The sequence below is a fragment of the Numenius arquata genome, chromosome 12 (genome assembly GCF_964106895.1).
Source record: "Numenius arquata chromosome 12, bNumArq3.hap1.1, whole genome shotgun sequence".
Taxonomy (NCBI): Eukaryota; Metazoa; Chordata; class Aves; order Charadriiformes; family Scolopacidae; genus Numenius; species Numenius arquata.
Genome location: NC_133587.1, coordinates 15,265,951 through 15,553,421, shown reverse-complemented (window position 1 = coordinate 15,553,421; position 287,471 = coordinate 15,265,951). Strand labels below are relative to the sequence as shown.

The 287,471-nt window shown below is 48.6% G+C and overlaps 2 protein-coding genes across 4 annotated transcripts; one reads left to right on the top strand and one right to left on the bottom strand.

The window, feature by feature from the left end:
* The first annotated feature begins 40,542 nt into the window (after window positions 1-40,542).
* Window positions 40,543-53,337, top strand: EIF2S2 (eukaryotic translation initiation factor 2 subunit beta). 3 transcript variants are annotated; one of them, XM_074157372.1, is made up of 9 exons: window positions 40,543-40,738; window positions 45,817-45,997; window positions 46,850-46,953; window positions 48,001-48,136; window positions 48,451-48,551; window positions 48,992-49,140; window positions 50,058-50,114; window positions 50,687-50,772; window positions 51,508-53,337. In XM_074157372.1, the coding sequence occupies exons 1-9, from the start codon at window positions 40,724-40,726 to the stop codon at window positions 51,681-51,683; spliced, it is 1,005 nt and encodes a 334-aa protein (XP_074013473.1). In that variant the 5' UTR covers window positions 40,543-40,723; the 3' UTR covers window positions 51,684-53,337. The 3 variants fall into 3 exon arrangements, with proteins under 3 accessions (XP_074013473.1, XP_074013475.1, XP_074013474.1); XM_074157373.1 differs by having other exon boundaries at window positions 40,587-40,738; window positions 46,859-46,953; window positions 51,508-53,142; XM_074157374.1 differs by lacking the exon at window positions 50,058-50,114 and having other exon boundaries at window positions 40,576-40,738; window positions 51,508-53,136.
* Window positions 53,338-68,793: 15,456 nt separating this feature from the next.
* RALY (RALY heterogeneous nuclear ribonucleoprotein) lies at window positions 68,794-220,663 on the bottom strand. The gene is made up of 10 exons (XM_074156948.1): window positions 220,535-220,663; window positions 164,542-164,633; window positions 93,909-94,173; window positions 87,695-87,767; window positions 78,537-78,584; window positions 78,127-78,287; window positions 77,228-77,341; window positions 76,264-76,409; window positions 70,872-70,920; window positions 68,794-70,618 (listed from the first exon to the last, which is right to left on the bottom strand). The coding sequence occupies exons 3-9, from the start codon at window positions 94,162-94,164 to the stop codon at window positions 70,876-70,878; spliced, it is 843 nt and encodes a 280-aa protein (XP_074013049.1). The 5' UTR covers window positions 94,165-94,173; window positions 164,542-164,633; window positions 220,535-220,663; the 3' UTR covers window positions 68,794-70,618; window positions 70,872-70,875.
* Between the last annotated feature and the right edge of the window lie 66,808 nt (window positions 220,664-287,471).

The window sequence follows — 287,471 nt, the reverse complement described above, 5'->3', positions numbered from 1 at the left end:
AAATCGGTTCAGGGCTCAGTTCCATGTAGTGTGTCCAAAATATTTCTTCCTCACTAGCTAGATATAGTCCTTAATCACACAGCTTGGCTTGACTAATTCACAGAAGAGGAATGGAGCCACCCACTTGGGAAGATTAGCCTTTGGACCAAGGCCATTAGCCATGGGAACTGAAGCAACAGTTGAGATAAACCATCTTGGCCTCCTGACAAGGATGGTTCTTCGGCTTAAGTGCTGGAAGACCAATCCTGCACTTGGGTCAAAACTCTGCACCGAGACTACAAAAAAGATGAGCCAATCTCACAGTACGTGGGTGTGTGCGACAGTAGAGGGGAAATGAAGTTGAGAGAGAATCAGTGTGTTTCACCCATCCTTGTATAGCTTTCTCCAGGGACCACTGAATATTCAGGAAATGCCTTCCTGCTGGAACTGGTAGGAGTGCAAGTGGCAACTTGAATGGACATGATGGAGTGCTTAGATCCAACAGTGTAGTCCAGCATGGCAGCCTGGGGCTTCTTGGCAGAGAGTTGTATTTTCTTCTCAAACTGGGTGTTCTTCAGTAGTGAATGATCTGAAGTGTCCCTTGGGTGATGCTGACATTTCCACAGGCATTGGGCTTAGCTCTGCCCACCAGCTCCATGGAGCTCACCAGGCCCTCCCGCAAAGACAAAAGCTGAAGGAAACAGAAGTGTGTCACAAATCAGTCTTGCTTGGTAACCTGTGCCTCTCCAAGTAATAAATCTGACTTACAAAAACCAAATGCACACCTAAAAAGAAAACACACAGGCCATACCTGAAGAATGGGCAACTGGGAAGCAGCAACTGTATGAAGGCTCTAGCGCCTAAATAGGAATGAATAAGCAGTGTCCCAGGGTCTCCAGTGCAATTCAAGTGTGGTAGGTAACTTAGGTGTTGGTGAATGCTCTCTAGAATTGCATCAGATGCAAAAGTTGTATTAGGTTTGATAAAGGGAACACTCTTCTTTGCATGGCTTCACCTTCTAGAGGCTGCAGAAGCCTGGGTTGCCCTGAACAGCAGAAGAGCAGCTGTACGCAGAGCCAGCTGCTTCTGGGAATTGGGCAGGCTGCACCCAGACCTGCTACTTCCTGCAGCAGTGCTGTGTCTGGAGGCCTCGGCATGTGTATCTTCCCCCCAACCTCTGCACTGGTGACAGCGTCTGCTCTTCCCACACCCCTGCAGTGAGCTGAAAGCTTAACTCCTCGGGGGTCTGCAGGTCCTCTGCAGTTCCCCCAATTAGTGAGTCTATATATCTACAGTTCCTCCAATTTAGCATGTCTCTATGTAGCTGTTCACCATGCCTTACTTGCTGATCTCCAAAGTACAGATATATTTTCATCTTCTACCTGTAAGTGGATTGTCCTTACAGTGGAAAGCTTCTAATCTTGTTTTTCAGGACAGGGCTTTTCCAAGTGCTACTATTCAGAAGAACTTAAATGTTCTTGATCCCACATTGCCTTCTGCAATCAAGGGTTGGGCAAATATTCTTGCAGTGAAAAAGGCTGATATTAGGTTTTTACAGTTAAAGCAAAGAGAACCAGAAAACTAGGGGGTACTGTTGGAAGGGAGGTAACCAACACCAGTGAAGGTGTGTTCAAACCAGGCCTCTCCATGCAGCAACCAGCACCTGCGTTTGTCTGCAGGTTCCTAATTGTGTGCTCTGAATCTCTCCCTGGAGAAGCTGCTCCCAGCTGACTGCACAGGCAGCCTGGCCTTGGGGTGATGGAGGCATCCAAGGTGGAACACTGGTGTTGGATAGTGCTAGTGTTGACTCTAGATAGGCTGAAGCACAGTGAATTGGCACTTCCTTTGTCTCCTTTTTTTGATAACTTAAAAAAAAAAACAACAACAAACTTACAGGGTATAGCTCTTCTATTAGGGCAGCACAGCATAAAGCAACTCGTGTCTGAGCAGATGGCTTGGGTCTGAGATGATCAGTAGGACTAGTCAAGTCTGTCAGTGCTAATATTGTCTGCCTTGCTTTGCTGCTCTTCTAAGAATGAAGCTGTTTCCAATAAAAGGTGCAAATGACATTTTTGTAAGGCTCACTTTGAACTAGGGAGGCCCAAGAGCTCAGGCTGCAAGTGCAGACACAGCTATCTCCAGCTGTGCACCAGATGGGGACAAAAGGATGCAGAGGTTGACCTGCTATCTTGAGACTATTGGCACCAGCTGCATTCACCAGTTGTGAATTTCCCAGTCTAAATGGAGATAGCCCATCCTGGGCTGGAACTGATATGAAATTAGGCTCTGCTTTTGTTCTAATTCATGCTGTACTGGCTGGTTCTAGGTTGATCCATGTGTTCAGTCCCAGCATAATGTGGAAGAGCTTTGCTGGCCTAGTGAGACAAGGCTGAATATGTGGGTAGCAGAGGAGACAATTCAAAATTTAATTGTTGGGTGCTGGTTCTGGAGAAGTCCTCCAGCACCAAGTGTGGAAATTGCCTTATCATGCAAATATGCCATGACCATTACGTCATCTCTTCTGGTTTCAGAACTGTCAGAAAAGGCAACCTGCAATGAGAATCTACCTTAGATCTTTGTGTGTGCTGGCAGCCCAGAAAGCCCCCCACACCCTGGGCTGCATCCCCAGCAGTGTGGCCAGCAGGGAGGGGGGGGAGGGGGGAATTCTGCCCCTCTGCTCTGGGGAGGACCCCCCCCACCCAGTGCTGCCTCCAGCTCTGGGGACTCCAACATCAGAAGGACATGGACCTGTTGGAGCAGGGCCAGCAGAGGGCCACAAAGATGATCAGAAGGTTGGAGCCCCTCTGCTGTGAGGACAGGCTGAGAGAGTTGGGGGGGTTCAGCCTGGAGAAGAGAAAGCTCCGGGGAGACCTTAGAGCCCCTTCCAGTCCCTAAAGGGGCTCCAGGAAAGCTGGGGAGGGACTCTGGATCAGGGAGGGGAGCCACAGGATGAGGGGGAACAGTTTTAAGCTGAAAGAGGGGAGATTGAGATGAGATCTGGGGAAGAAGTTCTTTGCTGTGAGGGTGGTGAGACCCTGGCCCAGGTTGCCCAGAGAAGCTGTGGCTGCCCCATCCCTGGAGGGGTTCAAGGCCAGGTTGGATGGGGCTTTGAGCAACCTGATCTGGTGGGAGGTGTCCCCGCCCAGGGCAGGGGGGTGGGACTGGATGATCTTTAAGGTCCCTTCCAACCCAAACCATTCTATGATTTTATGATTCAACAATATCAGTGCAATAGTGATGAAAGTCAGTCAGTGGCGAAGCCTGGAACTGGCAAACTTCTTGCTGGGACTGGGATGGTGGTACATAGTGATATCCAAGAGAATTGTGGTATTTTAGGTGGGGAAGGTTGCTGTTGTTCTGGGAACTTGTCAAAGGACAAGCCCCTGAAATATATGGGGGCTGTCAGTGGCTCATCTGGGCTGGGGACTGCCATCTCTGCTGATGCATGTGAATGTGTACAGTGGCATTTGATACTAAAAACATGCCCAACAGCCTGCATTTCTAAATGTTGTTGACTAGTCAAGAGTCCTTTCCAGCTGGTAATGTTTTGTGAATTTTAGCCACTGTTTTGATATTATTGCCCACTTCTCTAGTCCAGGGAACCCTCCCAAGAGTCAGGAGCAAAGGGGGAAAATGGTTAAATGTTGAGTGAGCACAGAGTGGCAGCAGAATGAGAATCTGGTTGTCACTGGGCCCTGTGTGCACATCTGCATTTTAAAACCAGCTATTTCATAGCTTCACCAGTCAAATTCATGGTCCTTGGAATGGAGGGTGGAAGAACAGGGTGAGAGGGAAAAACACCTAATAAATCTCCAAGAAAGGAGACTGAGAGCTAGAGCCTCAGAGAAGGCAAAGGGAAGAGGATGCAACAGGAATTTACCATTTCTAAAAGAAGCGATATTAAAGACAAAAACTAAAAGTAGTTCAATGCTCAGGAAAGGCAAGTGTAGTAAGGAGTCAGTCTGTCTGATTTGGAGTCTTTTACCCCAGGTGAAGTGGGTACTAGAACAACTTACAAAGGGTATTATGAAAGAATAGCACAAATGTGCGGAACTGGAAAGGCCGAAGTGGGATATAGCTAATAAGGAACCAAACCTACAACAAGAAAATATCTCCGAGAACATTACTATAAAGACCAAGTCCAAAGAAAATTCTGATCTCCTACTTAAGAGAAAACTATTAAACTGAAGAGTTTAAATGACTGTATTGCTTCAGTTCTCATGAAAATGTCCAATCGTAATTAGGCAGCTTCCAGAACAAAGATGGCTGACATCTTGGGCTAGGATATGAAATGAACAGGCCAGAGGAAAGCTAACCCAACTCAAGTTTTCCACATCAGGTGGGAGTGATGTATTTCATCTCAATGTAAATTTGAGATGAGAAGACTGGGTGTGACCACCAGCCCTAACCGTCAAGACCAGCAGAGGAGTCATGTTTCTACAAGTTTTCCCCAAAATGTCACCAAACAAGCTGCTGGCAGGATTAAAAAGCCCTTGTGGCTATGGATAAGCAGAACTGTCACATGTCTTGGCTTAGTAAGACTTTAGATACTGGGCACTTGTGAGCATAGAGAAACATGTTCTGAATGAAGCTTCTAAGACAGCTGTAAAACTGCTGGAAAAACATGGAAGGCCTGTCAACAGCTCCCTGTCAAAGAGGAAAGAGGCATGGAGGCTACTTAATGTGGAGCAGGAATAATCAATTTCTCAAATATGGATCAGGGAACCAATGGCCATGTAACAGTTCTGCAGGGAAAACCTGGCAGCAGAGCCCACAGAAGCTGTGGGTTCAGATCCAGCTTGTGAACCACAGCAGTGATGGTTCCGAAGCTGTCTTTGATCCCATTGCAGCATGCTGCAGTGGAAAGGCAGAGATTGCACCAGAAAGTGTGAGCAGCTGGATGGTGTAAAACCAAATGTGGAATAGATCTTCCCTTCCATATGGTGCTCAGGCCTTTGCTGCAGTGATAGGTCCAATGTTGGACACTGGAAGAGGAAAAGCAGGATGCGTGAAAGGGTGCAGCAGAGATTAGTTTGAGAGATTGGGGAGCTGGAAGCATTTGAAGGCATGAATCCTGGAACACTGGTTATTATTGGGCTACTGTAAAAGCAGAAAGGGAAAGAACAAGCCGAAACGTGAAAATACCACCTATAGCTGGTATTTTCTGATATATCAAAATGCCAAATATTCAGACTTTTAGAGAAGAGACAAGTTACTGCTGAGCTGATCCCCAAACAATTAAAAGCTTTGGCTCAGCAGCTAAGCCCTTTAAGCAAAACCATATGTATTATATCCCTGTTAGTTGGGGAAGGAAGCTCAGCTGTGAGTGACCCAGGGAGCCCTGCCAAGGGGATGCTACTGCTGCTGACCCAGCAGTTGTAAAAACTGAATTCAGGGCAGCTCCTGTGGTAGCAAATGGTCAGTGTGCTCTGTGAGCTTCAAAAGCAAGAGCAGAAATAGAAGAAGAAAGGGAAAAATAAAAATCACCTACAGGAACACAAGTCCAATGAAAGCACAGAAATATATTAGGGCTTGAAAGCTTCTGTTTGTGGTCTTTTAAATAAGAGCTGGACAGGCTCCAAATTATAACCAGGCAGCATTTAAAACAACTTCAGTAGATGGCCTGACCCCAGGAATGTGTCCATGTGTCTCGCCTTTGGGCATGTAGATACAGGAACAGCATGGGATGTGTTAGAAGCTCTAGGGCAGGAATAGGCTGTGAAATAATGAATACAGCTTAAAAAAAAAAAAAAGAGAAAAAAGGTAACTGTAATGCAAAGGACTGGCCTCTGCTACTATAGCTCCCCGACACCTTCCCTTGGGGAAGGACAGAAAAGGAGAGTGACTGGGTAAAAAGGACGGACAGGATAATGTAACACTTGAGGGAGCATTAGACAAACATCGCAGCAATGGATGTGCAACAGGAGCAAACATGAGCTTGTGTATGGAAATGGCCTTGGAGGTTTGGGGAGGATGAGACAAGTCTTTAGGACATACCCAGTTTGATCCCGTGACAGAGATCAGGATGAAAAAGAAGGAAGATGAGCCTTGAGCCTCACAGAGTGGCTGGGGTTGGACCTCTGGAGATCATCTCGTCCAACCCCCTGCCAGAGCAGGGTGGACAGGAGCATGTCCAGGAGGGTTTGAATATCTCCAGAGAAGGAGACTCTACAACCTCTATCACACCAGTGCTGGAGTAGGGAGGCTCATCACCAGCTTTACCAGTGCCTGTGGGACAGAGAGTGCCCAGCAGGTACAGTGGATTTAGAAGGTGACAGGGCAATAATGAGCCCAGGACACTGCTTGGGTACTGGTGTGCCCATCAGCATAATGCTGGGCACTTGGCTACCAGCCTCCCTTCAGTGGGGGGTAGAAGAAGATCTATGAAGCTTGAATCTTTTACTAGATGCACAGCAAAATCCAAAAAAATTGGCACTGTTAAAGTTCACATTTGCTTCAGGAGAGGAACTCAAACGCTTTGTAAACAGCCTCATGCTGCCAGCCTACCAGAAGAGTAAGAGCAAGACCAACTGCCTCTAGCCTTTTTGTGAGAAAATGAATTAATACTGGATTTAGCAAAGCAACAGAGTGATCCTCTGTCACAGGGAGAGTCAAAATACCCTTGGCCACACTGGAAAGCTGGGAGCCCACCCACAGAGGCACATTAGAGCAAGGAGTAACTGCACAATGCCACATGCCTGCAGGGATGCCGCCTGGCATGTCCGTAAAGCAGATGGCAAGGCTTGCCAGCTAACATGCTTTTGTTTGTTTATTAATACTTTTGATTTAAATTCTAATGTAGGAGTTCATGCCAACAACATTTTTATTAATAATTTTTAGGATTAAGTGCCATTATGCACCAAACATCACCTTTTGTAGTAAATCCAGAAAAAAGCTAGTAGCCTTAAATGTCATAGTGGCTGAGGCAAAGTGGTTCAGTGTCATAAACTTAGCAAATGCGTTACTTCATAGAATCCTAGAATGGTTAGAGTTGGAAGGGACCTTAAAGATCATCCAGTTCCAATCCCCCTGCCCTGGGCAGGGACACTGCCCACCAGACCAGGTTGCTCAAAGCCCCATCCAGCCTGGCCTTGAACACTTCCACCACTAAGCAGAGTTGGTACAAGTTTGTCTTTGCAACCAAAGGACAGCAGTAACGCTTTATTTCTGTTCACCAAGGATGTCACAGCAGCCAGTGATGTTATCCTTGTATCATCTGGATGCAGGAAAAAAATATCTGAAGTTGATAAAGCCTGTGTTTCATATGTAGCATATGTTTCATGGTCACTCAAATAGAAGTTAAAAAGTTAATTAAACAAATGTTAGCTATACTCACAGAAACAGGATTCAAAGTAAGTTGGGAGAAGAACTGTGTGGTATAGAACACAGTAAAATGCCTGGAAATAGATTTGGATGGGAAGGTTCTCTTTGCAGGGACTCTTCTAGAAAAATGCTCACAGCTTTGGACCAGCCATGGTGTATGAGGCCTGCCTCAACCAGGTTGGTCTGTTCCTCACAAGCCTTTGAACACCCAAACTTGGAGTTCTTTGCTGAAATATCCCCACTGGCGTTTCAGCAATGATGGTGACACTGCCTCCCAGCTGTGCTGGTGTAGACAGTGCTTACACTAATAATGGTGAACATGGGTGTAAAGTTCTGGTGTCAGAAGGAAGGCTGTGAATAAGGAGGTTAGATTGGGGTGCTATTATCCAGCTCCCCAGCCATGCTCATGGGGAAGAGCAGCATTCAGGGGAAGGGCAGCAGCAGAAATAAATTATTGTTGAAGTGCTTTGCTTTGTTAGATAAACCCCATCCCCCCATAGACGGATGAAATTCAAGACTATTGCCCTGACCCTTGCAGCTTGAGTAAAAAGGATGGGGGAGTATCTATGTGTAGGTGGTTGTGCCATACCTTAACTTTATGATGTTTTTTTCCCCTTCCGCTACTACTCAGTTTCTCCTTTCTTTAAAAAAATTAAAACCACAAACCAAAACTACTCCAAACCCCAACAAAATGATAGTCCCATGCTGGAAAATACAGTCCTACTCATTTCCAGGCAGCCCAAGCTGTTGTCATTCACTCCTGTCTCAGAAAGCCCCCCTGGGTAACTGATCCTTGTTTTGTTTCTGTTGGCTGCAAAATGAAGTAGAATTGCATTGATGAAAAGGAATCAGGACTACAAAATTAAAGCCTTTATGTTTAGAACTGCACAATAAGGTCCTCAAAAGACCAAATAGTCCTGTCAATCTCAGGAGTTGCCTGAGGAAGAACTAAGGTCATAATTTAAAACAGGGTAGCTAAACTACATTGGACCCTGTGTATATCTTAATTTAAATGGCTTAAATTTAGTCTAGCTTGGTGAATTTCCACAGGCTGAACTATAAAGCTATATACATAATTTTCTTGAGCAGCCACAGGTGTTTCCTCTCCTGCTACACACAACGGGGTCCTAGTGCCATCCTGACACTGTACTGCATATCAAAGTCTGTTCTCGCCCCAGGTCCATGCTAAACAGTGACGAGGAAGGTGGTTCTTTCTACTGTAGTCCTTGAGGGAGAGTGGATAATTGTTTATGAGATTTGGATCTGCCCTGGCTTGGTCCTGGATGAAGCACGTGGACAACAGGGCTAGCAATGTTGAACTACTGTGCCAAGACTCCTCTACTAAACCTTAATGAGCAACAAGTGCGCTGGTCCAGTTTTAGATGTTGCTTTTTCAGATTTGTAACAGGACCACAAATCAGGCAGGAAGTAATGTAAATTGGAAACAGAAATGTCATTTTCGTTCACATCTCTGGCATATGAAGTGGCTGAGGCAGAGAAGAGACCAGATGGCAGGCTTTGAAAATTAGGTGTGGAGATGGGGAAACCAGCAGGGGATTGGGGGAGAAGAGAAACCTTTGCAGCTGAATTTCTTTCCCCTGTCTTTGTTTCTAAGGTCCCAGAAATTTTCTCTCTCTCTTCCCCTTCCTGGTCTAAAAATTAATTAGATTCCCTAATCTACTAGGCTTTACGTTCATTGCAGAAAAATGTATCTGGTCTTTCCTCATTCTTTCTTTTTCTTTCTTTCTGTTTTTCACTCTCATTTTTTCTTTGTTTCTTCTTCTATTCCCTCTCACTAGTTTTGTTTTTTATTTTTCTTTCTTGTATGTATTTGGATTTCAAAAATCTGTACCGATATAATAAGCAATATAACTGTGCAGATATATCCATACAGCTTGTTGGAGACTCTTTGCCCTCCCAAGAGGTTCTTGTGACTGGGAGACAATGGTCTGAATGACTGGGGTCATTTGCCCTAGATGACTTGCCAAGATTAGTTATTTGTCAGATATGATTGTTGTGATTGTTGAAACTTTTGCTGCAGACCCATTCTGTACCACAGAGATGTGTTTCAAGGTGCTATATCCCAGTAAATGAGAATGAACTGTATTGCTGGTTTATCGCTGGTTGGTTAATATTGATGGTTCGATCTCCTCTTGTGTTTTTCACCCATACATTGCAAGAATAAAAATGCAAACATTCTTGGCTAAGCCTTATTCAAGCCCTGCCAATTGCATTCTAAAAAAACCAACTAGGAGGGATATTATGTCATCAAATACTTTATAAACATAGAGGTAAGGTTGCTGCATCCTTCGTAGATAATGTGTAAGGTATATAATAGGCTGATTTGGTTCCTTGTTTAAGCTATAAAACCCACTTTTTTTTCATTCTTTTGAAATGCAAGATTTAAAAGTCGCAGTGTAGGCAAACACATCTACTTTTAAGAATTAGTGGGCAGTTAACAGCAAACAACTTCCATGTTATTTTTGGAGTAACCTTGGACTGTGCACAGGTTTTGCCTCTTTTTTTTTTTTTTCATTTGGGTGCATGTTATTTTTGTTACACGCTTCCATCCTCGGTTCTCTGACCTCTGCATTGGGAAACAGAAAATTCACTCTTTTCTCTGTAATACTGTTACAGTTTAGGCATCCTCAAACCTGGACAAATACCTAGAACAAATTTACAGGAGTTGCTTTTATATGGCACCCACTTTGCTTTGAATAACCCGACTGGACCTGAGTGCACCCAATGAAGCACTCAACTATGGTCTCTCCTGAAAGTTCCAGACTATGCATTAATACCTCTGTAACTGGGAAATCAGTCACCCAGGAGATACTACAGACAGTGAGGCAAGGCTGGTTCCTTGTCCAAAGAAATGGAAAAATACACAAGGGTCAGCAGGCACGTAATTTATTGCTACATAAAATAGGCTGCCCTGCCCTGGGCTAACGACTCGCCCGTCACCAGGTCGGGGAAACTTCATGCTGACACTGAGGGGGCAGTTTATGGAGCAGAACAGCTCAGTCCTCTTCTGAATTTCTGTCCTCCTCCTGGTAAATATGAATATTCCTGTTAGCCTTGTGAGTCTCTTGCCCTTCCCTGGATCCTGCTTTTTAGTACAATTTTATTTCCTGACTATGAATTCCAAGTTTATTTCATCGAGGTAATGAGACACTTTTTATCGATTTCAAACCTGTTGTCCTTCGCTTTCTTGTGTCTTCCCCTGCTCTTCCATTGAGGAGATACATATGATTGTGCCCATTGTTAGGAAATCAGGGTAAGTCTGTTATATTTCCACCTGTTCTTCATTTCTTACTGGAATTCACTCATTAATTAGCATAGCTGTACCTTTACAATGTATGTAACAAACATGTGAAAGACATTTTGATGCTGAGAACTTCTGGAAACTTTGTGATTTTCATCTTTTTCATGATTTGTTGGGTTAAATGTTTACATTTCTTTGAACACAAAGAAAGTATTTTTAGTCAGAAATATTTTTTTTTTTTGCAGATGGCTCTATTTCCGTGAAATCATAATAAATAAAGCTTTGTTTAGGGTTCCATTGAAGGAAATAGTATGGTTGAAATTACAGAGAATAGAACGCAATTAAAGGAGGAATGAAAATTGAAGCTGTTTAGCTTTGGCTCGACTTGAAAATCAAGTTTCCTATTTGGGACCATTCTGTCAATAAGTCAGAATTCTTTCATTGTTATAGAAACCTCATGCAGACTTTTTCATACCCTTATAAAGTCTGTGCGTTAGAAGAAAAGATCTCACTGTCTGAAGAACCATTTGCTTTTGAAATCTTTCATTACAAAGAAATGAAATGTTTCTTCAAATCCAAAAGAATGATTTAAGAAAACTTTTGATCATAAAAGAAAAATTGTCCAGAAACTCAATAGTTTCCTGTGATTTTTTTTCAGAGAAGACACCCAAAATTTATAGCTCCTAATGGCATATGAAACTGTGGGACGGACAATTGCTTTTTGTTGTAATATTTGTAGTCAATGATACTATTCTATTTGCATACATTAATATTTGGGAGGAAACGTATATCACTCTGTTGGTTCACATTTGTTTCTTTCCTCCTTGGTAGACAATTAGCAACTCTTTAAGTTTCCTGAGTGTAAAAAAAAATCTCAAGGTGGTGAACCTGTTTTCATCCTGGAGTGTCAGGCAGTGGTTTCTCAGCCCTCTGCTTTGGAGAGCCATCGACGAGCGTTTGAAAAACAAAGGGCAATTAGTGGGACAAAACTTCACAAGAAATAAGAAGATAACCCCAAGAATGCAGTTTTGCATGAGTGCCTGCAGATGTGATAAATTATGTCAAATAACTTCAAGAGAGAAGGGCTTACCAACCCCTTGTGCTGTCCAAAACACTGTCATTCCTGTTTCTGGCTTCCTCTCGCTATATTTAGAGTTTCCCTAAGCATGTTGTTTTTCATCTCCAAGATCTTTCTTCTGAAGTCTTCCTTTTGAAGGTTACTTTTTTTGGCCAGGAAAAACAAAGCTGTTTGTCCAGGACAGATGTGTTTTCTGGTTCCGTCTCCTACCCTACAAGTAGTGGGTGTCACCCTTGTTCCTGTCCTTTAAAACAATGCCAGGGTTATCACTGCACACTGTGAGGTACTTGATCCTCTTCAGTGTTGCAGATTAGAATTACATAAATGATGTTTATGATAAATTATGCAAAAGCTAATGGAGGAGCAGGAACATTCAAAGTACCAACCATGAAGCAAAAAGGTAAAACTGAAGGAACTTAAGTCAAAAAAGTGAGGAATATGAAAATTGGCTGAGGAAGACATCACCTAGATGCATCTAGAAAAACTCCATGTTGAGTAAAGAAATAATATTTCTCCTAAACCTTTTGGGATTGCTGAGTCTGCTCAGCAAAGACCAGCACTGCCATTGCCAGGCACCTTTTCCCAGCCTTGCCAAGAGATCCACACAACTGCCCTGAAAAGGAAGGGATATCCAAAGCCCTTTGGTGCCACCCCACCTACTTTATGCATGTTTTGTCTGTTGACCTTGAAGGTAAGACCCTCAAATTTCCATGGGGGTCAACGGTAGAGACTAAGGATGCTGCACAACTCCTGGCAGCAGTGCACTGCAGTGTCCCCATGGTGGGTTTGACTTGTGGTGCTCTGTACTCCTAGGACAGGGAGGACGTGTGTTTATTTAGCAGAACTATTAAGTACAAGCTAGGAGTCTCTTTGGTATGCTCGTGGAGAACGGTTTTGCAATTGTTAACGCAACGTTTGGACTTTCCTCCTGGACAAGTATTTGAAATGCAGTAGCTACGTATTAAAACATATATTTATGGGTCAACCAAGCAGCAAATTGGAGGAGAGATTTGGAAAAGCACATTTTTGTTTCCCTGATTGCCTTGTTGCTCCCTCTAAGTGTGCTGCTCCCACAGTCCTTGTTGAGGCTCTGAAGCTCTGGCCCATTTGGCTACACTTACAGCAATAAGTATAGGCAGAAGCCTCTCTGCATACTGTTCCTTGGCATGAAGTACAAACTTCTTACATTATGGAAAATAGTTTTCTCCACAATACACTCTTAATTTCAGAGACTTGGAAGAGTCTTTAGCTAAGAATCACCTAGGTTGGAAGGGACCCTTTAAGATCATCTAGTCCAACCAATGAAAAAAGAAAAAACAAAAAAACCCACAACACCACACACACACAACACACAACCCCCACACACACCACCACACCACCCAACACTAATCCATATCCCCGAGCACCATGTCAACTCCTCTCTTGAATACCTCCAGGGATGGTGCCTCAACCACCTCCCTGGGCAGCCCATTCCAATGCCTGATAACCCTTTCAGTAAAGAAATATTTCCTAATATCTAACCTGAACTTCCCCTGGCGCAACTTGAGGCCATTACCCCTTGTCCTATCATCTGTAACTTGGGAGAAGAGACTGACCCCCACCTCTCTACAGCCTCCTTTCAGGTAGTTGTAGAGAGCAATAAGGTCTCCCCTCAGTCTCCTCTTCCCCAGACTGAACAACCCCAGCTCCCTCAGCCTCTCCTCATAAGACTTGTGCTCCAGACCCCTCACCAGCTTCGTTGCCCTTCTCTGGACCTGCTCCAGCACCTCAATGTCTTTCCTGTGGTAGGGGGCCCAAAACTGGACGCAGTACTCGAGGTGGGGTCTCACCAGTGCCGAGTACAGGGCGACGATCACCTCTCGGGTCCTACTCACCACACTGTTCTTGATACAGGCCAGGATGCTGTTGGCCTTTTTGGCCACCTGGGCACACTGCTGGCTCATGTTCAGCCGACAGTCGACCAACACCCCCAGGTCCTTTTCTGCCAGGCAGCTCTCCAGCCACTCTGCCCCAAGCCTGTAGCGCTGCCTGGGGTTCTTGTGACCCAAGTGCAGGACCCGGCACTTGGCCTTATTGAACCTCATCCCGTTGGTCTCAGCCCATCCAGCCAGCCTGTCTAGATCCCTCTGCAAAGCCTCTCTACCCTCCAGCAGACCAACACTCCCACCCAACTTGGTGTCATCTGCAAATTTGCTGAGGGTGCATTCGATCCCCTCGTCCAGATCATTGATAAAGATGTTGAAGAGAACCGGCCCCAGTACCGAGCCCTGTGGGACACCACTCGTGACCGGTCGCCAATTGGACTTCACTCCATTCACCACCACTCTCTGGGCCCGGCCCTCCAGCCAGTTTTTTACCCAGCAGAGAGTATGCCCATCTAAGCCATGAGCATCCAGTTTCTCCAGCAGAATACTGTGGGACACTGTATCAAAGGCCTTGCTAAAGTCTAGGTAAATAACATCCACAGCCTTTCCTTCATCCACCAAGCGAGTCACTTTGTCATAGAAGGAGATCAGGTTTGTCAAGCAGGACCTGCCCCTCATGAACCCGTGCTGGCTGGGCCTGATCACCTGGGCATCCTTCATGTGTTGCATAATGGCACTCAGGATGACCTGTTCCATCACCTTCCCAGGCACCGAGGTCAGACTGACAGGCCTGTAGTTCCCTGGATCATCCTTCCGACCCTTCTTGTGGATGGGTGTCACATTTGCTAGGCGCCAGTCGGCTGGGACCTCCCCAGTTTGCCACGACTGTTGGTAGATGATGGAAAGTGGCTCTGCAAGCACTTCTGCCAGCTCCCTCAGAACCCTCGGGTGAATCCCATCTGGGCCCATAGACTTATTTATGTCGAGGTTATGGAACAAGTCCCTCATCATCTCCTTTAGAATTACGGGGGCTTCATCCTGCTCCCCGCCCCTAACTGCTAGCTCAGGGGTCTGGGTACTCGGGGGACACCCTACTCCACTGCTAAAGACTGAGGCAAAGAAGGCATTCAGTACCTCAGCCTTCTCCTCATCCTTTGTCACTATGTTACCTCCCATATCCAGGAGAGAGTGGAGGTTCTCCCGAGTCCTCCTCTTGCTATTAATATATTTATAGAAATTCTTTTTATTGTTTTTAACATCCAGGGCCAGGTTAAGTTCTAGCTAAGCTTTGGCCTTTCTAATCTTTTCCCTGCATAACTTTACTACACCTTTGTAATCTTCCCAAGTAGCCTGTCCTTTTTTCCAAAGGACATAAACTTTCCTTTTTTCCCTGAGCTGTGACCTTATCTCTTTGTTCAGCCAGGCCGGTCTCTTCCCTCGACAGCTCGCTTTCCTGCACACAGGGACGGCCTGCTCCTGCGCTTTTAAGACTTCCTCCTTGAAAAATGTCCAGCCTTCCTGGACTCCTTTGCCCTTCAGGGCTGCCTCCCAAGGGACTCTGTCAAGCAGACTCTTGAAAAGACCAAAGTCTGCCCTCCGGAAGTCCATGATGGCAGTCCTGCTGGCTCCCCTTCTCGCTTCCCTGAGAATCAGAAACTCTATCATTTCATGATCACTGTACCCCAGACGGCCTCCAACTGTTACATCCCCCACAAGTTCCTCTCTGTTTACAAACAGCAGATCTAGTAGTGCTCCTTCCCTAGTTCGCTCACTAACCAGCTGTGTCAGGAAGTTATCCCCGACACACTCCAGGAATCTCCTAGACTGTTCCCTCTCAGCTGTATGGAGTGCCCAGCTGATATCTGGTAGGTTGAAGTCACCCACCAGGACAAGTGCAAGTGATCTCAAGACCCCTGCTAGCTGCTTATAGAACATTTCATCAACCTCTGCATCCTGGTTGGGTGGTCTGTAATAGACTCCCACCACAATATCAGCCTTGCTGGTCCTCCCCTTGATTCGTACCCACAGGCACTCAACTCTACTATTACCCTCATTTATCTCCACACATTCTTATTCCTCCTTAACATACAGGGCCACTCCTCCTCCTCTCCTTCCTTGCCTGTCCCTTCTGAAGAGCTTGTAGCCATCCATTGCAGCACTCCAGTCATTTGATTCATCCCACCACGTTTCCGTGATGGCAACTACATCATAGCTTTCATGCTGCACAATGGCTTCCAGCTCCTCCTGTTTGTTGCCCATACTACGTGCATTTGTGTAAATGCACTTTAGCTGGGCTAGTTTTCTTGCCACTTTTATGGGGGGTGAGGCCCAACACCTCCCTGACCATGCTCAGACCCTTCTGTGGTTGCCAGCCTATCACTGTCCCTCATGTCATTACCACATGGGTTACGATCCTCCACCTCTACTGAGGCAACAGGCCACAAGACCTTGCTAGCACTTTTACCCACCGGCACTGGTAATCTGCTCCCAGGCTCCTCTTTAGTAATCCTGCTTTCATCCCCATCCCCCTTCAACCCTAGTTTAAAGCCCTTTCAATGAGCCCTGCTAATTCTTGTCCCAGTATTCCTCTTCCCCTTTGGGTAAGGCTTGCCCTACCAGTTGCCACTAGGTCTGATGTCCTATAGATCATCCCATGATGAAAGAAACCAAAGTTCTGATGGTGACACCAGCCTTGGAGCCAGGAGTTAATCTGCTGGCTCTTCCTGTTTATACCCTCATCAATTCCTGCAAGTAATGGGATGGAGGAGAACACAATTTGTGCTCCTGATCCCTTAACCAGCTGTCCAAGGGCCCTAAAGTCTTTCTTCAGGGCCCTTGGACTACTGTTAGCTACCTGATCGCTGCCTACTTGAAATACCAATAATGGATAGTAATCTGAGGGGCGGACCAGGGTAAGGAGATTTTTCTTTATATCCTTAATCCTGGCCCCAGGGAGGCAGCAGACTTCTCTGTGGGAAGGATCTGGTCTGCAAATGGGGCCTTCTGTTCCCCGCAAAAGAGAGTCACCCACCACAATTACCTTCCTCTTTTTTTTTATTGCTGAAGTCCTAAGGCGTGGGGGTGGCTGGCTGGCTCTGGGTAGCTCACTGTCTAGATCTTTGTCCTTATCCTCATATGCCTGGCCCTCGATTTCCAAAGCACCGTACCTATTTTGTAAGTGCAACTGGGAAGGTGAGGGGGGCTGGCAGGAGTTTTTCTTGCCCCTCCTAGGAGGGACCTGCCTCCATTCCTCATTGTCCCTTAGGTTCCTTTCTTCTGCCTGGTGACAAGCAGAAGGGAGATCATCCACATCCTGCAGAGCCTCTGCCCCACTCCTACGCCTCGGTGTACGGCTCCACCAATCTATTTCGCTTTCACAGTCTCTAATACTTCTAAGCCTATCCACCTCTTCCTTCAGTTCAACCACCTGCCTGAGCAGGTGGTTTATTTGATCACACCGCACACATGCGGTGTCTCTGGCTCCATTAGGAACACATGCCAGGCTGAGGCATTCACTACAGCCGGAGACCTGCACAGACACGTGTTTTTGAGGGAGCTCCGTCTGAGTTTCCACATTCTTCCTTGTGGGGTATTTTGCACGTGTTGGGGCCATGTTCTTGTCTAGAGCCAGGAGGGGATCGACAACTGATGGCTGCTCCCACCCGCTGTGCGCTCGTGCACTAATATACCCGCCCTTGCTCTCACGCGCACCCGGCACGCGCTCTGACCCTGCTGCGGCTAGCTGTCGCTGTCGCTGTCTGCGTGGTCTGGGCGAAGCTCACGCTATGGCCGCTTTTAAATTTGCCGCGGCTCGCCCGGCCCGCCCCCAGGCACGTCAGCCTCTCGCTCCCTCTCGTGATTCCCGAGTCCTTTCGGGCCTCTCCGCCTTCCCTCGGCCTCTCCGTCTCCGGGAAGCCCCCTCTAGCTCGAGTTTAAAGCTGCAGCACTCACCGCTGCCGCTGTCGCTGTCCGCGTGGTCAAAAGAAGTAAAATTATTGAACAGAAAGTTGGTTCTATTTTACCTCAGACCGGGACACGGATCCATTACGTTGGGCACCTCAGACATATGACTTGGGGTTTTGATTTTCAGCAAGCTGCAAGGCTTTTCCTCAGGCTGCTGGGAACCTAATCTGAACTCGGTCTCCCAGAGAGAGTCAATAGCACAGTTTATTTCAGGAATCCCAACTCAATGCCTCAACTATAGGCCTTTGCGAAACTCAGCTGTTCTTTAATGAATAAATAACTTTGGTCAGGTTACTGTCAATGCACCAGCCGTGTGGCTTGGCAGTTACAGGCGTATGAAAGTAGCTCTCAGGGCAGAAGTTTTGGCTCGTTGCTGCTGGGATTTGTTGTATTGCTTTCAGTGCAATCTTGTCATCTCAGCCCACAAATGCTGGTCTGGTTCTGCTGTCTTAACTAAATCTGTGAGTCCCAGTACAGGAACTGGGAAATGCCATCGCTCTACAAGTGCCTGAGAGAGTATTTGGGAAGGACTGTGAGACCACTAGTATCTCTGATGGTCTCAGACACAGCGTGATCCAACAGAATTGGCTCCACAATCTGATCTAAAGCCCCCTAGAGATAGTGGGAGCCTTCCATTTGTTTCTGTGGGCTATAGGTCAGTTTACGCAGAGTTTGAGTTGTTGGTTTAGTGTATGTCAGTAGTGCCTTAGATTAGTTCCTTAATTTAAAACAATCTCATGATCAAAGGTAAAGGCAGACAGAGATTAGAGGGGAACTTTGCTCCACCACATTATGTCTCTTAGTCGAGTCTACTGTGCAGAATCGTGGGAACTGAAAGGTCCAGCAGACACGAGACAATGTTCAGAGTTTCAGCGAGTGGTACACCCCACGGTGTCTCAGCCTGCTGGAACCGGGGTCCGTGTTTTACCTGGGGACAGCCATTCACTTCCATCACACAGTTGTGCCTGAGCTGTTGCAACAGTAAATCTGAACTACTAGGTCCTAAAACTGATGTGTTGTGCCTTATGCAAAGAAATTACGGGCCAAGGCATTCCTTCAGAGGAGAAACAGATCTGCCAGAGGCATAGGGCAATTCATGATTACAAGGAACTCATGTTTTGGTGTCTTAAGGCCCAGAAAAAGCATTCTCAGCTGCTGTGGAGAGACAAACAGGCAAGAAGGAAGAAAGGTGCGTAAAATGAGAGGATCTGTAGCAGTCAGCAGAGCACAGCTCTGAAGAGGCACTGTGTTATGGTAACGCAATTTCCTCAAGACAAACTATATGGGCAAAAAAGAGCACATTCCTTGGGTCAAAGACATAGGCCTTGCCTGCATACCCAATAGTAAATGACACATATTTCACTGTAGCTGTACATATGTACACCTGTATGTGAATACATGAATGTAAAGAATGCTAAAATAATGAAATAAGGTCTAAGGTAAGACTTGGTGTGAGAGGTGCGGAAGGAAAATAAAATCAGAAGTAGCCAACAGAGCTTGGAAAATATTTTCACGCCCCCATAGCACCAAAGTGTCAGGCAGTTCCCTGCCATCACAAGAAAGGTTCCCATTTTCCCCAGTACCAAACCAACCGCAAGAATTTCTGCTTTGATGGGGAATAAAGAAGAAATCTCCTAAAGCTGGGATAAAGTACGTGGTTCTCGAAGACGGATGACAGTTACCAAACATTTTTCTAATGGACTGTAGTGGTCCTGTTTATGGAGATACAGACCTTATTGGGCTATAGCGGAATAATAAAAATGAACCAGTTCTAAAAGTCGTGTTTAAATTTGCTACCTTAAGTGCTCATGGCAGCAGAGATCCTACGATAAATAAGACGCTTTTTCTCACAGGGGACATGTTCTTCCTGGGAGAGGTCTCCACACCAGCCTGAGAAATATTGCTAAAGAGCAAAGCCCATGAGGCAAAAAGGTGAGTGCTGCTCCTTGGTCTGTTTTGCCTCTCTCCTTTTGAGCTTAAACTCTGCACGGGCTCCTAAGAGCGGAGCAGTTTTGTCTGTTTTCCTTTGGGAAGTGCAAACACTGCAGCTTTGCTCAGCGGGATGGTTGCTGGCTCTGCTGCCGGCCAAGAGACTGGCATGGTGGCCTCTGTGGAGGAGATAGCTCAGGATGACTAACTCAGCTGTGAAGTGTTGTGGCTGGTCTATGAGGCTGCAGCTGCTCCTAGCTCACTTATAAAGTGGGTAAATCACAGCATCCCTTCAAATTGCAAAAAGCTGCTTTTTGGTTTGCCTCCTCTTTTCTGTCCTGCAGACCAGGGGCCTCCTGGGGAGGGAGAGATTGAGAAATCGGGCTCTCTTGAGCTTTGGTTTTGATTTGCTTTGAGGTTAAGGTTAAAGATGACACCCTGCGACAGTCTCTTTGTTTAGTGGGTGTTGAAAGGTATTGTTTTGCACCCGGGTGCATTTCTGGGAAAAGCACTGCTATTGTTTGGTTTGTTGTCTCAACTGCCCCTTGGTAAAAATCAAACCAGAAGAAATTGGTGACAAGGATTGTACTGGGATTGTGTGGCAAGGTTTTGGTAGAGGGGGGACTATAGAGGTGGCTTCTGTGAGAAGTTGCTAGAAGCTTCCTCTGTGTCTGATGGAGCCAATGCCACCGGCTCCAAGATGGACCCACTAAGGCCGAGCCCATGAGTGACGGTGGTAGCACCTCTGTGACAACACATTTAAGAAGGGGAAAAAACTGTTGCATGACAGCAGCCAGAGAGAGGAGTGAGAAAATGTATGGAAAAGCTCTGCAGACACCCAGGTCAGTGGAGAAGGAAGGGGAGGAGGTGCTCCAGGTGCTGGAGCAGAGATTCTCCTGCAGCCCATGGTGAAGACCATGGTGAGGCAGGCTGTCCCCTGCAGCCCATGAAAGTCCACGGTGGAGCAGATATCCACCTGCAGCCCAGGGAGGACCCCACGCCGGGGCAGGAGGGTGCCCAAAGGAGACCCTGTGGAGAGCTCACAGAGGAGCAGGCTCCTGGCAGGACTTGTGGCCCCATGGAGAGAGGAGCCCATGCTGGAGCAGGTTTGCTGGCAGGACTTGTGACCCCATGGAAAAGAACATGCTCCAAGCTGGAGCAGTTCCTGAAGGACAGTATCCCATGGAAAGGACCCCAGGCTGGAGCAGAAGAGTGAGGAGTCCTCCTCCTGAGGAGGAAGGAGTGGCAGAGACAGCGTGTGATGAACTGACCACAACCCCCATTCCCCATCCCCCTGCACCACTGGCAGGGTGGAGGTAGAGAAATTAGGAGCAAAGTTGAGCCTGGAAAGAAGGGCGGGGTGAGGGCAATGTGTTTTAAGATATGATTTTTATTTCTTATTATCCTACTCTGATTTCATTGGTAATAAATTAAATTAATTTCCCAAGTCAAGTCTGTTTTGCCCATGACTGCAACTGCTGAGCAATCTCCCTGAGCTATCCCAACCCAAGAGGCTTTCATCGTATTTTTTCTCCCCCTGCCAAGTTGAGGAGGGGATTCATAAAGCAGCTTTGGTGGGCATCTGGCGTCCAGCCAGGATCAACCCACCACAAGGAAGGAAATATAAAATGAGAAGAAAGATTAACTGGCTATATGTGGCAACATGTACGGTCTCCCACAAAGAGACCTGGCAATATCTACTGAAGCCTGAATGTTATTCCTGCACAACTTCCATAGGAGATACAGCCCTGCAGTGTCTGTGTTTCTGTAAATGCTTGGGAAAAAAAGTGTCATTTCATTGCTTGACATCCTGGGCTTTTCACGTGAGTCTGGTGAAGTACAATATAAAGACACAGCAGAGCTACTAAACATTTTCATGTAGTAGCTGCCCCCGCATCACAGGAATCCAACATGAGTTTCATCTCAAAACAAACTTCAAGAAGGTACTTCTAAATCTTTGGCAAGGTTAAGCAGCAGCTTCTTGCAGTTTCTCTCTCTTTTTCTCTCCATTTGTGAAGGTGCAGCTTGGTTTTGAGTTGAATTCTTAAAACAGAGAAGTGCTGTTGGGTAGTTAGTACAAGATAAACCAGCACTGGAAAATGCAGGAGAAGGGGCCATGCTCTTGTCCGTGAGGGCTGAGAGGAGACAAAGCCACCAGCTTGGAGACACCGAGCTGGTTCCTACCTGTGGGGTGTCCGGCTGGGGTACATCTCTGCCTGCAAACCCACGGCGAGCAACTGCCTGCTTAGGCTTTAAATACCTTAAAGAGTGGCAGATCCCACGTCAGGCAGAATTGTAAACCAAAAGGGGACAGTGACACCTGCAGAACCTGAGCAAGCTGCTGGTTGCTCTCCCTGAAGACCAGTGTCGGGGGAGAGTTTGTAAATCTGCCAGCTCAAAGGGGAGCAGTTCCTAAGCAAACAGATATATGGACAAAACTGTCACGGGGAATGGGGTTTCCAAAAATATATTTCTTCCAAGAATAACTTCCTGAAATAACAAGGTGCTTATTTGGATTTAAAATATTACAATTTGTTGTGTTTAAAAGGGACTTGGATCAAATGCTGCAGGAAAGGAAAGCATTTGCCATATCTAATAACTGGGTGACATGCTAACAAGTGAGAGAAAGTCTTAAAAAACCCCTCCAAAACCAATAGAGATATAGGGAGTTTGGAAAGACTCTTTAACAATAGTAAGCATCCTTTTTTTCCCCCTCCTCCTTTTCTCCCTCCTTTTCTCCCTCCCTTTCTCCCTCCCTTTCTCCCTTTTCTCCTTTTTTCTTCCCTTTTTTCTTTTTGTCTCCTCTTAGCCCTTGCTTTTCATGAAGCACGAATTGACGCAGTTCCCTCCGGAGAGCAGGCTCTCCCAGTCTGCATCCCTGAGTCACAGCGACTATTGTGTGCACGCTCTTTCCCCATGATGGATGCCGCCTTTCTTCATCCCCTGTTGAAGGCTGTTCGGCCAAAGCGAATCACTTTGCACTTACCACTGGCTAAACATTTAACACAGATTTTCTGTGACTGAGTGGATGTGGTCGAGGGAACAGTAGCTGAGCAGATGTGGCAACTTGCTACCATACCCTAAATTACTTATGTGTCTGCTTTCCCTGTTTAAGTGTATGTCTTTATTATTCACAAAAGCACCCTCTGAAATGCCTATATATTGCAATACAGAAATGATAAAGCACATAAAAAGATACAATTTTGAGGCGGAAGTAGGTAATGCTCCATTAGGGGCCAAGGACCACATGGGTGGTTATTGATCTTCGTGGTTGACTGGTGTGATGGTTGTTACAGACCATCAAAATAACATATTGCAGGTACCCTGTTTGAATTGACCCATTCGTAAGAAAACATACACCGGGGAGTGTTGCGGTGATATGACCTATTACTGGCAGAAATATTGCTCTGGAAATGGGCCAAATCTCTGCCTTTCTGCCAGTGTTAGTGGCTTCAGGATATGGGAAGGTACTGCCTGAGAGTAAAGTATCTCCAGTTTTCCTTAAACGCTTACGTCTTTCTTTTTTTTCTGCAAGGACTCTGCGTTGCACATACATCTCATTAAAACTACATAATATATGTACTAAAGAGATGGCAAGAAGTTATTTCGGGAGGCCAAAGACGATAACAAAAGGGAGTGAAACATGTTCCTTTGAAAAAAAACTTGGGCATTGATTTCATTATCATATGATGAATAGCACTTGCTGGGGATTCTCGGTTCTCCTGTAAAACTACATTGAGCTGCAATTTCTCATACTGAGGTTTAAAAATTAATATTGGTGGCAAGTGTGTGGGAAGGAACTACATTTTCAAGAAAACGTACTATCAGTTTAAATTGTAGAAAGTGTTTATTTCCTGCCTGCAAGTCAAAGCTCTCCAGGGAGGTATGTGATCAGGATGTTATTTCTACTTTCATTTCAAGTCCAGGTTTCGTGCAACAAGATGGCTCCAATTATCCCTGTAAAAGAGGATTTTCATTTTATGATGTTAGAAGACTTTGTTCTAGGTTCTCCAGGAAGAAACTTTCTGACGTTGTCTGTTCAGAAAGAATCTAACTCTTGATCTGGATTTTCTTAACTTCACCGTGTTTTACAATACCACAGCAGTCATCGGAGCTCTTTTCCTTTTGATGGCAGCTCAGGTGGAACAGACAGAAGGCAGGATGGTACCTGGACTGAACAGAGATGGAAGTAGCTGCCCTCAGAGCCGTGGGAGCTGCTGAGGGCTGTGGTAGCAGAAGGCCCGTCCTGGCTTCTGTGCTAACATAAGCTCTGGCCAATGCCCTGGGATGGACCCACCGCTTCAGGTTCAAAGCCACTGACATGCTCCAGGATTTATGCCCATGGATCAGACCTGAAAGAAACACACGTCTGAAAGCACAGAATGTGAACCCCCAAAAGAAAATGGTCATAATGACTCTATAGCTTTGCTCCTGCGTGTCTCAGTGCAGGAATCATCCTCATAGAATCACAGAATGGTTCGGGTTGGAAGGGACTTTAAAGATGATCGAGTTCCACCCCCTGCCCTGGGCAGGGACACTTCCCACAAGATCAGGTTGCTCAAAGCCCCATCCAACCTGGCCTTGAACCCCTCCAGGGATGGAGCATCCACAGCTTCTTTAGGAAACCTGGGCCAGGGTCTCACCACCCTCACAGCAAAGAATTTCTTCCCCAGATCTCATCTCAATCTCCCCTCTTTCAGTTTAAAACCATTCTCCCTCATCCTATGGCTCCCCTCCCTGATCAAGAGTCCCTCCCCAGCTTTCCTGGAGCCCCTTTAGGGACTGGAAGGGGCTCTAAGGTCTCCCTGGAGCCTTCTCCTCTCCAGGCTGAACCCCCCCAACTCTCTCAGCCTGTCCTCACAGCAGAGGGGCTCCAGCCCTCCCAGCATCTCCGTGGCCTCCTCTGGCCCCTCTCCAACAGGTCCATGTCCTTCTGATGTTGGAGTCCCCAGAGCTGGAGGCAGCAGTGCGGGGGGATTCTCCCCAGAGCAGAGCAGAGGGGCAGAATCCCCCCTTTGCCCTGCTGGCCACACTGCTGGGGATGCAGCCCAGGATGGGGTTGGCTTTCTGGGCTGCAAATGCACATTGCCAGCTCGTGTTGAGCTTCTCATCCATCAACACCCCCAAGTCCTTCTTCTCAGGGCTCTCTCAATCCATTCTCTGCCCAACCTGTATTTGTGCTTGGAATTGCCCTGACCAACATGCAGGACCTTGTACTTGGCCTGGTTGAACTTCATGAGGTTCGCACAGGCAAATCTGTCTTCCTACATGTTTGCAGAGACCACATTGTGAAAAAGGCATGAACATGAGGGAATCAATCTAATGAATTACCCTATGGGTCACTGCACATGGGTGCAGTCTGGGGCACTTCCAAGTGGCTTTGTGGGCACCTGGCCTCCAACCCACCACATCCTTGTTCATCTCCGCAGGTAGAAGAAAGTTCCAGATTGTGTTAAAAAGAGAGAAAGATGTGCAAGGGAAAGGCAAGAGTCAGAGACAAAAGAAATACAGTTCTCAGAAACTACTAGTGATCTGATGAGCTAAGCAAGACTTTTGTACGTATTTATCCTTGTCATTGGTTACTAATCCTTACCATTTACTGTGGTTTGGTTTATTCACTGCTGTGACAATAATAGAAGTCATAAATTTGGTCATGAAACAGAGAACTGTCTATTTCTTCTAGAATAAGGGACTGATAACAATAGCCACTGAACTGAATTTTCTCCCCTCCTGGCAAATGGGATGGCAGACTGCTTACTGCAAGAGGCAAGGGACTTGAGTCCACTTGTTGGTGAAATCTTTCAGCCAGGGATTCCCAGCTCCTCCTGTACAGAAGGGACACCAGGAACTTCTATCCCTCTCAGGTACTTCTTTCAGAAGGGCTCCCTGCTGAGCACTCGCTCTGCTGGGTTCTCTGTTATCTGCTGCCCAGTGTCCGTGCCCTTGAGTTGCAGCACAAACCTGCGTTAACCTTGTCCACTCGAACCGTGGCAGCGACTGCTACCAAGCGTAGAAAATCATCCCAGTTGTTTCCTGAAGTGGGGCAGGATTCACTCTGTGTTGGAGGCTCAAAGGGAGTGTCCACATGCAGCAGGGAAGTGTTGAAAATTGGGACCCCTGGGCTCTCCAGCCTGTGGTTTGGGAGCAATGTGTGATTGAGAGCAGAACAATGGCCAAAAAACCAGTGGCTGTGGCGGCAAAGCTGGGAAACGTATGTTCTGAAAGGCAACGGAGATGATGGGAAACGCCCCATTACGCTTTAGTGCATGAGGTTACCAACTCTTGGTAAGGTTCGCAGGGGAAAGAGCTGTGTGGAAAGGGATTTTATTCCTTCTCCAGTGCTGCTGCTCACAGGTCAGGGAGAAAATGGCTAAAACAGTGATACGGACACACCTGCTGGAGTTGCTGAAAGCCAGGCTGTGTCCCCTAAGGGGTTTCTCTGGAGAAAGAGTTTCATCATAGACAGCCTCTCCTCTAAGCCAAAATCTGTCTCTTCACCAGGAGATGATTCAAACCAACCTCCTGGACCAATTCATTTCAGAGCATTTCAAATAAACACCCTCTTCCTACAAGGCTTCAGTCCAGCCTTGGTTGTGATTGTTGCACTGTAACTTGGGAACTCAGCAAAAATGAAACGATCTATAAGGAAAAAATGAAATAAGGGTCTATAAGCACCCTTGAAGCACGCTGCCTTCCAGCAGGGCAAACCCCAGAGCCTCTTGGAGCAAATTTTAGTAGCTAAAAAGCTCGATTGTTTTGAGGATCTAGATGGGGATGGATAAGTCATCTTGATGCTGGAATTCTTATGCAAACACTCGACTGAAATTTTAAATCTATTGTGTGGAGTGGAAAATGCAGCAAAATGAGAGTGCTGGTGTGGTGTGCAACAAAGCAGTTGGGTGGGACTCAAATAATCCATAAATCTCCAGGCATGTTTCAGCTGCTTTCTCTGTGCCTTCAGATGACTATAGATCAAGATCAGGGTGTTCAGAGAAAAAGTATGTTTTCCTCTCCTGAAACTTGGGCTCCTGAGTTCCGTTTTCTTTCTCACTTGGCTCAAAATAAACAAAAGTATTCAATACCAAAGTAGGCACTTACTTGTTAAGAATTTCATGGCTTTTTTACCATGAAAGAAACACTTGTGGGAAACCTCAAACTGCTCTTCAGGAGTCCAGGGTTTTCCAGACAGCTGCGCTGTGGAGACTGTGCTGCTACTGACAGATGCAGAGAAGGGGGTGCCTGGTTCCCCTTCCCACCTAACGGGTTTCTTTTCTGGACCCGCATCCTTATGTTCAAGCCCTGACAGGGCTGGGGAACTAATTTGTATTTAGTTTTGTGATTGTAGTTCAAAGACAAAAGGCATTAGATGGGTGGTCAGAAACCCTGGGCTATCTAAAACCTTAGCCTTTCCCTTCGCAGAGTATCCCCACAGGAAATACAAAGCTATCTCCCCCTTTGGTCCAGTTCCCACAAGGATGTTGCTAATTACTTTCCTTTTTTTTTTTTTTTTTAAAATGGTCTAATTTGTGCCTTTCTTCTTTTTGTTGGGTAATCTGTTTTCCGTTTGGCTTACTGCTATAATACAGAATATTTTCTCAGCAAATGTATTAGGCACATGTCCATCATCTGCAGAGGCTGGAGAGAGAAGCACCAGCCGGAGCCATATTTCCCGTGTCCCTTGCTGGGAGGGAAGATTAGCTTCTGCAGTTAAATAGGGCTAGTTCTGCAATTACACACATGCTACATATGAGGGAATCATGGAATGAGGGATGGAATGATGGGATGAGGGAAAGGGAGCATTGATGCTTGCTCGATATGGATTCAAGTTTCCTTCAAACATCGAGCTGGGAAATTGCGAGTGGTGGTTTTACAGAAGGGAAAGACCAAAACTGAGCTTACTGTACAGAACCTACTGCTGTGAGAGCACTTAAGGATGAGAGAGGGAGGGAGAGACAGGAGATTGCTTTTGGCATTCCCTCCTCCAGGGATCGTACCTACAATTAGTGCTACTGGGATGACGTGATTACAGATGTAGGAGCAGCCCAAGGCCAAATGGGTTGAAGATGCACTGCCTCCCAGGTCAAGCCCAACACACATGTGCTGAATCATAGAATCACAGAATATTTTGGGTTGGAAGAGAGACCTTAAAGATCATCCAGTCCCACCCCCTGCCCTGGGCAGGGACACCTCCCACCAGACCAGGTTGCTCAAAGCCCCCTCCAACCTGGCCTTGAACCCCTCCAGGGATGGGGCAGCCACAGCTTCTCTGGGCAACCTGGGCCAGGGTCTCACCACCCTCACAGCAAAGAATTTCTCCCTGAGGTCTCATCTCAATCTCCCCTCTTTCAGTTTAAAACCGTTCCCCCTCGTCCTATGGCTCCCCTCCCTGATCAAGTGTCCCTCCCCAAGTAGCCGGAATAGTCCATGAGAGAAAGCTCCGCTACTTCCCAGGTGTGTTTAGTGTGGGAATTTGGTTGTGCCAGATGTACCCTGAGCAAAGCAAACACGGCCATGGTTGTCATTACGGAGAGCGCTGTGGGAAATCTTTCTCTGTTTCATGCAAAAGTATAGGCTTGTGAATAAACCCCCAGATTTTTAGCTCCTGTAGAATTTCTCCTCTCTGGTGATAACTGGTAAGGAAATCACTGCCGGTTCCCAAAGACCAGCATATTGTAAAAGCACTAGGTTTAGCAACTGGGCTATGTCTGGATTAAATCAAGTGTTATTTCTCTTATGCCAGATTTTACCATAGCTGTGCCCGGCATGCTTAGGCTGTAAACAATCTTCTTTGTGCCTTTCTTCTCATGCTGCATCTAAGAAACAGAAGCAGCATTCTGGGACCAACACATTTTTTAAGTTTCTGAGTATCTTGAAGACAGGTTGGCCTGAAATTAGGGCTCATAAGGCAATTTCATGCAGCTAACAATCTAAAAATATTGTTGTTTGTAAAGAAAGCCATGTCTGATCTTCATGCGAGACACATTTAGCCTGTTTCACTGCACAGCTGAATCATCTGGCTGTTCTACAAAGCTATTTTTCACATTTTCAGCACCTTTCCCCCCTCAGATCCATCTGAATTCTTGGATAAGTCAAAAAATGACTGCTTCCTTGTTTTTTTAAACAACTGCTCATTTGTCAGAGTTTGTTCTCAAGGAAGGCTGACCGCTTTGGTGTATCTGCTACAGGTCCTGCCGCGATAAGCACAACCTACACACGTGCTTAGGAACAGGCTCTCTTCCAACACATTCATAACTCCTACAGACAGAGGAGGTGGCAAGGAAAAAGCACAGAAGAAAAGGCCTGAGCTGCCAACAATATTCAAGGGTCTGGAATTAATGGGAATTGGGCCCTTAATATTTTCTCATAGCCTGGGGCAAAATGAAATGTCACCAGTCCTGAGATCCTTCAAACTTTGCTTAAGCCCCTGCCCAAGTTTCCACCAGTGAACTTGCCCATGCCACCCATATTTCTGCAGCACACCCACAACCACGGAGGGTCTCCGCACTTGCTGAGCTATTGGGACTGAGAGAGATGGCCAGCGGTGAAAGCATTTTCCTTGGAGACCTCAGAACAACCACCTCTGCTTGGATGGTTCCAGTGTTTTATGCGACGTAGAGCAGCTTCGAAGGAAGCCACAGAATACCCTGCTGCCCACTTTGCCCCATGACTGGGGTGTGCACTGAAGAAATGGGTGATGGAAGTTCAACTCTGTGCTCAGGAGAAGAAACAAAAATGGACATCGTTTGCTTTCCCACAGCCTGAGTGCTCCAGCCCTACGTTTGTGGGGGGCAGGGCTGCTGCCCTCTGGTCACATCATCTTGGCTAGGTTACAAGGCTCTGCCTGTGTGCTGTGTCGGGAGATTGGACATCTCACTTGGGGCTCAGGGTCCCACCAGCTCCAGCCTGAGGTCGGGATACAAAACCCAGAAAGAGATGTGCTTCTGCAAGGTGTCTGAAGGCCTTTCGAGACAGCCTCAATGCCATCAACACCTCAGAGCCTAAGTGTTACCTCCTGGTTCCATGTTTCTAAAGGGCGAAGAGCAATGTGAGGAAGGATTTAGGCCCAGGAACTGTCATGCTAGTTGTGCAGCCCCATCAAAAAGCACTGACATAATCTCTCCTTGCTTTCCATGGGCACCAACAGCCTCATAGTGGCAGCATATTTGCTCCCAGGCCCAGTTATGTTACTGTGTGAAGCAAAAGGTCAATATTACTGTCTACTTGAGATGGTGTGATGCTATGTGCGTTCACGCAGGGCATCTTAAAAGTCTTTTTTTTTTTGATTGTCCATGACAGTGACTGCCAAAGCACTGCAGTCTATTAAAACGTGTGACTAATGAAGCCATTCCCACATTACCCAAATCAGCTCCTATCTAATTTACCGAATGGCTCCGATCCTCATGGGGGATCCGCTGTCATTGTGAAGCGAAGGCATTTGCTTTTAAATGAATGCCTGTCAGCCTTCCAGATATACCGATCTTTATTGATTGAATAGTCTTTCTCAGCTTGTGAAGGAAGGGTATTTCCAGCTTGGTTCTGTTCTATTAACATTTGAAAATAAGATCACAGGATCAAATATTATTTTGGGCTTTTTGATTCTTAAATAATTTACAGACTCAATTCAGATACTTACTGCCAGACTGATGAAAATTAACTTCAATTTAAGGCAAATAGCCAAACTTCAGGATGTTGGAGGCAACAGCAACTTTATAACTTTTCTGTTACAATGCCATGGTATGCCTACAATAGCACACTATTTATTTGTTTATTTATTTATTTATTTATTACTCTGTACTGCGAATCAGAAAACTATGCATAACATTGGGCCTTCACTTTTCAACCGTGACTGTGCAGAAATCCCATTTAGGAATGTGGATGAGTTGCACAGCGTAACATAACCCAGCTGACCGCTCCAGTGTTTGAAAACCTTTCCTACCTTGTACAATGATGTGCTAATTAAAAAAAGATTGAACAGCATTTTTACTAATCCTTTTTCTACCACAGCCTATTGCACGCTTCTGTTTGTACAGCTTCTGCTGATATTAGTTACTTTGTCTGACTGGTATGTTTATCATAGAATGGTTTGGGTTAGAAGGGACCTTAAAAATCATCCTGTTCCAATCCAGACAGCAAGAACTTCACCGGACTGCCATGACTTCTTGAATATGATGGATGGTGGCTTAGCAACTTCATCTGCCAGTTCCCTCAGGACCTGTGGATGAATCTCATCAGGTCCCACGGCCTTGTGTACTTTCAGGTTCCTTAGATGGTCTCAAATCTGGTCTTCTCCTTCAGTGGGTGGTTCTTCATTCTCCCGGTCCCCGCCTTTGCTTTCTGTGACTTGGGCGGTGCGTGGCTGGAGCCCCCGCTGGTGAACACTGAGGCAAAAAAGTCATTGAGTACCTCAGCCTTCTCCCTGTCCTGGGTGCCCAGGTCTCCTCTTTCCTTCCTGAGTGGGCCCACATTTTCCCTAGTCTTCCTTTTATCGACATACCTATAGAAGTTTTTCTTGTTGCCCTTGACATCTCTGGACAGATTTAACTCTATCCGGGCTTTAGCTTTCCTAACCTGATGCTAACCTTTAGCTTTCCTAACCTTTAGCTTTCCTAACCTGGCTGCTCGGACAATTTCTCTGTATTCCTCCCAGGATACCCGTCCTTGTTTCCACCCTCTGTAGTCTTCCTTTTTGTGTTTGAGATTGTCCAAGAGCTCCTTGTTCATCCCTGCAGGCTTCCTGGCTTTTTTGCCTGACTTCCTCTTTGTTGGGATGCATCGCTCCCGAGCTGATCATCAAGGAGGTGATCCTTGAATGTTAAACAGCTTTCTTGGGCCTCTCTTCCCTCCAGGGCTTTATGCCATGGTACTCCTCCATGCAGGTCCCTGAAGAAGCCAAAGTCTGCTCTCCTGAAGTCCAGGGAAGTCCAGGGTAGTGAACTTCCTGTGCACCCTCCTTGCTGCCCAAGATCCTTGCTGGATCTTGAACTCCACCAATTCATGGTCACCACATCCAAGGTTGCCCTTGAGCTTCACATTCCCCACCAGCCCCTCCTTGTTGATGGGAACAAGGCCTAGCATAGCACCTCTCCTTGTTGGCTCCTCTACCACTTGGAGAAGGAAGTTATCATCAATGCATTCCAGGAATCTCCTGGATTGCTTATGTCCTGCTGTGTTGTCCCTCCAACAGGTATTAGGGTGGTTGAAGTCCTTCATGAAGACCAGGGCTTGTGAATGTGAGGAAATTCCTGTTTGTCTTTAGAGGGCCTCATCCGCTTGGTCTTCCTGGTCAGGTAGCCTGTAGCAAACCCCCACTGCAACATCACCTGCCCCTGCATTCCCTTTAATCCTGACCCATAAACTCATGGTTGTCTCCTCATCCATCCCCAGGTAGAGGAGCTCCATGCACTCCAGCTGGTCATTGACATAGAAAGCGACACCCTCTCCTCGTTTTCCCTGCCTGTCCTTCCTAAAGAGCCTGTATCTCTCCATTCCAACACTCCAGCTAGAGGAGCCATCCCACCACGTCTCTGTGATAGCAATGAGATTGTAGCCCTGCAGGTTTGCATGGAGACATTCAATCTGGGTCTCCGATGAAGATGACTTATTGGCTGGAGTCCCTGCAAAACTTCTGTTGCGGGTGCAGAGTGCACATTTAACAGAGTATCTTTGGTCTGTGTGAGATGGTGGGTTGCTTGAAATGGGTTTTTAAAAACCACTCAACACTTGCCTTTTCCTTTAAGAGAGATTTATTTTGACTGGGCTTAAGTCAATCACTTATAAATTTAGGCAATTAGAAAGATAAGCTGCTGCTTAAGAGAAACATATGCATTCACAAGATCTGTGCCTATGTGACAGGTTAGAAATGGATCTAATTGCTTTCTTTTTTTATTTCCAGGACTTTGAATTCCACAACCGAGATGCAGTTTGATTCTGTCAATGCTTAAAAACCTGTGTTGATTCATATTGTCAATTATCACTAACAGGTATGTGTCAACTTCCAGTTAAGGGGGCATGATGAGAAAATAATCAAAAACATACGCTCGTGTGTATCCATTTTCTTCCTATATTTGCCTGATCAAAACTTGTGACAGAAGGCAGCATTTCCATCAAATCTGGACAAGGTTGTTTATGGTCCTGTATCATTTCTAGACAGATATTGGACATTTTCATCCACGTGCAACTTTTTGAAATGCAGACATGGAAGAGAGTTAATTAAGTTAGGGCTTCCTCCTTGTTTAAATGGATGCAATTAAAATCTTGTGTACACATGGTGCTGGTCTTGATGAAACCTAGTGAGAATTTCTCCTGCGAGCTGCTACTCAAGAATAGCAACGGTGCTTTAAATTCTTTTGATCTCAATTAATCCTCAAGTGCAGGAAAGTCTTAAGTGAAAAAAAGTGACATTTTGCAAATGTGATTGTCTTGCAGGTGGTTTCTGCACCTCTGTAAGAGGAAAAAAGCCTGATGGAGACAGGTTATACTGATGCAACTTTGCTTATGTACAAACAAAGGCACAAAGTCCTCTGTTCCTGTGTCGACAGGGGGAATTGAACATGAATCATGCTCTTGGCTTTCAGGACCAAGCCTCGCCTCGCCTGCTCTTTCTCAACCATATTTAGAGCTTGTCCAGGCTGTGCGTTCCGTTTCCTGATTTTTTTTAATGCCCAAAGGTGTTTCCCCTCTTTCTCCTCCTATTTTCCATCTGTATTGAAAACATTACCTCACAAAACATCTGTCTGCATATTACTTCATTCCCAAATGGATTTGTCTCTGATTTTTGTCATGCAAAGCAGTAGGAGGGACAGCAACAGCACGTGCTCTAGGTTTCCAGGGAGCTCCTAGACAGGCTCTAGACTATGGCTACCACATCAGGTAAGCAGGAATCTGACTATAAAAGCTACGTTACAAGGGCTGTGGTTCCCAACCCGAGCATTTCTCACACACTGAACAAGATGTTTATTTTAAAGGCCAATCCGTGCCGTTATCCACGCAGAAAGTTTAGAAAACGAAGTTGTGACGTAGGAGAGTTAGGCTCTCTACATCCACAGTTTTCAGCGGATTCTCAGTACCCGATTTGTTTAGCACCTGTTGAGATTATCTGCAAACACCACGTTCAAAACAACGAAGACTTGGAGACACTTAGAAGAAGACCTAAGCCTTGCCTTACCCCCTTCCTTTAAAATAGTGAATGGCATGTTTAAACTTCCCTTTGCCAGTAACAAGCAAGCAGTTTCAAGTGTAAACCTCTGCATTAGCTGTTTCTGGCAGATTTGAACTGAGAGCTGGCCAATCTTCCAACGTTCTGGGAAAAAAAGGGCTCTGAGTTTTACCACGAGCCACCATCCTCCTCCTTATCCCCTCTCCCGAAAGAGGTGCAGCAGAAACGGAGTGGTGGTCCTGCCTGGCACCACAACATCCTGCTGCCTGTGGGCTGCAGAAGACCATAGAAGCAAATCACTCGAACCCACCAGAGGGTCCTGGGACCTTTCAGGCCTTTCAAGTTCCAACTTGAACCAAAGCATTTTGGGTACTGTCTTCTTTCAGGGTGCACTAGTTGTGGCTGATCATCTAGGTGCATTATCACAGAACGACAGAATGGCAGGGGTTGGAAGGGACCTCTGGAGATCACCTAGCCCAACCCCCTGCCAGAGGAGCGTCACCCAGAGCAGGTTGGACAGGAACATGTCCAGTCGGGTTTTGAATGTCTCCAGAGAAGGAGACTTCACACCCTCTCTGGGCAGCCTGTCCCAGGGCTCTGCCACCCTCACAGGAAAGAAGTTCCTCTTCATGTTGAGATGGAACTTCCCATGTTCCAGTTTGTGCCCGTTGCCCCTTGTCCTGTCCCTGGGCACCACTGAGAAGAGCCTGACCCAATCCTCTTGCCACCTGCCTTTTAGATATTGCTCACCATTGATGAGATTCCCTCTCAGTCTGCTCTTCTCCAGCTGAACAGCCCCAAGTCCCTCAGCCTTTCCTCAGCAGAGAGATGCTCCAGTCCCTCATCATCTTCACAGCCCTCCCCTGTACCCTCTCCAGCAGTTCCCTGTCCTTCTTGAACTGGGGAGGCCAGAAGAGGACACAGTGCTCCAGATGTGGCCTCATCAGGGCAGAATAGAGGGGGAGGATGACCTCCCTCGACCTGCTGGCCACACTCCTTTTATTTTGGTAAACAAACAACACCACCCATCCCCCCTACCCCTCCCCCCCCCCCCCTCCCCAATCCCCCGCCGCACTCCCCCAAAGCCCTTCTTATTAGATCTGGAATTTCTGTTGCCTTGCTGCTTTTCAAGGCTTTGTCACTCTGCCCGGCGGGGGGGTGACGGTAAACATTGGCGGTTTTTTTTTCTTGGCTTGCTGGCCCTTTCCCAGAGCCGCCCGGCGGTGGCTGCCACCCGCGGGGACGGGGGAGGACCGGGACTCCCCGTCCCCGCCGCGGCTGGTCGCCTTTGCGCCGGCGCCCTCTGCCGCCCTCCTCCTGCATGGCCCCAGCCTGGAAGGGAAGAAAGGGAGATGAGAAGAACTTGCAAGGAGCTTCGGAGCGGTGAGGGGTTTCTCCGGCACCCTGGGGCGTGCGGGGGGCTCTGCGGCAGAACCCCCCGCGGGATGCAAGGGTCGGAGATGCAGGACGAGCGGTGGTGACGGAGGAACGCACACGCGAAGGACAAATCTTGAAACCCAATCAGATCGCTGGTGAGCAACTGGCGTTTTGACCAAGTGCTGGATCCCGTTGGGAAGAGCTTCCCCCACTGTGTGAGTGCACTGATTTGGCTTTTCAAATGCATGTGTTGCCAAAGCGATCCCACGGGAAGGGTTTGAAATCCTCCCTCCCCTTTTTGGCTGTTCCCTTTCTGCACAGCCAGAACCGTGTCACCCGTGTCTCCATCAGCTGGGCTCTCGGCGGTGAAGCAGATCTTTCCCTGTCCTCACCCCCAGGCTGTGATTGAGTCCTGCAGGCTTCCTCTGCCCGATCCTCCTCAGAAGGTCCTGGTTTTGGGGCTGCTCTGCTAGAAATCCCTCTTTTTCCATACAACTACTTTCTTCTCCCAACCTGCTTCACCCATTCTCTGGGCTTCCCTAAGAGCACAGACCTGTTTGCTCCACATTTCCATCAAGGATCCTTCTTGTTGTTTCACTCTGCTGAGTGAATATCTGACCGTCTTGTGTTTCTCTCTTTTTTGGGTGGAAATAGGGCTACAATTCTGTCTTACCGATACCTTAAGCAAAGGGCAGTGGTTAAACCCGTGTCAGTGAGGTTAAGCCCAGCTGTAACAACGTTCATTCCACGGCAATCTTTAGACCAGACATTCTGAAATGAAATTACTGACTGAGAGCAGAATTCAGTGCTGTGCAGAGACTTAGTAAAAACCAACTTACACAAAACTTAAAGCAAAAAACTACTTTAAAACTCAACGCTCACACAAGCCTTCAGTTGTGCCTACACTTACACCAACACCATGGAAGAGTGAGCTTCACTCAAGAGATGTTTGGCCACCACCTAACAGTGGCCATAATGAAGTTCTTCCTTTTGCTCCCCAGGAAATTGTACAGACACAGCTGAGGTCGAAACGGCCATGCACGACCCCATAATCTCAGTTTCTGGGTGTAATAGCTACTCAAAACAGCTGTCTGATGCCTTCAGTTCTTGGTGCGGTGTGAAAGTGTGGCTCCAGCAGCACAGGGGGCTTTTTTTCTGGCCGGCTAGGTAATACTCGGCGGGAAGACGTGCTCGCGGCCTCCACCTTCCTGTTTCACAGGATTGTGATTTTCACTCTGCCACCCCCTCCCCCCAATTCGGGGTTGCATTTGAAGTTCATTCACTCCAGACTGTGACTGCTCATCGCTTGTAGACTGGGACTGGGGTAACTGCTTATTACGTTCAGTGCACTCCATTTCTGGGCTTTAACTACCTAAATTTTTGTTAGCAAAGTTAAAATTCGACTTGACATGCTGCATCATATGCCTCTTTCTTAATATGTCATGACTTAGGGTGGTGAGACCCTGGCCCAGGTTGCCCAGAGAAGCTGTGGCTGCCCCATCCCTGGAGGGGTTCAAGGCCAGGTTGGAGGGGACTTTGAGCAACCTGGTCTGGTGGAAGGTGTCCCTGCCCAGGGCAGGGGGTTGGAACTCGATGATCTTTAAGGTCCCTTCCAACTCTAACCATTCTATGATTCTATAACTGTTGCTGTTGCTCATCAACAAAATAAGAGAAAAAAAAAGAAAAAAAAACCTTTTTATCTGTGTGTTTCTGCAAACTCTTTAACCCAGCCTATGCTCTCCTTACCAAAACTCACATAGGACTTTTTTTCCCCAAACTACTAGTTCCAGCTGTTCTTGGTCAAGTGTTGTCGCTGGTAACAACCAATTAACAACTAATGTCACAGCGTTCTTAAGTTTCTGGAACTCATTTAATTCACCAGGAAAGCAAAGAAGAGAATAGAACAGGGAAGTCCTGAATAGTCTTTCAGGAGAGGAGGAGAAAAAAATCAATAGGAGGTGATCTCCCAGACGTGCCTTTGATGTTGCAGCGCCTGCAGCCGAGAACTTCAAAGACAGCATTTTGGTTTCTATCTGAAGATCAGGTCATAACTCCAGTACAGCACTTCAGCAGCGCCCACTAGTTTTTCCTCTGAAATTTTCCAAATATCATGTATTATGTATGTGCACAGCATTATGTATTACTCATTAGGCAGCCCAGCTGGAGGAAATCTCGGGACTTTTGATTGCCAAGTATCTTCAGGGTATTTGTCACCAGTAATACTTGGTCCCCCACTATTAGAATCATAGTCATAGAATCATAGAATTGTCCAGGTTGGAAGGGACCTTTAAGATCATCTAATCCAACCATCAACCTAACTCTGATAAAAACCATCACTAAACCATGTCACTAAGCACTATGTCAACCCGTCTTTTAAATCCCTCCAGGGATGGTGCCTCAACCACTTTCCTGGGCAGCACATTCCAAGGCTTCATAGCCCTTTCAGTGTAAAAATTTTTCCTAATATCCAATCTGAACCTCCCCTGGTGCAACTTGAGGCAGTTTCCTCTTGTCCCATCGCCTGTTCCTTGGGAGAAGAGACCGACCCCCCCTGGCTACACCATCTTTTCAGGGAGTTGTAGAGAGTGAGAAGGTCTCCCCTCAGCCTCCTTTTCTCCAGGCTGAACACCCCCAGCTCCCTCAGCCACTCCTCACAAGACTTGTGCTCCAGACCCCTCACCAGCTCCGTTGCCCTTCTCTGGACACGCTCCAGCCCTTCAATGTCTTTTTTGTGGTGAGGGGCCCAAAACTGGACACAGCACTTGAGGTGGGGACTCACCACTGCCCAGTACAGGGGGACCATCACCTCCCGAGTCCTACTCACCACGCTGTTCCTGACACGGGCCAGGATGCTGTTGGCCTTCTTGGCCACCTGGGCACACTGCTGGCTCATGTTCAGCCGAGAGTCGACCAACACCCCCAGGTCCTTTTCTGCCAGGCAGCTCCAGCCACTCTGCCCCAGCCTGTAGCGCTGCAGGTGGGAATTACTGCCAAAGAAAACAGTGAATGTTAGTCTAGAGTGTATTAACAGATGTATTAGGGATTAGATATTGGGGGAATGATGCTGCTCTGTTTGGCACTGCCAGGGCATGCGATGAAAGTGCTTTGGCCAGTACAGGGCACCGCACTTAAGAAATACAACCATAAACAAGTGAGGTGCAGAAGATCGCAATGAAAATGAGAACAAAAAAATTAGGATCTCATAAAAAAGGTTGGAGGGGGTGGATTTGCATCTTTTTGAAAAAGAAGACTGTGGAAGCAAGGCAAGAAAGGGCTCAGTGATATTCCAAAGGCCGGTGGGATGTCACACAGAGAACTTCTGTGTCCTCAGGGAACAGTACAACAGGTATTGGGGTGAATCACAGCAAGGAAGATGAAGGAACTTTCTTGCGAGGCAGTTGAACAGGCTGCAGAGAGAATCTCTGGCCGTGGTGGATTTTAAGAACAGCTTTGACAAATGGAATTGGGGGTGATAGAAAAATGGCATTATCCTGCCTCGGGATGGGTTGGCCTGAGTGAGCTCTGGGCAGTGGGTACGGGCAATTAGCAACTGGCCATTAGCAATCCACGCGCTCCAGCTTCATTCCAGTGGGAAGCGTTTCGGTGTGAACAGTCTTAGGGATGTTGAAGCAAACGCTGGCAGCAAAAGAAGGAAGAATTATTTGTTGGGAGACCATCTTCAGTGCTACAGCAGCACCAAAAGCGTCTGCTCCGCTCATCAAGAGCATTAAATAAGGGCTGCCTGAAGCACCGGAAAACCCACGGTGTCCCCACGACATAACGGCAGGTCACAAAGACACAAATGCTGCAAATACCCAGGGAAACATGGTGGTATTGAAGCAAGAAAGAAAAGTCATCTTTTCAAGTTGGGTTTCAGAGGTTTAACAGAAAAACATTATAGTCATACTGGGAAAAGCTAAAACTGATCTTGTCCTGGTGCCCACTATGTCCCCAAACTGATGGCTTTGCATCCAGAATATGCCGGGCATCTTCATTTTTGACTGAGGCCAGCAAGAAAGGGAGATGAAAGGAAGACGAAGGACAGAGAAGGTCAGTCTTTTCCTGTAGGTGAATAAAAAGCTAAATCTAATCTGTGCCTAATCTACCACTGGTGTAAAAAGGAAGAGTTCAAGTTTACACCCCGTAATGGGAAGTTACGGGACTCCAAGAAGGCAAAGGGTTTGGAAATATTAAAATGTAAACCAGCCTTTAACAACGTTTGGACTGAGGGCTCTGTCTGCTTTAATACGAAAACTTGCATGAAACGGCCCACCTTTACATTTCAAAGAGTTGGTCAGGAGGCAGAATTTTAACACATATTTTGCGGTAAGTGATTCCGGTGTGTATTAGAGCCATCATCTTTTATTAGCCAGTATCAGGGAAATGGAATGAGGAAGAAGGAGGAGAAGCTGAGAGAGCCTGGATTGTTAAACCTATACACAAGAAGGCTCAGGGGGATCTTATTAATGTGTATAACAGGTGGGGTGAGGGGGGGTAAACGAGACAAAGAGACTTTCTGGGTGACAGGACAAAGGGCAAGAGGCACAGGTGGAAATGCAGGAAAATCTACTTAAACACAGAAAAAAACCCCACATTTTAAATGTGAAGATGGTGGAACAGGTTGCACAGAGAGCTTGTGGTGCCCTCGTCCTTGGAGATACTCAAAACCCAGCAGGACAAGGTCCCGAGCAACCTGTTCTCTGCATGAGCAAGCAGGTGGGTCCAGATGCTCTCCAGAAGTCCTTTTCTACACCAAGGAACTTATGCTCCTGAGGGAGGGAGGAAGGTCTGCTTTTTTAATGATGGACAAAGCAGTACTGCATTTCTCCCCTACTTTGATCAGAGCAACCACCCAGTTCTCTCCCTCCCTTGTGCCTCAGCCCTGTCATTATCTGATAGAGAATCATGGAATGGTTCGGGTTGGAAGGACCAACCATGTCCAGCCCCCAGGGGACACCTCCCACCAGACCAGGTTGCTCAAAGCCCCCTCCAACCTGGCCTTGAACCCCTCCAGGGATGGGCCAGCCACAGCTTCTCTGGGCAACCTGGGCCAGGGTCTCACCACCCTCACAGCAAAGAATTTCTTCCCCAGATCTCAGCTCAATCTCCCCTCTCCTAGTGTCAAACCCTTCCCCCTCGTTCTATGGCTCCCCTCCCTGATCACGAGTCCCTCCTGAGCTTTCCTGGAGCCCCTTTAGGGACTGGAAGGCCGCTCCTATTCCCTTCATTCTTTTCTGCGCAATAAAACCGGGAAAGGAGAAAGGATTGGTACTGTTCCTGGGCCCAAGAGGGATGAGGCGCCCTGGGAACACCAAGGCCGCACAGCCCTGAATTCGCGGGGGTCCCGCCGCCGTCCCCCGCCTCACGCCAGCAGCGACGGCCGCGGCACGACCCCTCCCCAGCCCCTTCCACAGGCGGAGGAGCTGGGACGGAAGAGCCTGTTGGAGCGACCTGGGTACGCCAAGAGGGAGACAAGTGTTGGATGCCAACACGGATGATGGCCCCCGCTCCTCCGGCGTCAGGGTGCGGCCGAGCCCCTCCGCCTCACAACCCCCGCGCCTTCCCGCCGGCGCAGCTCCGGAAGCGACATCTCCCGCCAGGCGCCGCGGCGGCCCGCGCATGCGCGCTGTGGCTGCGCAGGCGCGGGGGAAGAGCGGCGCTGCGGGGGAGGGGAGCGCTGATGCAAGAGGCGAGCGCGGCGGCCGCGGGTAACGGCTGACCGCGTCCCTCCGCGCCCGTCGTTCCGCCCGCCTCCTTCACCGCTCCGCGCCGCTCAGCACCCGGCCGCAGCCATGTCGGGCGACGAGGTGAGACCCGGCTACCGCCCGCCTCGGGGGAGGCGGGCTCGAGGCCTGGGCTGCGGCCGCCGCCATGTGGGCGAGCGGGCCCGAGGCCTGCGCCAGGCAGCGAGCGCGGCCTCCCTCCGCCCTGAGGCCGGGCCGGCGCCTCGCTGCTCGAGGGGTGCGGCGGCACCGGCGCTTGCCCCGTTCCCCGCCGTCCGTGAGCCGGGGAGGCCGCAGCCGCCTCCCGGTGCTTTGGGCGGAGGCCGGGCCGGGGGCTGGCGCCTTCTCCCGGAGCCTTCCCGGCCTCTGCGCGCCGCGGAGCCCCGCCTGGTCCGCGGCTGCGGTCTGGCTCCGCGTACGGTGGGAAGGCCTGAAAGCGGCCCGGAGCTCCCCGTGTGCTGCCGGAGCCCGCCGGTGGCAGAGGTGGGGGCTGGGGAGGAAGGCAGATTTCCCCGCCAGCCCTTCCCCGTCGTGTTTCATGCTCTTCTAACGATACGTAGCGTTCAGTCACTTTACTTGCCACTCTCTCTTTCTGGAGCTTTAATATCTTGTCTTTTAACCCCCAGAGCTAAATAGCAACATCTTAACAACTGATAACTTTGTTTTTTTCCGGATCGATGGCATTTGCTTAGGCGCACTTCAGGGAAGTAGATACATCTGTCTCTGAGAAATTTTTCAAGTGTTGTAGATGCCATGTGTTGGCACCTTTACCAACCTCCTTTCAATTGCTCTCATGGAGAAAGGGAAAGCTTTATGTGTTTGAGGTTGTAAGCACCCTGATGGATGACTGTAGCCTGTGGGAAACTGCACTGGCTGAATCCATGAGTTGGCTGCTTTTGGTCTTGTATCTTCTTTCTGGCGTTGTTTAAAATACCTTTGTGGCATGTTTCCTTCTGAGCAGAGTGATCGCTCTAGCCTTGGAGACAGGCAAGCCATATTTGTCCTATGTAATAAAGGAGAACTAGTATAATCACTAATTACTTTAATGGTAGCTGAGACTGACTTATTCAGCTACTTGAACATCCAGAATGAATGTACTGCGTTTTTACGCCTAATTATGTCCCTGGAACTGCAGCTCTAATGCCTCGATTGTACTCTGGTTGCAGAAATTAGGACCCAGGAATCCTTGCATCAGATGCTTTCTCTCAGGTGATCATAGCACCACAGAGCAGTTCATCTGGAGTTTCCTGGTTTTTATTTGGTTTAAGCATCAGTAAAATTATTTTTCTCGTGTAATGCAAGACATTGTTCTGACACAGAGGTGATATCTGGAATATCTAATATAGTAAAGTTACATCTCTGGATTGCTTTATGTGGCAGACTGACAGAGAATAAAAATGATAACAGGTATTGTGGGGGACTGCGGCGGGTCCGTGGAACCCTTGATTGTGGGAATGGAGTCAGGAGTTGACCTTGCAGAGATTAAAGTATATCCTTGAGAAAGAAGGGAGTAGAAAACATCCTGAGAAGTAAAACAACTTTTAGGTACCAGCTGGGGACTGACAAGATAAGGAGTAGTTTTGATGTTTTGCAAGAGACAACCAATGATATATTGTTATAACAATATGTAACCAATAGTAAAAGAACACGTGTTAAGAAAGAATATATAAGAATATACGTGTGCTAATAAAGGGGGACTGTTACTGCTTGAACTGCTGAAGATTGCTGTCCGTGTCGTTTGTCCGTCTCAACAACAACGACAAGGTATCACAGTTGAACTGTCGCTGTTAGAGCTCCTGGCTTGTGTGTGTGTGAGAGCGAGTGAGCGCACACCCTTCCATAACTTCTGTATATCTGATTGTTAGGAGCCAGGTAGTTTGTTATTAACATTAAGTTGGTGAGACTTTTTAAAGCCAATGGTCCTATAAAGTTGAGGAGGGTGAAGTCACATGAAGACAAATTTGCACCTTAAACTGGTATAGACGTTAAAAAACTTTGTTTTGTTGCTTTGGACTGTAGCTTAAAATTTTCAAAGCTGCGTACAGAATGAAAGTCCCTGCTACAAACATCTACTGTGAGTGCTGCCCAGAAGTGACACAGCAGAGGCAAAACAGGTCCTATTTGCAAGGGGAAGCAGTCCATTAACATCAATTTGCTTTATTAAAAATCCTATTATATTTATATATATATAATCCTACTAAATACCAAAAAGTTCTTCTGGTTCTGTAGTTTTATGAAGCTTCAGAAAATTGTATTAGAGACTGCTGTGTTTTGGGCAGCCGGAGGGTTTAGGTGCAGATTGGTCTTAATAATTTTGCACTCCATTGTAGACGTCAGCTCTGTGTCATGTAAGGATTCCTGACCTAATTTTATCAGTGCAGAGTTCCTGTCTGCTTTGTAGACACGCCTGTGTTTATTCAGACTAACGAAATGGGATTTATTTGTGACCTCTGTTAGAATCCCCAGCATTTGCCACTGTCACAGCAGTTTAGAGTAATATTGGCTTCTGTCTTGAGAGTAGCATTTGGACTGTGAAGCTTTGCTGCTTTCTGCTTCCCCTTCTCCCCCTCCCCCCCCCCCCCCCGCCATTCTTTCACTTTCTCATTTTCTGTAAGTTGGAATTTTCACTGTGTAGGCATTTGAAATACGGAGTAGATATCTGGAGCTGGATGTGAGAAAGAACTGTGTGTTCTACAGAAGAGAAAACTCCATATGGGAATTTGGCTCTGAGAGCAGAAATGGGACAGAAATTATACCCATTTCTATGCAGGAAAAGCATAGGATTTGGTGTATTTGGGCTGGGGGCTACAGGCCCTTCTGTATAGGGCATGCAGGTAGAGTTTTTCAGGGCTTAAGTTGAAGCACTAGGGCACCGCTTATCAAACACACTGAAGAGAGAAAAGGAATTAAGAAATTTCTGAAATGTCTAGCTCAGAAAACAAAACACAGAATAGGCTGATTATCAGGCTGGTTAGTTTATATCCTGACTTGTTATAGCATGTGTGATCAAGCCTCCTGCTTAGTTTTTCTTGAAGCCCTTGATGAACAGAATATTTCAGACATAGACCTCCTTCTCAGGTTGTGGAACTCTTGTATTTGTTCCCTGAGAGCAGTTGGCATGTTATGACTAGGTCTAAACTTTGCAGAAGCTTGGCTTGAGCCGACAGGATGGAGTGGACCTTCAGAGCAGTGCTCTCTTCAAGGCCAGCGACATAGTTTTAATGCTGAAAAAAATAATAATATCTCCTGCGTCCTTGTGTGTTAACTTCAGTTTAGTGTGGTACAACTGAAGATGCGTTCTGTCTCTTGTAGACACAAGGTATGGTTTGTGGTGGGTCAGGATGAAAGATGTCTTTTTCTTCGCAAAGGGAAGGGTGATTTGAGGCAGGTGGGCTGGTTCCTTCTTCGAAATTATTGCACCCGATTTAAGCATAGTCTTATGTTTGCTTAATCATGGGGAAAGACGGGAAACTTCAGACATTGCAAAGCTGTTTCTTGTGAAATGAGTCATGGTCTCAGAAATGGTGTTTATGTGCTTGTTACCAAAGCTGTGGACTCTTGCTGATGCAGGCAGCTCTCCTTCTGTTTCAGCAGAGCCTGGAGGTTCCGAGAGGAAGCCGGCAGACAGTGTAACCGGTTGGGCACATTCCTTGATTACTGTGCATTACAAGAGCATGATTCATACATGTCTCTAAGTGTTAGAGGGAGGCCCTCTGACAGAGCTTTTTTGAACATCGTTCCAGCGCAGTGTGTACAACTAAAGACACTTCAGCAGTTTGAAAGCCTCAAGCTTTACTGTCCTCTATATGTGGATGCTTTTGTGATGCTGTGCTTCAAACTCCCACATGTGCAGCTTACTGCCTTTTAGTAGAGCCTTTATGAAACGTGTAAATTCCAGAAAATTGGAAGAATATCACAAGAATATCATGTGTAGGAGAATTAAGAAGTGTGAGGAAAAAATTGCTTCGTGGGGGGGAGGGAAACTGCCAAACTTACAGAGAGTAACAAAACAAGAAGTTGGAGAACTGCTCCTTTGATGAAGTGGTGGTATTTTCATGCGTGAGGGTGCTCATGATGTGGGATTTTAACTGTCTGTGAGAACACGCTTCAAATACTAGGTAAGAAAAACTGGAGGAAGAGTCTCATTAAGTGACTAAAACTGGTTGATGTATTAAATATGTACTATGGTGTGAAAGTATGGCCAGATGTATGTAACAAAAGTGACCTATAGCTGTGATGTCAAACTTGCATCTTAAGTGAAAACAGGAAGAAGCGTTTCTGTGTTGGAAAAATGAAGAGCTTGTGTGTTAAATACCTCAGGTCTGTGGATCATGAATAGGTTAAAAGTGAGTTTTGGGTTTAGCACCTTCTTCACAGTCAGACTGGGGGAACTAAGCTGCTTTGCTGGCTACAGAACTCATTAACAGCTCTTAATCACTTGGTCTCTGAGGTTCAGTTTCCCACTGTGAGGGAAAAGGATGAGACCTTTGCTGTTTCGTAGTGTTGAGAGCTGATACAGGTCTTGCTGTATCACCAGCCCCTTCCACGTTTCTCCCTAGTCCAGAGCATTCTTATTGAGAGAGTTGTTGGTAAATCTTGCCTTTTAATGAATCTGGAAATTAATGTGTCTCACGAGTGGAAGTACAAAGTAAAGCTGACGTAATCAGGCTCTGTGGTAGAGATGTGCATGAATTTTTTTCTGAGGCTGAGTGTGGTTCAGTGATTTCTTTGCATGGTCTTACTTCAAAATTTGAGTCCATAATGATAATGAAATGGAGAAGCAGCCGGTAGCTAGTCTGCCAGAGATTCACAGCTTTCGTACACTTTCAGCTGAACTACTACATAGATGGCAGGAAACTCAGACTATGATAGGAAAAGTAACAGAAGCTCTAAACTGTCAGGCATTCTGCTCCTGTGATTGGTCACATCAGTTATGCCCTGGGACAAGATAAATGATGTTTTTGAAAAAGCTTGTGAAATCACTGTTTTGAGTCAGCTCACTTCTATTGCATTGTTACAGATCCAGAAAAATCCCTAGTTGAGATTGAAGCCAAGGAACAGTTTGGGTAACTGAAGGAACACTGAGAGAAACTTAAAACTTTTTATAAATATTAAACGGTAGGAGATTTATTATGCTGCTAAGGAACTCTTGACTTTTACAGATGATTTTCGATCCCACTATGAGCAAGAAGAAGAAGAAAAAGAAGAAGCCTTTTATGTTGGATGAGGAAGGAGGGGACACGCAAGCAGAAGAGACTCAGCAATCAGAAACAAAAGAAGTTGAACCAGAGCCAACAGAAGACAAAGATGTTGAAGCAGACGAAGAAGACGGCAGGAAGAAGGGTAAAGTGAATCCACGTAGATAAACTCTCAAAGGTAGTCCTGAATTTTGAGACTACAAGCCCCATTTCAAGGATTTGGCATCACAGTGTGTAATGCTGGGGGCTCAGGTTTGTTTAGAGGCCTGTTTGGAGGGTGTATTCCCCTCCTGCCTGAAATCACATTCACAGACATCCAGCATTTATATGTAAATGACACTTTCCTGACTGACTCGCGGTCTTTTGTGTGAGACAATGAAAAGAGAAATCACTGAAATAGTTAGCATGAAATTCTATGTCTTGTACGTGCAGTTGTTGCAATAATTCCACAATTATGGCTGGTTTTCCTTTGAACAATTAAACGATGGTGTGATAACAGAGAAATGGTTAAAAGGCTTCTAGTTTTCAGACATTCTGTGAATGTGATAACTAGAGTGTTCTTCGGCATCTTTCAGGAAATAAGCTTGCGATTGTGTATATAACCTTAATTTCTAAATTGAGGCCAATGTCATTTCAAGATGACCCGATTCAGGGAATGCCGTTGACTTAAATCCAGTTTGTTGATAAAATTGGCTCCTGCAGCAGACCAAAGAAACTATACCTTTCTACTGGGTTTTCACGTTTTTCAGGCATCTCTACTATAATTTCAAAGGTGGCTAGTTTCTCTTGTACAGCAGAAAGAAAGATTAAGCGCTTAAAAAATAAGAAAATGCAGTTAGAAGATGCAGAAACTGTAAAATATTTATCTGTAGGGGCTACAGATAATTGCCTATTTCTTAGTGTAATGTTTTGAAGATTTGAAGGTAAATTAGAAAACCTTACTTTCTAAACTGTTTCTACAGTTATACTTCTTTTGGCAATTCTTTTATTTTTTTAGATGCAACAGATGACCTGGATGATTTAAATTTCTTCAATCAAAAGAAGAAGAAGAAAAAAACAAAAAAGATATTTGATATAGATGAAGCAGAAGAAGGTGTAAAGGTTTGTTTCCATAACCAGGCCATCTTGTCCAGGGCTGAAAACTTCCTTGCTTTCCTTTTCTGGGGGTTGGCAGGGCAGGAGTTGTTTCCAGTCTGTCGTTGTGTCTTAGTGCAGTTAGTAACGAAACTGTGAATATATAGAAATAGCAGTGAAACAGTGTCTTTCATATGTAGTAGGTTGTGCTGAACACGTTGCTCCTGCATGGCTTTTTGCCCAGAAATGAAAAAATCTAACTCATCTGCACAGCAAGCAAGTAATTCTGCAGTCTGTAGTGAGGGCTGACTGGCATCAAGGTTAGTTGTCTTCTGAGCTAAGAAAAGTAAACGGATGTCAGAAGCCACACACAGAATAGTCCTCTACAGGCCAGCCCTTCAAATAAAGGGTATATATGCACTAAGAAATCTGTTTTTACTGTGGTGTTTTCTTTAGAAATGATTGGCTGCTGCTCTGTGTTCTAGAAGGTGTGCAAGATATTTTTATTCTTCTCAAGTTTTGTTCCAAGTCATGTTTTTGTATCGCGTGTCAATGTAACTGCCAAGCCCAGAGAGCGGGAGGACAGAGAGCAGCTATGTTGTTACATGTAAACCCCTTCTTTAGATTCTGCCTTTTGGGCAAAAAAATGTCCTTCTGCTCTGCCCCAGACAGGCAAAATGCTTGCTTTGTGTTCTCTACATGTGCAGAATTGTGCTAACAAATCAGAGTAGCCACAGGTAGCTCAGCTTTGCCTTTCCTTATTGCCTGGCGTGTAGGGTCTTTTCTTCCCTTGTGCCCTAAAATGACTGATACTTTTAGGCAAGTATAGCGTGACCTTGTGCTTGATCAGCCAGAAATTAGACCAGAAGATAAAAATCTAGCCCTGCTTTGTGGTAGTCGTGCAGTGCTCTCTTCAACACACTTTAGTTCCGTTCTTATCTGTTATGTTTCAGGATTATGGTGGATGTTACTGGTATTCTTCTAGTTTAGTGTGCTACTAGTGCTATTTCTATTGCTGTGCAATGGAGATTGGGGTTTAATACTGTAAACTATAGTCTTATTATTTCTCTGCAGGACTTGAAAATTGAAGGAGATGTGCCGGAGGCGGTAGAACCTGAAGATGACCTTGATATCATGCTGGGCAATAAAAAGAAGAAAAAGAAGAATGTGAAGTTCCCAGATGAAGATGAGATGATGGAGAAGGATGAAGGTAAAAGTATAACCTGGTTCAATGGGATGCTGAAAGTGCAGTCCATGTTGTAGGTGAATAAGTTCTGTTCAAGTGCCTTTTTTGTTTCAAATTTCATTTTGTTACCTTTACGACTGTATTATTTGTCAGAAAAATATTCTGTAAAAGCACTGTATAAATTTGCCGTAAGTGCTGGTGTCCCTCATAGGCAGACAGAGAAGAGTCGTCTCCATGTATTTGTGGAATCTTCTTTGGTACACTTTTTAGGAATGGTGTGAGCACACGGTTAAAGAACGTTTCTTTTCTTAATGAATACCAAACAACTTTCTTTACAGCTTTTGAGGATGAAGATAGCAAAAAAGATGATGGAATTTCTTTTAGCCTTCAGTCGGGACCTGCATGGGCAGGTTCAGAAAGGGACTACACATATGACGAGGTAATGTCCAAAGGACTTTTAAAAAAACATTTTCCATGTTGATGTGCATCAGTAGAGCAGGGCCTTATGCTTATATGTCCTATTTCTAACTGAAAATTAAAGGACTCGTAGTCAGAAGCTTATAAAAAAAATGACAAAGCACATCTTCTATCACAGTTAATTTTCATACAGAGCAATATTAGTGGTAATTAAAACACCTCTGCAAACAGGCTGAGGTACTTGTAGATCATGAAATACACCCTTGGGGAAACAGCTTTTATATTTTGCATTTATCAGAATATTTTTTTTAAGTGTGTTTTCAAAAGCATATGGAGAAATGTTCATGGGCAAAGACTGTCTAATATTAATTGTGAATGCTGTTTCAAGTTTTTTTCAAAGTGATGCCCTTCATTAGAGAAATGCAAGATATTCATGTTGATGTGAATCCCTTCTTTTTGCAGTTGCTCAATAGAGTATTTAACATCATGCGAGAAAAAAACCCGGATATGGTAGCTGGAGAAAAACGAAAATTTGTCATGAAGCCTCCACAGGTTGTAAGAGTAGGGACCAAGAAAACATCTTTTGTCAACTTCACAGATATCTGCAAATTGTAAGTTTCCTCTTTAGATTTCCTGGGAGCAGCAGATAAATGCCCTTTTCTCTGCTGTTGGCTGTGGTGTTGAATGCATGCTTTCTGGCAAAAGGCTGTGGCAAACCAGAAGTCAATTGAAAGCTATTTAAATCATACTGCTATTTCAGTCCTCTACATTTTTTTCTGTGAGAAGATATTTATGAAGATGATTCATTGGGATAATTTCTTATTTTATTCTTAAGTTATGAAAATGGTAGGCGTGTTACATTCAGTCCTCATGGACTGAAACTAAACCTATTGGTTTTGAGTTCACTGGCTTCTGTCAAGCCTGTAGTTGGGTCACCAGTGATATTTATTAGCAAGTCTTGGGCAGGGGCGTGGGGAAAGTTCTTTCTAATTTGAGTTGACTACAAAGAATATTCTCTTGGTAAATGGTATGGGGTTCAGTAATATTTTCCACTGTTTTCTGCAGTGCTTTCTGTGTATTTATTATTTCCTGTGAAGGCAGTTCTATTCTTTGTGGGCACTTGCGGGAATGCAGATCTGATTTGTTTCATAAGTGTGCCAGAAAACAGTCCTGATGAAATCATACTGAGGATCTGGGTAGTATACTAAAGTGAATTTTTAATGGTAGCTTGAAACACTTTTTTTGAGGGACTGGCGGGGGGAATGGGAAAATAAGAATGGAAAATCTCAACTAGAAAACTTATTGTCAATAGTTATTCTAATTGTGAGTTTGGTTTGTGGGGGGATGCTGGCGTGTTTTTTTGTGTCCCTAGTCAGTGTCTGCCTGAGCTCTCTGGTGCAGACCCTGTGGCAATGATTTTGCCACTTTTAAACTTAGTAATTTAAGATTGTTTTAGCCTGCCAGTCCTGTATGAATATCAGATTTCTCTAAAGGGGGGAGGTTAAACATATCCTTACTTTATTTTTAGATTACATCGTCAGCCAAAACATCTTCTGGCATTTTTGTTGGCAGAATTGGGTACAAGGTAAGGCTACTGGGCTACGTATGTAGGAAGCAATGGCAACATAGTTGACGTTGTCTGATCAAAAAATAAAATTCTTGGGTTTAGGTCTGTTTATACAGACCTGCTTGAACATCAGGCTTTTCTTCCCTGCACATAGATGCTGTGCTGGGGGATTGAGAGATACCGTCTTAGAGAAAAGAAAAATAAAAACATTCAACTCCATCAGAATAGCTCGAAGAGGATCTTATTAGTCATATTATACCTTATTAGGGAGTTGTCTTGGTCACTTCTGTGGGATAAGCAGGTCTTAATTCTCAATTCTGTAAAAGTTCTTATGTTTGGGTAACCTAACTCTGAGGCTGGTCTCTGCCAGAGTTTGCTTTTGCTGCAAACTGAGGGTAGTGAGGGTTGTGCTTGAGCAAAACTTCCTGTAGGTTTTCGGGTGCCTTCAGAATTTTGCATTTTTTTCCACAAAGTAGTTCTGGCTTACTCTTATCTTGAAGAATGCATCATTATTTTGCTTCGCGTTCCTGACTTGTTTTAATGCTTGATGTCTTCTGCAAATCAAATACTTAATTTTTCTTTTAAATTAGTGGCTCAATAGATGGTAACAACCAACTTGTAATCAAAGGAAGGTTCCAGCAAAAACAGATAGAAAATGTCTTGAGAAGATATATCAGTAAGTATAACTCCCCTTTCCCACAACAGATTTCTGTTGGAGACGTTTTGATGACCAGTGGTCGATGTACGGCCCACACGTGTGTGCGCTGTGAAGGTTCTGTGCTAAGCAACTACAACTTTGCTGCAGTTTTATAATGGGATAATGCACCTACAGGTGGTTCTACCATGGTTATAATAAGCACATAGGGCGTACCCTCTCCTGGCACTAAAACATGCCAAGGAAAACAGTAAGGGCATTTGAGAGTTGCTTGTTTTCATCTGACTTCTTGGCTTTGAAGACTTGGAAAATAACAGTAATCGTTAATTTTAAACTCTGTTGTACATGCTAATTAATAAGTATAGTGTGCCTGCTGCTTGTCAAAGGACTTGCAGATTATATGTAACAAAAAATACTGCTTTAGTGTCGTGTGTGTACAAGAGCTGCTGACATCTGGGAATGCTGTTTCAGCAGAGGAAGTTACGGAACACCAGTGGGAAGTCTTAACCGGTGGTTACTATTTTTAAAACCCCAGTGTCAGTGCATAATGTGCCATATGAAACCTAGTCTTTATTAACCGGGGAACTGGGGGGAATTTTAGGTTGCCTCAACCTCTGTGGTTTTAACATTAAGCCGCTTCTAAGTTGGTAGATGCATTTGAACAGCCTTTCAAGACAACTGTTAAACTGAGGAAGTGGTGATTTGTCCACTGATAATGTATTATCTTTTAACTGTGACTTCATTCCTTTCCTGCAGAGGAGTATGTCACCTGTCACACGTGTCGGTCACCAGACACGATCCTACAGAAGGACACCAGGTTATATTTCTTGCAGTGTGAGACCTGCCACTCTCGCTGCTCCGTCGCCAGCATCAAAACTGGTTTCCAGGCTGTCACAGGCAAGAGAGCACAGCTCCGTGCCAAAGCTAACTAGTTTGCTAATCAACACTGGATTTTGCAAAGTGTTCTGGGGAGATATGACTGGACAGGTTTACAATCGGAATGGATTTATCATTGTATTAAAACAAGATTGTAAAAAACGACAAGAAATTTGGCTTTTGATCGATTGGTCTGTGAAATCCTTGCAAGATGCAGATCCTCAAGCTGTTCACATACATTTGCTCATTGAATATATTTTACCAACTGTAAGGAACGTGATGGGAAAGGAGGTGCTTTTTAATCCGTTCAGACTTCTGTAAAACACAAGATAAATTAAAGATACTATAACAGTGAGTGTCTTTGATTTGGATTTTTCCTTCAGTTTCCTCTCTACACGGTTCATGGGAATAGTTGGCTTCTTGTTCTGCAGATCATGTCACTGAACTATGTCCGAGACACAGCATAAAAGTTTAAGATAAAGGTTGTTTTGCTTTTACGTAACAAGCTTATTTTTAGTTAGGCTGTCACTAACCAGTTACAAAGTCACGGGGATGATACACCAACGTGAGAACGGCTCATGCTTTTATTGCCACATTTATACGGGAAGGTATTTTGCACAGAAAGTGACATCAGGACATGTCGGTAGTGCTTAATGGGGCAGAATGGAGCTCTGAGAGCGTTCAGACGCCATATTGATGCTGAATCTTAACCTAGAATCAATCAACTGTACTGTGAGCTTTCATAGCGTCATAATACTAAATTTTGCAATTTCTAATAGAGAAATGTTTATATTTCTGAAGTCCTGCACTCTTCACCACTTTAAAAAGAACCTAACTAAATGCAGCCAAGAAAAAAAAAAGATAAAGGTAACATCATATGGTGGCTGCAACACACTGTCTTATAGAAATCTTGAATTTACAGAAGATACTGCCAAGTAGTTTGAGTTCCGAATTAACACAGGATGCTTTTTGATCGTAACTTGCACTTCTCTAGCGGTCGGTACTGGCGATCTCTCAGGGACACCCATAGTGCTGTCCTAACGAGTTTGTTCTAGTGCTGTAGAAATTGTTACAGCTGCCAAGTACAAAGATGCAAATGGGGAGTGAAATCCCTCCTGAGTGCTGTAAGGGAGGGGAAGATTTTCATTTAATTGCCAAAATGGCCCAGGGTGAGGATAAGGTGTAGTAGCTTAGGACCCGGGGCACCCATCCCTGTGGGAAAGGGGAGTCCCCTCTTCCCTGGAGAAATGGTGATGGTTCTGAATGCAATTCATCAAATCGCAGAAACTGAAGGGTTTCTACCTAAAGTTTTAATCTTTGTATGTATGTTAACACAGAACACTGTCTCGCTGGGAAGTCACTCACTTGCTATTTGAAAACTTGACAGCGCTGTAAGGCAAAAATCAAGGTTTTATGGTTGGTTTCTTCAAAGCATTTTGGGTTTCAAGTGAGCTATGACAAATGTTGGATGTATCTTTGAGTGAATAAAGCCAGGATCAGTGCCTCTTGTAACAGTACTGTTGTAGTCTTGTTTTTTCCTCTAGCAAACAGGCATTCTCCTCTTGGAAGTAAAACTTTTTGGAGAAGTGCTAGTTGCCTTTTTGTTTCAGTGACTTGCTGTTGGGACATACTGAAAGAGCTGGAGAACAATGATACTTTATATTTTTAAATGCTTGCTTTTTCCTGGATTAAATATCTTTAACGTACTTTAAAATAATACAGTATGGCCTTGAGCTGGTGCTTTATTTTAGTTCATTAAATACAAAATCTGACTTCAGTATGTTTACATCGGAAAGATGAAGTTAAGAAAGAAATAAATGATTGTTCAAACTCATCTTCTATGAGCTCTCTTGGCTCACGGGAGCTTTATAGGTGATGTATTTGGAGCATGTGCATGAAATCCTGAAGGCGTTGGTTTTGATGACTAATAGTTGAGTGAAACATCTTGAGCTGTAAACTCCACCTGTGGAATAACCTCAGTGGTGCACAGTGTCTTGTGTTTCTAGGAGCAGATATTAGTTATTTTTTAAAAACAAACAACTTCCAGTGTGCACTCAGGAGTACAGTCTACCCCAAGTGCTGTAGGAGCATAAATACCTCCTTCTGCCTGTAAGGATGATGTAAGTTTGAAGTGCAGTCATGTTCAGAGACAAAACCAGAGTTTTGTATTTAAGATAAACGTGAGCAGGCGGCCTAAGGATGGAATTCTTAACAGAACAAGGTGGTAGCTTTGCTGTGGCTCTGCGTGCAGGCATGTGTTTGGAGGCAGACAGAACTGTGTTTCTACCTCCTTTTTTCTCTGCGAGCTGAAAACGGGCAGTGTGGTGCTGAAGGAGATGTGGGAGCCGGATTTTTTAGGTGCTGAAGGCCTTTGGAGGAGCCTGGGCACTGACAAGGAGCCTGGTGATGCAGCCGGTGGCTCCTTTCCACTGCTCTCACCGTGCCTGGGGTTCTCTTAACATCTTCTCCCAGACACCCAAGCTGCAGCAGGTCTGTTCCTTTCCAGCAGCAAAGATGCGACATGTCTTCCTGCCCAGAATGTGCGAAAGAACATCTTTTGAGACTTGTCACTGGAGGTCTGTCAGAGCTGCACAGAGGCCGTGCCACTGTCACTCACCCTGAAGCGGACTGATAGCCTCGTGAGAAGAATGATCTCTTTATTGTGCCAGGTAAATGCTTTTATCTCCATTGTGTCGTTGAGGGGTTGGAGCTTGAAGGGTTGGGTGGCCTTGCTCAGGTCACCAAAGTAACCAGTGAAACAAAAACAATCTCCTTCCCTGGTCAATGTAGACACAGTGGGATCTGCTGCCTTCGAGGTGGTGTGGTTCTGCTCTGCTGAAATAACTTCATTATTATGAAAACAAGTAAAATTAAATGCTTTTATGGAAGCTTCTGGCCAGAGCAAGGATTTATTCAAAGTAGTAGTATTTTTATAACCAGAAATGGTGTAAAGAAGCAGCATTTATTTAAATGCTTCCATTGAGAGCCGGGGTTCCTGGTTGAGTGCTGTGTGCAGGTCACCATGCGAGGTGTCCTCCGGACGCACACCACAGCCTCAGATCCCTGCTTGGTCTCTGCTGATGGCCACCTCGCAGGGAAACTTGGCCACCTGAGATTATTGTAAACCAGAAGAAGAAAAAGCAGGTTTACAAAGCTGCTGCTGAAAACAGGGCACGGTTTGTCACTAATTGCATGGGATGCTCTGGTGTAGTCAGGCGAAAGCACAAATGGTGATGTCTGGTGGAGGAGGCACAGAAATAACAGTGGGAAAGCTCTGAAAGTCAATGGAATACGAAGTTGAGTGTGATGCTGGCAGCTAAGGCTCATCAGAACTTATCTGCTAATCTTTTAAATAACACTTCTCCAGCTCTCTGTTCTGCTTGGTTTTCCCCTAGAGGTTTATTCCAGGTGACCTGAGTATCCAAGCAAGCGAGGGGACAAGCTTTAGGAAGGAATCGAAGGCAGATCTTTAGCAGAAAACAGTGGCTGCACGAGAGTCACCAGTTCAGCTTCAGCCTGTATGGACAGGAAACTGCAAAGCCACGCCGGCTTCCAAAATACTTGCTTCCTTTTTCTATTTTTTAAATTGGTTTTGCCATGGTAAAGGTTAGTCCCATGTAGCAGAATGTAATTTTTTGTAGCTTTCCATCAGACAAGTGGTTTCCGACCAATATGTGGGTTTGCCCCCTGGTTGCTCCAGTGCAAGCTCTTCCCTGAGGGGGAATTTAGGTATTTCTGGCCCCCGCCAGAGGCAGGACGTGGGTGTGGATGGGCTGTGTGTAACCCTGGGTGGTAAATCTGGGGTCACTTACCCTGCTTCTGAGCTGTCCTGCTAACTTGTGTTTTTCCAGACACCAAGCTCACTCTTTCCTGGAAACGTGAAGGACTCAAATGATGGGAAAATGGGCAGTTCACTGTCCCTGGAAGGGAAATGGCCAGAAATGGCCTGGTTAGAGACAGTGATCAGGTGTCAGGACAAGCCTGTCCTCGTGAAAGCCTTTAGGGCTTTTCCAGCAGTGCAAAGGGCTGCAGCTAAAGTCTGCTGGAGTTTGGGTTCCCACAACATTCCTGGTGATCGCCCGGGGTTAGGTTGGACCCTTATGGCTCTACCTCACCACCTGCTTTCTGCATTTTGGCACTTAACTGAAGTCTCGGCTTGCTCAAGTCCCAGGGGTGCATTGGCCTCGGGAAAGCTCTTCTCTGATGGCTCTGATTTGGGGTAATAGCTAAGAGGATTTTGGATAAGGAATAAAATCCTGTGGCCGAGAAGGGAGCACAGATCCATCTGTCTTTTCTCCCGATACAGCTTCGAATGCAGAGAGCTGGTGGAAAGGAGAGCTTGCTCTGATGCTGATCAGCTGCTTAAGTGATCTCGTGACAGGAGGAGGAAAAAGGCTTTTGAGGGAAGATACTACTTGAAATTGTGGAATCCTAAAGAGAAACAGGTTTGAGGGCTCTTGCTGATCTTTAACACGTGCTGTCTCACCTGTAAAAGCCTTTGGCTCGAAGGGACCTCACGTGGCTCCTGTCCCTTGGCTAAGAAACCCAGTATTTTCGGCTCTTTCTATAGTCATTAATTAAGACAGGGAAGTGCCTGCAGCAGCCACTCAGTCTCTTAGTTTTTAGAAAGAGCCTGGGGAGTCTCTGCTTTTACTGCAGGTGCTTCACTGTAGATGAATATAGATAAAAGGTACATATTCACACAGGTATCATACGTATATGCACTATACATTCTTACATATTTTGTATATAAGAATATGGCTGAACTTGTGCTGTTAGTCTCTGGCACAAGCCCAAGGGAGGAACTGTATTCCTCTGTATTCCTACTGAAGTAGGGGTTTAAGCTGGTCCTGGGAACACGTTGCTGCCTGATGGACACGAGGAACTGGCTTTTCCTTGTAGGAAGGAAAATACTTCCTCGCTTCCATTACACTTGTGACTGTAACACCAGGTTTGTCCCCTGCTGTGGGAGCTTGCACTTCATCCTTTTTCCTTTTTGCAGGCAACGGCATATTTGTGAAATAAGACAGTCGTAACTTTACATCTGTGTTATTAACCATTCTTTGGCCGAATACCCAGCAGAAATGGGGGGATTCTTCCCTCCGCAGCCCCTTGCATCCTCCGTAGCAGCTCTCTGTCCTTAGAGTTTTCTAACTTTTCTAACAGTTTTTTTTTTTTTGTTTTTCTAACACAGAAGCAGCTTCTTTAATTTGACATTCTGTATTAAGGCAAATTAGTTTGAAACCCTTTGCTTCTTCCCCCAGCCTCGCTCGCTGCTTTGGGTGATTATCCCATAGGTTTCATGTCATTCTTCCTTCCATGTGGAAGCACTTCCCTTGGAGTGGAATGGGGCCGTGGGACTCGAATGGCAAACCCTAATTGTCACCAGTGTTAGGTCACACAGCTGAATCCTTGGTGTTTCTAAGGTGGTCTTATAGTCCTCTTCTGATAATACTAATATTCATTAAAAAAGGAAAGGAAAAGGAAGGGGAGTTTTATTGGCTTTGTTATGGTGAGAAAAGCTAGATGTGATTCATTTTGAAAGCAAGGCACAAAAAACAAGTAAAAGAATAAATTTTGGGTTCTTTTTAGCTTTGTGGACTGCGATGTCTTTCTGTACTGCTCAGCATCCTTGGAGCCTGCTTTTGTTCAGCACCAAAATAGCCTTTTTTTCCACTATGAACGTGAAAAAAGAAAAAGTTCTGGGAAACATGAGCTCATTTAAAATAAAGCTTAAAATGTTTTTCTTCCCTGCATTGTCTCCACACTTTCTGACACCCTCAGACAATGGGTTGCTTTCCTACCCATCCCAGCCAGCAGGGAGGATTGTGTTTCTTCCTTTTTTCTTCTGAAGGAGCTGTGCAAAGGTCTCTTGGGTTCTTTTTGAAGTGGTTATTTAGGTTTGAGGCTGTGGTTGCCACTGAGATTTCCCTGTTAGCGAGAGGCTGCTCAGAGCTGGCCATGTGGTCTCAAACTTCTGGGCTTTTTCTGTACATGACAGTTTGTTTTTAATTCCAGACCTACTCCACTTTCTCAGATTCGTTTAAGCTGCCTGCTGAAGCACATTGTTTCCCTCTTCACTTTATTCTGGATGAGGGAGGTGGCCATTAGATCCTGCCCCCGACCAAGAACGTACTCAGGCTTGGACAATGAGGAGTGTTCTGGGGCTGGAGCTCCATGGGCACCTCATGGGGATGCTGCGAGTGGAGAGGTGTCCTCTAAGCTGGCCAAAATCAGGAGACAGGATGCTTTGGCACATGTGAATATGAAGAGAATCTTCTGAGGGGGGCCAAGCTGGAGCACAGGGTGAAGAGCAGGAGTGGATGTCCCAGCTGTGTTGCCCTCCTCTCCCTGGATGGCTCGAGATCACCCAGCAGAAGGAAACTCCAAGCAAACATGGGGAGTGCCTGCACCGTTGTGGCTCTGAGCCCCTCCTGCCGGGGCTGAGCCCCCCTCTGCGGCCTGAGCCCCCCCTGGTCTGGCATCTTGTGTCTCCTGCTTGCCACTGCGGCACTCCCACTCCTGCTGTTTCACCCGAGACATGGGTCATCCCCGTGCAGCAGAGAGCAGTTCTGCTGCGAAGGTTGAAGGGTTCTTGAAGATAGAAAGGAAATACGTAGGTAATGATAAAATAAGGTTAAACTTAATGCATAGAAATAACAAAAGGCGAGGATGGGGCGAGTGTGCAAATGCCATAGAAGAAAAACTTAAGAAATGCAATCGGAAAGGTATTGATTTGTGTGTGCAGAGGCACTGGATCTGGGTTAGTATTCCTCCCGTCCTGAAATATTGTTGTTTGAGAGCTCTGCTGTTAAAAAGGTGTTCGTGTATATTGGATTTACCTTTCTAATTTGGATTGTAATGCCCAGCGCCCCGTGCTCTGCCTGGTACGCACTGGAGGTTTTCCAGAAGAGTAATATTCAAGGTGGGTCCTGTGTATCCCCAGCCTTGTGGGTTGAAATGGTGCTTCAAAGGAGTCAAGAAGGTGGAGGAAGGGAAGAGGGGAGTACTGTGAGGAGAGGAGCTGGTGGGATGAGGCAGAGATAGGAACTGACACAGCGACAGCCTGTCCCTCTGCGTCCCCATCGAGTGCTCTGCCAAGCCACTGCTATGGCCAGTCCTTGTCTTCTGATGCACAAAAGGGATTAGGCTATATATACTCTCTTTTTTTCACTGGTGCTGTCTGTATGTTTTATATCGCCACGTATAAATTAGGGTATGAGCAGGGGTTTTCCATTTCTAAGTTGGGTTGCTCTTTGCCGTCATGTTCTTAACTGTTTCTGTACTGGCTCGAGTCCAGCAGGCTCTTTGATCTGGTCCCCGCTACGTGTTTAGCAGTTTTCCAAGGTAGACGTTCTCCGTATGCACCCGGTGGGTGATGGATAGCAAAGGTGTTAAGTTCAATATCAAAATGCAAAGCCCGTCCTGTTAGGATAGCTGCTGGCTGCGGTTTGGGAGGACAGGGGGCTCTTCCATAGGTCTGGGCTGGAAAGGCAGGGAGCCTTGCTGCTCCTTTGCCAACACCGTTATTTACTCTTTGGTTAGAAAAGAGCAGAGATCTGTCTTGGATTGGAAAATGATCCCACAACAAAAATTACAATGTGGGAAATGGTCTCTACTATGATATCATAGAAAGAAAATTATAATGTGGGGAATGGTCTCTACTATGATATTGTAGAAAGACAGCATCATACTGCCTATGTTCAACATAAATATTTATAATTAACTGAAAAACCTGTCTTTTACTAGAAAAACAGGTAAAATGGCGGCAATAAAACCAGGATTTTTTGTTCCTTACGGTGAAGTGCTGCAAGAGACAGAAATAGTCTTAAACCCTCGACAGACGAGACGTACCTCCTGCAAGTGGGTGCTATGGGTTTTGCCCCAGCTGGGTCTGGGTTGTTTCCAGCTGGTTTCAGTACCTCGCTCCCAGATTCAGTGCAGGTTTTGTGTGCTCTGCTGCTGGGGAAATGCTTCTCCTTCTGGGGGAATAATTCAGATCCATTAAGGCATGAGCTGGAAGGAGTGAGGAGCAGCTGCAGAAGCAGTGATGGATTTTTTTTTTTTTTTTTGTGTCAATATTTTAAATGAGTACAGCGATGGGTTGTGATCTGGGGTGATGGAAAGCATATGTTGTGCCAGGCAGGAAGAGCCCTGCTCATGTGTTGCCTGTTCCTACCCCACCAGCCACCCCTATTATCTTCCCTCTTCCCAGTACAGCAACTGGGTGAGATAACCAGCCCAGTGAGGATGGGTGGTTGGGTGTTGATCCGCCCCAGTGGAAAATCGCTCCTCGAATGCATCACTAAGGCTTTCTGCAGATGGGTACAATTCCCAATGGACCATCGTTTTTGATTCATCGAGGACCAGATTTCTCCAAAGCTTTTAGCACAGCTCCAAGTGTCAACATCCACAGCTGCGATATGTTTTTCAAAAGAACTTAACACCCAGTGCAGTGAGTGGTTTTGAAAGCTGAATCTGGAGTGAATTAGAGAAGCCAAGTACATCTTTTGTCCTTATTTTTGCTGTTAAGGTTCTGAAACATTTGACTTTTAGTGGTGGTTTTGCAGCATCGGCATTGTTCATCACGGCCATGTTTTGGGCCACTTTCCCACCAGACCTCTTGGTCCCCACGGAGGCAGTGGCACTCTGATCCTGGTGCTCCTGCTGGCAGCGTTCTTCTGTTGACCAGGTCTGGGCTCCACAACCTGGGGAACGCTTCTGGTGCGGCAAGGAAGGAGGAGACATTTTTATGATGGCCTTGTCAGGAAAACTATGTCACGTATGTGCCAGGTGACGGTGAGGCCTTGCTCAATCAAGGCATCTCTGTCGAGGGAGGCGATTCTGCCCCTGTGCTCTGGTGAGACCCCACCTGGAGCACTGTTTCCAGCTCTGGATCCTCAGCACAGGAAGGACATGGACCTGTTGGAGCGGGTCCAGCGGAGGGCCACGAAAATGATCAGAGGCCTGGAGCACCTCTCCTATGAAGACAGGCTGAGAGAGTTGGGAGTGTTCAGCCTGGAGAAGAGAAAGCTCCATGGAGACCTTAGAGCCCCTTCCCTTCCCCTTCCAGTCCCTAAAGGGGCTCCAGGAAAGCTGGGGAGGGACTCTTGATCAGGGAGGGGAGCCATAGGACAAGGGGTAATGGTTTCAAACTGAAAGAGGGGAGATTGAGATGAGATCTGGGGGAGAACTTCTTTTCTGTGAGGGTGGTGAGAGCCTGGCCCAGGTTGCCCAGAGAAGCTGTGGCTGCCCCATCCCTGGAGGGGTTCAAGGCCAGGTTGGAGGGGCCTTTGAGCAACCTGGTCTGGTGGGAGGTGTCCCTGCCCAGGGCAGGGGGTTGGACTAGATGGTCTTTAAGGTCCCTTCCAACTCTAACCATTCTATGATTCTATGATCAACTGCTGCTTTTTGGGAGAGGAGAACAAGAGCAGGAGAACTATCAGAGGAAAGACCAGCTGCTTGCATGTCCCAGAGATTCAGCTGTGTTGACCTGCCACCACTGTGCCCCCTCTGCGTCCCTCTGGGCAGGAAGAAATGCCACCCAGCTGAATTTCCTGCAGGGACAGTGGGTTTCAACCCCCAGAGAGCTGCCTCCCTTCGGGAGAGCGGCCAGGCCATGGCTGTTGGGTTGGACCCACTTTGCTCCCCAAGTCCCAGACAAGTGCAGGTGGGACCAGCTGCAGCTGGTAAGGCTTAAAGCCAAGCTGGCTTGTAATAGACCGAGAACAATCAACATAACCCTGGGATACCTTTTGAGTTGCTGTGCTGTTGCTTCCCGAGATGTCCTGTGTGTCCAAGCCGTGAGAACTGGAGAATTTCATGGGGGATACCTCTCTGCTGGGCTACACTTCGGGCGGCAAATGGTGTCCTGGAGGGTTGGGTGCCCGTCATGTTACTTTTCTTAATGTCTTCCTTTTTTGTTGTGTTTTTTTTTTTTGTTGTTGTTGTTTGGTTGGTTTTTTTGTTTTGTTTTTGTTTTGTTTTTGTTTCCCCATTTTTTTCCCCTGTCTTTTTAGTTTAAATCCACCTTCCCCTATTGCTGTTAACACATCTTTGTTTCTCCTTTTATCTCTCTGGTGTTTCTTGAAGTTCAGGCTTTTGAATGCAAATACCTGTCCCAGGTGGCTGGATTGGCCACCAGTGCTCTGTGCACATAAAAATGGTTTCTGATTCCAAGTGGTTTCTGATTCCTTGTTTGTACCCAATCAGCCAGGGGCATGTGAATTATTTTAGAAGAGCTTTTAGGTACAAAGAGAGTTCATTATGGTATCTTTAAGGTGATTCCAATTTTTTTCCTGGTCCTCCTGCCGGCTGCCTGCTCCCTGCCCAGCCTGAACTCCCTCCACATAAAGCTCTTAACACATTTACTGAAATGTTATATTAGATGCTGATATGCAAATAAGCTTCTAATTTCTTGTGTTAGCAGCACGTACACACGCTCTCTCCCCCTGTGGCACCGTATTAACAGCCAGCTCTGGTGGCACTTTAACATCCCTGCTTTTGCCTCAGGGACTGTGGTGCTGCTGTGGTCTGGGGCTGCTGGTGGACCCATGGTTGGGACTGGACCCGCCTACGAGGACGAGTCTCCTGCGCTGCTGGGCTCCTGCATTGCCATGGGGCAGGACACTGCATTTGGGCCCCTGGGCCCCACAGCCAGACTGGTCTTTAAGAAGTTTAAATGGATATATTTAAATGTTGCCACCTTGTTGCTCTCAAAGCGGTTTTATCAAAGGAGACTGTCCTGGTTTGAGCAACACAGGATTAATTTATCTTCTGATGTTTGGGAAAACTGCACTTCTAGACAATTCTGCTGTCTGAATTTGTGAAAATATTTACTTTACAGCCAGCTCTGGTGTGCAGGTTTCAAGGTCTCGGTGTTTTCGAGCTTCTCCAGGAGCAGGGATGAGGAGGAGCGAGACCTGGGCACTTGACCCAGGCTGCCAACAGGATTGTTTCATACCACGAACGCCACATTCAGTACAAATTAGAACGCTCGCTGCGTAGTTCTCTCTCCCTCGATAGTGGCGGGGCCAGAGAACTCCTTGCCCCGGTGCCAGAGCCCTCAGCCCTTCCCTTCCTCCCGAAGCCACAGCGATCGCGGGGTCCCACATTTGCTGTCCCTGCTGGGAGTGCACGGCTTCCTGCTGGGGAATGGGCTGGGAATCGTCCTTGGGTATTTTATATTGGTATCAGGATCAATAGTTATTCTTTAGTGTTATTAATGTTTATTATTAAGTCTTATTCTATTAAATCTGTTTATATTTCAACCCTTGAGCTTCCTTAAATTTTCCTGATTCCCCTTCATGGGTTGGGAGGGGTCATCAGTGATAGAATAATTGTCTAAATGACAATAAATTGTTGTGGGTTCCTCAAACCATAACAGAGACATGCAGATGAAAGTTCCTGAAGCCTCCCAGGTCTCAGTCATGGTTCCTAATGGAGGAAATTTTCACCTTGGCCTCAAGGAGCTGCTTTTGCTGTACCCAGATGTGATGGTCTGTGTCCCAGAGCTGCTGAAGGGCTGAAAGCATTCCCGTCCTGCCGCTCGCAGCCAACCCAACAGCCAAGTGGGGACAGCTCTGCCTCCCTGAGCGTGGTGGATTTGGCTGTGGTGCTGAGGAGGTTGCTCACCAACAGGATGTGAAGGGTGAAGAACCGGTCGGTGAGCCCATGGGAGAGGCTGCAGCTTTGGTCTGTGTGTCACCCTCGATGCTGTCAGCTTGCAAAGAGGAGTAGAAGGCATCAGCATGGAGGCTCAGGGGCTGCAGGCAGCTCTGCAGGCAGGGCTGGGAGACCCGGTTCCTGCTCCATCCCCCTCTTGCATAGAATCATAGAATCGTTTGGGTTGGAAGGGACCTTTAAAGACCATCTAGTCCAACCCCCCTGCCCTGGGCAGGGACACCTCCCACCAGACCAGATTGCTCAAAGCCCCCTCCAACCTGGCCTTGAACCCCTCCAGGGATGGGGCAGCCACAGCTTCTCTGGGCAACCTGGGCCAGGCTCTCACCACCCTCACAGAAAAGTTCTTCCCCAGATCTCATCTCAGTTTCCCCTCTTCCAGTTTGAAACCATTCCCCCTCATCCTATGGCTCCCCTCATCTTATGGCTCCCCTCCCTGATCAAGAGTCCCTGCCCAGCTTTCCTGGAGCCCCTTTAGGGTCTGGAAGGGGCTCTAATGTCTCCCTGGAGCTTTCTCTTCTCCAGGCTGAACACTCCCAACTCTCTCAAACTGTCCTCACAGCAGAGGGGCTCCAGCCCTTGGAGCATCTCCATGGCCCTTGGCATCTTGGCTATCTCAACCATGCTTTCTTGGGGGCTCCTTTACAACTAGTTTGGGTGAATTACTGGGGCTGTGGGCCCAGGGAGGGGGTAGAAGCTGGGATCCATAGGAAGCTGTGTTTGAGAAACCCTCTCAGACCTGTCAGAGCAAATAATCCACCTGCTAGGAAGTAAGTTTGGGCAATGAAAAGGTGCTGAACTTGAGGGTTTTCTGGCTAAACTGGTGCAGACTGTCCATACTGGTATGTGCTCATCCTCGATGAGTACATGAGCGGTGCCAGCGGCATGGGGCGTAGTGCAGGAATGGCTGCTTGGGCCCCTCTGCCAAACACGTGCAGAGGATTTTGGATACACCTGAGTCATTTTGGCATCAGATCGTCCCTACCCCAGGCTTGGGTATGTTTTCCTGGCAGAGGATGGACAGACTCCACCAGGAGCCCTTGGGGTTCTTGCCCACATCTCCAAATGTTTCCATAACTTTCTTCAGAAGGGGAAAAACATGGAATTAAATCTCCTGCAGATAATGGGAAGACAATGCAAGAGGGATATGACAACTGTCACAGAGGCAGCAACTGGCTTTTACAAATTCCCTGAAGAATGGGTCCTGTTATAGCTGCAATAACTGAAGTATTTCCAAGGCACTGCATGGACTTTAACTGTGACGCTCATTACGGTTGATGGGATTTATTGAAGTCAGCAGGGGCTTTTGTTGCATCTCTTCCTGACTCAAACTGAATGCAAGATTATGGGCGTTTTGGCCCAACAGACAGTCTCTCCATGTCCAGAAGCACACAAAAGGAGGATGTGGGTCTGGATAACCCTGCTCTATTCCTCTAATGACTGCCAAGGCCAGCATATGGAAAAGCAAAGCACCAAAACTTCCTGCGATTCCCACCCAGAGCAGAGCATGTGTCGGCCACTTCACACATTTCATGTTTCCTTTGCAGAGGTGCAGATGAGGCAGTGGGGATTGAGACCTTTGTGTTTGTTTCCAATGAAGACCACACTGATGCCGCCGCCAAATGCAGATGGGACGGCAACAAGCAGAGCAGCAAATGGGAGAAGCCAAGTGAGGTCCAGGGCACTTGGTAACAAGATCTTGCCTTGGTGGGTGGTGGGGAAAGGCTTTAAAAAAGGCACTTTTTTTTCCCAGTTCACAAGATGGAAACTGCATGTATGTTCAGTTGAGTTGCTCGGTTTATCTTGGTTGTTTCTCTTCTGAATATGCAGATGTTGGATTAACAGTTGCTGAGGAGAATGCACTGGCCCAACCCTCATCTTCCCATGTCCCAGCAGGGCAGGGAGTGACTATATGGGGATCTACTGGCTCATGGAGAAGGAGGTTGGGTACATTAAGGGTGAGACCACTTTATGTTCATTCAAGAGCTAATGGATTCTGATGGATCTTTTTGTCATGGATATTTAAAATGCCTTGGGGAGGACCACACATCTTTCTGTTAGCCAGGACAAGCCCAGTAATGGGGCTTCTGATCTTCCCTGCAGTCTGTTCCCTGGTGACAGCAGAGTGTGGCTTGGGCTGGGTGTGAGGATGAGGATGGATGGGCTGTGGTTATGCTCTGAGCAGGCAACACCCCACACCATATCTCATGTGTGTATTCATGCTTGGAAAGATGGGATGGGAGAGTCAAGGAACAGGAACTGTGATGAGGTGCGGATTTAAACAGCACTGATGGCTTTGTCGGCGCTCTGTGTGTGGGTGTGTTCAATGCTCTGGAGTCCTTAAACATCTACAGCCCATGTGCTTTCACCTGCCTCTTTCTCCAGAGCTCTGCCCTGTGCCCCTGCAGTGGGCATCTGCCTTTCCCCCTGCCCTCCCTCGCTGACCCCAGGACAGCAGTGCTCAGAGGGGTACAGTGACACCTCGTCTCCCTCTGCTCCACTCTTGATGGACCCACCGAAGTCAGCAGGAAGCTTTGAAGCTTTATGGCCTCAAGAGATGCAAGGGAAGGAGCCTTTCCCACCCTGCTGAAGAAAATCTGGATGGTCATGCACAGAACTCAGTAAGCATGAAAACCCCAGAACTCATAGAATCATAGAATGGTTAGATTTGGAAGGGACCTTAAAGATCATCGAGTTCCAACCCCCCTGCCATGGGCAGGGACACCTCCACTAGAGCAGGTTGCTCAAAGCCCCATCCAGCCTGGCCTTAAACACTTCCAGGGATGGGGCAGCCACAACTTCCCTGGGCAACCTGTTCCAGTGCTTCACCACCCCCACAGTAAAGAATTTCTTCCTAATATCTAATCTAAATCTCCCCTCTTCCAATTTAAAACCATTACCCCTTGTCCTGTCACTACATCTCCTGACAAAGAGTCCCTCTCCAGCTCTCCTGGAGGCTCCCTTCAGATATTGGAAGGCTGCTGTGAGGTCTCCCCGGAGCCTTCTCTTCTCCAGGCTGAACAACCCCAGCTCTCTCAGCCTGTCTTCATAGGGGAGGTGCTCCATCCCTCTGATCATCTTCATAGCCCTCTGCTGGACCTGTTCCAACAGGTCCATGTCCTTCCTGTGTTGAGGACTCCAAAGTTGGACACAGTATTCCAGGTGGGGTCTCACGAGTGCAGAGTAGAGGGATAGAATCACCTCCCGCGACCTGCTGGCCACACTTCTCTTGATGCAGCCCAGGATCCGGTTGGCTTTCCGGGCTACCAGTGCACATTGCCGGCTCATGTTGAGCTTCTCATCCACCAACATCCCGAAGTCCTTCTCCTCAGGGTTGCTCTCCAGCCATTCTCTGCCCAACCTGTATTTGTGCCTGGGATTGTGATGTCCCAGGTACAGGACGCTGCACTTGGCCTGGTTGAAGTTCATGCAGTTTGCACGAGCCCATCTCTCAAGCCTGTCCAGGTCCCTCTGGATGGCATCCGTCCCTCCAGTGTGTCGACCGTGCCACTGAGCTTGGTGTCGTCGGCAAACTTGCTGAGGGTGCACTCTATCCCACTGTCCATGTCTCCGACAAAGATGTTGAACAGCACTGGTCCTAGTACCATCCCCTGAGGAACTCCACTCGTCACTGGCCGCCAATTGGACATTGAACCATTGACCACAACCCTTTGAGTGCAGCCATTCAGCCAGTTCCTTATCCACCGATTGGCATTGGGCCATGGTCACCCCCAGAGCTCAACAGACCTAAGGTTGGGCTGATTTTGATCTTCTTGATCACCAAACATTCTGACTTGTTTTTTTCTGTTTTCCACATTTTTCTTCCTTCTTCCCAGCTGCATATTCAGCCAGTAGGGGACTTGGGTCCCTTAGACTAGAGGGACTTGGCTCTCTTCAGTCTGGAGAAGGCTGAGGAGGGGGATCAGATCAATGTCTATAAATACTTAAAGGGTGGGTGTCAGAAGGATGCGGCCAGTCTTTTATCAGTGCCCAGTGACAGGACAAGAAGAAATGGGCACAAACTTGAACATAAGAAGTTCCATCTAAACGAGGAGGAACTTCTTCACTTTGAGGGTGGCAGAGCCCTGGAACAGGCTGCCCAGAGAGGTGGTGGGGTCGTCTTCTCTGGAGACGTTCAAACCCCACCTGGACATGTTCCTGTGCCCTGGGTGACCCTGCTCTGGCAGGGGGGGTTGGACTGGATGATCTCCAGAAGTCCCTTCCAACCCCTTATCGCTCTGTGATTCTGTGATTAGTCTGACCACGATGCTTTTCTCATCTTGGAATGAACTGGTGACTGATGGCAGGATGGATGGATGGATGTTCAAGCATCCTCAGACTCACCCCGAACTTGAACAGATGCTGGATGACAGCTCAGGCCAGGCTCAGCAGACAACTTTCTAGGACTGGGGACTTAAAAAAAGCATTGAAAGCATGGTAGCAGCTGGTTTCTCCCACTGTGGTCACTGGTGCCCTCCACACACAGCTCAGATGCTGAATGTGCCTGGGTTTGGATGATTACTCCAGTGGCCATGTGTACAGATGGCAACATGGTGTGAGAATTGCTCTGCTGAGGAAGGGATTGGGGAAACGGCCAGAAGACGTGCTTAAGTAGTATTTATTGGCACTGTTGGCTTGTGCAAACTGGAACAGCAGCCTCATTTTTTTCCAGTCTGTTATGAGCTGGACCAGTGCAAAGTCCAGAGATTAAGGGCCTGGATTTGTCCCCTGCATCAAACGAGTTTCCAGGCCTCCAGAGAAAAAGTCCAAGAGCCCCTGTGAACCCAGATGTTTTGCTCAGCCCAGTGGGACATACCTTGTGCAAGAAAAAGCAAATCCTGTGGGCAGAGCTGAAGCTTAGAAAGGGACTTAGACTTACTTGTCTGAAATAGAGGAAAAAAGTGTGTGTGTGTGTTTAGGAGAGCCACCAAGCTGGTGAGGGGTCTAGAAAACAAGTCATATGAGGAGAGGCTGAGGGAACTGGGCATGTTTAGTTTGCAGAAGAGGAGGCTGAGGGGAGACCTCATTGCCCTCTACGACTACCTGAAAGGAGGTTGTAGAGAGGTGGGTGTTGGCCTTTTCTCCCAAGTGATTAATGACAGGACCAGAGGAAATGGTCTGAAGTTGTGGCGGGGGGGGGAGTAGATTAGATATTAGGAAGAATTACTTTACTGAGAGGGTGGTCAGGCACTGGAACAGCCTGCCCAGGGAGGTGGTGGAGTCACCATCCCTGGAGGTATTTAAGAAATGTGTAGACATGGCACTTCAGGGCATGCTCTAGGGCCCGAGATTGTTGGTTTGTGTCTGTTTGTGGATGGGTGTGGTGTGTGGTTGTGGGTGTTTGTTTGTTGTTGGTTTTGGGGTTTTTTTGGGTTTTTTTGTGGTTGGACTCGATGATCTCAAAGGTCCCTTCCAACCATGAAGATTCTGTGATTCTGTTTATGACAGAGAGAGCAAGAGCAAATTAGATTTCTTTCTTTTATTATACAGGATTGTATGTACAAGGTCACCTTTCTCCCAAACATCAGCATCAGTCAGTTCATAGCAAAAACTGCAGCTCATCTCTCAAAGCCTAGAAAACAGCTCTACGATGGCTCAGTACAACACAATGGATAAATTGTACAGGAACCGGAAAAAGGTAGGGGAAAGCACGGTTATCCCTTTAATCCCTCATGAATTATTTGAAAATAAGAAATGCAAATAAAACATTGTGCTTCAAGAGCCATGCTTGCTCCAGGATGGCCCTCGGGGGAGGGAAGCGTGGCCCCCCCGGGACCTGTTTTCCCCTTCGCCCTTCCAAGAGGGATGCCGTGGATGAGGTCTGGCTTTGAGCGCTGGGGCAGAGAGCAGGACCCCCCCTTTCAGAGCACTCTATATGACCTGGGGAGGGGGCCACACATTTTGTGGGAGGGTTTGACCAAGGAGAAGCTGTGGACACCGTTCTGGATTCAAAGCACTGGTGTGTGTGTGTGTGCTTTGGAGGGAACAGGGGAGATGGGCAGGACACATCTGATCTGCATAAAGTGCTGCGTGAGATTCAGTCCCACCTACCCCTGAACTCAGAAAAAAAATGGGATAAGCCCACAAAGGAGGAAGGAATGAGAAGAGAAAAGGCTGAGAGACCTCCTAGGTGCTGCAGTGTAAGGGGGTTCCCATGACAAGCTGGCCTCTGCCCGCAGGACGTGGCGTGGGTCAAAAGCAGCTTGAATTTGGGTAGGCAGGGGAGGTGCTTGCACACCCACATGCATCGTGCTTGGGGTATTCACCGTTTCCAGTCTCGTCACACTCAGGCAAGCTGTCAGGCCGCGCAGACCCCTCAGGCTGGTAATGGAGCAACAGCCCTTGCAGTCAGGAGCAGGAGCAGGAGCTGTCGCATCGCTCTCCTTCCTGCCTGGGAAGACCCAGGGAGGCCAGAGCAAGAGGAGATGTGAGCACCCTGGGGAAGGGGCTGATGTCTCTGGCGCTGGGCTGGAGAAGTGGGTGGATTCCATCCCTTCCAGGGAGCAGCGGGTCTAAGAAAAGGGTCTCGTCCATGCGTTTGCACCCCCTCACTCTGCGGAGACATGCTCAGCCTTTCCATCATGGTTTCTCAGTGGAGAATGAGGAGACCAAACCATTGAAGATGATGGATGCTTTGCTTCTCCTGCTTGGGATCACTTTTTTCCTGCAGGCAGCTTCCTTCCTCAAGAAGCTGCAAAGAGCACAGCACCAGCTCCAGCACGGACTCCTTTCCAGCGGGAAGTGACCATGTACCCTCGGCAGTGCGTGGGGCAAAAGAGACACGACAGGAGGTGACCGTTCTGGGAGGACAGGTCACCCCACACCCGCTTCCTCAACACGACCTTTAGCATGAGAACACAAATTGTCCAAACTGAGACAGTACTTCTCCCCCCAGTTAGCAAATGCTCCGGCTCTCACCCAGCTTGGGAAAAAAAGGTCTTTATTGGGTTAGGCTTAGTTCCCCCTCCTACAGAAAGCTCTAGAACATCTCTGACCCGTTGGGTGACACAACTGCTCTCCTGTTCTCCAGTCAGTGATGGTTATGGATGTGCAGGGTTGGGTTCCCACCTCCGCTGGCTGCAGAGCTCCAAATCCACTGCACGGGGTAGTGGGGACTCACTGGGATGATGAGTTTGTCTTTATCTTTGCTTTACAGATGGGTGGAAGATGTCAGGCCATGTTTCTCCTTTTGAATGCCAAGGTAGAGATGACAGCAGCACTTTGATTCAGCTTGTCTTGCTCAACGTGCCAGGACAGGGTTTAGCCTCGTGCTTTCCTCACACTCTTGCTCACTGCTGTTCCGAATGGGCTGCAAGGAGAGAAAAGTGGGGGCAGGAAAAAAAGGGTACATCATTTTCCTTGAACCTCAAAGATTCGTGATTTGGGAAGGGGAGCAAGGGGCTGACAAGTGACCCAGCTCAGCAGCCAGGCTCAGCACTAGGAAAACACAGAGGAGCAGTGGAAAAGAGCATTTTTAGAAGCAGCAACCCCCCACCCCAACATGCGTGGAATGAAAGCTTTTGCTCAGAATCAGCCTCTAAAAAGCAGTGTGTGAGCTGTACCTGGTTACTGTAGTCTGGCATCCTCCACGTCTGTGTAATGGCTGTTCTCCTGCAGGGAAAAGGGAACCAGAAACAGCAATTCACCACGTGTCCCTCCTGCCCTGCCCGGGGCACCATGACACCTCACAGGCTGGTACCCTGGTGTGGGAGAGCATCAGTGTGATGGAGGAGCTACAAAACACACTTGACATGGACACTACGTGCCACGAATATGCTTTTTGGCAGATACAGTCCCAAGGCAAAACCAGAAATTTCCTTTGGCTCCTTATTCTGGAAGGGCTCTGCCAAACTGACCCGGGATGTGTGATTCCTTCTTGGATTTTGAAGCCTGGCTTCTGCTGAACCTCAAAGGGACTGGGGTGAAATTAAGCCCACCTTTCCCTGTGTAAAGTCAGGCGTCGGAGCTGGGCTACAGTGGAGTCAGCATCTTCAGTGGGCATGTCCCAGGCAAGGCCTTGAGCCTGCTGGGTTGCCATGCTCAGCCTGGACGCCTAATTTCTGCATGGCCAGGTTAAGTCCATGCTCAGCACTTCCATAAACTTTACTGCCTGTGCTTGCACAGCTCATGTCTTGTTTTAGCACTTTGAGAAGTTAATTTGGGACCTAGGAATGGCCCGCACTGGGAAACAGGCATTCCTGCATTACTGGAACTGCCCGGTGATGCCGAGGTGCTGTCAGTCCGCCATGGCAAATCATGCACCATGTAACAACTCCGCTGTCGAACACAGAAACCGGTCCCAGTTGGCAGCAGAACTCATCATCCGGAATGATAACACTCATAATATTCCTCACTCCAAAGGTCACATTAATCGTGCTGCTGTGCTGAACCCCCCTCCAGGTGACAGTGGCTTGGAAAGCACGGCGTGTGGAAGTCCCCCTCCTGGAGCCCTTCTGCAATGCAGCCTCATTAACAGAATTAGTTGCTCAGCAGTACTATTTCATTTCTTGCACAGGCCAAATTTTGTGGTGAATATTTTAGAGATGGAGATGGATCCAGGAGATGTCTGCAGGGGACACTATGTAATCTGAAAGGAAAGGCCAGGGAGCCCAGGCCCAACCTTGTTGGCAGCAGCTGCTTTACAGGGCACTGGGGGAGACGATCAATAGATTTTTATAATCAGGGAGACCAACAGGGTCTTTGCAGAGACCCTACATGGGAACAGCCTGAGGACTTCAAGGGATGAAGAAGGGACAGCTGAAGTCTACACTCAAAGGAGTTGTGGATGGAGACTCCCAAGAAAGGGAAGTCTGGAGGCTTGTAAGTTCTGGCAACAGAACAAAGGCTCCTTCTCTGCAGTCACAGAACAGGTAGTGTCCTGGGAACAGGCTCTTCAGGAAAGCCAGGTGAGGTGGCATGTGCTCTGGGCAAAGGGATAGCCCAGATGCACAGGGATTTGCCTTGGAACAGGCGATGAGTCAATTGAGAGCTTGTGGGTGAGGATCAGGGGACAGACCAACACGGGTGACATCACGTCAGGCATCTGCTACAGACTGCCTGATGCGACGTTTCCTCTGGACGGCTGGAGGAAGCCTCCTCATCACAGGGCCTTGTACTCCTGGGGAACTTCAACCACCCTGACATCGGGTGGGAGGACAGCAGTGCTGGGTGCAAGCAACCCAAAAGGTTTCTGGAGAGCGTCAAGAAGAATTTCTTGACACAACTGACTGACCATCTGAGTAAGGGAGACATTCTTCTGAACTGTTACTGATGACCAAGGAAGAGCTGATCAAATATGTGAAGATGGAGAGAAGTCTGGAGATGGCTGCAGTGACCATGAGACTGTGGAGATGAGTATCCTGAGAGAAGTGACCAAAATAAAAGAGCAGAATCAAATCTCTGAACTTAAGAGAGCAGATTTTGGGTTACTGAGGGATCTGCTTGGCAAAATCCCACGGGAGACTGCTCCGGAGGCCAAGGAGGCCATGGCATCTGGGTCATCTTCAAAGACACCTGCCTTGAAGCACAAGAACAGCCCGTTCCGGTGACAGGTGCAGGTGTGGCAGGAGCTCAGCGTGGATGAACAGCAAGCTGCCAACTAAGGTTTTTCCTACACAAAAAGGCAGAACCTAGAAGATGGAAAGCGGAGCTGAGCCACCCAGGAGGAACAGAGAGCCATCCCTCCAGTGTGCAGTGATGGAGTTAGAAGAGCATCTGTAGGTACACCAGCAGCAACATGAGGGCTGAGGAAAGCGTAAGCCCAGTGCTTGATGGGGCAGGGGGCCCAGCGACCTAGTGACAAAGCACATGGAAAAGGCCAAGGTACTCAATGCTTCTTTTTTTACTTCTTGGTTTTCAGTGGTCCATCTGTCTTCTGGCCTCCCAGGTCCCTGAGCCTAGTAGCAGAGTGCCTAGGAATAGAGAATTATGTACTTTATCCTTCCTCTGCAGAGGTCCTTTCCTGCCCATCCTCTATGAAAAGGGCACAAACTCACACTGGGAGGGGGGACCCCCTTTGTCCTTCTTCCTTTGGGCTGCAATGTGTATTTTGGACTTGATTTCCCCAGGTGATGTTGGAAACTTCCCCAAGACCAAGCAGAGATTTGTGTACAAAACCAGGGCAGCCAACTTTGCACTGGAAGTGGGGCTGAAAGGAAGTATTTGCCCAGCTCCTATTGACTTTCAGTGAAAACTGTGTGTCTCACTCCCTTGGGGTCTAAAATGTTCCCCCTCACCCAGCTGGGGCTAACACTACTCTGCTGAGCTGTAGGATGAACTCTGCTTCAGTGAACTCCCCTACGAACAGGGATGCCCAGGCCTGCTGGTCCCCAGGAGACATCCCACAGTTGTCTGCAGGGTATGGGTGGGTCCATACTCAAGTCCAACTGGATCTTCCCCACTCATCACTGTGGGGAAGAGGTTGGTGGCAGGGAAGCCTCTGTCCTGGGTATTTCCCAAGTGGTGGCAGGTCTGGTTCCTGCCTTGTGTAAACTATGTCTTTCCCACTTCTGATGGATTCCTTCCTCCCATTCGAGCTAACCGGACTTTGGTCCAGGCAGATCCTCAGCAAGCCTAAACAAAGTTAATCCTCTGTGTGAGGCTATCAGTGAGAAGCCAGCGCAAAAAAAAAAAAAAAGCCCGAACCAAACCAAAAAGCATCACCCAGCCAAAAAAAAAAAACCCAGTTTGGCAAGAGACTGGGCTGAGAAGCCGCCAAAACTGCATGGACGCAGCAGAAAATCTAACTATGAATCAACCACTTTGCACTATAAATACCTGCAGCCATCGGGGGCTATTGAGCTCTCCATCCCTGGCTGCATGGTGGTGATCTCCCCTTGAGTGGGGACACCTCTCAAGGACACCCCTCGAGGCCAGGAGAACCCTTACCTGACACCAGGCATCCATGGGTTGATACGTGACATTTTTTATGTGCATGTAATATTTAAGGTAAGTACAGTGAGCTTACACGGTAATCTGTGTATCCCATACTATCGTTAAGTTTAGTAGAGTATTGACCACCAATCCAACTGTACTTACTAAATATTTTAGATACCTAAATTTAATGATTACAACTCAATAAACTAACTACTAGATCAGATCTGAGTGACCGCTGACCCTTCTCCTGCCCCACCACTGCCCCTCAGAGCCAAGGGTAGATAATGCTTTTAGGGACCGGTGTGGGCACCGTGTCCATGGACGGCAGCTGGTGAAGGCTACACTGATGTGTGTAACCCAAAGAGACGTGGGATAAAGGAGTCAATCCCCAGGAACTGGAAAGGCTTCAAAACTCTTCAGTGTTGTAAGGTCAGGAGCAAAAAATAAAGGATGGCTTTCGTGAGTCATCTCGCAGTGTTTAATCGACCATCCCCGCAGATGAACTGCACACATTAACCTGCCCCATGCTGAGCAGATATGAGCCTGCCTGATGCTGGCAGTAAAATATTTCTGATCTCAATGACACTTTAGGGCCAGAAAATAGAGAGGGAAGGGAGCTGAAATAGTCATTTTGTTCATCTACTCTTAATGAAGACCAGCTCTTCTTAAATCATTGCCAGCAGATGTCTGCCCACTCTGTTTTCTTCTCCCACGAATAGCACAAAAGTCCACATTTTTTTGTTGACAGGCTGTGTGCTGCTTTACCACCATTAGCATCAGCAAGTTTCCCCCCAATTTCTACCATCTGTTTCCCATGATGAAATTCAAACCTGGCCTTCCTTACCCTAATTGACATAGAGAGAGAGGTCAGCTTTTGCCTTTCTTCTTTATAGCGTCTGTTATGATGTCTCCTCCCCGCCTTAATCATCTCTTTTCTTAGATTTAGCAGGAGTCACGGACTTCAGCTACGTGGCCGCAGACAGCTGAAAGACCCCGTTCAGCTCCCTCATCCATCATGACTGAGGTGGGGCAGAGCAGAAGACTACAAACAAGCTGGGAAGTGTTTTGAGTTAGAAGAGCTTTTTGGCCGTAGGAAGAGCACCGCGCAGGTGCCATGTGGTAGGGTCCCCCCAGTGATGAGGGGGTGAGGAAGAAGAAAGGGACACTGAGCTTCACCATCACTTCTGCTGCCACCAGTGCCAGGGAAAGAAGCAGAGCAGGGGACACCCAGTACAGGCTCACAGGCTGCCCCAAAGTGTCCCAAACCTCTGTGGGAGAGCCCAGCCAGCCCAGATTCCCAAGAGAAGGCAGCAAGCAGGGATGTCCTTCCACCCCACCACCCTGTTGCCCTTTGCCTGGGTCTGGAGCTGATCCTGTTTTCAGAGGAGTCTTAACTTGGGACAAATGACAGTCCTGCCAGTGTCAATACAGTGCCGTGTATCACCCTTACCACCAGAGCACCCAACAGTGATCCCACCCAGGTGCTTTTTAGGCACATCATTTGCTCACTGGGATCACTGGGAATGTCCTTATTCGGGGCAGAACTAATACCAACGAGGCTGATGTGTATGTGACATCAGGCCAGCCATGCTTGAGGTCTCCCTCACCGTGGAGGTACAGCTCCATGCACAGTGCCCCTGGCTCGCTCATCACTAGGTTTATGCCATTTGGTGTCCACCTAAACGAAAGGGCATTGCAAACGCGCGTTGTTAGGAAAGTTCAGTTAATATAACACGGCCTGTCTTTGCCATGTGTTTCAATCCATCTGAGAATTCCTTGGGAGCAGAGAAACTTGTTTTAACCATTAATAATTAGTTGTGAAATCAAGGATAAATGTGGTCTGGATTTCGAGAGCCAGCCATGTTTCCTCAGCATCTCCACATGCATTTGCTGGGTCAGTGCTTTTGCAAGCAGCAGAACAGTTTGAAAGAACAAGCTGTGAACAATCGTGGGATTTAAATACCATTTCTTTTGAGGAAGGAAAAAGTGTTTTTCTGGGGATTTAGTAAGTTCCAGTAAAACCATGGTCCACTACTGAACTCCTTTGGCTGGAGGGATATATTACCCAAACTCTCTTACCAGTTCATCTTCACACTCGTCCCGTGCGAGACCCTCTTCCTCACCCTCGTCCCCATTCAGCGGCTCCTCCGTGTTGACCTCTGCCTCTGACGCCGTGTCCTCCTGCGAGATTTCGCTTTTGCTGCCGTCCGCCTTCTTCCGTACCTCTGTGAGAGCAAGAGCCAAGCCAGCAGCATCAGGGACTGGGGGAGGCAATGCCTGGAGCCTCATGACACTAACCCAGTGGGGCCCCAAATTCAGCTGGGAGATAAATAATGGATCTAGGTTTTTTTTCAGCAATAGGAAGTTTCACTGATTTTGAGGAAGCTGCCTGAAAGCAGCCCTCTGGAATGAGTGTTGGAGGTAGAATAGAATAGAATAGAATAGAATAGAATAGAATACAAAGGAATAGGAATAGGATAGGATAGGACAAGATAGAAGAGAAGGGAAAGAGAGGAGAGGAGAGGAGAGGAGAGAGGAGAGGAGAGGAGAGGAGAGGAGAGGAGAGGAGAGGAGAGGAGAGGAGAGGAGAGGAGAGGAGAGGAGAGGAGAGGAGAGGAGAGGAGAGGAGAGGAGAGGAGAGGAGAGGAGAGGAGAGGAGAGGAGAGGAGAGGAGAGGAGAGGAGAGGAGAGGAGAGGAGAGGAGAGGAGAGAAGGGAGGGGAAAGGAAGGGAATAGGAAGGAATAGGAATAGGACAGAATGGAAAAGAATAGAGTAATAGAACAAAAAAGCACACAAAAAATACAAACTACATGACAAAAGAAAAAAAAATATCTCATAATTAAACCCCCTAATTCCATAATTTGGGGAATTCCAACATGTAATTTTGGCCTGTGATTCCACCCTGGATCCTGGGGGTCGACACTTCACCATCAGAGCCTGGAGGATGCTCCAAACTGTGGTTTCAAGGCCAGCTCCACGGGGAGCACTGCACTCTGCCTGCTCTTGGACCAGCCCTGCGGGACCTGTGCGCACCCAACTGACCTGCGGACAGCTTCTGTTCCTCAGCGATCTGCTCCAGTCGGCCCAGCAGAGCATCAATGTTGGATTTGATCTGTGTCAGCTCAGTTTTGATTGTTTGCAGCTCACTGCACTTCACTTGGAGGAAGGAAGGGAGGGGAAAAAAAGGCATTTAGTATCCTGCCGAGCACCCAAGGTGCCTGCCTCAACCCTCTGCCTGGCCCACATCAACTAGAAACACCACACTAGGAACATACTCCTTGCATACCCGGGATTAACGTGTGGTGGTGCTCACACCTCACATCAATGCACCCTCCTCCACCGCTGGCCCTCACTGCCCTCCTGCCTGTTACAGCACCGGCAGAGAAAGCCAGGGGGGCTGTGGGTGGTTGTATGCACCCAAAAAAGCCTGTGTGTCCATTGTCCGGGCATGTTGTGGAGGTTGACGCCAGGCTTTGGCACAGTCAGGTGCCAGGATGAGGGGGAACGGTTTTAAACTGGAAGAGGGGAGATTGAGGTGAGATCTGGGGAAGAAATTCTTTGCTGTGAGGGTGGTGAGACCCTGGCCCAGGTTGCCCAGAGAAGCTGTGGCTGCCCCATCCCTGAAGGGGTTCAAGGCCAGGTTGGAGGGGGCTTTGAGCAACCTGGTCTGGTGGGAGGTGTCCCTGCCCAGGGCAAGGGGGTGGCACTGGATGATCTTTAAGGTCCCTTCCAACCCAAATCATTCTATGATTCTGTGATACTTGCACCTTCCTCTGCTGCATTCACAGCCTCCTGGGTTCTGTAAGTCTTGGGCTGTTGTTTCCACATTTTGGGTTTTTTTAAGGTTTTCCCTGGGAGCATCTGTCCCCGTGGCTGAATGCCTGGGGACAGGAGGTCCACATGCACATCCAGTCTCGCTGCACCCCCCTGCACATACTCACACTTCAACTTGGCTGAGCTGTTGGCGATGGCAGCCGATCTGGCGAAGAGCTTAACGGGGAGCGTTGCCTTCACACGCCGGACCAGGGGGATGGTCACCCGCGGCCGCTTCACAGGAACCACCCTGGGCACTGGAGAGACCCGGCCCCGGTACTCGAAGAGCCTGGAGTGGGGAGGAAAGGATGGTGGACCTGGAGCATCCCCGCAGCACCCCCAGCCCTGCCGTGCTGGCAATGGGGTGTCAGAACCCAAGCAGGATTGGGAGCAAGCTGGAGGACAGCCTGGCCATCCGACCCCACCACCCTGGGCTGGACCACCCTGCACCCCACCTCGCTCCCCGCAGCAGCCACTGTGCTGCAGGGAGGGTCTTGCCCCATAGAAAGGTCCTTTGGCTGATGCCACCCCTGCTCACCTGTCGTAGAAGTCATCTCTGTAATAGTCATAGTCAAAGTCGTAGCCACTGCAGAGACAAAGTCAGGATGGCAGGGGTTAATGAGTGCTGGCAATTTATTATTATTACTCCCTCATTGCCTGCTGAGCCTCCCCTGGCCTTTATTTCTTTATTCTCCCTGGACTTCCACCTGGCAGGATGTGCACACTCGTCTTCCTGGCAGCAAGGGTCTGCAGGGAGGTGGGATGAGCCCGGGAGAAAGATCTGGAGGGGCTCAACGCACTGGTCAGGGTGATGTTGGCAGCAGAGCATTAACCTGGGTATTTCAAGGTGGAGCAAGAAGATGTCAGGGTGGATTAAAAGAAGCATCAAAACAAGTGTGGCCAGCAGGGCAAGGGAGTTGATTCTGCCCCTCTGCTCTGGGGAGTCCCCACCTGGAGTACTGCATCCAGCTTTGGAGTCCTCAACACAGGAAGGACATGGACCTGTTGGAATGGGTCCAGCGGAGGGCCACAAAGATGATCAGAGGTCTGGAGCCCCTCTCCTATGAAGACAGGCTGAGAGGGTTGGGGGGGTTCAGCCTGGAGAAGAGAAAGCTCCAGGGAGACCTTAGAGCCCCTTCCAGTCCCTCAAGGGAAGGACTCTTGATCAGAGTGGGGAGCCATAGGATGAGGGGGAATGGTTTGAAACTGGAACAGGGGAGATTGAGATGAGATCTGGGGAAGAAATTCTTTGCTGTGAGGGTGGTGAGACCCTGGCCCAGGTTGCCCAGAGGAGCTGTGGCTGCCCCATCCCTGGAGGGGTTCAAGGCCAGGTTGGAGGGGGCTTTGAGCAACCTGGTCTGGTGGGAGGTGTCCCTGCCCAGGGCAGGGTGGTCTTTAAGGTCCCTTCCAACTCTAACCATTCTATGATTCTATGATTAAAACCTACAAATGTCCACAAGCACCCTGTGGGGATGTCTGCTGAAGCCATGGCTGTGTCTGGAGCATGGGGAGAAGCCCTCCCTCCCTGGGCTAATGGGTAACTGAAAGTATGGCAATGGGTTGTGTCTGTAAAGCGTCGGTTGAACTGCTCTCACAGCATTGCTGATATCCCTCCCTCCTGCCTTTTGTACAGGGGGACCGTATCAGGAGGGCACTGCCCTGATGCCACCCTTGTATTATTTTTTTTTCATAGCATATATAATTGTTGAGGAAGAAGTCAGGAAAAAGGTGACATTTATTAATTTAACATCTTTACTATCAGAGATGTTTAAACCTCCATCCTCCCAGCAAGACATTGCCCCACGTCCTGTTTTCCTAAGCTTGAACTGCATTTTAACCCAGAATTTCTCACTCCCTGGAGACCCAGTCACACGCTGTCTCTCTTGCTGCAGCTGGTTCTTCACAAGGCAACACAAACCAGGTGGTTACAGTGGGCAATTGCAGCTCTTCGGAGATGACACACACACTGGTGCTGCCTGATGCCCCGGCACACTCCGAATGTACCAGCCACCCCCAGTCCAACACAGCCTCTGGGTGTCTTGTGTGCCCCTGGCTGAATTAACGCTGGTTAAATAAGTTACTCTGATCATGGAATCATGGAATCATGGAATGTTCTGGGTTGGAAGGGACCTTTCAGATCATCGAGTCCAATTGTCAACCTAACACTGACAAAAACCACCACTAACCCATGTCCCATATGATGGTCCTCACTCCCTGAGAAGTGACACCACAAACCCTACAGCAAAATTTTGGCAGTAGCGGTTTCCAGCCCTAAATTGTGACATTATCAAGATCACAGGCAAGGAGAACAAGCAGATTATCCACCCTCTTTCAAGAATTAAAGGGCTTCTGCGAGCGACTGAACCTTTTTCCCCAGATGGGAACATCTAAGCGGTCCACAAAGATGCTGATGTTCTCTCCTCTCTGCTCAGACCAAAGAGAATGGTTATTGCAGCCCCTGAAAGCAAAGAGTCCGTCCTGCATCATGAAACCGTTTGAAGTGGCTTATAAAATAAGAGAAAATCCAGTGGGAGGAAAGAGTGAGTGATGGGGAGAGAGAATGACTCTGAGCCAGGAGAAACCAGGGCCCGGGGAGAGGGAAGGATGAGCACTCAAGTATGTAGCTGAGAATAAATTTGTTGTCCTGCATCTCAGGCAAGAAGTTACAAGAAGAACGTGTGGCTAGCTAGGACGGCCGGTGGGAAGCATGGTTTTGACCAGATATTCTTGGCTGGACCCAGAACGCTTGTCCTGCCTATGGTGGCACTGGGCTTCCCACCCAATGCTTGGCTTCAGTAACTGGCTGGTTTCTTAAATGGTTTCTTCTTTTTCCATGCTCCTTGGATGCTCCTTGGGTTCCCCAGAAGTCTGTGGCAGCATGTGGAGACTCAGCCTATGCCTTGGGGGGACCCAAGGCACACTTTGGATGGCTGGAGACACCAGGGCTCCTCTGGGGCCAAAGACCTTTGGTGCAAGGTGTGAAGGACAACAAGAGAACACAGGCACCTACTGCCTCTTTCGAGGTGTGCTGCCACCATCGTGCACTGCCACGGTGATTTCAAGCGAGGAGATATTTCATAAAGCTGGATCTTTGAGACACCTCTGGGCAGGATGCTGAGTGCAGGGGCGCACTGCCAGGCAAGCAGCACTGATGGGAGATGTGGGGGGGAGATGTGACTATGGAGGTGTCACCATAAGCCTTCCAAATTCAACTGCATGATGAAAAAAATAGCCATTTTTGCTGACAGTCACAGCACAGACGATTTTCAACGTCTTTTCAGCCTTGATGTCCTCCCCCTCTGACCTGACTTGTAGACGTTTCTGCTGGGCTCACAAACGAAGGTGAGCGTTCTGTCTCTCAGCATTCTGTCCCAACCACTGCGGGATCTGTGTTTATTCCCTCGTGTGCTTTTCTGAATTGCAAGGGAAAGGTAACTCCTACCACCTCAGCTCTTGCTGGAATACAACCAGCCTGGTCGCACGGCTGAGGAGATGGGCAGTATGGAACGAGGAAATGTGTTTTCATGGAGATTTTCATGAGTGAGTGGTAACTTGGTTTTCATTCTGACCTGGGCTGAAACCTGGAAATACAGAAAATCTCCAAGAAAATAGCTCCCCTTGGCCCGCCTATCTATTTTGATCACCAAGGATGTTTGACTCCAGTTCTGTTTGAATCCAATAAACACAGAATAGGTCTAAAAAAAAAAAATTCAGTGAAATTCAGTGAATCAAACTAGGAAGTAATTTGAAAGGAAAATTGAAGTAGGATCCTTCTATGCTGTCAGACCCTCTTCATTTTTATTTTTTTTTCCTTAGATGCAACTTAAATGAAATTGCTGCAATTTTCTAATATTTGTCAATCCCAGCAGGCTCTGGTGAACTGTTCTGGCTAGCACCAGCAACGCCCTGGAGCCAATGTTCTCTCTAATCACAGGCAAGAGAAGACAGTGGCATCTCCCTGCGGCTCCAGGACCCCAAGTGGGGTGAAGCAGTGTCTTTATTCAGGGCAAAAACTCCCTCCATGGGCTGCTGCTCTTGCTGGGAAGCTCGCTGTGGCTTGGAGGCCACAAAAGCAGCTTTAGACCATTTGCTCATAAACAACACAAAGCTTGGGGGCATTTGGCAAAATTTTAAAACACCCGCGCTCCTTTCTTCTTGCTCTATTCACACTCCAGGCCTGAGCTGGCTTTTCTTCCAAGCCTTTGCTCCCCAGTAGAGCTGTGGCCACTGTGGGCTCAGCACATGGCCGGCTCCCTGGAGAGGTGGGAATGGAGAGAAGCTGTAGGTCCAAGGCCATCGCATTGTCCTGCTGCTGTCAGGGCTGTCCCGGGCAAAGCCAGGCATCTAGGAACAAGGAATGAAGCCCCAAGGGTGGGGTGGGCACCCTCCATCTCCATCACCAACCCTGCCCTGCGGTGTTTGGGCACCTCCACCTCACTCCTGGGCTCAGCTCCAGCAGCAACAGGATGAAGCCCAGCCTCAAATACCTGTAGATCCAACCTGGTGTGGAGTGAAGAAGGATGGAGAAGCCTAAATCCTCAGGTGAAGCCCTAAGTCTTTTTCAAGACTAGTCAAAACAAAAGTTTGGTATATGAAGTGGCCAATAAACACTATATATGTTATGCTATTTGCAGCAGGGAAGGTATGAGCAAAGCTGAGCAACCTCACATTTTTCTGGTGGAAATCACTACTGGCCCAGTCTGCAGGACAGTGGGTCCAAGAGCATCTCCTATTTGTGGGTGAAAAGCAAGAGGGTGGTGGGTACTCCTGCCCTCGCCCCAAATCCTCAGGCAATTGGAGATAATTCCACCCATTTTCAGAAGGAATTAGCAGTGTAATTATCCTGGGGAGCTGGTCCTGACTTCCAAACAACAGCGGTATTCATCTCACTTGGCTTCACGCACCAGGAATGCAAAGAGAGAAATCCAAGTCAGGGGGGAAAGAGACAGTTCCAGGTCATGGTACATCCCATCCCAAGGCAGCCATCTCAAATACTGTCAGGTGAAGAACTGTTTTTTTATCCAGCAAGGTTAAAGGGAGTCTGGAGAAGCAGACCACATAAAATCCTTGAGAGCAGAGAGGGCCGAAATAAGGCATTTTTGGAAGGCTGTGACTGTATGCTTGTACCAACATCCTTGGAAGTCAAGCGCTGAGCACAAGGCAGGTCTTCCAACATGAATGCAGAAAAAAAGCTAATAAAAAAAGCGGGTGCCTTAGCGTGGCTGATTTATGTGGACATTGTGTGCCTGGAAATTTCACTGCACGTAGGATAAACCTTCCTGAGACTGATGGATCATTTCTCAGTGACCTGGCAGGGCTCCCTTTGTGTACAGGAATAATTTTTCGCCGTTTTTCAATCAGTTGGTGACATTGCACCCCTTGAAAATAAAAAGAGCGAGAGGCAGCAGCAGGCTGTAAGGCTGTGGCAAGTTACACGACGCTTCCACCTCCTGATGTGTTTCTTCTGCTTTGTTTTTCTTTAGAAATTAAGTAACATTTATTAATGCCTCACAAAGGTTCAAAATCCAAATATTCATAATTGAAGGGCAATTGTTTGTATGTGCTGCCTTTACATTACGTTTGTGGTACCATTTCTGAGTGTGTACCTGAATAGTAAGTGTAAATTTGGGTGGCCGTGCTTTTAATTACCGGCTGACAGCCCCGCACCGGTAATCACAAGCAACACGTTGTGCTCATCTCGCATCCTTCTGCTAATTGCCCAGCCTTAATTATTGCGGCAGTAGAAAATAATACCTGTCGGAAAGCTACTTGGAAAATCTGGCATTGATCAAATCGTGAGCTTTTAAGATCTTGTCTATCTGGTGTGAGATTCCTTCCTCCTGCAAACAGCCAAGGTTGGGGGGAGCCAGGAGAGAAACGCGGGAAGGGAGCCCGGCATTTCCAAAGTGCTGGAGGCAGTGTGGACATCCTTGTGGTGGGTCTACTGGGTTTGGGTACCATTGCTGGCCTCCTGTGGTGGCTTCTCAGCCCTATCCCTATGGATTTGGCACCAGGGCTTGTCGGGGTGTCACTGCCCCCAGCGCCGCTGCCGGATGTAGGGGCAGTGGATCTGTTTGGAGATGGGTTGACACCAGCTTTCTTCAGGGATCACAATGGGTGTAACAAGGGATGCCAATGCCAGCTGAGATGGAAGAACACTGTCCACTTGCATCTGTAGACTGTGAAAACAAGTCAGCTGTGGTTTGTGTCTGTCAGCATTTTGGAGACAGTTCCTTGGGCCTGAAGACCTGGTGGGGGGATCTGATCATTGCCTATAAATACTTACAGAGTGGGTGTCAGGAGGATGGGGCCAGTCTTTTTTCAGTGGTGCCCAGGGATAGGGCAAGAGGAAATGGGCGCAAACTTGAACACACAAAGTTCCAGCTAAACATGAGGAGGAACTTCTTTCCTGTGAGGGTGGCAGAGCCCTGGAAGAGGCTGCCCAGAGAGGTGGTGGAGTCTCCTTCTCTGGAGACATTCAAACCTGCCTGGACTTGTTTCTGTGCAACCTGCTCTGGGTGACCCTGCTCTGGCAGGGGGTTGGACTGGATGATCTCCAGAGGTCCCTTCCAACCCCATATCATTCTGTGATTCTGTGGGCCACTGAGCTGCCAGACACACGGCTGCTCCTGCAGTTCTTGCTTAGGTTTGTCCTCACCGTCCTTCTGGCAACATTAGGACCAGCATTATAGACAGGAGATCTGGGCCTCCAAAGGCCAAGTGCAGCACTGGCAGACCCCACTGCCCTGAGGCAGAGCCACCTTCCCTTCCCAGCCCACGCCAACAAGCAGCCAACTCACAGTGCAGCAGGATCACTGACATCGACCCAAGTGTGGCCCAAAATGCCCCAGGAAATCCTGGCCATGGGGGCAAACAAAGTATTGCCAGAAGGCAAAAGGTTTTGAGACGCCATATGTGAACAGGGGACATGGTCAAAATACAAGTTCATTTTCCAGCCATCCTCAACAACTCATTTGCAGGGTCTCCAGGCATTTCTGTGTTCAGCAGCGGTGGCTAGGGTGCCAGGCAGGAGCCCCCAGGGGACTTTCCAGGTGCAAAGGGATGCTCTGGCAAACGCCAGAGGCAGAGGGAGGGAGAGAGCACGCAAAGATCCGGAGAGATTGCAGGAGAGAAGTGATGGCAGCAAGGTTTTATATTAATTGAAGGTTGCTCTTGTGGAGAAACCTGAGAAAATTTGTGACAGCATGAACCCGGGTGTGTTTTACCTACTGGAGGTAGATAGGAGGCTACATCCCAAAGGATTTCTATTAAACATCCAGATACTCCCCCCAGGTTGGTGAATCAAGACTGTCAAGACTGTTGCTTCCTCTTGTCCAAAATGAGATTCCCCTTCCCTTCCCTTCCCTTCCCTTCCCTTCCCTTCCCTTCCCTTCCCTTCCCTTCCCTTCCCTTCCCTTCCCTTCCCTTCCCTTCCCTTCCCTTCCCTTCCCTTCCCTTCCCTTCCCTTCCCTTCCCTTCCCTTCCCTTCCCTTCCCTTCCCTTCCCTTCCCTTCCCTTCCCTTCCCTTCCCTTCCCTTCCCTTCCCTTTCCCTTCCCTTCCCTTCCCTTCCCTTCCCTTCCCTTCCCTTCCCTTTTCCCTTCCCTTCCCTTCCCTTTTCCCTTCCCTTCCCTTCCCTTCCCTTCCCTTCCCTTCCCTTCCCTTCCCTTCCCTTCCCTTCCCTTCCCTTCCCTTCCCTTCCCTTCCCTTCCCTTCCCTTCCCTTATACAGCCTTGGAGCGAGGCAAAGTAAAACCCAACCTTTGAAAAAATAATCTTATGTGTTTAACACAGCATTTCTATAAATTATAGGGCTGTGATTTTTGAAGTCTAACATTTAGCAAAATTTATGATGGTTAGGGAAGCAATAACCACGGCTCACTGCAAACCTGGATTCCCTGCTTTCCGTGAGATATCCTAAGTTCTGCTAGTCCAGATGGCAAAGTTTAAATCTGTCACCAATCTGGGATGAAATATTGCTGAAGCTCAGAGCAGTGCAGTTCTCTGGCCCATATTTTAGCACAGCCATATTTGTGGGAGGAAGCAAACATTTCCTGTTCGCTCTCTTTTTGTCTACATGGCAGCCCGGAAGTCTGAAATATTGGTCATTTCAACAGAAATGGATTAGTGGTCAAGGCACGGACGAAGAGTAAATGAAACACTCTTTATTGCAAGATGTATGGAATGAATTGATTTGCATTATGGCTGCCAGCACCACGTAAGTAGGATACAAGCAGCTAAATAGAGAGATTTGTGTCATCTCTATTGCCATACATCAGCGTGGGTAACGGACAGAGTCTGCTCCCCCTCGACCAGCGTCCCCTGTGTACCCAGAGGGCCAGGTCCTGGTGAAGGGGCAAGTTCTGGTGAAGGGCCAAACCGGTCCAAGGTGGGAAGGTGGAAAAATTTGCCTGGTGAAAGCTGCACAGGAAGAGCTCAGCTGAGAGACTCGGGGAAGGTCTGAACAGACGCCCTGGGGGTGGTGGTGGGAGGGTTGCTGAAGCTCTGGTGGGTTTGCCAATGCCAGCAGAGCACCACCACCACTGAGGTTTGCCGTTTCGTAGCACACCGGTGTTGGACTGAAAAACTGAATCACAGTTTTTTCATTTATCTTCATCCCTCTCACTTTTTTTTTTCTTTTTTTTGTAGAAAAAAGCTACAGTTCCTGCAGCTAAAGTTCTCTCCCTTTTTATTACACCCACCTATAACCCGGATACTGATTTTAGCCTTTTCTTCCCAACATCACACCTTCTGACTCAGTGCCCCGCTCTCCATACCATGAGACTGGCATAAAATATCCCATTTGGGGATCTTGTTATTTGTTTTGGGGTTCTTAAAACCCGCAGGGTACTCTCCAAATACCTTTTCAAGTTTTCCCTTCTGCAGCCTCAGGAGCGAGAACTTAATGAGTTTCTCCCATATTCCCATGACTCCAGACTCTGGGGCTTAACTGAAAATCTTCACTTCTTGATAAAGTCGGTAGAGCTGGCAACAATGGCACTGAAGGCTCACTCCGACATCTGTGACACCCCACATTTCCCACAGACCTACTCCATGTCCCACTTGTCGATCCAGTTCCCTCCATCTTTGGTCACTGCTCTGCAGTACAGGTTCCCCTGGGGCTTCCCACCTCCTTGGTCCACCTCCATTTGTTGCCCCAAGGGCTTCCCGTTTTCTTCCTTTCTTCTCTCCCTTTCCCTGTCATTCTTCTCTTGCCCTTTTCTCCAGTGTCTTCCCCTAAATTATCCCCATTCCCTGTACTCCTCCAAGACTCAACATATGCCACTGTGCCCCACTCTTACTCCTGGAGAAGCTGGGCTGGAGGGGAGCGCCCCTCTTGCTTTCAAGACCTCTGATGGGGTTAAAGCAGGTACTTTCTCCAATGATCTCCAGGTCCAACACTGTTCACAGGTTGGACCATGTCCAGGCAGAGTCCTCCAGCGCCATGGACGTTGGCCAACCTTGAGTCGGCTGCTGATGCCTCTTGCTGTCTCTCTTCCCTGCAGCCCACCATTGAGGGGCATTGCAAAGGCCAAGAAGCCCATGGGAGAAGTCCTGAACGTGCAGCAGTGGCCCAGGGCTGCCTGGGGGTAGGGGCCAGGGGGCTGTGGGGTGGGAAAATCAGCCCCAACTGGAAGGCAAAAAACCCATCCAAAAAAAAGGATGTCACCGCAGGGAGGCGGTGTGGTGGAGACCTACCTGTACAACGCGGAGGCTGCTCTCTTCAGCCCTTTAGGTCTGTTGGGTTTAGGTTCCCCGGCCATGTTGATATCTGCAAGGAATGGACATGCAGCTGTGACAGGGCACGTCCACACTCACCGGTACCCGACCACAAGGCAAGGGAGGCTGCACACAGAAACAAACTCCTCCACATCTCCCACCACATTCCCACCTGCTTTTAGCATGTCTGGGGCCCTGCTGGGCCTCCACAAGAAGGAAAATACATTCTTGCACTTGGCAAGCCTCTTTCCTCTCCTTTACAAAGCCACTAACCATTTATTTTTCAAGTGAACGCCCTGCACATGGTTTAACCCCCCCCCAAACTCAGGACAGGCTTCTCGGGAGAACTTGGTGCTGTTATGATACGGCACGGACAATATATAAAACCGCTGCATGCTGCTAACTGCTACCAATTTATCCCTTGCTCCTTCCGGAATAAAAATGAGTGCTAAGGACGAGCCAGCCGGGCACCACAGCGGACTGGGCTGCACTAAAAGCTGCACGGGGTGCAGGCACACGCCGGCAGCCATCCCAGCTCATCTTGGAGGAGCATCTTTTACCAGGGGAGGTAAGAATGAGCTCTTCTAATCTGCTGGGGAAATTTCTCTCCTCGGCCCCGGTGCCAAACATACTTTTGACGTGAGAATAAAGTGATACAGGCAATTTCACGGATGCTGCCGAGAGCCTGGCAATCTAACGCTGAGTGTGGCCCTAGAACCGCAGAGAGGTGAGCTATTGGGAGCACGAGGCCTCACCTTCTCCTCCCTTCTTGGCCCAGGAGCGAGCAAATTCCCTGCTGTTTTTTCTGATCAGCCCTAAACTTTTTCTGTTCTTCAGGCCTGTTCTGTCCAAATAGGTGTCAGAGCTCCAGGCATGCCACATCCGAGCCAAGCAAGACACGGTTTCCTTACATAGTCCACACTGGACTGCAGCCAGGCTGCCCCACAGCACTGGAATCATAGAATTGTCCAGGTTGGAAGGGACCTTTAAGATCAACTAGTCCAACCATCAACCCAACTCTGATAAAAACCATCACTAAACCATGTCTCTAAGTACTATGTCAACCCAGCTTTTAAATACCTTCAGGGATGGTGCCTCAACCACTTCCCTGGGCAGCCCATTCCAAGGCTTAATAACCCTTTCCGTGTAAACATTTTTCTTAATATCCAATATGAACCTCCCCTGGCACAACCTGAGGCCGTTTCCTCTTGTCCCATTGCCTGTTCCTTGGGAGAAGAGACCGACCTCCCCCCCCCCAGCTACACCCTCCTTTCAGGGAGTTGTAGAGAACGAGAAGTTCTCCCCTCAGCCTCCTTTTCTCCAGGCTGAACAATCCCAGCTCCCTCAGCCTAAGCTCATTCCTCAGCTAGCTGAGGTCCTCATGCTAAGCTGGTGGCATGAGTTACAGCCTCAGAGGTGCAGGTGGATTTGAAGGTCTCCATCTGGGGCTCAGGGTTCGTGGATCTGTGACCGCAAACTGGGGTATTTAAGTTCTGGCCTCTTCAGGACTTGCAGGATGTGCCACAAACCTCCATGGGTTTAAGATTAGCAATTGCTGCTTTTTTCATGCTGCAAGAAGGGGACTTCATGGAGAAATGTGGACAGGCTGGTCCGCTCACCATCAAAATAAAGAGCTTGCAAAGCGATGCAAAGTGAACAGTGTGCTGACTTCATTGCTAACCAAGAAAATCATCTTCAGGAGCACAAGAAAGCTGCAGCACTACTGAAGCCACCTGAGCAGGAGGAGCACAGCCTGCAGAGGTGGGACACAGCTCTGGAGGAGCACCGACACGTTCCCACTGCCCAAAAGTCTTGCTGTGCAACTCCCCAGGCTGCCTTTTGGGGTCTAGAAAGACACATCACTCCTACTGAAGCTGGATAAACTTGCATAATGAATGTGGTTATTAGGGTGTCGCTGAGCTGAACATTGGATGTTCCTCTGGAGGCACGTTCAGATCAGAGCGTGTTTTCTCCACCCTCCATCCTCCCATCCTCAGCTGCTAAGGGGGATGCAGAAGAGCATGGAGGCTGAAGCCTAGCAAGGACACGCATGGCCATAGGACAGGTCCATGGACAACTGCTGCTAGAACATTATGCACGCGGTTGCCTCTCTGAGTCCATCAAGCACCACAGTGCTTCTGGCAATGCTGTTTGCTGTAAAGGAAGAGAGGAATAAATGCTTCCTCAGTGCATCCCAGAACACACCCCTGCTCAGCTCCAGTTCGCTTGTCCTGAGCCCTTTTTGCTGCCAGGGTGCATCTCGCCAGCTGCCAGTCACTTTTCTTGCAAAACGGAGAACTAATGACAGCACCACGCTGATTAACACCCTTCAAGGGAGACGCAGTGAAAGCCCAATGGTGGATAATGACAACAATTAGCTCAATTTGCTGGCATGCACTGCTAGAAATAGCACTGCGGAGCCTTCACCGGTGCATGCAGACAGACCAGGACATTTATACTCGCAACCTATGGTGGCGATGAGCAGTCAGATCCCTCGGGACTCCCTTGAGAGTGAACGAGGAGAGACAAGAGCTCAGCGTGCACATCAGCCTGGCCAGATTTTGCTTCTCATTCCCATTCTGACTCCTTCCCTCTGCATCGCTGAATCCGTGCGCCCTCCCCAAGGCAGTATCCATCCCCCCTGCTCCCATCCCGGCACCTTTGCCCACACTAGATGGGGAGGTGGTGCTATGTCTAGCCAACATGGCAGGGTCAGGTTGGATCAGGCTTTCAGTGCAGAGGTCCCCCACTGGAATGGCCTCTGCCTCCTGCGACGACTGGGCTGTCTGGGAGCCTTTGGAGAAAGCACAGAGGTCGCCAGGACCTGCCTGGCAGAGCAGTCCATGTCCCAGCACGTGATGGGCTACAGCTGTGGTTTCACCTCCTTTTTGTGGTGCCTTCAGTATGTTGCTGATCAATTACAATGCAAGTTTGATTGTTTGCATATCTGGTGACAAAGGAAGAAGAAGAAAAAAATGGAAGAAATGCTATTTCGCCACTTAGCTTGAGAGCTGACCTTAGCTGGGTGATGAGAGCTAGAATGATGCTGCTGCTTTACCCGTTCATTCTGGTACGTGCTGGAAAACGTTACCTGCAAACCATCACTGGCACTGGGGAGCAGACAGAGGGTGAGCCCTCCTGCCACCACGGGCACGTGTCACTGTCCCACGGCAGCGCAGCCCGCTCTTCTCCTGGAGGGGCACGGACCACTGAGAGCCGAGCCATTGACGGTAGGTTTCCTGCAAGGACCAGCTTTTCTGTGATCTATTAGAAGGAGCTGCAAGAGCCTTGATGGAGGCTGGGAGGATATGAGATCCTTTGACTACAAGCCCAACAGACGAGTCGGGCACAGAACTCACGGCACGCGCAAAACTTGCGTTAAAAAAATGCTGTCCCTCAACATTTCCTAAACGCTGGTGCAAATTCTCTTTCCCATCTGAGCAGCGGAGGAAGGAGAGGCAGCTTCACTTCAATGGTGCCGTGCGGGGCTGCTGCGACCGAGCCATCACAGCCAGTGCTTGTGGTGCAGGGGTGGCTCTGGATTCGACGGGGGACGTTGTCCTGCCCAATGACCACCTGCTGGCACTGGGGACGGGTGGCCTTGTGCCATCAACAAGTTGCAGGTTGGGGGTACTTCGTCCCTACACTGGGCACTGCCTTGAGCCACTGTGTGGGCGGTGAGTGAGTCCCCATGAGCTCCTGCCACGCCGGACGCTTGCCTGGCAGTCATGGTTTGCAGCTCTTCCAGAGGATTGCGTGGTGGCACCCTGCTGAAGTTACTGGTTGGAGCTGCCCACCTTCCTGCTGCCCGCCTGGGGAGTGAAGTCTTCTCATCACTTTGAAGGACCTCCCCCGCAAAACCCTGCCCACGAACAGAAGCATGGACTGTCTCTTCAGCAACTTGTCTGCCATGTCCTCTGCCTGTCCCATCCTGTCCTTCCTCTCCACATTCCTGTGTGGCCATCACCTCCTGTTTTTTAGGGGGGAACTTTCTACCTTGTTTTGTGCAAAGACATTTTCTAACCACATTGTTCAGCTCTTCTTCTCTGCAGGGCTCTCCAGAAAGGCGGGGGGGGCAGTCCCTGTGTTTATAATGGTCCAGAAACACCAAAAAAAAAGCCTGCTGAGTTCTTCTGTAGTAAGACTGGCCCATGAAGGGAAGGCAGATGAAAGGGAACTGAATTTGCACCTCATCCAGTACACTGGTGGATGAGAAGCTCAACATGAGCTGGCAACATGCACTGGCAGCCCAGAAAGCCAACCATGTCCTGGGCTGCATCCCCAGCAGCGTGGCCAGCAGGGTGAGGGGAGGGATTCTGTCCCTCTGCTCCGCTCTGGGGAGACCCTCCCTGCAGTGCTGCCTCCAGCTCTGGGGCCACCAACATCAGAAGGACGTGGACCTGTTGGAGTGGGGCCAGCAGAGGGCCACGGAGATGCTGGGAGGGCTGGAGCCCCTCTCCTGTGAGGACAGGCTGAGAGAGTTGAGTGGGTTCTGCCTGGAGAAGAGAAGGTTCCAGGGAGACCTTAGAGCCCCTTCCAGTCCCTAAAGGGGCTCCAGGAAAGCTGGGGAGGGACTCTGGATCAGGGAGGGGAGCCACAGGATGAGGGGGAAAGGTTTGACACTGAAACAGGGGAGATTGGGATGAGATCTGGGGAAGAAATTCTTTGCTGTGAGGGTGGTGAGACCCTGGCCCAGGTTGCCCAGAGAAGCTGTGGCTGCCCCATCCCTGGAGGGGTTCAAGGCCAGGTTGGAGGGGGCTTGGAGCAACCTGGTCTGGTGGGAGGTGTCCCTGCCCAGGGCAGGGGGTGGCACTGGGGGGGCTTTAAGGTGCCTTCTAACTCTAACCATTCTGTGATTCTATGATTATATGTATAGGCCTCCCAGCTACAATGCAGTTCTTTAGTCTTGTTGGCATGCCAGACTTCTGGGACCAGCTCTGAGAAGAGAGTAAGAGGTTCCTATCATGGTAAACCTTTCGTCTCTGTCTTTGGCTAAGTGGCCAAGTGTTGCCCACCTCCTAGCTGCATCTCCCACATCTGTCTGGAGCATCACAACGAGCTCTTTTGCTCCTCAAGGCCCTTTTCATCATATCTACAGATGCTTCACCCCTGGGCATTGCCTGGGCTGGAAGCATCCCTGGCACACTGTCCTTCGCCTGGGTCTGCAGCTCTGCTTTCTGGGCCGTACGAGAAGTGAAAAGAAGTTTCTGGCATTTGAATATACCATAGACAGAGACAGCACTCTCTCTTGAAGATCAGATCCAGCATGCAACTTTTTATTTCAGACCGCTGTGCCAGAAGCAGGGTGGGAATGGGCTGCAAACCGCTTTCCTGGGTGCTCAATGCCCACCGCCTGCAGCCGGCTGGGAAATAAACATTTTTCATTAAAAATACTGTCTTCAGTTCCAATTCGCAGCTTGGAGCTGGTGACAAGAGCTTCTCAGCGTGTGACACTTCAGAGCAATCTGCAAAATCAGGATGCAGCTGGGAGCAGCTGGGCTGGCTTTGTTTGTTATTTCTTATCACACAGCAGTGCAGATGAGAGACTTCCATGTGTCTGGGGGGAGGTGGTGTTATCTCATTTAGCATCAGCAGGCTAAACTTATCTGAACTAGTCTGAGTTAGACTGTCACCTCTCTTGACATGCAAAGAGTAAGGCCTGGTCCAGAAAGAGAACCAGGCAGTGCCTTTTCCCACCCTTGTTCTTCCCCACCAGATCAAGGACAAGACATGGGATGATTCAGAACAGTGTTTTAGCTTCTACGATCACAGCCCAAAACATGTTTTTGGGCCACAATGTCACTAATGTCACTAATACGCCTGAATGACCATGACCAGCCTCACTCCTGACCCCTGCCCACATGGGACCCAGGAGCCTTCAGCCCCCACCCGAGCTGTGGTGTAGGAGCGCTGGTCTCCAGCTCTGTCACAGCCATGCCTGTGCTTGGCCATGGACCTTGCTGATCCTGATCCCCTGGCTGACTTCCCAACCTGGCCCCAGACCTACCTTGTCACTATGGACCTGCTCAGTCATCACTGGGTTGTGTCTGACCTGCTCACCATCACTGAACCCAACCCTGATCTGCAGATCGATGTCCCAGTTTGACCTCGGTGGCCATCCCTTGACCATCACCTAGGGAGAAACCAACCTGTGTTGCACCCGGACACCCAAGTGGCCAAAGAGAAGACTCACCCAGCGTCTGGCCAGCAAGCACGCGTCCGTTCTCGCCCAGGACAGCTGCACGCGCATGTCTCTCGTTGGAGTACTGTACGAAGGCATAGCCCTTGTGAACGGAGCAGCCCACCACACGGCCGTACTTGGAGAAGATGGTCTCCACGTCGGACTTCTTGACCACGGCTGTGTTGAGATTGCCAATGAAGACTCTGGAGTTGATGGACTTGGGGTCATTCTTGTTTGTGATGTTGCTTGTCTGCACCTTCAATGACATCTTGAACACCTGAACGAACAAAGCGGGAGTCAGGGAAGTGGGAAGGGAATTGCTGGAGTCTTAAAAAAAGGGGTGAGAGAACCAGTTCCTCAACTTCAAATGGTTGCAGCTGGGGGGATCCCATCTCCAGAGAGCACCTGTGTGTTGGGGAAGGGAATGTCGCAGCCAGTGCAAACCTTTCAGTGGAACCCCATTTATCAGGCTGACGCTCTGGGTGTGAGCTGGTTGCTTTTGGGGGCCAAACCAAGATTTAAATAAATTTTACGTTGGAGTAAAAGCTTTAATGCTATTCTGGGAAAGCTTTTACCTCTCTGTACTTAACTACAATTCAAAGGACTGCTCGTTTTAAGGCAGTTTGCATTAGCACCTTCCTTCATGCCCACCATTATGGGCTTTTCCCTGCTGAGCACCTCCCGGCACAGCCCAGCTCCCACCACATGCAGGGACAGCCTGGACCCCCGGATCTGCACTTGTGGCTGGAAAAGGACTTGATTTTTCTGGATTCAAACGAAGAGATTTAAGCAGCGAAGCAGCCCATGTGCTCCTATCTGATATCTGCACTCTGCTGCCTGCCCTGTGCATTTACACGCTGGGCTCTGAGCTGAATTTTGTGCAAACAGGAGGTGTCACTGTTAGCTTGGGAATCGCTGAGCCATCAGCCAGATCAGCTGGAAGCCACTCCAACCTGCTGCCCATAGCTGCAAGGTGTGATCCTCCAAGTTTCTTGCCTGGGGTGTTTCACGGGCAGCCCCTGAGAGGAGGTCTCACCTCTGAGGACCAAGGGACAGGGCTGGAAATTGTGTGAAATTAAAGCCAGTCTGGCTGCCCATCAGGCTGCCTGCTCACATTTCTGCAGCAAAAATTACAGCTGCCTGAAGACAGCTGACTGATTTTCATTTTCCAGAAACAGAGGGGAATGCTTTGGGACCGCTATTGTGTGCTGCCTACACAGCGTGTGGTATTTACCTGGGAAAAGTCAGCTCAGAGCTGTGGAAGGTATTTTATGATGTGTGTTGAGGCACTGCTCTTCCCCAGCCCCTTCCAGCAGCACCCACAGGTACTCCCAACACCTGGGACAATGCCACCAGGGTTTCCACAACTCTAGGTGGTTACCAAGCCTGGCATAGGGAACACACTGCTACCGCAGGGCCATGGTGCCCCCTCCCTGGTAGTTCCCAGCATCTGCCCTGGCACTGGGCAGAAATAAAGTACCACATGGCTTTGGCTCTCGGCTCAAAGTCCATGTTTGTCTGAGCAGCCTGGCCCAAGGGGACACGGTGGCACCTGCCTGGCTGCATGGACAGGCAGGAGGAACACTCTCTTCCTCAAAACAAAAAAATAGTTCTCAAATAAAATACACCGAATCTCAGTTTTTCCATCCCATCTCTGGAGAGTTTTAACACTGATACCCCAAGCCCCAGTTTAGGAAAACAGGAGGCTTCTGTTTGCCCAAACCCTTCCTGAATTCTAACGAGCCCAGTTTATTTACAGTTGTCTGAATCTCTGACCAGCTGTTTGCAGCTGCAAACACCAATTCCATCAGGGCACTGAGCTCCTTAAGCCTCTGTAGGAGGGATGTGGGTTAAGCTGCCTCTGTGCACGGAAATAGAAAGGGCTGGCTGGAGGATTCAGGTAGGATGGGGAGCGTGGGGGGGCATAAAACATGTGTTTTCCCCCCAAGATCTAGTGGGCTGCCCTCTCTCAGCAGGTGCAACATGAGCCAGCTCTGCTGCTGTCAATGGATCCTCCACTCCATGGCTTTGTTTTAAACAAAAAAAGCTGTATGAAGATCTCAGGTGGACACAAAGGCACCAGACAGACCTTCACTTGGAGAAAGACATCTCCTAAGGCATTTCCAAGGGTATGACCTTGGCCGTCACGGAGGTGGGGGTGTATAGGGGAACCTGTGCCTCTCCCAGGTCCCTGCTGCCCCAACCCCACCTTACACCCCCTTGTCTGGTTCCTGTGACCTTCCCCACCACGCTTACTGCAGCTGCGCCAGCATGTGCTTGTCCCCTGTGCTGTCTCCTCTCCTCAAGCCGATACAGGCTGTGGCTGTAGGAGCTGGAGAGAGGAGAACTCACTCTCAGCACCCATTGAGGGGACCAATGATGGAGTGGGCAGCTCAGCATCATCCCTCCCTCGGCAGAGCCTCTCCCTTGGCTCCCCAGCTGAAGCCCTGGCTCTGTGCATCGGGGCCATCTCAGGACACTGCAGGTCCACGCAGGAGACGTGCCTGTGGCTGACGAGCGATGGGATGGGGCCACCAGATGGCAAGCTCAAGGTCAGGCAAGGTGACGGCTGCGCCGCTGGGAAGGACTTGGGAGGAAGCCAACGAGGACCGGACAGCTCTGCGGATGGGATGCTCTCCCAGTGCCATCTGCCCACTGGCTGCTGTCCCTGCCGGGGAGCAGGGCTTCGGCAGGGAGCTCCAAGGATGAGGAGCTGGGTCTCTGGGCTTCTAGCACGGCATCACTCTGAGATTTCAGGCACCATCAGCGATGTCCTCCATTTAGCAAGCAGCCTGCACGGCTCTCATTTAGCAAATTATAAAACACTCAGCACCGGGTGTTCAAAAACCCTGTGCAAAGTGCTCTTCTGCTGTCACCACGCAAGCCCGGTGTCCCCTGGAGAAAACAGCCTCCCTTGCCTTCTCTGTCCCCTTCACTTAGGCTTTCTTCTTACACACAATATTAATTTCGCATCGCTTATTGGCCCCCTCACTGCAACAACTGGAAAGGACATTTTAATCATGGCATATTAGTATTTCATACTCTGCCTCACTGCCTTCCAGCAGAGCTCTTTGCGCTGTGCCCAGATTAAATCCAGCGGAGCATCAGCCACCTCGGCTCAGCATCCCTTCCCTGTGACACACCACGGCTTGCCCGCACCACGTCTTCTCAAGCCACTGTCTCTTGGACATGCCACGGAGAAAGCAGTGGGCATGAGTCAGAGCAGAGCATCTCGTGATACCCCTGATTAGAGAAACGTACACGGCAGAGACACATATCGCTGGTTATAGAGGAATATTCTAATAACCACACTGTCTTCAGCAGATGCATTTTCACAGCTATTCTTTCACCTTTCATCCCCCAACCCACAACTGCAAGAAACCAGACTTGAGCTGGGAAACAGAACAAGCCAAAATGCAACTAGTAATAATACTCAGATATAGATAAATGAATGTATACAGGGGTCCTTCATCTGTAGGAACTCAAAGAACACCAAGGACAGATTAGTATGATTATCCCTGTTTTCCACAAGGGAAACTGAGGCCCAGACAGGAGAGGTCTGGGGTGGGGGAGTTTGTGCCACCGACCTCACCAAAGCTTGCAGAAACATCATAAGAACACCTCCTGCTTCCAATCGCACCCAAAGACAAATGCACTTAAGGATGAGATTGTCAGAAGTCCCTTCCTTATTTCCCTCCTGTGTGTCCCATGTCATAGAAGCATAGAATCACAGAATGGTTCAGGTTAGAAGGGACCTTAAAGATCATCCAGTCCCACCCCCTGCCCTGGGCAGGGACACCTCCCACCAGACCAGGTTGCTCAAAGCCCCATCCAGCCTGGCCTTGAACCCCTCCAGGGATGGGGCAGCCACAGCTTCTCTGGGCAACCTGGGCCAGGGTCTCACCACCCTCACAGCAAAGAATTTCTTCCCCAGATCTCATCTCAATCTCTCCTCTTCCAGTGTCAAACCCTTCCCCCTCCTCCTATGGCTTCCCTCCCTGATCCAGAGTCCCTCCCCAGCTTTCCTGGAGCCCCTTTAGGGACTGGAAGGGCCTCTAAGGTCTCCCCGGAACCTTCTCTTCTCCAGGCTGAACCTCCCCCAACTCTCTCAGCCTGTCCTCACAGCAGAGGGGCTCCAGCCCTCTGCATGGGGCAGGTGCTTGTCCTAGCAGGGACCTTGGAGCTCTGCAGTGGACAGCAGTCGAGCCACACCATGGTGACCCCAGAAACACCTCTATCTTCACCCAGATGTCCCAGGGCTCCCCAACCATCCTTTGACCATCATCAAAACCTGCCTGTACATGTTCCCGTCCAACCTGCTCTGGGTGACCCTGCTCTCGCAGGGGGTTGGACTGGATGATCTCCAGAGGTCCCTTCCAACCCCTGCCTGTCTGTGATGCTGTGATCATCCCTGGAACCTGACTCTGCCACAGATCCCAGGACCTCAGCTCTCCGTGGATTTACCGCCCCGCTACGCACGGCACAAGGGAATGGGAACCTCTCTGCTGCCACCAGGCTGAGAAGAAAATACAACATGGGATTAACTGAGCTTTGTACCCCAAAAAACTCTCATGCCATTTATTAGGGGTGGTGAGGACCACTCTGAGCTCCCCAAAACCCCCACACTTGAGGAAAGGCTGTGCTTGCTGCTCATGCCCCTGGTCCGGACACCCACCAACAATGTCACGCTCCCTGCTGCCACTAACGTTCAGGAATCCCTTAAAAATATTGATATTCAATCTGGTAACAGCCCGAGGCCAGAGCTGGTTTACTTGATAAGCTATTTTTCCTCCCTGCTTTAAGTGCCTCGCTTCACAGATTAGCTGTTTAATTGAGAGCCAGGTGTCTGAGAACCCCAGGGGCCTCAGTCTTAGTGATGAACTGTCAAAGGAGGCGGCGGCAAAGAAAAACCAGCGAGTCCCACCTCTCTCTCCCATGGAAAGCACTCTTTATTTCAGCGTGACGGCAACAGGCAGCCGGGCTGTTATTCTCCTCTTATCACGCTTGTTCACAAAACGGGGAGATGCGGTTTTTTCATCCCGTCCCCATCCAGTAATGAGTTTTCCCAAGTTGTTGTCTTTCCACCGGGAGCCGGATGACAAATGAAGACGTCCTGCGGGGACCAAGGGCCAAATCTGCTCCCCGCCAAGTTTGGGGGAAATATGGCATTTTGGGGTGCTGGAAAAAGCACCGGGAGAGCTGTGATGGATGTCACAGCCCCTGGTGCGGCCGCGATGCTTCAGTGTGGTCCTGGTGATGCTGTGGTGGTGCTGGGTGGTCTTGGGGCTGGTGGCACCCCTGCTCACATGCTGGAGGAAGCCTGAATGATGGGGCTTAGGTCAAATCTTCTTTAACCATCTCGTACACCCTGGCACAGGACACAACCCAACCCTGCACCACCTTTTGGAGGCTTTTTTGGAGGTTGCCCCCCTGCTTTCATCCCAAACTTTTAACATCCGTAGATCTTTCTTGCCACTTTCTTGTCAGTGGCAAGAAAGATGATTTTTAGGGAGGACAAGGGCAGTTAACATGCCCTGGCACGACTGGCACACGGTGATCAACCCAGACACTTGGCTTGGAGGGACTTCTGACTAAACCAACCCTTCTTTTAGCCAAAAAAAAAAAAGAAAAAAAAAGCAGTTTTAATAAGAAACACGGCCAAAACTACAAGACAGAGGGACTCCTCCGATGGCATTGCCACGGCACCGCTGATAGCACTCAAATGCAGCCGCATTTAAAAGCCAAGTCCCCGCTACCCCCGGTGCCAATCATTCCTCCCCCGAGAGTTGTGAGTAATTTGCGAGCGAGTCGCCGAATGCCAGAGCCAAGCTCCCCACCATTAGTTTAATAACCAACACAAACCCTGCCATCTTTTTAATAACGTCAGAGTCCCCAACAAGCCCCACACAGAAACCCAGAGGGGCTCAGCCCCCCTCCCGGAGAGCGCAAAGACCCTGTTCACTCCTGGTGGTTCAATAACTAGAATAAACTGGGAGAAAACTTGTCCTCGGGTTTTCTGGGGAAAACAGCCTCGATTCTCCAATACGTGATTGTCAGAAAGTTATCAAAAAAACGGGATAGACAAAGATGTCACAATTATTAGACTAGTTCTGCAGGACCAGGGCTGTCTTTGGGGGAAATTTCCACTATGCTGAGAGAGCTGGGAGGGCCAGAAAGCTGGAGATCAGCTCAGCAGGAGCCAGACTTACTTGTTGTGAAGCTGTGGGTTCCCTTTGTGAATCTTTTTTCCCCCTGTAAAGTGCAACTGAGCACAGTCTGGGAAGGGAGGATGCTTTTGCTGTGGGCACAAGTGGGTCCTGGGGTCTCTTGCGTGCTATTTTGGGCTGTCCCACCAGATGAGGGGGCTCCTTGTACAGGGTATGTGAATTTTTCCAAACACTTCCCAGGGCTCCACCTTGCCGAGTCAGCCCAGACCTGCACAGGCTCAGCATCGGTGGCAGTCATTGCCCTGACTCCCGTCACCACAGAGGTCCCCATCTCTTATGCCCCCCAGTGCCATCCCCAGCCTGGTGCTCCCCGCTGCCACCCACCCCTACCTACTCTCCATACCCAGGGTTGGGTGGCTGGAGCAGGGATGGAGAAGGCACCAATGCTGCCTTGCAGCCCACCCTGCATCCCTACAGCCCCCCAGACATTTTTGCTGGGGGGAGTTACGTTCTGCCTGAGGATGCTGTATCCTCCTGAGCGCGCACGGCTCTGGGGGCTCAGGCAATGTCAGGCTCTGGGGGCTCAGCCCAGTTTCTACCCTGAACATTGTATTTTCCTTGATAGAATGAAATAGCATCAACGCCTGACATAGCCCAGAAAGCCCCCCGCATCCTGGGCTGCAACAAAAGAAGTGTGGCAACAGGGTGAGGGAGGGGATTCTCCGCTCTGCTGAGACTCCACCTGCAGCACTGCCTCCAGTTCTGGGGCCACCAACATCAGAAGGACATGGACCTGTTGGAACAGGGCCAGTAGAGGGCGACGAAGATGCTGGGAGGGCTGGAGCCCCTCTCCTGTGAGGACAGGCTGAGAGAGTTGGGGGGGGTTCAGCCTGGAGAAGAGAAGGCTCCGAGGAGACCTTAGAGCCCTTTCCAGTCCCTAAAGGGGCTCCAGGAAAGCTGGGGAGGGGACTCTTGATCAGGGAGGGGAGCCATAGGATGAGGGGGGATGATTTTAAACTGGAAGAGGAGAGATTGAGATGAGATCTGGGGAAGAAATTCTTTGCTGTGAGGGTGGTGAGAGCCCAGCCCAGGTTGCCCAGAGAAGCTGTGGCTGCCCCATCCCTGGAGGGGTTCAAGGCCAGGTTGGAGGGGGCTTTGAGCAATCTGGTCTGGTGGGAGGTGTCCCTGCCCAGGGCAGGGGGTGGCACTGGATGATCTCTAAGGTCCCTTCTAACCCAAACCATTCTGTGATTCTGTGATTCTATGATTTCAGGAGACAACACTGCTGGAACAGCCCTGGATGGTGACTGCCCATAATGACACACATGGTGATACATCTGCACCACCTATCCTGGTCCCAGGAGAGCACCCAGCGATTCCTGCCTTCGCAAGCAGCTGGGAACTCCCAGGGAGCTGGGGGTCACAGCCCTATTTATAACCTCATTGCCCGCTTTCCACCAGCACTCGGGTCTCAGTTGAAAGGGTGGGTGAAGGGGGGGTACCTGCTGCCCACCCCTGGTCTCCTTCACCCTGGCTGGGATGGAGGCTGCGCCTACCCTGAGCACTGGAGCCTTCAGAGGAGACAGCGAAGCTGCTGAGCGGGAGAGAGAGGAAACATCAGCCAAGTCTGGCTCATTAAAGCACATTTGCTGCAGGACGTAAGCAAATAATCCAGGCTGACACCGTTAGCTTGTGGCAGATGCCGAGTTCTGCATTTCGCGGGGCTCTGGCAGGAGGGGCTGACTCTGTCCCCCTTGATCCATCTTCCTTCATGCTGCGTCTGACGCACTGTGAATTTTTTACATGGGCGCATCCTCTCCCAGAGCCGCTCCGTGAATATTTCACATGGGAGCATCCTCTCCTAGAGCCAGCCTGGGCTCGGCGTAGCTCATGTCACCCATTGTCAAAGTACTGGGACCTGCAACCATGGGGACATCTGCAGCCCCCCCAGGGCTGGTGCTTCTGTGCCGGCAGCATATGAGGCAGAATCCGTTTCCTGAACCTCTCTGGTTTGGAATGATATCTCCACGAATTTGGGGTGCTGCTGCCCAGATGAGCAGATGCTGAGCACACAGCAGCCTGAACAGAATTACCTCCCTCATAAGCTTCCCTCAACTGCCCCCTTCCTATGCAAATAGCCTCCTTTTTTTTTTTTTTAATTTTTAATTAAAACAAGAAGCCATTTCAAACTGGAGGAATCCTGCCAATCCTTTGAAAACCTGGCTGTGATTTAAATTACAGTGCAACTGGTAAATCCTTCATAAAGAAGCAATAGATAATCAATTGCTGTTTTAATAAGGATTTAATCAGTTGTTAAAGGTACAATGGTTATAAAGTCTATCAGGTCAGCATGTAGTTATAGCTGTGGCTCTGTCCTACATAATATTCATGTCTATAGAAAGCTTAAAAATCTCTTCATTAGAGTCTTAAATCCTTCCTCATAAGCGTGATAAAGGGATGACCTATGGCTCGAAGCTCCGAGATCCATCCAGGCAGCCCTGGCAGCAGCACTGCTCCTCACCCTGCCCATCTCCACAAACATGGGGCTCACCCCAGCCGCGGCACAGCTCATTGCACACACGTGTGTGGCCGTGATGGAGCTCATGGGGCTCCCTGGGGGACACGGCTCCCATAGGGCAGATTCAGGAGGTAAGTACATAGACATACTCCTCACCGTGGGGTCATGATGCTCTGCCTTTACATCAAAGCTGCTCATCTACACCAGCTTTGGAGGCGGTGTTGTCTCCCATCTGCTTGACAAAGCCAAAGTCTCTCCTTGGGCCAAGAGAGACAAAAGCTGTCCCACTGGCAGCATAACGTGACAGCAAGGAGCATCCGAAGTGCCCCTGACCCTCAGTCCTGCCCTTCAGTTCAGAGCTGGATTCCTTGGAGAACAAGGATGTCTGTCGTGAAAACAAGGATTTTCAGGCAGGTATCAACCTTGGCGGGTTAAATTTGGGTTTCCACTCCCATGCCAACAACACTGCATTTAAAACATGAGACAATTCCTGACAGCAAAAAGGGCCAAAAAAAGAATTCCCATCATTAGTCCTGTGCTAGAAGCAAGAATTAGGGCATCTTCCGAAGCCTCCGTGGATCAACTCCCCAAGTTTCACCCTCCTCAGCAGCTCTTTGAGTAACTAATCATGGACTCCACGTTTGCATTGAACTTTTGCGGACTTTCCATGAAAATATTTTTAAAATTAAGGCTTTTCAAAAAAAAAAAAAAAAGAAAAGCTCGAATCATCCTTTGATTGCAGAATATGCAACAAGTCGACTTTTCAGGAGTCTCTGCTTCTAATCATCTTGGAAATCTCTCGTGAACAGACTAACATTCTTTTTGACAGCAGCAAAATAAATTTTAAAGGTCAATTGAATCAGATAAGCCCAGGCTGGCAGCACTTTCAGATGCAGAATTCCATGGATAACATTTAGGTTATGTTTGAGAACAGAAACAAAATTCTTTGGAGGAAAGAATCTTTAAAAAGAAAAAAAAAAAGGAAAGAAAATGAAAAGGAAACAGCAATTAAATAGAATGTCATCCGTAATCCCACTGGTGCAAAACCTGATGATTACCTACTGGGCTATGGACAATGCTACATGTATTAATCTAATTAAAGTCCTTTTTCACAGGCATCTGAAGCCAGCTCATTAGTGTGTTACTGAGATGCTCATTAATGGCTGGCCATGACTAATTTCTTGAGAATTATTCTTTAATTCTTTATCATTCACAGCCTAATAGGAAAACACAATGTTTCCATCCCCCACTCTCCCACTCGTACGCAGTGGAGACAGGTTCTCATCAGCCACCTATTGACTTGATGTTCCTTAATGAACATTCCCCCCCACCCCAGCCCAAATGTTGTTTTAACGGCAAATGATTTATTTATGAGGAAAAGCAAGTGAACTTTCTGGGAACTTTCTTAGCTGTTAATGAACTGGCATCTTCGCTGCTGCTTTTTGCATCTCTCCACATGAGGCAGAGAAAAAAGGGAGTGGTGGAAGATCCTCCTGCTGAGGTCCGTGAGCCTTGTGCTCACCTCCTCATCCAAAATCCCTCTGGACATGTCTAGTGGGTGGCCTCAGGAGCACTCCAAAGCTCCAACGTTGGGCCATGTTCCACCCTACACAGGGCACGATGCAGGTTCCTGTGAGAAGGAGACATGGACCTTTTACAGGGCAACGTTGAAGTAGGGGAAAAATCTGTGCTCCGTGAGGGACCTCATTTCATGCTGCCAAACCACCACCAGATAATTTAATCACCTGCCAGGGCCACCCAGCTCCCCAAGAGGAGCTGCTGCAGATGGAGCCTCACTGATGCAACTCGTTATTCAGCTCAGCTGGTGTCTTCTAAGCAGAAATCCTGCATCTTCATGTCATGGCTTCTTTCACTCACAAATGCTGCTCAGTTCCCAGTCAAACTGGTCCTGCCCACCCCCGCGTTGTACTGTGCTCCTGGGGCCATCCCTGCCTCTTCCAAGCCATGAAGGATATGGCTGGTTTTTCTGAATGACCGAGCAGAAGTCAGGGGTGTCCACATCACCACATGCCACTGAGGATTTTAGCAAAGCCTCAAATGCCAGGAAACTTGGCAAAACCGCAAGCCGAAGAGGATACTATGAGTGGAGTCACCACCTGCAGACCAAAGGAGCAGCCTCCAGTCCCCTCCAGTCCCAGGCCAGACTCCAAAACACTTGTCCATGTTTCCTACAGAGAAAAACCGCTGATTGTCCCTCCGGCACCTGCTATGGGACTTCATGTCAGGGGTATCCCCAAAGCCAGGTGCTCACTCCCAGAGATCGTGCTGGTGGTGAGGGGAGCAGGACACGGGATGGGGAGACTTAAGGGGGCCAGAGGAAGAGAAACCTGCTGGTCTTTGGCACACTAACCCTCAGTTCTTTAACAGCTGAGGTTTTCGACATGCTCCTTTCCTCTTTCAGGGTTAATTATCGGCTGATTGCCTTTCAAAATTCTTTCAGACACTTTAAATATGTAGAATGACATAAATGATTAGGATATATATCTCTGTAAAGTCGCCAAGATATGGGCTCCTACTTCACTTCTGGTGGGATTTGCTGAGGTTTGGCTGTCTAAATGCCACCTCCGAGGCTCCACAGAGATTGGGGAGGCAACCTCTCCCCAAGGAAAGCATCTCAGAGGGGAGGGATGCAGCCTGCACTGATGGGAGAGGGAGACCTGAAATGCAGCTGAATTGCTTGAGGTGATAGCTATAGCAAGACCTATGTTGGTAGCCATTCCCTTTTCCCCTGAAAAATAATAAATCCCTCTCCCCATCTACTGGTCTGTGCCTCTGCAGTTCTACATGGACGCAGAGAGTAGAAGAACACCTGGTTTTACAGAGGGCAGACCTGCTCCTGTGTGATGTGTGTGCTTCAGCATCAGCTCGCCTGAAGCTCAGAGGTGACTGATGGGCTGGCCATTTTCCCACCAACGTCAGTGGGCGCTGGGGCAAAGCCAGAGATGAGGGTATGTATGTCGTCTGCTGCTCTCATTCTCCATCAATAACGTCACGCTAGCCTTGCACACCGTGACTGTGTAATGGTTAAGGACTGTGTGGACTCTCGGGCTCCCCGTTGATGCTGGTTTCATCCTTCATCCCTTCACACTCAGCCAGCCCTTCTCCAGGACAGCATCACCCTCCCCTTCACAGCGCTAGGCTCCCGCAGAGGGGGTAAAAGACACAGACCCCTTTTTTAATAATAAAGAAAGATTAGTAACCCATCATTGTTTGTTGATTATGGTCATTCTTTTCTGTAAATGAAGTTTAAAAGTCATTAAAAGATTTGTCAGCTGTGACTTATGAGCCCTTCTTGCTGTAGGGGAGTGAAGCAATGACAAATGCCCTCCACCGCCATATCATCTGTTATGTGTTAGAAGTTGCCACGTTCCAATTACCAGGGACCCACCGAATCCGTAAACGAAAAGCAACTCAAATATCCTACACGGCTGCCGGGACCATTAGTCAGAGCTGGCGGGTTTCACCACCGCAGCATCAGGCTGAGGGGGCGTCGGGAATAAATAACACTTCGCACGCGTGCAGGGCATCACTAGCGACCGCACGCAGCTTTATCAACATTAATTATGCCTTGAGCCCACCTTTGGGGAAGTGGAGCAACTCCTGGCCTCCCGAGCAGGAGACACAGCTGAAGGGCTGCAGGAGCTGAGGACTGGGACCACTGGGACCAGCGTTGGGTGGTAGGTCGGGGCCAGGAGAGCTCTGTAGCCCAGTCAAAAACTAAATAAAAAAATCAGGTTGCTCATTTTTCTTCCTTGAAGCACAGTGGCAAAGGAGGCAGTTGGTGCCAAGCGCTGTGCTGCCCTGGAATCTGCTTCCAACAAAGGCTTTCACGCTGGGGTAACCACAAACCCCCGAGGACACACAAAGGCTCAGTGATCAATGATCTCAATGATGAGATGGGTTCAGATCTCAATGATCCAGTGGGAGGTGTCCCTGCCCATGGCAGGGAGTTGGAACTAGACCATCTTTAAGGTCCATTCCAACCCAAACCATTCTATGATTCTATGATCTGCCCTGGTCCTGCCAGCCCCAGCAGGAAGGAGAGCTGAGCTCACCCTGCTTTGCCTTACTCCCACCCAGAGGGCTGGAGCCCCTCTGCTGTGAGGACAGGCTGAGAGAGTTGGGGGGGGTTCAGCCTGGAGAAGAGAAGGCTCCAGGGAGACCTTAGAGGCCCTTCCAGTCCCTAAAGGGGCTCCAGGAAAGCTGGGGAGGGACTCTTGATCAGGGTGGGGAGCCATAGGATGAGGGGGAAGGGTTTTAAACTGAAAGAGGGGAGATTGAGCTGAGATCTGGGGAAGAAATTCTTTGCTGTGAGGGTGGTGAGACCCTGGCCCAGGTTGCCCAGAGAAGCTGTGGCTGCCCCATCCCTGGAGGGGTTCAAGGCCAGGTTGGATGGGGCTTTGAGCAACCTGGTCTGGTGGGGTGTCCCTGCCCAGGGCAGGGGGGTGGAACTTGATGGTCTTTAAGGACCCTTCCAACTCTAACCATTCTATAATTCTATGATTCTATGATTCTAAGCTCCTCCTGATGGCACATGGAGGATGAATGTGAAGAGAGGCCATGCTTGCTGGGAGAGCAGCTAGTGCTGTACACACTACAGGAGATCTGTCTGGGGTGCAGGACACAGGGTCACCTTTCTCTTCCCAGGCAGCAGAGCCTGGAATGGCCCATTGTCTCTGCTGTGGGATGGGGGGCTCCCCATAGCTCATCCTGAGGGAGGCAGCCAGTTAAAGTCAAATTTTCCTGCCAGGGCAGGGGCCAGCGCTGGCACCAAGCCCTCCCCGGCTCCATGGGGACCCGGCAGCTCCTTACTGACACGGGCTATTCACCTTGCCCTTCCCATGGGGTGCTGAACAGCTTCCCTGCACCAGAGGGGCACTCCTTCCGCCCCCTCCCCATGTAGGGCTCCCAGATACCCCAGGGAACTCAGGACCAAGCTACTGGCCCCTGAGTGATGGCTGGAAGGTAGAAGCTCTCCAGATCTCTGTAGCATCCTTTCTCTAACCCTTGCCCGGAGGATCAGTCCCCGTCTGTGGGTTATACACACAGCTGATGCCCACCAGTAACTCCCAGTTCTCACCCACCGCTGGGGAAGAGCATGCACCAGATGTTACCAAACTGTCTGGGTGATGTCGGGGGAACACTGCAAAGCTCCTTGTTAACACAACAGCTTATAAAATCAATTAGATCACATTAAAGGGCAATTTGGCCCTCATTACACTTAACCTCCTCTGTGAAAGGGGTAATGGCCCATGGAAGTTTATGGCCCATTTGGCTTTCATTTGTTGGGCACGGCAGAGGGAGCACTCACAATGGCAAACCTCCCTTTCCTAGGCAACAAAGTCCACCACTAAAATCTTCAGGATGAGCTTCTCCCCAAGCTTTTCTCTATCGTAGCCCACTGGAGGTGTCCTGGAGGAGCCACACCAGAGCCAGGATGCGGCACTGCAGTCGTGACTCCGTGGTGGGGCTATCACGAGGGACCAGACCACCGTGTCAGGAGCTCTGAAACCTACCTCTGGCAGTGGCCAAGACCAAACTGCTTCCCGAAACACCAGCAGAGAGGACTAACTTTGCCCAGACAAGTTGTGGCTGCCCCATCCCTGGAGGGGTTCAAGGCCAAGCTGGACAGAGCTTTGAGCAACTTGGTCTACTAGGAGGTGTCCCTGCCCAGGGCAGGGGATTGGAACTCAATGATCTTTAAGGTCCCTTCCAACCCGAACCATTCTATGATTCTAATGTGCCTTCTCGGCGCAAAGAACTGCCTTGAGGTCCCCTGAAGAGCATGGCTGACATCCTCACCCATCAAGGCTGATCATCTTTCATTCACCCTCCCTGACCATGCTCAGCAGGAGGCAGGCATTTATCCTGTTAATGCTATTTTATCCTATTTAACCAAATCAAATCTGATCTTTTATCAGCAAAACTGGCTGCCTGGGGCCGTGTCTACCATCACCGACCCACAGATCTTTGGAGACTCACTTGAGTCAGTGTGACTTTCAGCTGCTGTTTGTTTTCCCTGATGCCTAGAGCATCTTTGTCCCCGAGAACTGTGAGCAGCAACACTTCTGTCTGGACACGGCTGCTCCGCAATTACTCATTTTAACAGTAGCAGTCATTGGAAAAGCAAAAGAAGAAGAATGATTTCATTTTTGTAACCTTGAGTTCCCCCTGCCCTGCCTGGATTCATTCACCTGCATTATTTTCATCCCCCAGGAACGTGGACACCACATTGCTCCTGCTGCAGAGCCCACCGGGCACCTTCCACACACGCTGGAGACCTGGTCTCAGCACTGGGGGGCCCAGGGCTTGTTGCAGCCCGATGGGTGATCACCCCCCCTCAGTGAACCTGCTACTGACCCTACCAGATAAACACTGGGCTACCAACCCACACTTGGTTCCTCTGGTTAATGCTCATCTGCCAATGCTAAATGAGCTGGGTGCTCCGTAATTAATAACAAGGGAGTTCATGCCATCGCTGTCCCCACAACCCAGCGCTGAGCACTTTGACGAACTGAAGCTGATGAAGTTACATGGCGAATTCAAGCTGGTTTATGAAACCTTCACGGTTCGCTGTGGCAGGGTTTCAGCTGTTCCCTCATCTTCCACTTAGCAAGGCTGTGCAGGCAAACGCACACACTGATGCACAGATAAACCCTCCTGATACACCAAATGGTCTTGTGAGAGCCTGATGCTGGGAAAGGCAAGGAGATGGTTTTATAATATTAGGCATGTACATTTTACAGAGGAGTCTGAAACAACATCTCTCCACAACATGCAGTTATGGCTTAGGAACTCACTACTGCAGAACACCAACACTAGAGACAGAGAAATCAAGAAAATCCCATTTTTAAGCGTTTTCCTAACCCCCGTCCATCCACAAGACTTTAATTTTGTTAGGTCAAAGCGATAGCTGTTTTGTTCTTTGCAGGTGGAGTACGTAATGGCAAAGGGGCAGCACCTGGCATTCACATTTAATGACTCTATTGGGAGCCCACTGGTAACCGGCATTTTCTCCTGGCACCAGGTGATATTGTGAAACCTGTTTTGATTTTGCAAAACACAACTCCCAGCCCGCCTTTGCAGTGGGGAACAGCAAACCTATCGCAAACATTTTGGCAGAAAGAAAAGAGAGAAAAGAGTGTTTACTTTGAAAAAATCCTCATCTTTTTAAAACCAAACTAGGGAAGAGGGTGAGGGAGGGAACGACCAGCTGCCGAGTCCATGGGGTTGGCAAGAACTCTCTACATCAGCTGTTGCGAGGCAGGTGATCTCCAGGAACTTGGAGAAACCTTCTTTGGGTTTCTGGAAGAGGCTGGGTGGGTTCAGGAGACTCCTCATCAAGGGTCACCTACTGAATGTGTTGGCCCTCAGGGGTCTGTCTCCATGTGTCCTGAGGGAACTAGTCCCCCCACAGAGAACCACTGGCTGAGGATGTCCCACCCATGGGTACATTCTGCAGCTCCATGAGATCACTGCCCCACGGGAGCAATTGGGATGGACCAGAGATGCGATGAGAAAAAAAAAAAAGTCTCACTTTCTGATACCTGTGGCTTGTGGGGCATCAAGTCAGCTTTTATCACATCAGGCTATTTAAAACATTTTTATTCCAAAGGAAGGATTCATAAACAGTTGTGTTTATCTTTCTGGCTTTGCAGAGGAGTCTTTCCTGGCCAGCTGACCTCTTGCTCCTCAGCAGAGAGGAGTAAATATCATCGCAGTCACTTCCTCCTAAGTTATTTAATTTCTTGACTTGTCCATATGGCTCACGTGGGCTTTCTCTCTGCAACTGGTTGCCAGTTTGTGAGTACAGCTGAAACTGGGAGGGCTCTGCTGATCATCTTTCATGTAAGGAAGTGAAAATCTCACCCTTGGAAACACCCATGAGAACATCTTACATGGGAAAGCTGGGAGAAATCCTCTTTCTTTCACTATCATCTTTAACCTCCCTGTGCCACAGTCCACATGAAGGGGTTGCTTTTTGGCTTTAATATAAGTCATGAAGATTTGTTCATGGCTGCAAATCACCTTGAGGAAAAGCAACTTGTAAATGCAAATGATGACGGTGATAGCTGCTATATATAATGTCCGTAAGATCATTAATGCCAATCAACTCACACATGGAATATACATCTTGTCAAAGTAAAGTGAGATCATTTCACAGTGAGATCCCAAGCTGGGTTTATAGAGGTAATAATAGTATTGATAAACTTAGACTTTTTTAAGATGTTTGACTTGAGGCACATGTTTTCATTAAGAAATCTGAACAGTAAAACACCGGGTTGGATTAGGACCCGGCTGAGACGTCTTCAACCATCACCACAGAGCTGCTCCCGGGCTCCCACCAGGGCCGGTTTTTGCACCCATGCTGTGTTCTGTTCTTATTAATGACCTGGCAGAAGGCATTAAACCATCACTGCTGATGTCTGCAGGGGAGAGAAAGGTGGGGGAGCAGAGAATAATAGAGAGTGGGTCACAGCAGAGCAGAGCACATGGACTGAGACCCACGTGGTGAGGCACCCTCTTTTGGGAAGCAGAAACTCTGTAAAGTCCTTGCGCTAAGTCTTTCTGGGCAAAATCCAAGGAAAATACAGACAGTCTGGAGACAGCTCAGTCATGAGAACTATTCAAGGATTGGAAAACATACTTTTTAACAAAATCTTTGTTGCTTGACATAGAAGAATTTACCTGGTGACTTGGCCAGGGTCTGTAAGTGCCATTCTGGAGAGCGCTAATGGAAAAGAGAATTTGTCAATCTGGGGAGCAAGCCGTGACAGCACCCAGCAACTGAAGATGAAGATAGATAAACTCAGATTATAAACAAGCTACAAATTCTCAATGCTGTGGGTAATCAGTCTGAGAGTCTACTTGTTTGAGAGATTCTCTCTTGTTTTTAAAGCAAGGCGGATTATTTTCCAAAAAAAACCAAAAACCTGCTACCGTTCATGTGTTACTTCAATATGGAATTCAGGGAAGTCCCAGCGCCTGATTTATGTAGGTGGTCAGATTAAGGGATAATTTGACTTAATAAATTTATTCGGCACCTTATCACACACATGACTGCTCATGCACATGCTGCATTTGTTTCCCTCTCGTTTCACTGCCAGGAGTTCTTCTCCCTTCACCGCCACCATCAGGACATGCTGTCAGGAGCAGGAGATGATCCCCTTGCCTTGCTAAAGCTAATGTTATTTTTAACACCTTATCTAGACCCCTAAAATCAATAAGAATGTGCCTTTGGCTGTTAAATTACAAGTTCCCCCATTTCAAGGATGTTCAGGCCCTACCTTCAACTCTCTTTGAAATTAAATCCACATTTTCATTCATTTTTTGACAGTCACTGTTACCAGGTGAATCCTAATTTCAGCCCTGCGCCAGGGATGCTGTTGGCATCACTAAAACTGAGCCGGGAAGAGACACTCCGGTGTGTACAGGGAAGGAGATGGATGGTCCCTCTCAAATCTGCTCTGATGGAGATGGGTAAAACTTCCGGAAGGTGGGAAAGAGACTTGGAGCGGGTTTAGAAAGAGATCCCTTTCTTCTTAACCAGCTTCCAACTCATGAAATTATTTGGCATTGCCCTTCCCTGACCTGCCTCCAGCAGTTGGGACACGTGTCACCGCAGAGGTGCCCGGAGCATGGAGCAGGAGGGCATTACATGGGAATTTGGTGAGATTTCCACACCTTTCCAATGCTCCCTGCAGCCTGGACATCTCCCGCCTAGAAAGATTAAAGGGATTAGAGGCTTACAAATGACGAGGCAGGGAAGTGAAGGGCTTTAGAAAATACCAAGGTCTTAATTTACAAGGGATGTTTAAAAAATGAATGGAGTGAGGATTTTCTCCCACCGGAAAGTGGGAAAATGTATTCTGAAGGAAGGTTATTTGACCAGTGAAACGGTTGGCTCATCCCATGTGAAAGTACTAATGTATATTTTATATGGTGCAGAGACAAAGGCATCTCTCATTTGCTCCTCTACAGATTAGGTGAAGTGGGTGAATGGGGTTAGTAAGATGAGAAGAGAATATGGTTTTATGACTGCAACGAATAAAGCACTACCAGAGTAAAGCCAGGAAGCACGTTTCCAGATGAGTAGTTCAGTGACTAAAAATTATATTTTGGGGTAGGCTGAGCACTACTCCCAAAGCATGCAAAAACATCCCACTGGCGCACTTGCAGAAGGAATAAAGTACAGATGTCTTATTTTCCACAAAAATACGGGCAGCACTTTAGATCAGCGTTGGCAACACCCTGCCGAGCTCTCTCTTTCCTTTCACCCTCCATTCCTGCCCCTGGGAGGGTTGTGCTATTTCCCACACTGACTGGTTGCTTGGGCCAGTTTAGTATCCAGCCCTGGTTAAAACAAAATTTAACTGAGCCTGTAAAAAGCAGGCGGTGGAAAGAGCTCCTGAAGGAAACTGGAAGCTCTTGAAGGCTTTCCAAAGCGAGGTTTACAAGTCAAGAATATGTTCTTCCCTTTCCATTCTCCCTGGGCACAGACCCAGCAGAGAAGGAAAGGGCAGGACGGGCGGTGCTGGAAAGGCTGGAAGATACCTTCCTTGGGTATGGACTCCCAGAAGACATCCTCCCCAGGCTTGTGTCTGCAAGTTTCTCCTCAGCCCTGGACACAGTTCCTGCAGAAGGAGAAGCGATTCCCAGCGTAGGTGTCTTTCTTTCCATGCTGGCTCTTTCAAACATGGTTTTCTCCATCCTCAGTCCCCACTGACTTGTGCACCCCAGATATTCTGTAAGGCCAGGAAGCCAGGCAGAGTGTGCCTCCTCCTCCTAGGTTTGTAGAGAGTGTCTCCAAATGCCCACCAAGACTGTGCAGAGCTGCAGCACTTCTAGAAACCCTCTCAAAACTTCAGATCCCAGCACCAAAATGGACTCACAGCAAGAAATCTGTTTGCTGAGCCAGTGTGAAAGGGCCCCAACATCTGTAGGCATCTGCTCTGCTTCCCTATCACTTATGCCTAGGGTCCCAAGGGTGCTCCTGCAGCCTCTTAGAATCATAGAATTGTCCAGGTTGGAAAGGACCTTTCAGATCAAGTCCAACAATCAACCTAACACTGACAAAAAACATCACTAAACCATATCTCTAAGCACCACGTCTACCTGTCTTTTAAATACCTCCAGGGATGGTGCCTCAACCACTTCCCTGGACAGCCTGTTCCAAGGCTTGACAACACTTTCCAAGAAGAAATTTTTCCTAATATCCATCCTAAACCTCCCCTGGCGCAACTTGAGGCCATTTCCTCTTGTCCCATCGCCTGTTCCTTGAGAGAAGAGACCGACATCCCCCCTCACTACACCCTCCTTTCAGGGAGTTGTAGAGAGTGACACAGAGAGTGATTTTTGGTGCAGAAGGGATGCTTTGAGTTTGCTGTGTCCACCATCACACAGGAGCATAATACTGAGGAGAACCACCCAGCCTCCTCTCCATATGACATGAAGAACAAAGATGGTAAGAGGGTGATTAGTGTACACAGGGCTAAAGGTACTTCACTACAGGTGACTCGTTATCCCTCCCAAGGCAGAGCAGCTATGTGATGCTGACATACATCAGAGAGTAGAATCCACCCTTGTGAGATGCAAAGTGGATGGAAACCAGGCTTGGCTGGATGAAGGGCTCTTCTCCTAATGCAGGTACTTCCTTGAGCCACAGAAAGTTGGTGCAAGTGAATCTGGGCCAAGCTGGTGTCTCCATGTCACGGAGCACAGAGGGCTGGGCAGATGGTCCCAGGGCAGAGCAGAGAGCAGCAGTGATGGCACCATGACCAAGAGCGCAGCAGTGGTGGCACCATGACCATCTACAAGCCCTGGAGCTCCTATGAATTACACCAAGGGCTAGATCATGAGGAAGACAGGCTGTGTGTAATGGCCAGGCAAAAAGCTGTTTAAATGACTTCTGATGTATTTAGCTGTAACCAACTTAGCCCTTACAGAGCAGAGCAGAACTGGACTCACACATCACTTCTGCTAATAGAAATCACCCACAGTCCAGATTCTTTGTTGCAAAGTAAAGAATAAACATGCCATCAAAAGGGAAGTAGCAAGAATTTGGCTCTCTATAATTAATGTTGTGACACTTCTGAAGGGCTGGACAGTCTGAGATGTACAGAAGTGGTTTTTTGAACTGATTCAGGATTTGTTTTAATGCAGGTACAGCCAGATTTTCATCAGATGGCCCCTACATCCTCAACCCGATTGATCTGATCCTCCACTGCCCATGTGGCTAACCCAGCATGAAGTCTCTTCCTGGTGCAAATGGCAGGTGTGTTATGTGCAATGCCCCTGAGGAGCACACCCTGGGACACTGATGGCCACCAACAGCACCATCCCTAAAAGCAGCAGTGGAGCTCAACATCCCTCAGCGCTCCAAAGGCCACGCTGGGCACCAACACAACCAACCCACTGTGAACACATCGGTTAGATTTTGTTTTAAATTAGCAACAGGGCTGCAGAGAGACATAAAGTGTGACATAAAAAGAAGCATCTCCATGATTTTAGGGTTGCGGTTAATATTTTTATGCAGTTGAGCCTCCCCTGCAGTGTCATAAACCATAATGAAAATAGGTCCATGGCAGAGGGTATGAACTGGAGTATTAAACCTGTTAACCTACTTATATTCAAAAACCTATGCAAAGTTAAAAGAAATCAAGACAGATTAGGGCCGTTAATGGAATTTAATGGTTTCAGATGTTTCAGTTAAACTACAAAATCCCAGCCGCAAAGCCCAGAAGGTGGGCAGCAGGGATGCTTCACGGGGGCTTCCAGTTCCCAACAGCCTGACCATGGCCATAAGGCCTTTGGAGTCAGACTGTCCCTTAGTTCACTTGCATTACACCTTGCAGAAAGGGGCCGTATTTCCTAATCTGATCTGGGGTTCAATCCTGCAGAAAAATCAATAATCATTGTAATCACAACCTAGCAGTGCCCCTGGTCTGGCTCTCTCCCGTTACCCTAATTTTGGAGGGGATGCAACTTTGCTGCTTTCCCTGACTTGCTCCCGATTTATTTATAGGGTTGTCACCTATTGCTTTCTGAATGGCCACTGGCTGTAGCAGAGGACTTGCTGGTGGCCCCTGGGGAGCACGGTGGTGTGAAGGCAGTGGCGGTGTGAAGGCAGTGGCGGTGTGATGGCAGTGGTGGTGTGAAGGCAGTGGCGGTGTGAAGGCAGTGGCGGTGTGAAGGCAGTGGCGGTGTGATGGCAGTGGTGGTGTGAAGGCAGTGGTGGTGTGATGGCAGTGGCGGTGTGAAGGCAGTGGCGGTGTGATGGCAGTGGCGGTGTGATGGCAGTGGCGGTGTGAAGGCAGTGGTGGTGTGAAGGCAGTGGCGGTGTGAAGGCAGTGATGGTGTGATGGCAGTGGTGGTCTGAAGGCAGTGATGGTGTGAAGGCAGTGGTGGTGTGAAGGCAGTGGCGGTGTGATGGCAGTGGTGGTGTGATGGCAGTGGTCCTCCACTATGCGTCTGGCTCCAGAAGGGCATCACAAGTGAGACGAACACGGGTGTACCTGTTTCAGGTGCTGGGTGGCTGAGCTGAGATACCTCTCAGGCTACCACCTTAAGGCCAGGGCAGGAGAAGACCCTTCTCAAGCCTCAACTATTGCCTGTTGAGGAACACTGATGCATCCTGAGTATTCACCCTAAATCTGAGAAAAGGAATTTTAACTATAGGCTGGTCTCTCTCTCTCTCTCATCCACCTCTCCACCTGTATGTTGTGAGATACACATTAGCTTTATGGATGTGGATGCTCTTCTGTCCCTCCATGCACGTGTGGGACCTAAAAGTGGCAACTTTTGGCTCGATAGCACTGCCCACTATTAATAAATTCCCAACCAGAGATCTGTAGGCGTGTGTGCACGTGTGTGCTTATATGCATTGCTTAGATATATATATATATATAAAAGTATTAATCTGTGATTTGTACCTCTACTCATAGGTACGTGTATTGATTCAGGATACCTTCTAGTAAGTCAGTGTGAATCTTGTCATCTTGGAATCTGTAACTAAGTCGCTGTTCAGTTATTTTTACTCACTTTGTAAACCCCTAAACAGTTTAATGATGAAGGGCTGCTAAAATTCAGCCTCTCAATCTGCCTCACATCATTAATAAATTTTGAAGAGCTGCTAAATCACAACCGTGTCAGATATTTTCATCTGCGACACTGGCACCAACCATTGATGGCTGAGCACAGGGTTCCCTTCTCCCTCGGGTGCAAGCCCTGGGGGTGGCTCCGGTGCCCCTTGGATGCTCCACATGCCCTGGGGATGGGCATGGTCCCAGAGAGAAGCCACTGATGCAGAGAGGAGGCTGAAATGCTCCTGCTTCAGGCACAATCTCAGCCACCCCTCACAGTGACAGCAGCGTGACTTGACAGAGCACTTTTAAAACTTCCCAGGCTCCGGGTGAGATTTACAGAGCACCGGGCGCAGGAAAGTATTTATTGTGGAGCAGAAGCGACAGTGAACCTAAGAGAGTGCGGGACGCGGGAAGGAAGGCAGCATGATTCATCAGCGGGGAAGAGCAAGACAACTTATCTGTTTTCTGCAATTCCACTTACAGCCAAGAAAAATGAGCCATCGTACCAGAAATTATGTGTGACAGGGAAGGACAAACCGCTCTAATCAAAACAACAGTGGTTCAGATAACTCCTGGAAGAACCCTGCCACGGGCACCCGACTCCATTTGGAGGGTGATATTGGGCCGGGAGGATGCTCCTGGCAGGACAACGAGGCAGAGACACTGCACACCCCCACCTCCTCCGGGATGGATAAGTAAGTACTCAAAAAGCAAGTAATGCAGCAGCTCCAGAATACTGATTCCCCGGTGCTAATATTTTCTGGCTCCCTGCTACAAACCCAAGGCGATTTGATTTAAGCCAAAGCATAATAAATAAATGAGAACTACCCAATTCTAGGGTGAGGTGAGGCAGAAGAGGAGGGTGAGGAGGAACTGTGGAACCAATGAAAAGATAATAATGCAAGTCACTGAGAATGACGGGCTCCCAGAAATGCTTGAAACGGCTCCCAAAGGCAAAGCTTTCATCTGCATCTCCAATGCACTGTTTATTTTGCTCAAGTGAGATGTGAACCTCAGGGTCAACAGCACCACCTTGAACCTCCTCTCAAATTAACAATCTCCTGAGCAGCAACACACTCCTTTCTGCCACTGTGTTGGCAGAGATAACACCCCAGACCCAGAGAGATTTTTAGCTTCTTGTGGTGGAAGGAGAGGATACATTATCAGTATCTCTAACCATAGAATGGTTAGAGTTGGAAAGGACTTTAAAGATCATCCAGTTCCACCCCCCTGCCTTGGCCAGGGACACCTCCCACCAGACCAGGTTGCTCAAAGTCCCGTCCAGCCTGGCCTTGAACCCCTCCAGGGATGGGGCAGCCGCAACTACATTTTCAGTCAGGTGATAACACCTACTTGGAGACCAGTTAGTAGCACCTGTTAAAAACTTGATTGGGGGAACAGGTTCAAAGATCCAATATCTAGTAGATGATTATTTGAGATCCAGATCTCCATACAGATCATACAACAAAGAACCAGGTACCACCTGAGTCTAAATCAGACCATTTGGAATGGTCACAGTGATTTGGATGCTGAAATTTATCCTTATGGTTTAAGTATGTTTAACTTCAGCTATTCCAGAAATCAGCTGGGTCTTCAGCCTGTTCGATTTCTCCTGGAGAAAGTGAAGAACCAAGCAGACCATGCTTGGTGGGGAGAGAGGATTTCCTACTGCAAAGGCTTTGACATTTTGCCTTTGCCCATGACAAGGCACAAAACCTGGACTCAAGCACTGTGTTCTTTTGCCATGTTCACCTTAATGACCAAGTCCATGTGGTCTGACTGTGGACGAGGAGAGGACAGTGCACATCATGCAAACAGCAGGTTGAGTCTGAGCATTGGACCATCATCTGAAGAGCAAATCAAACTTCAGGTCCTTCAGAGGACCTGTGCTATGTAGGTGACCATGCCAGCATATGATGATGATTTTCTAATTTATTTATTTTTAATATTTCTGGATCTCTCACTCAGGTCTGTGCGGGTCTCCAGCAGCCCAGGGAGCTCAGCTTCCTGGACTAGGTGTGGGGTCCAGCCCTCATACTGCCAGCCTTCAGAACTTCACAGGGGTTATGGATGGACTGAAATCCAGACAAGACCCTGCTGTCAACAACCCCCTTCATTCCAAAATCTAGACCCCGTACCTGGCTCTGCCCTGCAGCATGACACAACGCCGAACATCCTCTCCCATCCCATTTGTGCAAGGTGGATGTTCTACCACCTCTGCCATCCCAGGTCACCTCCCAGTTCCTTCTACAAGCCAAAATCCCGCGATTAATTTGGACTCCTGATAATCTTAAAAACATATCTTTGAGTTGTTGTCATTAGCCTTCTGCTTTTATTAAGGTATATTCAGACTGAAATTTCAAGCTTTCCACCATGATAGGTGAGAAATACACCACTACTTTTTTTGAAAGTGAAGATGTTCACACCCGATATCCCTATAAGAACTGAAGTTTTAAGAAAATAAGACTTGAGGCCCATGGTAGAACCACAAGCTCTGGCAAACCCGCAGGAGACTGTGGCTGCAGCATGGGACTACTCTTCCCTTTGGGTAATTTATTCTACAACTGAAATAATATATTCATAAAACAAACATTGCTTCTAGTAGAACTTTATTATTAAAAAGTCCGTGTCCCCCCCCCCCCCCCAATTCTCGTGGCTGTAATACTAATAAAATTATGAAAATATTAATGAAGATACAAGGAACAGAAACCTCCTGGCAATTCAAGTCAGTGATGCCCAAATAACCCTCCTAAAGTCACGTGAATGACTGGTGAATAATGGAAAAGAAGAGTTCAAAGAGAGTTCATTTATGTAGCTTCCACTCAGGAGTACCCACGTGGGACTTTGGAGCATCATCTCTGGAGAGACGGAGGAGAAAGACTGAGGTGAGGAAGCCAGGGTGCAGGAAGAGAAAGGCTTTCACTGCTCTCCTTGGGAGGTGCTGGAAGAAACAGCCTGGAAATCGGGCAGTGCCAACGTGTGGCGAGGCTTGGGTGTCTCAAGGGTCTGGAGAACACAAAATTCAAATAGAAAGCTCACTGTTCAGCATCAAAACAGGCAATGGCCGCACTCCTCTTATGGGGTAAAAGCCAACCCATCCAGCTGGGAGCCCTAATGCCAGCCAGGGACCAGGTGCAGCAGAGGGGAAGATGAGCTGTGGCCACCAGTCTTGCAAAGAAATGCTTCATTTTGCCACTCACTGCACTATCACCCGATTTGGTGCAGTCTTTCTTGGCCTCTTAACACAGCGTGCTTTATTTTATATACAGACCCGGTGCTCAGGAGAGCAAAGTCATGGCATTTGGCCATTGAGTCTTCCTGGGCCTCCAGATGAGGGTCTGCACTGAGGGAGAAGGACCCCAGGCCTTTCAAACCCCAGCTCAGAAGTCAGTTATGCCCAAATAACCCCCCTGAAGTCACCTGAATGCCACTGGGGGACACTCCGGATCCAAAGCATGGTGAAACACAGGAGCTATCTCAACCAACCTTGGTGAACCTTCAGGCCTTCCAGAAGACCAGTGACCAACCCAGTGCCCTGCAGCAAATTAGTGCAGAAGATGAGTTTGTGCCTCCCATCTCAGGGTCTCCAAATCCTGGTACCCAAGTTCAAGTAGAGCTTCTTTATTATCAAGCACCATGGACTCCCTGAGCCCAGAAGGTTGGCCTGTCTGCTGCCACTGCTGTGAGACACTGGACTGCTCCCTTAATCCTCTCCCTCTTGCTCTTTTTCTTTTTAAGAGTTGGGATTTGCTGCTTTCTGTTGTCTCAGTCCTTGTTGAAGGCTCACCCTTCACCTGACGTGTGAGGGAATAACCTGCGACAAACTAGCATCACTCAGCAGGCAGGAATGATCTCCCTGACACATGTCTGGGCACCTTCTGGACAGAGAGGTCAAAGAGGACATAAGGAACCAGACCCACCCAGGCAAAGGATGAAGGGGAAAAAGGAACACATGCAAAAATTCTTTCCCGAGTTGATGCCAAAGGCCAGCTGGATCGAAAGGCAATGAGAGCAATTAAAGGCAACCCTCTGGTTGCCTGGTCTGCATGGTCTGGTGCATGGTCTGCACCATGGATCTCCTTTCCTGCCTTCACCAGCCATACCTGGAACTTGCAAAATGCATCCTGAGGTCTCTGCCAAACGCGCTATGAAAATCAAAATTCCCGTGGGGCCATGCTGGTATTGACAGCACCCTCCAGCGCGGTGGAGCACACACCAGTGATGTCCCCCCGAGTGAGCTCCTCACACACTGCAAGCTTGGCCAGTGCTCAACAAGGCAAAACCAAATACCCTCACGTCAGGAGAAACGGGGCCACGAGGTCTTTAATGGCCTGAGCAAGGACCTCACTGTCCTTGCTGTCAGATCTTAATATGGGCTGCAGGTCCAGCCGAAGGGAGTAAGAGGCTTTGCTTTCCCCACAGCTCCCCAGCGGGTTTGGCAGAGCATCCCCTTCCCGAGCCAGACAGCCCTGGCTCTCCTTATAGCTCTCCCTGGTCCCCGTGATGTATGACATCTGGGAACGCTCATATATCCAGTGGGCAGGCTCATTTATACAGTGTTTGAAAAATAGATGGTGTATGAAGTGCAATTTGGTGTTGTAGCAGAGTTCTGTCCCCCTTGGGGTGTCAGGGCATTTGATTAAAACCCTTTTATGGGAAATCAATATTTTACTCATTACAACTTTCATTCTCAGACCTAAAAACTACTGAGATGGACTTGTAAGATGCTGCACTACATGCATGCACACACAGGTCTATTCATTAGGGGAGTAATCCCCTGGCATTTTTCTTTCATAAGCACACACAGAGGTAAATAAGCAGCGAGAGGGTGTCTTTCTCACGGGTTACCAACAGGCTGCAGCAGGGACGCACCATTTACTGCTAGATTAAAGGCTCCCGGTTAGAAACACTGGCCCAGATTATCCCAAGATCCCCACCAAGGCAAGAAGCAGCAATCATCTTAGACCAAACTTCCACGGCCAAAACAGCCTAAACTTTGAATTATACCCAAGGGCGGTGACTGACACAGGCAACTAAAGAGATGCTCAGTTAAATAAAAAGAATAAAGCACTGACTTGAGATTCATGAGACGTAGAGTTGACTTCTTCTGCCTCTGCCCCCCCTCCCCGGGGGAGTCGCTTTGCAGCTCTGTGCTTTGGTTTTCCCATCTGTACAGCGGGGGGAAGACCCTGTCCTCCTGCGGGGGAACGCCTGCAGAGAGACTCACCATAGGTGACGAAGAAGGAGTGGGATCACCGCTGGGATTTTGGCATGGAGACCGTTGCCAGCCAGTCCCGGGCTCTACCCAAGAGTGGTTACAGGGGCGGCGGGCAGGGCTGGAGGCAGCACAGCACAAACCGCCTGTACAGCACTCTGGGCCACTGCTAATTACCACCCCGCAAACACCCAGAAGCCAAACAAGCAGCAGTAATAATAACAAAATAATATTTAATAAACCCTTCCCAAAGCAGCACTGATTTATTTCTCTAAGGGGTTGCTTTGCCTCCTCCAACCTGATCCCTTAGTGCTGCAACCATAGCAACAGCCCGGATTGTACCACTACACACAAGGATGCACAGCCCCTATCATCCGCACCACCACCAGCAACCTGCCTTCATTTTACAGTGATGGAAGATGCTGAGGTTCCCCCCTCCAGCTTCTACCCCCTCACAGACGTAGGGGCTGCAGGTGCTGGGTGGCACTGGCTCCCTGGTCCCAGCCCCATGGGGCTTGGGGTGCCACCTGTGCTGGGATGTGTCTGCAGCACATGGGTTACTAAGAACAGCCCTGAGGAGAAGGACTTGGGGGTGTTGGTGGATGAGAAGCTCAACACGAGCCGGCAACGTGCGCTGGCAGCCCAGAAAGCCAACCATGTCCTGGGCTGCATCCCCAGCAGCGTGGCCAGGAGGGCGAGGTGGGGGGATTCTGTCCCTCTGCTCCGCTCTGGGGAGACCCCCCTGCAGTGCTGCCTCCAGCTCTGGGGCCACCAACATCAGAAGGACATGGACCTGTTGGAGCAGGGCCAGAGGAGGCCACGGAGATGCTGCGAGGGCTGGAGCCCCTCTGCTGTGAGGACAGGCTGAGAGAGTTGGGGGGCTTCAGCCTGGAGAAGAGAAGGCTCCAGGGAGACATTAGAGCCCCTTCCAGTCCCTAAAGGGGCTCCAGGAAAGCTGGGGAGGGACTCGTGATCACGAAGGGGAGCCATAGGACGAGGGGGGATGGTTTTAAACTGAAAGAGGGGAGATTGAGATGAGATCTGGGGAAGAACTTCTTTGCTGTGAGGGTGGTGAGACCCTGGCCCAGGTTGCCCAGAGAAGCTGTGGCTGCCCCATCCCTGGAGGGGTTCAAAGCCAGGTTGGAGGGGGCTTTGAGCAACCTGGTCTGGTGGGAGGTGTCCCTGCCCAGGGCAGGGGGTGGCACTGGATGGTCTTTAAGGTCTCTGCCAACCTGAACCAGTCTATGACTCTATGCCGGGACCATCACTCTGATGCCCAATCCAGCAGGAAAAAGAAAAAGCAAAACATTTTCCAGTACAAACTGGGGCCAAAAGAGAGCCTCTCTTACCAGAGAACTGGAGCAGGTGTGAATCCAATTATGATAAAAACAGTTTCCTTTCCGCACACCACTGAGGAGAAGGCAGACAGATGTCTCCAGCACTGTTTTATTTATTTATTTCTTAATTAAAAGAAGCACATTCCAGTTTATTGCTGGTTATTGTTTATGGTACTTTTGCTTTTGGGAGCCAGAATAGGGGGTGCGAGGGCAATATGGCACATGATGCCCAGAGAGAGGACTGGTCTTTTCTGAGGGGGCTGAGTGGTCCCCAGCCCAACCCAGACCTGGGCTCCTCACCCCGTGCCTCCCCTCCCTCGCGCATCTCCCTACGGACTGACTCAGTCCTGCAAGAACAGGAGGAAACCTTATTATCTTCTGTTTAAAGCAATTCAGCTATTCAACCCAGCAGCAGGAACAGTAACATGGGACCAAAGGACAAACTTCTCAACGAGATGAAGGGAACAAAGTGACCGGAGACGGCAGAAAAAAGGGACAGCATTATTCGGGGGGTGATTTTTCTATTTGTTTCTTTTTTTTAAATCTCTTTCAAAATGCAAAATTTCATTATCGTTTGAAAGCACTGAATATTTTCTGCTTGCTCCCTGGAGGTTAGGAAGTGGGAAGGAGAAGTTTGTGAACACTTTGCAACTACCCCATTGTTTATTCTTGGAAAAATGTCAGATGCTCAAAACACATCTGAGGGTTTTGTGCACAAGCCGCGTGTAGATAATTATGCTGCTTTGCAGTGGGATGAGTATATATGAGAAATATGTGAGTATATACGAGAAACGCCTCCATTTAGAGGAAATGTAAGTGGGCTGGGGTTTCTACAGGCTGAGTGGGATAAGACAAAGGGATTTTTGAAGGGGATCTACCTGGTTATCTGGGGACAATCTGGCTCACAGTGAGAGCAGGTTGGCAGAGCCCAGATCGGTATCGGCTGCTGTAGACAGTCAACACCAGCCTGAACCTGATCTGATGTTCATCTGTGCTGCATTATCTTCCATGGCTCCTTTGCTGAATCTGTCACACTCTCGCAAAGCCAAAAAAAAAAAAAAGAATTAATTTGTCTGGGCAAAGACATCCAGACAAGAAATCAAAACACAATCAAGTATCGCTGCTCCAAGGGAGAGCAAATGACTCCCCCGAAGACATTCCTCAGGTCAATCCTATCTCCGTGCCCAGGTCCAGGGAGAAATTCTTGTCCAATGGGGATGGCATGGGAGCAGCTCTGCCCTTCACCAGCCACCTTCCCCAAGGTTCAGGGGGGCAACGACCAGGTTTAAACCCCAGGACAGCATCTGTGACCCCCTCCCTGCCTGCATGGGCAGATGGAAGCCCAAGGCTCGTGGAAGCCTAGCTCAGTAGCCCCCCAAATTTCTGTGGCTGGGAGCACTGCAGTGCAAGAAGACAACAAGCCACCTCTTGTCACCCTCAGGGGGCTGGGGACTTACAGGACATGTCCTACAGGGGCTCATTTTGGGTGATGGGCATTTTATAGCCCAAAAGGCCAACACCTCTCTCAGCGATGCTCAGGAGCAGGTAAGCAGGTACATCCATCTATCCAACATCCCCGCCGCTGGACAGGATAAACCTCTAGTACCTCCTGACTCAGCACACGACAGTAGGAATCTGATCAGCCGTTCACACTCCCCTGCCCCAGTAATTTTAGGATTTGCCACAGGGATTTTTGTCATTTTGAGCAGCTTAGAAACGGGAGGGGAGCCCTGCTGCTTCCCAGCGCAGGCAGGATTTACAGGCAGGGGTAGGGGAAAGAAACTTTATGAGATTTATACAGTTTTTTTTTTTTTCTTTAAAAAGTGTCATTTTCTATTTACTGACCTGGTTTCCAGCCTCACATCTGCACGTGTACTCACAGGCACCCAGCTTGAGGATTAACGGCAAGCAGGCAGTGTGCTTTTTATTTTCTTTTAAAGCTATTAAGAGTAAAACCAGACCTTGCTCCCGTGCACCCCAGTGAAACACGTCTATGGAGGTCCCCATGGCATTGGAGGCCAGAGACGTCACGGTGGCTCGTGCCCGTGCACTGGGGAGCTGAAAGCATCTCCCATGACAGGGCAGCTCTCGCAGGAGATTGTGGGCCACCAAGAGCAGTCAGGCATAGGAAATCCAACCTGTGGCTCGGAGCAAACACCCATCCCACTCCCTCCCCTCTTACCGCTGCCCTCTCCACTGGCAGCCCCCGCCTCGGGAACGCAGGAGGCTGGGGACCCCCGGGGTGATTTTGGGGCTGTTTTTCACCAGGGGTGCAACACGCTGCTGGGTGAGTCACAGCACAGCCAAGGCAGGCAGAGTCGCTGCGGGGCACAGGGAGATCTTCTGCAATGCCTGGGAAGGTGCAAGTGTTAACCCACACCTGCACAGGAGGGTGGCCAGACCCCGGGGGACATGACTCTCTGGGTGGGTTTTCCTGGATCATCTCTCTTCTCATCTCTACTGTATGTAGAATATCACAGAATCATAGAATGGTTCAGGTTGGAAGGGACCTTAAAGACCACCCAGTTCCAACACCCCTGCCCTAGGCAGGGACACCTCCCACCAGACCAGGTTGCTCAAAGGCCGAACCAACCTGGCCTTGAACCCCTCCAGGGATGGAGCAGCCACAGCTTCTCTGGGCAACCTGGGCCAGGGTCTCACCACCCTCACAGCAAAGAATTTCTTCCTACTATCTAATCTAAAACTTCACTCTTTTTTATGGTGGTTCCCAGTACCATGGTTTCAGAGGATGGACAGGGGATCTCATGTCAAGGATGAAATCCAGAACAAAAGGATGAGACTGGGACAGTGTCCATATTTGGAACCTGCTCCTGGAAAACCTGAAAGCTGCTCATGCTACTGCATCTTAGACATAAATTCCTGAAAGTTTCATAAAAATCAGTGGCTGGGAAGAGAAGACCTCTAAGAAGGTCTTAGAGACTCTCTTGGGTAAGACTCTAATATTAGCATAACCCTTTTTAGACATCAGAGAAGTTACAAGGAGGAGTGGGAAGTTCTGAACAATCCAGTTGCAGAAAACCTTTCAGCCTGAGCTCATTATACCCGAGAAAATACATGTCTTGGCCAGACATTTCCTCCTGCACAGACTCTCTGGTGCCTGGCCAGTGTGGAACGTCTGAATCTCTTCGTACCGTTAGAGCATTCCCGTTTCATACTTATTTAGACTCACCGATATCTAGGAAGAGTTCAGCTCATGCGGAAACCTTGGCACAATTCAGTCAAAAAGTCGAGCTGAGACCAAAAGCTCCTCTGCGTGAACTTTGGTAGCACCAGCTGCTCATGAAACTCCAGGTTCTGCCTTGCACTCACAGAAGTCAATTAACTATTCCATCAACTTCAGTGGAGCAGGATTAGTCCCCAGGGAAACACCAGGATGACTTCATTTGGTGTTATTCACCCTCTGGAAAACATTGCTGGGGGACAATTCTCAGTTAAAAAAACTCCTACGGAAGTATTACCAAGGGATTCACCAACCCTTCTGTTTCCAGGGTGAGTGAAAACAAGAAGTACATATTTTAGCCACCTTCTCCAAAATGCCTTGTAATCTCAGGGTCAGCACAGCAGCACGATTTGAGGTGAAACATTACATCCTGTGACACACAAAGAGTCTGACTAGAGGAAAAAACAGTTCCCGAATGTCCAGGGCATGGCGCAGCTTGGCAAATGTCATGGTTGTAATAGACTAAGTCTGACATCACTTGTTCAAGATGACAAACCACCACCTAGAAGGCACTTACAAACAAGGTCTTTTAAGTCTTTCAAGTTTGAGTAGGAAGAGTAATTTTTTTTCCCAAAATTGTATCTCCTTAGGGACCCTCTTGAGTGAAACCATCTTCTCTCTCACTGAAGTGTTTTGAGCTAAACGCCAGGAAAAACAAATGGGGAGCAGGCCCTGGTTAAGGAATGGGCGTCCAACACCAGTAGCTCAACCATGTCATTCCTTACCGGCTCTTTGATTGTCACCGAGGGTGAAAAAGCATTGATCAAAACCTGCTGAGTGACAAAAGAAAATACATCCAGAAATGCAGGCACAGCCCTGGTGGGATGCCTTCAAGACCCAGCTTGGTTTTGGGCACGGGATTGACGTGTCCAACAAGTCCACGACACCTGCGCTGGCTCTGACTTTGCCTAGGGACACTTAGCAGGGGCAGGACACTGTGGTTTCATGACTTGAAGTCAATGAAACTGCAGCAGTTCTTTAAGAAAAACTCCCTTTAGTTTGGGCTACGTAAGAAAATGCTTTCTTGAATAGAGATGCTTCCCTACACGAGGGGCATATTAAAGGGTTTTCTGGCTGAAGCCAAATCCTGCCATGCCGTGATCATCCTGGAATTTAATGTATGTGCACTCAAAGTTTGATTTAAAACTGTCACTCAAAGTTTGATTTTAAAAAATGCCTTCTAAATATTTCTTAACCTGTGGTTTGCTGCTGTACTGTTATTTTGCATTTGTATAAAAGAAGGTTTTAAAGCTATGAAATTCCACGACAGATGGAATTCCACAAATTCACAAAAATCTGTGATTAAAAGAAGATGCCAAAGTGATTGTTCCTAATTGTGGAAACTTTTGAAATTCCTGAAAGGTGCTTGGCAGCTCTGACAAACAGAGCTAATAAACACCTTCCACTCCTACAATCAGTGCCACGTACTTTGGAGCAGACACGTTCCCGGCGACATTAAATTACGTTTGTTAGAAACATCATTAAATTTCTTTTGATTAAGTGTCAGGAATAAACTGTAGATGAATGATGGAGTTTTTTAATGAGTTCAAAGTCCATGAAATAATTTTCTTCCCTGGGTCAATTATAATTTCAAAGCAAAATTCCTATGGGGCCAATTTATTGGGAGTGCAAAGAGGCTTTTGTTCTGCAGCTCCCAGCTGCTCCATACGCTGCCTGACCCTGCCGGTGTTTGCTTAGCTGTGATTTTGCTTACTCAGATAAGACGCTGAATGCCCCAGCAAAAACCTCTGGGGAGCAGCTTTCTCTTCCTGGCTTATGATACTTATTTTGGTGCTATTACTTACAAAACTAAAAAAAAAAAAAGATAAACGTCCTGCACAATGAACCGATTTCCCACCAATTTCAGGAATTATCCAGGGATTTTTGAAGGCACGTTATGTAGACAGAGAGGTGCCACGTAGTGTGAGTAAGAGGAGCACTTCCTCAGAGAATGAAGGTATGGGATCAGTGCTGGAATACCCACAGAAAGAGGTCTTACCGACACAAAATATGCCTTGCACAGTGCGATACGGTCTCGCACCACATGAAGCAAGCACTGGACCCAAAGCACTGAGAACTTTGGGTCCAGTTTTTATGTCATGTTTTAGTCCCAGACATATCTGTGTAAGCCAGATATTCACAGTAAGGCTGATCAGAGAAGGTGGCCACAGGGACAGGATCCATGTGTACATCCATCTCACTGGCTTTCAACGGGAACTCCGTGCTGCTGTTGGATGTCTGTTGTGAGACCTCCTTCAGCCCCCCAAAATCCCAGCAGAAAGTCATCAGCCAGCTTCAAAACCACTTAGAGAAACATGACATCTCCTGCTCGCACCAACAACCACAAGAACATCCAAATTGCTGGCCTGAGTCAAACCAAAGATCCATCCAACCTCCCTCGGCGGGACTGCATGCGTGCAGGGTGACACGGAGTATATCCATAAATTTAATAGAGTAACTGGAGAAACATGGCAGAGAAGGCAGAACAGGTGACTGGAGTCCTAGAGTTGGTGGCAGCAGCAGTGACAGAGAAGAGGTGATAGCTATGCAAAATATAAATTAATTAAACCCTACCTCTCTATTCCTGCATGTGAGCTACACCGGCACACAGGAGTATATGCAACCACAGTGATAAGGTCCCTTACTGACACAACCTGGGTGAGCTCTGCTGCAATTAACTGAAGCCTCATCAATTCATCCTTCTAAATCTGGGCGCAGCGTCTAACCAGCACAACCCTGGCACTGAACACTCTCATCCCCCACAGGAAGGTCCTGGGAAAGCAGAGTTATTGCAGACTGTTCCCTCTTGGGAAGGACTCCAGCCTGCCTCCCTCCTGTCCTCAGGAGCAGGAGAGTTTCTTGTCACTTTGTTTACCGCCAGCTCTTCATTTTGTCCTCTCCACCCACACTGCTGTCTGTTGTAAGCCCTGACCTCCCCTTTCTGCTGTTCTTCCTGAATACCACTTAGACTGTCCTCCAGAGAGAGGCAGCGAAAGCCTGAGAACTGATGCCACTGAGCATTTTGAGGGACCTGGGCATCAGACTGCACAGTCTCCAGGCCACGGACCTGGTCTTTGATTTAACCATCTACAGGTCCAGGTGCCATTCTGGCATATAATGCATCAGATCCAAAATAATGGGACATCATTTCTGCTAACTCTATTCCTTGCTCAGTAGGATGCACTGATAAACAGGACATCTGTTCTTCCAAAACTTTCTAGCATGTCAGCTTCTGCAACTTCTTCAATAAAATACAGCACCAGGCTCAATGACAAAATAAGACATGGGCTCAAGTGCTGCTTGGTCCAAACCTCTCCTTGGTGGAGTGAATTCCCAGATTCCTGATTCTCCATCTAAGGCAGCTTTATCTTTCCCCCCTGCCACCATGGCTCTGTCCTCTGGCTGAAGGCTGAAACCTCCAAAGTGGAGAAGAAAAGTGGCCGACGCCTCCACAGCTGCCGTTCCAGCCCGGAGTATTCCATTAAATTGCCATCGATTTCCATGGCCATTAGCGCAGTGGGTTGGGTGCCGCTGTCGGGTCGGGCTGCGTCTTAATTCTGCTCTCAGAATATTCTGTGATTAAGCATCTTCCCAGCTGCGCATCCTACTACCCAGCTCTTTCAGTGGAAACAGTAAATAGGATGGGATCTTTAACTCTAAGACTTTGCTATAAGCTGACCCTTGCTTTCCACTGGATAATCCTGGTGGTCCCTTTGAATCTTGATGGATGTCCTGCCTCATCCACCCCATTCAGCAGCACGTTCCAAAGTTCCCCTGGGCCCCAAGCATCCTCACTTGGTGTATAATTTCCCAGACTAAAAGATTTTTTTCCAAGGCTTCGCACCCAGAAAAGACACCGTTCAACTGCCTTATTACCCAAAGCACAGGCATTTGTCCCGGTTTGAAGTAAAACTGAACCAATTTTCTGTTCTGTAACTTTACATCCTAGCTAGGCCTCCTCTAACTCTCTGAAATTAATGGCATATTGTGGAGAAAACTGCTCGTTCTCAGAATGATAAGCCCAATGTTTGTGCTCCATGCCAAGGAATGGTGTGCAGGGAGGCCCTTGCTTATACTTATTGCTATAACAACCAAGGTCAGCCCATTTCGTTATTTGCCCCCTTAGAGGGTCGGAAACGGAAAAAACGTAGAGGGGTCACATCGGTGGGGAGGAGTGGACAGGACAGGTGACCCAAACCTGACTAACTGGGGTATTCCATCCCATCTGCCCCATGCTCAGTATAAAAGCTGAGGGATCAAAGGGTCAGCCCCCTTCCTGCGATGGCCGACGTCCAGAGAGGACTCTGTCTGTTCATCTGCCTTTGATCCCGATCCGTGTGTTCCTGACTCCAGAGCTGGAATCCAGTTCCCATCCATCGCTGACTCCAGTCTGGGACTTCCCCAGTGCCTGCCAGTGACATGACTGTCATCCTGGGAGCTTGATACAGTTTTGTATATATTGTATCTATTTCGTTATTTTCGTCTTTATTTTTATTTTAATATTAATTCTTCATTAAAGTAGTTTAGTTCATTCTAAACTTCTGAATCTCCTTATCTCTTTCTCCTCCTCTCTCCTCTTTTGGGGGGGGAAGAAGGGGGGGGGAGGGCCATCTGTTGGTCTGGTTTTGGTAAATTAGGCCAAAACCATGACGTTTCCACAAAGCTTTCACTAAAATCAAGACAGCCTTCATTTACTGCGCTTTCCACACCTCCCAAAGAGTGCAAATCTCATCAAACCCCGAAAGTGAGTATCTTAACCAGCTCCATTTTATAAATACAGATCAATACACATTCACGATGTTATTGCAATGATGCCACTCGCTTAACACAGGTCACTGACCATGGGTTATATGGTAGTGATGGAATTCAAGCCCTCCTGCCCTGGGCTGATGCAAACTCTGCCTGCCTGTAGTGTGCGGTGCTGGGGACAGTGGATGGGGCCAAGCTGGGATCTCCGACATCATAATTTGCAGTCCAATAGCAGGGGCTGAGAAAGCAGCTGGCTGAGCAAAGCAAAACATTTAAACATGCCCTCGGAATATGACTATGAACTCTTCAGTGAATTGTCCTTCTCCATGAGGGAGAACATCTGCAGAAAGGCAATCACAAGTCACACGCCCCAGCAGCGAGCATCTCCAGTGTAAGTGGTGACTTTGGTAACTAATCACAAAGGAGAGTCAATAGGCGATAGGACAAGAGGAAACGGCCTCAAGTTGTGCCAGGGGAAGCTTAGACTGGATATTAGGAAAAAAATTTACACTGAAAGGGTTATTAAGCACTGGACCAGGCTGCCCAGGCAAGTGGTGGAGTCACCATCCCTGGAGGGATTTAAAAGCCGGGCAGATGTGGTGCTGAGGGACGTGGGTTAGTGGTGGTTTTTGTCAGTGTTGGGTTGATGGTTGGACTCAATTTGAAAGGTCCCTTCCAACCCGGACAATTCTATGATTCCGTGATCTACATATTCAGCTTTTTTGTTGTAGATTAAGGATTTCAAATCGCTGTTTCCCAGGGAAGCAAGGATAACCAGCTGCCAGGCACTGGGTGTGCAGAACAGAGGTCTAACACCATCCATGGGAAATACCGTGCTCCACAACAGGGAGAAGGAGCAGTTTGCAGGGTGCTCAGTATCCTGGTGCTGAGCCAGGAAATCAGCTAATTATTTGCTTAAATCCAAGCACAGGAGCAGCCTAATTACATGGAACAGGACGCTCCTCCAGCTTAAGTGTTTTGCTGGACCCGCTCCCTGATATAAAGTATAAATCCAGGGGCTCTGTGCAGAATACAGAGGGATTTTGATTAAATTCTTCTGACGGGGAAGGAGGGAAGGGAGGGAGACATGTAGCCCTCCTCAGTTTACAATTTATATTCCGAAAAGCTGCGAGCGATGGTCTTAAGGAAGGAAGGAGAAGATCTGCATTGCCCACGGTGTCCCTCCCCCTCTGCCCGCCACGCCGTGTCGACATGAAGTCTAAAGAGTAATCAACCTCGTCTCATCTCCTCTGTCAAAAAGAAAAAAACCTGAAGGCTTGTGCTTCTTCAAAGGAGGGACAAGATGGTGTGACTGAGGCTTTCCCACTGATTTCAGATGCCTCGAAGGACAAGCGCATGCCTGCGGAGAGCTGGGCCATGAGCTGCTGCCTCCTGGGAGTATCCCCTGCAGCCCCCGAGCGCATCCAGCCAAGCAGAACCACCTCCAAATCCCTGGCGAACCCCACCTGGGGCTATGCAAAGCACACGGGAAAGACGTTGCCCCTGTAAAGATGGGGTTTTTGCACAGTTTGGAGGTGCTGAGTTTGCCCAATGCGCAGCATGGTCAAGGGGAATTATCTCCATCTACCAGGAACCCCCCAGCTCTCTCCCCCAACTCTCCCCATATAAATCAACATCTCGAAATCTTTGACAGACACCCCTCATTTTCCAGCTACACGCTTGTAATGACCAAAATCGACTATTTATGTTTCCCTCAGCCTGCAGAGCAGCAAAGATGTCGGCTATGGTAGTGACCCAGTAATCACCAGCCGTCAGCCCAGCTGTGAACACAGCCCCAAAACCATGGGCTTTGCCGAGAGCCTCAACAAACCCCATGTCAAACCCCCCCTCCAAAATCTCCCAAAGATCAAGCTATGGAGGCTAGTACTTGAAAACATCCCAAACCAGCAGAGGACTGGGCATCCCAAAGGCCAGCGAAGGTGGTGGGGACATTAGGCACAGTGCTGATTGCTCCTGCGGTGGTGGGGTGGTGGAACAGGGACATGCTGTGTCCAGTACTCACCACGGCTCTTGGCTGAGCTGGAAACTACCAGCATTTCATCTTCCACAAGATGGCAACTTCCTCCTGCGTGTTTCCACCAGCACTTTCATAGGTTTTTTAGAAAGCAGCCGGTTTAGAGGAGGTTCACGCTGCTGCCTGCATTGAATACGCTGTCGCCGTGAGCGGTCAGCACTAATTTGGGAACAAAGCTCTGCACACACATACTACCATCTTTCACCAAATTTTGCTGCTCTGAATTCATCCGTCTCCCAGTTCTTCATTCCTCCCAAGCCATTTTCTGCATCATTTCAGCCTGACCCTCCCCAGGTGCCAGACAGACGGGAGCCCCGTGATGCTGCAGCATCCCCAGGTCAGGACCAGCAGCTGGAGCGGCAGAGCACCCTCTTGGGGACAGTCACAGGAGAACGTGGGGATGTGCATCCGGGTCCCCACTCAGCCGCTGACCTCACGTGCCACCCCAGGAAGCAATTTAACCTTTCTGGGCCCCAATTCCCAACTATAAATGGAGCTAATGCAGCTATGGCTTGCATGGCCGCTGCTAGTTCATTACCCACTTATGGCTGCCTGTCACCGCCGCCCCTTTGCAGGGAGATCACATCCTGCCCTGGAAAGACTTTTACAAAGGTCAAGAAGGGAACAGAAAACCCACACCGGGGGCTGCTCAATTTTTTTTTTTTTTTATTTTTTTTTTACACTGGACACAGTTCCGTAACATGTTCGCACCATTGTCCCTTTCAAAAGTGTTTTAAAATCTGGAGTTGGGTAGCAATGAACAGAAAATACCTCCTACCTTCAGAAAACAAAAATGCTACAATTGCATGCTATATTTTTCACCTGCAAATCCATTTTTGAGTCTTTCTGCCTATGCACACACATGCGGAGGGCCACTCAGGGAGGGGGCTGCGCAGTCTTAGCAATCCTCTGCCTACAACCAGGTCAGAAATACTTATCAGGAGCAAAGACGGTAAAGAATGAGAGACACTGATTAGACTAAGAAGCTAAAAAAAAAACCCACAACCTCTTTCACAAGTGACCAAGGCCATTAGCTGTGATTCAGAGGCGAGACTAAGCTTTAGGATTATCCCACTTAAAGCTTCAGAAGAAAATTCAATTAAATTACAGTCTACCTTGATTGCCACCTTTGTCAGGACAAAACGGGCACACCAAGGGAGGTCTTCTGGGACAACTAATTGAAGGAAGCTGCTATGAGCTGGGGGAAGGAGAAGAGGGGGAAGGAGAAAGGCTCGGAGACAGGAGATGTGCAACCTAGAGCAGATACTGGAGCAGCTGGAACACACCAATTGCAGGAGACAATTTAAAGAAAGGAATTAGGAGATAGAGAAGGAGAGCGTAGAACAACAAAACCCAGAAAAAATCACTCCTTTCAAAAACCAGCGTGAGACAGCGGTACCCAGCAAGGTGAGCCGTATGGCCTGACCTGTACAGGGAGATTATGGCTCGATGTGAGCAGCTCTGGGAAGCAGAAAGTGGGAGAATTAGTGGCTACAGCTCTCCCTGAAATGGCAATTGCTTAAGGAGTTGGCCACTGATACCAAAGGTGGGTGATGTCTCAGTGGTGTGTGGCTGATAGAAATGGGGGGGGAGAGGGGGGCATGCACAAACCCAAAGGAGTGACCCACCTGCAAACATCTCACTGAGATTCACTGCCCTGGAGGTCTCCCATCACCCAGCCTTGCTCTCTCCTGGGAGCTCCACACCATTCGCTTCTAACCCAGCAGCATCTGCTTCTCTCCAGCCCAAGCCACGCAGCCAGGACAGCTCATTCTGGGAGTATTCCTCTGCCTCCTCCTCCTCCTCACAGCCTGCCAGTGCAGGCTCAGTGTAGAGCATGGACCTATCACAGCTCCTGTCCTTCTGCTCCCCTCCATCTGCTCTAGTTTCTCTCTGTGGTTGATGTGAAAGCAACGCTGGGTGGAGGAGCAGCATATGCCAGCGAGGCAGGCTTTTGGCTGCCCAGTGTCCTTGCCACTCACCCCGTAACTGCTTGGATAAAGGAGCATCAGTGTGTGATCTGTAGGGTGAGGTCCGCCATGCCATAAGGAACCTGACTCCCACTTAGAAACCCGTGTGTCTGTGGGGAGACTGGCTCTAAATATCAAGCAGATGAAAATACTGAAACCTAAATTGCAGATAGGAAAAGTCTGTTGGCATCTGACAGCGGGCTCCTTGTTTGTTATGCAAATGTATGAAATACTCGATAGTGGTTCAAATAAAAACCAGCCAAAACACCGACAGGCTACTCCAGCATTGAAGAGAAAATTCTTGCTGGTCATTAATTGCTGCCTGCTCAACGGAAAGACAGCCTTTATTAACCAACAACTGCAGCAGAAAACTGAAGTGACAACGGAGCTCAAGAGCTAAAATAAATCTTAGAGAATCTCTCCAGCCAACGCAGTAGAAACACAAGGGTTTTCCAGCAATCTTGTGATGCCTGTTTAATAGCAGGGTGAAGGATGTTAAGAAAAGAAATTGGCTGGGCAAGCTTTAACCACACTGAACAGATCACCTTAGGTTAGCAAAGTTGTAGTCAATACCCAAGACTTCAGATTTAGACTTTCAATCAAGTGCCTAATTAACAGAGCCCAGGAAAGCAGGGTTCTGAAATTTAATGAGACACTCAACACAGAGCTAAGTGCTTCAGATATCTAAGCTTTCAAAAATCATGAGAGAGTGATCAAAAAAAAAAGTGAAGATTATGCAAATATAACCCTCTTTGGGTCCACTGTAAGGTTTGCTGAAAAGAAATGAGTACGCACCATCTCTGCAATGGCTCCGAAAGGGTGACGGGAGAATTTATTAAGGGGCTTGGTCCTCAATGGCTGCAGAGTCCCACAGTTCCTTTGATTTCAAGAGGATACCCCAGATTTCCATCTGCTGTAATGACTATACTACCAGAGTGCTGCCTCCTACCGTCCACTTTCCCTGGGTATCTTCACCAGCAGGAAAAGCCTCCTCTTGGGTGAACCAGGGTGGAGGAGCCAGGAAGCAACCAACAGCCATTGTGGCAACTTCCGAGAAAGTCTCAGAAAAGTCTGGGTCAATTTGGGTCTCTCCTTTTCTCCCCTGTGTATTCTGATGGGAGGATCAGAAAGCAAAATGCCCAGGTAGAGCTGGAGGTGCCCTCAGCCCTCGGTGGTGGTGGCCTTGGGTTCATGATTCTGCACAGGGAGTCTGGTTGTTCCAGCCTGGTAGACACTCAGTGAAGGTTTGGGTAAACACCGCCCCACCGGCACTGCCCATCTGCCCACCCTTGTCCCCCCAGCATGTCCCCAGGACAACCAAGGGAAAGAAGTAATGTCACCAAAGCACCAGGGAGCAAGGCTCCAGTCCCTAAAAGGGCTCCAGGAAAGCTGGGGAGGGACTCGTGATCAGGGAGGGGAGCCATAGGATGAGAGTGAACAGTTTTACACTGAAAGAGGGGAGATTGAGATGAGATCTCAGGGAGAAATTCTTTGCTGTGAGGGTGATGAGACCCTGGCCCAGGTTGCCCAGAGAAGCTGTGGCTGCCCCATCCCTGGAGGGGTTCAAGGCCAGGTTGGAGGGGGCTTTGAGTAACCTGGTCTGGTGGGAGGTGTCCCTGCCCAGGGTAGGGGGTGCGACTGGGTGATCTTTAAGGTCCCTTCCAACCCAAACCATTCTATGATTCTACAATTAAATAAACTTCAGATCAATATAAATGCCTGTGTGCACCTGATCCTGAGCTGGCCTTTCCAAGGAGGGTTATAGATCCATGGCTGAGGACTTTGGTGGGGCACCAGATCAGAAATCATATCAGATGTTGTATCTGGCCTGGCTTTGTTATGTGAAGAAAAGTTTTACATCAACTGGTGAGTAACTCAGTATAAGAGTTACAGTATAAATTCAGTATAAGAAGATCTCAACTCAAAATGATATTGCCAAATCTGACCCAGGTCTTGACCCACATTCTCCTCCAAGGGCTTATTTACAAAGGAAATAATAAATGGGTTGAGGTTATTTTAAACTGAAATTCATTCTGCATCTTCAACGGGAGGAGCACAGACTGGGATTTACTGGCTTTGGCAGAACAGAGCCAATGCTGAGCTGTTGGTCCAGACTCAGGCCACTCGCTGAGAAGGATTGCTCTGGGCAGTCTCTCACTCCTCATCCAAAGGGGTTGATGGGTGTAATCGTGAGATAAATGACCACACTGATGGGTCAGCACAGGTTGGTGGGGACAGATACTGATCTCAGCCATAGAGATAGCAACATGGACCTCAGCGGCGCTTGCTGTGGCTCTACAGAAGGACAAGAGAGATTCTCTTTGCTTGCTGGGAGACTGGAGAGCGGCAGAGCTTTGAATTACCACCTGGCAAAGCCATGGCCAGGTCTCTTCCAATATCCAAAATCCATCCCTGCTACACAAGAAGGTGGCCAGCAAGAGGACAGGTTTGGTGCTTGCAGCCCAGAGGGTAGGTGGGTGCCCATCAGTGCAAAGACCACGTTGGGAGGCTGCAACCTGGAGATGAGGAAGGCGTTCTTGCCTTCTAGCAAGACTGGTTGGAAGACATGGACCCTGCTCAGACTTGTGTTGCAGCCTCCTGCCAGCCCTTGGGATCCTAAATCCCAGGCATCTGGGGTCTCCCTGCTCAACAAGCTTGTTGGGGGGTCTCGGAGGCCAGGGGGGCTGTGTGGCAGAGGGTGAGATCCAGGCCATGGGATGGACAAGTCTCCACACTCAGGGCTGGAGGCTCGGCAGGACTTTTGCGCTTCTGATTTGAAAATGTAAACACCCAATTCAACATCTACATTTTACGGATTTAAAAAAAGGGAGAAAGTGGAGAATACAGCCACAAAGATGATTCGAGGGCTGAAGAAACCGCTTGACAAAGAGAAAATTAAAGACTTTGTTCTGTTTAGCTTATCAGAAAGGAGATGGGAAGGTGATGTGATTACTCTGTGTAAGAACTTTCATCTGCAGACAATAATGGATACAAAAGGGCTCTTTAATCAAAAGGGTAAAGACAGAACAGGAATAAATGGCTGCAAGCCGAAGCCCAACCAATTCAAATGAGACAAAGGGCACAAATTTTAACAGTGAGATGATTAACCACCACTGGCTCAAGTGATGGGGGAGGGGAGTAGGGGAGTCTTTGGCTGTTGACATCTTAACTGCATTTCTTTTTGAAAGAGATACTTTAATCACGCACAGGTTCCCGGGCTCAGCCCTGGCCACAGCTGGGATAGACTGTGAGTGAACACCAGGAGGCAGAAGCAGTGGTGAAGTGATGGTGATGGGCTGATGCCAACACCCTAGAGATGCCTCCAGCCTTCCTCTTAAGTAAATCCATCCCCAGGGACACCCTCCCATCACTTGGAGGCAGCAGGTTGGCATAGATGCCATCCTGCCGGGGGATATCAGCTGGGGACCCCCACATTGGGAACCCCAGCCCCGACACAGTCCATCTCCTCTACCTCTGCCGCACGCTTTGCTGCAGAGCAGAAGAAGCTGTAAGCACTTGACGGTCTGTGTAAAACCGCAGCACCAGGTGAAATGTTTTATTTGCTTCCTTAAATCACAGCCCTGCTTTCTTCACACTGCTCTAAACATGAATGTCTACCCCTCGGCTCCATTATTTCCAGCATTTCACACCCAGAGGATATATTCTGGCAATTTCTCCTGGTTCTGGTTTTTAAGTACAGTGAACAATTACACTCAACTGCATTCATAAGCCAACGTTAATGAGGCTCGTCGACACACTTTACTGATAGCAGCTGCTGCGCATCATATTATTGATCTATGTGCTACAGAGATATTGCGAACCCTCTCACTAAAATCCAAGTTTCCTCCTTTGATGCGACTGCAACAGAGTGAGACGTGTGCGAGCCCTTCCCTGCTGCTTCTCCTTCCCCCCGTCACCGAAGAAGCTGCCTGGTCCTCCCCAGCTGGAGGTCCGAGGAGGCACAGGCTTCCCACCGAGGTCAGTGCGTGGTCACCCCCAGCTCTCTGCACTTACCAACCCACCCCTGGCTCAGCCGCTGCACAGAAACACAGAACGCTATGGGGCTGGAAGGGACCTCTGGAGATCATCCAGTCCAACCCCCTGCCAGAGCAGGGTCACCCAGAGCAGATGCACAGGAACCTGTCCAGGTGGGGTTTGAATGCCTCTGGAGAAGGAGACTCCACCACCTCTCTGGGCAGCCTGTTCTAGGGCTCTGCCACCCTCACAGGAACGAAGTTCCTCCTCACGTTGAGATGGAATTTCACGTGTTCTAGTTTGTGCCTGTTGCCCCTTGTCCTGTCCCTGAGCACCACTGAGAAGAGTTTGACCCCATCCTCTTCCCACCCACCCTTTAGATATTGCTCAGCATCAATGAGATCCCCTCTCAGTCTGCTCTTCTCCAGCTGAACAGCCCCAGGTCTCTCAGCCTTTCCTCAGCAGAGAGATGCTCCAGTCCCTGACCATCTTCAGAGCCCCCCGCTGGACTCTCTCCAGTAGTTCCCTGTCCTTCTTGAACTGGGAGGCAACCACCACAGACATCACCCTCTGCCCCAGTGATGGAAAACCATGGACCAATGCAGGTGAGTGGCTCTGCATACTCTGGGAGCCCCAGCTGGAATCAGTGGGGTATCTGCTTCTGGGGGTCATCTCCTCTACAGACCATTTCCAGGGGCGATGCAGACCCGCTGTGGTTATTTCTCCAGAGGCTGAAGAAGCAAGGAAGATGTGTTTCTTCTGCCCCCCAGGAACACAGAGCCACCCCTCGAGGGACTTGTGGGTAGCTCCGTGGGGGAACCGGGGAGCCCGATCCTCAGCTGGGCAGGGGCTGCTCTGCTCAGCCCAGGGCTCGTTCCTACTGGCCAAGGATGTGCCCGTGTCTCCGGGACTGTATTAATAGAGTCACTGCCACTCACCACTCTAATAATATTTACCCACAGGCTGCCAAGTGCTTCTCGACAGAGCAAATATTTGTGATTTACACCCCGACTGTCCCACTAGCCATGAACAGACTCATCGGGAGATGGATCAATAGGTAGCTGCACGTCTGAGGCTGCTCCTCAACAGCCAGAGCCCCAAGGAAGGCCAACGGGTCTTCTTCCACAGGGGTGACATGCCTGGGGACACTTAAGGGTATCCTCCTGGGGGGATCCCCAGGTTGCTCCTTGCTGCCACAGGGCTGGTCTTGACTGAAGGGATGCTCCTGGGATTGCCGCAAATCCAGCCCTGAGCGGAGAGGACACAATGAGCAGCAATAACTCCCTTCTGGAAAAGCCCAGCTCAAAGTGAGAGGCTAAAAAAAGAAAAAAAAAAAAAAAAATCTTTCTGTAGGCACGATCCATGAAACCTCCTCGGCAAGGCTCCTTTTGGCTGTTCAAGCCAGGAGATGGCAGGTTTTGGAGAGGTCTCCACTGATACCAGTTGCTCCCACCCCTGCAAAATGCCAGTGGATGCTGCTGGCAGTAACTGGATCCGTACCCTCTCCCCGCGGCCAGGGCGCTCCTGCCCACTCCTGCTGATCCCTGTCCCAGGGGTGGGAAATGTCAGAGATGCCAGATTCGAGCATCACGGGCTGTCCCACATCAGGCTCCTGCCTACACCTCAGGAGCATGAAAGCCCATGCTTGGATCCAGGGGGGACTCCAGCCCAGCCACCCAGGACGTGTCCAGAGAAGGGCAATGGAGCTGGTGAGGGGTCTGGAGCACAAGTCTTATGAGGAGAGGCTGAGGGAGCTGGGGGTGTTCAACCTGGAGAAAAGGAGGCTGAGGGGAGACCTTCTCGCTCTCTACAACTCCCTGAAAGGAGGGTGTAGCCAGGGGGGGTCGGTCTCTTCTCCCAAGGCACAGGCAATGGGACAAGAGGAAACGGCCTCAAGTTGCACCAGGGGAGGTTTAGGATGAATATTAAGAAAAATTTCTTCTCCAAAAAGGTTGTCAAACTTTGGAACAGGCTGCCCAGGGCAGTGGTGGAGTCACCATCCCTGGAGGGATTTAAAAGCCAGGCGGACATGGTGCTGAGGGACATGGTTTAGTGGTGGACTTGGCAGTGTTGGGTTAATGATTGGGACTCAGTGATCTGAAAGGTCTCTTCCAACCGTAACAATTCTATGGTTCCATGACATGAAGCAATTAGTGCTAATTAGGAGGTGGATAAATAGGAACTGGTTGAGGAGAAAGGCTGCAGGGGCACAGAGTGGCACAAAGGATGGGGGGATGGGGTGAACCATCTTGTTAGGGAAACAAGGAAAGTGTTTTCAGCACCCCAAGAAGGGCATTTAATAAGCTGTGATCTTCAAAAGCACTGTACCCCTGTTTGTGTTCCATCGGGGGAAAGGCTGGGCATTGGCGACGGCCTTCAAGGACCCCAGTTTATTCCCCACGTGCCAATTTGTCACTCTTATCTCCGGCGGCCCACGCTGTTCTTGGCAGGGCTTGAAAGCAAATTTTGCCCTTGAAGAACAAGCGTGCGCCGTGCAAAGAGATCTTTCCCAAGGGGATACACAAGTGTTGGCTGGAATGAGAGCAGCCGCCTGGGGGGAGCCAGGCACACGGACCCGGGTAGGGACAAACGGCCAATGCACGGAGCATGGTCTCACAAAGGAGTCCTCTCAAATCAATTAGAAAATTGCCCCCTGCCTGACAGTGCCGGGGAGCAGCCGGTCAGGAAGGGGAAAGGGTTTTTCCATGAAATATGTGAAATGAAATCACAAAGCTTGGAGAAAAATATATCCACTGTGTCCTTTTTCTCAGATTAAAACCCCAAGTAACAATTTACTGTTTCTCAGTAAGTGTTACAGCTTTCATTCTTCTTATTAAAAACATGACAGCTTTGAAATAAAATACTTTCTATGACAATCTGCACTGAAAAAGTAATTTTTAACCTAAAAACCTGGAATTAAAACTCACCCTTTTAATTTTTGTTCTGTAGAACAAAACCCCCCAGTGTTACCGCTACGGAGAGCTAAGAAATCTCTGAAAGGTGGACATCCCATCAAATCCTGTGATCACTGCATTATTGATGTATTGTACTCCGCAGGACTTCCCTGCAAAGAGAGTGAAAAACGCTGATTATCTGGAGCGTTGGTCAGCAAACTGCAAAGTGATGGACTGTTTGCTGCGCTGCTCCCACCATAAATAAATAACGCTGCCGCTTTGCCCTTTCGAGCATTGATTAGATCTGGTTAAAACAAATAGAAAAAAAAAAAAGAAATAAATCACAGGAGGAACTTAGACCTGCTCGTCAACTAAATCTCAACCCGGGGCAGGAGGTATTACTATTAATTATATACTGTTTCAAAGGCAGTTGCAGTGGGATGGTAAGGATTTAACACTCTCCAGATGCAGCTTGATACAACAAACACGGAAGTCAATGGCAAAGCCCTTTTTGACTTTAGGGGTGCAGGACCAGAGGTTCAATGCTGCCGCACAGCCCTGCATTGGGCGCAGTGGTACAGAGGCGACGCTCTGCCCCGGCATCCAGAGAGATGCTGAGATGGCCTGAAGGATCATGACCATGGAGCCCGCAGAGGCAAACTGCTCTGCAAGCTCACAAAGCCACTCAGCGAGGAAAAGGATTGCAGGAGAGCAGCATCCTGATGTACACCATATGAGCAACCCCTCCTTCCATCACCTGTTCCAGCACCTGGGTCACAGCAATCCCAGGTACAAATACAGGTTGGGAGGAGAATGGATTGAGAGCAGCCCTGAGGAGAAGGACTTGAGGGCGGTGGTAGATGAGCCAGCAATGTGCACTCACAGCCCAGAAAGCCAACCACATCCTGGGCTGCATCCCCAGCAGCGTGGCCAGCAGGGCGAGGTGGGGGTTGCAACCATAGCAACAGCCCGGATTGTACCACTACACAAAAGGATGCACAGCCCCTATCATCCGCACCACCACCAGCAACCTGCCTTCATTTTACAGTGATGGAAGATGCTGAGGTTCCCCCCTCCAGCTTCTACCCCCTCACAGACGTAGGGGCTGCAGGTGCTGGGTGGCACTGGCTCCCTGGTCCCAGCCCCATGGGGCTTGGGGTGCCACCTGTGCTGGGATGTGTCTGCAGCACATGGGTTACTAAGAACAGCCCTGAGGAGAAGGACTTGGGGGTGTTGGTGGATGAGAAGCTCAACACGAGCCGGCAACGTGCGCTGGCGGCCCAGAAAGCCAACCATGTCCTGGGCTGCATCCCCAGCAGCGTGGCCAGGAGGGCGAGGTGGGGGGATTCTGCCCCTCTGCTCCGCTCTGGGGAGACCCCCCTGCAGTGCTGCCTCCAGCTCTGGGACCACCAACATCAGAAGGACATGGACCTGTTGGAGAGGGGCCAGAGGAGGCCACGGAGATGCTGCGAGGGCTGGAGCCCCTCTGCTGTGAGGACAGGCTGAGAGAGTTGGGGGGCTTCAGCCTGGAGAAGAGAAGGCTCCAGGGAGACATTAGAGCCCCTTCCAGTCCCTAAAGGGGCTCCAGGAAAGCTGGGGAGGGACTCGTGATCACGAAGGGGAGCCATAGGACGAGGGGGGATGGTTTTAAACTGAAAGAGGGGAGATTGAGATGAGATCTGGGGAAGAAATTCTTTGCTGTGAGGGTGGTGAGACCCTGGCCCAGGTTGCCCAGAGAAGCTGTGGCTGCTCCATCCCTGGAGGGGTTCAAGGCCAGGTTGGAGGGGGCTTTGAGCAGCCTGGTCTGGTGGGAGGTGTCCCTGCCCAGGGCAGGGTGGCGGAACTAGATGATCTTTAAGATCCCTTCCAACCCAAACCATTCTATGATTCTATGATTCTGTGTTGAAGAGTGCCTGGTGGTCCCTCCCAACATTGAACACAGCAGAGTATCATATGGAGGGATGGAGCTTTGACCTTTTCTATCTTGCCCCAACACCACCATTCGCTTTGCAGTTAAAAACCCTTAAAACTACAGCAGACTCAGAGGCCAAAGGGACACCACTCCACAGACCCCAGGGGAGCTGCAGGGCTTTTGGCAGGGTGGACCTGTTTTGCTCGTCCTGTAAGACCTAGAGCAACTGCCACCAGCTGAAGACGAGGGCTATCTGCCTCAGTATCACCTTGGTTTCCACCAGGACAGGAGACAGCTTGGTGACAAGGTAGAGATGGCAGATGCCTGATCTTAGGGAGAGAACAGCCACATTGCAGTGAGACGCGGGCAGGACCCTGCCATACCCACACGGAACACGGAGATGCTCTTAGTAAGGGGACACAAGGCGGCAACGTGCTGTAAAGGGGAAAGCAGTCACGGGACCCGAGTTTCAATTCATGTATGCCTTATCCTCGGCGCTTCACTTCCCCACATCTCATTTCACTGCCATACTCTTACATCCCTCCCTTGCCATGCTCTTACACCCATCCCCTCAGCATCTCCCTCCTCATCTCCCTCCTCCTCCTCACCGACAATGACACCAGACAGCCCCGATCTCCTTCTCCGCCAAATATCTCCTATGCCAAATATTGTGATTCACCAAGTGGGTAACAGCAGAGCCTTTTCTTAGTCTAAATGTTGATCTTTAATCTCCAGAGGCTTCCACCGCCCAAAGTATAAGCTTCACTTCTAATTAATGGCGTTAACAAATGTTTCTGCACTAGCAAGCTTTCAGTCATGTGTTTCCAAGGGCTTTGTCAGGAGGACACCGGCATTGGGTTACACCCCTGGGGGAAGCTAGTTTGGAGAGCAGAGACCCCGCTCTGGGTTGAGACACGTGCCTGTTTATTCCATGGCGTTGGGGCACTGGACCAGGGCAGTTCTGCTCTGGAGACCTCCTCTTCCTCCACAGCCTTCAGCGGGTGTCATGGCTTCGTTCCACGTGATGGCTTTCACGTTCCTCCATGGGTGCAGGAAACAAGAGCTGCTTTAGGCAAAGGCAGTTTAGATTTCCCTTTTCTTGGGAAGTCCATGTGAGATGGAGGAATCACTGCTTTCGTCTCCAGGCCAGATAGGCACCCTGGATAAGCAAGTCAGCCTTTGACAACTATTTTTTAGGAGAGATGAATCCCAAATTACTCCTTGCAGCCAGAAACTTCTTCTGACCCAGGGGGCCCACCCCACATGTCACAAGGGGATGCAAAGGAAGGTCAGGCCACCTTAGCTGGGAGACACTCTGCTTTTTTGTGAGGTTTGAAATTCCAAAAGCTCCATCCTCCTCTCTCTGTCTGTCCCACCACAAGCCTGCTTGAGCTGACGCATCTCTCACTTGGCCAAGAGCAATCCTTTGGACCGAGCTACTTGTTAGTTTGAAGTTTTATAGAATATAGATCTGTTTCCTTCCCAGCTCTGAACTTTGCTGACTCAAAGGAAAGGGATCTTTAATGGTCCCCCAGATAGCTGTATTTTTCTTACCTAAGTGCACACAAATTGCAACCTACAACCAATTAAACAGACAGTTTCTCATTTTTTCACAACAAACATAATTCGTAATTCCAAAATGTCAATAAAGAGTCCTTCAATTTTATATTCCACAGCATTTGCAACTCAGCTCGCTAATTTCGAAGTCAATAATTAAAAAAAAAAGGCAATTAGGGCATTAATTGAGAATCACCAAGTCACTTCATATAACATACTGCGCATTTATCCACTGGCATGCTCTGCCCTGTTCATCCCACCCCGAATGCCATTCCATCACTGCAGCTGGAGTTTTTAGGGAGACATGTTTCTCCATCTCTCCCCAGCCCCTTCATCCCGGCTGAGCTCCTGCCTTTAAACGTGGAGAAGAGCGATAGATCGTGCACAGGGCGAGGGAATGATGAATCACGGAGGGATGAGTGGGATTGACCTTGAACTAAGCTGCATTTGGTGTCTGGAACACGGTTGGGAAAAACCAGCCTGTTCACTATGGAGAATTTTAGTGAGAAAAGAAGAAAAGAATTTTCCCAAAAAATGTTATCGTCCACAATAACCACAACAGTTTCATTTTATAAATTATTCATTTTGTTTCCTGCCTACTGTTGGGGGTTATTTTTAGAACTGAAAAATAGAAGTGGTCCAAAAGAAAGCAGATTCTTGATACTAAAAAGAAGGCAGTGAAGGTAGCAGCCCAAATCTCACTTCAGATGTCCATGTATCCCTTCCACTGCCCCCCATGGAAAAGGTCTGGATATGGGACCCCCAAGGAGGGTCCCCAACCTCTGGGGAGGCTCAGGACCCCAGAACTGGCTACAGCCACACTTGCCCATGGTCTCATCTCACACCAGCAAAGGGAGAAGATGAGTATGGAAGAGGGTAGAGGAAAAAGAAGTGAGCATCTTCATCAGATGGGGCTGCTAGTTACTGAGTGCCCCCCAGTTCTGTAGTCACAACCCAATGGGGACTGCTGGGAATGGCCACCTCGCTGTGTCCCCACCTCTCGCCTTGGTGGCCGTCTTGCAACCTGACATTTTTGGAAATGGGATGTTATTCTTTTTTTCCTTTTTTTTTTTTCACACTAATATCCAAATTCACAGGAGGCATTATTGATGTGACAGATTCTTTGCAAATTCAAACACAGAGTCAGGAAAGCAGCACGCACACACATGCCCAGACACAAAGGCAATGCTCTCTGCTTTCCAAAGCTCTCCATCGGAGGGATATTCCTGATACCGGAGCGCTAATACAGCACAGCTTTAGATAGATTGGCAGCACACCACCTGCAGTATTAAGACTTCCTGTCTTAATCAGCTGTCTTGTCACACAAAGAGCAGCGTCTCTATAAAAACCTAATACCTTGCAATTTTGCAAGTTTGATATTAATACCAAGGCTTAAGAAGAAAGTACAACTCAGCTGAAAACAGGCGGATGTTCTTCCAGTTTGGCGATGTTGCTGCCTGGGAATGAGCTTCACTGCACCACTGAGACAGCTCTGGCACTGTGGGAGTGGACACACATTCCACAGAAGAAGGAGGCAAAGAAGCCCAAATCATGCCCTAGGGACTAACGCACCATTGTAGACACTACAGTACTATTTCTGTAAGTGGAATGAGGTTAGGCGAAGCACAGGGACTGAGGAATAGAGAAAGGAAGGCATACGTGAGAAGGTCTCACTGACCAGATCAGAAGCTGGTCTGCGGTGCAGTAGGAGGCACCCTATTTTCATAGAATCATAGAATGGTTCAGGTTGGAAAGGACCTTAAAGACCATCCAGTTCCAACACCCTGCCCCGGGCAGGGACACCTCCCACCAGACCAGGCTGCTCAAAGACCCCTCCAACCTGGCCTTGAACCCCTCCAGGGGTGGAGCAGCCACAGCTTCTCAGGGCAACCTGGGCCAGGGCCTCACCACCCTCACAGCAAAGAAGTTCTTCCCCAGATCTCATCTCAATCTCCCTTCTTTCAGTTTAAAACTGTTCCCCCTCGTCCTATGGCTCCCCTCCCTGATCACAAGTCCCTCCCCAGCTTTCCTGGAGTCCCTTTAGGGACTGGAAGGGGCTCTAATGTCTCCCTGGAGCCTTCTCTTCTCCAGGCAGAACCCACCCAACTCTCTCAGCTTGTCCTCACAGCAGAGGGGCTCCAGGCCTCCCAGCATCTCCATGGCCCTATTTTCATAGCATGAATGTGATGTCCAGTCACCATCACGGACCTCATGCACTTCTTGGGGCTACATCTCTGCTCCCTGTCTTGCCTTCATGAGAGGTTTCACAGAATCACAGAATGATATGGGGTTGGAAGGGACCTCTGGAGATCATCCAGTTCAACCCCCTGCCAGAGCAGGGTCACGCAGAGCAGGATGCACAGGAACATGTCCAGGCAGGGTTTGAATGCCTTTGGAGAAGGAGACTCCACCACCTCTCTGGGCAGCCTCTTCCAGGGCTCTGACACCCTCACAGGAAAGGATTTTTTCCTCACGTTGAGATGGAATTTCCTGTGTTCCAGTTTGTGCCCATTGCCCCTTGTCCTGTCCCTGGGCACCCATCCTCCTGACACCCACCCTTTAGATACTGCTTAGCATTGATAAAAAACAATTTTCCACCTCAGCCACCATGACACTGGCCCCTACATCTCGCACTTGAGGTGCTGTGCCTGGTCTGCTGCGCCCCAAAGCAGTGCTGTCCCAAGGAGATGCTTTACCAGTCTGCACATAGAGCTTCCACCGGCCGGGTCCCTGCCCGCAATAGGTGTGACATCTCCCTCTGATGCCACCATGAGGAGTGGCAGGACTGGAAAGGCAGACAAAGGGCAAGCAGGACATTGACAAGCAGCAGGCAGAGCCCCGCCCGTGGCTTTGTTTTCTCTTGCAATTGAATTAGATGCTGATAAGGGATGCTAAAGGATTTTCATGCCACATGCGGCTCTGGGATGGAACTTCTGATCTATGGATTACAGTTTACCAAGGAGACAGCTCTGTGGAAAAATGCTTAGGAGGAAGAAATGCCACCGCTGTAAAGAAAAGCTCAGGGAACCATTTTCCGGGGTCATTTCTCTTCGAAAAACAGCCCTATAAAACCACAGAAAGACTCAGCAGCTGGATCTGAGCGGGACAGCCCCGACACACTCGCTCATGTCCTAGCCCTGCTCCCAGCATCTGCACCAGCACCTGCTTTGAGGCAAACAGGGCCGAGCTTGCTTTCAATTACTTCTTCAAAGAAATAAAAACAATGCTGCCTGGTTTTACTTCTGAGGTCTGTTCCGACCAGGCAGATGGCCCCGATATTTGGAACTTGTGCCACAAATTAATCTAAGACCTGTTGAACAGCCAGGCGTGCCCCTGACCTTCGGCTTTTTGAACTAACGCGCATCTGAGTAAAAACCCACGTGCCAGACACCCAGACCGACAGAAGACCAGCCTCCCTTTCTGGTAAGAGCATTTACTGTTGACTTATCTGTAGCCACAAGCATCTCACATCCTTCTGGGATTGCAGTGCAGAGTGAGTGGTCCCCTGAAAAGTCATCGGGAAATAGCCAGCAACATTGCCTGAGCCTGATCTGGAAATCCCCAGCAGAACAGCTGTGGGTTAAATGTTTAAACAGATTCTTTTTACACAAAATGAGGTACTTTTCCTAACCCAGTGGTTGGGAAACCCTTTTAGAGATGAGGGGAACTGCCACACTAGAGTTTGCAAGCCCTGCATGCTGCTCCAGTGGCCCCAGTATGGTGCACTGGCCAGGTGGTGAGCCATCAAGTCACCCTCCCATCCCAAGGGTGCCCATGCACCATACCTGCAGGACTTCCCTCATCGCAGAGTCCTAAAGCCAAAAATCAGAGAAGAACCCAAATTTTACATCGCTCCTCAAACTTCCCGGCAGCTCCAATTAATGCTGCTAATAACATGCAACCCTTAATTTCCTCCCTATCATTGCAGCCACTACACAGGAGACACTGCCACAGCTTTCCCCTGCAGCTCACATCTCCCCACAAATGGGCACCAGCAGACCTTTCACAGCTGGTAAAGGCAACAGCAGCTTCTTCCACCCCTTGCTCGGTGCATCACTTTTGCCATGTCATTGAGTCTTGAACCTCCAGGATCACGAATGCCGTCATTTATCCTCTGCTCGTGGCCATGAGAAAGAAAAATCTCACTGAAAGGCTTGCTGCTTCCTTATTATAACTCTCCATGCCCTTATACGTTTTTTTTTCCTCAAACTACAAAATATTATCACATGCTTTTATGATACTGTAGGTTTCATGTGCCACGAAGCAACGTCTGGGTGCGCTCCCGATTTCCGTATGGCTTTGACTTACAGCATCCCTTAATTTTCCTTTTTTTTGTTTACAATGTACAAAGGAAAAGCTCCAGAGCAGCTCTCCACCCCCTGCAAACAGAGGTATTGTTGTTTATTTATAGCTGCTTATTTGCAGAGAGCCTACAGAGACGAGAAGAGATGTCGTTCACGGGGGAAGGCAGATGTATTGAATCAATCACCACACGGAGGGGCCTGGGGTATTTCACAAAAGAACCACAATTCACAATAGAAGATAAATTATCCAAACAGTTACGCATACTTGTCTGTCAGCTACTGTCTCGATACAAACTTCACTCAGCCCCTTTTTCTAGGTCTGACAGAAAAGTAGAGCTCTCTCCAGCAGTTTTTACAGCTTGTCCAAGTTGCAACAACAAAGGGACCTGCCTCTGTTTCTAATTCCCTGGCTATTTTGGCACATCTAAGTTTCAATCTCAAGTTTTGTCTAATGGATATGGCTGTATCACTGAGTGATCACCCAAACCATAAAATCATTGAATGGTTAGAGTTGGAAGGGACCTTAAAGACCATCCAGTCCCACCCCCTGCCCTGGGCAGGGACACCTCCCATCAGACCAGGTTGATCAAAGCCCCTCCAACCTGGCCTTCAACCCCTCCAGGGATGGGGCAGCCACAGCTTCTCTGGGCAACCTGGGCCAGGCTCTCACCACCCTCACAGCAAAGAATTTCTTCGTAATATCTAACATAAATCTCCCCTCTTTCAGTTTAAAACTGTTACTCCTCATCCTATGGCTCCCCTCCCTGATCAAGAGTCCCTCCCCAGCTTTCCTGGAGCCCCTTTAGGGACTGGAAGGGGCTCTAAGGTCTCCCCAAAGCCTTCTCTCAGTACCCCCAACTCTCAGCCTGTCCTCATAGGCTTGGTCTTCATCTTTAAAAGGTCCTTTTTATAGATTGGGAAAAAAAAACATCCCCCAGCCCAAACTGCTGTAAAATGCTACATGAGTAGGGTGGGGGGGGGGCTTTCTACATGAAAAAAGGATATTTCTGCATCTGTAGATATAAAGCAACAGAGGTAGAAGGAAGCTGGTCTACTTTTGCCATGCAATGATAAAAATTGTTGAAGATGGACAAGGAGAGATTCTTTATTTAGAAAAAGGGTCAGCACTTCACAGACACCTACAGATTTCCCTGAAAGCACCAGGAAAATGAGCTACCTTCAGAGTTTGTAGGATGATCCTATCTATGACATCAAACTCAAATGAAGACGGGAGAACGGAAAATAGGAATAACTACAAAGAGAAAAGAATAAAAGAGAATTAATGGAATAAAATCAATAGAATTAGCTAGCCCAACAAAGGGCTGTGGCATTTAACTTCAGACCACACTGATGGGAGGAAGGTCTGCCTTAGGCTGGAGCTGAATTCCCGCTTTTCGGGGCCTATCCTACCCACCTCTGCTGAATCCAACAGCCAGCTCCACCCAGGGCATAGACTATTTCAATGATACAATTCCCCTATTTTATTTCCTAGCCAAATATAACCATGCCAATACCTCACTGCGGAATTGCAAGTATTTATAACCAACCTATCACTTAAACCAACAATGTTGAATTGGTTTCTCGGGGACAGACCTTCACGGGGACCTATGGGACCTTCCTTTGCCACGGTGCCACTCCTGCCAGGCTGGGCAGCCCTGTCTGATCCCCACATGCTGGGCCCTGGAGCTCAGCCCTCTCCTCCGCTGCCCAGCTGAGGTCTTCAAAGCTTTACACGGCCCATGCAGTGCCCTTTGTATTTCTCCATTTCCTGTATGGTGACAATATCCCAAGGCCAATATACTCAAGGTTTTACCAATCTGATGGCCTGGGAGACAGGAGGTGACAGATCCAAACATGTCCTTTGCTAGAGACAGTTTTAAACTCAACCAGTAGTTTCAAACTCAACTCAACTAATGTAACCAGCTCAATTACACGATGTCCCATGAAAACGGATGTCACGTGCATGAGCACAGATATAACCAGAGTATTTTTTTCACATGGACAGCTCGGAGAACTATGTGGGCAATCACAATTTTGTCATACTGGGGCTCAATGTCCTATGCCTGTTCTGCAAGACAGCAGGTAACAGCTCTAGATCTTGTGTGTTTTTAAACACACACTCAGATTGCTGTGTGTTTTTTAAAAACTATGTTTCCCACCTCTGACCCTCTCCCACTTTTGGACTCAGCCTGCAAATCACACGGTTACAGATGACAAAATAACCCTGTATCTGCAGTAATGTGTTTTCCAAACCCATTGTGGTAACGGTAGGAGCTGGGCTCTGAGTAAATGGACCATTTATTTATGGACCATAAATAAGAGCATTCAATTCTTCATCACCATAGAGCAAAGCTGAAGGTTCCTTCTTTGTCTGAGCCTGTGGACACCCAGCTCCTATGAGCTGGGCTGCAGCAGGCAGAGGGCAGCTAAAAGACAGAAGAAAAGTCATTTATTCCCACTTCCCTTCCACAATATCCTCACCATTTAAATGTAGACCAGGAAAAAGCTTCAGAACGGCAGAAGTTGGGCTGTGAGCAGCCAAGGTCTCTCCAGGGCAGATTCAGCTGCGCTTTCTCATCTCCAGGATAACGGCAGGGATAAAGAGCTGCTGAGAGCACAAACTTCTCCCCTTGGTCAGAGCTGAAACCTGGTGGAGTCCAACCCAGTGAGTCCATCCCTGCCCCTGGAAGCAACTTCATGCCTGCAGGCAACTCAGTGGAGAAGCTACATCAGGTTATGGCCATCAAACCTCACAGGTGTGGAGGATGCTCATTGGAAAAGGACCATTTTCTTATCAAGGCGACTTGCATGGGAATTACCTGGAGTTAATTTTGAGATACTTGGGGTGAAAACTAAGCACAAGCGAGGTGGGGACCCAACAAACAGCAATCTCAGCCCTGTTGGGCCGGGAATTACAAGGCAGCAAGGTCACTACCCGGGGGGGGGGAGAAATTCAGCTGAGCAACTTTGAGAGGGAAGGAAGAGTAGGAGACAATGCTGGCAAGCGCAGGGTGAAATCAAACTGGAGAAATCAATAAAGGGAAAGGACACAGGGGGGCAACAGGACGCGGGAAGAGATAAATTAAAGGCTTGCCCAGGGGTTATGATGGCTAGTGAGCAATAAATTAAATAAAAGAGGGCAACAGGGACGAGCAAGGTACTGTGAAAAATTAATTAAAAGGAAGGGAGGCATAACCAAGGCATAAAACATGGGTGCTGGTGGAATGATTAGAAGACCCAGGCAATGAAGAGGCTTTGGAAAGTGTAATAGGAGCCAAGACAGGGACTGTAAAGGCTGTGACCGCGTGTGAGGGTCAGATAAACAACGCAGATGCATTTCCAAGACTATGAGAAGCAGGAAACCGTTGAAAAAGAAAGGAAGCATCTCGCAGAAGGAGATGGTGCTGCAAGTGCAGATGTGCTGATATTCCAAGCTCCATTCTTTGGCTTTTGCAGGCAAAAGACAGCAGGGTACTGAGTCCCCCCACCCACCTGCACGTGGTCTCTCTCCACCAAGTTCTCCTTGCCCCAAAGGAGAGGGCACGGGCGCTGCCTGCAGGATGAGGCACCGTAAGATGGGGTGTTTTAGCTGAGTATCTTAATTACATGTCTGCTGAGAGACAAGGAAAGGGCTGATTTAGTCTGATTGGAGCTGGCTGCCTCCAGGACTCCCCTCCAGCTCTCCAAAATTAATCCACTGCCTGCCTGCAGCTGTCTCTGAAGGGATCCCCCAGCTCCTGAGCAGAATTCACCAACATCTCAGCCACTGCAGCTCAGCTCAGTCCATGCCCTGCAGGGGATGCACCCTGTTGCCTTCTCCAGGCTCATGGGACAGGCAGATTTTAGGTGAGGGGCAGAGGACCCTGGCCTCAGGGGATTTATGTGGCAAGTGCAGACTTACACCCAAGTCCCTGCTGGATCCATTTTGAGCCGTCAGGGTCCCGAATCCCAGCTCTCAGACTGCACAGGGGAGCACCCTGCTCCCCTCAAGGGTCATACTGGGGCAACCTCCCTTCACCCTTCTATGCTGAAGCTGTTCCACTCTGAACAAAGTAATGACGTGCATTGGGAGAACCAGAGATGGCAGGAACACCTCCCACTAGACCAGGTGGCTCAAAGCCCCATCCAGCCTGTTTTCTGTCTATAATTCAGGTCCCACTCTCAGCTCTGCAGCAGTCAGGACTCGGGCAGCCTGGATGGGACTGGCTGCTCAGCAGGGACAGTCAGTCCTGTCTCTGGCCTCAAAAGTGTCTGTCTTTTCAGCCCAGGCCGCTGGTGTCCTCACAGGGCTGGCCAAGACCACAGGAGCCTCCTCCAGTTATCACCTCAGCAAGAGTAACGAGCTTTGGGAGCTCCTGCTCATCACCGCAATGCTCCTTCTATCAGTATTTCATTAGCAGGATGTTAATTGCAGCGTAGTGCGGGTGATGCTTTGCTTTTGGAGGACTTCTCATTAGGAGTAGGGATGCAATTTTTAGAAGAAGAGCCAAAGAGCGTCGGGGGCACGTGTTGGGGGAATGATAACACAAATGTTTTCAGGCCCTTCAAAACACAGGGGGAAAAGAAAGAATTGGACGAATCTGGATCCCACCTGCCTTTAAAGCAGAGTTCTTTGAAACGAACAGGCCACCTCAGTGCTCAGAGATGGCCGAGAAGATTATGAGCAGAAGATACCTACGCCAGAGGAAGGAAGAAGAAATAATAAAAGCATGTGATGTGAAGCTATGACATGAAAAAAAAAAAAAAAAAAAGCAGATTTTTTGGATACAGCAGGAGGGGCAAAAGCAAGATCAATACACTGACAACAGCAGCCAAAGTGGGACAAGGAACAGATCCAGAGCATCACCACGGGGCTGAGCCACCCAACCCAGAAGACAGCACAAGGACTTTGATGGGTCTCAGTGGCCACTGATCAGGCACTCTAGTGAATGCCTGTAAGGGAAGTAGGACAAGAAATAATGGCTAATGGGTAATTACTGACATCACAGAAAGCTAAACGGGCTCCCTAACCTCTCTCTGCCCTAACAAACCTCTCCTTGGCTCCTCTTTGAACTGGACTGTAGATAGGTAAGTGATAGCACACTGCACCCTACACATAATAGGAAGCAGGTAAGGCATCAGGGAAGCTGTAATGTAAATAGAGGAGGAAAAGGGGGTATTTCCACTCCTTGTTAACATACCAGAGCAGAGACACACGGGGTATTAGGACTCAGTCCAACAAAATACCAGTTTGAGCTCAGCGTGCAGTGGAGCTGGGAGGATCACAGGGAGCCTGTGGTGGATCCAGAGCCGAGCATGCTGCTCCCCAGACCCTGCCTGTCCTTACTTTGTGTGCATTTCTCAAAATTAATGAACTCAGCCTGCATCCACAGCCCCTGGAGTCATCTCCCACCTCCTGTAGCACTCCCGCTTGGTCTTGCTGCTGAGATTCAGTGGGAATTCTGCTGCAAAGCAAAAACAGAAGCTGCCTTGTTCTCTTATACAAGGGCACAAGCAAGTGAGTGGGAGCCCTTGGGTTACTGCGGGGTGATGGTTCCCCACTCACCAGGGCATCAGGTGCAGCCCATCGGTTGTTAACCACCCTCATGGTGGTTTAATGAATGCTGTAGATCATGGGGCCGGTGCCGGCTGGGGGGCAGCACACGGTCAGTCAGCCCAGCCCCCCTGTAAGTGGAAACTTGTTGGGATGTTGGAAGACAAGACTCTTCCCCCTCTGCTACCAACGTTTCTCCCAAAGGTGCATGTCCCCAAAGCCATGTAGGAGGCCAATCTAAGCCAGACAGCATTCCCTTCCTAAGCTATTTCTCCGAACACAACTGCATTTGAAGCTTTTGCCATTTAAAACACTAATTCCTATAATCGCTAACCCTCCTGACCACAAAGAGTCATTGTTCAAGGGTATGGCGTCAACGGCACCCTCAGTTCATCCAGCTTCAGCAAGGCCTGAGACTGCCCTGCTGACTGCATGCAGCACCTTCAGAGTAGAGATCGTTATTTAAGAGGATTCAGGCAAAATCTTTGGTATTTCCTGCGTTGGAAGAACCACAGAACGGTGGGGTTGGAGGGGACCTCTGGAGATCATCCAGTCCAACCCCCTGCCAGAGCAGGTCCACCCAGAGCAGGTTGCACAGGAACGTGTCCAGGGGGGGTTTGAATGTCTCCAGAGAAGGAGACTCCACCACCTCTCTGGGCAGCCTGTTCCAGGGCTCTGCCACCCTCAAAGGAAAGAAGTTTTTCCTCATGTTTAGACGGAATTTCCTGTGTTCCAGTTTGTGCCCGTTGCCCCTTGTCCTGTCACTGGGCACCACTGAGAAGAGTCTGGCCCCATCCTCTTGACACCTGCCCTTTAGATACTGATAAACATTGGTGAGATCCCCTCTCAGTCATCTTTTCTCCAGGCCGAACAGACCTGAAAAGAAGAATAAATCTGACTATAATGCATACACCCACCCCACGGCCACACACGCTGAGGTGGGCAGTGTAGAGACCACTGCCACCACCAGCCCCTTCTAAGGATAAGCTCTTCCCAACACCGTTGTTCCAAGCTATTGTTGGGAAACCCCAGAGACAACCCGGCTTCGGTTCTGTGCTCGAGGCACCTCAGGCACACGTTCAATCCGCAATCACAGCCTGTGGGTGAGATTGGACATGACAAAGCAAACGAGACAAGGTGAATGTGGAGGACAAGATAACCCATGGGAGGTCAACAGGGTGCAGGTGCCATGTCCTGGTTCCCAGACAGCGCAGAAAGGTCAAGGCTTTCGGGAAAAATGCAAAGGGACAATACAAGGTTTGACTGTAAGGCATGAAAGAAAGAGTGGGAAAGCAGAAGATGAAGGATACCATGGTCCCCGTTTGTCCCTCTCCTGTGAAGGCAGTAGGAACAGCCCACCACTGAGAGCTTGTCCCTGCAGAACTCATCTACCAGAGGAAAGCTGGGGACCCAGATCAGTCCTCCAAGGTTACCCAGCCCACCCCAACATCACCCTCACTGACCTTCTGACCCTGTTTTTTTTTTTTTTTAGTTGAACTTCCACTCTCAAGAAGAAAATAATAAAAAAAGGATTTTAGAAGAAAACCCCACCCTGCTCCACACAGCTCATCATAAGCGCAGGGTACGTGGCATCCAGCATCCTCTGGATGTTACAGCACACCGGGAAAGGAATCCAAGGAATCCAGCCCAACCTCTCCAGGCAGCACAAGGTCCGTACTTGTGCCTTTGTGTCACACCACTGCCTGTGGAATGTCAGCGCCTCATGGGAAAAGCACACACAATAATGAAACGCTACAGAAGGGGGACGGTAAAATAAGCAACTTTTTGGCTCATTTCCTGAAATCTCCAATTCAAGCCAAGCTGGAAACAAATCTCAGGCCTGGATTTTTATTGATGAAGGAACGTGGCCATCTGTCTGTCTTTTTTGCATTTCTTGCAAACCCTCATTTCTCTCTTTAAAAAAAAAAAAAAAATTGTGTTCGCATGTCATATTTGATGCATCTGACAAGGTCAGAGCCATCATATCCCATCAAGCACACGCTGATACAGCCCTGCAAAGGGAAGCCGAGAAAAGACGTGCAAAGAGAGATCTATTTTTGTGTTTTCATTTTAAGGCATCCCCTTGACTTCTGCTTTCTGACTCACTTTCCAGACCCAGTAATCAGAGATGCAGCCAGAAAGCTGCATCTGGTTAGGAGAGGACACAGTGATCGAGCAGCACCGAGGTACTTGCTCGTTTTCCATCCCTAATATCCAAGCACCTCATGGAGTAATGTCTTCATGGCCACAACACCAGTTCAAGCTGGAAGAGAAAGACTATTCCCTTTTGGAGGCTGGGAATTGAGAAATTCAGGCCCAGCTCCTCAACACTGACTGGATGGCTTTGGTGGTTGAAGTTCAGCCAGGGAACCTGGGAAAATTATGGTGGAGAACCTGAATCCTGAGGCAGACACTTGATGTTGAAAAACACCTGTTTTTCATCTGGCATTAAATCCCATCCCGTGGCCTTTGTCTCCATAACGCGCAATAACCCTTGAGTGAGCAGCAACTGGTTCTTGACAGGAGAGGCAGAAAACACCTTAGAATCATAGAATCATTTTGGCTGGAAGAGACCTTTAAGGTCATCAAGTCCAGCCATTAACCCAGCACTGTCAAGTTACCACTAAAGCATGTCCCTCAGCACCACATCTACAGGTCTTTTAAACACCTCCAGGGATGGCAACTCACCTTGTAAGTGACGGGGAAAAACAAGACAAGATGGTGAGGACCTGGTGGTTCAGAAACAGGTGAGTCCTTCTGGCCATCAGCCTGTTTCTCTAAGGAGGAGTTAAGGTGTCAATAAATACAAGCCACCCCGCTCCAAGTCTGTGAGTTCTCCCTTGAGGCCTTCACAAATTCATTCCAGCTGGGTCACCTCTGACCTTCCCTCTGGACCAACTCAGAAACTTTTAGGTTTCATTTTGCAAACATTTTCACCTGACACTTGAGCACAGGCATTATCCTTGACCATAGCAGAAGAAACGACTCGTGGTGATCACCTGTGTCAGCTGGTACTTACACAAGGAGTTATTTGAGAAAAGATTTTACATTTGCAATTCATGCACTACCTTAATCTGAATTAACCTTCAGGTCTTGAGAAGCTCTAAGTAATAGATGATTTCAAAAAGCAAATCCAGAAATGAAAAAAAACCAAAAAAAACCAAAAATCCCCCAATCAGATAATTTGAATTGACATGTTATTTTGATAAGATCAAGATTTGCAGAAAACTTAACTCTCAGGTACAGCATTTATTATGAATTTGCTTGCTCAGCTCTTACAAGACTCAAACATTTTGGTTGATCGCAGGAAACCAGCTCAGCTCTAGAACTTCATCATTAACTCATGAAGGTGTTATTAACCCATGGCTTTCTCTGAGCATAAGAGTTTTGACCGAATTAATAGGTTTAAAACTAGACATATACTGAAGATTTTTTGGTTTATCAAGATTTTAAGTCTCAAACCAGGCAGAGCCCAACCCACTGACCACATATGCCACATGAAGACATTTTTTTACTTTCTGTTCAGCTTTGCTGTCACAGAATCACAGAATCACAGAATCACAGAATGATATGGGTGGAAGGGACCTCTGGAGATCACCTAGTCCAACCCCCTGCCAGAGCAGGTCCACCCAGAGCAGGTTGCCCAGGAACGTGTCCAGGCGGGTCTTGAATGTCTCCAGAGACAGAGACTCCACCACCATGTCCTTAAATAACACCAAATGACCTGGTCTTCTCATATACCAAGAAACAACTGAGCTACGTAACTTGCTGCTTGCAGACTGCACAGTCAGCTGTAAGGTCCAGAGCAGGAAGGTCTCCCAGGTAGAGATGGTGGCAATGACCGACTGTCATGCGATCCATTTGGAAACACCACAGCTTTCCTGCTGTCTTGTCAGAGGGGTTGAGAGCTTCATGCAGTTAATTTGCTTATTTAAAAGCACAGGTAACCACAGGGGCAGAGCGATGAGACTGTATATAAAGGGTTAATTAGCATCTCATCTTCCACTAACTCACCCCCACGTGAGCCTGGCAGGGCACACATGAGGAAGGAGCTTCTCAGTGAAGGTCAGCAACCAGCATCCACCTCTGAAGGCTCCAGCATGAAGAATGGCAACTCAGCATGTCAGGATTTGGCTCTTGCTGGAAAACCCGATCCTTTATGGATATATTTTTTTATTTATAACTTTATTTATTTATCCTAACTCAAGCAGTTCCCACTCACAGCCAGCTGAGCTCAGCTCCGCAGAGGCAGAATGCAGGCGGAGGCAAAGGGAGGGGATGGCTCCATCATGGAGAACTTTGGACCTGGCCAACACCAGGGTGTGAGCCTGCAGACCAGGGTGTGAGCCTGCAGACAAGGGTTTGAGCCTGCAGAATGCACTCCTCGTGCTTACAACTGCTAAATGACCCCTAGTCATCTCAATCAAAACAACCCCTGACATGCTCTGCTTTCACAACAAACTTCAGTGCCATGAACATGCTTTTGTAGCCCAAAACTCATCTGCTTCCCCATGGAGAATGGTCATGGACCAAGGCCTCTACATGAGGAGAGCTCTCCTCTCTCCTTGCATTTGCCAGACGGGCTCCACAGCCCGCTCTCACCTCGTGAGACTGAACCTCCTCAAGACAAAACCTGTTCCAGATGAACCAGCTGCCTGGGAACAACCTCCAGCCAACAGCTTACAAATATCACACACACCGTAAGTTGATTTCCAGCACAGACATGTGGGCAATCCTTCCAAAGAGTCTACTTAGAAGGGATTTTTAACTGGGTCTTTGCATTTATTTACAGGACATAAGGACTGGGGAGCGCTAGCTTTTGAGGGAATTTCTGTTTGTGTCTTCCACAGCCCAGACCACCCTTCTCATCCATGGTTCGCAGCCACCACATAATCATAGAATGGTTTGGGTTGGAAGGGATCTTAAAGATCCCCTGCCCTGGGCAGGGACACCTCCCACCAGACCAGGTTGCTCAAAAGCCCCCTCCAACCTGGCCTTGAACACCCCCAGGGATGGAGTATTCACAGCTTCTCTGGGCAACTTGCGCCAGTGTCTCACCATCTTCATAGTGGTCTATTTTGACTCAACAGTTTGCATCACAAACAATGGCCAACGCGGGCTGCAGGTGACAGCACGCATGTCCATCGCTCCATCTGCAGAGGGGATGGTACGGATGGACGCCATATCCCAATTTCTGCACCTCCATGTCAGCTGCTGGCAACCACTCTTACTGCTCGGATCACACTCTACAGGAGACAGTGGTGATAGGTGACAAGCCTCTTCTCCCTTTTATTGCTAAACAAAACCACATACATTGTTTTATCCAGTGGGAATTGTCTGAGGGTAGCATCAATGAGTTGGGTTTCTTCTCCCTTCCTTTGAGGTTTTCATAAATGCACAAGACACTGGGGACAACTGAAGTTTACTGCACTCTTGAGAGAGAAGACTGTCCATGGTGAGAAACCCCAGGGGCTGGTAACAGGGTTGAAGAAGCCCACCACGGCGCAGCCTGCTCTGGACTACCTGACACTTCATCTTCACCCACTCCTCCACTGTAATCCCTGCGCTGGGGAGGGACACAGTACTCCAGATGGGGTCTCCCCCTCTACTCTGCCCTGGTGAGGCCCCATCTGGAGTACTCTGTCCAGTTCTGGGCTCCCCAGTTCAGGAGAGGGTACAGCAAAGGGCTACAAAGATGATGAGGGGCCTGGAGCATCTCTCTTAACGAGGAGAGGCTGAGGGACTTGGGTCTTTTCAGTCTGGAGAAGAGAAGACTGAGGGGGGATCTGATCAATGCCCATACATACTTAAAGGGTGGGTGTCAGGAGGATGGGGTTGGTCTTGTTTCAGTGGTGCCCAGTGACAGGACAAGAGGCAACAGGCACAAACCTGAACACAGGAAGTTCCATCTAAACATGAGGAGGAACTTCTTCCCTGTGAGGGTGGCAGAGCCCTGGAACAGGCTGCCCAGAGAGGTGGTGGAGTCTCCTTCTCTGGAGACATTCAAACCCCTGCCTGGACACGTTCCTGTGCAACCTGCTCTGGGTGACCCTGCTCTGGCAGGGGGTTGGACTAGATGATCTCCAGAGGTCCCTGCCAGCCCCATGCCATTCTGTGATTCTGTGATGAGATAATTGCATTCAATAATCTTCCCGGCACGCGCTTGCCAAAGTATGAAGAGAAATAAAGGACTCGTGCACGCACACGTCAGAATCCCCACTGCAGAAATCCCACCATCTAATTTGCCTACAGAGGAATAGAAATTATAAATTAGTAAAAAAGAGAACACAAGCCACACGGGGCAAAGCCAGTCTGTGCCTGGCACAAAGTACCTGCCCACTCTCTCAAGGGTAACTCAGTCCCACAATTAGGCTTTTTTAGACTCGGTCACGAAGGCTGTGAACATCCCACGACCTCCCCCGCACCGGACATGCAGCCCTTAACCCGAGCATCCGCACGGGGCACCGGTACCCGCCACCTCCTCACCCGCACCATCCTGTCTAAATTGAGAAACCTGTTACATCGCTTCCTTCCTAGGGCACCGGCTGCTAAGAAGGTCACCACCAGATCGTAGCTTAAAGGGCTACCGAGTGCCTCCCTAATCCTGGCAGGACAGGAACTGCCGGAGCTGACAAATGACCTGAGCAAGCGATTACAGTCTGGATTTATTTGTGATTAGATGCCGTGATGACCCATTCCAACATTGTGGGTTTTTTTTTTTTTCTAAGACAGACAGCAATTTTCATCCGCCCCGTTTTTGTTGAGCTACTGAAGGATGCTCTCTGTCCTCTCACTACGGGACACTTCCAACCCTCTCTGGGTGGACTCAATAACAGGTATTTCTGTGACCTTCCCTGCATTGCCAGAATAACGGGCATTTTCATCAGCTTCCCTCGTTCTCCAGAGTTACTCTCAATGCTCTTCCCCAATTGCCCGAATGACAGATATTTTCACAGTTTTTTCTGCATCCTCCAGGAAATGGGTGGTTTCACAGCTCCCTCCGGAATCAGCCTTTATTCCGTGTGCTCCCAATCACTGGAGGGAGAAGTGAAAAATGAAGAAGCAAATAATCAGCCAGCAGCGTTCAGGAGTTCAGAAGTCCCGTGAAAGTGAAGAACTCGTGGATTGAAGGGGGTGCTGCAGTTCGAGCCCTGCAGTCTCTGCGCACGGGATAAAAGACACTTTCCTCCCCTTGCAGTAAATACCCTGCACGAAAAGAAGGCTCCATAGTTCAAAGCGCCCTTTAATGTGTCAACAGCCAAAACAAAAGTTTGAAAAACTTCCGGCAGTGTTTTTTTTTAAAAAATCTCGAGTAATAAAAAAAATAAGGTATTTCTTCAATGCCGCTGAATCCCATAATTTCATTTGCTGAGTTAAATCCTGGTCTATGGAATTAGGGCAGAGCAGTTCTCTTATTCATGCAGAAAAGGGTTTTTAGCCAGCTCATTTGTTTAACATATCTGTATGTCAGTATTTTTTAGTCTTACTTTGTGTCAAGATATTCTCAATACCACTAAGGGAAGGTATTTTAAGCTAAAAGCAGAAAATGGTTTTGGAGAAATCCTAAGCAAACCCAAATTCCTTTTTTCCTTCAACTGCCTGATTTTGGTTGGAGGAAGTTCAGGTGAATCTTTACCCCTCTGTTATTTGCAGTCTCCTGGATTAGATTTCCAAACAAGGTAAGAAGTGTCAAACTCTTGGATCCTTATTTAGTGTTCGTGGTCTCTCCTGGGGTCCACCAAGCAACATCAGAGCTCCCAGCCATATGATAAGAAGTTTTACCTGATCACATTTATTTTTTCTCCCTCCCATGTAAGTTCCCAAAGAAAAACCCAACCATGATACCAATTAAAACAAACATGTTACACCAGGACTGGAAACCCTGCCCAAGTGGAAACTGAGGACCTGCTTTTATCCATGTCTGGTGACTGGAGGGGAAGGTCCACTGCTGGAAACATCACACCACTCCATCTTCATGTCATACACATGGTACAATTACACCCCGAAATCTTCACTCACCCTCTGCTGAAGCAAACTCCGGGTTTTATTCACCTAAATATTCCTGTTCTTCCTGAAACAAAACCCCCACAAAACCAGGGAGATCTCCCAGCTCAGGTCTTCACTGACTTCTTTGCTCAGGAAGCACAGCACATTTCTAACAGCCACAGTGGACCAGCACTTCCCAGTACTTGGGGTCAGGCTGTCACTGGAGCCAACCCCCAAACCCTCTTCCAGCCCACCACAAACCCTCTTTTTCAAAGAGGTGCTTTCAGCTCAGCCTGTCTGGCCAAGCTGGGTCTGGGGGATGTTCAAGCACATATCCTGACAGTGTTGGCACTTTGGAGTTGGTTATCTTCCAAAATGTTGTCCTGAGGACACTGCTGTACCTTTTGGGGACAGGGAACTGCTCTGTCCTGCTCAAAGCTCTAAGAAACACAGCCCTGTTTGATGTTGGTCAAGGAAATACCAAGCACGTGCTTCCTCCCAGCCCATTTTCAAGAGGGTGCTCTGCTCATGCAAAGGCAATACAGGGGTTTTGACCAAACTCTGGGCACCCTCCTTCCCCAAACACCAGCACTGAGAGGTGCCTGCATGTCCCAAGCATGGTGTCCCCTGTACGCAGAGCTTCTCCCCAGGTTCTCCTTCCACCCTCCTGCTCTGGGGTGGACACCAGGGAAGGCAAGAGCAGAGCCCACCCCTACGGTACCCAGAAGTCACGCTCTTATTCACGATTTACTCCCAACAAACTGCAAACATAACTTTTAGAAGAAATACAAGCAATGAATCAGAAATGAAAACGTGCCGAACCCCACCACGTCCAAACCGACCACAATCTGCCCATCAGGGTGTAATTAAGCTGATCCCGTTTCCACTGCCGGCGGCACACGAAGGAATGGCAGATCCTCAGCACATCCATTCACCACTGACTCCGTTAAAGCTTCCACCAGGCCAGGATGAGGCCACTTTCAGTGGGCTCAAAGAGAGAAAACCTTCAGCCTGAATCCACAATGCAGCCCAGCATCCGAAGCGAGGTGTCCTTGCTCCCCCTGGGTCCCACCTCGCAGAGAAGAACCTCAGGGATCTCTCCCACCATTCATGCTGTCTAAAGGCACCACAAGACACAGTTACTCACCGGGGCTGGTGTGGGCACTTGGGGTTTGTCAGTCCTTCCCGTCACCGCTCTGGGAGCAGGAGCAGCAGCCCCTCTACTGTCTCAGCTTCGCCCTGCAAGAATCAGGACACAGAGGGTTTGGTTTTTTTTTTTCCCAGTTGAAGTAAGCAGATAATTCAGTACTTTCTAACCCTCAGCAGAGCGGGGTACGCTGTGTGGGAAAGAAAAGCCGCTGCCTGGTTGTCTGCAAGGATCAGCCCCAGGACTTTCTGAGCTCAGGCTCTGAGCGGCTTAGCCAGGAGCTCGGGGAGGAGCAGACGGAGCAGGTTGCATTCGCGGGGCCGAGGGCTCGGGATGGCGGCTGGGGAGGTGGTTCAGATCAGCTCGCGTACCAGAAACACCACCAGAAGAGCTTTGTAACATTAATATTGCAGAGAACAAGGTAGCTGGTGGATAGAGGCAGGGGGGGAACTTTTGGTGACGGTAGCTGGGATTTGTTCAGGGAAAACAGTTGCTTCGAAGTGAAACAGAGTAAAGCAGAAACTTTTTCCTGGTTTGTTGTTTTGGTTTTTTTGGGGTTTTTTTCTGTCTTGAAAATGTATTTTGAAACTGAAAATAGAATCATAGAATTGTCCAGGTTCAAAAGGACCTTTCAGATCATCGAGTCCAACCATCAACCCAACACCGACCAAACCACCACTAACCCATGTCCCTCAGCACCATGTCTGCCCAGCTTCCAAATACCCTTTAAAAACCCCCAGGGATGGCGATTCCACCACTTCCCTGGACAGCCTGTTAAGATTTCACTTGGGGTCAGGCTGACTTGAATTGAAACATTTTGTTGATGGAATTGGAACATCCTGCTTTAAGTCAGCTCCTTTGGGTTCCCCCCCGAGCTGCCAGGATACCTCCTGCGACATTAAATTAAGGTGCTTTCCCTTCCCTGCCGTGGGCTGAGATACCTGGTGGGACTGAATGCAACACACTGATGTGTCACCTTGAGAGACCTGCCAGGTAGAAACGCAACTGGGACGTTACAATTCAGAAGTGAGAGCTGCAGGACTTTTTGGGGTATATTTATGCTGAGCAACACTCAAGTGCCCCCTAAGCAGTCTCTCGAGCAGCATCGGCAGAGCCAGGCTGGCAGGGGAGGCTGCAGGGCATGGCTGCTGACCCCTTAAGAACTGGGTTAATGCTTCAGAGAAGGGATCTAAGTCCCATCAAATCCTCACACCTCAACTAAACGCACACCGACTCCTCCCCTGGTCTCAGTGCTCCGGGCAAGGAGCTGGGGTTGAATGGATGGGATGGAGAGAGACTTCCTTGGTCCTCTCCAGCCCCGGGACAAGGACTGCCCCTGTGAGCTCACAGCCCACACACAGTCCAGAGCTGATGGGAACTGAATCCAGGTCTCCGTACCCGCACTCCAGTGCCTAAGCCATTAACAAGATCCAGTGACATGAACCCATTCCTTCAAATCAGCCTGCTTGGGCTAGCAATGATCATAGAATCATAGAACCATAGAATGGTTAGAGTTGGAAGGGACCTTAAAGATCATCGAGTTCCAACCCCTCTGCCATGGGCAGGGACACCTCCACTAGAGCAGGTTGCTCAAAGCTCCATCCAGCCTGGTCTTAAACACTTCCAGGGATGGGGCAGCCACAACTTCCCTGGGCAACCTGTTCCAGTGCTTCACCACCCTCACAGCAAAGAATTTCTTCCTAATATCTAATCTAAATCTCCCCTCTTCCAATTTAAAACCATTACCCCTTGTCTTGTCACTACATCTCCTGACAAAGAGTCCCTCTCCGGCTCTCCTGTAGGCTCCCTTCAGATATTGGAAGGCTGCTATGAGGTCTCCCCGGAGCCTTCTCTTCTCCAGGCTGAACAACCCCAGCTCTCTCAGCCTGTCTTCATAGGGGAGGTGCTCCATCCCTCTGATCATCTTCGTGGCCCTCCGCTGGACCTGTTCCAACAGGTCCATGTCCTTCCTGTGTTGAGGACTCCAAAGCTGGACACAGTATTCCAGGTGGGGTCTCATGAGCGCTACAACACAGAGATCTACAACACAGGCAATAAATCACTGGGAGATTCCTATTCTGCTTTCCCCACCTTCCTCAAACCGGTGATGATTCCCACCTCCTGCCTTCCACGCAACATTTCCTGAGGAAGCCACAGCTTTTGTTGAACGACCAATACTTTTTCCACCCTGCTCTGTAGGTGGGCTGCCCCATCCCATGGTGGGGGGCAGGAGGGGCTCCTGCCAGTCACCATCAATGTTAGGGTGAAGGGTTAGTTCTCCCACCCAGCCTGCCGGGAGAGACCCTCCGGAATTAGCGGCTCAATTCAGTCACAGTTATGCCGCAGCAGTGCAAAAGGTCAAACTAGAACGAAGCTTTTAATTAAAACAGAGAAAGGGCTAAAGAGACAGAGAAATGAAGCACTGGGCTTCAACCAACAGCGAGGTCACACATATCTAACGAGCTGATCAGAGGTGACATGCTGGCTTTCTCAGCAGAAGTCTCTGCACGCTCCGGAGCACACCACAGGGATAATCCCTTCTGCACAAGGGTTCAAATCTCTGCATGAGAAAGCCACCACAGTGACCAAGGCTAAAAGCAGGGGATGCTGCCACGTGGCCACGTTTCCTGTCATCCAGGAACCCAATAAAGCATTCAAGATGATGAACCTCCCACTGCTGTTTCCTCAGTTCCCCTCCATTTCAAGGGAGCATCTCTCAGAAGTTCAACTGAACGTGCAAAGTGCTGGAACCAACGACGAGCACAGCAACGGGGGCCTTCGTGCAGGAGAGAGTAAGAGAAACCTGAGGCCAAACCAGGTCTGAACAGAGCCCTGGTCATCAAAACTCTCAGAGACACGAGGGATGTGGAAAAGCAAATGGCTCACGGCCTGCTCCAATCACACCTGCTGGAGCCCTGCCGGTCCCTGCTTTGCCGTTTCTTGGGCAGAACGGGGCAGATGGAGAATTAAAGAAGCAAATCCCAGTGAGGAAGGAGGAAAAGAGATCTGGATGGCATTCTGAATGACTTCTCATTCCACTTCCCAAGCTCACTCAGACACCTCAACTGAGGCAAAAGCACTTTTCATGCTCCTAAAGCCTTCTTGTGCTGACAAGAACAACCTGAAAGTGTATGAGAAGAGAAGAATGATAAGGGGCACAGGGACATGGAGCATCAAAGAGCAACAGAAGCTCCGAGTTCTGCTCTTGGCTCTACTGTACACCTCTTTGAGACCAAGGGCCAAATTACTGCATCTCTTTGCGTCCCTTAGGATGTGAAGTTAGACCCAGACGAGGTCTAACCGTTCCCTGATAACCTGAAGTGGAAGCTGTCCAGGAGGTGGCACAGAAAAACCTCACCACTAGAACGATCAAGGGAGCTAAGAAATGGAAGTCCACCTCTGCTGCTTCCTCATTTTCCAAATGTACAGCTACATGAAAGATTAAATTGTCCTGCTCTTATACCAGGTTCCTCCTCACCGCACGAGCCCTGATGAGTTCGGGCAGCAGGAGCAGCAGAGTCCAGCCCCTGCAATCAGTGCACTGCACTGCACTGGCCTGTGATTCTTCTAGAACCACTCCAACTCACGAAGCAAAAGCGAAGGAGGAAGGAGGTAAGCACCCTGCCAAAATACAACATCTTTCAAACAAAGTTAACTGCGCTAAAATGTGCTGGGTTTATTTTCCACTCCGGGATCCCAAAGCGTTTCCCTTCTCTCCCTGAATGATAACGGGTATAAAAATTAAATATAAATTCTCCAACAAAAAGCCAAACGCACTGAAGGGTAATAAATCACGGGGGCTGGATGGCATTCAGAAGAAGTTGGGGGAAGGAATAAAGGATTAAATAGTGCAGATACCGACTAAGATGTATCATAGACCCTTAAAAACCCAAGACTCGTCCTCAGGGCAGGGGACTCGCCACAACGGGCTGAATTTTGATGAAGCAGCAAAGGGGACTTGCCCAGCGAAGCGGTGGGGTTAGTCCGTGGTGCTCCCAGTCCCGTGGGGCTCCGCACATAGCTAATGTCACCCCGGTGCCACGCTCGTTCCCCCACCTCATGTGGGGGTGAACACCCCGATGAAAAAATCTTTTAATTTCCCCACAGCCACAGTTCTGTCCAGGTTGGTAACTGCTGAGGTCAGAGACCTGCAAACAGAAAGTCTGTTCTGGGGGGGGTTCATATTTTGTACAGAAGAGGAGACGTGCCCCTCTTGCCCCGCCACAAGTACAAGGTTCCAGGCACAGGGACAAATACAGGTTGGGTGGAGAATGGATTGAGAGAGCTCTGAGGAGAAGGACTTGGGGGTGTTGGTGGATGAGAAGCTCAACATGAGCCAGCAACGTGTGCCCACAGTCCAGAAAGTCCCCCACATCCTGGGCTGCATCCCCAGCAGGGCGAGGGGGGAGGATTCTACCCCGGGAGACCCCCCCGCAGTGCTGCTTCCAGCTCTGGGGCCACCAACATCAGAAGGACATGGACCTGTTGGAGCGGGGCCAGAGGAGGCCACGGAGATGCTGCGAGGGCTGGAGCCCCTCTGCTGTGAGGACAGGCTGAGACAGTTGGGGGGCTTCAGCCTGGAGAAGAGAAGGCTCCAGGGAGACATCAGAGCCCCTTCCAGTCCCTAAAGGGGCTCCAGGAAAGCTGGGCAGGGACTCTTGATCAGGGAGGGGAGCCATAGGATGAGAGTGAACAGTTTTACACTGAAAGAGGGGAGATTGAGATGAGATCTGGGAAGAAATTCTTTGCTGTGAGGGTGGTGAGACCCTGGCCCAGGTTGCCCAGAGAAGCTGTGGCTGGCCCATCCCTGGAGGGGTTCAAGGCCAGGTTGGAGGGGGCTTTGAGCAATCTGGTCTGGTGGGAGGTGTCCCTGCCCAGGGCAGGGGGTGGCACTGGATGGTCTTTAAGGTCCCTTCCAACCCAAACCATTCTGTGATTCTACGATGTACCCACGGGACTGATGCTGCCCCTCATTGTCCTCTGGGCCACCTGCCACAGGTGAGCCACTGCGCTGGCACTGGCGGTGGGATTCATCGGGGACTCCAGAAGAAGGAAAGAGGGACCCCAGGGCTGCAGTGGGGACATACACATTTCTGAACAGCAGCTACCACGGACTGGATGCTCTCTCATCTGATGACCTGAGATTCTTACATCGGCATTTCCAGGAACCTGAAACACTCCCCAGGGTGTCACACAGCAGCACAACATTCTGGCAACACTATGTATCAGCACCGATTTGCTTCTAATAAACAAGATCACCTTTAATTTCCAGGCACCTCCTACTTCATTAAACTTAAAGATCTTGCTCTCCAGGGGTTTCCTCCTCAACTGGGGCAGGAAATGAAAAGACAGAAAATGCAATTTAATTGGGGATGAAGCTTCATCTTTACACTGCCTATCATAATTATGTGTCATTTAAAAACAAGCGTGGAGCAGGTGTGAAATGGCACCAGCTCCGGATGCACATAAAAAAGGTTGACACCAGCAGCACGTCTCAGCAAGAATCAGATGGTGCAACTTGAAAACTACTTTTCTCTTTTGTTTCTTTCTTCCTTTGTTGCCTCAAACTTCTCAGAAAAATTCCCTTTTGAATTTCCCAGAAATGGCATCTCTGTGAAGCCAAGTGGTTTGAAAGGAATCATCACAGACTGGCAGGGGTTGGAAGGGACCTCTGGAGATCATCTATTCCAACCCCCTGTCAGAGCAGGGTCACCCAGAGCAGGCTGGACAGCAGCGTGTCCAGGGAGGGTTTGAATATCTCCAGAGAAGGGAGAGAAGGTAATTTCAGCATTGTGTGCTGGGGCACGGCACCAGTCCCTGCAAAATATGAGGCTGGGCTGGTGCTGGCATAGAGGATGGGCCAGTGGAGGTACAGCAGTGCAGACACATGCCTTCACATGACACAGAAATGGTCGGGCCAAACCTGCTGTTCCTGCTTCTTCCCTTCCAGGTATCTCTTTGCCACCCTTTGCCACCTGGATAACACATCCAGCTGGGTTTGAGGGTCGGAAGGCTTTACAGAGGGATCTGGACAGGTTGGATCAATGGGCCAAGGCCAATGGGATGAGGTTTAATAAGGCCAAGTGCCGGGTCCTGCATTTTGGTCACAACAACCCCAAGCAACGCTACAGGCTTGGGGCTGAGTGGCTGGAAAGCTGCCCGGCAGAAAAGGACCTGGGGGTGTTAGTGGACAGCTGGCTTAACATGAGCCAGCAGTGTGCCCAGGCGGCCAAGAAGGCCAACGGCATCCTGGCCTGTATCAGGAATAGCGTGGCCAGCAGGAGCAGGGAAGTCATTGTGCCTCTGTACTCGGCACTGGTGAGGCCTCACCTCGAGTGCTGTGTTCAGTTCTGGGCCCCTCACTACAGGAAGGACATTGAAGTGCTGGAGCATGTCCAGAGGAGAGCCACCAAGCTGGTGAGGGGTCTGGAGAACAAGTCCTATGAGGAGAGGCTGAGGGAACTGGGCATGTTTAGTTTGGAAAAGAGGAGGCTGAGGGGGGACCTCATTGCCCTCTACAACTACCTGAAAGGAAACTGTAGAGAGGCGGGGGTTGGCCTCTTCTCCCAAGGGAATAATGACAGGACCAGAGGAAATGGTATGAAGCTGCGGCAAGGGAGGTTTAGATTAGATATTAGGAAGAATTACTTTACTGAAAGAGTGGTCAAGCACTGGAACGGCCTGCCCAGGGAGGCACCATCCCTGGAGGTATTTAAGAAACGTGTAGACATGGCTCTTCAGGGCATGCTCTAGTGCCCGGGATTGTTGGTTTGTGGTGGGGTGTTGTGTGTGAGATTATGGGTGTGGGGCTTAGTTGGTGGGTGCTTTTTTTTTTTTTTTCTTTCTGGTGTGGGGCTTTTTTTTTCTTGTTGTTGGGGGTTTTTTTTGTTTTGTTTTTGTGTGGGTTTGTGTGTGTGTTTTTTTTTCTTTTTTTTTTTTTTAATGTGGTTGGACTCGATGATCTCAAAGGTCCCTTCCAACCACTAAGATTCTGTGATTCTGTGATTCCGTGGGTTTGACACCTGCAGGAGACAGCACAGTGCATCATGATGGAAATGGTGCGCTCCATCAGCACCTCAAGGTGCTGAAGCTTGCCCTGGGAGTTGAGTTGGGTGGGAGAGGGTTTCTGCTTTCCCTCAGGTCGCCTGGCCCCTTTCTCCACACTCCAGTGCCAGGAGGAACAAAGCAGTGAAACACTTTTGTTGAGTTAATATTGAGAGTTTCAGTTGAAGTTTTGCAGAGAGCAGAACCAAGGAAGAGCAAGGAGAGCTCTGCGGTTGAGTTATGCTGCTCATTATAAGGGAAAGGAGACCTGGAGCTCATCTTTTGAGCTGCTAGAGAGTCTTCACGGGATTTAGGGCAGTTCAGCTGGCTCAAGCCTTCCCAAAACACTTTCCACCACTGAGGCTTTTGCATCTGAGGAAAAAAAATCAGACCCACCAGGTGTGTCCCTCCATGCCAAGATCTTCTCCAGTGTGGGCTTTCCACATAGGCTGGGAGCTTGGACCTGCTTATGCCCCAGACTCTTTTCTGCCTGACAGCAGTGTCGGCTCTCCCCAGCGAGAGGGCCACCTCAGGGCTAGGAGAGACCAGCGGCAAACCTGGAGAAACCAAACCATTTGAGAAAAAAGGTGGAGTCGGAGTGTGAGCATCCCCAGGCTCCTGCCCTGTCTGCTCTGGTTGGTGAGACATGACTCTACCTTCCTCCTGAAAAAGAGATGCCTGAAACCTGAGTCAGAGCAGAGATCTCTACCCTTTCTGCCTTTCTAGATATTATTAGTAACACCCTGCATTCAAATAGTGCCTATTTTTCTAACAAGCTCCTGTTTTATTCTTCCCACCAATAAAATATGGAGGAACTCCATTTACCTGATGCACTTTAATTAGTTGCCTGTTGTTGTCAAAGCCCTGCTCTTACATTCTGATGCAAATTCACGGCCTTTCATTTTAAGCAACACTGGGAGTTTGGCTTTAGCCTTCCAGTGATCTTTTAATGTCATATTTTCTCCCCAGTGAATCAATATGCAGATCCTCTAATTGGAAGTTATCTGCTCACCCAAGCCTGGGCTGGGTTTGTTCAGCGGCTGAGGGGACCAGACACTTTCACTGATGGAACCAGTTGAGCTGAACTTCGCGCAGTCGCTCCGAGATGGAGCTGCTGCCAGCAGGGAGCCAGGTCCACCCCCTTCCCTCTTCCACCACGTCCCGCTCTTCCCCCACGCAGAGCATCTTCTGCGATGGAGACGTGAAACCCAAACCCCTGTTCCAGGATGGGATCAGGGACAGGTCAGTTTTCTCCTTCCGCTTCAAGGGGCTTCAAGACACAGCTCCCCATCGTTTCTCATTTTAAATCATGACATCTCCATCTTCTGCCTGTGAATTCTCTCCTGCTGACAAAAGGTCACCAGGCCAGTTGGAAAGCTATTTTTCACAACCTCACTAGTCTGGAGGCACCTTGCTGCCTCCTCCCGCCAGGAAAATGCTGACAAAAAAACTAATCAGTGGCCAGCAGGACTGCGGGGTGGGTGAGACGCCGCAGACAGGACTGGCCTTTAAGGTACCAGTCAGAAATTCAAGAGATTCAGGAGTGGTCCCTGGCTCTTCCCCCAGCCTCCCTTCCTGACCTTGGGCCCCAGCTCCGTGCCTCAACCTCACCGCTACCAGCTGAGGCTAATAACACTTCCCACACTTGGTCATGCGGATAAATTCATTTATGTTTAGGAAATAATCTATTAGGATGGGCACAAGAATAAAACTAAATATTTTTTTCCCCTTGTACACCACTGGCTTTAGGGGAACGAAGCCAAGAAGGACTGAAACACGCTATGTCTGGGGCTGGGCTGTTTACTCGATTTGTGCATTTTTCTGAATAACCTCCCGAAGTTCAGGTTGAGTGAATTACAGCGACTGTTTGTGCTGAAGTTGGAGAGCTCTGAACTGTCTCAGGGGGGGCACTGACCTGGCTGGTGGGTGGCAGCACAGCCTGGTTCAGCCAGGGAGGACAGATCACACCCCGATGAGCTCAGCATTCCGAGCCATCAATACAAAAATCACAGCAAGGTGTCAATCCCACGCTCAGCTCCGGGATCCACCTCCCATCACCTGCTGCCAGTTCTTGGCCATAAATACTTCTAAGGAATAGCAGCTGCCCAGCACCCTCCCCGAAACACCTGAGACTTTCCCAGTGGAAGGGCTGGACCCACAGGGTTTCCACTGGGAGCAAGGGGGGTTCATCAGCGACTGCTGGAGCATCATCTCCCTCCCCCTGGATTGTACCAGGCTCTGAACCAAATTGCTCGATGAAAAGCCTTCAAGCCAGTCTGCCGCATCTACACGCCTGGACTGATAATGGCATCAGGCACACACATTTCCCAAGCCCTGGGGGGTTTTGCAGGCAGTCATTCCCGGGAAGAGGGATGCAAACCCCTCTGACAAAGGTCCACCCCAGGCCAGGAGCTGCAGGGCCAGGGGATGCTCCACAGCAGGAGGTAGGTAGACCAGGAGGGGGTTAACTCCTCACTCAGCTTTTGTTGTCATTTGGACTGATGAAACCCAGCACTGGTGAACGGACATCCACGGACCCTCATTTGTTTTAAAATTAGATTAGGGACTGCAGACTGTCTGCGGCATGAACACAGGCATCCCCTTGGAGCTCCGACCGCTTCGCTCCTCATCACTTGTCCAGCTGCCTGGGGCTGGAGGGGACAGAGACCCATACCAGCCTCCAGACAGCCCTACAGCACTCCAGAGCTCAGCTGCCCTCCGAGCACCCCCCAGGAAGCTGTGACAACCCCAACTTGGACAGAGAATGAAAAACACCTCAACATCCCCGGCCCGCAATGGTTCCTCCCATCTGTGAAACGCAGAGAGGGGCTCAAGTACCAGGGCAAGAGGTGTCTGCAGAAGCCCAGCACATCGGGACCGCCTGGAGATGGAAGGGGAAGGGGAAGGGGAAGGGGAAAGGAAAGGGAAAGGGGAAGGGGAAAGGAAAGGGAAAGGGGAAAGGAAAGGGAAAGGGAAGCCTAAGCTGCCTGTCAAAACTTCAGCAGTGGAGACAACTGGTTTATACACACATAACCCTGCACCCAATTATCAGCTCAGTTTAGTGTTTGATTTTACACAACTCTGGTCCAGCAGACCTGCCGCTGTTCTGCTTGATTCTGCCTTTCTCACTCATTTATGTATATATTATCCAGTCCCTAAATCATTTTTAATAGCTTCTTCGCTCACGTGCCCTCCCGTCTCATCCCAGCACCATCAGCACAAGGCGGGTTGCAGATACGAAGAAGCTGACATTTCTCTTTTGAGTAATTTGCAGTAGATTTCTTGCCTGTTTGATGTAGTCATTTTGTTCTCTGCGCTGATGTGACATTAATTATTGTTAAATATTCTTATCTGTTACATACAGTTCTGTTTAGATAAAGGTCAGTGCATGAACCCCTGACAGCGCTTGTTGCTGCCATGCTCTAAAGCCAATTTGTCATTCTCTCCCTTCAATACCCTCATCTTAGTTCCAGTCTATCTTTTTCCATTAATTCAGGCACAGTAGAGAGTCATTAAAAAATGCAAAATATCTCAGCTGTTCAGATTGGCACTCGGATAGGAAATTATTAGCTTGGGTGGCACCGGTTGCACAGGGAGGTGGGGTAATAGTGCCCACACAAATCCAGCAGCTGCCTCTTGGAGTTGCCCCCCAAAAATACCCACGTATTTCTGATTTAACTGGAATTATCTAAGCCTTGCGTAGCGTGCAATGCTGTTTCCCAGCCTGGTCTGCAGTGGCATAACAGCACAAGCCCACACCACCCTCTCTTGGCAGAGGACAAGAAGGGCAAGCTCAAGCCATCCTCACCGAATTTGTCAGAACAGAAGCACATGGTGGTGCTGATCCATCTCCCTGGGGACCCGGCGAGCAGCTGGACTCACAGGAGCCTAAAACCTACGCCTGCATCTGCTCAGCCTTGCTTTTTATCTCTCTGACTGAATAAATCCCCCCCTGCCACCCCTGCGTGCTGCTTCCCACGATGGCACCCATGACGCAGGGAGGGAGAGGACACCCTGGCTGGGACTCGTTCCCAGCACCCCCGCACCCCACCTGCCTTGGGGACACCTTGATGGGTCAAACCAGCATCACCATAGCATACTTCCAGTACGGGAGCTGCAGGCTGGCTAGCCTTTGGAAAGCAGCCTGTGACCTTGAGTGGCCCTCCCAGGCGACAAGGTGGTCATACAATCGTCTGGGGACACGCGTCAGCATGGCGCAAACAACAGACCTCAGGACATTTGGTCTGCAGGAGCTGTCACAATTCTCGGGTCATCTTACACCAGCAGCCACCGGCCTGGAGGCCCCGGGGCCTTGTAAAACCTATTTTACTGCTCAGTTGCAGCCCGTGCACTTTTATGTCTCCCTCCAGCAAAGTGCTTCAGCACATACTTACCTCCAAGCACACAAATAGCCTTAATTACAGCAAGGGAGTCATTCAGACACTTAAATTGAAGTCCATGCCTAAGTCTGGGTGAGGACTTCGATGCAGAAAGAGAGAGCGAAGAGGAAGCAAGGAGCGGAGCCCACAGCCCCACCAAGCTGGTGATGAGGACCATGGTGGAGATGCTCAAATGGACCCCACAGCCCCACCAAGCTGGTGATGAGGACCACAGTGGAGATGCTCAAATGGAGCCTGCAGCCCCACCAAGCCGGTGATGAGGGTCAGGGTGGAGATGCTGGGACAAGGCAGGGGGCTGCGAAAGCAGGAGCAGGCAAAGGCCAGGGCTCAGCTGGCTGCAAAGGTGGGTTCTGCCGCACGAGCAGAGAAGGATGCAAAGGTGGATTCGGCACGACTGAAACTCCCGCACGATAAAACACGTGCTCATTCCAGCACTTGCCAAATGGAAAAACATTTGCTCATTTATTGAAAGTGACATTTAATTTTGCATTGTGCTAAATCATTTTGTACTTTTAAATAAAAGAGAATAAACTCCCCAACTCATCCCCCTCTCAGTAAAAATACAAAGAAATATTGCATTTTGCTGAATTTAATCAAGCGTGGGGGTTTTTCCTCCACTTCTTTGTATATGAATGAGATAAAAGATAGAAGGGAAAATCATATTTGGCTCCCTTCATTCTAGGATCAGGGAGAAGCATGACTTACACCATCCTGAACCTGCCACAGCCTGAGGGTATGGGACTTGTGTGTCCTGGATGAGCACACACACCGTGGTTCCTGTTCCACACAGACCTAAAGATCCCCAGAGATGTTCTACTGCCAGCTCCACTGATGGAGACACACGCAGGGCAGAAGCCCAGTTTCAGCCTATATCTGACTCTTGGGTCACTTCCTTGGAACCATGGACCAGTCTCCACCCAAAGGCTCCTCTGCCCTCACAGAGATGCCATCCTCATCCTTTCTCGAAGACTCTTACTCAGCACAACCATCAATAAACTCCCAGACAAAGGGATGTTCACATCTCAGGTCCCCAGCTCGGCTACACCGGTACAAGTGGGAAGAAACCGCACTGCTGCCCTCCCCTTTTCTAAATCGGGACAGGGAGAAGGGCGAGAGCTGGCTTCACACGTTGAGAAAGGTATGAGAAAACTCAGGTCCTCTGCGGGTCTGGGGACAGAGTGTCCTGCAGCTAAAAATACAGAGACAAGCCAAAAAGTCAAGGCTAGCAAGAGGCATCGGTAGGGTGACCGAAGACAAAAACAGAGCCTGTTTATTTATGTAGCCAGCGACCATCCAGCGAGAGAGACTGAAACCCTCGCACACATGCTGCCTGCCTGACGGACAGGCTCCTGCCAGCTGGAGGGGTCCGATTTCTCATGCAGACACTGGGGTTCCCTCTCCCCTTCCCTCGTTGCAGGCTCACGCCTTTCTTTGCAATATTTTTAGCTGCTGCACGAAGCAGGGTAACGTGCAGGAACAGAGGGAAAGGGCAAGGGATAGAAATCACGGCTCTGGAAAAGGCTCTCCCCACCTGCCACCGCAACAGGGAGCTCAGGATCCAGGCCTCACCAGGGGACACGCTCAAGCCTGTCCAGAGTGATCAGCCCAGGATGAAAATCCCTCCCAGAAGCTCTATCAGCAGCTTGGGTTGGGTGGGAGATCATAAAATCATAGAAAGGTTTGGGTTCGAAGGGACCTTGAAGATCATCAAGTTCCAAATTCCCTGGCCTGGGCAGGGACACCTCCCACCAGACCAGCTTGCTCAAAGCCCCCTCCAACCTGACCTTGAACCCCTCCAGGGATGGGGCAGCCACAGCTTCTCTGGGCAACCTGGGCCAGGCTCTCACCACCCTCACAGCAAAGAATTTCTTCCCCAGATCTCACCTAAATCTCTCCTCTTCCAGGTTAAAACCCTTCCCCCTCATCCTATGGCTCCCCTCCCTGATCAAGAGTTCCTGCCCAGCTTTCCTGGAAGCCCCTTTAGGGACTGGAAGGGGCTCTAATGTCTCCCCGGAGCCTTCTCTTCTCCAGGCTGAACCCCCAACTTTCTCAGCCTGTCCTCACAGCAGAGGGGCTCCAGCCCTCCCAGCATCTCTGTGGCCTCCTCTGGACCCACTCCAAGAGGTCCATGCCCTTCCTGTGCTGAGGACTCCAGATGCTACTAACTGTGATGCCTTGGAGGGCTTCCTGGGGAACCACAGAAAAGCAGGGCTGAGATGCACCGAGCTCAGACCACCAGAGCAAGTGGTCCAGGAGATAACTGCAGGTAGATCAGAAACAAACCCCAGCGAACACACATATCCAAGTGTTTAAGTAAAAAACAAGACGGGAGGTTTGCTCTCTTGGTTGCAAGTTAAAATGGTTCTGGCCATCAGAGTCCAGCTCCTCTCAGCCGGTGTAAACAAGGAAAATGCTGACACCGAGATGCAGCCATTAGAAACACCACGGGAGCACCAAGAGGAGCCTCTAAACCGGCTATTTGCCAGGCTAAGCTTTCCATACAGGGCTCTTCAATTCAATTTGCCTTACTTCATTAACCTCAATGGATTTACACCCGAGACCAGCACTGAAAAAAAATCAATTATCTATCTATTTAACCTCCCTGCCCTGATATTATTCCCTCTGTCCCATATTTGGCTCCCCTCTGATGTCTGAATTCTTGCAGACCTGCCAAAAATCCAATCTCCATGCTGCAGGACAAGCTTCCTCCAGCCTTCACCAAGGTAAGGAAAGAATAAAACCACAGTTGCCTTTGCAGGAGTGATTTCAGCAATAAACTACTGCAAAAATATGAACAGACAACAGGATGACCATGAGCCAGCAATGTGCCCTTGTGGCCAAGAAGGCCAATGGCATCCTGGGATGCATCAAGAAGAGTGTGGCCAGCAGGTCAAGGCAGGTCATCCTTCCCCTCTGCTCTGCTCTGGTGAGGCCCCATCTGGAGCACTGGGACCGCTTCTGGGCTCCCCAGTTCCAAGAAAGACAGGGAACTGATGGAGAGGGTACAGCAGAGGACCACAAAGATGATGAGGGGCCTGGAGCATCTCTCTAATGAGGAAAGGCTGAGGGACTTGGGTCTTTTAGTCTGGAGAAGACCGAGGGGGGAATCTGATCAACACCTATAAATACTTAAAGGGTGGGTGTCAGGAGGATGGGGCCAGTCTTGTTTCAGTGGTGCCCAGTGACAGGACAAGGGGCAACGGGCACAAACTGGAACATAGGAAGTTCCACCTAAACATGAGGAGGAACTTCTTCACTTTGAGGGTGTCAGAGCCCTGGAAGAGGCTGCCCAGAGAGGTGGTGGAGTCTCCATCTCTGGAGACATTCAAACCCTGCCTGGACACGTTCCTGTGCAACCTGCTCTGCGTGACCCTGCTCTGGCAGGGGGTTGGACTGGATGATCTCCAGAGGTCCCTGCCAGCCCCATAGCATTCTGTGATTCTGTGACCTATAAGTGCAGCCATTCCCTCTGCAACTTGTACTCGACTGTATGGATTAAGGTCTGCGTTGTCTTGCTGCAAGGAACCATCTCCTCCTGATGGGAATGCTGCTGGAGCTCTTGGAAAAGCAGGCACCGTGTTAGATCTGAGAGGTAAAATCGATAAATAGACCACTGCATCAGTTGACAGGGGCCTCTCAAGCTGCCCCTCACCCGGGCGGCAGGGCTGGTGCCACCTCTCTGCCTGCCGCAGCTTCAGACACAAAAAACCCACTAAATCCCCGTTCAGCAGCCGCCTGGACGCTTGGCCATGGTGCACAGACCACAGTCCCTCAGAGCTTTGACCAGTTGGGAGGGTCCTTTCTCACCCCCATCCTACACAGACGCCCCTTGAGAACCTGCTTATGAAAGAGCCAATGTTTGGATCACAGCCACATGAGGCTCAGCTTGGCCACGTGGACCTCTCAGGGATGCCCCCATGAGCCGGTGCTTCCACAGCTCCAGCCGGAGAGGCAGATATTAATTCTGTACTAAATTGGGTGGTTTGTTGTACACAAGCAATTTCTTTTTTTTTTAATGAAATGGGTGTATCATTATGATTAGGCATAGTCGTTACATACAGCCTTTAATTAGATTTGTGTAATTAGAAATTCACTGAGTTATTTCACACAGTGGAAAAAATATTGCTTGGATGGGGTTATCCAAGACGGCGACAGATTCCTCTGTAGCTCCCAGAGCTGACTGATAATCTGAAACAAATGACATCTTTGATTCTGAGACCTTCACAAGGTGCGCATAATGCTGAACTTCTGGCCGATTTTGCACGGCCATCAGCCAACAGCAAGTGGAAAATATCATTATTAGTTCCTACTGGTATTTTTTTCTCCTGCTAAGATATTCACCTGCCCAACTGGGGTAACTGGAAGGTTGATGGTGGTGCTGCACCAGAGGCACCAGCCCAACCACCCAGCCAGGCTCCCTGCAATGGCTGGGGCCAGGAGAAGGGCATGTCCCCAAGTCACCGCTGCAGCTTGGACACAGGAATGGGACATTCACATACCAAATGCAGAGAAAGTCATTTGGAGAAAGCCTAACGGGTCAGAAGGCTTTTGCCAAACACCAGACAGGCAGATGGGGGTGCAGACCCACGCCGCTCGGATCCAGCTCCGTGGCTGCACCAGCTGGGAAGCATCAATGGGAAGCATCAAGCAAGCTGGTTGCCCGTTTTTGGCTTGTTTATCTCAGCAAACGAGAGCTGGGAGGTGACACAGCTGCCTTCCACAGGGGCAAGCATCAGGCCAGACGGAAAATCATTGGAGCTAAAGGAGAGACTGCAACACAGAGAAATGGCTGGGAACAGACTCCAGCGATAAAGCCCTTGGGTCCCCGCACAGAGGGGCTGTGCTGGCTCCCCCCATCTCTCATCTCTCCTCCCAGGCAAAGCTACTGGTACAAAAAAAAAAAAAAAAAACCAATAATTTATGTTTGGGGTTATCCATGAGCAGTTATGAGACAGAAAAACCAGACTGTCAAAGTTGGATGCTCTCTTGTGGTCCTTCAAGCCAGAGTCCAGTGTGGACCAGTGCAAGGCCCATCCAACCCTGGCTTGGGTTAGTTGCTTTAGTCTTCAGAGATAATTTCTAGATCCTCCTGACTGTCAAGAGGAACATCCAGCTGGAAGAATAAGCCTTTTGGAGTTTAAGCATCAGCATACTTGTCCCACCACGGGATGCCGCAGGCAGGAGCCTGCCGTATCAGAATAAATGCTTTCACTAATTTCTTTAGGTTTGACCTAAGGAGAGCAACGCCCACGTGTCCTGGAATGGATCAAGCTTAAAACAAGCCAAACGGATCAAGCCACCGGCATTGCTACTGATAGACAAGTAAGTCAGCCCTGGCAGCCACAGGTTTCCAAGAGATGGAAAAATATATGGTATTTGGGTAAAGGAGGAGGTTTGGTTGGTTTTTACTGTCTTATGGCATTAGTAATCAGAAAAAAAAAAAAACCCTGAAACTCTTTCCAAGGTCATTTGTACACAAGTACTTTCATCTTTCCATCAAATGGAAGATGGAAGATGGAAGAAAAAGGACATTTTTGCCAACAAATGTGGTATTTGCTTAAGGTCCAGTTAGAGAGCGAACAGCTATATTTATGTATATAAACATGTGTTGGAGCCTGTGTGTATGTGCGCACACGAGAGAGAGTTTCCCCAAGGCATCCTGTCGGAAACATCTTACGACACCTCATCTCAGCACTGCCCTCCCGGAAACAACCACTTCTGCAGAGCAATATCCTCCTCTTTTCCTCTTGTGGAGCCCCAGGTACCACAGGCTTTGTAGGAGATGAGTTTACTAATCCCAAGATGCTTCCCCCACCCCCCAAAGAAATTGTTAACATAAAACCATTATAATAGAAAAAACTTTACCTGATCATTCTTCCTTGGACATATCTGAATATAAAGCTTTTTCCTAAATCCGCTTTTTCTTGAAGGAGTATTTTTAGATTTGAAAAAGACTTCACCTAGCCTTGTACCGACACCACTCTGCGTAACTCACATATATTTTGCCTCCCTGGCTTCTCATACCCAGACGTGGACGGAGTACCCCTGCAGAAGAAGAGCCGGGTGAAGCTACAAGGCACCCTCTGAATGACCGCCAAGAGCCCCAGACTCCTGCCATCACAGAAATCGTGTTTCACTGTAGACGTGCACTGTGCTTGGCCAAAAACACAGAGGGAAGCCCAAGGTAGCATCACCTGCTGCTTTGCTCATCCCGTCAATCTGTTTGATGAGCAAACACGGGGACTCTTCAGCCAACAGATCCTTCACACCCTCCCCACCTGCTAAAAATGCCCCATTGACCCTCAAACGGACTTAACTGGGTCACCACTGGTGCACTGCACAAGCTTTGAGCAACCTGGTCTGGTGGGAGGTGTCCCTGCCAAGGGCAGGGGGTTGGAACTCGATAATCTTTAAGGTCCCTTCCCACCCAAACCATTCTATGATTCTAAGGGAGCAAAGGATGGAGCAGCAGGGAAAGCTCCAGCTGGAGGCCAAGCATAAATTCAACATTCCCCCCTCCCCACCCCGATTTTAATGTGCCCCATGTGACAGTGCCGTAGTGAGCAACACCAGCCTCCTACATCTCCATACACGTTTAGAAAGGACCTGACCCTGTTTTTACTGATGACTCAAAGTGTTCATCGAGACTCCTTAGGTCTCACAACTCCCTGACCCCTGAAACAAGTGACATCTCCAAGCCTGGTGCTTACCCCCTCCTACCAAAACAGCTACAGGTCTTCCACCCACCCAAGTGTCAACTGGTCCCCCACAGTCTACCCCAATTCTGAGGACACACGTTAGCCGTAACGAGGGGCAGCAATGGGGACACACCAGTGGTACGCCACCGGTGGCAGCCCTGCCCACGCAAACCTGGCACCTCTATCAGGCACTTGGTACCACCAGGTCACACTGGGAGTTGAGGGCCACATCACGAGTCCGTTTTTCAGAGCCAGTGCATGGTCCTCCTGGACACTTCCACATGTTCGGTAACACGGATGCTTTTAGCACTCCAACCAGGTGGGGACACTGAAACCCAAAGTCATTTAAATTCACCCCAAGGCACAAAAGCACCTTGTGGCAAAGCCAGGAGTGGGATCTGGACTCACCCCACAGCGTCGCAGCTTAGAAAAGCTCCCCAAGCTCTCTCTTCTGTGATAGCTGGTGGCAAATCATTGCACCAGGAATCTCTAACGGGATGAGTGCTCTCCGCACCCTGGAGGAAAACACCAACAAGCACAAAGCATTCAGGAAAGCAAGGGGAAAACGCTCTCCTGTGAGACTGGAGCCTGAGGTTTTCCCATTAGGCTATTTTTGCAGCTGGGTAAATGAAGCAGAGACAAGAAATGGCCCCCAGCCACAGAGTCAGCTACTGGCAGGAGAACAGCCAGCTTTACTATCACATTTCCACACGGCTGCCATCCTACTCGGAGCAATATTTGCACCTTAAGTAACTTCTCCCACTTAAGCAGGGACAGTGCAGCACAGCCAACGCGGGGAGGCTTTGCTTAGTGACGAGGTGGCCAGCCGGAGGGGATGTCCCACACCTTCTCTTGGTTGGACCACGGATGGCCAAATGGCCCAGAGCTTCTGAGAAGACAACGTCTACACTCTGGCTCACCTCCTGCTGTGCTGAGTTATGGCAGGGTCTGAAAAAAGCTGGAAGAGGTATAAAAAGGCAGCTCGAACCCACAGAGATGATAAAGGTCCTAAAATAACAGCCTTCCCCTTAGAGTTTTTCTGTTGAATGGTCTCTCAAGCAGCAGTGCTGGTGGGTGGGAAAAGGGGGAACCAATTACACAAACAACTCACGATACATCGATGAGAGTGTTTGATTAAGGAGCACTTTAAGGGAAGCCCTTACCAAACATTTCAAGGACCCCTAATACATGTTTGCAGTCATGTCTGGAGCTAATTTAAACAAAATGTTTATTTGCACAACCAGGTGAGAGTCAAGTTATGAAGCAAAAATCTTGTTTTCTTCCTCTTCCACAGCTTTCCCTTAGAGACGCGGTCCCTGCTACTCCAATTTCTCCCACTCCTGTTTGTGGGAATAAAACTTTTCCTCCCCACCTGCAAGCTTTCAGGCTAGAAGTGCTCATTTGCTTGTTGCAATCACAGCCCCGAGTGACTCTTAGAAACCCTCTAACTTCTCAGGCCAATCACAAACAAGGAGCACAGCTTGAATTTCAAACATTTTTTGAAGCTGAACAACTCTGAGAGCACTTCATCAAAACCACTTGATGAACAAGCTTGGGAGAAACTTCACGTCTGGAGCGGTGGCTGGTGCAGCAGAGGAAGCTGCATCCACCAGGAGCTACAGCTACAGGAGTACATGGAGTGGGTAGCTGCTCCCAGTATATCGTGAAATATACTGGGAGCAGTATATTTCTGGTGCCTTCTCCTGAAAAGGATGGTGGGGGCACAAAACTAGTGCTCGTTGAGCTTTAGGGCAGTACCAAAGGTCTTGGGCAGCCATCAATGAGATGAGCTGGTCCAAGTCTCTTCTTCTTCCAAATAATACCACCTACATCTTGTTCAGGATGGTTCCCAAAGTGAATCTCCCACCAGGAAATGAGAAACTCTGGTTTCTGCCCCTCTGTCGGGTGCCCAACCAGCTCCAGCCGGGTCCCAGCTGCTGGAAAGGACCCCAGCTCCTTGGGTGGGCAGGACAGGACTGCTGACCTTCAGAGCTACGAGGATGAAGGGCAGCAGCTGGAGTTGGAGACACGAGCCCTCTGATGGGGACAGCATCCACATCATTGCACTGAGCCCCAGGTGACAGGGCACCCAATGCAGAAATAATGTATAGTAAACAAAGCGTAGGTATAAACTGTTGGTTATGACAGAAGTTAATTTTTACTTTACTTAAAAGCAGAAATATTTCAGTTGGAGTCTAGAACTACTCATCAAAACAGTCCCTACAAAACGTGAGTGAGGTGACTGGCTTTGAAAGGAGGCAAGTAGAAATTAATTTGGAAAAAACTAATACTAAATCACTGCTGAGTAATGGGTCCCAGCAGAAACCTGATACGCATACCTTGAGCTTATACATCTGTTCCACCCAGGAATGAATATGGGATATTCAAATACTCAAACTTTCAAAACTCTACATCTCTCTGGTGTTCAGCTTATCTTCTGCCTTTCCTCTAGGATAACGTACAGTTTTATCTGACCAGGACTGACATAAAGGGTCATTTTCACAAATTTCTTGGATTCACCACAATGTCCTAATAACAGAAACAAACATTAAAAAAAGACTTCATCACAAGCTGAAATTTGAAACCAAAAAGTTGCATTTTCAAAACAGACTTTTAAGATGAACATTTTTTTTGTTCAGCATTTTTCCTGGCACATCTATAGTTTTCCAAACTATTTTCATCACATTTGAAGTGTTGTTTTATGAAAGAGATCTCCTCGTTCAGGATCTCTTCGTGACTGATTGCGTGAAACGCCCTTACAATGATGCGCAAGAACTGATTTACCTAAAGGCGGTAAGTGGGTGGTGATTAGAAGAGGAGACCTTTTAATACACCCTGGGAGAAACACACACTCCCAACAGCACATCCCACGTGGCATATAATGACAGTGCCACGGGGCCACCACTCTGTGCCCCAGCCAAAAATCCTTGCCGGGTAAGGTAATCTTTTCTTGGTGGTTTCAGTGTACTTAGGAATTTCTTGTTTTCTTTGGGTTTTTGATCTGTTTTTTCCAATCACAGGGCGCGCTGGCAACAGCTCCAGAATGATGGAGCTGCTGAATGTCATCCAAAGAGGGTGACCAAATCAAGCCTTGCTTTCTGAAGTTACGCACAGAAACATTGCAAGTGTGGTGGATGAAGAGCCTCCCAGCTCTTGGACGTGAGTTGCCAACCAATGAGGATGTTTAGTGGGGGTTACTACACCCTAAAGGGTGAAAAGGGAGGAGAGCAGAGCTCAGCAGGAGGTGTTGGGAGAGATCCTTGGAAAAGGACCATTGGGACAGAGATGAAGAAGCCTGAGGAGGAGGAGGAACACATGGATCAAGCACGAGGTAGTAAGTATGATGGGAAACACCAGTCCGTTCAAGCTAGGAAGACTGACCTACAACACCTTTCCCAGATCTCCCCCATGTCCAGACATGCCTCCTTCAGCTTCTGCAACACCCCAGGGACTGAACTACGGACCTTGAACAGTCCTTTCCTACCTGAAGCACTCCATCATTCAAGGTTAGGAGAACTGTTCTGGGATGGCAGGACGTTCCTCTTGGCCATGAGATGCCTGAACGTGCAACCCTTAGGCTGCAGAACAACAGGAAAACAAGAAGGGAATTTTTAACTGTAGATAAATGTTAACGGGTTTTCTGAAGGGCTATAAGATGTCCCCTGCCACTGGAACATCCTGCTGATGAATGCAAATGGGCAATGATAGACCTCTGAAGAAGACATCAGCCCCTCTTGCAGCATTACCATGTGTGTTATCCGTAACGCAAGCCCTTGCTGCAGGAATTTCTGCACCCTCTTCACCCTGGTGTGCTGCCCGAGAAGCAACCCAAGACTTTCACAAAATCCCAAACACGAGTTGCTTACAAAGCCCATTCACGACCTGGCAGATGGTGCAGATGGTTGACATTCAGGGACCTGGCGCAAGTCCTCCATCGCAGGGCAGCAGCAAAAGGGGCAGCAGCAAAAGCGGCTTCGTTAGTGGCTCCAAATCCAGCTCTGCACTGAGGGAGTCCTGCAGGTGAACTGCTCCCCTGCGAGGGGACCCGACAGTTCAACTGGGGACGGCAAATCTGTGTAGCAACTAAAGCTGTCCCCTGCTCAGGTTACTGACATACACAGCTTCTCCTTGCCAAGACAGATGGAGGCAGTTGTGGGCACGGGGGGACATGGGACATCCTGAAACTCCCACCGAAATGTTTTGGAGAAGGTCCTGCTTAGGCAGCACCCTAATGCTGAGTTTCTCCCACACAGCGTACCCACCACCACTTTGAAAGATCTAACTGGGGTCCTGAGCTCTTTCCTTTGCCGAAGCAGCTTCTGACACCAATCCAAATAACAGAACAACTCCATCACTTCCCTCCTTGCTCTCCCAACATCCCAGTTTCCCCAAACCCACTACCTTGGGCACCCCCGCTTTGCAGACACCTCCTCAGCACATGGCAAGAGCAAGCTATCACTGTTCACCGCAGTACTTCACACAGGGCTGTGCAACCCCCGGCACGGACGAGAGCTTGGATCCTGGAAATACTATCTCAGCGTGGGAAGGGAGAGGCACCCCCGCTGTCATCTCTGCAATGACAGTCTTGCTGCGTCCTCGCAAGACGGTGGAGGTGCTAAGGATTAATGGGGACATGGGGAGGCGCTAAGGATTACTGGGAACATGTCACCACCTGCTGAGTTCTGCTTCCGCACCCAGCAGATGTGGAAGACCTGCTCCATGGGGGTCTTGATATGATTCCCTCCTGCTCCTAAGGAGCATCCTCTCCTGAAGATCCTTCCCATCCCCTCCTGAGGAGACTGACTGTCCCATCCCTTTGTCTTCAGGAAGTGAAAGGGATGCTAAGCATGTGTCTACATGGTCAAGTGGAAGAGTCACAGCCAGATGGGATGGTGTAACGTTGTGGTAATTAGTTCACAGGAGAGAATGGAGGCTGCACCCATGGCTGGCTACAGTAATGGTTCCTACCAGCCAAAATCCCCTCTGGGGTAACAGAGTGGTGCCTTTCATGGACTACAGTCACATCCATCTTCCTGGGCAGTCCTCCCCCCAGAGAGACAATGAGCCAGTACCTGCTTCTGTAGATGGTGCTCCTCTCCAAACAGAAGCACTAAGTGCAACCACCTCCCCCAGGCTCCACTGGGATTTGTGGCATCCTCCAAGTAGGGCTCAGCACACACTGACCCACTCCACAAGTCCCCAAGCCTCCGCCTTGTGCCAAGACACCAGGGGAGGAGACACAAGGACCCAGCACCTCGCATCGCTTCACAACAGTCACATGGGTGGGAGCTCACAGCAAGAACTTTCAGGTGAAGGATCAGCCAGTGCACTCTAGCGTGGCACAGCTCAATCCAGCCAGCAGAATCAGAATGGTTTGGGTTGGAAGGGATCTTAAAGATCATCCAGTGCCACCCCCTGTCCTGGGCAGGGACACCTCCCACCAGACCAGCTTGCTCAAAGCCCCCTCCAACCTGGCCTTGAACCCCTCCAGGGATGGGGCAGCCACAGCTTCTCTGGGCAACCTGGGCCAGGCTCTCACCACCCTCACAGCAAAGAATTTCTTCCCCAGATCTCATCTCAATCTCCCCTCTTTCAGTGTAAAACCCTTTCCCCTGGTCCCACGGCTCCCCTCCCTGATCACAAGTCCCTCCCCAGCTTTCCTGGAGCCCCTTTAGGGACTGGAAGGGGCTCTAAGGTCTCCCCGGAGCCTTCTCTTCTCCAGGCTGAACACCCCCAACTCTCTCAGCCTGTCCTCACAGCAGAGGGGCTCCAGCCCTCCCAGCATCTCCGTGGCCTCCTCTGGCCCCGCTCCAACAGGTCCATGTCCTTCTGATGTTGGTGGCCCCAGAGCTGGAAGCAGCACTGGGCGGGGGGGGAGGTCTCCCCAGAGCGGAGCAGAGGGGCAGGATCCCCCCCTCTCCCTGCTGGCCACGTTGCTGTGGATGCAGCCTGGGATGTGGGTGGCAGAAACATGACACGTCAGAATGAAACTACTGCTCTGCAGAGCATGGGGGTGTGCAGGGTCAGGCCAAGTGTCCCCTACTGAAAACAGTTATTTTTGCCTTCAGACCTCAAGGTCTCCCTGGCTAGGGCTCGGTAGGTGCTCCTTTAGAAGATGTAGCTCACACACACACACCACCCCCCCCAGTAAATCCTGCAGCGCCACTTATGTGCTCTGATGTGGAAACCCAGCATTTAGAGGGCGAGGAAGACAAATGCATCTGGCTGAGCTTCCCCATCCCAAACTGCTGGTGCTGGTGGCCGTTTCCTGCACCAAATGATCCCGTTATGCTTGGAAGTGGTCTTAAAAACTCCTCTACTGCAAGCAAAGCAGACAAACTAATCACTGGGGCAAAAGAGCAGTACGGGGGGGCAGTGATTTACAGCAGAAGACAAATGCTTGTCTTACCAGCTTGGAGCAACATTGCTTTTGTTCACTCTGGAGCTGTGGGAACCAGAAGCTCCAGCCTTTTGGGCAGAGGGAAGTCACCATCAGGATAACCCATCTCCTGCAGCATCGCTGTCTCCCAGCTCACCCACAGCAGCTTCCCCATTACCAAACCTCCGTGGGGCTGTGGCTGCCTGGAGAGACAGGCGAAGGACTTCCACTTGCCCAGACCGATGCCAGGGCAGAGGCAGGGGACGTGGAGGGACATGCTGGCATCACGCTGTCTGTCCCAAGGGCTCATTAGAAGAGCTCAGTGCCCTGCAAACCGTACTGGCTTGTGTCAGGCTGTACCTAGAAAAGCACAGCTGATCCCACCCAGACACTGCTATGGATGCCTACCAAAGGATTAATTCCTCTCTGCCATCCTGTCCACAGCCAGCAACTGTGCTCCAGAGGAGGCAAGCACTGGTGGAACAGGCAGCGTGAGATTCCCGAGCAGCCCCCAGCAAAACAGCCCCCCAAAACCACTCATCACCCAGACCAGAACGCCAGCACACACTGGCCCTGGCATTTTTACCAGGGTCTCAGCTACCCGGTTTAAATAAGTGGTTCCCTGATTTCAAAGAGCATCCTCCCTGGTTTGATTTAGCCCAATTTCCCCTAAATTGATTCCCCATTCCCATCGGCTTAAGGGAAGAGGGAACCAGATTGGAATAGTATTTCCGATTCATGCAGCTAAGCAGACCCGTGTCCTTTAGAAAATGGAAAGGTCTTGTTGAGGCAGGAATATCAGCTCAGGGTTCCTACTTCGGTGCATGGAGGAGGACACTTCTCAGTCCTTTCTCCAATGACCCCATGCTTTCAAGAGGCCCACGGGCCTGTTTTAACCATAAGCCATGTTTTAATGTCTGGTCCCACCCAGGACCGGACATCACTATTCAACAAAGGACAGGTTCTTGCTAAGTTTGCCTTTCTGACTGTTTTTCCTAGAATCCAATTTAAAGCAAGCTTTATTGGTACTAAAGCTAGATCATACAAAACATACTGCATAATACATGAGAGGAGAGAGAGCACCATGTATCTTTATATGATAAATATCTCTATACAGGGCTCAGCACCTATCTTTATTGCTGGCGTTACACGTGGCTTATGTGCTCCCTCCTGCTGTTAGGCTTGGTTTTTCAAGAACACCCCGGGAAGGCAGGTGATAAAATACCCTTGGAATTCATTAGGATGCAAGTCAGTAAGATACTTGGGACTCCACTGGAAGTCCTACCAGGGTGTATTAAATACAATCTTACCTTCATATCATGCCTCTCATTTCAAGAGAGCCCAAAAGACTTCACAAGCACGACATGTGCCACCTGTCTTCACCCGCAGAGGACTATCTGGACTGAGAAAGTGGCTGTTATTCAACATCCCCCACGACAGCTCAGTGCTGACCCTCCCCAGGGTCACAGAGAAGGTGCCACCAGGACAGCATTCCCGTCACCCACCTGGTGTCCCACCATTCCCTGCTTCCCTGCCTCTTGAAAAAAAAAAAAAAACACCCACAAACATCATCTTTCAATGAGAAAAAGTTTCCATGAGACTTTATGCTCAGCCATGTTTCTCAACCCATCTGTTCACTGGGCAAAGTCTCTCGTACGTAGAACCATTGCTGTGGTTCAAGGTTGGCTTCCTTCCTGGGGTGTACGGGCAGGAGGAATAACAATTATGGACATAAAAGCTATGTCCTACTCTAAAAAAAAACCCAAACAAAATAAAATCCAAAACCTACAGCATTTGTAGTGCATGTGGGTATAAGTTTCATTTAGTTTAAAGACAAAGCACTGGGACAATGGAAATATTTAAAATCACTAGAGCTGCCTCCTTCTTTTCTGGTTTAAATGCCGTGTTACCGGCCACATTCAAGTCATACGATATAAAACTTGGTAGTTTCCAGCATCAGTATCCATCCTCTCATGTGGACCTGCAAGATTTTTCTCTCTCTTTCTCTCATATCACAAAACAACTTTTCATCTTTATAAACTACAGTGCCAGCTGAAAATTGGACAAAAATCAAAATGCATTCGCTATCCCTCTGTGCTGGGCTGCTACGTAGCTCGGAAAGCGTCAGACAGCAATGGCGATGAACTGGTTGGCACTGGTGTCCGTGGACGAGCACCTGAAGGCCAGGCGTGGAGTCCAGGATCACAGAAGCACAAGATTCAAGGGGAAGATCAAGCAAAGGCTTGACGTGTTTTCTCTGCTGCATCCTGCCTCCTCTGCGACCCAGAGAGGTCCACACCAACCCCACCTTTCACCTTACCTCTTCAAAATAGGGAGGATGTTGCTAAATTTGCCCTGGACTCTAAAGATCATCCAAAATTAAGCTTTCTTTTCGCCCAAATTCTGGCTGTAATGCCTCCTTAAAAACCACAGCAGAGCAGAGCACTTCCCAGGGAATTTTTGTGCCAGCCTATTTCAAACCTCCCTGTGATCTTCTGCCTGTCTCATCAGCGCTGCAGAAATGCTGCAGAGATGCCAGACATATCTGTATCGTTGTCACTCCAGTCTATTAGCTCAGCAGTCTCCAGTGGGGGTTTTTCCACCATGCCAGAAATCAAGTTGAGCAGACGAGCAACTCCCTTACACCAGGAGCCTCCAAATCCTGGGTGACACCAGGAGAAGGCTTCTATGGGGCTCACTGACAACAGGGCAATGGCTTGATGGACCAAGGATGAATTCATACCCACATTTTTACACCAGACATCCCTGTGACTGGCAAAGCCACCTCCCCAGCTACAAAAATAGAAATTCCCATAATAAAGCAAGAAGAGAGCACTCAAGAAACAGATTTCTGAAGGGCAGAAAAGCCTGGCAGGGAGAGGTAATGGAGAGGAGCGTGAAGGGAGGGCAGAGGGAGGCAGAGCAAACGCAAGTGCTCCCTTGCCACGGCCACCTCAGCTCCTTGCCCTGCAGCACCCCAAGGGGCTCCTCCTTTGATAAGCATCCCTCTAAAATAACCATTTTACAAGGTCACAGTGAATTGCAATGAGAGGTTGTGTCCAAGTGATCCAGACTGGTCCAGGAGGAAGGATCTGGATGGAGAAGGGAAGCCACCCAGACCTTCCCTTCCCCTTCTCGGAGCACAGGGAGCAGCCGAGATCCCAGCTCCCTGCCTGTTTAGGGGCTGGGATTCAGCTTTAGGGGCTGGATCCTGTCTCTGGCTGGGTGCAAGCAAGCACTGGGTTGGGAGAGGAGAAGGTGCTGCAAAGAAGCAGAGACCTGACCATCCCTGTGAGGTCCTGGAGCCGCTGCACTGGTGGCAGAGCTGGGAATAAATCCATCCCTCCTCGGCATTACTTTTGCTGCTCCGTCCTCTCTCCTCCCTCAAACACTGCCCGAAAAATGGGACTTTGCAGCCGGCAGTGCCTGGTGTGCCCCAGCCCAGCCTTCCCGGCCCCGTGATTCCCAGCCCCAGGGGCTTCACCCCGGCACCCATGATTTTCTCGTGGAGGGGACCGGACTCTGGGAAACGCGTAGCGTGTGATATTTAGCTCGGTGCAGGAGCGTCGCAGCCGTTTTTGCCAGGCTCGGCGTGGCTGGCACGGAGGTAACCCTCAGCTGGGCACCTTCCTCACTGGGAGCCGGGCAGGGCTGGCTGCAGTGCCTTAATGGCATCTCGCGTTGCTGCATCTGCTTATTTCCCAGCTCTTTTTTGGTCTCAAGATTAAACTCTGGGACTTTCTTATGGCCACAGATGCGTGATGCAGTTGGGCTTTTGATAGGTCACCTGGACGCTGCAGCAGAATGCAGCTTATTTAGAACAGAAAGGTTGTTTGCAGTGATGCTGGGGGTGCTGTGGTTCTGGTCTGGTTCAGCAGCTCCAGGGCTCTGCTCCTGCGCTCGTGCCATCAACCATCGTGGGGGACAGACCCTGGTTCTTCAGACTCCTGCCCAGAGACACCGCTGCTTTCAAAAACACAAAAGCCGTGCCTTAATACTGAAAAATCATCCTTTGAAAAGTGTATTTGGGGAAAAAAGATGGATGTGGTGACAACACTGAGTTCCAGCCTGAAGCCTGGTGCCGCGCTCCTCTCTACGGCTGCCGTTTGCTCCTGCTCCAAACTCCGTAAGCTCAGCTGCCTCGCACCCAGCCAGAGACACGATTCTGCCCCCAAACCAACAATCTTTCCATTCTCCTTGTCTTTAGGCAGTTTTAAAAAGCAGCTCAGCACTTCAGCTCACTGAAGCATAACCATATGGCACCTTATCAAGGGGTCAAAGCAAGGCAAGAATGCCAGTAACACTGGGAAGATCACACCTATCCCCCACAAGATGCTGGGTGTGGACCATTCACCTGGGGATCTCCTGGAGCATGCTGCCCTCTAATTCCACCAACAGTGAAGGTATCATCTCCAGCAGCACAATATCTTGCTTTGATCCAACACAGACATGCATCCCCAAAACGCACACAGAGCAGGAACCAAACAGAGTTTGGGAACACAACAGCAACGGGCGTATTTCAGCCTGGAGAAGAGAAGGCTCCAGGGAGACCTTAGAGCCCCTTCCAGGAAAGCTGGGGAGGGACTCTTGATCAGGGAGGGGAGCCATAGGATGAGGGGTAACGGTTTTAAACTGAAAGAGGGGAAATTTATGTTAGATATTACGAAGAAATTCTTTGCTGTGAGGGTGGTGAGACCCTGGCCCAGGTTGCCCAGAGAAGCTGTGGCTGCCCCATCCCTGGAGGGGTTCAAGGCCAGGTTGGAGGGGGCTTTGAGCAAGCTGGTCTGGTGGGAGGTGTCCCTGCCCAGGACAGGGGGTGGCACTGGATGATCTTTAAGGTCCCTTCCAACTCTAACCACTCTATGATTCTATGATATTCCACCAGCCCAGCAGTGTGCCCACCAGCAGCCACAGGAGGGAAGGCTTTGGAGTCAGGGGGCTCGCAGGGCTCATGGATGGCACTGGCAGGACAGTCACTGTGCACGTGGCTCGGCTGAGACCCAGCCGCAGTGTTCACAGCCCACTGTGGTGCCTCAAAGCAAGTGATGGTACCCGAGCACCAGAATTTCTAGGAACAACCTGGGAACTCCCATGTACAAGACATTAGTCCTCACAAATACGAATCCCTCTGCAGAGTCAGAATCATTCCTCTGCACAGTGACAGCTTCTTTTTGTAGCAAATTTTAGGCTGAAAAACCTGAAATAACTCAAGACAGTACCTGGGGCTTATCCCATTGCCAAATCGGGGAGGGTCCAGCCCGAGTCAACATCTGATGAGAGCGCCAAGATCCAGCCTCCGAGCAAACAGCCTCCCCAAATTTTATATAAAAGGTAGCCACCAACATTCTGCCTTCCACAAAACAGCATTTTTGATGTAGTTACTTTACAGCCCCAGGCAGCTGTATGTATGAGGCCATCACTCATTCTGGTCCCAAAGTCCTTGCCCAACGTCTGGCTGCTTTTCCACAAGCAGATGCCGGGCTGTGAGAGCAGCAGAGGATGGCCACAGCCCCCCCCCCCCCCCCCCCCGCAGGTCCCTCCGAGCACAGCGAATTAATTGGGATATTGAATTAGTGAGGTTAGATCCAATTAGCTCAATTTGACCCAGATGCTTTAAGCAACAATTTTTCTCATGTATTGCGGCTCGTTATCACACCAGTTCATCTCAGCACCGGGTAAAAAAAAATTATCTGTCTCAGAGCAGCTTTCCCAGGTGTGCCCCCATGACCCTTTGGGATGCACTTCCATCCTTGACGTGGGTGACAACATGCCCAGCTGCAAACAGCTGGGGAGGAGAGACCGGCCTTCTTGTTTGCAGCCCAGGACTCGGGAGATTCTCCGGCCAGGAACAGCCTCTTTTTGTTGATGGAAAAGAAAAATAGACGTATGTGCAATCAACACCTCTTTCTGTCCCACCAACTCCAAGCGTAACTTGTTCAGGACACAACCCGAGTTTAATAATTTGCACACCCTTTGCACACCGAGACCCTGACCTAAGCAGGGAGAGCCACAGAGCTACCATTTCTCAGATGCCACAGCACGGTAAAACCAGCAAAGTACTTGGATTTGACAAAAATTCCTTTCCACCTGCAGAAAGAAGTGGTCCCGCTCTGTCTATTTTCACTGGAAGAGCAGAAGGAAGGAGAAACAGAAAAAGGTACCGCAAAAAGTGTACAAAAACACCAATTAAGCAGAAATTAGTTTTCCATTATCGAGGGGCAACTGGGCAGAAGAGGTGAGAGCACCTACAGCCAGAGCAGCAGATCTCACCCCGCTCCTCCACATCCCAACAGCTCTGATACGAGTCACCAGGAACAGTCCAACTGTTCAGCCACCTAAGGTACAGGAGTTGGCTGTATCTCCTCTTTAAAAGGAGGAAGCACTTAAAAAATTAAGCATATCCCAGAAACAGAAGAAAAAAAAAAACACATTAGTAGGTGAGGAGGAAACTGCAGGAATGGTAAAGCTGTTTCCTGAGAGAGAGCAGCAGACGGAGAGCAAAGCGCGGGACGATGCTGGTTCTTGTCAAACAAGGAGCCCCAACTGCAGCCGAACGACACAGATCGGAGAAAGACCAAGTCACATTGCCCAGGCGTTCAGCAACCCCTGACAACTGGGGTTTTTCAGAAAAATGAAAGAATTCTCAAGAAAACTGGTTTCCATCGCCCTGAAAGAAAGCGTGCAATTATGGTGGTTTTTTCCCCAAATGAAAAATGCGAAAGCAAAAAAAAGGGTTGATTTTTTTGAACCGGTATTTCAAAACATCACAATAGCCCCCATTTTGATGTGTTGTTTTATTGACATTCCCAGCAACGCGTTTCAGAACGGTACTGCAAACTCCAACACTGAAGTGGAAAGCATCAAATTCTCCAAATTTGTTTGTTTGTTTGTTTTTTTTTTTTCTGTGACTACTACTTCCAGTATGTCAGGTGCTCTTGTCAAAATGTCAGATACTGAAGCATTAAAATCCTACAGATGAGTTCCCATCTCCAGAAACCCTGTGCAGACACTGGTGGGGTGCTGCTCATCAGACCCTTCCCCAGCAGCAGCTCGGGGTACAGCACTGCTCTGCATCTACAGCCCCTGGGGTGAAGGGGAGGGGGACTCCTTCAAAGGGATCCAGAAGAGATGAGAAAAAACGTCCATCTCTATGTTAGAGGACATTCGGCCACCAAATTCCACGCTGCAGCTCCAACCAGTTTGGTTTCTCAATGACTGGGACATGCTGTACTTCTCCGACTCATGAAAAACCAGCCCCAAGCCCCATTGCTGGATCATAACAAGGAGGTATCCTGTGGTGGGACCCCATGGGGTGTCACTTCACTTCTCCTTGTTAATCATGGGCCATGAAGATGCTCTGAGGGCTGGAGCCCCTCTGCTGTGAGAACAAGCTGAGAGAGTTGGGGGAGTTCAGCCTGGAGAAGGCTCCAGGAAGACATTAGAGCCCCTTCCAGTCCCTAAAGGGGCTCCAGGAAAGCTGGGGAGGGACTCTGGATCAGGGAGGGGAGCCACAGGACGAGGGGGGATGGTTTGACACTGGAAGAGGGGAGATTGAGATGAGATCTGGGGAAGAAATTCTTTGCTGTGATGGTGGTGAGAGCCTGGCCAGGTTGCCCAGAGAAGCTGTGGCTGCCCCATCCCTGGAGGGGTTCAAGGCCAGGTTGGAGGGGGCTTTGAGCAACCTCGTCTGGTGGGAGGTGTCCCTTCCCAGGGCAGAGAATTTGGAACTGGATGATCTTTAAGGTCCCTTCCAACTCTAACCATTCCATGATTCTATGATCACCACCTGGGAAGAGCTATACCCCCTAATCACAGGGCTCAGGTGTTTGAGGTCCACTCTTAGGGCTTCCCTCATCACCCCAAGACTGGAAGCATCTTGTGCCCTCCTGGGGACCACAATGGGATAACCTGCAGAGGGAGGCAGCCCCCCAGCTCCTTCCATCAACAGCACCCACTACATGGGACCTCACTGGGATGTCACCTCTCTGTACTCCCACAGCAGTTACGGGAGAACACTGGAAGGGTGACTTTGAGGTGGAAGGTACAACTCTTGCAGGGCTCAAGTGGCTTTTTCCTCTCACTAAATATAGAGGTGAGACAGATGAACATAAATGCACTCACGGAACAAGCGCTCACTGCTGTGAAGAAGCGTTACACAACCCAACCATGAACTCTTCCTGCCTACCTTGAAATCATGGATTGTTTTTTTTGATCATCATTCCCTGCCATTCCCTTATTGCCACTGCCAAGCCTAACGAAAGCAATTTATGCTAAGAGTCTCTTAATTTCTTTCCCTTCTTCTGAACAGGTTCCATTATTTTATTTAAAAAAAAAAAAAAAAGCCCTGAAATGGAACAGTGACTGAAGTCATAACTTCAACAAATACAATTTGATATGCAGGACCAAACCCCCAGCCCAAATAGCTGTTCCACCAGGATTCCCAAACACACAGCCCTCAGAGCTCAGGGAAAGGCAGGGTGTTTGTGCACGAAGCTGCAAAATAAAAATTAAACGTTGTGTTGGGCCAAGAAGAAAGCAAATTAACAAGGGGATAATTCTTTCTGCATCAGCCGGTTTCAGCTGGCTGCGTTACTTCCCACAAGCCACTAACACAGTCTAATTGGGAGGGGAGGCATGTAGCTGCTCAGCAGTTGCTTAGCAAACTTTATCATTATTTTTCATGAGGTCCCAATTTTCCCTGCTGCATTGGATCCACCACGCCTTGGTGTATTTTACTGTCCTCTGCTTTCTTTTCTTTCCTCCTTTCTTCCTCATCGATCTCTCCCTCTCTGTTCAGTTTATCGCAATACCCAGGTTTGGCTACCAAAAAACTCCTTCACAAGCCCATCGTGACTTTACCCTGAGTAAAGTGACCAGCACGTTGTTGTGTCCCAGCACAGCTGCTCCGTGGCCCACGGGGATGGTGGACGGAGACAGCCCCTCTCCTCTGCCACATCCCCCTCTGCACCAGTGCAGTTGGCTTTGCGCAGAATGATACGGGGTTGGAAGAGACATCTGGAGATCGTCCAGTCCAACCACCTGCCAGAGCAGGGTCACCCAGAGCAGGTAGGACAGGAACACGTGGGAAGAAGCATCCTCTGCCCCTCTACTCTGCTCTGGTGAGACCCCACCTGGAGTACTGTGTCCAGCTCTGGAGTCCTCAGCACAGGGAAGACATGGACCTGTTGGAGCGGGGCCAGAGGATGCCATGAAGATGCTCAGAGGACTGGTGCCCCTCTCCTATGAAGACAGGCTGAGAGAGTTGGAGGGGGTTCAGCCTGGAGAAGAGAAGGCTCTGGGGAGACCTTAGAGCCCCTTCCAGTCCCTAAAGGGGCTCCAGGAAAGCTGAGGAGAGACTCTTGATCAGGGAGGGATGCCATAGGACAAGGGGGAAGGGTTTTAAACTGAAAGAGGGGAGATTTAGATTACGTATCGAGCAGAAATTCTTTGCTGTGAGGGTGGTGAGACCCTGGCCCAGGTTGCCCAGAGAAGCTGTGGCTGCCCCATCCCTGGAGGGGTTCAAGGCCAGGCTGGATAGGGCTTTGAGCAACCTGGTCTGGTGGGAGGTGTCCCTGCCCAGGGCAGGGGGTTGGGACTCGATGATCTTTAAGGTCTCTTCCAACTCTAACCATTCTGTGATCCTATTCTATGATTCTATCCTATGTGTGACTTTGTTTTATGGCAAGAGCTGATGATCTAAAGATGGCAGAGGTAAAAGTCAAGCAAGAGATTAAGCCTAAGTGTCCAGTTCTGGGCCCCCCAGTTCAAGAAGGACAGGGGACTACTGGAGAGAGTCCACCTGGGAGCTCTGAAGATGATGAGAGACTGGAGCATCTCTCTGACAAGGAAAGGCTGAGAGACCTGGGGCTGTTCAGCTGGAGAAGAGCAAACAGAGAGGATCTCATCAATGCTGAGAAATATTTAAAGGGCAGGTGTCAGGAGGATGGGGCCAAACTCTTCTCAGTGGTGCCTGGTGACAGGACAAGGGGCAACAGGCACAAACTGGAACAAAGGAAATTCCATCTGAACATGAGGAAAAACTTCGTTCCTGTGAGGGTGGCAGAGCCCTGGAACAGGCTGCCCAGAGAGGTGGTGGAATCTCCTTCTCCGGAGGCATTCAAACCCCACCTGGACACGTTCCTGTGCAACCTGCTCTAGGTGACCCTGCTCTGGCAGGGGGTTGGACTGGATGATCTCCAGAGGTCCCTTCCAACCCCTGCCACTCTGTGATAAGATACGTGCCCAGGCTGTACATGCACCAATGCATATATCAGGCAGGAGCATGCTGCAGGTGGCACAGCCATCAGTGCACACACACGTGGCAGTGCCCCTCCAGCACGGTCTGCATAACACAGTTTAATCCCTTCCATAGCTTCTCTCATTCCATCGTGCACATCTCCTTCTGGCATTGAGCTGCGTGGGATGACCTGCCAGGCCTGGAGCAGACTCAGTCACGGACAGGACTCCTCCTCCCACAGCCAAAAATACTAGGCATCTCCAGCTTGGCAGTCTCATAAGGAGCCACGTGGAAGCAGGAGACCAACAGTTTCTCTGCGAGACCTCTAAGAGCACAACTAAAATGGCTTTGGCCACTGAGCCTCCAGCGAGGAGGCAGAGCATGTGGTGGAGCCAGCTCAACTCCCAGGATGGGGAGCACAGCATGACTGTCCCATGCTGGCCACCGACCGAAGGTAGCCAGCAGAAGACAACAACTGCTAGACCCAGTGAAGAAACAACTTGATGAGCAAGGAGAAGCCAGGCTGAATCAGTGGTCCTAGTTCTGGAGCAGCCAAAGATCCACCTTGCACGTGGGTAAAGCTATGCCTGCATCATCAGGGCCAACTGTCCTGCTTTTAACTGCTATAGACAAGGTTGCGTTGGCTTTTGATGTAAGCCAACATAATGATGAGGATGGGCCCAAAGACCAGGATTTCCCAGGCTGGGAAACACCAAGTCTGGCTTGCATGGTAGAACACCCTCATGCATTATCTTCCAAGGTTTCACCACAAGCTGTAGAACAGACAGCCAAAGATTTTCCTGATACACTCCCTTAGCAAGGATGAAGGCACCCAAACCCAGTCCACATCCCCTACACACTTCCCACCCAGCCCCTGTTACAACAGCCTGGCACAAACCTGATATCGATCATTTCTTAATTAAGCACTCAGAAGTCCAACACTCCAACCACACGGTCAAAGGACAACCATTCTTCAGGGTGAACCCTCGCTGGCTGGGTGCCAGCCTTCTTGCGTGCCTGCGGCCAGCGCAAAGGATTTATACACTTCATCTTCTGTCATTTTCTACCCTGGAGGAAGCAAGCCTCTAAATTGAATTATCACAAAGAAATCAATTCCAGATCAAACCTCTGTGAAATTATAATTGCTTTAATGATCTGCAGGCTGGAATAGACAGGGCCCAGGGAAAGCGTCATATACTTTTCCTCTTCAATTCATAAAGCTCCTATAGGAATCAGCCTTTGTTCACAGGGAGCATTAGTGTTTTCTAATTATGTATTAATTTAATCTACTATTAATTTTCAATTATTGTTATTACACAGGCACTTCCTTTTTCCCCCAATGTGACTGCTGTGTAAGATGCTGAATTCCAAACAGCCCTGTGGTGAGCTGACAGGCAGCAGCTTAGCCTTTAAAAAGGGGGGGGGGGAATCCTTTAACAACCAATTTTGATGAAGACATTCCAACCAAACAAAAATTTATTAGAAATAAAAAAGAAAAGACACAAACCTTTCTGACTCATCTGAAGATGCTATCAGCAGCCTGCTTAGCCTAAAGGCTTAAATCACTTAGGTACAGAATGTCTGGGGAGACTTTCATTAGAATTGACATTTTGACAACTACAAAAAAAAAACCCCAACCCTACAACAACCTGACTCACAACATCATGGGCAGTTTAAAAATAATTATCAGTCACAGGACAAAGACACCCAGGGAAATGAAGTTTCGCTAAAGTCTCTCCTCTCTAATGAATGTGGGTGAATATCATATTAAAAAAAAGTAAATAATCAAGTATTCCTCCTTGATTAATTGTATTTACAAAAACAGCTCCAGATTTTCAGCATTACCCATTAGGAAGAGCAGAAGCAACACGGCTGTGACCAGAGCTGGCCTGGATGGACAGCAAGAGCTTCCGCGAATGTGGAGGGATTTAATTCTTGAATTTCACATTCCAGAGATTCTGCTCATCAGAAAGCTGCTGGCACTAAGGGTAAGACCCTCTTTACTATGGAAAAGATCCAAGATGCCCAAGGGAAGAGGAAGAACCTGGAAAACACAGCAAGTTTCAAACCCTGTCGGTTTGGTTCGATGTTGGGGTAGGAAGCTTACGAGAAGAATCTGAGAATGTCGCTTGTGGACCTTGGCAGGCTACCCTCAAATTTTCCATATACAGCTAGAATCTCATCCAAGAACTAATAAACTCATGAGAGACTTTCCAAAGGCTTCAACAGCTTTGGATCGGAGAGACTCGCACAATTCCAGTGCATTCAAAACACGGAATTAAGTAATACTGCGAAATAAAGGCTTGGAAGTGCCATTGCCTTTGCTGGTACAACATCATGCAGGATGAGTCCATCTTGGCAGAGACCAAGCACCATTTTAGCAAGAAACAAAGCTCTTCCAATGGCACATGCACCCGAATCCTGCTAGGGCTCTGCTGTGTGAATCCTTTGGAAGAGCCCACCCCCAGGGCTTGGACGTCCACCTTAGTGGATCATCTCTTTGAGCTTAGACTGTTACTGAGCTGGGATCAACCAGTGAGGTGATGAAGCCAATGCCCCCTCAAAATTGGGGTATATAGATCACATCCCAGAAGCTTGTAGCTATGTCACTCCCTGAAATACAAGGTCTAACTTAACTTGCATACAACAAAGAGCAGGGAAACCTTTGGACAAGATTTCAGAAGAGAAAGAACAGGAGATATCTTTTTTTTTTGACAAGAATAACAAAGTATTAAGGCTACCTCATGAGGTCAGAAGGTTTCTTTTGAGTGGTGTGGTCCAGGTCTACTGCTTTCTTGCCCCACTAAGGCCCTATTTATTGTACAGTTCCATTCTTCTATGACATTATTGGCTATCAAAGCAGCTGTAGCAAAATCAGAACTACTCCCAATTCATACCAGAATATCAGCAAACTAAGTTCAGGTCACCAGCTGTAGAAGCATTTTTGGCATGAAAAAGCTACATAGTGAATAAAATCTTCTTGATAAAAGGAAATATCTCTTTATGTACGGTGTACCTGGTGCCCCAAGTCAACGTTGCCTTTGCAGGAAGCCTGAAATCAGCTGGATTTTGGCCTGCCTGGACACCCTGCCCTCAAGCAGGAGGTCACAGCCCTTTGGGGATGAGCACTGGGCTTCCCAGTCTGTCCAACATCCAACACATACTTAGGGCAAACAAAATAGCAGTGCAGATTATCACGGCTTGCCCACAATGCAGGCAGCAAGTGATGGAGACAGCTAAGATTCCCCCTGGAATCCTAACAGGGCTTGCCCAGCCAGCTATCGGCTCCAGCACCTAAGTGAGAGAGACAGATGACAAATTTGGCCTGGAGACCTCCCTTCCAGAGAAGAAGAAACAGCCACCATGAACATCCAAGAATTTGGCAAGTTTTGAAGACAAATTGGACTGTCAGAGAGATAAAGACAATTCCAGATGTCTTCAACAAATAGAAGTATATTCCTCTGCCATTTCCATGCTAGCACCCATCAGAGAGGATCCCAATCCTGCAGATCTATCGTGTGGGTCAGGGGGACAGTCCAGGTACCACTGCAGCCAAAGAGACACATCTGTACAAAGAGCCATCAGAGTCATCCGACTCCTTCAGCAAAGGTGTGGACCAAGAGGAACAACAGACTGTTGTTCGCTGATACATTTTCTAAAAGGAGACACTGTCACACCCATAAAAATCATCACGTAGAGGCATCTCTGTTTGCCATCTCATCTGCCTTTCTGGGAACAAGGTGAAGTTATACCTTAGAGCCCCTTCCAGTCCCTAAAGGGGCTCCAGGAAAGCTGGGGAGGGACTCTTGATCAGGGTGGGGAGCCATAAGACAAGGGGGAAGGATTTGACACTGAAAGAAGGGAGATTGAGATGAGATCTGGGGAAGAAATTCTTTGCTGTGAGGGTGGTGAGACCCTGGCCCAGGTTGCCCAGAGAAGCTGTGGCTGCCCCATCCCTGGAGGGGTTCAAGGCCAGGTTGGAGGGGGCTTGGAGCAACCTGGTCTGGTGGGAGGTGTCCCTGCCCAGGGCAGGGGTTTGGAATTGGATGATCTTTAAGGTGCCTTCCAACCTAAACCATTCTATGATTCTATGAGGCTGGATCAAAACCAGCATGTTCTCCAGCTATCCACCCTGCTCTGTGCAATGTCTGTTCAAACATCATCCCAACAGGAGAACTGCTCCTAATGCCCAGCTACACCCATTTTCACAGACGCTGCTCCTGCACTGCCACATGAAGCCCCATGCAGACACACCAGAAAAAGCTTAACATCAGGTCTGCAGCATTTTAGTCACTCTCTCGAAGTCATTTATTGTACCCACGCCAGCACCGTCACAAAGCAGACCACCACACTGGAGCAAGAACAGCCACCCTGCATCCCCAGCTTGTTCACCAGCTCAGCCAGACTCCAACTCAGCCTGCACGAGGTATCGGAGCACCAGAACAAGTCATCAATTCTCTCATGGACCACACATACCCAAATCACATGGGAAGCAGAGATAAAACATATATAGTATGAAAAGATACTTCATACCGAAGCACAGACACATGTTGGTCCTACAGAGAGCGAGGCTGAGGATGCCTCCTCCCCTGACATCCCAGCAAAGCTCCCCAAACCACAGTTATGAAACTTTGTAATATCTACCATAATCATTTTCCCATGGTACCTTTCCAAGGTGACTGCCTGATTTAGAGCTGGTCTAACAGCAAAGGAGGATACAGAAATTAAAACGCATTCAGAACAGAGGAGCCCTAAGGAACCTCAAGGATTTCATTGGCTTTTGGGGCATAAAACTGAATATTACTTTTTTTTTTTTTTTTAGTAATATTTAAAAAAAAGAAGAAATCTAAACCCCCTTGCCTTGACCACATGTGAAGGTGCACATCTGCAGCAGGAACCTGCAAGCCTCTCCAAACACAAGGCACAGGGTCACCAGCTCCCACCACCTTTTGAAATTTGGCACTGTTTATTATTGGGTTTTTAACACCTGGGGCTCCTGAGGTCAAACGATGTGAAATTCTGAGGATCTGGCATTTTTTGGTTTATTTTGTTGTTTCCCCTGTCCTTCCCCCCCCTCCCCCCCCAAGTCTGCTGCTAGCCATCTTGCTAAAATGGCTGCAAGAATAAATCTTGCCGAATAAATCTTGAAAAAAAAAAATCCCTGGAGAAGTTCACACAGCAAAAGACAGAGGGGAAAGAAAAATGTAACACTCAAAAAAACAATAAAGAATTTTAAATTATGAGACCACTTGTTTTTTTGGGGGGAATTCATCCTAGAATGGAAAAGGGGTAGCAAAACCAGCAAGAATGTAAGATGTGTCTATAGAGAGCAAAAGGCTAATGAAAGATATTTTACTCAGGGAATACCACAAGTAGGAAGAATGTTTTTGATTCAACTTTTTAGCTGGTTGTGCGAGATTATTACCTTGAAGTGTATGAAATTCCACCCAAGGGAAATGTGCAATTGTGAGAGGGCAGTGCAGACGTGCAGGGCTCTTGCTGAAGTTACACACGCAACTTCTGAGCCCTCCTCAGTTTTTATCACTCAGTCGTCATGAAACCATTGGATTTCTCCCCCTTTACAGAATCACAGAATGGTCAGGGTTGGAAGGGACCTCTGGAGATCATCCAGTCCAACCCAAGCAGGTCCACCCAGAGCAGGATGCACAGGAACGTGTCCAGGCAGGGTTTGAATGTCTCCAGAGATGGAGACTCCACCACCTCTCTGGACAGCCTGTTCCAGGGCTCTGCCACCCTCACAGGAAAGAAGTTCCTCCTCATGTTTAGGTGGAACTTCCTATGTTCCAGTTTGTGGCTGTTGCCCCTTGTCCTGTCACTGGGCACCACTGAAAAAAGACTGGTCCCATCCTCCTGACACCCACCCTTTAAGTATTCATAGGCATTGATCAGATCCCCCCTCAGTCTTCTCTTCTCCAGACTGAAAAGACCCAAGTCCCTCAGCCTTTCCTCATCAGAGAGATGCTCCAGGCTCCTCATCATCTTTGTAGCCCTTTGCTGTACCCTCTCCAGCAGTTCCCTGCCCTTCTTGAACTGAGGAGCCCAGAACTGGCATAAAAAGTTATTTCTCCCATCTCCTCAGTCGCTTTCCAAGGAGGACGGGGTGACACACACACACACACAGCCACCAGCACATAGAAGCTTCAGCCTTGGCTGGGGAGCTCCTCACTGTCACTGCCATACAGAGAAAAAATAAAGTTTTGTCAAATTGCTTGGCCTGGCATACATATATATTTTTTTTTTCCTTTAAACCAAGCAACTCATGCTAATCTGCAGCTAAATCCCCAGTCCAGGAGGCACCACTGACATCTGTAAGGAAATAATTCCTTTTCCAAGGGACAAATAAGATCTCATCAACAACATCCAGTGTCATTTTCTTATCTGAAGGATAAGCTAAAAGGACAGGAGAAACCTTGTTTGGAACATGATTTCAAGGATGCCCAGAAGTACAAGTTGCCCACAGAGGAACAGGCTGTTTTTCGCAGGGTGATGTTTTATACATGACACAGCACTGCAGCTTCTGGAGCACACTGCTTTGAAGAGTTATTGTTAATGAATGTGGTGTTTTAATAGAACTGGAGCAAGCAGGGGACACAGGATCCCCAGCTCGGGTGGCACTCCTGTATGATTTAAGATCGAAATAATCCACGTGTGCACGGAGGCAAATCAAAGCATCCCCTTGGTCGCACCTTGGTGCATCAGAAGGGCTGGCAGCAGGACAGTGCTGGCAGAGACCCCCCAACCCAGCACCACATCTGAACTTAGTGTCCTTTAAGACTACAAACTAATGGGGACAACCTCAGTGAAGTGCTAGAGCCACAAAAGCGCCTCCTGAGCTCCGATCGTGATGGTTTGCTCCCGGATCAGCAACAGGGATGCGTTCAGCTGCAACAGAGAAGGGTCTCCAGCCAGGCAGGGTACATAGCCCAGTCCCAAGGACACGTTCACCCCAATTCCTACACAGTTTTGCACTGCCTGGGAAGCTAGACAGAAGTTAACTGCAGAAGGTCAATAAATCCCTCTCCAAGAAAGGCTGGAGGGATATAGCACAGCTGGTGGGATGGGAGTTACCCAAAGAGCAGGGGCAGAGTTTGGCAGACCTTTTGACAGTCCTAGGACCTCTATGGCCCTTGCTGCTCTACCTGAGATGTCATGCTCGGTTGTCAGGGAAATTATTCCAACAGCTCAAGTACAGCACTGATTTCTTTCTAATGATAAGGAACAAGAGAATGAATGCTTGAGAAGCATCCTGGTCCTGGAGGCCAACCCACCAGTAATTACAAGTACTCTTGATGTAGAGCTACCTGCCTCCAAGTGTGTCACACAAACACCACTTTCCTGGTACCACAGAACTGGCTGCTTTGACCAAACATGCCCAGTCTCCGGGCTGGGAGAAGCTCTCCAGTTACTGGGTTCCTCTGGGCAAGATGGTGCCCACCACCCCAAGGGCAACTACAGCCTGTGTGTGCCACAACCATCTCAGGACTGATAATGCCATAGAGCTGGGCTTCACTCACTCCTCTGGATCCAGAGCAGTGCCAAAGAACAAGCTGTCCCCACAGCAAGGGACAGATGTCTTGGAAGTGTCTGCACACCAAAGCATGAGTTTTCCAACACCTGAGCTTTAGTACCTTCAGCGACTGAGACCTTCAAGCCAAAGGTCTTTGCTAAGGGAAAACCAGATCCAACATTTGAAAAGCAACACTCGCTTATCCATGGCTAGAGGTCCTAATGAATGTACAAGTCCACTAAAATCCTTTGAGGCTATTAGCAGCACATGAACTCGGCCTTATCCCATACTCTCCCATCTCACTCTGAATTTACATAAAAGTAATAAAGGCTTTGTCCAGCTGCTGGAAGGCTCAGCCAGGCTCACTCCCCTGGAAGCACAAACTTCACCCAAACCTTTCTCAAAAGGACTTACTGCCATGAAAATCATAGAATTTGTCTAGGTTGGAAAGGACCTTTAAGATCATCTAGTCGAACCAAATGCTCAAGCCTACTTGTTTTGACCAAGACAGTTCTTTCACTTATATAAATGCAGGGCAGGGAACATCATTCTCCCCTCCTCCCTTTTTTTATTCTCAGAAAATAAGGAGTTTACACCCTGGTTTTTAAAAAATACCAAGGCAGGAGAAAACTGCAAAACATTTCAGCTCCTCTGTTTGCTTCCCAACCAGAATAGCTGAGAGACGCCAGCTCTGGGGACACCACTTCTGTGCTCATGCATAAACCAGAGACAACAGCCCGGCAGATTTGTACATGGCTCTGATCCTTGCCTTTCTTTCAAACCCCCGCTGTCACCACCGCATCTTCGCTCCCCTCCTGCCCAAATCACACCAAACAGATTTCCCAGCAGGTCTCCTGACTCACCACGCACATTTTCCTTTCAGAGGGAAAAAAAAAAAAAAAAAGTTGTGACAATAGGGATTTCCATTAGTTTCCTCTTAGTTTCCATGGGTCAGCAGGGACTTGGAGATTGGCTGCACTCAGGAGCCTCCCTAACAACGCAGCGTTCATCTTATTTAGGAAGATGGGAAAGAGCAGTCGTAGGAAACATCTCGTCCTTTGATTTCCTCCTGACGAGAACAGCAAGGGAGCAATTAGCAAGGTAGTCCCTCCAGCAGAGACATCTGGCCTGAGATGTCCTCACACACTCACTTCACATATTTCACACCGCAAACGAGGATTCCAGCTGGAATTCTTGCAGAACAGGGCAGGCAGAAGTTTTACTCCAATTTCCCCTCAAGTCCTCAAGCTCTCCTCTTTTCCAAGCAACTCCATGAAGTCCAGAGTCCCCCTCCCCACGCTGCAGGGGAGGTCCAGAGGTCAATCACAGTCAAGTCAGCTTCAGGTTGACCACCTCCTACAATTTACTGCTCGGGTCACTCGGATCTGCTCATGGCTGAGAGGTCCTGAAGTCCTGGCTACTCATCTAGCTTCACATCCAATTTTAAGCCCCTCAGGAGACTGGTGGTACTTGTAAGTGATCACTGATGTGCTGAAGGAAGAGCTGTAGGTGATAATAGTGTGGTTGCAGATGGTAGTCAATTGCTGAAGGATGAGGTGACAGGCATGGCCCTTCTTTCATTTCAAATGTTTCTTGGTAGTCTTGTGGAGCAGGGAGATCAACTTTAATGCTAGAAATATCTTCCACACTGCCTTGGATTGCATAAGGCCATGCATATATTCATCTTCATCTATTCTGATCCTCCTCCGCCCCTGTTTCAAATCGTGGTTGCTTGCAAGGTCATCTTAGCCGAGGAAAAATAATTTGGGTAGCAGAGCCAGTTCCCTCTTCAGCTTTAAAATAAAGCCTAGATCCTCTATTTCTCTCCTTTTAATGGATGTTTAAGGTCCCATGAGGTCACATTTTCAAGTTTTTCCTTCCACAAAGCTAGGAGCTTCCCTCTGTGAGAAACAAAGTTCCTACATCATCATACAACTTCAGGACTGAAGACAAAGAAACGCCCCAAGCTGTAGAAACCATCCAGATTGGTTCAGGTCACCTACTCCATGGACTGGAGTAAAGCTGAGGAGATGAGAAGACAATGCTCAAGTGGGGAGATTAGTGGGATCAAAGATGAAGTTCCTACTCGTTTTACCCAAGGAGACCATCTTCCACAAGACCAAACACATCTGGACCTGAGGCCACGTCCACCAACACAAAAGGGAGACTCAACCATTTCCAGGGGTGTTGGATCAGGCTCCTACCTAATGTGCTCCTGGGCAAGACAGGTTTTCAACCCATTTTATTGAGTGAGAACAGGTCAAGAAATACCAGAACAGGAGTTGCTGGGGCGGGGGGAGGAGGAAGGAGGAGGAGGGAGAGTGATTTGCATTTTAATAAATACAGCAGTAGAAACACAGGCTTCAGAGATTAGGAAACAGGCTTTTTATTCAGAGCAAGGCAGGAGGCATCTGCTGGAAGCATGGCATGGAAGCATTTGGCATTTTGAACTGTAAGGCTAATTTGATATGACACTCCATCAACCCTGGATACGCAGCTTAGATAAATCTTTCATCAATAAAGCTCATTGTCACAAACCCAGAGCACACGGCAAAGCTAACATCCTTCACCTGCACGTGTCCCCTTCGGGCTCATCCCTTAAGGACATTCCTGATGGAGCCGGCATGTGAATTTTGTGATTCTCCCTCCCTGGTCGCAGAGAGGAAGCGCTGTCAAGTTGAGTCTTCATGAAGAAGCAAACACACATCTGACCTACATAGAGCGCACAGATGTGAGTAGCCTCACACAGCACTCCAGAGATTATTATTTCGTTGTTTTTCTTTTTTTTAAATGCAAAAAAAAATTAACCGCCACCTGCTTTAGCCTGGAAACGTGCAGAAACAAACAGCAGCCGTAGAGAGGAGCGCGGCACCAGGCTTCAGGCTGGAACTCAGTGTCACCACATCCATCTTTTTTCCCCAAATACACTTTTCAAAGGATGATTTTTCAGTATTAAGGCACGGCTTTTGTGTTTTTGAAAGCAGCGGTGTCTCTGGGCAGGAGTCTGAAGAACCAGGGTCTGTCCCCCACGATGGTTGATGGCACGAGCGCAGGAGCAGAGCCCTGGAGCTGCTGAACCAGACCAGAACCACAGCACCCCCAGCATCACTGCAAACAACCTTTCTGTTCTAAATAAGCTGCATTCTGCTGCAGCGTCCAGGTGACCTATCAAAAGCCCAACTGCATCACGCATCTGTGGCCATAAGAAAGTCCCAGAGTTTAATCTTGAGACCAAAAAAGAGCTGGGAAATAAGCAGATGCAGCAACGCGAGATGCCATTAAGGCGCTGCAGCCAGCCCTGCCCGGCTCCCAGCGAGGAAGGTGCCCAGCTGAGGGTTACCTCCGTGCCAGCCACGCTGAGCCTGGCAAAAACGGCTGCAACGCTCCTGCACCGAGCTAAATATCACACGCTACGCGTTTCCCAGAGTCCGGTCCCCTCCACGAGAAAATCATAGGTTCCGGGGTGAAGCCCCTGGGGCTGGGAATCACGGGGCCGGGAAGGCTGGGCTGGGGCACACCAGGCACTGCCGGCTGCAAAGTCCCATTTTTCGGGCAGGGTTTGAGGGAGGAGAGAGGACGGAGCAGCAAAAGTAATGCCGAGGAGGGATGGATTTATTCCCAGCTCTGCCACCAGCCAAGGCCAGGCCAAGTCACATGCCCTCCTACCTTATATATATTTAGAGCATAAACTCCAGATCCACGGCTGCTTCCCTCTAGCTATAGGCACAGAGCCTCAGATATATCATACTGTAATCAAAGATTGGCTGGCAAGTCCTCCAGATTTATTGTATTTCCTAAAAAAAAAAAAAAAGCTGGCAAGTCCTCCAGACTTATTGTATTTGTTTAAAAAAAAAAAAGCAAATCTCCAGATTTTTCATATTTTTTTAAAAAAACGCAAGACATCTCTCTCTTCAAGGGAGGGAACAAGAACCAGGCTGGTGATGACCCTAGAGGGTGGGAAGCTTTATCAATACCTCCTGCTCTTCTTTATTCTTACTAACAAACTTCAAACAAACAAAATTCAAGGAATAAACAAGAATAAAGCAAATTAATCAGTTTCACATCCCTTATCTTAGTCTTTAGCCTACTTGCTAGATATTCCCCTTGCTCATGGCTGTAAGGTTCTAGAGGTGAAATAAAGGTGACAAACTTCAAGGTAAGAAAAAATAATCCAAACTTACTGCCTGCTTTTAGCTGGAAATTTTAAAACCAGCCACTAGAAGCAGAAGCCCACACTGTTTGCAACCGAGCACAAGCGTCTCAGCAGCATCAGCCTGCTCCTTACAGACCAGGAGAGCAAGGGCAGGAACCTCCAAAAGCCTTTGCTTTCCTCAAACAGCATCTCAGTGGCTCTAAAGGCTGTTTCCCAACATAGCACGAAGTTTCCTCACTCACATCACTGTCCCATCGTTGGGGATTGCAGAGACGCTCGGTAACACTCCCCTTCTGTCACAACCAAGGAAAGAAAGAAAAAAAAAAAAGTGCCTGTATTTATAAGATACTGCCGGGCTGCTTTGTCCAACTGCGTTTTGCCCCGAGTGATGGCAACTCTTCAGCCTGAGCAGCCTGTCGAGGCATGGAGTTTATCCCCTTTTTTGGGGCTCGTAGGGAACAGGCTTTGTGTAAACACAGACTATTTACTCCCCGGACATGCTGCAGATTGGCAACCCAGCTGTGAAGTCTTGGGGCAAGCTATAAATCACTCATAACTTAATGGGTAAAATTACTTGCTGAGCCAGAGTCCCATGCACCAATACCTGCCAACAAACTACAAAATACAGATATTTACGCTACACACATGGCTAAAATCTATTTATTCTGAGGTCATAAGAACTACGCTCTTCTCCCTCTTGCAAATCACAGTTTCAACAGGCATACAGCATCGGCTAGAAGCACAGAAAACTGGACGGTGGAAACAGACCTGTTGGAGGCCATGGAGGTGCTGGGAGGGCTGGAGCCCCTCTGCTGTGAGGACAGGCTGAGAGAGTTGGGGGGGTTCAGCCTGGAGAAGAGAAGGCTCCGGGGAGACCTTAGAGCCCCTTCCAGTCCCTAAAGGGGCTCCAGGAAAGCTGGGGAGGGACTCTGCATCAGGGAGGGGAACCATAGGACGAGGGGGAATGGTTTTAACACTAAAAGAGGGGAGATTGAGATGAGATCTGGGGAAGAAATTCTTTGCTGTGAGGATGGTGAGACCCTGGCCCAGGTTGCCCAGAGAAGCTGTGGCTGCCCCATCCCTGGAGGGGTTCAAGGCCAGGTTGGAGGGGGCTTTGAGCAACCTGGTCTGGTGGGAGGTGTCCCTGCCCAAGGCAGGGCAATGGAACTCAATGGTCTTTAAGGTCCCTTCCAACCCAAACCATTCTATGATACCTGCAAATTGAACTGCAGAAGGCAATGCTAATAGGAGCAATGAACAGAGGACAGCCTGTGTCACAAGTACACACACATCCTCCTCCCCCACTGCCCAGGCTGCTGTACCACCTTAGCACCTTCCCCTTGGGCAACCCCTCCACATCCCAAGAGCTCCCTCACCAGTGTTTTGGAACACGTTACAGGAACAGGGGTGATCATCCATCTAAAGAACAAGCCAGCAACGCACTCCCTTCCAGGTTAACTCCGAAAAGAGGTCAGTATGAGCTGTTACCATTTAAATGCTAACAAAAAAAAAAAGTATCTGCCTTTATAAAGTAGCCATCAGAATCATGCTACACAAGGATTTATTAAATCTGGCTTCCTGTTCAACCATAGCTTCTGGGCTTTTCTACCCTGAATTCGCCACCTCCGCTGTCTCCTGCTTCTTCTATACAGAGTCAATGTTTTGCTGTTGCGGGGTGTTTTACCCCAGCCCTGGCAGGTCTCGGTGCTCAAATGGGAAAGGGAAGGAAGAGATTCAAAGTTGTTTCTCTAATATTGTGATATGGAGCTACCCTGGCAGCAGGTACCAGCGCCGGGCATCGTTTCAGCGCTGCATCCCACCAGCCGGGCAGTATGACCCAGCAGAGCCCTCTCGTCCCTCCTGAAGCCGGCAGCAAGAAGAGAGAAGATCCCACTGTTGCAATAAGGGCAGAACAAGTCATTTTTAAACAGGACCCCGCTCACCAGGCAGAGCACCGGTAGCTTTTGCCTTGAAATTAAGTATTACTTTGGCTTTTTCCTCTGCTAGAACCCCTGCTGCTTTCCAAACTGGGCTAATCCAGCAGAACTGGGAACAAAGCACGGGGGCAGAGACATCGACTGATTTATACCTCACCCGAAAGAGCTTTATTCTTCTGGCCCATACACACAGCCCGTTCATTTGGGGAAAAAGAGGTAATTTAAGATACCTTTTGTAATGACTGCTGGCAGAACAAAGATGAAGGACCGTAAGAGATGATCAATGTTAAAGCCCATCTTCCAAGTGATTTGGGGAGCTGCTGAAAATACACAAGCAATCAGGGCCCAGGAGCCAGGCTAAAAGCTGACAGAGAAATTGCTTTTTTTCCTAGGCAAACAGAAGGCAGCTAATAGCTCAGTTCAGAGAGGCTGAGCTGTCTCCCCTCTTAATACGAGCAGGGCAAGGGACCAAGTTTAATTTCTTCCTCACAACAACTTTAATTAAAATCATCTAAGCCCTTTCTTGCCTCTCTCCTGCCACGAGGTGTGGTTCTGCTCACAGGAGGTATCAGCAAACTCTGGCTTATTAACGTGCCCTCCCTGAAAATGCTGTTTAGACGGCAGTCAAATGGCTGGGGAGCCCATCTGCAGGAAAGCACTCCAATCCTAATTAAGGGGAAAAAAACAAAGCCCACCTTTGATGTGTATCGGTGGCAGCAGTCATTCCCCCAGTGCTGGTAAAGCTGTTCTACAGCAGCAGCTTCCCAGGGCATCCTCCCAGTGGAATTTAGCATCAGATGTTTCTCTTCGCCATCACCTGTGCCCCGTGGGTGCCAAGATGCTACTGGAGGTAAAGAAAGGACACTGGCTGCATGAGATTAGCTGTGCCAAGGATTTTTCAGGAGTTTTATAACCAAAGAAATCTCAGAGCCAGCTCCACAGTTCAGGTCCCCATCCTCGTGACGTTATCCACGCCTGTGTCCGCGCAGATGTGGGGAGGTCTGTCCCTGGGTTTGGGGAGAGCTTATGGGACCTCTCAAATCACCACTGATGTGGGCAGCGTTTGTGCAAGGCGAAGTTTTACCGGCCTGTTGAAACGTATGAACGAGTTGTACACAAAACTAATCTTTGGAGCACAAGTTGAAAAATATAAATAAAAAAAAAAATTAAGCCTAAATTCCTAGAGGAGCTCCAAGAGGATTTTTGCAGTGCTTGTAGCTCTTACCAACTCCCCAAAGAGTTCCAGGAGTTGGTAAGAGCTCTAAGCACTGCACGTTACTGCAGAACCAACAATCACAAGAAAATACCCGTTTTACAAGTGGATACAGCTCCAGGGATGGAAACCAGGAGCTGCTGAACCACCAAACCACCCCAAAGCTGCCCGTGCAGCAGGGACATGCTCAGCACCATCAGCTCAGCAACATCACGTGCCACAGCAGCCACAGTGTTTCTCAAACTTATCTAGAAAATAAAACACTGGAGGCTAAAGTGAGCCTTGCTCGTAGATTAAATTTATATTCCCAGTATATGGGAATGACCCTATATGACCCTATAGGTATCTCAAGCCAGGAGAGTCACTTTTAGTCCTGGCTAGTCTAGGATGCAACTGAGGAGAGAGAGGGCGAAGGCCCAGTGAAAGGGGCAACACGAACACGGGCAGTACCTCCTGCCAGTTGGCCGTCACACGATACCACAGAATCCACGGAAGCAGTTGCCACCATGCCACCCCACGTGGTTGCGGGCCAAACCTCCTCGCTGGAGCACCGGATTAGCCTTGCTTCTCCAAGCCAGTGGGCTTCACCCCAAGTTAAGGTCAAACAGACCTCCCACCTCCAAGCAGAGGGTTTTTTACCCCCCCATGCAGGAGGGTTGACAGAACTGGCTCTCCCTAAGTCCTCCTAAAGGAAGGATTTTTCTCACCAATGCTCCCAAGATAGTTCTCAAACAGTTTGTTAAAGGCAGAAGGAAGGCATGAGATTTAGACTAATAAAGACATCAACAGCCCAGGTGGGGACCACCTGTAACCACCTCTTCCATCCACCTTGTCCTTTGCCAGCCTAGTGCTGAACTCGGGAATTCATATATTAAAATAAATAACAGTGTTGATCTATTAACACCAGAACAAGTGTCCATCACCATCATTTCCACAACACAGAATCATGGAATGGTTTGGGTGGGAAAGGACCTTAAAGCCCATCCAGTGCCACCCCCTGCCCTGGGCAGGGACACCTCCCACCACACCAGGTTGCTCAAAGCCCCATCCAACCTGGCCTTGAACCCCTCCAGGGATGGGGCAGCCACAGCTTCTCTGGGCAACCTGGGCCAGGGTCTCACCATCCTCACAGCAAAGAATTTCTTCCCCAGATCTCATCTCAATCTCCCCTCTTTCAGTTTAAAACCCTTCCCCCTCGTCCTGTCACTACAACATCTTCCCTGGCAGAACCTGTCACCCTTATTCCCACATCTAAGTACTCTCGATTAGCAGGCAGACCCCCCATGGAAGGATGTTCTCCCTCCGAGGAAGGCAGGACACAGCAGGAGCCACTTACTCCTGACACAGCAGGAGATGGAGCAGCACTGCCTCAGTTATTCCTCTTGCTCCTACATTTAGCCCGTCCATTCTTATTCTGCTTGTAGCAGCAATCAGAAGATGAGCTGGCGATCATCCCCCCCCGGGACTGTGTTCGTTGAAACAGAAGCTGCTTGCAAAAGCATCAGATAAAGCTGTGGCACTTCTCAGCGCCTGTCGTTGGGTACCACTGCACACCCTATTCAGATGATGCTGCAGACTTCACCCGGGAATCGCTGGACTCACCCGGACACAGTCCGGAGGAGCCCATGCTATTTACTGAATCCTCGTTTTCTTAGAAAAAACAAACTGCCATTGTGGTTTCTATTTTAAAACCAGACTTTTCAGAACAAAAGAAAAAAAAAAAAGAAAAAGTACAGTTGCGCAACATCACTGGCAAAGTCTGCAAATGGCTGTTAAGTAAAGGAAATACTTTCCTACAGGTGCAGGGATGCTCTCGAAACCGAGTACAGCACCCTGCCATTCAGCTCCAACATCACGGTGGACTCAAAAAGCTCAGAAGCCCTTAAATCAATGGAGGGGACCTTCCCCACAAAGGCAAAACCAAGCCTTACCTGGGGAGCTTCTCCCCGGCACACCCTCGCTTCACGTCACTATTTGCTTTCATTGTACTCTCAAGGCTTGCTTTAAAAAATAAAATATTATGAGGTGGCAGAGCGACAGATGCAGGGTCCGTCCCTGCAAACCAGCCACGGCAGCTCATCAGGCCCCCCCCAGAGAGGGGGTACATCCACTCCCGGGTCTCTTCACGTTGGGAGATAAGAGACCTCACTACACAGAACAATCGGGATTGTTTGTGTGAAACAGTGTTATACAAGAGCCAAAAAGATGACTCACGCCACTCTTATAGCCCTTCCCCAGCTAACCAGAGCCAAGCCGGGCACAGCCAGAGGGAGCAGTTGTCTCGGGGGGGGTTGTTAACTCCAGGGACACCTCCTGCCCTGGCGATACAGCTCCGGATGCCGTTAATAATGCCAAGGCTGCTTCCAGATGGTTAGATTTTAGGACAATAACTGTTCTCGTTTTATTAAAGAAAAGGAAGTCATTACAATACTCCCGTTATTTCACCTTTCTTAAACAAGGACCCCAACTGGGAACTTACAAAAGCACGTATTTCAGGCGACATGCTTTTCCACCCCTATGCTTCAGCATCGTCGGTTCTATCCTGCACTATCCCCCCGTCGCAGGCTTCGCAGAAGGAGCTCCTCTTGTTTGCTCACAGCCCGGCAACAACAGGATACTATTTCGGATTGTTTTAAGCTGCAAGAAACACGCAAAGCCAGAAGAAAAAGCTTTACATTCCCTATTTGCACGCATACTTCTCGCCTCCATGTGAGCTGAGGATTTCCCAAGGCACGCAGAAGGAAAGAATCTTTGCTCACTGTTACAAGCCTTGGCTTTGGTGGCTCCAGCATCTTAAATGCCAAACTAGACACTTACAAGCAGATGTTAATTCTGCAGAACACCAGCTTCGAGTCAATCTCTGCCCTGCTGTCACCTCAATCCCACCTTCTGTAAAGTGCACACAATTAATTTCGTACTGGAGCTAGCAGACACCCGACCTTCTAATTAAAGACACACTTTCAGGTGAGAACCACCGTGTAATATCAGTCACTGGAATTAAACAGGTACCCCGGCACCGGTGGCAGAAATAAAAATAGATGCAGTTCACACCACGGCAGGGAAGGCAGCAGCATTCTGGTGCACAACGGCAAAATCAACTTAATCACAAGTGACAACTTCCGAAAGCCTTTCCTTTGGATTCATCCTTGGCATTTTTCTAGGCCAGCTTGAAAACAAAAGCTTTGTCTTCTTAAAATGCAGTTGCCTGAGGCACCTCTAAAAAAAAAAACAACACCAAACAAAAAGTGACATAACTCAGGTCTGAAAAATGCCTCCTGGGTCTCAGGTCCTCTTAAGAGCCTCTTTGCTATTCATCTTGATTCAGATTACCCAGATCAGCACGGACTCTGCAGACTTAGCCTCAGCTACCAACACAGGTATAAAAAGCATACATTTAGGATTATTTTTTTAAAGCGGTATAATTAAAGCGCTAGAGTTATAAAAAAAAAAAGAACCTGCTATTGATCCAAACAGTTCCTCCTCCTCTTTCTGCCAGTAGGTTTACAAACACTCTCCGATGACAGTTTATTCTGAATTTCCCTCTTTCTAGCTTATTTCAGATTTCTTTTTTCCTAGCATGTTTTTCTTGCTGGGTGTTTTCAACCTTTCCATCACGAAACTCAAGCTGTGAAAAGAATGAGCAACTTGTTTCGGAATCCAAGTTTGAGCCCAAAACTTGATTCCTTGTTTCTTCTCCCCTCCGCAAACCCTCTCTTATTCCCATGACTCCCCAGGGCAATGCCTTTCTGCTTCTTCAGATAGAGGGGACACCACCCAGCGCCAGCGAGACCCTAATGTGATGGGAGGGGGCAAGGCAGGGAAAGCTGCCATTCTCTTCAAGACAGGCACGGCTATTTCTAATACCTCTAATTAACATCTCGGGTAACTCTACAGTACCTTTAGCCTATCAAAGATTCCTATACCCATACTGCCATTTGCTTTGAGTGGATGCAAGTTTACTTCTAGGCCTGAAAACTCCTTCTGCAGCCACCAGTAAAGAACTCAAGTCTAAGGAAGTTTTGTTTCCTTTACTGAATAATTTGGGATGAGGAGAGCTGACAGCTCTCTTGGAGCTAGGAAGGTGTTAGAGTCTTATTTTTTCCGAATGATCAAGTCCCACCACTTACTCCACATAAACTGCTCTCTGTCAAGAGCTTTAATCCTCTTTACAATCCCTAAATAAAACATCCTTCCAAAACTCGCCGCCTATTATCTGCCTTTCCTGAAGAAAGTGGTTCTGAGGAGACCCACCTCCTTCTGCCTTGCCTTTCCCCTCAAATCCATCTACAACATCAGCCTGACAGACGTGAAATACCAGCAAACCCTTCATGGGCACAGCACGGGGAACTAGACATGAGCGTCTGCCTTCACACACGCATCTCCCGAGGACAGGTACCGCAGGCAGCCAAGCCCAACACCCCAAAAACAAGTGTGATCGAAGGACGTCCAGGGATAAACCTTGTCATGAGTTGTCACTGAGAGCTGGCAGCCCACGAAGGATGCTGCAGAGCCACACTGCCATGGCTTAACCTAAGGTTTCGCTCATGCCACAGGGTCCTCACCTCCCTGGTCACCCGTGAAGACCAGAAAAAGGCAGTCCTAGTCCTTCCCCTTACAGCAAGTCAGCGCAGGCTCCTCAGCCAGGAGATGAATTATAAGATGAATTATTATTATGCTGGCTTTGCTTAGAAAACAAGCATATTTTTATCCCTATCCTTTACCTTAGAAGAAAATAACGCAAAGAACCGAAATCAGAGCAAACTGCAGAATAAAGGACAGGAGAAAATGCAAGCGAGGGCACCACCTCCTCCTTCTCAACTCGGAAAGGGAACCCAAGAGCAGGAGCCCCCGTAGAAGAGAGCAGGGTTCCTCCTTCCAGCAGGGACAATCCAGGGGTCCTGCCACAGCCTACACCTTCCACCCACGACCACTCACTGAGATGCCGGCCAGCATCGCCCAGTGCCAGAGGGTTCAGCCTGGGCACCGAGGTGCCCAGCAAATACCAGTTTGAACGGTCACACTGGCCCTGCCAGCTCCGGAGAAGCCACCCACGGTGGCAGAGATGGGTGCCCAAACCCTGGCACCACCTATTGATCTTGATTTAAATACCTAGAGGTATTTATTTGCAGGGGAAAGACCTTCCTTAATATGAAATAAGAGGGTGTTTTATTTTTATTTTTCCAGCTTCAAAAGCTACTAATCGTGATGCTCCCGACTTCAGTCTCCACCAAAGCCTAAGCAGAAGAACAACCCGAAAAGAGAGCGGCTGCGGGAAGGTGGGAAGCCCCGGGAACCTGCAGCCTGGGATGAGCCTGGTCCCTGGCTCAGCCTTCCAGCCGGGATCTTCCCCACGCCAGAAGAGAAATCGGAGCGCTACACTGGGAAGCACAGCCAGGAAAATAAAGGTGCACATCCATATCTTAGCCTTCCGGGCTCTCAAATCATAAAATAAATTAGCTGCAGAGCCACCCTTACGAACGCAAAGCCATAGCCTGAACTTGCTGGTCGGCACACGGAGAGCCGGAGCCATCCTGACAGCAGCCGGTGGTAAAAACCGGGAGTTTCATACATCACCTTTAAATACTTAGAGAAATCACCAACCCAAACGTATCCCCCCCCCCCCAGGCAACATCCCCAAATGCGAGAAAAAATTGCCTTTTCAGACACCGTAGGGCTCTGCACTAACGTGCCGAGGACCCCATCCCGCAGCCCCTTGGCTACCACGGCTCAAGCCCCGCTGGCCAGGCGCGGCTGGAGCGGCCAGGGGGAGCCCAGCGCTCCCGTTATTCAGCCCATTTTATGGGTACGAAGCGTCCCCAGCAGCCCCCAGCCCGCCCGGGAGCCCCCCTCCCGGCGGAGCCCAGGGTTCCTGCCCCACAGGGGACAAAAAGTAACGCGCAGTGCTTCCGCCGGCACCGGCGTTACCAGTGTCCCCAGCACCGCGGGGAGAGGGGGGGACCCGCCGGGACCGGCACCACGGCGTGGGAAGCGGGGGGGGGCTCAGCCCAGGAAGCGGGGCGGCAGCGGAGGACGGGACTGCTGCCCAGCGCCCGCTTCCAAACCCCCAAGTTCCCCGTCCCGCGGGTGCCGGCATCTCCGCGCTTCCCGCTAAAAGGGGGAAAAACGTAAATCGGGGAGGGGGGAGGAGAAGGAAAAAAAAAAAAGAAAAAAAATAAAAGAAGGAAAACGAAAAAAAACACAAAAAAACCCCCATTGAATTGAGGGGAAAAGAGAAGACCGAAGGAAAGAATGAATAATAAAGAAGGCAATAACTCGTCTGCAGCAGCCACCCGCTGCTAGCGGAGCCCCCGCGAAAGCTCCGTCTCGCAAGACGCGGAGCCGAGCCGGGGCGGGGGGGAAGGGGACAGGGACCACGACGCCGGCACCGGCCGGGAAGGACTCACCGAGCGGGGAGGCGCGGAGGATGATGAGGGAGAGGGACGAGGCGCGGAGCAGACGCCCCCGGCCCGCCTCGCCCCGCGGGAGCCGCCGGCAGAGTGCCGCGCACCGCCCCGCCGCCCCGGCTCCTTCCCGCCGACCGTACCACGGCGCCGGGGAGGGAAGGGGGGGGGGACACACACACACGCCGGTGGGGTGGGGGGTGTCGCCCACGCCGGCGGCCGCTGCCCGCCCCCGGTGCCACCGCGGCGGCGACCGAGCCCGTCCGCTCTGCGGCGCCTCGCCGCGCACCCGGGCCTGGGCCGAGGGCAGCGCAGGGTCCCCCGCATCCCAGCACCCCCCTCTTCCCGCACCTCCCCGCTCCGTAACCGGCGCGGTGGAAGAGTCCAGCGTGGCCGGGGCCGGGGCGGGGCGGGGGGAGCGCGGGGATGCTCCGGGGGTGGCGGGTCCCGGCCCCGCAGCGGGACCCCGGGAGGTGCGGGGTGGCCCATCCCGGCGAATTCCCGAGGATCTTTAGGTTTGAACCATTCTCGCCGGCACCGCGGGCGGAGTCCCCGCCGAGGGGCTGGGGGGTGCCCCGGTGGGCCAGGAGCCGGGCGGACGAGTGAGTCCGGGCTGGGGGCTGCAAGCCGGGACCCGCAGCCGGGTGCGGGGCCAAAATTCCAGCCCCGCCGCCCCTCCGCGGGGGTTTGCTGTGACAGATGGATCCTCGGCTTGGCTTCTCTGTCCCCTGCGTCGCTGCTCCTCGCTGTCACGATATAGTGTCGTGGGTTGAGCCGGAGTGGCCACTAAAGCAAATGACAGACGCCGTTTTCTGTCTCTTTAAACCAGAATATGAAGAAAACAATTCTCTTAGGAATCGGGTGTTTTCTTACCGAAACTAATGCCCATCACTCGATCCATCCGTGGGGAGTCCGCGCTAGAAACCTTGCCCACGGAGGGACGGGCACATGCAGAGATGACCCCCTCCTGGGGCCACCAACATCAGAAGGACATGGACCTGTTGAAGCGGGTCCAGAGGAGGCCAGGGAGATGCTGGGAGGGCTGGAGCCCCTCTGCTGTGAGGACAGGTTGAGACAGTTGGGGGGGTTCAGCCTGGAGAAGAGAAGGCTCCAGGGAGACCTTAGAGCCCCTTCCAGTCCCTCAAGGGGCTCCAGGAAAGCTGGGGAGGGACTCGTGATGAGGGAGGGGAGCCATAGGATGAGGGGGAAGGGTTTTACACTGAAAGAGGGGAGATTGAGATGAGATGTGAGGAAGAAATTCTTTGCTGTGAGGGTGGTGAGACCCTGGCCCAGCTCTCTGCAGCGCATTTGTCCACCACCAGGGAGGTGGTGGAGTCGCCATCCCTGGAGGTATTTAAGAAATGTGTAGACATGGCACTTCAGGGCATGCTCTAGTGCCCGAGATTGTTGGTTTGTGTCTGTTTGGGGGTGGGGTGGGGTGTGGTTGTGGGCGTTTGTTTTAGTTTGGTTTTGGTGTTGGTGTTCTGGGATTTTTTGGGTGTGTTTTTGTTTTGTTTGGTTTGTTTTTTTTTGTTTTGTTTTTTGTTGGTTGGACTCGATGATCTCAAAGGTCTCATCCAACCAAAAATATTCTGTGATTCTGTGATTCTGTTTCTGAAGAGCAGGACCACCCCGGCAGGAACGACCAACCACAGCCCTGCTCGCTGTGACCCTTCAGCGTGTTCCTGTTCACATGTTTCTAAGATAGCACCGGAACGCAGATGATTAATTGGCGATCAAGGCAGAGACAGATCCCCCCTGAAGTATTCTCCATTGATCCCAACTTAACTATGGTGGCATTTAAGTGCTCAGTTATACAAAACTACCCAGCATAACGCATGCTCCTGCTGAGGCTGGTGGAAGTGATGAGGTGCTCAGAAGATACCTGTGGAGGTTGGGTTGCTCAGTAGTAGGAGACCCCTTAACTAGGTGAACTCTTGCCAACCTCACGACCAACTGGCTGTGGGCAATATCTCTGGGTACCTACCAACCCAAACGTGAAGAATTAACTGGCTTTTCAGCTTAATTTCTCTTGGGCAACTCACGTATCTCTTCCAAACTTCAGTTTCTCACCTGCAGGGTGGGCTTCCCAAAGAAGGGTTGAAAGGTAAAACTTCATCAACTTCTCAGTTTAATATATTGTCTTTTCCACTGAAATCCGAATACCCCAGTCTATAATGGGACATTGTGGTCCCTCTCTCCTTGGAAAACAACCTCCTTGGGTTTTGCCTCCAGTGATAAATCACACACACACCCCCCCCGAGTGAGGGGAGACAGTGCATCATAGCGGTCCTGAGTTCAAAGTCCATATCCTGGGTAAAGGAATCTTCCAGAAGGAGAGTCAAGGGGCACCAAATTATAATTTCTATGGAGCTTTGCAATAGCATTGCAGAAAAGTTTAGCATCATTTTTCCATTGTTGGGGCATTCAGCTTTTTGACCAGAATTCTTCACCCGCAAAGGCCCCAGTAACATCTGTAAACTTTCTGCAAAAGCAGGTTCTTCTCATATTAGTCCAGAATTAAGTTTTCATCAAAACCTGATTTTCTTTAAAGTCCTATTTATTATTGCTTAACGATCACTTTAAAGCCTATGGGTGGGAAGCAATACAAAAGCACCTTTCATTATTCATTAAGGACAAATGATGCAGGGGTTTTGGAAGGGAATAGAAAGTACACATACTTTTCTGCACCTAAAAAAATTATTTCTTATTAATAACCCTGCAGAAAGGTGTCCCGCGGAGAGCTGCAGTTTGGATGCTTTTGAAGCTAAGTCTCTTGATCACAAAAAGAATTATTCTTCCCCTGTGACGTTCCTGAAAAGAGATCCAGGGAAATGTTTTGTTTTGACAGTTTTATTTTCTTAAAAGGTTTAGATGCTTGTTTTTTGGGGTGTCCCCTTCATGGGATGGAAAAATAACATAGTGGTAATCATGGAGATCGAGACCTGTCATGAGAATAAAAAGCTGCAGCTGCAGAACAAACCTGCGGCAGGTTTGGGAAGAAGACTGAGGAGCCATGAAATCCCAGGAAAACTCAGGCTGGAAGGGGCCCTGGAGGTCTCATCCAACCTTCTTGGGGGTCTGCTGGGCTTACTCCAGTTTAGCACCACATTTCTTGTCCTGGGGGTAGCCCAACTGTGGCGGGCACGTGACAAAGAGAGGGAGAAGACATCACCCTCCATCCACTGACCACACAGCCTGGCCCACTGTCACTGTCCTCGCTGCTGGGGTGCACTGCTCCTCAAGGTTCACTTGCTGCCCGGTGGCAGAGCTTCTCTCCATCTGGTCAGTCCCCAACCTCTATGGGCCAAGGCGACAGTCCATCCTGTGTTCAGGGCTTTGGGCTTGTCCTTCCTGGATTTCATGAGGACCTTGTTGGCCTGTTCCTCCAACCCATGAACGCTGTGCTCAGTGGCAGCCCTGCCCTCAAGCACATTGTCTGCACCTTGGTGTCACCTGCAAACTTGAGGATGCATTTTGTCCTCTCCTTGGGTCATTGCTGGGGCCATTAGGACAGGGCCCAGGAAAGACCACTGAGGGGTCTTTTCCTTGGTAAGAGGAGGTATTGTCCCTTGTAACTGGCCTCCAGGTAGACCATGACCAACCCCTAACCTCCTTGGAGCCCAGGTGTCCAGCCAGTCTCTCACTGCTTTACAAAGCCACCCACCCAGACTGTGATGTCCTAACTTGGATACCAGGATGCTGCAGGAGACCATGCCAAAATCCTTGCCAGCAACCAGGTAAATGGGGTGGTGTGGAACCACAGGCAATGCATCTTGTCCACCTCTGTCACTAGGACAGTGCTCCTTATCCACCTCAGCCCAGGAAGGGGTGGATGGGGGAACTCTGATCTGCAGAGCTGAGGATCTGCTGTTCCGAGTCCGTTGATCTCTCTGAACAGAAGTCACACACTCGCCCTAAGGCTGAAGGACAGAGCAATTTTGCTGTGGTCCCACTGGTGAGGAAGGGCCCCAGGGCATGGCACAGCTCCTCTGGCTGTGCCTTGTGATAGGATCTGTCCCTCCAGTCCTTCAAGGGTGTCCTTGAGAGTGCAGACTGTGAAATTCAGTCAGGCCTGAGAAGAAGTCAACGTGTGGCTGCGCACAGCTGCCTGCAAAGTCTCCCAGTTACCACCACCATTGCCAGCCAAGGAGGTGCTGGGAGCCACAAGCAGCGTCTGTGTGATGGGGGGCTGCTCCTCGGGTCTCACCTCCTTGTCCCATCCTCTCCCTGCAACCTCCTGCCCCTGCCGCCCTGCTTGGAAAAATGGGGCAGGCCAGACTAGACATGATGTCCTTTGGGACTTGGGGCCATGTGGGGACCATGGGTGCATGGGGACCTGCCAGGCTCGGAGAGAGGGGCCAAAAGCAGAGCACACATCTTGGGGACCTCCCTGGGGCCATGGCGCAGTTCCTGGGGCTCCTCCAAGGGGACAGTGCCTGCTGAAATGTCCTGGAGGAAGCAGGTCCTCCTGTGAGACCCTTCCCTGGCTGCTCATTTGATAGCGGTGGCCTGTAAAGGAGGTGATGGGTCCTTTTTATCTGCCCCTTTGTCCAGGACACTGCTGCGTGTGTGACTACAAACCCTCCAGACATTTAACCCTCTCACCCCTCTCCCCCCGTCGCCCTGATTTCCATCTTCTACATTTGATTTTTGTGCTGGGAGATGGAGAAATGCCAGTGGTTTTTCTTTCTTTCCCTTTTTTCTCCATTTTTAATGAATTTTTCATTTCATTCCACCGGTACAGAAAGAATAACAATGAAGCAACAGTGTCAACATGGAATTTTCTCCAAAGTCACACCGTGGCCAATCTGCAGCAACAATAATAGATTTTATGAATCCCGCTAAAGAGGATTGTTAGTGGAGGGGGATCGGGGGGTGCATCTCAAAGGCTCCTGAGTTAGTTGTTTGTGCTTTTCCACACCACGAGGCCCTGTTACAAGCAGCTATTTAAAGAACAAGCAAAGAAAAAAAAAAAAAAAACAAAAAATCACCATCATTCTGCAAAAGCGGAATGGAAAAAAGGAACAGAAAATACCTAAGGGCTTTATGATGCCTAAAGAAATTAAATGGCCTAAGAAGGCAGGTATCTCCTGCTTGTGGCGGGAGATAGGGAGGATGCTGCCGGGGATGGGGAGCACAGCTGGACTGAGGAATCTTGAATGGGCTTTGGATTTTGCCTGCATTTGCGGTCCTGCTGGTCCCGCTCTGCAGCGGCTGCCCCGGTAATGGGTAAGGCTTCCAAGTGCCAGCCAGGTTCTCTTTTTATATTTGTGGGGTTTTTTTTCCAGGAGGTGTTAACACCAATTTATGAGCTCAGTGGGCTGGCGGAGATGGGTGAGCAGCCCTGACCTTGGAATTCACCTCTGTCAGATTTCTTTTTCCGCCCCGTCTCAGAGTCAGTCTAAAAGCAATAAAAGGATATTGGAGCCGGGGGGGGGAGGGGGAAGCCGGGGCTCATCCCACTTCGTGTTAAGAGAGAAAAGCTCAGTGAACACAATCTGAAAAAGCAGATGTCTCTAACATGGCCGTGCAACTGGTGTTTTGGGGAGGGGCTGCACATTTCATGTTCACTGCTGCCGTGGGTGCAGGAACACCTGCACAAGGGGAAATTAATACTGGCATTATTTTTTTTGTTGTTCCTGTGTATACGCTGTTTATATCCAAGTGCCTTTTCTTCCAGGAACTGCACACTACGTGCGGCTCAAGATGGTCTGGAAACAAAAACCTTTGCTTATTTTCATATGTTTTCTTACTGCTGCCAAAGCGAGGAAATCAAAGATATGCTCTTAAGCACTTGCTCCACCTGGGATACACAGCTGTGAATGTGAGAGAGCACAAACAGCATTCCCTCTAAAAAGGAAGAAAAACAATTAACATGGTGGGGAGGGGGAAGCAAATAAATAATATTGCTTCCAAGGATCACTCCGAGTGAACCTCTTTGCCTGAATTTTGGAGGCTAAACCATCAAGCTGACAACATTTTCTTCCTGAGAACGACACATTGCCTGTCAAGGTGCGTTTTGGCCCTGAAACGCCGCCCAGCTCCAATAGTGATCCTGTTTATGAGCTATCAAATGAAGGTGACTGCTTGAAATGATTGTCCTGAGGGATGGAGGCAGGAATGCTGCTGACACGCAGTAGCGCCTGCCCAGGTACCGCTCCTCCTCCCTCAGATGGTTCCTGGGCACAAGCACCAATAAATCTGCTACCGTGTGGGTATCAGCAGCGTTTCCCCAACATTTCCTGTGTTTGGTTCGAGTGCCTGACAAATGATGGAAGCGCAAGAACAATAAAGACTAAATCTTATCTTAATAGTCTTTCATTATTAACTGTCTCCGGATTTATTCATCGCTCAAGGAGGGAGGGAGTGAGCCAGGCACGGCTGGTGCGAACACAGGCGAAGTTTCTGACTTTACTGGAGCTGTGTGATCCCCATCGGCGAGCTCTGGCCCCACAGTTTGTTCTTCTTTCAAGGTATATGCTGACTATGGAGAAACACTGGCCCCATGCTGCTCTCGCCGCCCACCAGCTCTTGGCCTTCAGGTCCTTCTCCTGTCCTTGGGTCCAGCGGTGAAGCAGAGGCAGAGACCAGCTGCTTCTCTCTGCGGTGCTCAGGATGCTCCTGGAGAAAGGGGAGAAGGGGGGGCACTGGTGATGTCCAGGTGGTACTTGGGAAAGAAGGCCATTGAGGGGCTGGATAACCCGATTCCCCATCAGCCTGCTTCCCCCTGCCATTTCCATGCTCTAGGAAAGGAATGTGAATGTACTTGAACCATGCTTTTTTTTCCAGCACTTTACTGTCTGGCAGTAGCCCTCCTGCCAGACACTTGCCCAATAGCCCTTGGCCAAATCACCTGGCATCTCAAAGGATTTCTTTCCCCAGAAAGCCACTGAGGTCCTTCATGCTGGTGTTTCCCATGTGTGTGCACTGGTAAATGGGTCCAGCATCGTGGGAGCTGGCTGGGGAGATGGAGGAAGGACCAGACTTTTACCTGAATAGAAATGAGAAATCCTGAATAGGAATAGAAATAGAAATGAGAAAAGGGTGGCGGATGAGGGAGAGGAGGAATCTGAGAGCAGAGGCGGGGTGCTGAAGCCTGTGGCCAGCGATCCTGCTGTGCTGCCAGAGCCTGTGCTGATGACTTGCAAACAGGTACAGCAGCAAAAAGAGAAAAATTCATAGTGGCTCAGGAAAACGTAGATCAAGCCCTCTGAAAACCCCAGCACCCCCAGCCAGCACCTCCCAAACCACATGGCATTTCTGCCCGCTGTGAGAGTAGGAGCATTTGTCTAGACGGATCTTAATTTGTGTTTCCTTTAGCCCTTTTCCCTAAAAAGCCAAAAAAAAAAAAAAAGACAGCTTCTGCTGAAGTTCCCACCCTGGAGTTCCCCCTCTTGGTTGGACCACGTCCACTTCTCAGAGACCTGCTGTCATTAGGTGCCCAGCTGAAATCCCATCGAAATGCTTTAATTAAAATGGACATGAAGAGCTCACTCGTTCAAGCCAAAGAACATTAGGCAGAATTTAAATGAAGAGGTTTTTAAATCTGTGACATTTGTTCTAATGAGAAAACACTTTCTAATCCTGAGTGTCTCCTAATTCAAAACAGATTGGAAAGACTGCAAGTGAAAACAATTTTTTTTATTCTTTTTTTTTTTCCTCCCAAAACCCACGTCTTGTAATTAGTAGACCTAACTGACAAATAACAGGCATATTTTCCCCACAGCTTCCTCATCAGCTTGGAAGCAGGCAGTGAAAGGCAGCGTGATGCCATGATGTGACCACACACGTGTGCTCTTTGTGTCAGGACAGGTAACAGGACTCAGGGAAATTGCCATCCCATCAATCCCAGCATCCGAGGAGGAAACCATTACGGAGGATGCAGAGCGCTCCCATCCCACCTAATGAAAGGGATATTGCTGCCGCAGCGTGCTGAATGCTGAGGAAGAGCAGGGAAACAATCTGTTTGCGACAGAGGAAAAAAAGCACCCTTCTGGTAATTTGCTGGAGTAGGACTATTTTCATCTGAAACCCCTGAGATAATGAAACGTAGAATAACAGCAGAGAGAAAAGTGTGAAGCCTCAAATGAAAGTGGCTTGGCGACCGAGCAAACCATTTCAGGGGTGTTTTAGACAGAAGATAGAGAGATGAAATATAGTCCCTCCCTTATGGTCTTTCTTTTTAACCATCACCATTCCCCTGTTCCCTTATCCTACCTCAATAGGTGGGTTTGTGGTTTTTTTTTTTGCAATCTCCCGTATTTGCTGATCTGCCGGGGACAGGACCAAGATGCTCTGGAGCCCCTCTGCTGTGAGGACAGGCTGAGAGAGTTGGGGGGGTTCAGCCTGGAGAAGAGAAGGCTCCAGGGAGACCTTATAATGGCCTTCCAGTCCCTCAAGGGGCTTCAGGAAAGCTGGGCAGGGACTCGTGATCAGGGAAGGGAGCCACAGGACGAGGGGGAAGGGTTTGACACTGAAAGAGGGGAGATTGGGATGAGATCTGGGGAAGGAATTCTTTGCTGTGAGGGTGGTGAGAGCCTGGCCCAGGTTGCCCAGAGAAGCTGTGGCTGCCCCATCCCTGGAGGGGTTCAAGGCCAGGTTGGAGGGGCCTTTGAGCAATCTGGTGTGGTGGGAGGTGTCACTTCCTTGGTTGTCTTTTAGTTGGGAATATTAACCTTAGCACAAAACAGTAAGGCAGAAAACTTTCTGGGTCCTACTACTACTTATTGGGAATCCCATTCATCCGTGATCCTTAAAGACTATATCCTTTTCCATAGGAAAAAAAGACTTGGCTGTACCAACAAAAATCCTTACAATATCAGCAGTCCGTGCGTTCTCCCAATCCCTCCCATGCTGGGACAGTGACCTCCTGCTGTGACAGCTTATCCTGTTCCCTCTTCTGCAAACACAGCGGTGGTGATCAACCTTGGCTGTTCCCTCAGCAGCATCCTGCCCTGCTCCTCTGGGCCCTCATTTTAGTGTTTTAAAGTCCTGTGACCAGAGGCAATGCAGGACTGTTTCACGAGCTGAGCATCTTCCCTGAGCTATAGTCTGGGGATTTCTGAAGGAGGGCACAGTGTTTTGGTGTACTCAGCAAAGCAGAGAGACATCAGCCTGAATCCAACTTCCCACCGCTTTCAGATTTTGACGAAGTTGGCTCCAGAACTAAAATTCACAATGGGACAAAAAAACTCTGGATACAAACCCCCAAATTCTGAAGTCTGGACTGGGACATCTGTGGCACGTATCTATCTTTAGGTCAATGCACAATATTACCTTTGTTAACAAAGAAAGCGGTGGCATATGACAGTATCTTATTTAAGTACCCAAATCTGGCTGGTTGCTATTATCGAATGGATGCAAGTGCCAGTGGTTCCAGATGGACTGCATTTGCATTGCTTCTTGCTGTAAATACACTAGCGAAATGACAGCAATATTCCCAGAAACACCTACTTTTAAGTGTGTATCAGTAACTTTGTGAAAGTGTCTTTGAGTTCATCCTACTGAGCATTCACTTTGGAAACATGAAACACTTTACCTACGAGTCCAATTAAAACAACTTAGGCTTTAAAGCTGGGGTACTCCGAGCCACTTGCTTGAAAGAATAATCCTGCGTTGGCATAAATGGGTATAAATCAATGAAGATCAAGGGACTGACACCCGTTTACGCTCGCCGACAACCCAACTTAGATCTCACTCAGTAACTCATCTCAAATACTGTGGAAAAACTCGGAACTGTTCTGAAACATCTGCAAATAAAGAGACAGAAAATGCATCCCTTATTTCAGTGGGAATTAATTCACTGGAAACACGGCGCTCCTCAGCTTCTGGATGCGGAATCTGTGAATACAAAACATCTACAGTTGTTCACCAGTTTTGAAAATGGGTCTCTTAATCCTGACTGTCCCCTCTGAGATCCCATCTGCACCTCCAGGCAGCTCTGCTGCTGTTCTTCTAATCTTTCTTCCTCCTTTGACTCTTTGTCACCATGGATGACCCACCATGAATAAAAGATAAGGATGTACCAGATTCAAACACAAGCCTTTGCTTCTGGGGTCAATGTGATAACTCCTGATCTGTCGGGTAGGAACGTTACGGAGCCCAAAGGGGTCAGCTCAGGTCTCCATTGCCCAGGTGCACCTCCAGTCACCTCCTGGTCCAGGTTGAGAAGATAATGCTTCATCTGTGAGACCTAACACTGTGAAGACTTTCAATTTCAGGCCTGCTTTCAAACAGATAACAGGGTACATCACCATAGATTGGATGAAGACCCAAATGGTGGCCAAAGGAAAAAATTAAGGAACTGAACTTTGAATTTATGCCTGGCATTTCTTGGCCCAGTCTGCTCCAGCCCTGCACTGGAATGCAAGGAAGGGTCTGGTTTGTGTCAGCACGGTGCTTGGCTGGGGACACAGGCCTGGCCTTCCCTCCTGAAGGTTGTCCATGTGGCATGAAGCAAGGTTGGACTTGAGTAAGGGTCCAAGCCTGTGCTAGCGATGCAGTGAGGGCTGCGCACAAGGTTTGAGCAGTGCCCCAGAGTAGATGAGAGGTTTGTTTGTACCCTCTACTTGGTGAAGAACCTGCCCTCATAGAGTGACCTGACTTACTGAGTCTGAAAGCCATAGGCTTGGACATTTTGAAAGTAGAAGGGGCCGTAGATTGTCTCATTTGATGTTTGGTATATGAAATGGGATTTTCTCAGTTGTTGTCACATTGAGAAACTTTTATAGGGTTAAACTTGGTTAAACTTCAAGAGGGGCAGCAGAAGGGACGTGCCAATCTCCTCTCTCTGGTGACCAGCAATACGACAGGAGGGAATGGAATGAAGCTATGTCAGGGGAAGCTCAGATTGGACATGAGGAAGTGGTTATTCACTGAGAGGGTGCTTGGTCCCTGGAACAGGCTCCCCAGGGAAGCGGTCACAGCACCAAGCCTGACAGAGTTCAAGGAGCATCTGGATGATGCTCTTAGTCATATGGTTTAGTTCTAGGTAGTCCTGTGAGGAGCAGGGAGTTGGACTTGATGATCTTTATGGGGCCCTTCCAACTTAAGATATCCTATGATTCTATGAAACACCTCCCTGGAAAGCACCCAACTAAGAAATTTGCCTTGAGGAGAAGGTATCAAGAGAAGGTCTTTAGGCCACCACTTTGGCCAACCCTCCTGATGGTTGATCTCACTTCAAAAACAAGTGTCTTGTTTCCCCTGGTGATTGCTCATCTTACCTCTGCTGCACTCAAGTGGCCTCCAATACCAACCACTTTCTCCCTCTGAGAGCACTTCCCCACCCCAATCAGATGCCTCATGGGCCTTGACACAACCCAAAGCGACCAGCCATCACAGCCCCCACCTGATGGCACTTCTCCCATCTCTAAGTCATCCCAGTGGCTCTTCTCCGCACACGCTGTCACCTCTAAGAGCCTTTGAAAACCCCCAGCTTGGTGCTGTACAGAGCGCTGGTTTTCCCAGAGCTGTACAGGAGCATAAACCAGCCTGACTGCTTCCCCTTCAAACACCCCGTGATCACATTGTGAGTAGATAAGAACTGATTTTGAACAATCACGGATCACGGAATCACGGAATTGTCAGAGTTGGAAGGGACTTCTAGAGATCATCTAGTCCAACTCCCCTGCCAAAGCAGGATTGCCCAGAACACATCACTCAGGACTGCATCCAGGTGGGTCTTGAAGATCTCCAGAGAAGGGGACTCCACCACCTCTCTGGGCAGCCTGTTCCAGGGCTCTGTCACCCTCACCGGAAAGAAGTCTCTCCTCATATTTGAATGGAACTTCCCATGTTCCAGCTTGTGCCTGTTGCCCCTCGTCCTGTCACTGGGAACCACTGAAAAGAGTCCGGCTCCATCCTCCCTCAACCCACCCTTTAGATACTTGTAAGCATTCATAAGGTCCCCCTCAGCCTTCTCTTCTCCAGGCTAAAGAGTCCCCGCTCTCTCAGCCTTTCCTCATAAGGGAGATGCTCCAATCCCTTAATCATCTTTGTTGCCCTACGCTGGACTCTCTCCAGTAGTTCCCTGTCTCTCTTGAACTGGGGAGCCCAGAATTGGACGCAGTATTCCAGCTGTGGCCTCACCAGTGCAGAGTAGAGGGGGAGAATGACCTCCCTCGACCTGCTGGCCACACTCTTCCCTACGCAGCCCAGGATTCCATTGGCCCTCTTGGCCACAAGGGCACATTGCTGGCTGGAACAAAGTGATTTCTTATCAGTTTGAGGTCCAATTCCACGCTCGTGCTGTTGCCTGATAACTTTCCTCTGGAAGCAACCTTTCCGAGACTGCTGGGGCAGCTCACGGGCTGTGGTGGCACTCAAAACAAACAAGGATGGCAGAACTAGGTCTGCTGAAAGGAAGGCATAAATGAAATTCACCTTCCAGCACTCAACTGCAAGCGAAGCTGATCTGCATTTCTTATACCAGGCAAAGGCTACAGCTCAGATGCTAATTTTATCTTGCTGGCTTTGTAGCGTCCTTGATCTTCAAGAGAATTCAAAATAACATGTAGCAAATGTATAACTAAGTCGTTTTAAAGAAGTAACTGCAAAGTGCCTATCACTGCTTGAGGGGAAACAGCTTCTCTGCTACACACGGAGCAGGAAATCGGATCACAGTGGCAGAGGGAGCAAATGGACTCTTCACGCCCTGTCCTCACAACTGGGCTGTTCAGGGAGAGCAGGGCACCTCGGTCTCTGTCTGCCCTACAAACCCATCCCTGATGGCAGCCCATAGCGAGGCCAGGCCCATCGTCACCTCCTAATGGTGTGTGACAACACGAGCAGACACGGGCCGTTGCCTGTCACAGAGATCGGGGCCGCTTTGTGGTAAATGTCAGCGACAGCTATTGCAAGAGGCCTTCTCCACCCTGTGACCGGGGTGCTGGGGCAGGGACGGGCTGCTCCTCTCTCTGAAAACAGGCAGGACCCCCTGCGATGGTCCCAGCAAGTCCATGAAAAGATGAGTGGGGAAGCAGGACATAAAGGGGCCCACAGGAAAGCTGGGGAGGTGACTCTTCATCAGGGAGGGGAGCCATAGGATGAGGGGAAAGGGTTTGACACTGAAAGAGGGGAGATTGGGATGAGATCTGGGGAAGGAATTCTTTGCTGTGAGGGTGGTGAGAGCCTGGCCCAGGTTGCCCAGAGAAGCTGTGGCTGCCCCATCCCTGGAGGGGTTCAAGGCCAGGTTGGATGGGGCTTTGAGCAACCTGGTCTGGTGGGAGTTGTCCCTGCCCAGGACAGGGGGTGGCACTGGGTGGTCTTTAAGGTCCCTTCCAACCCAAACCATTCTATGATAAGCAAACAGTCCCACCACCGCCTGGCTTGCCTGGCTGGGGGCATTTGCACCGGGAGGGGAAACACAAGCCTGAGATGGATGGGTCTGGAGTGCTTTAAGCCCTGCCAGCAGCTTGTCAGTGCAGATCTTGCGATCAAAGCATGGGCTTCTCCCCCCCTGCAGAGCTCCAGCTGAGGCAGGAGTTTAAGCATGAGCTTCAGGGTTTGATGCTCTGGTCCCAGGAGCAGGATCAAACCCGTGCTAAACTGACGGTATCGATAGATCTGCTGCAACGGGCTTCAAGGCTGTTTGGAAGAAGCATGGGCTGGTACAGCGGAACCTGGCCAGAAAGCAGGCAGAGCTGAGCACAGGGGAACTCCCTGTCCCCCAGCACATGGAGAAATGAGGGGTCAGACAACAGCCCTCTCGCTCCAACACTGTCTCCCAGGGCGCTGCTTGCCACCATCATTACTGAACTATTCCCCATCAAGTGCTTGCTTTGAGGCTGCTCTCCAGGTACAGGGCTGGATGATCCTCATCCTCATCAGGTTCCAGGTGAGTGGATGAAGAGCCCCATTCACCAACTGGCAGTTTCCAATCCCTTCCCAGGAGCAGCCACAGCTTTCCCAGGAGTCACAGCTCAATTATTTCCTTAGTCTGTGCCAGGCAGACATCACTGGCAGGGAGGAAAAAGTAGATTTCCCAATCTCCTTGTCTTTCATTGGCACCAAGCGCAAGAGAAGTCCCTCTTTCCCCGGTGACAGGCACAGGGGTGCTGTACCCTAAGTGGCAGAAAGCTCCTGGGCAGACAGCATGCTGGCTCCCACTGCAAGGATGCCCTGGTGCTACCAGGATGATTTCTGCATGGTTTTTCCAACTCCTACTAAGCAGAAGAAGAGAAAAGTTAATAGCAACCCTGTCTGGGAAGGAGAAAGATGCCTGGCAGTAGCTCTGGCAAAGCACACCTTGGAGGCGATTTAAAACAGCTCTACCACGCTGAATAGCATCCCTTGCAATTCCTCCCCACTCTGGTAAGACAGACCTGGGCAGGGAAAATGCCATCTTTGCATTTGTGCAGTCATAGTGCTGCTCAGCATGGTCCAGGCCAAGTGAGCTGGGTCCGTCACAGCCTCAGAGAAACACCCACCATGACAGCACGGTGGGCAGGCTCCAGAGATGCCTTCTGGAGGGAGCTCAGAGGAGAGAGACAGCCATTCTTTCTGACTACCCTCCATATTCACCTCCACGCTTATTTTCGAGGTTATTTGATCATCTTCCTTCCTTCTCAGCCAGCATTGAGTTCTCACAGCCTTATCAAATATATCCAACTCCTCAAAGAGGGGTCATGGGCACATCCGAAGAGCTGGGTCCTCAGGAAGAGGAAGACAAGGAAGAATTTGATCTGGCAGCACCACAACCTGATCCCCCACACCTGGAGGTGCCGCTGGGATGTCTGCTCCACAACTGGAACTGGGATATTTGCCAGGGAGTTCAGACTCTGCTCCCTGCCTGTATTTTTTTTCTCTGGTTGGAGATAAGTAAAATGAAAAGAAGAAACTGGAGAAGCTACTGAATTGAAAATGAGAAGTGAGCTGAGGGTTTGGGGTGGGTTTGGTTTTTTTTGCTTGGATTTAATAGCGCTTGGAATAAAGTACTGAGGACCAGATATCCTCTTCCGGAGGGGGAAGAGGGCACCACAGCTGGCTGCTCCGTGAGCCCCAGCCCACTGAGCGGGGACACCGCAGGTGAATGCTGGAGGTGAACGACGAGAGGCACTGGACTTCTCTCTTTCTTGAACACACTTGTACTCAAATCACTTCCTCTCGTCTCTCAGTGCCTTCATTAAGCATTTCCCTTATTTTCAGAGCAGGTGCTTGTTCCCATTCTTAATGAATCACTCCGCTGACTTGTAAACAAGACCTTTATTAGCTCCACAAGCATGCACTTGGTTCTATTTATGCCTTTCCCATATCAATATTTGAAAACACATTACCCTATGCTGAATTCTTTCTCCACGCCCTTTTCCATCCCTGCTGCCTCTTTCCCAACCTCTTCTTTCTCTCCCCTGTCTGTTCACAGCTTACGCTCTCCCAGGTTTACCTGTGCTGATAAAAATCAACCCTAGATTTTACGTTTCCTTTGTTGGCCTGAATTAAATAATGGGAAACTTCCTTTCTGAATGATGGTCATTCAAAGGAGATCTTCACATCCTTCTATTGGTATAGTCCTTTACGTGCATTAGAAATTGGCGGGAGCTGAACACCTAAGTCCTCCAGGCAGACCTCTGAAAGCCTACTGTCCATCTCGCTTTGGAGAAAACTACACACCTACTTATTCACTGGATGCTTCTGCACCTTGTATTTTAAATTCTGATCTTCTTATTGTTGGGAATTAGTGTTCTGGGGTTTAAACACGTGAAAACAGCGTGCTGCTTCGCCTCTCCCACCGGCTGTATCGAGGGACAAGACTTCAGTTTCCTTTAACACAAGTGCTAGGAATAGCTTTGTAATGTAAATAGGCACTTATGGTATTTTTAACAAGCACCTGCTTTATCACGCTGCCTAATGAGAGCCTGGACAGAAATGCAGTGAAAGCAAAGGAAGGTAAGACTACTATTTAAGGTAATTAACAGCAAATTAAATTAAACTGACACACACATATATTTGGGGCTTCTGCATCTAAGACGAGAGAGTGCTGCAGAGATTTCATTATTCACATTTCCCATCATCTGTTTTTTCCCAGCACCTACCTACCCAATTACCTGGGGAAGGAAGAGGGAGAAAGATACGAAAGCCAATAAGATAATTCTCATTTACATAATAATTTTTCAGCATTGTGTTTAATAGTCTGCAAGTAACTGTAGAGGAATATATAGTCCATTCTTTAAAAAGCTCCAATGCACTAATTGAAATTAAATTACATGGAACTCAGTCTCTGTCTTCTGTTCATTGGGAGATAATAAGCAAGCTACAGTTTTATGTGTTATTATTAATATTGATAGATGAACCACTGTACTCGCCACAGAACCAGTTCCCAGATGTGTTTCCCCTTCCTTCAGCTGTAGGTGAGCCTAAAATGATGGGGTTTTTTCCCCATTAAAATGCCTCATTTGCTGCACCCAGGACTGCGATCCTTTAGCATTCAAGACAGTTATCACTGCAGGTAGCAGCGCCTATTTGCGGCATTAACACCGGGTAATGCAACTGTATTCTTTTTTTTCACATTACCTTGCATATGTTATAGCTCAATTAATCTGTCAGGGTGACATTTCCATCACAAACAAAATTTAAGAGAGGTTAATGCTAGGTTGGCAGGCCCAGAAAGCAGAGCTCTTCCTTGGAAGAGGCAACACGTCAGGACCTCCTTCCCAGCCAGTTGTGGAAACTGCTGGGGTGGGAGCATGACTCTTGCTGGTGCTTGCGGGAGGCTCAGGCTTCTGAGGGAGGCTCTAGCATCTTGCTCCCTGCCTTCTCTCCCGGGCTGCTAACAAGGGAGCCAATTAGTGCCACTTGTGATGTGAGCACTTTTTTTTTCCCCACCAGGAGCTGGGTTGAAACCTTTAATTCACTTCGCACAGGCTGAGGCACACGTGATCTTCAAGCATGGAAAAAAAATAATCCACAAATTCTGGGGGTTTAGAGTATCAGAGTATCCCCATGGATTTTATTCTTTGCTTCAGACTTGCAGCTTTCATTAAAAAAAAAGAAAAAAAAGAAAAAAAAAGAAAAAAAACAGAAAGGTTTCTTGCCCTTCTGATGGTGAAATTACTTTTCTTCATCTAAACTAATGCCAAGCCTCCCTGAGCTACTTGAGCTGAAATGGGCTTTCTCTCCCTGGTGGCTCTAGGATCTTGGAATAACAAGTTGCCAAGTGTGGACATCTCTCCCCATCACATGGAGAGAGCCTGCCAACACTCCAGGTACCTCATCACATTTCCCAGCACAAAGCAGAATAACCAAGGAGCTCTGTGTTCTTGTCTTTCAGGTTTTTATGATCTGGAGTGAAGAAGACGGGGATGAAGAGCCCACCCACCACTGCCTCTGTCCCAGGTGGCCCAATTGCACTCCAAGATCTCCGCAGGTTCTGCCAAGGAGTGCCTGGTCCTCACCTCCATCACATTCCAACATAGGAAGGGCATTGATCTGCTCCTCTGCATCCATGCTGCCTTGTGTGTGGACCTCTGCAGGGTTAAAGATAAGATAAACTGTCTCTTCTCCTACAGGGCTCCTCCAAGACCTGGTTTCTCTCCTCCTGCAGAATCCTAGGACGTGCAGGGCACACTTTTGCTCCTGGAGGATGCCAAAAGAGGTCCCCTGGGACTGTGCAGAACTGTTCCAGAGGATGGTTTATACCAGGCAGCTGTCTCACCCATGCCCAGGGAGTCCTCCAGTGGTCCAGCAGCACCAAGTAGCTCGGTGGAGGGTGCAGTGTCCCAAGCACAAGGCTACAGGGACTGGCATTTTACAGAAGTACAAGGTACAATGCCCAGCTCCCACCAGCAGGGCTGGGGAGCATCGCCACCAACTTTGAAGAAGGCTGGACCTAGTTTAGGTTGTGAAGTCCTGCCCTAAAGACCTAAGATCTTCTAGAAGGATGAAATTTCCTTTCAAAGAAACCGATCAAACACTAACAGGAGGGTATCATTTTCCATCAAGGTAAATGGGAATGCAGGCTCCCCCCTGTGCTTTAGATGAGTCATCAGGCAAATGTTCCTGAAAACCTCCTGTCAAATAGGCTTTACATTAAAGGCAGCATCAGAAAGCACAGAGTGTTTTTCTCAGGACATGTATTAAGTAAGTCCTGCAGCTAATTAATCCATGCATTTACAAAAGAAATGCTTGACAATACGCACAGTTCAACTGAGTTCAAGATATGAAAGAAAATACCAGAACAGGAAACCTACACATCTCCTTTGGTCCATAATATATCTCCTTAGCAGCAAATCCCAGCAAGAAACTTTTTTTTTTTTTCCCCTCAAGTAAAATCCTCTGTGTCAAACCTTGTTTTTTTACTCATCCCACTGAACTTGTGGGTGTGAAAACTTGGGTTCTGCACCACCGACTTCAATAGGAATGCAGTTGGGAAAGACCATCCCCTCCAGTGCAGTTCTTGGTGGAGATGCCGAATATTTGAGTGCAGAGGAAGCAATGCAGAACTTCTTCCTCAAAGACATGGCAGATGTATTTGGGTACCTGGCTGGGACAAGCATAAGGAGGATCCAGCCAGTGGACAGTGGAGATGTGGCACTGGTGGCTGGTTCACTGAGGTCCAGCTCTTGGGTTGGGTGTTCACACCAGCACCTCATAGCTTCTGTGGCAATAGCACAGGATTCTATGCAGGGTTGAGTCCCCTGTCCTTGGGGGGAAATCCAGCTCAGCTGGGGGAGCAGATGGGATAGGGAAACCACCTAGTCACCGGAGATGACAGCTTTCCAAAGAGAAGATGGATTTTATGGAAGTGATTCCATTAACTACCCCAGTCTCCAAGAAAAAGTAGACATAAAGCAATATAAAGGGAGAGGGATGGAAGCTACAGTGTGAAATGAAACGAAGAGCCTCTGGTTGTTCCAGCAGGTGCTACAGCCATAAGAGTTCTTGAATAGCATGGCCATGAGAGCTGTGCCAGTTCGGCCAACACTCGCCGCAAATACTGACCATCTCCACCTCCAGTGAAGCCTTCCACTGTACAGACATCTCTAGCAGTAGGTGGGAAGGCACGAGCTCTCATGATCTGAGACAGATGAAGCTAAGGATCACAACATTCCAGGAGCATGTTGACACTTGGCTTGGAGGAGAAAGAAGGAAGAGGTTGGAACAGGGTAGATATTTAAGAAATGGCAGCAGTCACAGGTGTAATCCCGGAGCTCAGACTCCATGGGATGAAGAGCGCTGCCCCTTGCTTTCTGTACCACGCAGGATTGTGCCCTGCCTAATTCTTTTCTGGAGTGGAACTGGGAGTCAAATGATATTAATTGCTAGTTTACTAGCTTTATGGGGCTTCTGTAGGGTCAATAATTCAGTTTGTAGCTGTGTAGTGCAGTTGTATTGCTCATTCCTTTTATCAAGAAATGAGGGCTGTTTACAGAGTTCTGCCTTAATAGCGTGGGGTTTAAAAGCTGACCAGACATGAGGGCAGTGGGAAGGATTACACAGACCCCTAACACTAGCGACAGTGTCATGCCTTCTCCACCACCAGTAAATGAGCTCCCTGGCACGGTTTTTTCTCCCAGCACTCACATCTGAGCCATGGAGAACACAGCCCCAGGCTCAGGATGGGATCTAGAAGGAAAATGTAATGCCTGGCCATCAGACAGCCTGTGAAAGGGCACCTGCTGTCCCAGGGCTGGAAGCCACCCCTGTGCCACGCACACCAGCACTGGCTGGGAGCACAGGCTGGCTAAGGGGGGTTTCCCTACGGGGAACACATCAGATGGCCAGTGGGAGTGAAAAAATCCCATTTATCGCTGTGCACGCAGCTATGTCCATGCTTACAAGTCCCAGCTCTCAGGGCAGCCTTCTCATGTGGGGACACAGCTCCTGCATCGCTGCCCACTGGCACCTCACAGGCATGAAGCACCGATGGAGGTGCTCTGGACCAGCTTGTGCCTCCCTGGGCAGACATGGATGGTAGGTCTCCATGGAGCGTGCAGTAAAGGGGAAGAAAAAGGAAAGCCTTACTCTAATAAATACCTCAAATTCATCACTGACACCATTGTGGGTTTTCAAGCTACTGAATCTTTCTTTTTTAGCTTCCCAGAAACACACAATCACATATAACATTTGCCTGAATAAACACTGGCTTCCAGTTCTCAGCCGCAGAGTAAATACAGGAAAGATGAATAGGAGAAGATACCAATCAGCTACTGAACGGATTTAAGAAGGAATTAATCCAGTCTTGTCATTTCTGTGTTCAGCAATGCTCAGTCTACACAAAAAGGGCCCTGGAGAAGCAGAGAGATGCTGGCCACCATGTGTGCAGCCTAACCGGTGCAAGGGACAGCAGCTCCGATGCTTTGATCTCTGAGGTCCTAGGTCCTGAGGTCAGGAATTGGGGCTATCAGGGCTCTGGCTGTGCACGCTTGTACCTCAGGATGATGCTATTAACACATAAAGCTCCCTTCCCCTTTCCTGCCCAGTTTAGGCAGGGCAGTGGGTACTGGAGACAGTTGGGACAGGACAGCAGGGAGCCAGGACCATCCAAATGGTCTGGGGGCTGCTAAGACCTCTTACCTTCCCTTACCTCAACAGATGGTCAGGTAGGGGACAGAGTGGATCTCGAGTTACTCCATGTGGCTTAATTATTTCATAATAACAACTTTAATGCATCTTAGGAGCTTGGAAGGACTCCTTTCATGCCTAATTGCAAGGCTTTCTGAGAAAGCAATCACCGCTCAGAGGCATTTTCCAAGGATTTTTCTGTCTTTTGCCTTTGTAACATCAGTCAAGCAAACCTCTATTCAGCAGTCTCTGTAGTCTGGCTCCCTTTTTAACCTCTCCTGCAAAACCTTTGGATATTATTATCCTTTTCCTATTTGTTCATGTCTTATGGGTACAGATGCTTATTTGGAGCTTGCATTAGTGCGCGCGTGCCAAACAAAGAGAAGACATGAAAGGAGCAAAGAGAGCAGTTAAGTTGAAAGCCCCTCACATGAGCTTGGAAGTTATTTGTTACCAAATGAGAAGCGATCTTTCATCTGCTTTCACCCGGGGCCACGTCGCTGCGGCGGGGAACGGAGGAGGAGGAGGAGGAGGAGGAGGAGGAGGAGGGCAGGCATCCAGCCGCAGGTGAGGAACCTCCTCCGGCGACTCCGGCACGGTGTCGGGTGGGAGAAGGCTCCCCCGGGGTGCATGTTGGAACACTTTATCCCCAGGCTGCAGCACTACAAAGACTCATGCTGAGCGGAGGCATTTTCACCATGTCGGTCATCCCTCCTGGCTTATGGGAACAGTAAAGTCGAGCCTAATACCCCCGCTGTGCATTGTGTGCACACACAATGCTACCAGCAGCTGCCTGGCAGAGTGTGCTGATTGGCTACTGCACCACCAGCAGCCCTAGCCACCTGTGGCCACTCACCACAGAAGAGCTGAGCCATGGGAAGAAGAGTTTCCCCTCATTCTCCAGTCACCCCAACACAAGGCTGGAGGGACGGGCAGAGCTGGGTGAGGAGATGCAGCAAGATGAGCCTCGCACAGGCCGTGGGAGCCATCCTCCCCCAGCGAGCAAGGACAGGGTGTTCTCCATCCCTCATACCAGAGTGGCTTCACAGACCTCCTGGGACTAAACACACAGCAACTGTGACCTTTTGAAGCTATCTTCCACTGAGTAATAGTTCTCTCTAATCACACAACCTTCAATTGTTTCATAATAAACACATTCCCTTAGTAGTCAGTGGGAGTTGGACACAATGGCTCCACTGCTCATAGAGATTGCTTTGCCCCAGCTGCTCCTCTGGTACCGATCCTGGAGACACCCTTTGTGTGGGGCCCAGGCCCACTTTAAATAGAAAGACTAAAGGGGAGAGGGCTACCTACCATATTGCTGGTGTCCCAAGGGACATTAATTCCCCTCCCAACCAACCTAATTTGCCTACATTTTGACTGGAAAGCTATCTGGTGGCTCCTCAAAGTATTTCATGATTACTCCTCAAAGTACTTCAAGAGCCACTGCTCCAGCTGAGTCAGAAATACCCAAAGAGCTTCTCTTAATACCTGAGCTATATGCTCACAACTCTCATCTCTGCAGAGTGACCTGGAGACTATCTTCAGTGATGGTACCACCAGGTATGTTCCTTCTTGCTACAAGCAAACTGCATGCCCCGTCACACATGAACCATAAGTCCATATTGGGTTCACAGCTGGAAGGAGGTGAACAGCGGGTCAGCGTATGGCAGCAAGTACCATAACCACGGAGCATGACACCCTTCAGCCCCTCCATGGGGGCCTGGAGAAGTGAGAGGCACTTGGTGGGTATGCCCAGGCCTGTGTTCTCCTGATCTGGAGAAGTGGTGATGGTGGGGGTTTCCTCCTGATGAGGGGGGAGGAAGCATCAGGAATCATAGCCACCCTTTGATGACCCTTGTTGTACATTTAAAATCCAATTTTACAACAGAGAGTCAGGCATTGCTTTCCTAGCTACATTACTTCTGTCGGTTCTGGAAAGATAAGCAGAAAAGTGAAAGACAGGAATCCTAAGAATGGCAAACCCACCCAGGAAATGGTCTTTGCACAAAACCCGGGGAGGTTTGATCTCTTATCAGACAGCATCAGCCTGCCATGCTGCTACAGGACATGGAACCCATTTAGATTTTCTTTTGATCTGGTAAAGAGATACCAGATCTGCTGCACAAGGTGTATGTGTACACATCTGTCACACAAAAACCACAGCTGGCACCTGCAATACCTCTGCTGAAACCGCACACAGAAGATACATTGCTAGCAGTTAGGCTCTTAAAAATACAAGCTCAGAAAACCAAGACCTCTGAGAAGTGTTCTTATGAGAATAAACACAAGCCCACAGAGTATTGCTGCTTTAGATTTGATGAGGATCTGTTAATGCTCTTTTCATTCTCTATCATCACCTAAGTAGTTTTCCTGACCATGAGATCACAAATCAGTTCCATGAGGAACATCCCTGGAGACAGTCACTGCCATCAGGTGCTGCTTCTCCAAGCTGCTCATTAACTGGGCTTTCCAAGTGCTGCTGGCTCTGCCTACCTGCTGCTTCAAAATCCAAAGGGAAGGGGTTTTCTGCTCAAGATTTTTCGTTTCTTATTTACCTGTTTATTTTTGTTTGGGAAGGAGGCAGACTCTTCATTTGTGCTGTGAATGGAAAGCAAACCAAGGTTTCCCCGGGCCTGCATCTCATGGGGAACGGTGTCAGCACCAGCCTTCCAGCTCCATCAGCATTGTGAGCACTCAAACATACCACAAATGCTCACTCCATAGCACACCACACCAGCCCACCGACCTTAAAGTAGGAGGGAGGAGTTGTTGCCACGCTTTGAGCTTTTAGCCAAGGCCAGATCTCAAGACCTCTCCATTGTTCCAAAGAAGCTTCCCACATGTGCAAAGAAAACTCACCTGCAGGCTTTCGTTGGCTTTGCCAGAGTCACCCTGATGCTCCCACGTTGTAGATCTTGTCCAGAAGTTGAGATAACACTAGGCAGCAGAATTAGACATAAGGGAAAGAACAGGGTGCTATTATGTGATAAATCAAAGCATTCAGTCATGAGGCCAGAAAGATTTGCATCAGAGGGAGCTCAGAATAGAAGCAGAGCATCAAAAATTTTGGCCACTGGTCTACCACAAAGATCTAACAACCCTAGTGGGCTTGATTTTAATAGCCAGGTCTCAGTATGTTTGTGGTAAACTCTGTAGTCAAGGCACATTACACAGACTCTTTTCCTACAAGTCCATACAGGGCTTCACCTGGTCCAGCTCCAGGAGAGAAGGTCCCACCAGCTCTGGCGTAGCTGGTTTTGGAGAATATGTAGTTGAGCAAGATCTGCGGGAAGCTCTCCACTTACATTAGTGTCATCCTTCACCTTGATGATAACTAAAAATAAAGTGCTGCAATAATCAACTAGATTGACTAAGACAGATGCTGCTTTTAACATGTGTACTGTAATTAACTTACACAAGGCTAGAAAGCTCCATCTCAGCCTCTTCCCACAGTGGAGGAAGTTTGGCTTTCTAATAATAGGAGCTGGTAACACATGTTGAATTATAAAGTAATCAAAGTTGGTTTTGGCAGGAACAATCCAGATTTGTCGTGCTTCCATTTAATCTCCAAGCCTGACAGGCATTCCCCTCCCAACAGACTGGCAGCTTTTCACATAGCTCCTTCTGAATTTCTCTCCTCTGGCACAAGGTAGGGCACGAATTCCTCACGGTGGGAGAGGGGCGATTGCTTTCTCTGACCCTCCTCTTGACGACGCGTGTGCTGACTTGCTCTCACGTGCCATATGGTTTGCACACACTAGTTAGCAGCCACACACACATGTTGCTGTGTGCGCACACCCACACAAAACCTGGTGCCGCTACAAGCCACGCGCTTCGGTCAGGGTGGCCTCACCCTGAGCTGTCACATTCGGGATTACACGGCGCTGTCTGAGCAGCGGATAAAAGGTGCTTCACTGCTCTCTTCCATTTTCCAGCCTGCAATGTCCTTTCATTGCCTTTTGCTGCTGGTGACACAGATGTCCATCGTTATTCTGGGACACAGCCTTGACAGCAAGTGTTAGCACTTTCTGGTTTATTGACTTCACTCACAAATTTTTCCCTGGCCCCAATTTTCAGATCCCAATTCCAATCAGTCTTAGCACCCTTCCCTGGCACCCCAGCTCTCTTGGGATCATCACTGGTATTACCAGTTCCCTCCCGCACGCCTGGTCTTCTCCCTTCCTCTACAGCTCTCCTTGCTTACTCCCTCAGCCTTTTGCTTGGCCAAATCACATCTTTTGGTAGCCATCTAGCAGGAATGCAGTTCAGGCAGCCAGTCTCTTGCTGGCTTTGATCTCATCAGCTCAGCCAACATCCACAGCAACTAGGTGAGAGTAAGAGTACTTTTGTATTCTAAAAACCCAGAATCCATACTGAACTGTTAATTTTTGGTTGCTAGACCACGTCCTGTGCCTTTTTCCTAGAGTTTCTTGCCAGGTTAAGAAGCCCATAATGCCCTCACATCTCCAGCTTGCCTTGTCAAGATGTCCTCCTTCACACAGCCCAGCGCACGCAGAGCATCCTGGAGGGAACAGGAGCTGTCTCTCTTCATCTCACCACTTAGATCAGCTCGACTAACAATAACAGACCCTCTTTTTCTGCTTTTACATTTGCTGCCTGCATTTCCCCCAGCTTTTAGTTTTGCAGAACCATTTATCCTAGTCTGACTCCTACTTCCACACATAAAAAAAACTACTCACACAATATTTGTGCACTGTTTGTGTGTGCTCCAAATCCCCACTCTCAAAGGGACATCTCCAAGGCAGAGAAGCGTGGCTGCAGTGGGCTCATGCAGGCAGCCACCGGCTACAAAGGCTGCACCTCCCAAAGCCCACCCTCAGCACCCATCATGTGCAAAGGCCTCAACACACTGAGGCGCTCAGGAATGAGCATACTCCCAAGCTCCTGCACCTCCACAGTTTCCTATATTTGGGGATGTGCAACTTTGAAGTCCTACCGGGAACAGCCAGCACCTGAAAACCTCACCTTAGAGTCCTCAGACCTTAACTGGAAGCGAGCAATGGGTAGTTTACTCAGTTGCAGTTAAAGAGTTATTTTTAAATATTTTTTTTCTCCAGTTTTCATCTCATTACGATGCCAGACAAAAAGTTTTTGGCTGTGTCCACATTGCATAGCGGTGTCCACATTGACCTGGCTTCCACCAGCACCTTCTGCCTCCTGGGGAGGAGGAGCGAGCTCCAGATCCACCAGGCACACAATGCCCTGGATGGACAAAGATACAGACGAGCTCTCCTGACCACCTGCTCCAAGGCAGGCTCAACAAATTCAGCCTTGAGTTTGCTTTGGTGTAAGACCTAGCCTGTCTCTTGCCGCTTGCTTGTTATTTATTTGTTAATTTTGGCTATTATGCAAAGCAGTGGTCACTCACAGCACAAGTGCAGCGCTGAGAGGAGTCACTCTGAGGATTACACGTGGTAAATCAGTGTGGTTTCCTTCTGATGTATTAAACAAGGAGAAGGCATAAAGCCGGAGAGACGGACATGCACAATGAAGATGGAGAGGCAGAGTGTAACCGTGTTAACTAAACAAGCCCTGCAGAGTTGACTGTCCCTCATGACTTTCATCTCTATCTGTTGAGCTTCCTAATGAGGACACGTGACTTCATTTGGCTCTGGCGTCACTTCAGCCGATGCAAATCAGGTTTGCTCCTGTTTGTTCTGTGTGTAAATGTCGGCAACAGGCGGGTCACGTCCCTGATGCCCTCATTAGAGGCAGCACCGGTCGCCCTGGGCGATCCGGGTGCCTGCTCCGCCGCACTCAGACACATCTCAGGAAGCAGGGCTTAGCGAGGAGTCCTGAGCATGCCCAAACCAGGGGGATATGAGTATAGAATCATAGAATGGTTTGGGTTGGAAGGGATCTTAAAGACCATCCAGTCCCACCCCCTGTCCTGGGCAAGGACACCTTCCACCAGACCAGGTTGCTCAAAGCCCCCTCCAACCCGGCCTTGAACCCCTCCAGGGATGGGGCAGCCACAGCTCTGGGCAACCTGGGCCAGGGTCTCACCACCCTCACAGCAAAGAATTTCTTCCTCACATCTTATATCAATCATCTCCCCTTTTTTAGTGTTAAAACCGTTCCCCCTCATCCTATGGCTCCCCTCCCTGATCAAGAGTCCCTCCCCATCTCTCCTGGAGCCCCTTTAGGGGCTAGAAGGGGCTCTAAGGTCTCCCTGGAGCTTTCTCTTCTTCAGGCTGAACCCCCCCAACTCTCTCAGCCTGTCTTCATCATGAGCAGGCTCAGGCTCTTCAGCTCCCCCTGAATCTCTTTAAAAGCTGCCCTGCGTGCTGGGATACCACCTCTGCTGTGCCTCAGAGGGGCTCTGCATGGTGGCCACAGCTGCCTCTCTCCACAGGAGAAGGGGATGGTGAGGAGCCCCTCAAAGCCAGAGGACCCTCTGTTTCAGGATCTGGTTTGCTACCATGCTGCCTCAGGGCTTTATTTACAGCTCTGCTCTTCACCACACAGGAGGGCTCTGAAGGTGCTAACGCACCGCAGCTTTCACCGACACAAGAACCATCCACCTCATGTGGGATAGGGTGGTCAAACAATCAAACAAAAAGCTACAGAAAGCAGCAAAGTGTCCTCACAGCACTGTCAATACCAGAAAGATGCCATTTTAGTTCACTTTCAAAAACAAATGCTGCATTTCAAAGCATGATGCTTTGATTCAAGCTATGCACACCCTCAATTAAAACAAAATACTGGGACTTTGCTTGTGGAAGACAAGGAAATCTTGACAAGGGTCAAGTTTTAAGGCACAGAAGACACGTATTACAGAAAGTACAATGCACTGGACAATGTGTCCCTCCCCAGGGCAGGGGGGTTGGAACTAGATGATCTTTAAGCTCCCTTCAAATCCAAACCATTCTATAATTTCTGGCACCCCTTGAGGCATCCCTCCCAGAATCACTTGCTCCAGGCAACAAGGTACCAGCATTTGCTGTATTGCAGTTACATATAGGATTTTCCAAGGCTTATATTTCAGTTGAATCAAAAGTTTGCATCCAAACATGCAAAGGCTTCTTGGGTAGACCATATATAATGTAAATGTAACTCTTCCAGCTCTCTTCCAACCCAGAAGAGAGGAACGACATCTCAGTTTCCTGGGGCTTGTGCCTTTGGACCAAGGGCTAACCAAACCAAAGCTCCAGCTCTTCCAAAGGGAAGTTAGGTCCATAAATTAAAAAGGCGAAGCGAAAACACATAACAGCGGCTCTGGCTGCTCTGAATTCTGAACGTTTTGGGCAAATAGTGCCAGGCGGGAAACACTGCTCTGAACATTTCAGTGATTTCCAGAGGAGGACACACACTTGCAAATTCAATACACAGAGTGAGTGTGTGCAAATGGCAAATTTAACATTTATCCAGCTATTCCATCTCTTTATTATAAGCCACTGTTTTTCCCCTCATGCTTCTCACAGCTAGTTAGCAAGGGTGGCCGGAGAGCTCCAGTGATAAGGAGAAACAGAGAAAACCCACCCTGCCCAGACCAGGCTGTTTCTGGGATGAGCCGAGTCAAGAACAGCCCTAGCTTCCAGTCTGGGAAGGGACCTCTGTGCCAGAGCACAGTCCTGTACGTGCAGCAACAGGTCCCAGCTGACAGGCCATGGGAGGGTGGCTATGGCAGACCGGGAGAGGAGGCCCCAAAATTAGTGATGAAGCAAGGGAGTGCAGTGATGTTTTGGGGGAGAAAGCCACCAGAGATGATAAAGACTCTGTTGGGGTCCGCGAGCCAGGACAAGGACAGGCTGGACTTCAGGGAGCCCCATGTTCCCAGAAACTAAGACCTCACAACAGTGAAGATGGTCTGATGGATGGCTCTGATGGATGGTCAGGTGGAGCCCCCCAGGTGGATGGGGACAAGGTACTGGTCAACACCACGAAATGTCAAATCTCTCAGCAGATGAACATTGCAAGCCCTGCTGCTGCCATGGGACCTCCAACCAGACAAGACAAGAGCAGAGGACAGCCATACCAGTGTTATCTGCCACCTTCTCACCCAGGTACAACCACAAACCCTCAATACTGGTTTCCAGCGGAATTATGCCTTACAGCAAGATTACAGCACACAGCAGCTGTAAAGGTAAAAAAATTGGGCTGGCTGTTTTTTCTATGACTCAAAACATTCTCAAAATACAGTCAAAGCCACTCTCAGCTAGTTTCACTTAAAAAAAGTCTAGCAAACCTGCGAGTTTCACACAAAACGCATGCCATAAACCATCAAAGGTTCTGTTAGAGGGTTGGTGAACTTTAGCGATGCCTTTGATGAAAATGGTCTGAGTTTCAAGGGTGTAATGAAACCCCAAATCATTCAAGTTTCACATGGTTGCAAATATTTCTCACAGTTCTGATCAAAGGTGTATTCAGCAGGGAAGAAGCTTTGATTTTGCAGTACAGGGGACGTGCTGAAATTTTCAAAGCCAGGCCCTGGGATTTAAATGAGCAGTTCTTCTTGGAAGCAAGACAGCTAAACTTAGCAACGCTTAGGGGGAAGTAACGCGAGGATGGCATGTTTGGATTCCTCCTGCTACCCCTCACCCCCATCTCAGGGGGAAGTTTTAATCCCCCATGCTGACGTTCAGGAGGCTGATGCCCCCGCAGCATGTTTGGGTTCAACTGCTGCCCTCCCTCCATATCCATTTCCAAAACTCTTCCCTGACGTTGCTCCACCGGCTGCTGACATTGCTGCTCTGCAGCACTTCAGAGGAAAAACTTGGGAGTGTTTTGAGGAGGAGGCGTTAATGCTGCGGGACTGGTTGCTGACCCACATTCCGGCAAACAGATGCAGAAGGTGGGCAGCAAAGTCAGGCATCTCTCCCTGGCTGCCTCCAATGGGTCCCCTCCACCACCCTGAGTCTCCCTGGCCGGCACCACCTTGGGTGGAATGGGAAAGCAGCTGCATCTTTCTCGCTGACGAGACCCAAATCCCCCCGGAGCCAGAGGCATATGTAAATGTCTGGTTTTAATACCACTGCCTTGCTGTGAAGTCTTCATTTGTGACAAAGATTTCCATAGCAACAGACAGATCTCGCTAGCAGGACTGTGGTCCCCTTGGAAGAGCAAGTGGAAGGAGAGAACAGAGATAGCACAGAGCAGCACAAAATGCTGAAGAGAAGTGGAGATGGGTATTTACATGACCAGAGTACCAGGCTCCTGTGTGCCAGGGCTCCCAAAGAAAGGGAATTCACCAGGAAACCCGTGCAGAGGATGCTGAGAATGTGTTAGGCTGGGGCTAAAGAGACAGAGACTCCACACAAATCACATAAAATGGTTAGAGTTGGAAGGGACCTTAAATATCACCTAGTTCCAACCCCCCTGCCCTGGGCAGAGACATCTCCACACCTTGATTTGCCCGTGCACAACACAGGGGGCCCGTCGCTGCTCTCCTTTGCTGTCCCGCCAAGTCTAAAGGGACAAGATATGGGGACCTCGGGGGCAGAGGAACACCTCTGGGTGCTGCCCCCCTCCAGCCAGAGGTGTGCAGAGCAGAGGACAGACCACACACCAGTGGGAGTTCTTATCACAGCCCTGCCAGATATCTGCTCTATCCCCAGATCACCTCACCAACCTATTTCTGTCCTCCAGAGGCAGCAGCCAGTAACACTGACCTACCAGACTGTTCCATAATTAGCCACAGACTAATCAATGTTTAGATACTGCCTCTAAATCCTTAGTTACTTGGCACTGCAGAAATGCAAAGCTTTGTCACCCTGATAGATAAAACTGTTATACCAAAGATATACTGCAGATGTTGTTTTTCCAGAGAACAACCCATTTTACAGGCAACCTGGCTTGATACTACGATTCATTCCCACATCCAGTTTCCAATCAGCACAAATAATATGCACATGCACTACAGAGCCATCAACTGCTGCCTAAGAGGCAGTAACAATATTTGGTCAGAAAGGGCTGGGGCAGCCAAGGACTTTTTTAGTCAACAGCAAATTTTTCTTTCTAATGTGTTTTGCTTCTTGATAATTTTATTATTTTCACTGAGATATTACAGTAAGTGGCTCGGTAGCACCTTGTGATTCTGACAAATAAATCACATCACTGCAATTTAACTGTGAAGGTAGCACCTTTGGCTGGCATATTTCACTTTAATGTGTCTAGAGGCATTTATGCAGAAAGCCCTGCAAAGGCAAAGCAGATTTTTTTTTTTCTTCCAGTCTGTGTAACTCCCTATTTAGTTGTTTTTATTGTCCAAATAAGAGGCTAATGTTGTAACAGGTTCAAAGATGAGAAGCTTCAAGGCGGGGGGTGAACAAGATCCACCATCACAGAAAACTTTAGTATCTTTAGCTTTGTTACTAACTGCCCTAACAGTTTACCCAGAAACACTAAACCCCATTGCTCCTGAAATTCAAGCCTGATAAAGGTCTTAGTGCTTTCTGAGACTCTGGCAAATAGGTTGAGGCACTTTTCTTACACAGATTTCTCTGAAGTCCTGAATGCTTTTATTGCTGAAGGCACCATCATTATGAGAGTTGTAATAATTTCCTTTACTAAAGGCAGTAAAGGATGCCCCAAAAAGAAACATCATGTTCGTCAGTTCTAGGATGACGATAATGGGTTCACATATTTGTTACTAATTCCTACATACATTCAGTTTTGTTGTTATTACCATTAGCTTCTGCTTACCAGAAGCATCACCTTGCTATTCATATCTCCTACCCCATCTCTCCCAAAGCAGACAGTTGAGTTAAAGGGTGCCGGGGGAAAAAACCCAATCCAAATAAAAAACCATAAATGCAGTAAAAGCTTTAGTATCACCCCATTGCAAAGCTTAAACATCAAGGGGTACTTACTAGCCAGCTCAAATCAGTATCCTGAACAAAAAAAAAAATCATCTCTTTCCTCACACCAACAAACCCACAAGAATTCTAGGAGCCAACCTTTTATTCCTCATGAGGGTAAACAATCATCTTCCTGCCTGATTTGCTGAATTGAGTATTTTCTTCCCCTTCATGCAAATGAGCAGTTAATTATTTACAAGCCCGTCTGTAATGCTCTAGTTTACATGCTGGAATTTACATGATTTATTAAACAAAATAGCATTTAAAAAGAAATCCTGTCACAGACATGTCACCCTTAAAGGAGACTGAGCATTTTTACTTAAGAAGTAAGTAAATTAAGGAATTGCTGAAGATGCCTTCTTTTGTTTGCAGCCATTTACCCACTTAAATAAATCATCTCCCTCCTCCCTTTCATTCACAGGTTTTGCGATGAAGTCTCATTAGTTGACTAACCTTTGTGAGTATGTTGGTGCTGCAGCAGGAACTGCTTCATGAAGAAGATCATGCATTAATCATGAATTCCTAAAGGACTGTCTTAAAAATCTGGGAAGGTCAGCTGGTAACTCTGTGTTGATTAGTGGCCCAGGGAGTGCAACAGTAAGAAATTAAAAGGGTAATTAACCCTTGCTTGGGTGATTTTTTTTTTTAACCCAAGCCTTTTTTCTTTTTTTTCTGCTGTGAAAATTCAGATTTGGTCTGACAAAACATTGTGATAGTGATTGTGGTGGGTTGTTCAGGTAAAAAGCCTTACAAATGTAGCAAAAGAGATTTCATTTCTCTATTTCAAATTTTTTTCCTGAAACAATATCCCATTTAGAAGGAAACTGCTGCTGCATGTTCCTGAGCATTATTCATTACAGAAACAGGCTGTGATGCTGTAGAGCCTGACTAATTTCTTACTGGGAAGTATTCCATGCTTCTCAGAGCTGGACCTTCTCTAAATTCAGAGTCTACAGCCTCCAAATGCAATTAGCTGAGCAGGGTCTCCCTTAAGTGGAAACAGAGCCTAATGCATTTAAGGCTGAGTCAAAATGGTTGAAACTGAACTTCAAATAATAAACATATCAATCATTTTTCCTTCATTGGATTACACCTGTATCAATCATGATCTTCACAACAACAGAAAAGCACTCTTCCCACTGCTTTAACTATCGATGTCCTTGCACTTGGCACGGGTCACCTGCGATCTCTAACTCATCTTTTGTCAGGCAAAATGCCTTCTAATTTCCTTTTTTCGACAGGCAGGTGTGATCCATAACTGCTGAAACCGTAGGTTCATTTGTTCTTGCAGGAAATTATCTAACTTAATAGAAGTTACCCTGTAAAATCAGTAAATAACAGGAATTTGGTTGCAGGTAAAAGCTAGATATATTCAAATAGAAATAGGTTCCCATTTGGGCAGTGGCAGTACTTAAATCACTGAGTCAGGTTACTGAGAGGTGGAGATGGAGTCTTTTGAACTGAGGTCCAGTGTCCTTTTCAAATCCAGTTCTGCTGCCGGTCGCTGGCTTTGATGTAGAAATCCTGGTGGGAGCTGTGCTGGCCTGGGTTATCAGCAAGATCGGGCAAGATGATCGTAACGGGCTGTTCTTGTCTTAAAATCCCTGGCAAGCTAAAGCAGGGAGTCTGAGAATGAATTTTTCAACACTGACACTAAAGTCTCTCTTCTTTTGCAGAGTTGGGCTATGGAAAATACTTGCCAGTGGCAGAATCGGCACAGCAGCTCGCACCAGAGCCAGTGGCTGTGGAAAACACCCCGAGCGAGATTATTGCAAAATATTGCCCTGCATCGTGTAAGGGATGTAATCGATGGAGTGGGTTATTTTCTTTCTTTCCAGCTGTTGACGGCAGAGGTTTGCTCCCAGCCTCCTCGGTGCCTGGCTCCCCTCTGATTCTGGGCAGGCTGGAATGACTCTGACTAATGGAGTGACCCTGGGCTTTCGTGAGGGTGAATGGAGTGAGACTCCAGCTTCAGGGAATGCACAAAATGAGCCCTGTTTTCCTCTCGTCTTGGGAGAAAGATGTGTGCATAATCACCGATAGCGGCATCCATCTAATGTGAGTTTTGGGCACTCCCCAGATGGATGGGATAGAGCTGTGACTAAACCTCCTCTTAGCTGTTGAACCCAGTTAGTGATGGGCCCAAGAGCCCCGACAGCGTTAGAGGATGAAGGGACAACAGAGATGATATGGGAAAGACAAACCTTATGGAGCAAAGACACGAGTCCCCTCTGGATTGCAGCATGTGTCAAACTGGAGTGCTGCCACCTGCTTCTGTTCCCTCATTAATGAATATTCTCTGAGCAAAAGACAAGGATGAGCAAATCATTATCAGAGGAGGCAGAAAAAAATACCGCAAGACACAGTCATCTTCTTCCCCTGCCTGTGGGGCTGGAGTTAGACTTTTTGGTTAATAAGATAACTCGGCAGTACAAGCTTCCCCTCCGACTGCCTCTGTGTGCCTGAGATGTTACCTACAGACACCATCTCCTCAACAAAATGGGTGTCTGGCATCTTGGGCTCAGTTAGTCCTTTAGCCTGGACATCAGGGATATCATGCAGATCATGACACCTTATTTGTAACGGATGGAAAACCAAGAGCACCATTATACGGTGGTGACTTCAGCGCGTGGCTCCTGAACAGCCAGCAAAAGAGCCGGGCCTGTGGTCTGCAAACACTCTGGAGAGACACTGGGAGCTTTTCCACCAACCCCAGTGGACATTGGATTAGATTTTTAGGGTCTTAACTCAGAGGGATGCACCCTGTGATATTCTTCAGGATGACCAATGGGCCCTGAGGGATGCTCAGACCCATGCTGGCCCAGGCTAGGAATCACCAGAGGTGGGAAAGCTGAGAAGTTCCTATCTCAGCCCTAGTTCTCTGAGCCCAGTCGCTGCTAATGGTTTGCTCATTTTCTGCACGTGTTTTGCATTATTAAAATGGTAGCACCCCGCATTTGCAGCCATTTATCCTCTTCCTTGATTGGCAATCAAAGGGTCTATCTCAGGCAGGTTTTATATGGGCTTTTCTTGTCAGACCCTGCCTGCAGCATCCTGGAAGGAAAATTCTCTGAGAGGTGAGGATGAAAGTGCCACCTCACACAAGGAGCCCTGAGAGGCCAGCAGAGTCCCCAGGACACTTGGTGCCAGGTAGGTGGCTTTATGAGCAGCTTGTCTGGAGCACGTATTCTTCCAGTGTGTTTTTCTGTGATGCACACACAAAACAAGGCTGTCCTCCTGCTTTGTGCATCTGACTGGAGCAGCTCTCACTTCAGAGAGTGATAAAATGTAGAAGTTGCTTTGGACTCCGGCTTCTAACGCTGTCTTTGGTGCCAGATCCTCCTTGCTGGCGCAACCTTGGCTTGATTTTACACAAGGTTTCTTGATTCTCCCTCTCATCTGCTTCAAACACGGGATTAAGCAAAGCATTCAAAATCAGGAACAACCACCAAAAAAACCTCCTCAGCCACTGAATAAACAAACACAGGCCTTCACAGGGTGAAATCAATTCCTGTTAGTATTCTGCGCAGTGCAATAGAAGCAATTCTACTTAGCTCTGCCTTAAATGCCACTGTATGCCACACTTTGTAGAAACTGATAGTTCCATTTTCAGCCTATTGATCTCCAATTAAATCAATGATTTTGAGCAAGTTCACTTGCCCAACCCACAGAGCAGACCTGAGACACCTCATCTGCAGCAGATGTGTACAGAGAGGTGTGAAAACATAGTTGGAGTTGTAGGAGATCACGTTATGCTGCACATGCATGTGGCATCACTGAGCTCCAGGCCAAAAGGGGTGTTTCACTTTGTTCATTAAAGAGCTCATTTCTGTAGGAGCACCCAGAGGTCCCATCTGGCAGGAGCTTGGACATGAAGAAGGGAATCTGCTCAGTGACAAATGTGTACGCAGGATGTGGCCAGCAACCTCTTGGTGGCATTTTGAACAGTGGATGGAGGCCAACGAAGGAAAAGAGCTATTGAAGTGTGAGGAAAAATATGGCAAAGAGCACAAAACAATTCAGGACTTATTTCTGAGAAGAAGACCTTGCCATAAAGTGTAGTAGCAAATGGCACTTGGTGCATTGGTAATGAATGGTGAGGAAATCATGCACCCTCTCTACGTCTCTGCGAAGTTCATGCAGAGGGAACTAAAGCCCTTTCTTTCATCTCTGGCATCACCACAACCAAAGGAATGTATATGGTATAAATGCCCTTATTTAAATGGTCTGAATGGGCATACCAATTTTGGCACCAGCATACAAAATGATAAGAATAGTACCTTCCTTGTTCTCTCAGTACCCAAAACAGTAAATCCTAAAGGAAAATGAGGTTTTCCAGGGTTTTAGATAAGACCTGAACATCTTCCCACAAACTGAGGTAGGCAAATAACTCTCAGAAAGGTTAAAGTCACAAATGAGCTCTGAAAGTTCTACCCAATAGCTGAAACACGCTTTGTGTCCTGTATAAACAGGGACAACTGTGCAGCTTGGTTTCAGTGGGAAAAGGGGATGCGGTGGCAATAGCAACAATGAGTGATTTCTACAGTTTGGAAGAGCTGTTGTTGGCCTCACTGTGCTTTGGGACATCCCAATGTTCTAGGTCTGAAAAGGACTAACCTGTCCACCACAGCAGTGTAACCTCTGCTCACTTGTTTTCTCAAAGGCTGTGTTATTTCCATGGTCGTCTGTTGGCACCGTCCATCCCAACCTATGGCTCTGGGTATGCTTTGGCTTTCCTCCAGGCTGTGACTGCTGAAATCACCCCCTTTATGCCCCCAGAAAAGGGTTTGTGTCCAGCCAGATCAAGTCCCTGGTCCTCCTCACAGTGTGGCCTCATGGACATTAGCTGTGAAGAGAGGGGGTGGCTGACAGGGGTGGTCTCTGGGCTGCAGGGTTGGTTTCTGCCATGGTCTGAGAGAAAAGTAACAGCACTAGGTTTGCCCTTGAGTGCCAAGGATGTGTCAGGGATGCCCAATGGCTGTGTCCAGTGCATGGCCACCAAGGGCAGGGATGGCCACCAAAGGCAGGGTCATCTCCCCAGGCCTTCTGCCTTGGGGCCAGCACCCAAAGGTCTTGCTCGGAAGGATGCTGGGTGGAGGTGACATGAGGGGGCATGTCACTGTCGTGTCGCTATGCCACCACCCAGCAATGCAGCAGTCACAATGCCCTGGGGTAGGACAAAGGTGACATCCTCCACTGTCCTGCTGCCAGCCTGTCTGGCCTTACTGTTGGGACAGCACTGGCCCAGGGGCAGCCCAAAGATAACCAAGAGGAATTCTTTAAGGAGCTGGTGGAATTACTTGGAGGGGGCTGAGGGAAGAAAACTGGAGGCTGGATGAGGCTGCTGGAGGTTCTTCGCTGCAAGGCCAGCTCCTGGCGGGGCCATGTTTAAAGCTCATCTGATGGACTGAAGTCCTGCCTTGGGGAACAGATGCCAGCTCTTCAGGAGATGAGAACCACCAGCCTCTGGAGGTGCCGAAGGCTATTGAGCTTTTTCAGCTGGATCGCAGAGGTAAGACAAAGGAATGCCTACTTGAGGAGCACTGCAGAGCTTGCTGTCCTCATCCCTTGCAGAGCCAGGGGCAGCAACCATAAGAAATGGGATGCACAGATGACGCAACGGGTCCCAGTGCTTTGGAGCACCCACTGGTGTCCTGCCAGGGATATGGGAAAGATTCTTGTCCCAGTGTCGATCAAGCCAGAGGTATTTTGCCACCCTTGGAAGCCTCTGAGATGGCTCCAGGTTGAGGGAGAATAGGGTTTGGGCATCTTCTGGGGGGCATGACCAGCCCATGGGACAAGAAGGCAGGCCCTGCTCAATGCTCAGGGAACAGCCGATCGCCAGCTCTGGGGTCAGGAAGGAATTTTCCCCTGGGGCAGATTGGAACTGGTCCCCAGGGGTTTTTTGCCTTCCTCTGCAGCATTGAGCATGACTACTCATCAGGGTCCTTTGGTCCATTTTGGCTTGGTTACCACCTGCTGCTCATGCCCCATGAATATGGCCTCTCATGCCTTGCAGTTGGGGGAAAGAAGGTTTTTTTTCCCCCAGGGTGAACTGGCAAGTGTCCCTGGGGTTTTTTTTTTAACTTCCTCTGCAGCATTGAGCATAACCATTTGCCAGAGCTCTGTTGGGCCATTTTGGCAAGGTGCCTCCTGCTCATGCTCCATGAAGGTGGCCCTTGTGCCTCATATCCCAGGGAAGGAAGCTCTACTGGTCCTTGTGCTGAGCAGGAGCATTACATCAGTGCTAAACACAGAAAGAACACCTCGTGCTGAAGCACTAATACCTTTTTTTCCAGCAAAACCGAGATCTCCTGTGCAGGAAGTGCATTGACCAGAGAAGCCAGTAAGACCTAGGGACAATATGGTCAGGAGCACTACGGTTAATGCACTCCTGGGACAAAGAGTCACCTTTCTTCCTTACCGAGGACTATGTTCGGACATACTAGATGCTGCAGAAACCTTAGAGCTTGGTCAGAACGTGCCGACATAAAGCAATGGCAGGCTGGAGTGGTGGGATAAATCACTCGCATGGCTCGGACTCCATGTTCATGGCTGGCTACTAAGAACCAGGCTGAAGGTGGGCACTCAGCACATCAGGCAGCAGCAATCCCAGAGCCCCAGGCTAGAACAGTTGTGTTCCTGATTGGTTTTGCTGAAATGAAAGTAGCAAAAAAGGACTGAAGGCTCCTACTGACTAAGGCTGCATTTTATTAGAAGGAAAAAATAGTAAACTAGAATAGGACTAGCAAGATTAACTACAGTGCAAGAAACAAGTCTTCTTTGCAGATTAGATCTGACTTTCTGGGTTGAAACAAGTTCCTTGTGGGTCTTTCTCTGTCTGTCACCTCTGCTTCTGAGCTGTGAGTTGTTCTCTGCTGTAGGCCAGCAACCCGCCCGAACATTTCCCAGCCCTGCTGATGGCTCTTCATCTTCTTCATCTGCCTTCTTGTTCTCAGCACTGTCTCCAAGCCTATATTATATGAGAGAACAAGCAATCTCCCTTCCAGGCACTGGTGGGAAGGACAATGCAGCCAAACAGCTTCTCCCTTCCTGCCACCACTTTGTCAGGGTGTTTGTCCAGGGACTATAAACAAAGAGTTTTATCATCTGTTCCCTGCAGATATGCACAGAGCCTCTTAGAATCATAGAATGGTTAGAGTTGGAAGGGACCTTAAAGATCATCAAGTTCCAATCCCCCTGGTCCTGGGCAAGGACACCTCCCACCAGACCAGGTTGCTCAAAGCCCCCTCCAACCTGGCCTTGAACCCCCCCAGGGATGGGGCAGCCACAGCTTCTCTGGGCAACCTGGGCCAGGGTCTCACCACCCTCACAGCAAAGAATTTTTTCCTAATGTCTAATCTCAATCTCCCTTCTTTCAGTTTCAAACTGTTCCCCCTTGTCCTATGGCTCAGCTCCTCTCCCCATCTCTCCTGTAGGCCCCCTCTTCTTACTGGGACCTTCTCAGGTTATGGAGAGGTGACAGTTGGAGAGAATTCCCATACAGGACGTTGTTAATTATTGGGGTCAGCTGAGATTAATGACAGTATTTACCCATAGACAGGCTGGGCAATTACTGAGGACCATGTTGGGCACTGGGGACCTTTCCCAGTGAGACCATTGGTGGGAAAGCAGAAACACAGCAAAAAAATTTTCCCATCATGCTTCTTAGAGCAGGAAAGTAGATAAGCATGAAAAGGGGCTTTTGGGGATGAGTGAAATATCTGATGAGAAAGCTGCTTTGCCTCCTCCACTGGACAAACTGGGAAACAGAGTGCAGGAGTTGCATGAAGAGCTCCGGCTGCATTCAGGATGGCTGAGTTCTAGACACAGTGCTTTTACATCCTTCATTCATATGCCCCTGATGCTCTGATGGGTTGTATTTATCAAGCTCCTCTGACAGTCTCCCCTGGACTTTGACCGTCAATTCATTCTCCTTTCATCTGTTTTGAGTTGCCTCCATTTTTTAAGAGCCATCTGCCAGAGGAACATGTTCTGCAGAAATTTGTCACTTCTCTCCACCTGTGCACACGCCCCTCTGAAGATGAGCTGTGCAGGGTGCTGTCGCCATGGCTCTAATCCGTGTGGGGCTTTTTGGTAGTAAACAATTTCCTGGGGGATGAATCTCAGTCTGCTCTGCGCTACCCTTGTCTCTGTTGGGCCCCTTATGGCCCATACGGGGAAAGAGAAGTGAAGATGGTTTTGGTGGGCTTAGGGAGACTTGTGGGGGAATGTGCTTTGTGTGGCACGTGAGGTTTTCTCGGAAGGAGGCAGCCCAGGGCAGGGAATGTCTCTTCTCCTAGTTGTAGATAGATGCTCAGAGAGTCAGGACTGGTCCAGCACTGTGCCAAGGGAAATAGAGCAAGGAATGAATGGTGGGCTTCCAACACCCAGGTGAAGCTACAGAGAACGGAGTGCAGCCCATAAGGACTTGTTAGATTAGATGTGGTGTAAAAATGCCCGCACTGTTGATGTGGCCTGGATCAATACTGCTGTGAAGGTACAGCCTGGAGAAGAGAAGCCTGAGAGGGGATCTCATCGATACTGAGTAGTATCTAAAGGGCGGGTGTCAAGAGGATGGGGCCAGACTCTTCTCAGTGGTGCCCAGTGATGGGACAGGCAGCAATGGGCACAAACTGGAACAGGGGAAGTTCCATCTGAACGTGAGAAAAGACTTCTTTCCTGTGAGGGTGTCAGAGCCCTGGAACAGGCTGCCCAGAGAGGTGGTGGAGTCTCCTTCTCTGGAGACATTCAAAACCCGCCTGGACATGTTCCTGTGCAACCTCCTCTGGGTGACCCTGCTCTGGCAGGGAGTTGGACTGGATGATTTCCAGAGGTCCCTTCCAGCCCCATAGCATTCTGTGATTCTGTGACATCCAGCCTATCAAATCCTTTCAGGTCCACGGTGACTTTGCATTGTACCAGCTCTGGCAGCGCTGCTCTCCTTGGCACAGTTCTGCTCCACAGGCATCCCCTTACCTCTGCATCCTGCCCTCTGAGCCCTCCATACGCTAACATCACTTGCATGGCAGTAAGGAATGGGCTGAGAAGCACAGGGATTTTTTGATCAAATGTGTATGGAAAATACCGCTGATACATTTGTTATATTCTTACATACCTACCTTCAGCAGAGTGCCAGCTCAGCAAACCCAGTTTCTCTCCATATTTTGAGAAACTTTAGTGCAATCGGCGTATTTCCTAGTAAATAAAGAAGTACAACTTGCTCAATGGGGATTAGACCTAAGAACTTTAATCTTTCCAGTCTGCTTCCTGGGCCCATGATGGGTATAGCTCTGTCCCACTTGGTGGCTGCTTTGTCCTCTTTCTCCCCACACTCGTGGATCCCGTGGGGAGTCTCCCCTGAAGGCAGGTTTGAGCCCTCTGCCTCAGCACTTGCTGGTGCAGCCGACAAGCCCGAGCATCCCTGTGCAGCCCACAAGCTGAGTCCAAGGCTGGAAGCCCAGAGGGTGTTCAGAGTGACAAACAAAAATATTCTGGAATAGGAGCTGGAAGTTATTTTCTCCTTTTCTGACCTATTGTTAGTGCAGATGCAGGGGAAATGGCAAACTCCACTGCTCTGATCTTTGCTTTAACACGCTCTCCAGCACCCCTGCAAGGAATTTTATTTTAGCTTGATGGGTTTTAGAATTTAATTTTCAGTGGTTCAGAATTTGTGACCCTCCAGTGCACCTGAGCTCATGGAGTACAAAAGCATTTGCAGCTTCTCCTCACCGCACAGAAAGAAACTTGGCTGAATTTCACTTGTAAGTTTTAGAGCCGGGTAAAGAAAATACAGTGCTCATGAATATTCTTTTGAACCAACCCTGCACATTCCTGGACCGGGGCTTCGGAGCTTTTCCACTGATTTTCCAACCATTTGTGGAAGATGGATTTTTTTTTTTTTTTGTTCGCAACAAAGGTTGGCCAAAGCAAAAGTGCCCTGAATACTCCCAGACTGACTCCATCCCCGTGGTAGCAGGCTCCCAGGGCTGGACCCCACTGCACCCCATCTATTTTTCTTACCAGAGCAGCTGGGAGCACGTTGTCTCCATCTTCTTGTTGATGGAGAGTCTGCAAACAGTAGAAGTGGCCAGAGCATGGTGGGCTCCCGGCACAAGCACAGAATGGGCTGGAGGCAAGGGAGCAGCCTGGCACGGACCCTGCTGCCTCCACACTCTGAACGGCCAGATTTATTTACAGATCCTTTATTTCCTTTCCATATCCTGTGGAGTCTTGCCTGCTTCATGGATCCCAGCTGCTTTGGAAGGAAATGTGGCACTGGTGCTGAGAGAGCTCTCTGGCAGCGTGGCTCCAGGGAGGAGGAGGAGGAAGAGAAGGAGGAGGAAGCCGTGTGAGTCCATGTCCAGCCCCGACACGGGGTCTGCTGCATCGGCTCAGGTCTGTGGCTGTGGTGGGGATGGAAAAGCAAGGCAGGGAAGGGTTTTTCCTCAGTGATGCTAAGCTCAGACAGAGCAGGAGAAGGAGCCCAGCTTCCCAGGGCTGTTCCAAAACATAAGTGGAGAGAAGCAGCTGCTTCTTGAAATGGCAGAATCCCCCCAATGCCATCATCATTGACATGAAACTGTTTTTATAACAGGTGTTGGAAGTGTTTAAATATTTAATGGCCAGGTTTGAATCTTGCTTTTAATCCTCTAAGATATTTGTCGAGCCCTGAAGCAGCTACCGGGCAGGACACGTTATCCCTGTTCTCACCCTCCTTCCAGCGCAGGGAAGGTGAGAAGCAGAGCTGAAAACGAAGGTCAGTGAGCGCCTTGTTAAAACTCTTCCATTTGCCTGACAAGTAATCAGGATGAACCTGAAAATGGTGACAAAACTGCAACGGCGTTGGCATGGAGGAGACATGGTGGGATACGCCACAGGATGGGCCATTAGCGTTTGGTGGAAGTGATGCTAATCCGGGCCTGAAAAATATGCAGCCCAATTACTGCAGTGGCACTGCTGAAGTAATGGGGAGCTTGGAAGGGGCACTGATGATCAGGTCCCGAACGGGCTAATGAGCAGTCTGGCTGCTCTCCATCAAAAGCCTGGTGGAAGTGGGTATGAGACCCCTGGGGACATGCAGGAGGGGAATGTGCAGACTGGGAAATGTCCAAATATAGCATTAAAATACAGTCTGAAGTGAGTGGAAGCTTGTGCTTAGCACGTGGATGAAGCAACTTAAATGTGACAGGTGTATGAGGACTGATACCTTCTCAAAAGGGGCTATATTTGCATTACACAAGGCACAAGAAATAGATTAAATGTATATTTAGGAGAGCCATTTTCGACTTAGAGCTTCTGGGTGGCTGGAAACACCTTTTGTTCCAGGTAGCGGAGGAAGCTGCCAAAAAAAAATCAGCCTCTTGGGGTTTGATTATTGAGGAACAGTAGAGAAAAAAGGGAGAATAGGAAAGAGCTGCGGGTGAAATAGCAGGTATGGAAGGTGGTTTGGGAGGAGCTGCTGAGGATGGCAGAGGAGGAGATTGGCAGGAGCTGAAAAGGACTTTAGGGAGAGGCTGGGGATGGCAGTAAGTATCTGATGCAGGTGGAGCTGGAGCCGTTAATCAATCACTTATATCCACTGTCTTGTAAACAACTGACCATCTTGTAAACAACATCACCGTCTCCATCCCTCTGTACTGGAGGTCCATGAGAGCTTTAACAGCTTTCTGCTGCTCCTCATCATAGGTTAACTGAAGGACTTGCTGTGGATCTGAACATTCAAATCCTGCTGATTATAGAATCATAGAATGGTTTGCGTTGGAAGGGACCTTAAAGATCATCGAGTTCCAACCCCCCCTGCCCCAGGCAGGGACACCTCTCACCAGACCAGGTTGCTCAAAGCCCTGTCCAATCTGGCCTTGAACCCCTCCAGGGATGGGGTAGCCACAGCTTCTCTGGGCAACCTGGGCCAGAATCTATTAAATGTGTGAGAAATCAGTACTGCTGGACTGTCGGATATTTTTTCTTCTCAGCTTTTAATTTTTCTAAGAATCCCTGAGCTCAGGGCATTAGTGAGTTGGCAAAGTCAAGATCTCAAAAGTTAGGCACTGTCTGTACATTCTAAAATCACCTCTCTGATTATGCATGATGCAATTAACTTTAATGAGCTGTTCATGTTCATGCAAGAGGTGACCTGCACCTGCTTTTGGAGCCTCCTCATGCTCCTGGCAGCACAGCCCCTGCAGGTGCTTGGTTGTCATTGGTTTTCTTTGGGGCTGGGCAACAGGAGGTGACATGGCTGATTAACTGAGCTTCAGGGTACCTTTCCTTGGCAGGCAACTATTTCAGCATGTGCTAAAATGTGTTTGGGAAACATGTCCCATGGTAGGTCTTAATTGGAGCCCTGAAGGGTGTAAGGAACTTAACGTCCTCCAGGGTAAGTGAAATAGTTGATAGAAATTCCAGTTATTCAAGAGGTGATTGAAAAGCATCTGTCACAACAGCGCGTGTAGCATAAGCCTGCCCAACACATGGGTTAGGTCCCTGTCCAGAAGTGCTGATGATCTCTCTTAATCAGCCTCTTATTTCTTCCTTCGAATTTCCTGCAACATAATGGTCTTGCTGCAGATGATCTTTCATTCCTGGGTGATCTCTCAGAAGCCATCGATGGTGTGTTGGCAGCCTGAGAGGAGTGTCTTGCTTCAAAGGGGCTGGGTGACGATCTCAGAGGGATGCAGAACAGGGCAAGATATTTTGCAGTGTATCATCAGGCACTACTAAAGTACCAACGTAAATCCCTTGCCAGCCATAGGTTGCAGGCAGCAATCGGATCCTGCCCATCATGCTTTTGATGAGGGAACGTTGCAGTGTCTTGGAAGTAAAACTCTCTGTGACTGACATATTTTGCTTCAGCTGCCAGGGTAATAAGTTATTTCTGTGCAAAAACTGAGATGTAATTATTCCTAATGGTGTCATGTTGACTTGCTTCTTGTACTGCTAGGCAAAGAGGTAGTTTCTGTAAATACAGGAAACTAAAACCAATTAATAATAAAAAGGATGGCTTCTGCAAGTGTACGCCTGAGTGAAGAAAGCGAAGAGATGTGTGTGAACACTTATTCCAATCAAATAACAAATTTTCCAGAAAGTTATTTCTGATCCTTTCTGTCCATTCCTCATCAGCATTCATAGAAGTAGATATTGTTTGTGAGAACTTCTGCGAGAAAAGGAGCATATGAATATTAATAGGAATTACAAGAAATGACACGCAGCTGTATGTGCAGAATCTGCATGGGAAGAACTTGGGTGCCCATCCTGTGATCTTGCTAGATTTTGCACAGTTTTGCAACATCTCTAGTGACAAATGTGGGTGCAAATGTAGTATTAGGTGACTGATCAAGTAGCTGATGTTCAAACTAAATGAAGTCTACGGAAATTCTTGGCTTTTTTTTGCCTACAATATTTAGTTCAGAAATAAATATACATATATTTTACTAGGCTGTTAGGGTGGAGAAAAGACCCACTGACTTGAGCAAGGTCAGGTTTTCACCTTAGGCTCTTCAAGCACAACTTGTGAACAAAATAGAGCTGCATTTATTAATTAATCCTGTGACTGAACAACAGTGAAGAATGTTGTACTTGGGCCTGGAATTGCTGCTTCTGCTGCTTTTAAGTAAAAAATGAACCATGAACATATAGGGCAAAGCAATGGCTCTCTGAATGGATATTACTAATATATTAATACAAGCATAGAAATCAACTGTTTAGAATTCAGGATTGTTTTCCTGTTTTGCATGAATACATATCCAGGATGGTCTGACACCAAGAGGTTAGGATTTCTGTTTCATCTCCCAGTGGGAGATGTCAGTGGGGCGACCCCCCCCTGATGCTGACTGAGGTGCTGTCAGCGTATGTGCTAGTAGTCTGTGTGCTATTAATCCTTGTACCCTAAGCTTCAGTATTGCACGTGGTTGCTCTTGAGCTTCTAGATAAATCTGAATTAGAGATGAATTTTTTGTGAGATCTCTGCTTAACCAGCTTTGGCTCTTCTCCAGTTTTGGATCAGTGTGTTTTCCTATTGGAAATAATTTCCTAAGGGTTTTTTTTGGCTTGTTGTTGTTTGGGTTTTTTTTAGTTTTGGGGTGGGCTGTTTTTTTTTTTTTGGTTTTTCTTTTTAAATGATGCTTGCCCTTGACCTCTTTTTTTGTATTGAATTAGTGTGTGAAACGGTTTCATTTCATTTCATTTTGAAAGGGTGCTAATACTTTATCTGCACTGCTGTTTCTGCTCCTTTATTAAATGGTCCACCCTTCTTGTATTCTCTGGACCTACAGGCTCCAAATTTGCTGTCTGTAGATGTGATGCGACCTCTGGTTTAGTAAGGTTGCTTGTAAAGTGCTTCTCAAAATAATAATAATAATAAAAAAAACCCCTCCAACCAACCTATGAAAGGGCAAAAGTTAATTTTATGGAGTGTAAGTTCACGGGAACATTTGGAAATGTTTATTTGACTCTGAAAGCAGGGGTTCAAAGGTCTTTTCTCTCCAGTGCCTTGGGAAATAGAAGCAGGGATATGGACAATCAAATTAAAGGTGGTTAGAGTGCTGCCACCTTTTGGTACAAAATTAGGGAGAGCCGTTGCCAACACCGACTTGGAGAGAAAAGCCTTTTCCATACCTAAATAGGAGTGAAAAGGGATTACCTGGATGTAACCTGCTTGACGAGAGCATTATCCCATGTAGCTGCTTTCCTGTCTTCCTCCTTTGTGTGCTCCTTCCCTCTGCCAGCTCTTTATTTGCCCGTTGTTTTCATTAACAGGTTTCATACCATTGTTTGTCATGTTTCTATCTATGGTGAATGCAACATGGAACTGCTCACAGCATCCCACAGCCTTGAGAAAGGATGCTTGGATGCTTCTTTTAGGAGGAGCAGTGGCTTAAATCGAAGACGTGTAGTGGCTGAGCAGGTTGTAGAAAATTGCTTGACATGGAAAAATGACTTGTGTCTGAGCATTGCTTGTCCAGAGTTGGGGTGTGGGTTGAGCTGGTTTATCGGTCTCGCTCAGAGTCAGTGGTGATACACAGCGAGACTCAAAACGCTGCTTCTTCCTCCATGCGCTGTTGAGGGACAGAGAGAGATAAAGAGAACAGTGTGTTGAGTTTACCGGCAGTTTCACCTTCTGCAACTATGTGTTTAAATGCTTCTGATGAAAATTTTATGCAAGTGAACCCATAGGAGAAGGCAGACAGTAGATACAGAGGTTATAGGAAATATTTTTTTTTGAGTGTGGCTTTTTGCACAACTGAAAGGACATGGGACCAAACCAGAAACCTCACTTTCTTTCAGAAGTTTCTTGGAGGGGATGAGAGATGGACTCTAGAGACACTCTGATGTCACTCCCCAGACTTTGGGGTGGGAGGTTGGCATGCAAATATCCGTAGGGATCTCTAATCCCTCATTACCGGATCCCATAGGAATGGAGGCAGTACCTTCATTGGGAAATGCCTGATGTCCCTGTGAAGCACCTCTGCGGCACTGGCCACTTGCTTGTGTTGGGGTTAATCCTTCCCTGAAGATACTGCTGCCAGTCTTTGGGGTGCACTGGGTTCTGGCTCTGCCCACACGGGGAGGTGCTGTGAGCAGCAGGCTGCAGATAACAAGTGGCTGCCTAAGGTTCTTAATAACCATTTTCAGGCTGGTAATGACAGTAATATTTTATTAAGTGAGAAAGCTACCCATTTCTTTACTCTGTAGGCTCCAGCTTATAACTGATAGTTAAATAGTACTATAATTTTACTTTACAACACATTCAAGACCTGTTTTTACAACTTTGAGTAGTACTTTCTCCCAGGAGTATGATCCTTGACTTTAAAGACATCGGTCACGTGAACAAAGATGCAGAATCTTGTCTTACATCTGTATTGTGCTCGCAGCATGTAAGTTGTTGGCTGGGTGCTGTAATCATTATTTCTGTACATGTTATGAAGTCAGTATTATTGCTTCTACTAAGAGTCCTCATAGTGAATCACTGAGAGGAAGCTACAAAGGAATCTTAGTTGATATGCAAAATACAAGATGTCAAGATCTGACATTCTTCATCGCTTATAAGACGACATCTAATAACTCATAAGTGAATGTAAATGTCATATCACTCCTAAAACATTATGCATCCTCTATCAACCAGAATAATGAGTGATTACAAATGTTCCAGCACACAAAACACCAACAACACAAAAGTGAAGCATGAAATTAAATTAAAGAAATAAAGCGGAAAGTGGTGATAATGCTACTATACCTTGCTTTATTAATACTTATCATCTGGAAGGATCTCAAAGCTCTGTGGGCAGGATGGCTGCTTGCTGGCTTCAGACAAATCTGACCACACATATATAAATACTCATACATCACTTATATATAGCTGTTGGCACAGAAGAGTTGTGATGGGTTTTTTTTTTTAATTCTTTGTGGACTTGCAACGAGGCAGACATAGTATTCTGGAAAAAAAAATGAAATGCTTTTTGAAGGTTTCTTTGCAGTTGCAAGCACTGGTAAAGTAGTGTTGGCAGCATTAGCACTTGCAATCACAGGACTCCAGGAGCTGAATCCTATAATACCTCCCTTCGAGCAGCCAAATGGGGGAAGTTCCGTTTTCTGAACATCCTACAGCTTTTCTGCAAGGGTAGATGAAAAAGGGCACATCATAACTTCTTAGTTTTTCTGATTTCTGTCTTCGTATTTTCTGTGGCAAATCTTCTTTAAACATTTTTGTCTCTGCTGTGCCCAAAGTGTCCATGCTATCATTTTCACCCTTCATTTTTATGCCAATTTCTAGTTTCCTTTGGGGATTTGGGTAGAAGACACAGTCGCTGTTGTTATTTGTCATATTTGGGGTTTTTTTACTCAAATGATAAGCTGTTGGGTTTTTTTTCCCCTGGTAATCAAAAAATGTTTATCTGCAAAAAGTCTTAATATGCATCTGAAATTTATGAAAAAAAAAAAGGTGGCTTTAATGATTGTTCTTCAGAAGCTTAGATTACAGAAAATATTGGGTCTATTCCCTTTCCCATACTCTTGGTGAGCTCTTCTCCTTTTAAAAAACAACAAAGCCAAGTGGTAGTTGGGAAAAAGTATATGTTTTTTAAATCACATAAGGGTAAATTCAGACACTACACAGAGGCATCATAAGCCCATCCCCTACCGACATGTTGTGGGATTCTGGTACCTAACTGCAGATTGCCTGTAAAAATCTTCTCCCTTGCCATATATTTTAAAATGAATATTTCTTTCAGGGCAGGAGTACCTGGGCTAAGCTGGCTTCTGGGACAGAGGAAGGTGATCATTATACACGTGTTTCAGAAAAAAAAAACCCCATCTAACGCTTTACAATGACCATATGCTTCTGAAGCCTCGCTCCTAAGGGTCTTTTACTTTGAATAAGCATTCCTGGGCCAATATCCTCATAAACAATGAACAGAGCCATTATCTCATGTCAGCACTTACTGCAGTGGCTGTTACTGTGTTTTCACGTGTGCTTGTATAATGCAGTCACCGTGCAAACAATGAGTCAGAGACTAGAAAGGGCAAGATTGTCCCCAGGTAGGTTTTAGAGCAGATCCCAGGCTGGGCGGCAGTTCAGCTGCTCATGGTGGGTTTTACTGGTGCGGTGTCACTGGGGGGAACTGTGCAAGCATGGCTTGGCCATGATTCCTCCCTGATGCTTTCATTTCATAGGAAATCGCAGGGAAACTCCACAAGGCATAAATAAACCTGGTTCTTGGACTAGCTTCTCCAATAACATTTGCTTCCAGCCCTGTAGGTTGCCTTTTACATGAACAATATACCCCTTCCTTTAGCTGTTTTTGTTGCCAATGTTCTTCCTCTCCGATGCTCTTCTCCCATTTCTGTGTCTGTCACCACCAGAAGACATTTCCTTCTGCCTTATTCTTACCTTGGCATGCCCTCCTGGGTCACCTCTTCCTTCTTGGCTCTTTCCTTCCTCCAGATCCATGAAACCCACTGTCCTAAATCCCTTCTCCTTCAAGAGAGATGGCCCCGCTCTTCATTGCACTTTCATAACACCAGTTGGCTGCAATTTCTTGCACCTTGGAGACACACAGAGCGTTCTCCAGGGGCTGGTTGTGCCAAGCTGTTTGGCTTCTTGTCCCAGAACAGATAGAGGAGAGGTGTGGCTCAAAGTGGAAGAGGGAAAATACAGCAAAATTCCTGGTAGCAAGCCAGAATCCAGAGGAGAAGCAGTGAAAGGAAGGGCTGGAGATAAGAGCAGACAGCAAAAGTCTAGAGCTTTGGGTTGCAAGTGTCCTGTGATCATGAGAATCTGTATTTTGGGATCCTGGCCTGAACTTTCTTAAAGAAACAATGACCAAATTGTAATATGATGTTGTACGGATACAAAAAAAAGGGTGGGAAATCTATTTACAAGCATCAGCTGTTGCCTTCTGTGCCCCTGTAAAGCCCATGCCCTAATCACCCAGGCTCTCTGCAGCAGCACTGTAACAAGGCATTATTCCTAAGTCTGTGGAAATCTGTGCCCAGAACAGGGGTGTCTTAGTGATGTTCTCCTGGCAAAGGGGCAATTTCTAGGGGTTCAGGTAATTGCTCAGGAAACCCATATGGAGGTACCCTTTCATCTACCATGAAATCCACCTATAGTCTTTCAGAGACACCCCCCAAAATTATATTACTGTATTCTGTTAAATCATGTAGGGTTTCAATGTAATTTGTGTAGAACACTATGAGTTTGTTACCTGTTAGTTTCTTATCTCTTTCTCTGCCATGGGATGAGAAGCCCAGTGATTAAAGCCGGTGTATCTGAAGGACTTGCATCCTGCCTCCAGTTCCTTCATTTTCCAACATTTTTAGTCTCTTTTCAGATGTTTAGTCAATGGATTGATCACAGGCGACAGGCACAATTTGTGTCACAGCTTCAAGCAGTGAGTCGCATGGCTTCGTGCTGTTCTCTTGCTCAGAGAACGCATTATCCACACAAACATTTGCAAGGTGAGATTTTTTCCACCTCTGCCCCCGAAGTGGCCAGAACTTCTCTAATGCTGACGTGCACAAATGTTTGTGCACGCAATATTGAATTCATGGCAAGAGGCATTTTATTTTTACTCAAGAGCTGGTGTGTCTGAAGAGCTGTGCTGATACAAGTTCACAGCATGGATTATGACTGCAATAAACCAACATAATTTTTCCAGAAGAAGCCCTGCAACAGCATCTTGACCTTGTTCCTTCTCCTTGCCTCACACAGGGAGCATTTTCGGAATTCCTTGTTTATATCTGCTGATAACATGTTATAACTGGTGAACAAACCTTTTGTGGAGACTCCTAAGCAGGCAACAGTGTTTATAAACAGAAATTACAATATATACTAAATCATTCAAAATGAAACAGTACACCAAATAAAGTAAATGCATTTTATTGTTGTCTCATTATATATGCTTAATTGCTTCCAGCAAAGTACTGTATATGCAGATATAAATATTAGATACCTATTTAAAAAGCCTTACGGGAAAATGGACAAACCTGCAAATTAAATATATGCTGTAAATTCCATGGTAGTTCAGCAGAGGTTGCCAGAGCAGTCGCAGTACACTAATATTTATTGAAGATGATGCCTTCCTGTTATAGCCAGTGAACTTAGTGAACTGACCTCAATTTCTCATTGTGATGCTGGTCAAGCCTTTCTGAAAGAAACAGAAAATTGTATTGATTATGCAAAATGTTCATAAAGCATTTTTTTATGAGGGAGAACCAGGTGCACTAAAACAACAGGCTGCTGGTGTTGAAAACTGAAGCATGAGGAAGGACAAGGGAATGGTTTAGAGCCATCCCAGCTCCAAAGCCGTCCATCAGCAGTGTGGTTCTTGGGAGCTGTAGTTCAGATCCCACCATGTCCTCCTCTAGGCTGATGTTCTCAATTAGCTGGTGTCCAGCAGTGGTTGACCTCTACTGATGTGCTGGGACGTTAGCATGGCAAATGGCCTGCACTGCACTGTGGGATTGGCTGTCCTCCATAGAGGAACAGAGCAAAGTGCACGGCTGGTGCCCCCCTCCCACAAGGTACCACAATAGCATTCAAGAAGGGAAAATTTTATTTTCAAGGAAGAGCTTCTGGGTTTTTTCCCCCCTCTGTTTTTCCCTCCCCATGCACCAGTACGGGTTAGGGGATGACCTGCTGGAAAGTAGCTCTGCAGAGCAGGACCTGGGAGTCCTGGTGGACAACAGGATGATCGTGAGCCAGCAATGTGCCTTTGTGGCCAAGAAAGCCAATGGTCTCCTGGGGAGCATTAAAAAAACCATGGCCAGCAGGAGAAGGGATGTCACCCTCCCCCTCTGCTCTGCCCTGGTGAGGCCACATCTGCAGCAGTGTCCAGTTCTGGGCTCCCCAGTTCAAGAAGGACAGGGAACTGCTGGAGAGGGTACAGCAGGGTGTTATGAAGATGCTCGGGGACTGGAGCATCTCTCTGCTGAGGAAAGGCTGAGGGACCTGGGACTGTTCAGCTGGAGAAGGGCAGACTGAGAGGGGGTCTCATCGATTCTGAGCAATATCTAAAGGGCGGGTGTCAGGAGGACAGGGCCAGACTCTTCTCAGTGGTGCCCAGTGACAGGACAAGAGGCACAAACTGGAACATAGGAAGTTCCATCTGAACATGGGGAGAAACTTCTTTCCTGTGAGGGTGTCAGAGCCCTGGAACAGGCTGCCCAGAGAGGTGGTGGAGTCTCCGTCTCTGGAGATATTCCAAACCCTCCTGGACAGGTTTCTGTGCAACCTGCTCTGGGTGACCCTGCTCTGGCAGGGGGTTGGACTGGATGATCTCCAGAGGTCCCTTCCACCCTTGCCAGTCTGTGATTCTCTGAAAATGTACCATTCATGAAAGAGTATGTGGGCACCGCAGTGCATGTGCCCAGGAACAAGCAGAAGTGCCCATCCAAGTGCTCTTAGTCTGGAGGAAAAGGGAAGAGATCCACACTTTGGCTTTGTTCTCCCCTTTGAAGGCACTTCCATCAGGAGCTGGAAAGCACAGAAATACTTGCTGGTCGTGTGTGCAAACATGGGGGAACGGAGAGACCTGTCTCCTGGAATGGCATACCTGCAATGTGCTGGTTGGGTGACTGTGACAAGCCTGTCCCTGAGTAGTTTATAGTAGTTTATGCCTGTCTGTGTGCTCCTTAACTTCAAGCAGGACCTGAGGAACTGGAGCAGATTGCCTCCAACATTCCTGAAGGTAGAATACTAAGCTCAGGAGATCTTGTTTACAACTTCTAATTGCCAGTAGGGAAACTGAGGCACACAAAAGTGGCATGAGTGGCTTGGGGGTATTCAGTGACATAGGCATAACATTACAGCATCCTAATGGACACAGTCCTTAGGGACTAAGTAATAAAACATCTTGGTACCTAATGTAGATCTGTATTCTGATATTTGGAGGGGAATTTGATGGCCAGAAGAACTTGAAGTCTACCTCATACTTTCCCCTACCCCCATCATGCCCTTTAATGAAGAGAACACTTATAAAGGTTAATTTCAGTGCTGATAAACTGATGGCTCTTATTCTGAAGCTGATGCAAAGGAGACCACTGGTTTTTTTTATATTTTATTTGTTTTTCCAGGCTCAGAAGGAGGAAAACAAGTACAGAGAAGCAAATACTTTAGGTCTGGGCAGTGTTTGTCATTTGCCTCGGTAAGCCCTGTGATACCTGATGTTCCACGGGTGCTGGAGATAATGTGACTATATAAAACCTTTGGTTTATGAGAGAGGGGCCATACCACAGGAGAGTAGAAACACTGAGCTTATCAAGCCTGGTTTTTTACTTGAGTCTCTGCAATATTCTGTCCCAGTCAGTGTCCCTTACAGTCTCATCTTCCTGACACCTCCATTGCTGTCCTTCATCCTGTAGCTATAAGCAAACCAGGAGGCTGCACGCCACTTCTGAGCAAGGATTAGCTGGTCAAATCCTGATAAAAGGATAACAAGATATTCAAGCTTCTTCTCTGGTGGGTGCTGGTTTAGGTCTCTTTCCTGAGTCCTGTTGTAATTTTCAGGAGGCTGAAGAGGCAATTACATACCTACATACCTACAAAAGATGGACTCCTTTCTCAAACTTAGTTAAAATTTAGCCAACTGTTTCGAAAAATCTTTGGAAAATTGGGCTGGGAGGACCAACATGGGCAGCATAGCTACACAGATCCAGTTTCCTTGGGAAACTAAGCTAAAAATGTCTCGGAAAAGGCTCGAACAGTTCATCAGTGCAAGGCCTGCACCAATGGACGGTGATTAACTACCCTTTCTTAAAAACATCTGAAGGGGATTTCACTGTGTGCTTTGGCAAAAGCTGAGTTGACAAAGTCTCTCTTGGAGGAGTGTCACAATTTTAGGGACATACTACTGCCACTGATGTGTTCTCTTTCTATGCCCATCTCCCAAACTATTGTTGCTCCTCTGACTCATGTGCTGCCACGGCTGCTCTTTACACATTAGATGTCAAGTTGGACACTTAAAACATTTTTTTGGAGTAGGCAGGTTTTAAGTAAAATCTGTGCTGAGTGCTCCCCTTCACTTGGCTACTAGGTGGAGCATTCAGAACAAAATGAGAAAGTAGCTTTAAAAATTAGAGAATTCTACATCTCTTTTTAAGGATAAAGTAGAAAGTATTTCATTGGTTATCCCAGGGAAAAATAAAAAACCACCATGAGATCATTCCCAACCATGAAGGATGAAGAAATATGTGAAATCCTGGTTGTAAATCTCAAGATGGTGCTAAAACCACCTTTGAGCTAAGTGGGAATTGTCCCAGGCTTTGCCTGAAAGGCAGCAGGACTCAGGTTCAGCTTTTTCCTTCTCCTTGATCCAGGAGAATTGTGACGCTCAGTGAAAAACTGTGTGAGTGGAGAAGTGCAGCATGGTCAGAGCTGTGCTAAAGGTTAATACAGAAGTGTTAAGCTCTCTGTGCTTGGACTCAGGCCTGGAAATCACCTCCAGGCTGTACGGATCATTACCGAAGGGAAGAGCATTGTAGAGATCTTCATGATTCTCTGACATGAAAAGATAAGCAAGTTCTGGTAAGTTCTTCTTTGCCCTCCAGTGGAGAGGTTCCCTCGCAAAGTTGGTCTCAGATGGCATAACAGCAGGCAAAACAAGATTAAAATTAAAAGACAAAATTTACTTTTAAAAAATTTAAAAAAAAAAAATAAAAGAAGCACATGGTTAGCTTTGTGAGTAATCTGAGTAAGTAGAATACCACACCTCGTGATCATATGGGATATAGTCCCTTTCAATAGTGCTTATTACGAATCTCATGTCAGATTTCTGTGACTACAGCACACCCCACAAGCCAGCACTCCCTAAGGATGTACAGTGATTGTAATTGAGTACACACCTGGGCTGTGCCCAAGGACATGCCAACCTCCTGTGCTTCTCTCAGCTCTGGAGTTGCTGAAAGAACTTGAAGGTTTATCTTTGGAAAACTCGAAGGGTTTATGTTCAGAAAAGTGGGTCTGAAACAACACATCTGAGAATACAAATCTGCGATAAGGAAAGGTGACGGAAGGTTCATGCAGTGTGTTATGAAGAGGTGGTCTCTGTCCCTTTTTTCCCACAGAAGCCTCCTCTGTTGTTACCTGTGTGGTGGCCTGGGCAGGATCCCCTCCTTGGAATCTGGTGTGGGGGATACTTGCCCTGTTTCCATCTCATCTATTTGCACTTCTGGGAACGTGACTGTAATTGGGAGGATGTATTATTAATGTATTATTAATTGTGCTTTTGTGAAGCCCTTTGATATGAGCAAATTAACTTTGATCTCCAGCTGCTAAATGAAAGGCTTTTGCCTGGATCAGGTGGAAAAGGTTCCCTTAAATAAGGAGGATGAAGAAAAACACAAGGGTGAGGGGGCTAGTAATACTTCCAGCATCAAAGGGGGAGAAACACAACAAATCCTCAACACAAGCTCCAGGTAAGAGAGTTTTTTGAACTTTGCGGGGGAGGGGGGAAAGACTGGCTCACTGTATGAGACCAAACTGCAGGGAAAAATCTGAAATGAAAATTGCAAAACCAATTACTCCTGATAATTTTTTGAGTATAAGCTGTATTTCTGATTTTCCTATGAGACAATGCAAAGTAATGGCAAAACGTCTTTATTACGGACAGGTAACGTGTCCTGTCCCGGCACTGTCTGTGTGGTGCTCAATGGTTGCATCCTTGCTTGCCTGAGCATGGATGGGTTGCCTGTGTGACCAGCTCCCCCGCCTCCTCCTCCTCTTTCTCCTTGGTGGCTTTAGCTCTTTTTCCTCTTTCTTGTATCAATACCTGCACATTGGTCCAGTAAAGTGCATGTGTTGGCATCACTGGTGTTTTAATTGATGCTGCTGGTGGCTAGAAGATACATGGAACTGAGGCAAATGTGTTGGCTCATGCCAAATGTGCAGCTTGCTTTGAGGAGTATTTGGAAGATGGGTGTGTGTTTGCATATGAGATCTCTAAATATGGATGGTGTAGATCAGGACACGAAATAGGGTATGGAAAAAGCATGTTATTTTTCTGAGCTACTTGAGATTTTATAATTTGGATGGGCAATCTTGCAAGAGCTGGAGATTTTTAAGGACTTCTAGAAGTATTTTGAGAAGTGGCTGCTTAAGAGCTGTTTCATTTTTCAGCACGCCTGGATGTAAGCAAAGCCCTGTTCTCAGTAGCATGCTACAATTGTCTTTCCGAGCAGAATTAAATCAGGTGAGATTCTCATATGAAATGGAAATGTATACAAGAGAAATAGTCGTCAGGTGATGGTTGTGGAGGAATTTAAAGAGATGGGATGAAATTTGGCTTTAATAAAGTTTTCCTTAGCCTTAATTTTATTTGACCAAGGCTAAGAGCTTCTTTCTACCCACTTTAGCATCAAACAATCATTTTCTCCATGAAAATATTTCTTATTAGCAAAGAAGAGGAGATGGTCTCGTGTAGACTATTAGCTGCACGGGTAAAAATGTTTTAAGGCTAGGAATATTTTGTTGAAGTTGAGAAATGCCTGCTTAGTGATTTCACTTAGTATAGTACTACAGAGCAATTTCAGTGAAATAGCAGTAAAGGCATGTTTGTGAAAGGCTTGGCTCCTATTCAGATCTGCAAATGAGCATGAGATCAGTGGAGCAAAAGATGTTATTTCTCCCAGCTTGGTGTGCTCACCCCTGCTAGCAGGTACGCGGTTCGGTTCACATCCGTTTAATTAAGGTACTCATGCGATCCTGGGGGAAAGGGAAGTTGTTTGCAGGACAGAAAGAATTGAGTGAGAGGAAGAAAATCAAGTTACCAAGTAAGATGGGCTAAATCAAAAGCTTTTATTGAAGCCTCTGTACATCAGGATTGAGGTTATTAATGAACTCGGATCTTAACCATCTCCTGGCTTTGTATGTGCAGAAGACAAGTTATATGTGACTTTCACACTGGTTTTCTAGCTATATGAGGCTTTAAGATAACAGCTAGGAAAGTAAGGCACTTGGGGTCACATTATAGATGAAGCAATTCCAATTGGTAAACATGGATCTTATTTGAAAAACTTGAATTCAGTGTTACAGACCCTGACCACCCTGGGAAGAGCCCTCAGTTATCACGTAGGTGTCTCATCTGGGTTGATCACTGTAGTGATCTGCTCAGCAGGGACAAAGGACACTAGCATGGACACGTGCCTTTGAAACACCAGACAAATAACTCAGTGTGCCATTCTTCTGGAGAAGCATCTCGGCGTTTAAGCTTCGCTTGTAGTAAACCTCGAACCAATTAAGCCAACATCAGGTTTTTAATTGCTGTGGTTAAGCTGGTGCAGACCTCAGTGTGCAGACTCATAAATCAATGGCACACTTAAATGAAAGTTGTACCATCTCAGTGAAGTTTGCATTAAAGCAGCACAATTCTTACTGTGTACCCCCTTAAAAAAGGAAAAAAAAAAAAAAAAGCACTTCACCAGACTTCCTTAAAAAAAACAAAACAAAACAAAAAAACCCCCAAGAATCAAGAGGAAACAGTTCTCGGTGACCCTTTGCGGGTTCCCTGGGATGTGGCACCCAGCACTGGCTGCTCCGTTGTGCTGTGGCTGAAGGTGGGATGGGGAGTGAGAAGAGCTGTTTGCAGCAGCTGGGGAGGGGTCCTGCCCTTCTGCCCCCCCGGCCCCTACACCTCTGGCCTCCTCAGCAAGAGAAACAGGAGCCATTGCTGCAGGTCTCCTGTGGGTCAGTGCCCCACAGCACCCTGCCATGTCCCAACTTTTCTGACAGACTTTAAATTACAATAAGGTGTTAATCCCTTCTTCTCAGGTGTGACCAGTTTTGCCTTGGGCAGAGCCAGCTGTGGATTACCTTTCTTCCCCAAATCCTACTGCTTTCACCCCAAGTCTCTTGTAAGCCTTTGATTCAGTGAGTTTTATCCTCATGAGGTTGTCTGGATGGAAAGGGGGAAAACAAGCCTTTCTTCTCTCTGCCACGCTCCATTAACTCAAACCTCCCTGCATGGAGTTTCCCTCTTGCTCCCCTCAGCCCATCACTGCGGAGCCTGACTTCTTACAGCTCTCTGGGGAGAGAAGCAAATGCTTCAAGATTCGTAACAAACCTGTCATCAGTCCTGGAAAGAAGGAAGAAAGGACCCTTGTTTGCTCCCACTCCCGCCTGCAGAGACGCCATGTGGCCAACCAATGCAATGGGTACAGCCTACCCCAAACCTCTTGCTTCTCACTCCAGTTCTTGGTTTTAATTTGGTTTTCAGGATTTTGTTCTTAATCAGCCAAAGCAGTCTGGGAAGAATAAATACAGCCACAACAAATTGTTAAACCTTTAAACCGTACTGCTGTCACTGCTTACTCCTCTGCCTGTGCCCAAGAGCCTGGCAGACTACTGGTGCACAGCGCTGCTGGAGGTTGTCAGGTCCAGGAAGAAGGCAAGAGGAAGAGGAGCACGTGAAAGGCATCACTGAGCACACCTCTTGCTCATATAGGAAAGAAAAGAGAGAAAAGGAAATTTTTTCATGACAAGCTATGGAAATTTCTTAGGGCAAACTTCTGCCTAAGTAGCTGCTCAGCAGTGAGGAATCCTAGTGTCTTACAGCGCTGCGGTTTATTATTTTACAGGTATGTTATTTGTCAAGAGCTGCTTTTTTTTTTTTTTGTCTTTCTGTTAATCCTAGTTACATAAATAATCACTGTGGAAAAGGACATAAAGTACACAGCAACCTTGCTTTCACCGAGGTCTCTAGGGCTGGAATTCCTACAGCTGTGAAACAGCTGCAATGTCTCCTTACTCAGCTGATACTCAGCTATGGATAATGATCATTTAATAACACTCATAGCCTGGCTGTGGTTGTATGAAATGCTGTGTCCGTCCGTGCTAGAAAGGACGTCCTGGGTTTGTGTAGCTAACATATGAAGCACAAATAAATGAGTTACCGTGAGGGAGCTGAGCTGTTGGAGGAGTCCGTGTGTGAGCCAAGAGTACACGTGGATGGCTGTGGTAGCACAGTCTGCGCACCATCACTCCTAACTCCCTGGTGTAAGTGATCCTAGAGCAAGCTTCCTTGGAACACCCATGCTGGAAAGGACAGGCAGGACAACCACAGTAAATCTAGTTCTACGTGTCAGATCTCTGATTAAGAGACACTGCCTTGAGGATTGATTTGGGTTTTGGAACACACTGAGTATCCTGGAGGTGGTAGATGAGATGTTATGGGATTTTCCAGGTTTTCTCAACTGGATTTTTGGTGGGAGCTGGAGAGTTAAGGATGCACTGGAGGAGGATGCCAGCCTCATCAGCTGCGTTAGCCAGCATAAGCAGGAATGGATAGAGAGAAAAGAAACCTCGGGTAGAAAAGGCAGAGGATTAATTAATTACCCCCTTCTGACTGTGTTTTAAACTTCTCTGAGATGTCACCTCGTTCTCCATCCATACTTTCCCTTCTGAATCTCGTGCCAGCTGCTCTCACAGGGAGCAGTTATTATAAGGTGGTGGTTGGAGATGTACCTGTGCTTGGTGAAGGGGGTAAACTCCATTCACGTGAGCACAGCAGATGTTTGCCAGAGTTAGGTTGGATCTTGACTTGGGCTGGTCCAGAGGAAGAGATGTCTTAAAGGAAACTAAGCCTTTGCATTGCAGGAGGCCCTTCTTGTGCACACAAACCTATGCGAGAAGCCTGCAGATGAAAGTGGACATTGCTGTGCAGAGCTGTAACTTAGGGACTTTATCACAAAGCCATCAAGCATCTTTTATATATGATATCATATTTGGTTTTTTTTTTTTCTTCCTTCTCCCCCCTTTTTCTTAATTGGATGTCAGCCACATGGCAAGGTTATTCTGTTAGACATGCTGGGAAATGACAATGACAGGACTATAATTAAGTGCCAGGACATGCAGCCAACACAATTACCATGCTGTTATTACACTGGATGATGTGCTAAAGAAGCTCATAAAAATGCTGTAAAGAGTATAAATCATGGGACATGTATACAATTGGGGAAGAAAATGTTTCCCCCTTTGCTGATGCCCCATCAGTGTTAGATAACTCCAGTGAAAGAGATGTTTTCTTGCACTGACAACTTTCCTACTTTCAAATGGCTTTCAAACCACAAGCAGTGGGTTGTGTTTTTTTTTCTCTCAGCCTCCCGCACAATGCTGCAAATCTTAGTGATTTTTAAGCCAGTATTTTTCCCCTGTTTTCAGCCATCGCTTGCCTTTGTACCTGCGCCGTTATTGTGTCTGGCCAAATCTTAGCAGTTGTCAGACTTCTCTTGGCTTCATGCAAGCCCCTGTCACTGCTGGCAATACTGTCCTCTTCTGCTGATTTTCTTGGTTTTCTTCTTGATAAAATAGTTAAACAAAAGCAAATCTGAATCTTCTCACTGAAGGCAGAAGAGCCAGGGAACTCCTGCAAAAGATGCCTGTTACACAAAACACTGATTAACAAAACTTGCCTCCACGCCTTATTTTTAGTCTTTTATTCTTCAGATGAATGGTAAATTTTAGGTTCATGCTTGTCAACGTCTACCTTAAGTCAAAAAAATTGGACATTCAGTTCAAAAGGGAAGCTGCTCCGTTAGTCAGCTCCTCGCCCTTGCAGACCTTGGGTCTGGAGCTGAACTTCTTTTTAAAAGCAGGCTCCCCGAAGCAGGGCTGGTTGGGAGGAGCTCTGATGTTTTCTGTAGCCAAAGGCAGCTCTGCTGAAATTGTAATGTTTCGCCACATTGCTGCTTTGATAATATTTTCTTTTCAGATCATCTTCTCCTTAGAAAGTTACCATTCCGCTATCTTCAGGAATAGGACAAAAACCTTTTTCATCTTTTAATTGGCATGGCTTTCTGCTGTGCTGCACAAAGCTGAAATTTCAAATGGTCAAATTTTATCAGTTTGAAAAAAAACCCTGCACTTTGAAATGAAGTGTAAAAGAAGTTAAATTTTCTCCGCTCTCTGTTTTGATTTTTGATCTAAATATTCTGGTAATTTGAACTATTTGAGGATATTTAGGGCTTTGAATTCTAGACTAACATGCTAAATTTGCAGCCCTTGAAGTGCTTGTGGTATCTCAGATCTGCTCCCAGCACCTTCAATACCTTAATTCCTCTTTCAAGGCTAATCAAGGACAGTTTCAGACTGAATGGATAAATATCCAAACCATGGACTGGTTCCCTAACTCTGCAAAACCCCCTGGGCTCTTCTTAAGCAACACCACAGGATCAGGCTGGGCTGTTCATCTCATTAAACTGAAATAAAAGCAAAGAATGGGGGCTCCTGCCAAGCCTACATTGGTACAAATTTTGAAATATGAAGCTGATGAACTAGATTTACTGTCCCACTAGTTGGTAATTACCATGGCTATTTGTAAATGTTGTGCTGCCTAATCTCTGCTCCTGGGGGGTTTCATCCGTTTAATCTCACTCAGACATGAGCAGTTCCTCTTGCTGGGAATTTACCCAATGCCCATTTCGGGAGCAGGGGCTGAGGGGAGGCAGAGTTGTGGGACCTGAGCAGCATCTCCCAGCCCATGGTCGGCGCTGGCCCTGGGGACGCAGCCGTGGTTCTTCACAAGCTGCCCATGCAATAAGGGGTTGCCAAAGGGTACTGGGGGGGCCCTTTGTGATAAAGGGTTTGCCAAAGGCTCTTGGTGAGGCCGTGTTGTCTCCAGCTGGATTTTTCTTTCTGTAAATTCTTACCTCGTTCAGCTGTACATAATGGAGAGAACTGCAGAGATGACAGGGCTTTATTATTACTTATTATTATTTTAAACTTACTCTTTTGTAAAAGGCAGGACAAGAGGCTGCTGCCTGACATTTCAGTCAATTCCTTTATTTCATATTTTAAAGCATAATGAGGAGCCTGATGTACTGACTGGCAGCTGCGGGTGAGCATCTTACTCATCAAAAGATTTAAACGTAAGGGAAGCTGCTCACTCAGCACCCATCTCCTGCTGGGACGCGGGAGTCTGCAAGGAACAAAATACATGGGAAGGGTTTGCAGGTTTTCTCCGCAGGCACAGGGATTCAGGTGCCTCAGGAAGATGGGAAGCAGGGGGATCACTCATGGCAAATGTGTTGATTGGTACCATGGGTGGCTGATGTGTGTGATGTGTGGCATGGGGTAGTCCCTGCATATATAGGGAACATATCTAGTGCTCCTATGGGCTATAAGGGTTGTGGAACAGCTATGGGTTCAGGGTTGTCTGTCTGAGCCGCTGCCTGATGGATGGACTCAAAATCTTGTGCCAAAATTGGAAAAGACAATCCCTATGTGGTGGTCACGGGGACACTGCTGCTGTGACCCAAGCGCCCACAGCAACAAGCTTGTAGCCACAGGGGTTTCTTTAAGTTTCTCTACTGCCCTCCCTATGTGGAAGGGGATGGATAGGATGGGGAAGCCGGGGATTTTTTGAGCATGATGCTGCTTGGCTACAGCTAGAGCCTGCAGAGTCCTCTCCCATCACTGCCACCGAGGTGGCTCCTCTGTGCTCCCTGCTGTCTCTGTGTCTCCGGAGCTTTGCTGCCCCGCGGCTACCTCCTCTCCCCAGCGCTGCTCCTCTTGCAGGGTCCGTTTCTGCTGATCCTGTTCTTTCTGCTCCTGGTGTATTTTTGTCACTGGCTGAGTGGGCAAGTGCCAGTGTTTGTTGCATTAACGCCATCCGTAACATTCGCGGTGCAGGGGCTCCCATGGACTTTCTGTGAGCGTTTCTCCCTCTCCGTTGCTTTCCCAGCTCCCGAAACACACAGAACAGCACCCGATCTTCCCTTCTGTGCTGGAGCAAGAACAGTTGAGTTCCATTTCTGGAAGTGACTTCGGTGAAAGGGAAAGCTATTAATTGCTGGCAAACCACCCAGCAACGCGGTTTACAGCAGCCGTGCCGCAGGAGTGCTGGAGACCAAAATATACCTGGGTCTGTGTGACATATTCCAAAGGTTATATGTGAAATGCAACCTTTGTGGGAGTCTCACTGTCTGTGTTTATCTCCTTGCAGAACTTATTCTCCTCTTTTAATGTCTCATCCCTTGGAAATATGATTAAGGATGAATTACAGCTTTTTATCTTCATTTCCTCTTCCCTCCAGCTGACTTTCTAATCGCCTTGGTTGCATTTTGATTTGATATTTGAACTCGCAAATTCTACATTACTTTTTTTTTTTTTTTCCTAGCTTTCTAATGATTTCTGGACACTGAGAGTAGGCAGATGCTACACGAGATCCTTTCTCTTGGCCGGGAGCTCATGTTTCCCAATTAGCCCATGTGGCAACGTAGTCTGCTGCGCTCGATGATGCCTCTTGGTCTGTGAGCATCAAGGTGCTCGGCTCATCCTCCTGCCTGCTGTCTGTGCCACACAGCAAGGGAAAAAAAAAAAATGAGCAGTGATGAAAGCAGGAAAGATCACTGAGTTTTATTCAAACAGGCTGTTTGAAAGCTTGCCTTAAATATTTTCTGTCGGGGTAAGGGTGGGAAATGTCTGGAGGGGAGTAGCAGGGAATTGGCATACATGGCAACTGACCTTATTGTCAATATGTCACTGACCCTGGAAACTTTAAGCATGAAAGACAAGGGATCTTGTAAAGACTTATGGTGTCCAAGAAGCAGAGTCTGCCTCGGAAAGGTTCAGGGAGGTTTTCTCCCTTCACATCTCCTGCCATCGGCTGAGTCTGGAAATGTTTGTGTTCCCCTAATTGTCATGTCAACTAATATAGAAATAACAGTGAGACAGGAGGCATTGGTGGGATTCAGTGCTTGTGTTTGCCAAACAAAAGGAACTCAGGGTGTCAAACTGCAGAGCTGACCCATTTTGGAGAGGAAGAGACAGCAGAGTAAGATGGAGAGCTGATCCTCACTGTGGCTTGAGTGTTCCATCCATGCCACTGCTCTGGTCTCAGTGTTGAACCAGAGTCAGAAAACCATGGTCGACGTTTGGGCCTTTTTCTTCACTCTTTCCCCCATAAAGATTCAGAAAGACAGCACCAAATGTACCTCATTAACTGCACTAATAAACTGCAAAACCGGATTCCAGGGAGTGAAAGATCAGCAGAAGCAACTCCCTTGAAACACAGGGGGCTGCCCCTGAATGTCCCCTGGGATTCCTGCTGCTCAGGGACAGTGGGGGGACCCCCCAAGTATTGGCCCTGGTAGAGCTGCACAGGAGGAGGCAGGAGCCCCAGGATGCGGGGGGGGGGGCTTGCTGAGATGGGGGTAGCACTTTGACTGTCCTTCATGAGAATTTCCAAGGGGATGGAAAGGACTTAGAGAAGAAGAAAAGGTGTGCTTGAGGGAGAAAATATTAAGGGGTGGATGGTAAGATTGTCTGTCTTTCTGTGGACAGGAACCCAGGGAGATCGTGGATGGTGGTATATGGGAGTGTTCAGCCAAAAGGGACCATGGCAGTGCTATCCTTAGAGGGGAGAGATAGCTGGGGGGCCGTTAAGGCATGACTAAAAGAACAGGCAGAATAATTCCTGGTGGCTTTCAAATGGGAAACTGAGGCAAATCTCTTATGCATCACCACAGGGTGCTGCCAGTGGAGGTCTATTCTGCAGTTGCCTAAATCACAGAATCACATGGGGTTGGAAGGGATCTCTGGAGATCATCCAGTCCAACCCCCTGCCAAAGCAGGTCCACCTAGAGCAGGTTGCACAGGAACTTGTCCAGGCGGGTTTTGAATGTCTCCAGAGAAGGAGACTCCACCACCTCTCCGGGCAGCCTGTTCCAGGGCTCTGCCACCCTGTAAAGTAGTACAAAGTAAAATAGTACAAATAACAGGTAAGTGTGTGCTGGCCATCATGGTGCTTGAGCTTTGCCCACCTGGGCTCCGTTCAGAGCTGACTGTGGCACAGCTGCAGCATGGACAACTTGTCCCTGTGCCATACCCTGCAAGCGTTCGAGGGGTCCTGTGGTTGGTCTCCTCCATGGACCAGCACAGCAGATGCTGAGGTTTGGGCTTTCTCGAGCAGGAAGGAGTTCTGGCCAGCTGGTATGACTTGTCAGGGTATGCAGAGCTGCAGATGGTGTACGTGGCACATGGCTTAGCAGCAGAGCCAGGATGGTGGGCACAGCCCTTTGTGCCCCTTGTTTTGTGCACAGAGTACAAATCAGTCAAAACGGGGATGATTTGCATACAGAGCTAGGTTGGATCCTCCTCCAAGACCTGGTGTAGAGTATTAACCCTCGCCAAGGTGGCTGGAGGCAGCGGGTCACAATGGCATGGCCACAGCGAGCTCTGTGACACCAGTGAGACCTGGGAGGCTGGTTCCCTTTGCCTTGCTCATGTTTCTCCATTCCCCAAAGCGCTTTTTGTTTAGAAGCCCGGCAAATGGCAAACACGGACCCATTTGCCCAGGTGACTGGGAAACAGATATTCCCAGAGCCTGCTCTCAGATAAATGACCTACTAAATATAGCTCTGGTTAAGAGCAGGTTGCAAAAGCCTTTCTACCTGTTTTAGTAACTGCGGCTTGCTGATCCTGGGGGCCAAAGTCTTTGGGGGTGTTACCTCTGTTGGAGAGCAGTGTGGTGTTGGCAGGTATGGTGTTGACTTCCGAACTTAGGGCCTGCTGCTCTTCAGCTTTTATTTGGATTTATGGTTAACCCTTGTTGCAACTCTCTCACAACTCCACAGGCCAAGCAGAGGTCTCAGTGATCTGATGGGAGCTCTTGAAGGAGCTTCAAATTGTCCATGTTGTATCCAGTAGTGTGGGAAATGTGTCAGACTTGGGGAAGGGGACAGCATTCTGAGGTCTTCTTGTTGCTTTAGTGTTCATAATTGTTGACTTTCTTGGCAACTGACAAGGTAAAGCTGGGGTCTGGTAGAAAATGGGGAGTCTTGATTGAAAACTTGGGCAACTGGACTTGTTTGGCTTTTTTCCTATCAAATTCTGCAATGGCTTATGTTGTGTCACCAGAAAAAAAAATAAATGTTTCTCTAGGTTGTAGTTCTTGTGCTTTTAGGAATGGAAACTTCCGTGGCTGTCTCTGGCAGTTCAAAAGAAGCAAAACCTGCAGACAAATCTTTCTTGATTCTTTTTTCATGGCTCTGCTCAGCAGTTTCTCCTTCATCTCTAGACAGCAGATGTGCAGAGGAAAGGTCAGGAAATGCTGCGCTTGAATCCTTCCCCGGCCACTGTCTCCTTCTCTCTCTTGGTCTCCATGGGTGATGTGCTCATGCATATGATGGGACAGTTGTCACTTCATGACTAGCACTTGCATCCGTCTCTGGAGAAGTTATGCCTAATCCAAGTGTGATGTATGCAACAGAGAATAATACTGTGATTTCTTTATGTTTTAGGGAACTCATAGCATGTCCAGGACTTGTCTTTTTTCAGCGGTTGTGTTTGACGCCTGCTGTGAGATAATTCTGATGACCCCCTTGGATGCATTCCCACTTTATATTGGCACCTTTATGCCCCGTCGGCTACTCAGGATGTCTCCTGGCATCTCTGCTCTCCTCATTTGCAGTCACGGGAAGCTGCTCTGAGGGTGCCTGTGGAGATGCCTGCCTGTCAATAAGCTGCCATGGTGATGGAGCGCAGAACCAGCTCAGGTGTGCGCAGCAAACAAATGGTGCTGGTGGAGGCTCTGCAGAGCAGATCCGTCACCGCTCGCCTCTGCCATGCCTGACATCTGTCCTGGGTTTTCGAGCCAGCCTTCTTCTAAACGACTCGCAGGCCACCGCAGAATGATAACTGCTTTAAAAAAAATAAATAAAAGCAAGCAGGGTAGGAAGACCTCTGTACATCCCATTCTAGACATACCTTTTCTTAAAAACAAACTAGGTGGCGATACTGAAATCAAATATTTTTTACTGCAAGTGGACAGAGAACAATGTAACCCAGCAAATCTGAAGGGCTGACTTTCTCACAGAGTGCTGTTTGCGATTAATTTGCTTAACGGTTATATCTAAAGGATCTGTCCTGGGGTAAGGATGCAACTTTAAAAGGTGACTCACAAATAACAAAAAAACCACGGAAGGAACATAAGAATTGTCAGTCTGGATCAGACTCTTCTTCCTTAGATTTATATTGTGATTTAAAACCAAAAGTAGCTGCTTCAGAGCAAAGTGTGAGAAGTTAATGGAAGCAGGTATGGAAGAGCTCGCCCACACGTTACATCTTCCCTGTCTCTAATGATTAACAATTAGTTTCAGGTCTGATGAACAAAGTTGAATACCCC

Excerpts from the sequence above, each read along its gene's own strand:
- EIF2S2 (XM_074157372.1), top strand. Across the intron at positions 45,998-46,849 it reads AGAAGACGGCAGGAAGAAGG|ATGCAACAGATGACCTGGAT; the intron begins GTAAAGTGAATC and ends TTATTTTTTTAG. Across the intron at positions 50,773-51,507 it reads TGTCTTGAGAAGATATATCA|AGGAGTATGTCACCTGTCAC; the intron begins GTAAGTATAACT and ends CCTTTCCTGCAG.
- RALY (XM_074156948.1), bottom strand. The coding sequence starts at position 94,164 with ATGTCATTGAAGGTGCAGACAAGCAACATCACAAACAAGAATGACCCC. Across the intron at positions 78,288-78,536 it reads AGAGATGACTTCTACGACAG|GCTCTTCGAGTACCGGGGCC; the intron begins GTGAGCAGGGGT and ends TCCCCACTCCAG. Across the intron at positions 76,410-77,227 it reads GGAACAGAAGCTGTCCGCAG|AGGTACGGAAGAAGGCGGAC; the intron begins GTCAGTTGGGTG and ends TTGCTCTCACAG.